This window comes from Mustela lutreola, chromosome 10 (assembly GCF_030435805.1).
Source record: "Mustela lutreola isolate mMusLut2 chromosome 10, mMusLut2.pri, whole genome shotgun sequence".
NCBI classification, from domain to species: Eukaryota; Metazoa; Chordata; class Mammalia; order Carnivora; family Mustelidae; genus Mustela; species Mustela lutreola.
In genome coordinates, this window is record NC_081299.1 from 32,395,264 (window position 1) to 32,679,644 (window position 284,381).

A 284,381-nucleotide genomic window follows, 5' to 3' on the forward strand; every position below is an offset into this window, starting at 1 on the left:
TGCCAAGGCTGGGCCCTGACTCAGCACTTAGGATTTCCTCTGCGGTGGAGAGGAGGGAGGGGGTAGGGATGGGGGTGGGGTCGGGGCGCAGACAAAAGACCCCCCACACACAGCTTAAGCATCAGTAAAGATGAGTGTGTCCCAACCTAGGCCGCGGGTGTCTGAGGAATGTGAAATTGAGCCTGTGCCCTGAAGGAGACACAGTCTGACGGTGGAGTCCCTTGCACTAGAAACTGAGGGATAAAGCCCGCAGACGCTCGGTTCCATGGCGGGGACAAGGGCTGCAGGAGTCCCTCAGAAGAGGAGAGGAGGGAGGGCCGGGGTCTGGGCTGGTGACCTAGCAGGGTAGGAGAGGGCAGAGGGGCACCCTGGGCATGAATGGGAGCAAAGGGCTGGTGAAGCCTGACCGCTTCCCCCACTTTCTCCCTGGAGGCAGGGGTGCCCCCCTCCCCCTGAGCCTCCCTGCTCCCTGCATCTGACACACGGCACTGTCCTCCTCTGTTCTTACTGACTGTGGGTCCTTTGCAGACACCGGCTGTCTTAGCCATTTCCAGGCCCTGGTTGGTGCCTAATAAATGTTTGTTGGTCAGACGAAGACTCTCGCCCGACTATGCCGTACACTCACCCTATGTCGTTGCTGTCTCGCTACCAACGATGCTGGTATGTGAACTGACATCCGTGTCTGTTCTTTGAGTGACCAGAATTCCAGGATCCCAAGAACTTCTGCCACGAGGTAGTGCTCCCCAGGGACATGACAAAGATGCCTTCTCTCCCTGTGTCATTCCCTTGAACCTCTGGAAGGGACAGCGGGTGGAGGGGACACAGAGTGGAGGGGACGAGGCACGGCCCAGCGTGGGGAGGCGTGCTCTAGAACCCCGTGCCGCCCCCGCGGGCTGAGTGCACGGTGCTAGGTCAGCTCGGGGGCTCTGCCCCTTAAAAGGTGGGTGCAGGGTCATGTGAGGAAGCCACATGTTTGCTGGTGCAAGGCCCTTCGCTGGGGGCCTGGGCCCTCTTTGGCTCCCTGGAGCGCTCCAGGCACTGCAGCTCTCCTTCGCTCTCCCGGCCCCTACCCACACGTGCACACTTACAACACTCCCACCCGAGGGTGCTGGTCCTGCCTCCCAGCTGAGGGCAGAACCTCAGAGACACGGGTGAGCCCCGGACCTCGCTCTGCCTGACCACAGCAGAGCCACAGCATTCTGCTGGCTGCTAGCGGGAGCGGGGAGTGGAATAGGAGAGAACGTTCTGCAATGGTTGCCGAGAGCTGGACCACTTCCCGGCTCCTCCATTCACTCCCCAGCTTCGAGGCAGCTGCTCTCGACCGCCTCCCCTGGCTCCAGCCCGCCCCCTCGCCTCGCCTGGAGCCCTCCGCACCTGCTGGCTCCTCAGGGCCCATCTGCATCAGACAGAACCTTCCAGCCACTCTCCTGAGCCAAACACCAGGCCTCCCTTCCAACACCCAACACACACTCACACACATACCCCGCACACACTCACACAGATTCATGCTCCATTATTGCACTCACACACACACATCTGCTCACACTCATGCTCACAGGCACATGCCTGCTCACACTTGGACACACACGCTCATATACACACACAGCCACACTCACAACTGCCGACACACACACACATAAAGCACCCACCTACCAATACGCTACTCTCACACATGCACGCACATGCACAAACACACTCACACGTGCACACTTACAACACTCTCACCCATCCACGCATAGATGCACAAAACACACGTGTGTGCACATTTGCACACATGCACATACAAGGGTGTGGATGTGCACGTGTACACACACACCCCTTGCTGTGCCTGCCTTTGACTGCAAGGGCAGAAGTCAGGGTCAGAGGGCTCCTGGGAGGCTCAGTCGGTTCAGCGTCTGCCTTTGGCTCAGGTCATGATCCCAGGGTCCTGGGCATCGGGCTCTCTGCTCAGCAAGAAGTCTGCTTCCCCCTCTCCCACTCCCCCTGCTTGTGTTCCCTCTCTTGCTGTGTCTCTTTCTGTCAAATAAATAAATAAAATCTTCAGGAAAAAAAAAAGAAGTCAGGCCAGAGGCACACACTGTGTCCTCCTCCCAGAGCGGCCCAGCTCAGGCCGTGCCGGTCTCTGGAAGCCACATCTCATCCTCCATTTCTCTTGCTGCCTCAGCTTCCCCTTGGCGGCCCTCAAGACCTGATTTCAGTGCCACCTCCCCCACCCCCATTGCCTGAACTTCTCCTGCCTCTCCCCTTCATTTCAGCCTCTTTGTTCACCTCAGCCTCTACTGTCTGGAGACCACAGGACTCAGGCAACAGCTGGCAAGCAGGGACTTTTCCAGAACAACCTCACACATTTTCCTTTCTGGCATCTCCAAGGAGCATCACTGACGGTGACCATCCTGATCACACTGATAGGATTCCCCCCACCCCAGGCGTGGACATGGGGACAGAGGCTTCCCACTGCCCCTCAAATCAAAGAGTATAAATTTTCACCTATTTGCTCTCTCATTAACTGTCGAGGAGTAATGGCCATTCGGCTTTCTCTGCCTGCAATGTCAGCTGCCCATCACCAGGGGGCAACCCTGATTCACTTATTTGTGTTTTAACACTTAACCCAACCCCCAGTCCACAAAAACAATGAAGCTGGCCAGACTATAAACAAACCAGACAGCGGTGAGGCGGGGGTGTGCGGTGGGGGGGGTGGGGGGGTTGATATGGGTGCATGGGTGTGTGTGCGGGTTGGGGTGTGTGGGTGTGGATGGGGTGGGGGTGGGCACGTGGGTGTGTGTGGGAAGGTGGGGGGGGTGGTGTGCACGGGTCAGTGGGGGTATTGTGTGTGGGTGTGGGTGTGGGTGTGCAGAGCAATCAGTACCATATGATGGGAAAAGAGCCAAAGGAGAAGACGTAGATTGAATGAGATTCGGTTGGTTACTAATATTGGGGTACACGTTTGGTTCTAGGTTTCCTGTTGGCTATAGCAAAAATAAAACCACTTCCTAGGTCACCCACTTTTCCAGGGACAAGACAAAATTTCATTTGGGCCCTGCTGGGAAATCCACTCTGGTTTAATGAGCTCCCCATTCAGGGCCTTCCAGATCAACTCTGCTCATGTGTTGGACCCATTATGCTGATCCTTCTTTAAATCTGTCATCTTTCCATTTTAGCCCTTAATTGAAAGTGACAGCTAAAAACTCTAGCCCTAGAGCCATACTGTACCCCCACTAGGTCCACTCCCTGTCTTCCTTTCTCCATCCTACCCCACTCAGCTTTATAGCCACTACTTCCCCAAACTTGGTCCTCTCAAGGTCAGCAGCCACTTCCAAGCTGCCAAACCCAGAGGGCAGTTCTCGGTCTTCATCCTACCAGAGCTCACTACAGCATCTGACCCAGGGGATTATGCACTGGTGTCTGAAACACTTTCTTCATTTGGCTTTGAAGACACCACTCTCGTGCTGGTCTCTATCTACTACTGCTCCTTCTCCTTCTGCTGCACTGGTTCCTGCCTCTCTGCCCTATGTCCAAATGTCGCAGTGCCCTCTTAGGGTTTTGTCTTGGGACCTCTCCTCTCCTCCATCCAGTCAGTCCCCCAATCCAGTGTCACATGCAAGGAATCAATCATATACTCCCTCATGACCACAACTTGTAAGTCTGTGGTCTCATCCTTACAAATGTCAAACAGGCATCTCGAAGTTAACAAGTCCAATCAGAACTCTCGATACCGTCACTCAACCTGCTCCTTTGTTTCCCATCTCAACAGAGGGCAGCACCGCTTGACTTGGGACAACCTTAGAGTTGACTTTGACTCCTCTCTTCATTCATGCTTGACCTCCAAGATAACAGAAAATAATCCTGTGGCTCCCACTTCAAAGAATCTCTAGGATCCAACACCTGCTCACATCTCGATTCTGACGCCCTGTGCAAGCCACCAGCACGGCATGGTAGGCAGTGACTTCGCTCATTATGTTGGCTGTTTTATCTCTTGTGCCTAGAATGGTGCTCATCACATGGTAGGCCATCAGCAAATATCGGTTACATGATTGAATGCCTTAGAGTTTGCTATACACCTAAGACACAGAAAGATTGTTTCTTGATAAATAATTTTACAACTATGAAAAAAATAATAACCAGCATTTTTTATGAACACACAGCATGGGCCAGGCCCTTCCGTGTGTCGGGAAGGTGCTAGATGTGATGGATGAGGCTCAGAGAGTAGGAAACCATCCACGCCAAACATCTGGTGCTTCCTGCAGTTGGTATTTCCAACACATTCATTCAGTCAACTCATCAGCTATTGGTTGGGCACAGCCATGTGCCAGATATTTTGGGGGGAGAACAAACCAGACAAATCCTGTACTCAAATAGAGCTTACCATCTAGTAGAGAGGGAAATGCAAGAAATGAAATGTAGACATAGGACCGGTGCTATAAGAAAGCAAAGAAACAAGCTAGGACGGGCAGAAAAGAGCTCTCTGGGGAAGTGGCATTTGAGCAGATACCCGGATGAAGTGACAGGTAAGCCTTATTAATGTGTGGGAGAAGAGCAAAGACCCTGAAGCAAGCAGCCTTTGGTGAGTTTGGGTGACAGCAAGGAAGCTAGTGTGGCCAGAACTCACAGAGTGAAGCACAGACTCTTTGGAGATAAGGTCAAAATCTTTGGAGGGGTGCCAAAGGGACTTTGTAGAACAGTGGAAGACTTTGGGTGTCCCCTGAGTAAAATGGGAAGCTGTTAGCAGATGAGAGCCAAGGAGAGACCTAGTCTGACTTAGATTGTGAAAGAATCACTCTGGCTGCCGTGTGGAGAAGGCTCCCGACGAGGGGCAAGGTTGGACACAGAGAGATCTGGTTGAAGGCCTCTCTTGACCAGGCTGTGGTGCACAGCTGTTTGGTCAAACAACAGTCTGGATGTTGCTGTGAAGATAATTTTTCAGATGTGATTAACATTTACAGTCAGCAAACCTGGAGTGGATAATGGGAATGGGCTTCTCCCAAGGAGCTGAAGGCCTTAAGAGCGAAGACTGAGATTTCCTGAAGATGAGGGGATTCTGCCCCAAGACTGCAGCATAAAGGCCCAAACTGCCTTTGGCACTTGCTTGCCTGCCTCATTGGTCTCAGATTCAAGACTGCAGCATCAACTCTCACACCTGAATTTCCAGCCCACTGGTCTGCACTCTGCCCTAAAGATTTCAGACTTGCCAGCCCCACCATTAAATAAGCCAGTTTCTTAAAATAAATCTAGATTAGATAGTCAGGCATAGAGGAGATGACTGATAGATGATAGGTAGGTAGATAGAAGAAAGAGAGGAATGATGAGATAAATTATATATATATATATATATATACATATATATATACATATTTATATATATATATGTAAAATCATGAGGGAGTATATGATTCGTTGCATGTGACACTGGATTGGGGCAGTGACTGGATGGAGGAGAGGAGAGGTCCCAAGACGGAACCCTGAGAAGGCACTGCGACATTTGGAAGTAAGGCAGAGAGGCAGGAACCAGCACAGCAGAAGGAGAAGGAGCAGTAGTAGATAGAGACCAGCACGAGAGTGGTGTCTTCAAAGCCAAATGAAGAAAATGTTTCAGACACCAGTGCATAATCCCCTGGGTCAGATGCTGTAGTGAGCTCTGGTAGGATGAAAACTGAGAACTGCCCTCTGGGTTTGGCAGCATGGAAATGGCTGGTGACCTTGAGAGGATCAACTTTGGGGAAGTAGCCGATGTTATATATATATTCTACATTGGTTCTATTTCTCTGGAAATTTCTGACTAACAAAAGGCTGTTGTAATAATCCATGAGATCAATGATCAACTCTTGGACCTTGATCAATAGCTTGGGCCAATGATCAATAGCTTGGACCTTAAATAACAGTGGAGACAGTGAGTCATGGTTAATGTCTAGAAATATTTTAAAGGTAGAGCCAACTGGATTTGCTGATTAATTGAATTGTGGGGGAAAAAAAAGAAGGGGAGGAAGGAAGGAAGGGAGGAAGAAAAGAAAGAAAGAAAGAAAGAAAGAAAGAAAGAAAGAAAGAAAGAAAGAAAGAAAGAAAGAAAGAAAGGGAAAGGAAATAAAAAAGCAGCATCAAGAATGACTCTCAGATTATCGGCCTGAGGAACTGGGGGACTGGCAGTATCATGGACTGTTATGGGAGAGGCTGAGCCAGTAAACAAAGGAGTTTGGAACTGAGGAGAGAGGTCAGGTTAGGGGGAGAATCGGGAACCTGTGGCTGAAGTTCCTGAGACAAGATAAGATCACTGGTGATCAGACCCAGAAGAGTGGTCCCAGGACTGAGTGCTGGAGCCCCTGGAGCATTCTGAGGTCCAGAGGTCAAAAAGAGAAGGGACCACCAACAAAGAAGCCCAAGTAGATAGGCCCATGAGATTGGAGAATGTGTGTCCCAGAAGGCAAGTGGAGAAAATGCTTTCTTCTAAGAGAAACAGAGTGGTCGGTGGTGGTAAGTGCTGCTCAGGAAGTGGTCCCTTTAGGGGCAGGGCGGGTCACAGGTGCCAGGGCTCCGCGGAGGTGGGCCCTGGGCAGGAAACCCAGTTTGGAGAGAGGAGAGCCTGAACATACACACACACAAACACACACACACACACACACACACACACACACACAGAGGCAAACCGTCACTCACTCTGCCATGGCGGTCTGAAGCTTCCACACAGAGACCAGAGTCCAGGCTGGTATGATGGTCAGAGGAAGGTCAGAGCACCCTGGGAAATGTCAGAACACCCCGGCTGATCGTGGGCGGCAGCGTGGGTTTGCACCTGTGACTCAGTTACTTTTGATGGATGGGGGGTCATTTGTGACGTGATTAGGAGGACCTGGGCCAAGATGGGAATTTGAGTCATGGTAGGCAATAGGGAAGTCACAGCTTATTCCCAGGAAAAGAGTAACGCACGATGGGCCGTGGCTGGAGGAGCCAGAAGGCAGGGAAGAGAAAGAGGGGCCTCCACAGACTGCATGGCCGCTAGCTAGGAAACAGTCAGCTTAGGGACAGGGAGAGAGTCCTGGACTCCTCTGGGGTAGGCCTACTCTGTGTTTGCTCATGATAGCCACCATGAAATTATTCATGATTTCCTCCACTCATTGATGAAGAAACAGAGGCTCAGAGAAGCTAAGTAAGGTACCCAAAGTCACACGGTTGAGAAGCAGAGAGATCTTCTTGCCTCCAAGGCCCATGCTCCTTTTTCTAGAACAGTCAGCTGAACAGACCGAAGGCCGGCTGTCCCTTTTTACCCACACAGCCCTTGACCTTGTTGGGCCTTGGGTTACTCATCTGGAAAATGGAGACCACCATTACACCTCTCCTACAGGATCGGATGGAATCACTCTCATAAACCAGCACTGTGCTTAGCTTGCTCACGGTGCACGTTCAAGAAACGAAAGCTATGGTTACGGGTGATTATTCTCCGTTTTCAGCTGAAAAAGCATGTCAGAGTCCATTAACTCCTTCACACTCTGAAGAGTAAAGGCTGAAGTCTGGATTCAAAGCCAGACATAGGAAATGCCAGAGCTCACCCAAGCCCTTTCCCATTCCATCCGAAGATAAGGAAAGGGGGGAGACGCGCATTTCAGGCAGGTGGGACTCATCAGCAAAGCTGTGGGCCAGCAGGGTCTTAGGGCCTGATGAGGTCAAATTTTAGCTACAGGTTGGAGAGTGAGCCTCGCTGGGCCACCTGGGCCTCAACTGAGTGTCGTGAGTGAGGTGCCGTCCCGTGCCGGGCTCCCTGCCCAGCAGAGGTGAGCCTTGGCTCGAGCACTGTTAACAGCTGCTGGGTGGAAGAGGCGATGACACACTTGGGGACTTTGCCCTCTTATGACCAACGATCAGCTCTTGGGCTGGTGGGTTAGGCACTGCCTGACCCCTGTTCCCCGGAGACTCAAGAGGGCCTGGCCCCGTCATCTCCACAGGGACCTCAGGCAGCAGATTTTGTCACTATGCCCACTTGATGGGAGAGCGAAACGGGCTCGTTGGAGTTGGTGTGACTTGTCCAAACTCCCACAGCGGCAGCAGGACCAGGATTTGAGCCCAAGTCCTGTCTCCAAGGCTGTGAAGAAAGGACCATGGGCTGACCTGAGTCAAAGACACTTGAGTCCCTGCTCTTGCCATCGACTGGCTTGGTGACCTGGGGCAAGTTATGTCACCTCTTGAGCCTCACTTTCTCAGTCTGTAGAATGGTCTCTCCAGGGGCAGCTGGGTGGCTCAGTTGGTTGAGCGACTGCCTTCGGCTCAGGTCATGATCCCAGCATCCTCAGATTCCTTGCTCGGCGGGGAGCCTGCTTCTCCCTCTGCCTCTGCCTACCTCTCTGTCTGCCTGAGCTTGCTCTCTCTCTCTCTCTCTAACAAATAAATAAATAAAATCTTAAAAAAAAAAAAAAGAATGGTCTCTCCATCATTCTACCTAACTAGGTGTCTTCTGGAGCTAAGGTAAGGGGTGTGTCCAAGGCCCTCCCACAGAGCTTCCCTCCCCCCACCCCAGGTGCCTCCTCCTAGGAGCTCTGGGCCTCCCTGCCCTTATCACCCCTAGCCCCCTTCCTGGGAATGGGCTCAGGCTTGTCAGAGAGCCAGCCAGCTGTCAGCCCCACCCCAGCTGGCCAGTTAATGAGTGACCAGGGCACTGGAGTCCGGCCTATAAAGAGCTCCTCGCTGGGGAAGCAGATGGGAGTCGGGGGACAGGGGCAATGGGATACAGACGCAGTGAGATGAGTGGCAGGATGGTGTCAGGGCTCCTGCCCCGGGTGGCTGTGGTCTTCCTCCTGCTGCTGCAGGACACACACTCAGTCTCCATTCAGGTGAGTCCCTCTGGCCACTGTGCCCTTCACCTGAAGGTCCCCAAGGGGAGGGGCTGGGATGGTGAGGGGACGCTAGGAAATTCATGGGATACGGGAAAGCAAGTGCCCAGGGCTCACCCCAACCCTTAATCACAACCCAGGGACCGAGACAGCAGGTGGGTGGGGGCAGCCGGAGCGCGGATGGCAATGACAGTGGTGAGGACAGCAATAATAAACCACCGCTAGTCACCACTGCTCTCTCAGAAGGCACATCCTGGTCAGAGGTCAGAAGCTGGAACAAGATGTGGTCCCCACCCTTAAGGAGCCCCGCAGGAGAGGAGTCTCTCTGGTCGCCCATGTACGGGTGGGTGGGAGAGAGGCACCAGAAAAAGGTTCCCTGGCAGGTGACAGCTGACCTTGCAGGCTGAGCAGGAGGCAGCCGGGCACAGAGGATGTGGACCGCTCGGGGCAGAGGGCCCAGTATACACAAAGGCTCAGAGTGAAGTCAGCAGGGGGCCCAGGGCTCCTTCCAGGGCCTGCCTGTGGGGTGCCAGGATGCCAGGGACCAGCAAGGAGGGGGACGTCTGTGGCCCTGGGAGTCCGACATATTCTTGACTCCCGGTGGGACCTCCTTGTGAGGGCGCGGGGGAGGCAGCTTCCCCCTGCATCTCTGGCCTTGCAACTGGCCAGCTGGGGGTGTCACTGCACCATGTTTGTTCAGGGGAGATCACCCCGTTACTGAGTGTGGCCCAGGTGCCAGGCACTAGGGAGGTACAAGCATCTGATGAGGCCCTCCGGAGAGACAGGAAGCCAGTTGTGAAGAACCGGGATTTGAACTGGGGTTCTCCAAAGCCCATACCTTGAATCACTTGCTCCCCAGCCTCGCTGTGACCTCATACACAGTAATGGGGGGCCTATGGCATGGTGGGGTGTGACGAGCTCCCCACCTCCCCAGCAGTCCCTGTTCCCAGGACCCCCCCATGAGAACAGGGAAGGCTCTGCGGGGTCTGAGGAGCTCTGATGTCCTGGCCCGGGTTTTGATACCCTCTCACCTCCTGTCCGGCCTCCAGCACCAAGGCTTCCGGGTCCAGCTGGAATCAGTGAAGAAGCTGAGGGACCTGGAGGAGCAGAGGGGGCCTAACCGCACCAGAGTCTCCAGACTCCAGGCCCAGAGCCTCGTGCCTTCCGTGTGTCACCACCCGGCCCTGCCGCTGGACCTCCAGCCCATCTGCACATCCAAGGAAGCTGCCAGCGTCCTCCAGGCCTTGAGTGAGTATCCTCACCCCTGCGGAGCTTCCTGCCAACCGCAACCCCCCTCCCCTCCTCCCCACCCCCACAGCTCCACCACTTCATGTTCTTTCTAGTAAGCACCCAGTGCCTGGGACAGGGAGAGTCAAAAAGCTCAGCCTCTGGCCTTCCCTGTCTGGGCACCGCAAGTCAGATATGCCAGGAACCCTTCGGTCCCCAGCACCCCGGACCGCTGATGGTCCTAGCGGACTTCACAGGTTCCCATCTCTGAACAGGGAAGGGAGGCCTGGGCCAGAGCCCTGTAAGCAAGGACCACAATAGGGGTGGCGGATGCTGGGGGGGCAATGGGGGAAGCACAGGGGACCGAGGGGAAATGGCTCACATCTGGGTCCCATAAGGGGTCTGACAGGCTTCCAAGAGGAGGTGACATCTAAGCCAAAATGTGAGGGAGCAGAGCTGGCCAGTGAGCGTGACACCCATGAAGTGTCAGGCCCGTGCCCGGCCCTGTGCCCAGCCCCCTCTCCTCCCGAGAGAGCCAACAGGGATATCCCCAGCCCCAAGGGTGTAAGGGGCTGGCCCAGGCACCGGGAGGCAGGGGAGGCCTGGGACTCGGCCCCGGGCCACTCTTTGCTGTTGAAACTTGAGGCTCCAGACCCTTGAGAGAGATGCTGGTAACACGGTCAGGCCCTCTCCAGAGCCGGCCTTCTCTGGCTGCCCCGGCCCCCATGTCTCGTGGGCAGCTGATGACTGGTCTTATCCCCTGCCCAGAGAGCATTGCTAACGACGACTGCGAGCTGTGTGTGAACGTCGCCTGCACCGGCTGCCTCTGACGGGGCTGGCTGCCCTGAGCCCGCGCGCACTCTGCCTCCAGCCTGCTGCCTTCCCAGCCCACACCCCTGGTTCGAGGCCCCTGCACGCATCACCATCACCAGTCCGAGGCCCGAGCGGCTGGACGTGGCACAAGGCGGTTGGACACATGGTTGGAGGGGAGTCTGGCCCAAGGCAGCCTTGCTGCCTAATTAAAGATGCCCAACTACCTACACCCCGAGTCTGGAGTCCATGTGTCCATTCCTGGGAGCCCCCAGCAGAGCTGCTTGGGAAGCTGAGTGTGACAGCAGAAAGGCTGATCTCAGGACACAGGCAGGGGTTTCCCAGTTTCCAGTGCCTGAGGAGTTGGATCAGCGAGCCCTGTTTCACACAGGAGCGGGGAGGCCGGCGGGGCTGGGGCGTGGAATGAGTCCCCCAAAATCACAGAGCTTAGACGCTGCAGAGCGCCTGGACCAATCTGACCCCACAAGTCAAGCTCCAGGCCCGGCCCAGCTGCAGAGCCCAAACTGTACTCCAGCCCAGGATGCAGGGGGAGTTGGGGGACAGAGAGTTTCCCCTGGAGGTGGGGCTGCACCGATTGGGGGGAGGGTACAGGGAAAAACCACATGGTGCCCCCTCCCCAGGCCAGGTGTCTGGGCTGCCTCTGCCCTGGGGCTCCTGAGGAGATGGGCCTTGACCTTCACCCTTACCATCCTGAGCTCCCTTCCTTCTCAGGTTCGCTAGTACGGTCTGGCCAGCTCCAGAAGGGAGACCTTTCCTCCTTCCCTCCAACCTGGCGACCCTGAGGAATAATAATAATAATAATAACAACAACAACAACAACCAATGTCACGGTGCCTAGGTGGCCTGGTGGCTCAGTAGTTAACCATTCCCCTCTGGCTCAGGTCATGATCCCGAGGTCCTGGGATTGAGCCCCACCTCAGGCTCCCTGATCCGCAGGAAGCCTGCTTCTCCCTCTCCTTCTCCCTCTGCTTGTGTGTTCCTTCTCGCTATCTCTCCCTTTCTCAAATAAATAAAAATTTTTAAAAAATGAACAGTCTATGAGCATTTGCTGTACCCTAGACCCTACTCTAAACTCACGGAGTCCTGGAAACAGTCTAATGAAGCAGGTACTGTTCAATAACCGCTCCGCTTTACAAGTAAAGAGACCCACGTGCAGAGAGAGACCCGACTAGTCCAGGGTGACAGGCTCATCCAGGATGGCGGCTCAGCGAAGTGGCAGAACGGCAGGCTGGGCCAGACCCCGTGCTCTCAACCACCACATTAGTGGCTCCCCATGGCCCAGGGCCACACCGACGCTGCCTCACAGAGGGGCCCCTGTGTTCTCACAGCGGCCGCCAGCTCCCGAGCCTTTCCACAGGCTGGGCGCCTCCACAGCCCCCGTTCTGTGCAGCCAGAGAGGAGAGCCAGACACAAAGTGGGCCGTGGTCTCTGAGCTCGTTCACCCAGAGCCAAGGCCATGGTGAACTCCCCCCAGACCAGCTGCCTCTCCCGATGGCCCAGTTCTGCTCATGAGCCCTGCAGTTTCCCACTCCACCAGGCCACAAAACCCAGAGCTCTAGTTCTTTCCTCTCCCTCACCCCATAGGCAAGGCTGTCTGGGCCCTTTGACGTGCCTACTGTGCCAGAGGAACTGCTCTGATGGGGTCCCTTATCTTTCTATGGCTCCCTAGTACCCCCTCTCAAATCTAAACTGAGCCCAAGCACCGTCTGGCCTCGGCTCCCACTGCTCCCCTCAGCTATGCTGAGTCCCCACCTGCCTGGGGAGGTGGTGGTGAAGGGAACGGCCACTCACCGAGCTTCTACGATGTGCCAGGCTCAGGCTGAGCCACCCACACAGACAAGAATGGCAGCACCAGCACAGCACCCACTATGGGCTCAGCGGGGATATAAGAGCTTTTCCTGGGTCACCTCATTTAATCTTCGCTCAACCTCACAAAGCAGGGATTCTTGTCATCCCTATTTTACAGATGAGGAGCCTGAGGGGAGAAGAGGCTGAGTCCTGGCCACAGTCACGTAGCTGCTAACAGCAGAGCCAGGATCCACCCCCCGAGTCCAGGTCCAGAGTAGGAGCATTAAATGACCCTGCCCCACCCTGCGTCTCCTCAAATCCCCCTGCAGCGCTGGGCGCTGGGGTCTGCTAGCATTCCCATTTTCGGATGATGAAACCAAGTCTCAGAGAAGGCTTCACAACATGTAAGTGACACCCGCAGGTTCAAACCCAGCCCTGTGTGCCTCCCAGGACCCACCCTGTCCCTACCGGACCCTTCCAGTGCCTAGGACCTTCCCCCATGCTGTGCCCGCACCTACTCCACCTTCTAGAATGCCCTCTGCCTTCCTACCTCCAGATTGGTTTTCAATGTCCATCCACCCAAGTGTATATTCCAAGCGCTAATGTGAATGCCTGCCTCCCCACCCCCTTCATAAAGCCTCTTCTGACCTGAAGATACCGCACCCTGTGAATTCCAATTCTGCAGCCCGGGGAATTCTGCCTGAATCACCCCATGTCCCTTCCCCTCCAACCAACTCCCCAGGAAATGCCCTAGTCATTCCTCTTTCCCCCTTCCCTCTAACTTTGCTAACAAGCGGCCCTCTCTGCCTCACCTTCTCACCCTTGTCTGAACCTGTCTCAGCCTGGCCCTGGTTCCCCATTTTCTGGTTTGTTTGTTTTTACCATTTATTGGTTCTCTGTTTGCACATGGCCTGAACTTTACCTGCATGACATACACATTTACAGTATTTCACCCACCTGGGAGGCAGGTACTATCACAGTCCCAGTTTTACAGGGTAGGACACTGAGGCACAGAGAGGGAAAACGACTTTCCTAGCATCACACAGTATGTGCAAGACCGGAGGCCGGCCTGTGTAGCTCTGGCTTTCCCCCCTGCCCTCCGTTGTGTCCTCCCACAGTCATCAGTGTGGTGGGTTTCACCTGCCCTGGGCGTCAGAGAGACCTTCCCAGGCACAGAAGCCACTCTAGCACAGCGGGCCAGAGCCCTGCAAGGGATACAGCTGATCAAAGTGCCCACAGGGCACCAGGGACAGAGTGGGAACACAAAACCCCTCCTGGGAGGGGCATCTGAGGAAAAGAGGCCACGGGAGCACAGCCTTGGGGCCTCAGGGAGGACTTTATCTGGCTAGGAGTGTGGGAAGAGGAGCCGAGCACAGATGAGGGGAGCAGAGAAGAAGGGGTGAGGGCTGGGCTTGAGGTGTGGTCCCCGCGGAGAAGGCTACACTGCTGTGGTCCGTGGGGCCCGAGGCCTGCGGGACCTTGAACACTCCAGAGCCTGGGGCCAGTCTCATCACCCCTCAAGCTGTGTGGGGGACATCCACGCCCGCAGACTCCTGCACTCACTCAGGGCCCAGCATCTCCAGCGTCCCAGGAGATGAGGAAGAAAAGCACAAATTCCACCTGCACCATGGCTGGTCTGGGGGTTGAGGTCCCCTCAGTGCCTGTGTGTGGTGACAACGCCTGGGCGGGGGGCAGCTTCATCGTGGGGGAAGCGCACACTAAACCCCGAGCTTGCCGGGCAGGGTAGACACCCTTAGAAAGCTGGCTTCCAAGTCCACTGGCAAATGAAGGCGGGAAGGAAATGACACCAGGACGACTCTGGGAACGGGTTTATTAGCGGAGGGTTGCAGTGGATCTTGGGAAGCACCAGCAACTGGGACGGGTCAGGGGCTGGGCCTTCCCAGGCCTTCCCAGGCCACCCACTCTTCACTCTTCCCCTGGAGGCTGCTGCTGCTGCAGGAGTGGGAACATCCTGCGGGGGAGGGCCAGGGGGCCGCGAGCTGGCTGTCCTAGCACCCCGCACAGGCTGCGAAGGCACAGATCTCACACGAACTCGGGTCCTCCGCGATGGCCTCTGCGCAGGAGAGGTGAGGTGCCAAAGGGTCAGGGCCTCCAACTTCCCTTGCGCCCCTTTTTGAGTCCCCAGGAGAAGCCCAGGCCTGTCCCCGCCCACCCGCGGGTCTTTCCTCCCCAAACCGGTACCGCTCAAGCTATCCAGTCAGAGTGGGGATTCCGCCCAGGAGGAGCAATAGCGAAGGCCAGAGGGCCCGGGACCCAGAACCATTAACCAATCACCGGCCAGAGCGAGGATCTTTCAAAAGTAAGCTTCGCCAATTACAACTTAGAACGGGTTCAGCGGACTCACCAATCAGAGCACATCTCCCCCTCCGGGGCCACCAATCAGGGGCTTCCCGGGCTCCACCCACCGGAGAGGAAGCTACTCACCCAGCCTATGGAGGATCTCCCGGGCATTGGTCTCCTTGCAGACGGGTTTGAGTTCTTCTGGAAACTTCTGGTGGCTGCAGACTTGGGGAACCGCGGGCCCACCACTCTTCCTGGTGTGGGGCTCCTGGAGCTCTTGGAGGTCCTTGAGCTTCTTCACTGACTCCAAAGGAAAAGAGAACTTTCCATCCTGAGAGGGACATGCGCAGAGTGTGAGGTCAGCCTGCAGATCCCTCCAGGATGTCCGCAGGACTCCCAAGACCCAGGCCGGGGCTCTGGCTACAGACCAGACTGAGGTGGAAGGTCTAGAATTGAATCAAGCACCTTCATTTCCCAGCCACGTGCCTAGGGCCAGTTAAAAACTTCTCTGAGGCTGTTTTCCTCCTCTGAGAATGGGCCTAATAATCCCATTTTCGCTGGGCGCTGGTAGGAGGAACCTGACTCCGGGCAGGCACTCAGTAAACTGGTTCATCACCTCCCTTTCCCTAATGGTGATTTCTCTTCCCTCCGCAAGTTTGAAGGGGAAAAGGTAGGAGGCAGGGCTGAGACCGCTCCTGAGAAAGAGCCACACCCGAGACGCACCCTCTGCTTCAGGCCCAAGGAGAGTGCGTCTCAGAGGACAGGCCCTGGGCACTGGGGGCAGAGAGCCACCTGGACCAAAGGATTTACCTGCACGGTGACTCCCCCTGCCAGGACAGCCCAGGTCGCAAGGAGGCACAGTGCAGAGAGAAGGAAGGTGTCCATGACAGCAGCTGCCAAGAGGGAGGAGTGGTTGGTTCTGGATGCCCGAGGGAAACAGTGGGACTTTTAACGAGGGCATGGTTACTGAGTAACTAGGGAGCCTTATCAGCATCTCATCGGCTTGCCTGTCAACTCAGGGCTAATCAGATAAGGCACCTGACAGCCCTGGCAGTAAGAGAAAGATCAGTCCCAGAGCAGCTCTGAAGAACTCTGACCCCTCCCTGGGCTCCCACTTTAAACCCTCCCCCCTGCCCGCTCCCTGCCAGGCTGGGTCCTGCATTCATTCACCTGGCACACATACTCCCTGACACCTGGTCTCCCCGCCAGGTGGGGTGATGAGGTGGGGCTGCAGACCCAGCCCAGCCCTGACGGAGGCAGGTGCAAACAGTGGTAATGCAGGTTGATTAGGAGAGTCGGCGTTGCGGGGTGGGTGGATGGAGCAGCCGTCCCATCCAGCACAGGGGTGGGGAGTTCAGGAACATTTCCCAAAGAAGGTTGTGTCAGCAGTGAGTTCTGGAGAGAGTAGAATTTTCTTAGAAAAGGGACCAGAGGGGCGCCTGAGTGGCTCAGTGGGTTAAAGCCTCTGCCTTTGGCTCAGGTCATGATCCCAGGCTCTTGGGATCAAGCCCCGGACCTGGGCTCTTTGCTCAGCAGGGAACCTGCTCCTCTTTTCTCTCTGCTTGCTTCTCTGCCTACTTGTGATCTATGTCTGTCAAATAAATAATTAAAATCTTAAAAAAAAAAAAAAAAAGAAAGAAAGAAAGAAAGAAAGAAAGAAAAGGGGCCACGGGTAGGCCATTTCTTGCAGAGGATGCTACCTGTGGAACAAGCGGGAGGTAAACAGGTCTGGAATATTCAGGGAAGGGTGAGTAGTTCAGCCTGGGGGGCGAGGGGGTTTACAAGGGAGCTTCAAAGGATAAGAGATGAGTTGTAGACCAAGGTAGGTACTAGGTTTGGCCACTGACTTTGAGGAAGGACTCAGCTCTGCTGTCCCATGGGCATGGGCTCAAGGTGCTACCTACCGCACGATTTTAATGTGTATGAACTTGAGCAAATTGTTTCTCCTCTCTGAGCCTCAGCACCCCTTGTGGATCAATGCCACTACTAACACCTACCTTGTAGACTTATCCTGAGGATTAGATGATGTAAAAATGCTTACTTAGCTCAGCACCTGGCACACAGAAATCACTTAGTGAAAGGTTCATCCCATTATTATTATTTTCATCAATAGCAGCAGCTTCTGGTCCCTCTTGACCCCTCTGGTGACCACCTGAGCCACAGCCTGTCCTCCTTCGGCACTGATGTGCCTGTCCTTCAACCTCAGAGTGTCCCAGAATGAACTCCTTCCTACACCCTTGCCTGTGCTCCCCTAACCTGTTCTGCTGTTTCTGCCTTCCAACTACCAAGCCCACCACGTGTTCCCTCCTCTTCTCCCCTTCTTCCCAAACTAGACCAACCTAATCTCCCCAACCTGACTTTTCTCAACCGGTTCACTTCCCCCAACCTTCCTGAACATGCTTCCCTGCCTTTGAACATGCTGTTTTATCTGTCTGGAAGGCCTTTCCATCCTCGTCACTAGGTGAGCTCCTGCTCAGACTTGAAGGCCCAGACCAACTATCCCCCCACTGCATCCCCAGCTAAATAACCCCTCTTAGTTCCCACAGAACCAGCTGCATTCCCCTCCCGGGGATCTTGTTGGGTAGGATTACCTGGGTGCGTGTTTCTGCCCCTCTAGGCTTGGACCCTCCAGCTCAGTGCATGGTCCTTCCGTTCTGTTGTGAGCAAGGCCCCTAGGACACAGAAGAAGGAAAGCCCTGGGCACTCCATCTTTCTAATCTACAAACAAACCAGGCCAGAAGCCAGGACAGCTTTCAGGTAGGGAACAGAGGCCAGAATCCCTGGGTGGAGGGAGTCAGTACTGAAGAGGGAACTGGAGGAGCAGAGCCTGGCAGAGAGGGAACTGCAAAGGGTTCCTGCCTAAGGGAGGAGGAAACACTTGCCCTACCTGCTCTCCAGGCCAGTCCTCACAGCTCCACTGGACTTCCCTCCCCTCTCCTGTGTGTGTGTGTGTGTGTGTGCACGCATGCACACACACACACACGTGCCCATGCACAAGCCCACACCGGGGTCTGTACGTCCAGTCCGGCTGCATGGTGGTCTCCATTTGCTGACCGCTGGGTGGGAGTGTGCATCCGAGATGGGGAGTGGCAGGACAGGCTCTGGGGGGTGGTTATGGAGTCCAGGCTGAAGGGCAGAGTTTGCTGTGATGGGGATGGAGGTGAACATCCAGGTACAAATCTGGAGTACAGCTGAGGCTGGTCCTAGGACCGAACTGGGGTGGGTGCAGTGGAGCTGGGTTAGGGTGAAAGCTGGTTAGGGTCAACCTGAGGTTCTGGATTGGGGTTGGGGCTAAGCTGGGGCAAGATGGAGGAGAAGTTAGTGGCAGGAGGTCAAATCGGGACTCGAAGTGGGGTTTGAGTCCCAGGCAGGGTTAGAATGGAGCTGAGGGCCGGATGGGATGTCAGAGTTGGGTCTGGAATTGGGGAGCCGCTGCGAATGGGTTGATGTTGGGATTGCAAATCATGTGGAGGCTGGTTAGGATCAGGTTTAGGATCAAGGCTGGTCAGTGTGGGGGTCAAGCGAAATGAAATAGAGTTGAACATTAAGGATGGGGCTTGGGCAGGGCTGCTGTGGGCTGGAAGAGCCCTGTATCTGGCTGATTTTGGTCTTCAGTCTTTCCCCTTCCCAGCTACAGAGGGATGGGGGTGTCAAGAGGTGCTGTGGGTGACAGCCAGAGAAGAAGGCTTTAAATAGTGGGTAGGGGGCTTTGCTTCCTAAAGTCTCTTTCTCCCCTAGCCCGGGCCTACCTGGTGTGAGGCAGAACTGGAACAGGTTGGGGGTTGCGGTTCATGCTGTGGGAAAGAGGAAATGGCTCCTAGGCTTCAGATCTTTGGGCCCTGCCCTACTAACCACCTCTGACGTCTGCCCTGGGAAATGGGAACCAACTCCCCTTCCCTACCCTCACAGTTCCCAGCCCAGCCCCAGCCCAGGTGTGAGTGCAGGCCCCCTCCGTGTGCTCCTGTGTTGAAGAAGCTCGGGCCCTTCCAGAACCACAGGTCCCCACCTGAATCCTGGGGCATTGGTCCCCAGGACTCCCATAGTCCTCTTTATTTCTTATCGGCAGCAGGTGGGGCTGGGGTTGCTGGGCTGCCCACATCCAAGGCCACCCTTCTGGCAAACTCTGACTCCTCTGTAGCCTTCCAAGCCATGCCACCTCTACGACCTGCCACCCCACCTGAAATCCCCCCATCGGCTGCCCTAGACCTTCAGAAGAAAGCCCAGACTCCTTGGCTTGGCATTCAAGGCCCTTCGTGGTCAGCCTCTGCTCACCCTTCTACAGGATCCCAAAAGTGCTCCTAGGAGTGAATTGGGAAGAAGGGCCCAGACCTGCTGAAGTGACAGAGCTCCAGCTTTGAGGTGAGGCAGCCCTGGGTCAGAGTCCCAGCTCCTTCAGGGAACAGCTGCATGGCCTTTCCCTGAATCTGTTTCCACATCTGAAAGATGGAGACAAGAGCTACTTTGTGAATTTCATATTGTCTAGAAAAGTTGCCTCCCTGATGCCCAGCTCCAGCAAGTCTGGCTTAAGACCATCTCCACCTCCTCTGGGTTCCACCCACCTTTAACATTTTTACTATTTACGTCAGAAATAACTATAGAAGCCCATTTTACCAATGGCTAAACTGAAGTTCAGAAGCCCAGAGAGGGTGAGAGGCCATGAATTTCCCAAGGGTGCGTAATACACAGGAGCCAGGTACAGTTGTATTGGTAGTGCACTGCACAGGGCACCCAGCCAACAGAGGATCAGTGTGGACACAAGCCATGTGGCTACCTAGGCCTAGGGGAAGGCACAACTTTTCACATTCATTGCCAGGTGCACTTGGCAGCAGCTAGAATCACAAAGCCCCAAATCCCCCAGGGCACCACCACCCTTTCCTTTTAAATGAAGCCCTCTCATGTTGCAACCCCAATGCCGGGCAGCCTTGCCATCACCCATGGCCTTCCTGACACCTCAGGGGGCGTGCATCCTATACGTCCACATTCCCTCCTTAGAGTGGACCTGCATGAGGTGTGGGCCTGTCTTGAAGGATGCCCAATCTTTTGAGCCTTGCTGGGTTGGGCTGGAGGGTGCCCTCCCCTCCCCCAGGCCCTGGGAGGCAGGCTCTTTCCTCCAGGCTCCAGGGGGGCGTTGGCTTTTCAGGTCACATCCCTGTGGCCTGGCCAGAATGAGGCCATGGTGGCACCCCATTCACCGGCAGCTGCCTCCTGTCCCCCCAAGCCCTCAGTCTACTCTGGGTGTTGGCCACAGAAACACCCCATCTCCCTGAAGACTGTCAGGCTAGAGGGAGGACAGGACCTGTGGGAAGCAGACTGAGAGCCATGAGAGAAGTTCCCGTGGGGCCAGGTATGAGAATGCTTGCCAGCCGAGGTGGCGTTTGAACCGAGCCTTGATCAATGGGCAGATTTGGACCCACAGAGATGGGGGCTGTGGGGCAAAGGGAGGACAGCGGGAAGCACGGTGGGGAAGGGAGTTGGGGGAGGGGGTGCTGAAGCAGAAAATGTGTCAAGAGTTGCTGTGGGTGACAGTCAGAGAAGAAGGCTTTAAATAGCAGGCTGAGACATTTGCCCTTCACCTTGAGACCGTGGGAAGCCTATCAGAGCAGGGTAAGACCATGGGAAGAGCATCAATTTCAAAAGACTGTCGCGGCACTAAGGGTGGGAGCGGGCTGCCTAGGTATGGTGCTGTACCAGTCCTGCCAGTGCTCCGGGAGGGTGAGGACATGTGCCGGAGGCGCAGTCGGTCCGGGCAGTGCAGCGAGAGACTGCATGTGGGAGAGGAAGGAGGCAGACCTGGCAGAGTGGTCTTGGGGACTGTGGTGTGCCAGGGCCCGCACTGGCTGCCTCCCACCTGACTTCTCCTCAACACTTTGAGGTAAGACATTCCATCTCCATTTTACAAATAAGGAAACAGAGGCTCAGAAAGGACATCTTGCCCAAATGCAATTCTAGCTTCTTCTGATTGCAGAATCCGTGTTCTTTCCATTGACTCCTGTATGTTTGTGGCCTTTGGGGCCTACAGGGAACATGCTCAGCCACAGGCCTGCAGCTCGGGAGGAACCAGGTTCCGGCCTGGCCTGGTAGCTCTGGGTGGGGTAGGGGCAGGTAGAGCTAGATTGGAAATCCAGCTCACATCAGTAGGGAGGAGCCGCCACAAGGGCAAGGTATAGATGAGGGAAGGGGAAGAATTCACCAGCATTGCACCCACAGACCCCAAACCTGACAGTGCCTGGGAACCCAGCTCTCTCCCAGGCAAGTGTCCCCTGGGGCCTGGGTCCCTGGGGGGACTCTAGTGGCTAAGAAGGCTCAGAAGGGAGGAGGGAGGCAGAATTTGAGCAAGGAGTTATCTCCCCGCCCGCAGCATGCTTTCTCTGTCTGCCCTTGCCAAGCACGCAGATACACAGAGCCCACAGTCACACAAGCACACACGAGCACACACGCAAGGAGGGACTTGCTCCTGAGTAGTCTCACACACACGTAAGGCCCCGTGGGCACCATCTGTCACATGGCCATCTGGTCACCTTAGTCACCCAGGTATGGGACTTACAAGGAGCCCAGAGTCACACAGTGTGTGTGCTTTCACTCACACGGAACCAGAGGACTGTTCCCAGGGCAGCCTCTGCCTGTGAACGTCATCAAGCCTGGGAAGGGTGGGAAATGTCCTCAGATGTCTTTATTGCCATTGTCCAGGACAGGAAGTTGCCTCTCTGATCTTTTGGGGCCTGCGTTGAGAGAGGGGCATCTTCACCCTCCATGACGTCAGCTTGGATCCCATGCTGGGGTAGGGTGGAGCGGGATGGGTATGGTGACTAGCCTTGAGAGAGGTCAAGGGCACCCGCGGAGTTTTGTGGAAGAGGCAGCATACCTCAGTGAGAAGAACAGACTGGAAGGAGGAGGAGCTGGCTTCCTGTTCTCTCACCGGCCTGTCTCACTGGGCTGTGACCTTGGGCAGATGACTTCATGTCTCTCAACAGCACCATCCTGTCGTAAAAGGGAGACAGACTCGGCCTCCAAAGCCGCAAGGTTGTTAACTCAGATAATGGCTCAAATACAGGGTATGGGGCCTGGCAAATGGCGGCGATACCCACAATGTTTGTGCCGGCCGCAGGACAGCGTGAGTGTGTGGGGTCACCAAAGCCAGCTTAGGCTGAGGCAGGGCTGGGAGGGCAAGGTATGTGGTTGGCCAGGCCACAGCCCTCTCTGCACCAGCCAAAACAATGCCAGCCTCCAGCATCGGGCAGCTCCCAGAAAGGCAGAGCCTCAGGACACTCTGAGTTTGGGGTTGGAGGTGGGGTGACCTCTTCCACTCTGCCCTGAGGGCCTGGAGGAGGGCAGCAGGCTCAGAGACAGCTCGGCAGCTCAGCTCAGCTCTGCAGTGGGCCCCACCAGTATGTTTGGTGATGAGAACTATAGGGGCTCCTTGGCTCCCTCTAGCAACCTCTGATGTGGGAAAAGATTCTGGGGGCTTGCCACTGGGCTCCCTACCTGTCTTTGGGGGGCCCCGGCCATGGGGGTTGTGGAGAAAGGAAGCAGGGCCCCCCGGTGGGAAAGGCGACCTTCAGAAACGGGAAAGGCACACAGCTGGCAGCCTTGCGCCCTCTGGTGGCCTCTGTGCTCACTGCAGCCTCACTGCTTTGTTCTAAAGCTCTCTTGCTCTGCCCCACAGTGGCGGGCACAGCTGGGAAGCACAGCACAGCCAGGAATTGACAACACATTGTGGTGAAGAGGGTGGCTGGGAGCCCTAGGTATGAAATCCCAGCTCTGTCACTGCTGCTGCTACTACTACTACTGCTATTATTATTATTACCACCATCATTTCTACTACTTACCAGCTGGATGACTCTGGCCAAAGGGACTTACTCACTTTACGGCTCTGATTTGTTTACAACGTGAGGGTGAGAATACTAGCTACTACACAGCTGTTTCAGAGAGTAGATACCATCTCCACGGGGCTTGGGAGAAATGATATTAACTAACAAGTAGAGGTAGCTGTCCTATTCTGTACTACTGGGTCAGTATTACTTAGGGGCCACTGCTTGTGAGTGGGAGGCTGGAGAAGGCCCTGACTCGGGGCTGCATTCTGGCTCTGCCACAGCCGCCCACCGTCTGCGCTGCGCTCTGCACGTGCTGACCAGTTACACGACATACACGGAGGGAAACCCAAAGGGAGGTAAGTTCAAAATCGCTCTAGAAAATGCCCTCGGCAGTTTGGAGATGAAGATGCCAAGTCTGAATAAGGCCAACATGGCCAGTTTTTCTAATTCTTGGTTAGAGTCTGCCTTTGAGGTGGCTGACTTGCATCCAAAGGCCCGGTCACACGGAACCCACTGGCGTCACTCTCGGTGCGGACGCAGGTGCTCACGCAGGCAGGACAGGGAAGCAGCTACCGGTTACAGTCTCAGGTTCAGCTGCCACCTCACATCCACAGAGGGCCCCACACGCATTGCAGGTGGATAGCATTTTCTAGAGACTGTTCCCAGTCTCTCTTGTTGGCCAGGTGTGCACAACTGCCTTGGAGAGCTTCAAATGAATGCTCGCAGGAGGCAGCGGTGCTGCCCGCCTCTCTTCTGTAAAATGGGGCAGTAACAGTACCGTGTCAGATTCCCGCATAGGTCAAGTAAGGCCACGTGTGTAGGAATTTTAAATTCCTGCCAAGTAGGTGACACTCCCCACTCCTCCCTTTCCCGAATTTTCCTCTGGATACGTGACTTTGAGCAAGCCACTTCCCTCTCTGGGTCTGTGTTCTCAACAGTAAAATGCAGGGACTGTCTTACAGGATTTCAAAGGCTGCTTCTAGCTTGAGGCCTTCAAGATACTTATGACTCTAGGGGGTTTAGATGCAGTCAAGCCTTATGTGAATGCTAACTATGCTTACGTGGCTTCATCCAGCTGGTAAGGACACATCTATAAATAGCAGCCCTTTGCACACTGGAACATGTCAAAGCCTTGAGAATTAAACATGCATCTTAATGATCTTGTTTACTTTTTTCATTTGATTAGCCCAAAGTTGCACTTCAGCTGTGCCTGAATCAGCACAAAGTGACTGGATTTAACCGAGCCCCTACTACAGCAGCCTTTCGGAGACACTGCTAATGACCATGATTTACCTATAATGGGAGGCAAACAGAGCCCCTCCCTCCCAGAGACACACAGACACTGGTGGGTAGACATTACCTCTGGCTTTGGGAAAATTCCCTTTTGGAAGGCAGTGAGGTAAAAAGAAATGAGCCTTGGCCCAGCTCCACGGAGAGTCTGCTTCTCCCTCTGACCTTCCCCCTCTCATGCTCTCACTGTCCCTCTCTCAAATAAATAAATAAAAATGAAAGAAAAGAAAAGAGCCTTGGAGTCAGACTGAATTATCCCAAGTCCTCTATTGGCTATGAGAACTTAAGCAAGTTAAACTTTCTGAGCCTCAGTTTCCCCAGTGGTAATATTGCAATAAATAACTTTTCCTGGCAATGATAATATGGGTTCAGTTAGAAGCAGGAAGAGGCCCTGAGCAGGATTATGGGATTGGAAGGAAGCCCTCCCATTCTTGAATTAGGCAGACTGCAGCTTCACGTTCTAACTTCAGCAGTATTGTTGGTCTGTTCAGTGCTTAGCCTCTGAACCTGTATCCCTATCAGTCAAGTTGGAACCCCACCACTTATCACAGGATTGCTGTGCTTGGGTCTTTACCAGCAAAACCATCATTTCCGCTGTGATCCCCACCCCTATGCTAATCTAGCTTCCGTGCCTGGCTCAGAGCAGTGGTGTAAATGGAAAAACCTCCTGTCTGTCCAGGACCCTTTCAGCACTCAACTTAAGTAGCACATGCCAGGCTGAGGCCCTCCTGCGACCACTACCTCAGCCTTCAGCATAACCCGACTCCTCACCACCAGAACCTTGCCTTGCCAGGGTACACCTTCAGAGCGGCTCCCCTGGGCTGTCCGCCTGAGCTGGTGTCTGTTGGCTGTCCTGGGTAAGTCTGCACTCACTAAAAGGGCAGGAGTTGTGGCTAGGAAAGCTGATGTGGGGGCAAGAATGGGGTCAAGGATACGGGTAGGGCAGGGGAATTTCTTGAAACTAACAGAGGCTGGTGTAAAAGAACATGGCACTGGAATCAAACAACCTGTTTCAAACTCAGTTCTGTCACTACCAATAAAGGATCTGGGTAAGCCACTGTACCTCTGAGTTGTAACCACACTGTAAAATGAGGATAACAGTATCTACTTAGCACAGCACCTAGCACATGCTGAGTATTTCTTCATGTTCCAGGTACTATTTTAAATGTTTAAATGCATTAATTAATTTACTCCCACTACCACTCTAGGAAATAGGTATTTTCCTCATTTTGAAGGCAATGAAAAGTTCACAGAGCTAGTGGGATACTCCTAAAGGCAACACCACACAGGACACAATCTCCAAGACCATAAGGACTGTCTGCAAGTTTCTGCATGGGGTCTGGCTCCAATCTTGTTCCCTCAATTGTAGCAAATGACAAAGACCAACTGGTGTTGTAGATAGAGTTAACATAATATATTTATTTTAAGTGCCATTCATGCATATCAGTTCTGGCAGCAACAATCCTAATGACACTTGGGGTATTTCTTTACAGCACTAAACAGTTACAAAGAATGGGTGCCGTTCATCATAGAGGCAAAATATGAAATCGTGCAATAGCAAAACTGTAGAAACATTAAAACACTGACTGTCCAACAGCAGTACAGAGAGCAGATTGTGTTTGCACAAAAAGCCAATGCATTTTCATCACATATATACAATATAGATATGTACACATCACCCTCTGAATGAACAATATCAAAATACTCTATTCCATTTGAAATAATCCCCGGATTGATTCCCTCCCACTTCAAAGGACATCTGAGAGACATGTATTTACAAGAACACACATGAATACATTTACATTTCAAAAACTGCCACAAATGCCAGTCGGATTATTTTCCTGAACAGAGTACCCCCATTTGATTATATGCATTTATTATTCTTTTCCCCAAAAGTCTTCAGTCAATTTAGACCCAAAACAGAACTCGTTCTGCATTAACAACTACCAACTGAAAGAGCCACTAGAGAGGATGCTCTGCACCCCACCAGATGGCTCGGGCTAGCTGGAGCCCATTAGAAGGCCTGTCTTAGGCTCCTGGGCTCCCAGAATCAAAAGAGTGCAATGGATCTCAGTGGAGGCTCTGCCTCCAGGGCCACTTGTGGTAAATTTAAATTCTCATAGAAATATTGATCACTGCAAATCAGTAAATGATTGCCAAATAGGAATTTAGCTTCACAAAATTTGTAAAATCTTCATCAGTGGTTTCTACTCAAATCATTCAAGGTAAGACTGCATTCCAATACCCAAATTGTTTAAAGTGCACATTGCTACCCAAGCAATTTAAAGTTTCAAAACAGCTATTTTGGTATCCAGAAAACAGTGACTTGAGCAGACTATTGAAAATTCCCCCCCCCCCGCCCCATTTTTTCAAGTTTTTGCTCTGCAGGCTACTATCTCATCTTGCCTCTGATCTGTTTAAGGGGCCTGCTGCTATCTCATCTTGCCTCTGATCTGTTTAAGGGGCCTGTTGGCCTTGCCAGAATCCTCCTGATTTTCACTGATCCAAGGGGCTGGAACTGACCTTCTTTTCTCATTCCAAGCAGGGTCCAAACAAAAGAACATAAAGCCCTTCCTTTCTCCCCAACCTCACCAGCCTTTACTATGACTGGCTTCCCAGTGATTCATTAAAGGCAATACTCCATTAAAAAAAAAAAAAAAAAAAACCACCAAAAACAACAACAACAACAACAAAAAATCAAACACCCCACACATGCTGACAAACACTCTCACATTCACACATACAGAAACAAAGATGTCTATCTGTTTAGTTCAAGTAGAGAACACTCAACCACATTATCACTACGGCTAATTAAAGTGACTTAAAGCATGGCTGACAGAGACGAGAGATGCTAAAAAACAACCAGTGAACAGTTATTATTCCTTGATTTGATGGAACATATCATTCCCCCATTATAAATGAAAGAAATTCTGCCTTTTTTATGGTCTAAAGAACCAATTTAAAATCTATTCATTTAAAAAAAATCTCATTTCTGTTACTTTTATTATAAAACTAAGACAATCCATGCAAAGTAACTATGATACAATATGAAACAAAACAAGAAACAACTAATAAAAACCCCAAGGAGGCACGCTGTATTTCAAAGTAACCAAACGTCATGCGTACACAGACACACAGGACATGAGAAACAGCGGACGACTTAAGGATATCTGCACTGAAGACTGAGGCAAATAAAATCTGTGTGTGGCTCTATCCTCCTTTCAGTGCTTCCGAAATGGAAACAGAATGAGTGAGGAAACTCGCGTTATCAACAGTGTCCTGCTGTTCTATTGCCCAAATGAACTCTGATTCGAATTCCAGAAAAATCCTATTTTGCTAATACATCTCAATCAGCAGGAATGCTAAGATAGAGAAATATACTCACATGGTAAAAGGAGCGAGGATAAAGAGAACGACACAATCTCTCTGATTGTCTTGTCTGTAAACTCTTAAGTAAAACAATTCTGTGCTTTCAGACACCATACTTCTCCTTAATGAACCATATAGGAGCTAAGCATTCACAGAAGGTAGCAATAAATATTAAAATAACACTTTTGAATAATAAATACATGAGTGAATATGGAGGCAATGATTTTGTTAAAGAGCCAAGCAATGCCCAGCTGCTAACGGATCAAATACATTTCAGAACTGTTAATGCAGACTTAGGAAAACAGACATTGACAAGGTACAACATAAACTCTGTAATCCCCCAAACATCAAAACAAATTTGGTCAGTCTTCATGCCCCTCTGGATTGTTTGGAGAGTATCAAACTCTGGGTTCTCTGACTTATTGAGTAGAACTCAATACCCACATTTCTGAAAAAGATTAAATAAGGGGAACTGGGCTTTGAAAAAATCTATTTCCTTTCAGTTGCCTACATCAGTTAAACGCATCCTGCAGAAAATAGCCTAACAAGGAATAAAAACTCACAGTAACTTTCTTTTCAAGACGTAGTAATCCAATTAGAAAAACTGAAGCCTTTCAGTAATTTTTGTACATATATTTACACATATGTATCTATAAACTGCTTGCAGCAAAACAGGCTCTGTCTGAAAAATCAGTCTGGCACTTGTGGTCAACATCAAACTGACACAAATATGCAAAAGCCGTTCAAATCACACAACAGTTAGGAGCTACGTAGGGCAGCTGGCAGGGAGACAAACATGTAGTACTTGTTTGGGTCAGATAAAAGCAGTAAGTTATCCAGCTAAAATCTTTTTGATTGTCTTCAAAAGAAATTTTGATAACATCGGTAAAGTGATTAGCAACTTTGTTTTCTCAACTGGATTCTCTTAAATCTTTCCCCTTCACTGCACAGAAAGGTGATGCTGGGGTCTGGTGCCTTGCAGAAACAAGCTCTACACAATTGAATCCCAATCAAAGTCATCCTGGATGTCGTCCGGAGGCAGAGAGCGCCGCATCTGGAAGGCTTGGGAAGGCATCATGTGCTGCTGGTTCATGGCTCCGTGATGGCCTGGAAGGAGGCAATGTCAGCAGTGACTTGGGTAATGAAGAAAGGAATAAATGAATGCCTACTTAGCACTTCCTTTGTGCCAGGCCCTCGGTGCATATATCCTCCTAATCCACCCAGAAGCCTTCACCGATGTAGCTCTTATGACCTTAATTTTATGAACGACAGGGCAGAGGTTAAAGAGAATGGAGCAAGTTACCCAAGGTCATACAATTAGTAAGGGGAAGAGATTTGAATTCAGTTCCCTTGATTCCAAAACCTATGCCCGTTTTGATTCCACCAGGAGGTAGCAAGAAGGGCATAGAAAGAATACTAGGGTGCCCAAACGCTGATGCAGCCCTTTCTCTTAGTCTGTCCTGCATCAATGCATGTTTCAGTAACAAGAACTAGCTCCCAGGAGAATGGTAAAGGGAGAACGACATAGTGCACCAGTGACGTCACACTGGGTCATCCTGAACTCTCACTAGCAAGTTAACTTTCGGGCCGCCAAGTAATAGTGGGTGAACACAGAGAACATCAACACAGCTGAGTGCAGGGAAGCCACGGCAGATCAGAGTGGAGAACAGGATGCCCGCCCTCTCCACACTCTCCTTAGGTTACTGTGGTCATGTGCAGCTCGTGCTCCCCAATTTTGATGCACTGTGCCCTTGTTTCCACAGCTCTGACAAACCCCCTTCCAAACCAGACTTTTTTCTCAAGTAATAACCTCTAGCTATTTGCAGAATTCATTCTTCTATTAGGAATTAAACATATCCTTTTAATGTGGAATTTTTACTGGATTGTTGCAGTTTTGTTTGATTTGCTTGATTCAATTACAAAGTTTCAAGCAATCTGCTGCTAATCTCATTTTTCTTATAAGCCCTGTAATTTTTAATGCATCATTTTATAAAATGCTAAGATTTTCAATATATTGCAGTATAGCAGAAATGCCTTTATTTATTTTTTAACTTATAAATTCCTTACTATGCACCAGGTGCTAAATTTAAGTGACTTACATCTAATCCTCATTTAATTCTCTTAACAACCCCAGGAGTTAGGCAATGTTCTAAGTTCCCTTTAACAGACAAGGAGGCCTCATGAGCCAGGAGGATTAAGGTAGCTATCAAGTGGCAAAGCACCAGAAGGCAAACCCTGAGAATCTGGTCCCAGAGTCTGAACTACCAGATCCTGCCACCTACAAGTTCCTGGTGAGTGATAAGGACAGATAATACTTATTCCTCCTTGGCCATCAAAGAACAGGTTACTTGGCCACAAGTCTTCCTCCATACTACCTGGCACACACTTCTTTGGAGGTTTTCAATTCACATCTGCACATGACCTTTCTGTTCCCCGAGCAGCCCAAGTGGAGGGCAGCATGGTACATAAGAAAAATCAGCAACAAACTCTAAATCCAGATATTAAGACTTGAGTCTTGGTTTGGTTACAGCAAACTGGCAGCTCTGGGCAAGATATCTCTACTCCTGAGCTGGCACCTCCTCATCTAGATCATCCTTAAGCTACCTTCTACCTCTAACCATGTGCCTGCCTTTGCTGCCCTGAAAATGTAATTTCTCCTTCATTCAGGAACCCAGGGGGAACAGTTTATGAACTAGCAGCAACTCCTGCAACTTATAAATTCCTTACTATGCACCTGCAACTCTGTAAGAGACTTCATCAGAAACGAGAGCTGGGGGGGACACTAGAACGAATGGAGCAGAATATACGAAGCTAACCAAAGCTGGTTCTTAAGCCTACTCAAGTTGCGTCAGAGTCAAAAAGCCACAAAGATCCCTAAGACCCCAGGACAAGCTCTAATGCCCCTGGACCTCTTTAGAGAGGCAGGACAATAATGAGAATCACAACATCAGAGAGACTCAGGTCATATGGTCCAAACACCAAATGACACTTGAACCCCTTCACCCAACACTGAAGCCAAGTAACTGTAAGATTGTCACCCCATCCTCCCTTACCCAGGAGTTCACTCCCTCCAGAACAGACTCTCTCACAATGGGACAGCTGAAGTCTTTTTAATATTACTCTCTGAGTACCAACTGTAATACAACACACCCCAAATTACCTGTAATTGTCGTTCCTGGAGTGCTGAGTGCCTGTGGGATGTGAGGGTAACCAGGGGGCGGCATCACTGAAGGAGGGAGATTTTGCCTGGAGTCTATGTACAAATTTCCTAATCAGATTGAAAAGCAGAATGAAGGAAACATACTTACATAAATAAAACAAGTCAAACATTAAAACCTTAATAAAATTATCACCTAGAACTAAATTAAGCAGGTAAGGCAAGAAAAGAGAAAAATTACTCCTTTTAGATGCTAATACCAAAGGTGGTACCAGGCTGGGTGTGAGTACACTGATGCTAATTCTGGCACTGCCTCTTTCTGTCTGGAAGCCTCCAGGCAAGTCATCTTTACTGTTGCTGTTACACACCTCACAATAGTTCAAAAGCATTTTCTTAACTGTTCTACCATCTGAGCCTCCCACTAAGTCCAAAATGAGGGCAAGACGGGGATTATCCCCATTTTATGGATGAGGCAACTGAGGCTCAGAAAGACTAAGCTGATGTGCCCAAAGGCACATCAGTTTGACAGGGTTAGCACTAGCATTCAGTTCTGCTAGATCATAGGCTCTTTCTACTAACCACTCTACCTCTCTCCCTGATTTTCTCACTTTCAAAGTAGACTTATCTATGTGTACCCTAGCTGATTAACAAAATGAACGGAGGCACAAAGTGACAGGAAAGATTTGCACAAATTTGAAAGAGCTATACCAAGTAAAGGTGATGAAAAAAGTATTATTTAGAAGTGAGAAGGTGGCAAGGTGCCTGGGTGGCTCAGTGGGTTAAGCCTCTGCCTTCAGCTCAGGTCATGGTCTCAGGATCCTGGATTGAGCTCCACATCAGGCTCTCTGCTCGGTGTGAAGCCTGCTTCTCCCTCTCTCTCTGCCTGCCTCTCTGCCTACTTGTGATCTCTGTCAAATAAATAAATAAAATCTTTAAAAAAAAAAAAAGTGAGAAGGTGGGAAACAACTCATTTGAATGGCATTTCTGAAGATTCTTAAATTAATATATTTTTGTCGGCAGGCGCTATTAAACAGAACAGCTCTAAAATGTCAATTACACTGCATCCTAATGCAAAGTAGAAAGAAAAGGGAGCAAACATCACATGCCTACCCCCACAACTGCTTCTGGGGAAGAAGAAGCAGAACACTGGCTCACACTGTATGGAACATCTGGAATACTGGAAAAGGCTATTTCTCCCTTAGGAATCCCTTGTATCACACAAATTACAACTGCATCTAACAATACTGTAATCAAACTAGTAAACAGCAACCATTTTCCCAGAGGCAACTAAAAAGAGACTCAAGGTAGGAAAACACTATTTGGCTACTCACAAGTTTTTACCTGTCACCGGAATGTCGACTGTCCACGCTTAAAACAGCCTCTGAGATAGCCTAATTCAGGCCTACCTCTGTTCATGCAGATGAGGACATAAAACTAGAGAGAAAATGAGATAGAACCCAGCACTTCTGACTTCCAGCCATTGCCTCCCAAGACAACATGCCTTTTAATAGTGAAGTTTACAGTCAGAACTAAGCTCTCCGACCAATTTACCATACCGAAGATTTAGGAAGAAAAGAGAGAAGAGTTACACTAACATGTAGCTCTGGGACATTCTTAGAGGAAAAAACCCACCCCCAAGTGCTGATTAGCTTTCACATGAGTGGCCAGCACACCTAAAACTGCAACAGGCTGGAGAGGCCATGCCACTCTCAGTAACACGCTCACTGGTTTATCAGTGACTTCTCAGCCTGTGTTAGAAAATCTTAATTCTCTTTCTACTCATCTGTAAGAGCTCAAATCACAATCAAAAGACAACTGATTTTTATGGAAATTCTGTGTATGTATTGTTTTTAGCTCAGTAATTTTTAACTTAAAAGGGGAGTGAGGTAACAACTAAAGAAGAATTACAGGAATAAACAAGGATCACAGGAATAAACATGTCACCCACATTAAACAGATGAACTTTCTGAAATTCTGCCACATTCCTAACACTTTTATTTTCATAAAGAAATTCTCATTACTCCTCTTTTTTTCCTCATGTTCTCATTCTATTCTAAATAATGAGTCAACCTGGACTTGTTAAACAAAAAATTAACTTCCAATGTACTTTTCAATGACTTCTGAGATCCTACAACATTTAGAACATAGGAGAATTTAAAAATCTAATCACATATTATTGGAAGTAGACTCTTGATGAATGACCATTCATTCATTCAAGAAGTTATTTATGTTATAGGCTTGCTCTAGGCACTGGGTATACAGAAATGAAAAAAATAAACTTCCTGTCTTTTTTTTTTTTTTTTTTTAAAGTAAGCTCCACACTCAACCTGGGGTTTGAACCCATTGACCCCAAGATCAAGAGTCGCATGCTCTACCAATGAAGCCAATCTGGCACCCCAACAAACTCCCTCTTTTTGAAGCATATTCTCAAGCTGAGGGCAGCAAACAAAGTAACTAAATATGTTATGCACACTACAGAAAAAAATAAAGCAGGGAGAGGGGACAAGAAGTGTTGGACATAAGTGCCATTTAAACAGAATGGTCAGGGAAGGCATTACTTGAGGAGGTATTTATGGAGAAAAAAAAAATGAACAAGATTAAGGACATGAGTGAGCCATATATCTATCTGGGAGAAGACCACTCCACACAAAGGAAAAAACAGCTACAAAAAAGGCTCTGAGGTAGGTGGTGTGTGCCTGGTATGTTCAAAGAATACTAAGGAGGCCACCAGTATGGGAGTAGAGAGCTGAGGGGAGGGGATTAGGATACAAGGTCAGAGAGTAATGGGGGACCAGATTGTGTGACACTAGATAGGCCACGAAGACTTTGTTTTTTACTGAGAAAACTGGGCACTGATGAAAGATTTTGAGCACAGAAATGATCATATATATCTGTGTCTTATAAAAATCCCATCTATCCTGCAAAGCCAGCTTCAAGCTGTCTTCCTCTAGGAAGTTTTTCTATCTCCCCTAGACAGTTAAGCCCTGTTTTCTTACTTCCACTGTTCTATGGCAGAAGTGCAGTCTTCATCACACCAGACTATGAGCTCCTTGAGATTAGAGGATATCCGGACTTATTTTTTCATCCCTACTGCCCAATACATAGTTAGGCACAGAAAAAGTTTAAGTAAATATCTGTATGAAATGTACACCTATCCTTATTTAATGACCTTTAAGCTGAGCCCTCATTAAGAACAGCACAGCTAGAAGACTTAAACATTACTGGACAAGACAAATTATAAACACAGGTAAAATGATTTAGAAAGGAGAGACACTGTGTACTATAACATCCTTTTCTTCTTCCCTTCTCTCTTCCATGCTAACACATTACAGCACCTCTAGGAAGCCCAAAGAGGTATTTACAAGAAGGTGAATCTTGAAGGCAGAAGTGAAAAGGGAAGTTTGAAGGATATGGACAGACTATATTCAGGGAGTCAAGATCTATAACCAAATGAACTTTGTAATTTTAGGCAAGTTGCTTTCTCTTTCTGGTCTCAGTTTCAGTTAACAGCTTTTATCTGTTAGATAAAAGGATAAAATTAACAGCTCAAGTCCCCTCTTACATTCCATCTTGAATTTGTGGCAAAGATGTGCTGGGGGTTAGAGAGACAGGAAGTGGGATAATATCTGAATGGATCAGATAAAGAGGGATGTGAAGAGAATAAAATAATGATAGAAAAAGGCTTAGACTTAAAAAGGAAGCAGGCTGGGCATGTAAAAAACCTGAGTGCCTATGAGAAGACATCAGTGGGTACAAGGTGACAAACACCTGGAGAACTAGCACTGATCAGAGAAGTGTTGACAAAAGCCAACATGGCTTGGCAGGCCAAGGCTGGATAAAGTTCTTCTGATCCAGAAAAGGGGAAGAGGAGTTGGGAGAGGATCAAATGAGGAAAAATGATAGGTCTTCTGCCTTTTTAATAGGCTGTTAGTGGAGTAGGACTGAGAATCAAGTGAGTTGTGGGGACCCTAGAGAAGGAAGGTGATGGCAATAAAAAGGAAAGATGGCAGAAAAAATTAAAAGAATCAGAGTACCAGATCCAAATAAATCCAGGTCAAAGGTCAAGAAGAAATGACCATGGAGTAACAAAGGGCTTTGAGAAATAACCCATGATCTCAGTCTAGAAAGAATACAGAAGTGGTGCTTGTCCACTCTCACATGGGACAGCAGCAGCAGATAATTAGTACTTTTTCCATGACCAAGAGTGCCAAGTTCCAAAACCAGAAGATACACTTCGACCTTACTTAGAAATTTAGGTCACAAAATCGAAGAAAATCTTGTTTCACCACATAAACTGAAATTCCAGAAAAGGGGAGCTACTGGCTAACATTTGCAATGGCCCTTGAAATAGTTCTCTCTTTAAGACTGACCCACACCTTCTTCTACTTATCTTCCTAGAACTTTCTAATCTGCCACAGGCAATAATTTTGTAAACAACATAGGTACCTACCCCCACTATTAGCATTTTAAAGCTGGCTGAAATGATTTGAGAGTATTTGGCAGAGAAAATGGCAGCACTTGGAAGAGCTAACTTTATGAATTATTTTGGTTAGACAGGGAAATAAAAAAGGAAAGAAAAACCAAGGGACAAAGAACAGAAGGGATGGTACACCTCTGAGATTTAATGCAAGATGGAAAAGTAAAAGTGATGTATCCTGAAAGGGAAAAACTATGGGTCTGAAACCTACCAGAGGATCAAAGAAGATAAGCTGTCCATCTACAAGAAGAGAGAAAAAGATGAAATGGAAGAAGGTAAATAAGTGAAAATGCATGCCAAGTTATATAGATCTTGACAATTAAAAAGGAATAAAGGGAGGATTCTGAGAAGATGGTGGAGTAGGAAGCACCAGGAATCTGTCTTCTAACCTAGGTAAAATTACACTGGTAGACTGTCTGATACAACAAAAAACACTGGAGAATTTGGAACTCCGAAGTTTACTGAGTTTGCAACGCATAGAGGAAGGCTTATATAATAAATTGCAGTTATTTTTCGTCAATTCCAGCTCTTAGCCCAACAGTAGCTACCTATCCCTCATCCCTACCCGATGGCAGTAGCTGTGCATGTGTTCCTAGAAAAACTCACACAGCTTGCAAGAGCCACTGTAGGTGAAGAGACCTCTGTTCTCCAAATATTGCAGATCTGTACTCTGATTACAGAGATGCAGATGTAAAGAAGGGTGGCCATTGTTGCACATTCCACCAATGATGCAAAGCACCTACCCTCCAAATGAACTAATTTCCAGGGGTTATAAGGGGGCTACTAACGTCCTTTCTCCCCTCTTTCATTTTTCTCTTTTTACCCTTTGAGGAGGCAGACATTAAAAGCCAGGACACTGAAAAACAATCATATATACTGGGAAAATTAGAAAGTGACCACCTCTGCCAAGAGAAAAGTACAGACACAGAGAAGACCTGAGAAGACCTTAGGGCAAACCTTAGCATAAGGATACCTTGCAGCCATCAAGAAAACAAAAACAGAAGGCAAAATAAGAAAACAGCAAACCCGGGGAAGGAACAGAATCTAGTTTCCATAGGTACCACATTCTTAGATTCAAGTGTCTAGTTTTCAACTACAATATCACAAAGCATACAAATAAACAGATAAGTATGCCCTATTCAAAGCAAAAACAAATCAACAAAACTTGTCCTTGAAAAAGATCTGACGGCAGATCTACTACAAAGACTTTAAAACAAGTGTCTTAAAAATGCTCAAAGACTAAAGGAAGATGTGGAAAAAGTCATAATTACAATGTATGAATAAACCGGAAATATCAATAGAGAGAAAACCTAAAAAGAAATAAAAAAGAAATTCTAGAACTAAAAATTACAATAATTGAAATGAAAAATTCACTACAGGATTCAAAGAAAAATTTGTGTGGGCAGAAGAAAGAATCAGTGAATTTGAAGATAGGACAATGAAAATTATCAAGGGTAAGTAACAGAAAGAATAAATTGAAAAAAATTAAATAGAGACTAAGGCACTGGGGGACACTATCAAGCAAACCAACTATGCATTGTGGGAGTCCCAGAAGGAGGAAGAATGGGACAGAGAGACTATTTGAAAAAATAATGGCTGAACAAAGAATGAGAATATCCAAGAAGTTCAACAGACTTTAGTAAGATGAGATCCACAAGAGACCCACACCAAGGGACATATTATAATCAAGTTTTCAAAAGCCAAAGATAAAGAGACAATTTTGAAAGGATCAAGATAAGTGACTTTTCACAGACAAGGGAACCTCAATAAGATTATCAGCAGATTTCTCATGGTAGACTTTGGGAGTTAGAAGACAATGGGCCAATCTACTCAAAATGCTAAAAAGAAAAAGTATCAACCAAGAACTGCTATACCCAACAAAACTGTCCTTTTCAAGAGTGAGGAAGAAATTAAGATGGTTCTAGATAAACAAAAGCTAAAGGAGTTTGCTACCATTAGCCCTCCAAGAAATCCTTAAAGGAGTCCTACAGGGTGAAATAAAAGGACATCAGACAGTAACTCAAAGCTTTATGGAGAAAAAAAGATATCAATACAGGTTATTATAAAAGCAATCAAAAGAGCTAGTATTACTGTGGCAACAATTCAGAACTCCACTTTTTCTTTTATACATGACTGGAAAGACTAATATATTTTCTAAAAGTGATTAGTTTAGACACAAGTATTATTATAACTTCCACTTGTAACGCCACATGTTTTTTACATAATTTGAGGGACTAACGCATTTAAAGGCATTATTAATATAGGTTTTGGGGCACACTGTGCATAAAGATGTGATTTTGTGACATCAACAATCAAAAGGGGTAGAAATGGAGCTGTAAAGGAGAAGAGTTTCTTTATGTTATAAAAGTTGTACTGATATAAATTCAAATTAGAATGTTAAAACTTTAGGCTGGTAAACCCAATCCCCATGGTAACTACAAAGAGCTATGCAATACAGACAAAAGGAATTTAAACATTTCACTATAGAAAGTCAACAAAACACAAAAGACAACAGGAATGCAAAAAATAAGGGACAAAAACTAGACAGAAAAGAAACAGCAAAATGACAGAAATCACTCCTTATCTGTAACTACTTTACATGTAAACAGATTAAATTCTCCAATCAAAAGAGAGAATGACAGAATGAGTAAGAACACATATCTCTAAGACCCTCACTTTAGATCCAAAAACACAAATAGAATGAGAAGTAAAAGGATGGAAAAAGTAACCCAAAGGGAGTAGGGACTGCTATACTAATATCAGACAAAATAGACTTTAAATCAAAAGGTTACAAAGACAAAGAAGGACACTACCTATCAATAAAAGGTTCAATACAGAAAAAAGATAATTATAAACACTTGTACATCTAATAACAGACTACAGCAAAACAAAAAACACAAACTGACAGAACTGAAAGAAACGAACAACTCTACAATGATAGTTGGTGATATAAATACCTGACACTCAACAGCAGAAAGAACCACCAGAGAGAAGTAAGGAAACAGGATTTAACAGAATAAACCAACTATATCTAACAGACAAATAAAGAACATTCTACCCAACAACAAAATACACATTCTTCACAAATGCACACAGGGTATTTCCCAGGATAGACCATATATGTTGGGTTCCAAATTTAAGTCTTAACAGATTTTAAATGATAGATACACAAAGTATCTTCTCTGATCACAAGAGGATGACATCAGAAATCAGTAACAGAAATAAAACTGGAAGGTTCTCCAATTTGTGGAAATTAAACACAAACAGCCAATGGATCAAAGAAAAAAAAATCACAAAGAAAATTAGAAAAAACTTGAGACATATGTAATCAAAACATAACATATGAAAACATAGGGAAAACAGCAAAAGCAGTGTCATGGGGGAAATTTACAGCTATAAACACATTAAAAAAACAAGAAATATCTCAATTGACAACCTAACTTTACAACTTAAAGACCTACAAAAAGAATAGAGTAAATCCAAAACTAGCAGAAAGAAGGAAATCATAAAGATTAGGGCTGAGATAAATGAAGTAGAGAATAACTAAAATGAGAATTGAAAGTGAGCATGCTACTGAGTCTACAAAAAAAAAAAGACCTCCTCAAAAAAGGAAGGAAACAGGGGCGCCTGGGTGGCTCAGTGGGTTGGGCCGCTGCCTTCGGCTCAGGTCATGATCTCAGGGTCCTGGGATCGAGTCCCGCATCAGGCTCTCTGCTCGGCAGGGAGCCTGCTTCCTTCCCTTCCTCTCTCTCTGCCTGCCTCTCTGCCTACTTGTGATCTCTCGCTGTCAAATAAATAAATAAAATCTTTAAAAAAAAAAGGAAGGAAACAGGATCATAGGAGTACTATGGGCAACTGCACACAAACATACTAGATAACCTAGATGAAATGAACAAATTCCTAGAAACACAAAGCCACCAAGAGAAATTTGCAAAGAAGTGGAAAATCTGAATACAACTAAAATCTCCCAAAAAAGAAAAGCCCCTGCAGGACCTGATGGCTACACTGGTGAATTGTATTAACTATATAAAGAACTAACACCAATTCTTCTCAAACTTTTTCAAAAAACTGAAAGACAGAAAGCACTTCCTAACTCATCCTCTGAGGCCAAAATCAGCCCAATACCAAAAAAAAGAGACAGACATCTAAAAGGAAACTAGAGACCAATACCTCTTATGAACACCAATCCAAAAATCCCAAACAAAATACTAGCAAAATTAATTCAATACTGTATTAAAAGGATTAAACATGATGATCAAGTGAGATTTACTCCTGGAATATAAAAAGGTGGTTCAACGTATGGAATGTGATCAATGTAATACACCACATTAACAGAAAGAAAGGGAAAAAAACGTACATGTTCATTTCAACTGATGCAGAAAAAGTAACTGACAAAGTCAACACCCTTTCATAATTAAAAATATTCAATAAATTAGAAATAGAAGAAAACTACTTAAACATTAAAAAAGCCATAAAAAAGCCATTTATTAATATCCCATGGCAAACATCATACTCAATGGTGAAAAACTTGAAAGCTTTTCTATGACCATGAACGAAGCAAGGATCTCCATTTCTATTCAACATACTGCAAGTTCTAGCCAGAGCAATTAGGCCAGAAAAAGAAATAAAAGGCATCCAAATCAGAAAGGAAAAAGTATATTTATCTCTGTTCACAGATATCATCTTATATGAAGAAACTTCCAAAGACTCCACCCCAAACATACACAAATTATTAGAATAAGTAAAGTCAGTGAAGTAGAAGGATACAAAGTCAACATGCAAAAATCATTTTTACATAATGAATAATCTGAAAAGGAAATTACAACAATAATTCCATTTACAATGGCAATAAAAAATACTTAGGAACGAACTACAGAGGTGAAAGATTTGTATAGTTAAAACTACAAAAACACTGCTGAAAGAAATTTAAGACAACATAAATACATGGAAATACATCTCATGTTCAGGGACTGAAAGACAATATTGTTGAAATGTCAATACTCTCTGAAGTGATCTACAGATTCAATGTAATCCATATAAAAAATTCCAGTTAAGGGGGGGCAAAACAGAAAATCCCATCCTAAAATGTATAGGGAATCTCAAGAAGCCCTGAAGAGCTAAAATTATCTTGAACAAGAATAACAAAGCAGGGATATTCACACATCTTGATTTTAAAACTTACTACAAAAATACAGTATTTAAAACAGTGTGCTAATGGCATCAAGACAAATATACTATGAACACTGCAATTGAACAGAGGACCCAGAAATTAAATCTTGCATATATGATCAAATGACCTTTTTAAAAAAAAAAGATTTTATTTATTTATTTGACAGAGATCACAAGTAGGCAGAGAGGCAGGAAGAGGTGTGTGTATGGGGGGCGGGGGCAGGCTCCCTGCTGAGCAGAGAGCCCGATGCAGGGTTTGATTCCAGGACCCTGAGATCATGACCTGAGCCGAAGGCAGAGGCTTTAACCCACTGAGCCACCCAGGTATCCCTGATCAAGTGACTTTTGACAAGGGTGTCAAAACCATTCTGTGCGGGAATGGACAGTATTTTCAGCAAATGGTGCTGGGAAAACTGGATTCTACATGTAAAACCATGAAACTGGACCTGTATCTAACACCATATACAAAAAGTAACTTAAGATGGGTTAAAGACTTAAATGTAAGACCTAAACTATAAAATTCTTAGATGAAAACACAGGGCAAGAGCTTCATGACACTGGATTTGGCAATGATTTCTTGGATAGGATACAGAACCCCTAGGCAACAAAAGAATGGATGAGTTGGACTTCCCGAAAAATTTAAAAATTGTGCATCAAAAGACACAACACAGTTAAAAAGAAAACAAAAGAATTTAAAAAAATGTTCACAAATCATGAATCTGATGAAAGGGTTAATATCCAAAAAAAAAAAAAAAAAACAGAGAACTCCTAAAATTCAGCAATAAATCAAACCAGATTTTAAAATGGGCAAAGGACCTGAACAGACATTTCTCCAAAGATGATAAGAAAATGGCTGGTAAGTAGATGAAAAGATATTCAATATCACTAATAATCAAGGAATGCAAATAAAAACTAAAATGAGATACCATCTCACACCCAGTAAAATAGCTATTTTTTTTTTTAAGAAAGAAAAGAAAAAAAAATGATGGCAAGGATGTCGAAAAACTAGAACCCTTATACATTGTAAGTGGGGATGTAAAATGATATTAAGCCACCATCAAAAACAGTATGGTGGGGGCACCTGGGTGGCTCAGTGGGTTAAAGCCTCTGCCTTTGGCTCGGGTCATGATCCCAGGGTCCTGGGATCAAGCCCCACATCAGGCTCTCTGCTCGGCAGGGAGCCTGCTTCCTCCTCTCTCTCGGCCTGCATTTCCACTTACTTGTGATCTCTGTCTGTCAAACAGATAAATTAAAAACAAAAACAAAAACAGTATGGTGGGTCCTCAAAAAAATGAAACACAGAATTACCATATGATCCAGCAATTTCAGTTCTGAACTGAAAGCAGGGCCTTGAAAAAATATTGGTACACCCATGTTCATAGCAATATTATCCACAATAGCTAAAACATGAAAGCAATCCCAAGTGTTCATCAAAAGATGAGTAGATAAAAAAAAAATAAGATGAGTAGATAAGCAAATATGATACATAAATACAAAGGGCTAGTACACAGCCATAAAAAGGAAGGAAATTCTAACATATGCCACAACATAGATGAAGACATATTAAGTGAAGTAAGCCAGTCACAAAAAGACAAATACTGTAGGATTTCAATTACATGAAATACTTAGGAGTAGTCAAAAATCAGAAACAGAAAGTAGACTGATGGTTGCCAGGGGCTTGGTGGAGGGTCAGGGGGATTGGGAGGAGGTATTATTTAATGAATACAGAATATCCACTTTACAAGATGAAAAGAGTTATGGAGATGGATGATGATGATAGTTGCACATTATGAATGTATTTAATTGCCACTGAACTATATACTTAAGGATAGAATTTTTTTCAAAGGGTATATATACAGGGGCGCCTGGGTGGCTCAGTGGGTTGAGCCGCTGCCTTCGGCTCAGGTTGTGATCTCAGGGTCCTGGGATCGAGTCCCGCATCGGGCTCTCTGCTAAGCGGGGAGTCTGCTTCCCTCTCTCTCTCTCTGCCTGCCTCTCCGACTACTTGTGATTTCTCTCTGTCAAATAAATAAATAAAATCTTTAAAAAAAAAAAAAAAAAGGGTATATATACAAAAGATACCAAAAAGGAAGTGAAAGAGAGAGAGAGATGGAGGGAGAGAGGAGCTAAAGAGTCATCAAAAAATAAAGCTTAGTTGTCAGGCACATTCCAAGCACTCAACAAATTCATCCAATACTATTAAGTACCTCCTAAATATCAAGCAACGAATAAGGTTCTTGCATGGATATAATTTAGGAAATGAGTAAGTCATCAAAATCAAACAGCCATTGAGGGTTTCAAGTTACATAAACTATTCAAATGGAAGAAGCAAAGATGATGGAAGATTTCTATCAAAAGACACAGAGGTGGTTCAGCCAGTTAAGTGCCGAACTCTTGACTCTGGCTCAAGTCATGATCTCAGCGTTGTGGGACTGAGCCCTGAGTTAAGCTCCATGCTCAGCAGGGTGTCTGCTTGAGATTCTCCCTCTTCCCTGCCCCTCCCCTCTGCTTGCACACTCTCACTCTCTCTAAAATAAATAAATAGATCTTAAAAAAAAAAAAAAATAAAAACAAAGAAAGAAAGAAACAAAGACCAAGAAATAAAAGACTTCACAAAAAGAAAGATAAAGCCTGGCTGGGGATCCTGAGAATATGGAAAGACCAAATATGTGAAATAAGCTAGAATAATGGTTGAAGAAAGCCACTCAGGATTGAAAAGACTGTTAAAAATGTATTAAATGTAAAACCAAAATAATGAACAGAAAAGATGTCAACTTGGAGATAAAAGGTTGTAAGAAATTAATTGAAGAAAGCACTTGGATAATGAACACTTACAGAATGAAAAGGCACTGCAATCAGAGTAAATGAGATGGCTACAAGGGTAAAGAGGAAAGCAAGAAAGTGAGATGAAAAATACAGACAACGAATCTCAAGTCCAGAGTAAAAAACACCATCACTGTACTCATCAAGTAAACTTTGAACTTTAATCTTAACATTCTTAGAAGATATATAAAAGAAGACATAATGATTTTCACTGCAAATATACACAAATGTAAACTGATATAATTTCATAACGATGTTCTTACAAAAATGTAAGTATCTTTGAAACACTTAATCCTTGAGAACTTAAAAGGTTAAAGATCACAAAGGAAAGTCAATTATAAACAATAAAATAATCATGTAAATGATAGAAAAGCAATCTCTTTAATTTCTCTAAAATACACCTTTTATATATATATATATTACTTCATTTCTTAGAAATAAAAAGATATAAACAGATCAGTCACCATTAACAACATACCAAACCCCATTAAATTTTGCACAAATGAGAAAGAGAAAATCGAGAAGATAATTAAACCCATACCTGTTCCAATGTGTTGGGAAGGTTTTGTTGGATGCATGGCACCGTGACAGACATTTTGTTGAACATTACTCTGTGAGTGGATAAGGCCAGTTTGTGTAAAGAACTGATTAAGAGAAGAACAGAGATCAGCAAACTGAACCTGATCCAAAGACCAGTTCTTGAGATCTGCCTGTCTCATACTCTCCATCAAACCTATGAAGAAAGCATTAGAAATACAGTTAGCATAGTTTGTTCTGCAAACACTGCAAGGAAAACAGCAAGACACATTTTTTTCCCCAGCCCTCAAAATTCCCACTGGTAGTGATTTACCAGGCAATGAAGAATGACAGTTAAAAATTATTCAAAGCCTAATTATTTCCAAATGTGGCCAAACTTTTTTCAAAACTCCTGTCTCTGATCCTCTTCTGTATCAACTGACTGAAAGGCTTAATCATGAAATGTTGCAGTGTTGTTTTTAAGTGTACTACCAAAGGCAAAAGAAACACTATATAAGGAGATACTTATTTCTACTACAAAGAAAACTATCTGTGAGAAAAAACAAGATCATATATTTCTGGTTGTTTATCAGAAAAAAGCCATACTCACCTTGGAACTGTGAAAGGTCTACATCTGACCAATTAACACTGCTGGCAATTCGACAACTTTCTTTTAGCATATCAAGTGTTGCATACCAATCATTTGAAACACCTATAAAAATAATGTCGACAATATTATAAATCTTGGATAGTGAAAGTTTGAAGTATATACTAGGGGGAAGACAATGGGCTGGGCTTATTCCTAACATTGGTAGATCCCCAACCAGTTTTACAAATGGATTCACACCAATCATTTCATGTGCTGTGAAATAGTAAGAGGGATCTTATTTCTCTTCATTTCATAAACAAAAAGAAACTAAACACCAGAGAGGTGGCATAACTTAGCAAGGTCACTACGATATATCTAAACCTTGAACCTGGTGTTTCTAAGGTCTAGTCTGATAGCTTACAAACTGCCCTATCACTAAATAATGTCACACTTGATTACCACGTTTTACATTTGTACAGTACAAATGAATGACCAGGCAGGGCAAGTCAGGCAAATCAATACATTCTGTTCATTTTCCTGTCCTGTTATGACATCAAGAGGTACATTCTTTATAACTCAGAGGCAGGTTCACATTCAGATGTAACACACAGAAAAATTTAAAGTACTGACTTAAGAGCTAAATTAGATCATACAGCAAGAGGACAAATGTCTTACAAGACAACCTTAAGAAAGAGAAATGCCTTAGCACAGTCCCTCCTGGCAAAGTAGCAAAACAAAGGGCTGAGACATCTCTAAGAAATGCTGCTGAATCCAAACTAGGGCATTTCTAGTCAGGAATAGTATACTCTGATGTGGTATCATCAGGAGTGTTCAGACTCCAGTCTGTATGTCAGCAAAGTGGTCACGACTCAAGGGCATGGGGCTTGAGCTGCACTCAAAGAGATAGTGCTGAGCAGGGGAAGAAAATCCTCCGTTCAGTGACTGCTGCACAAATTATTCTGTTATCAGAATCAGCCCTGGATGGATGAAGGGAAGAACTAATAAAAAGGATTTTTTGCTACATCATAGATGACTCTGTATCAACTACTGGTTACTTGATTTACAAAAATCTGCCAATTAAGGATTTTTTCAAATAAACAATGAACCAGACAGAGACAACTTGACTCTGCCCCCAGGCAACTCGTAATTTAGGAGAAATCTGTTGGGGAAAAATACGTAATGCTCCAGTGAGCCACATTCAAGTCAATGAAACTTTCAAGTCCATCACCTATAATAAATGTTGACTTGGCAATACAAAGCAATCTCTGCAAGACCCACTCAGTAAATGTTTACTGATTTTAGTTCTTTTGGAATTACTGGTGTTACAGTCTTTGAAGTCCTATCAGGCCAGGATATAAATACTAATTCTACTTACTAGCTCTGATCTTGAGCAAACAGCTTAACTTCTTTGAGTTACACTTTTCCTATCTATTAAATGTGGTAATTTATAGTTGATTTGGGAGAATAATGCGAGATAAGTATCTAATTGCCTATCACATAATGGGAACTCAAAAAACTATTAGTTTCTTCCATTCACTCCCTATTAAAGACAACTTGCTTAGTCTCATCTTCGAAATTTTAACTCAAACAGATTATCACAGCCACAATGATTATTCCTAATCCCCCCCAGGTAAAAAGCTATTTTCCTTCTCTGGCAAGCTACCACTGGTATAACAACAGGCCACTAAGAGCATATGATGAATTGTTTTCAGCTTTAATAGTACTTTTTTCTCCCCAGCAATCATTAGTTAATAGAAAGGTATGACCCAAGCATCACAGCCTTCTACAGACACCAAATCTACAAACATTAGTCAGTCATTAAAATCATATTAAGAACAAGCTTAACTTTCTGAAGAATGTATTGACATTAAAAGGTAGGCAGAAGTGTAAGTGATCTAAGTCAGAGAAAGCCAAACATCATATGATCTCACTTATATGTGGAATCTGAAAACAAAACTAAACAAAGAAACAATCCCATTTTTAAATACACAGAACAAGCAAGTTGGGGGCGGGGGAGGAGACAGGCAAATGGGTGAAGGGGAGTGGAAAGTACAGGTTTCTAGTGATGGAATTAGTAAGTCACCAGTATGGAAGGTATAGTGTAAGAAAGTCAGTGGTATTTTAATACCATTGTATGGTGACAGATAGTAGCTATACAGCATAAAGTACAGAGCTGCTGAATCACTGTGTTGTACATCTGAAATTAACAACATTACACATCAACTATACTTATATTTAAAAAAATTTAAAAACTTTTTTTTAAAGTAGACAACAGTGAATAAGACTAAGAATAGGAAAAGGGGGCTATACTTACACCTTTTTCTCTAGGCATAAACCTAAAAATAATTTCAAGATGTTTTAGGAGCAGTCCATCAAGAACTATACCCAATTTTCTTGGGTGCCCGGTTGGCTCAGTGGGTTAAGCCTCTGCCTTCAACCCAGGTCATGATCTCAGGGTCCTGGGATCGAGCCCCACATCAGGCTCTCTGTTCAGCAGGAAACCTCTCTCTCTGCCTGCCTCTCTGCCTATTTGTGATCTCTGTCTGTCCAATAAATAAATAAAATCTATAAAAAAAAAAAGAACTACACCCAATTTTCAAATTTATTCTGGAAAGTACTTAGAATTATTAACTGGGAAAACAAAATTAGTTGTGAAAAGGAACTTACTAAATTTCAAGTACCCTGATCTGCATTTCTGTACCTTATGTAATTCTCCCCCAAATATATATTTCCACTTTGCAAAAAAGTAAGTAGTTTCAGAAAAACATAAGCTTTATAGCAGTCAGAATACAAAAGACAGTATGCACTACCTAAAGTCATTTCCCTGACAGTAGTTTAATTGTCTGAAAAGAGGATCAATTTTAATTGGTGAGAACTAGTATCATCTAGCATTTAGAAATTGTCTCTCCAGGATAAAAATCTCATCAGTGATTTGGTTGGTAAGTGGACAGCCAGGTAAGCTAAAAGAAGGATCTGTATCTGCACAACTCCAAAGGGACACATTGACTTTGCAGTCTGTGTTGGGGGCACCCCTGGGAGTTCTGCAGTGCAGATTCCTGGTCTGTGAGCAATGTCAATTAAGCATCTCACCAGAAACCATCAAGACCTAACTTATGAGCAATAGATTTTTTTTTTTTTTTAAACCAGGATATAAAGAATGTTTTCTTCCTTTGCAATCTATCTTTCTAAAATGAGATCTTGGGCAGGAATAAGCAAAGAAAGGAAAAGTGGGAACATTTTCTGAATACTTAAAGGCTACCGGATGAGGCATTTCCTATTTGCATTTTCAGTGCAATCCTCATAACAACACTGTATACTAGCACATTTTAGTTCCATTTTTATAGATGAGAAAATAATAAGACTAAAAGAAATAATGCATGAAAGGTCATATGAGTCATAATGAGGATTCAAATACAGGTTTTTCCTGACATAACATACTCTTTCTTCTATACCACACAATCATAATAGACTGCAAACAGATTGTGCATCTCACTCTTCTTTCAAATGCTCACAAAACACTGGTTTTCCAGAAAGACAAAATGAGAGCGGACACCAAAACCTACAAGGGTTGCTGAGTTTGCCTATGCTGTTAACAATAAATTTTAATCAGGAAAATCTCCAGGGCATCTGGGTGGCTCAGTTGGTTAAGCAAATGCCTTCGGCTCAGGTCAGGTTCCTGGAGTCCTGCATCAGGCTCCCTATTCAGTGGAGAGTCTGCTTTTCCCTCTGACCCTTTCCCCTCTTGTGCTCTCCACCCCCCCATAAAGAAAATCTTAAAAAAACAAAACAAAACAAAAACAAAAAAAACCCCTCTAGATCAATGTATAGACTAAGTGAGTTACAACTATAGGATTACAACAAGGAAACACAAAAGGGAGACAGATGAGAAGGGTTTCGGTAGTAAATATACACAAGCCTCAGATAACAAAGAACAGATCCTAATCCACAGCCAAATGCAAGTCAGAAGACACAAACTTACCAGAATTACAGGATACCTGTTGTGGGGGTGGGGGTGCCTGATGTGTTAACGTCTGATGCTGATGGTTCGGATGATGCTGTATGTGCTGATGTGGAGAGGGGTGCTGGGGGTGAGGAGGCTGGAGCTGGCTGTGTTGCTGTGGGTGCGATGCTGGGTGCTGGGGACGCTGCGGATGCTGTGGTAAACCATGCGGCCGATGGGACGGATGCGGAGACGGCTGTGTGTGCATCTGGGAGTGGGGCAGTGAGACCTGTGCAACCGAATTACTGCCCGTGGTGCTGAGGCCACCACCATGATTGTTGGACAGGCTGCTTTGGTTGCTGTGTGGGTGAGAGCTCACTGTGCTGCTAGGAGAGTGCTGATACGAACATGAGGTGTGGGATTGCTGGGAAGATTCGGAAGGGATGGTCATCAAACCTAGACACAGAGAAAGGAAGAGCACTCAGAGTCAGATTTCAGTTATACTTTATGACACACTTCCAAAATTATTAATGGAACAGAAGTATACATTGTCAGGAAGCAACACTAACTCAGCTGAGAAAGTGTCCACAGAATATCCACCACATACCAGTCTCTGGGATCACTGAGAAGAGTAAGAAGCACCACCCTTTGCCCTCCAGTAGCTCATGGTCTAGTAGAAGGGACACTTAAAGAGATTATGTACAGTAATGTAAGTACTAAGGCAGAAAGTTTACGAGGGCATTCAGGAACAATGCTTACTGTCTGTTCAGCTAGGAAGGGGTTAGAGATTTGGAAAAGCCGTCACTGAAAGGCAGTTATCTGCAGTGCTTAAGTGGCTCAATGAGTTAAGCATCTGACTTGATTTTTGGCTCAGGTCATGAGCTCAGTGTTGTGAGATTGAGCCCCACGTCTCAGCACAGAGCCTGCTTAAGATTCTCTCTCTCCCTCCCGCTCTGTCTCTCTCTGCTCTCCTCCCTCTCACAGACAAAAGGAAAGGGAAAGAGAAAAGGAAAAGAAAAAAGAAAAAGAGAGAAAAGGCAGTATCTGAAAAAGTCTTGAAAGACTGAGTAAATGTTAAGGGGAAAGTGTGTGAATGCTGGGTCACATTCCAGATGCTTTGCTACAGGCCTAAAGGCCAAGGATTTGACAGAGGTGGAGAAGAGAAGTAAGGCCCAGTTATTTCTGAACTCTTTCTTTGATAACTCCAAAAACTTTTAAGTCAAAGGTGGCAAGAATTCTTAAGACTAAGCAAAACAATGGCGCCTGGGTGGTTCTGTTGGTTAAGCGTCTGCCTCTGGCTCAGGTCATGATCTCAGGGTCCTGGGATAGAGCCCTGCATTGGGCTCTCTGCTCAGGAGTCCGCTTCTCCATCTGTGCTCTCTTTTTCCCTCTCTCTCTCTCTCTCCTGTTCTCCCTCAAATAAATAAAAAAAATTTTTTAAAAGACTAAGCAAAACAGAATAGCCATCTTCACTGCTTTTTCATTCGACCTATAGGATATTCTTGAGACACATACACTTTAGGGGTTAAGACTGCATAATTTACAGGACTAGAATGTAAGGATTAACGTCTCTGTACTACCATCTGCACACCTGGTAACTTTGGGAAGTGATTAACCTCTGCAGGTCAAAATTACCTCAATTATAGGTGGGTATGGATATATCTATTTTGCAGAACTGTTGTGAGGATTAAATGCCGTGGTGCAAGTGCAGGATGTGAATGAGCTCAGTAATTGTTAGCTGCTGTGATGATAATGATTCAACCAGAAGTACCTAATGTTAAAAATAATGCACTCTTGGTTTGCAGGTAAACGCTCATTTTAATAAATCTTACTGCAATATTTGGTTAGACATAACTAGGGTATTTTCATATTCCAAAGGATGGCACATACCATGTTTTACTGAACCAAAACACAACAAATTTTATTAAACACGGTATCAGTTAATAAAAGAATCAAACCTTTTTTTTTTTTTTTTTTTTTTTTTTAGATTTTTTAATTTATTTGTTTGACAGATAGAGATCACAGGTAGGCAGAGAGAGAGAGAAGGAAGCAGGTTCCGGGCCGAGCAGAGAGCCCGATGTGGGGCCTGATCCCAGGACCCTGGAACCATGACCTGAGCCGAAGGCAGAGGCCTTAACCCACTGAGCCACCCAGGCGCCCCAAGAATCAAACCTTTTAAATGAAAATATTCTCACACTGCCCATTAATAATAGCAAAACTGTATTCAAGTACATTGTAAGATAATCATAAAACCTAGTAAGTTAAGATATTTTTTTAGGTAGAAGACTTAATAAAAGTTCTTGCCTTGGTACTGGAAAACCGTCATTTGGAGAGAATCTATAAGGTTCTTTCAATAAGATGAAAAAAAGCAGTTATTTCATTGTTTATTTCTAGTAAAGTACTAGCATTTTAAAAGGAAACCCACACATGATCTATACAAACCTTTTCAATCCCATTTTTTTTTTTTTTTTAAAGTAGATACCATGTTCAGCACAGAGCCTAACATAGGACCCAAACTCATAACCCTGGTATCAAGACCTGAGCAGAAATCAAGAGTTAGACAACTCAACCAACTAAGTCACCCAGGCATCCCGCACCCCAAGCTGTTTTTAGAATAAAATTTAAGGGGTGCCTGGGTGGCTCAATTGGTTGGGCATCCAAGTCTTGGTTTTGGCTCAGGTCATGATCGCAGGGTCATGGGACTGAGCCCTGCATCAGGCTCTGCACTTGGCAGGGACTGTGCTAGGGATTCTCTCCCTTCCTCTGCCCCTCCCTGCTCTCAAATAAGTAAATAAATCTTTAAAAACTTTAATGTGTGATGAAATATCATTAAGAGCTTCAGAAATTGTTGTCATTTCCATTTCAAAGCCAGTATTTTTCTATTTTGATCACCACATCTGGATCTCCTTAGCGAAGTCCTGCATTAGTCCTTTTTGTACTTTCACAGATGGAAAATTCAAAAATTTCATAGATGGAAAATTCAAAATAAATTTGAGAATAATACATGAATCTTACTTTAACCAGAAAAACCAACTTCCTGTACAAGTTACTGATAGTCACTGATACATGTATATAAGTATATATATATATATATATATATATATATATATATATATTGTATTTATCATTAACTTTTGTAGTATCTGACAGTAAGTATTAAAATGTAAACTCTATAAACACAGAATTTTTATCACTACTGTGAACAGGCAAACTCCCTTGAGCTGGGGTAGAAAAAGTCTGCCAAACAAAGCAATCAGGAAGTGCTTTAATAGTAGAGTTCCCAACAATTTCTGATTAGGATTTTATGGGGGAAGGACAATACAACATCTTAATCCTATCGTAAGACTCTGACTAAAACAGAACCAGCAGCTTAAGGACAGTAACACATAATAGCAACAATCCAGCATCTGACTGAGATGTAACAGGGCATCTCAACCAAAATCACTTTTAGTTGTTAAAATCTGATTTAACTACGTCGTATTTAACAGTGACCCAGAGCTTCCCACTAACCAGCATGTTCACTTACAAGCACCATGCATGAAATTGCAAATCTGGTGCTACCATATTCCACCAGCTATCTCTTTGCTATTAACACTCCATTCAGACAGTAAAGGCACATCTGTTCCTGTAGTGCAACATTTGCCACTCAAACACTTCACATGCCAGACATCACTAATTAACCATGGCAGTATTTCCTACATGGCACAGATGCAGTGTCAGAATTCTTTAATACGTACTCCTCCAGGACACCACTAGTAAGTGAATAGGGTATGCAAGATAATTTTGGTATGTGAGTAGGTGAATAGGGTGAATAGTAAGTGAATAGGGTATGTAGATAAATTTGCATTCTTGTGTTATTATATGAATATATACAGGGTATAGTAAAGGCACAAAGAGTATTCAATCCTGACCACAATGATACTGTTCAACGATTCAAGAAATAAACAACTGCTATGCAAAAATAATTCTTAAAAATTTTTCAATAAAAATTTACTTTTCAAAACGATATTTTAAAAACTCCACTTGAAATTAATAGGATATATATGTCAATTATACTTCAATTAAACAAAACAACCCCCTACCCCCAAGAAAACACTCACCTTGTTGACTAAGTGACTGCTCAAAAACTGACTTATAAAGGCTCCGAAATGAGGCACTGAGATCTTCAAAATTATATTCTGAGAAAAGTAGTTGTTTGTCTCGTTCTGGAAGGTTGTACTGTGGCTGCTGTTGAGGAGTTAATGACTGAGAGACTGGTTCTGGATGGTTTGTCACCTAACATCAAAAGAAAATACTACTAATTTAGTAGCTGTATATATCAGAATTGGTCTGTCACATAAAATATATAACTGAAAATATTAGAACAGTTTCTAGAATCCAAAGGAAATAATGTCCCTACCACCCTTGGCTTTCCCATCTTCTGTTAAGATAGGCACACATGACAGACAAGAACACAAAAGTGTTAACTTGGATTCTGAAGAACCACAGAAATCTAATCCAACCTCCACATTTCACAGAAAAGGTAAAGAGTTCAAAGAATTTAAATGACCTTCCCAAGATCATACAAATAAATGATAGGCTAGGCATGGAACCCTCCCAGTTTCTGCAGAATCTTCATCTTGATCTCTACTAAAGCAATTTGACCTCAAACTCCACTCCACTATGATATTAACTAACATTTCTCATTCATTTATTCAATTAATCTTTAAGTATTTAAACTCAAATACTGTTGAGTATTGTGAGTCAGGTTTATGATGCTGTCCAAAGCCGCAAGGAGCTTCAATACACCTAACTCTTCATTTCTAGAGGGGGGAAAAAAAAAACTTTTTAATGAAACTAAGGGAAATGAGGAATGAGGGTAACAGATAAAGAAGATTCAGAGAAAAACAGAAGAAAGCATGGCTTTGAGCTATGCGAAGAAAAAAAAAAAAAGCACCCTAAAACACCTAAAAAATAAGAATTATCATTGAAGGCAGCACAACTAGAAATAAAAAAAAAAAGATCAGCAGTATCTATCTTACAGATTGTATCAAGGGGTGGTAAACTGCCATTTTTTTATTGCTTTGAAAAATTAAAATATGAACACTCACTGCAAATTTATGCAGCCATTCAGAATGATGCTTATAAGAAATCTGCAGTAACAGAAATAAATGAATTTTGTGTAGGGGAAGGGCTCTACCATAGCACCTTACACATCTCCACATAGGCCACTGGAGGCCAGGCTCAATGGCAGAACGACCTAAGCCTTGATTATCCTGAAACATGGAATGTGAGTGGTCTTATGAGGAGTAAATTCTCATCCATTTCTCATCTGCCTTTCTATTCTGCAGGGGGTAGCCATGGGGCAGCTTCTCATCTACCTGTCTAACCTATAGGAAGTTGCCAAGAGACAGTTTCTCAACTGCCTCCCTATTTCCAGAGAGGCAGGGGACTTTCTACTTTTTTCTCTTAGGGTACAGCTGTGAGTCACAACTGCTTAGCTGCAATATGGAATTTGTCCCTTCACTACAGTGACCCACTACTTGTGAAGTCTGTCATCTGGCTTCTCCAGTTCAGTGTCACCCTGTGGGATGTGGGGAGCTGGCACCATATCCATCTGGCTTATACATAAGTAATAACAATGTCTGTGTACATTTGGGCTCACTGTGTTCTGACAGGATCAACCTAGATATATGTGGCAAGCCTGACCAGCAGCTGGTGCTGTCCTGCTGCTCACAGAGTGTTCGATGACCACTTGACATCATTAAAGGACAAAGCATAGTATGTGATGTCCAGCTTTTCAAAGTAGCTTAAACTTCCTACACGTACTGGCATTAGAGACATTTTTGTTCTTCCTTCTGTTACCTAGTTCTACAAATTTAATTTTTTCCTTTGTATTATACTTTGTGATACAGGACTCTTGGTGTCAAGATTTTCTACATTCGCATTATTTTAAAAATAACTTAAAATCATTAAATCTCTGCTTAGTTTGCTTCAATGCTCCAACTTGTCCTTTTTTTTTTTTTAATTTTATTTATTTATTTGACAGAGAGAGATCACAAGTAGATGGAGAGGCAGGCAGAGAGAGAGAGAGAGGGAAGCAGGCTCCCTGCTGAGCAGAGAGCCCGATGCGGGACTCAATCCCAGGACCCTGAGATCATGACCTGAGCCAAAGGCAGCGGCTTAACCCACTGAGCCACCCAGGCGCCCTCCAACTAGTCCTTTTATATTACGATTTCATCATTTCTGAGTGCTTTTAGTTTACCTCTTGATCTACAAGGTAAGTTTTTCAGAAGGGCACATGAAAACAAAGGAAGCAAGCTTTTTAAGCTCTGTGCATCAAAGAATGTCTTTCTCTTTATTTCATGTATGAATGCAAACTTGGCTGGACATAATATTTATAAATCCAAATCTATTGTCTCAAAACTCTATGTGCAGTATTATTCCATTATCCTCTGGTATTTAGCATTATAGAAGAGAAGTATGATTTGTGTTTCTTTGGATGCATCTAATTTCTTCTACAAGAGTATTTATATAGATGATGACTTTTGAAATTTTAAAATCTATTGTGATGGGTCTAAATACAGGTTTTCCCCCATCAACTTTTCCTATAACTCAGTAACACTTTTATAATCTCTCTTTCTTTGAAAACTGCTTCTTCTGTACCAACTGTTCTAGCTTCTTCTTCAGGGACACCTGTAATTCTTAATTCTCCAGATCTATTATCTTCTCTGACATTAACTGTTATTGCTCTATCTGATACTCCTGCATTCTGAAAGAATATAGTAGGTCTTTTCCCCCAGAGCACTGATAACAGTTTTGAGGAGCCACCTTTTGTTTTCCTACATTCAATGTGGATTTTAATTCTGCTCCCTAAGTTTTGGTTTCCCTTGTGTTATTTTCTTATTTAAGTTCCCCTTCCCTTATATATCTTTGTCCTGTGTAAGGTTTTACCTATTTACTCATCCTGCAACAGGGAGTGATCTGGTGAGGTCAAATTTAAAACAATGTACAGTGGCAGTATATGGCTCCCGGGCTCTGTTCTAAGTCTTCTAGGGAGGACAGTTGCCAGATGATTTGAAAAGAGGTATCAGGTAACACAAGGGTCATGTTCTTATAATAGGTAACGAAATCAGCATACACGGGTCCCTTTATAGTATAGCTTTGTTTACCACACCAAAATTAAAAACATAAGACTGGTTAACAATTAGGTACCAAGTCACCCTAACCTTTGAGGTTTGTAGAACTCCCTTCTCAGACCTACAGAAGGAAAACAAGGTGATATACACATTCTGTAAACTCTTACCAAGGACTGTGAAGTATCATCAAATATAGACTAAAGTACAACTTTTTTTTCCTATTCCAATTACTTTTCACTTGAACAGAAAACAGATAAAGTAGGCCAAAATAATAAAACACAGTATAACCACCTATCTGTATCTAATCTGATAAATATAAGTATCCAATTAAAACACTATCAAGGTAGGAATCTGCTCTACTTATCTAATCTAAATGAGTTGATTAGTGAAAAATATACATCTTCACTTTTTATTTACACTTCAATGATATTTGGCTTAGTTTTAAGCACTAATGGAATACTCAGTAAAGAAGCTAACTTCATCAAGACTTACCGGTGTATAACTATGCACACTTCCAACACTGTTCAAATTAACAGATGCCAAACTCTGGTCTGAGAGACTGTTGTTAAGGCTGCTGCGTGGGCTGTCACTACCATCCTGATCAGTGTTGTACAACGTTACCTAGAAAAGAAAAATACTGCATAAGTAGTTCTCACTGTAAAGAGTACCTTTCTAAGCAACTCTACAAAAAAACAATTAGGTTGGTATATAGCAGAAAGACAAAATGTTAGTAGTCTTTCCTACCCCAACTCCATGCCCTTCACTGCTAATTCCATGTTTGCCATGAAATAAATTACTCTCAAACTGAAAAATATCCTATCCAGAAGTACACAAATTCAATATACTATCAGGTGTAATTTGTTCATCAACATTTAATAAGGAGATTACAGGTGTTTCTACAAGGTATAAATTTATTTTTACTCAAGCTTTAAGGAAAACTATTATTCTCTTCTATCCAAATACTAGTAATTGAAAAGAACACAAAAAAGGAATTTTTTAAATCACAGGGATCATAGTGGTTAGATTGTTGAAAATGGACACTCAATTGTCCACAATGTACTTGCAAAATCTCATGTATGTGATCTAATTTTTAAAATACTAACAATTATGGGGCACCGAGGTGGCTCAGTTGGTTAAATATCCAACCCGTGGTCTCAGCTCAGGTCATGATCTCAGGGTTGTGGAATCAAGTCCCACATCAGGCTCCACGCTCAGCACAGAGTCTACTTGAGATTCTCTCTTTCTCTCTCTCTACCCCCTCCCCCTCCACACTCTTTCTCTCTAAACAAATAAATCTTTTAAACAAAAATAAGATGCTAACACATACACATCAGATGCTAAGGACTATAAATCAAACTGTTAACTATTAACCAGTAGGAGGCTAGGCATTTCTGAAGACTTACAATTTTTAATTAGAAACAAAGAGTATTTTTAAAACAGATAACTAGCCTTATTAACCCTCAAGGTTCTATTCAGATGGTACAACCAACTTTCCTTTTAATGCTGCTACTTCCATGGCACAATACATTTAGCTTTATGATAAAACTAATTTTTACCACTACTAGACTGTTAGCTCCTTGAGTCCCCAGTAAGTAATCATAACCAACATAGTGCTTTCTACTCAGTACACAATTAATAAATATTTGCTGACTGAATAACCAATTGAGCTATCACCATCCTTCTGTTTGTGCTAAGAATGGGATCATGCTAAATGCTACAAACATCTGCCAAAAGAGGCCAAACATGTAGAAAACTAAGCATGTATCCCTCTATACTGAGGGCAAAACCAAACTGTCCCCCATTCACGTCAGCTAGAAACAGTAACATGCCTAGGAACTCATTAGGGAAAAGAATATAAGATAATCTAAGAGGAAATAAAGGAAACTCTGACAAACACTTCCAACATAAATTTCATTTTAAAGAAAATCATGTGTAAGCCTGATGATTCACAGACCTGTACCCCTGGGGCAAATAATATATGTTAATAAAAATAATTTTTAAAAAATCAAGCTTACAGGCTCCTAACCAACAAATTAGAAGCACCCTATGGTAAATTTCTTAGCCACTCACACTCTCTCCTGTCCATGCTCCATTACGTACCACTCAAGTCAGAAATCTTGGACAAAATCCTTAATAGCTTATTTTTATCTGGAAAGAGGATAAACATTTTAATAAAAATTACTAGTTTATTAGAATGGGCATACTTACGTAATCACCATCTAGATAGACCTATTCTCAAAACTTTGATCCTAGAACACTTTTGCAGTCTTAAAAACTGAAGAGTCAAGGAGCTTGTTTGTGCTGATTCATCTATTAATAATTGGCATATTATGTCCCCCCAAATAATAATTGAAATATATATTAAAACAAATTATTAATTTAAAAATAACAATTATAAACCTGGCTAAAATGGTAACATAAGAAATATTTTCTCCCAATAAACACAATTAGACTTCCCTTATTTTATATTCTTGTAAATCTCAATGCCTGGCTTTACAGAAACAGCTGAATTTTCTTATCCACTTCTGTATTCCATCTGCTGCAGTAAGGTGTTTAGGTGGAACAATACAGAGAAAACCCAGCACCACACATATATGTATTTGGAAAAGGGGAAGAATATATTAACAGACTTTCAGATTATTGTGGATGGTCTTTTTTGATACTACACCAAAACATGACAAGTGAAAATTTTTTTAAAGATAAGTTGCAATGTGGATCTGAAAACACAACACTAAATTTTTCATACTGTTCCACTGAAACCCTCTGTTCTACCTTGTACTTTGAATGGATCATTCATCCAAGCGTGATTTTATAACATGCACTGGCCATCTGGAAAATACTGGTTCACTAAGTTATACAGATCTCCCAAATACTGACACATTTCATTATACAACATTAAAACATCATACTTGCTAACATCATCAATGATCTCCTTAAAGAAGTAGTCTTTAAAGTCTCCTATCATATTTGCTGTGGTGGATAAAAGTTTTCCAAACTTCCATTTTTGCTTAAGAGCTCAAATTTTATCACTAGCAAAGGATACTGACAATTGTTTTCCTTGAGGTGACAAACTCACTTTGTTTATTATCAAGAAAACATCTGCCAAATCTGAATAATCAGTGTGAGTTTTTCTTTCACGTGAAAACAATGATCTAAGCAGCTAGGTCCACATCCAACTCAAACACCCACACAAAGAGGGCTGTTCTTCCTTGAAGCAACCAATGTAGTTCAGCATGTAGTCTAAGTTTTTTATGCATACTTCCCATTTCATCACAGAGAATATTAAAAAGACATATATTCAAAGGTCACAACTTGATAAAACTATCTTTCCTGTTTCACCAAGGATATCATTAAGTTAAACTAGTATTTTTTTTCAACCTGAGGGGTGTTGGCAGTGAAGAATATAATGACTACTAGTACAAGGGGTCACTGCCTTGATCTGTGCTAACATTTACTACTGCTTATGCTGCATCAATGAAAATATAAAAATAAAGAAAAGGCAAATAGTATTTTAGTATTATCATTAAAACAGTTTGACCTCATGAAATCCCTAAAAAGGGTCTTAGTTACCTAGGTGTCCACAGACCACAGAACCTCTGATACAGAACACAACCAGCACTCCTTAAGGCCAGTTCATGTGCTCTCCCAATCATTAACCAGCTAGTCATAACCCATTCCCCTCTCTGACATAGGCACCCACTATACCAAACTTCTGCCACTATTGGTTAGCTTATCTGTATTCTGAACTAAGTATAAATGGAATCATACAGGGTGCCTGGGTGGCTCAGTGGGTTAAGCCTCTGCCTTCTGCTCAGGTCATGGTCTCAGGGTCCTGCAATGTAGCCCTACATCGGGCTCTCTGCTCAGCGGGGAACCTGATTCCCCCTCTCTCTCTGCCTGCCTCTCTGCCTGCTTGTGATCTCTGTCAAATAAATAAAATCTTTTTTAAAAAAATAAATAAATGGAATCATATAATGTGTATCCTTTTCTGTACTTTTACAGTAAAATCAGCTAAAGGATTACACAAAGCTTTACACTAATATCTGCTCTTACATCTTTATTACTTCCTTTGTAATGCAGCACCATTTGTTGAGAGACATCACTGAGTTGTGTTCCGTAAGTCTATTTGTTTTATGCCAATACCACTCTTTCAATTACTGTAGGTTTACTCTTGATAACTGGAAGTATAAATCCTCTACCATACCTTTTCTTTTTTTAAAGATTTTATTTACTTATTTAACAGAGAGAAAGATACAGTGAGAGGGGGAACATAGGCAGGGGTAGTGGGAGAGGGAGAAGCAGGTTTCCCGCTGAGCAGGGAGCCCGATGCAGGGCTCGATCCCAGGACTCTGGGATCATGACCTGAGCCAAAGGCAGACACCTAACGACTAAGCCACCCAGGCGCCCTGCTACCGTACCTTTTCTTTCAACATTATCTTTAACTACCATTTGCCATTTGGATTCTCATTTATATTTTAAGATCATCTGGTCATTTTCTATTCCCGTTCCTTCCCCCAAAAAAGCACTGTGGACCTCTAACTGGGATATTAAATCTGTAGATAAACTGAGGACAAACTGACTTCTTTACAATAATCTTCTCTATAAAAATTACGTATCTATTTATTTATATATTCATTTTCTCTCAGTAACTTTTTATAAGTTTATGTGTAGAGTTCATCTTCCACTTAATCCTAGGTATTTAATGTTTTTGAAAGCTAACGCAAGTTTTATTATCTCTAATCTTATTTTCGAATTGTCTGACTTATACACAGAAATGCTATTGATTTCTAAAGTCAAACAATGATCTTCTATTAAGAACTTAAGTTCATTCATGAATTCTAAGAGCTTATCTGTAGATTTCTTTTGAATTTTCCACATAAACAATCATATCACTTAAGAATGATAGCTAGGTTTCTTAAAGTTTATGTTTAACATTTGTTTGGTAATACTTCCATTTCTCCTCTATCTGCCTGAATACTATTGTTGTCCTGTATTTTACTTCTACATGTTATGCACCCACAATGTTTGCTATTTTTGCTTTAAGCAGTATATTATCTTTTAAAGAGATTTAAATTTTTCAAAAAATGCTTTATATTTAACCACATAGTTACCATTTATGGTCCTTAGTTCCTTTCTGTAGATCCAGATTTCTAGTTGTTACCACAGCACACGAATATTCTACATACTTTTTCAGTCTTTTTATGTTTTATTTTGTCTAACTTTTTATCTTCAATCATCTTTCCTTCTACAATGTCTAATCTGTTGTTCATTCCACCCAGCGTATTTTTCAAATCAGACATAATTTGTATCTCCAAGAAGTTTGATTTGGATTTTAAAAGAGTATCTTCCAGATGTCTACATAAATGTTCAACCTATCCTTTTACTCCTCTATGGAATACAATTATAAAAACTGGGCTTTTCCCAACTTTACTGGAATATAATTAACATATAAGTTTAAGGTATACAATGTGTTCAATGATACACTTATATATTGCAAATTAAATACCACCATAGCTTTAACACCTCTATCACCTCCCATAATTACCATTTCCTTTTAAGATCTACTTACCTAATAACTTTCATGTATACATGAATACAATATTGCTAACAATAATCACCATGCTATATAAAAGATCCCCCAAACTTAATCATCTTATAAGTTAAAAGTTTATACCTTTTGAGACTAACATTTCTCCATTTTTCCTGTCCCATAGCCCCTGGTTAACTACCATTCAACTTTCTATGAATTAGGCCTTTTAAGATTCCATATATAAATGATATATACAGTATTTGTCTTTTCCTGCCTGACATTTCACTTAGCATAATACCTTCAAGGTCCATTCAACGTTGTCTCGAACAGCAGGATTTTCTTCTCATGGCTAAAGAATATTCCATTCTGTGTGTGCGTGCACATGCATGCGTGCACACACATACCTCCCAGCTTCATCACCCATTCGTCCAATGAGAGCTTATTTCTGTATCTTGGCTTATGATAACTTCTTATGTTGCTTTATACTAATTCTATCATCTGTGCTATTTCTGGGTCAGTTTTGATTAATTTTCTCATTATGGTTGCTTTTTTTTTTTAAACTTTTTTTTTTCTACTACTTCTTTGCCAGCCTGATAATTTTTTATTGGGTGCCAGGCCATTGTGAATTTTACACTGATAAGTGCTAGATATTTTTGTATTCTTATAAACCTTCTTGAGCTTTATTCTGGAACACAGTTAAATTATTTGATAACAGGCATAAAGTACTGATACATGCTATAACATGGCTGAACCTTGAAAAATGTGTTTAGTGAAAGAAGTCAGACGTAACAAGTTACATATTATATGAAATGTCCAGAATAGGAAAATCCACAGAATTAAAAAGTAAATTAACAGTTACAAGAAATGGATGGAATAGGAAATCAATGGTAATGGGTATAGGCTTTTCTTTCCAGGGTGGGTGACAAAAATTTTCCGGAATTACATGGTAGTTCATGGCTGCACACCCTTGTGAATATACCAAAACCACTAACTGTAACTTTAAAAGGGGAAATTTTATAATGGTCTCTGAATTACATCTAAGAAACTTCAAATCAAATTTTAAAATTAGAATTACTTGAAAACAGACCAATCCTTTTGAGTTTTGCTTCGAAGGTATGTAGATAGGACCAGAGCACCATTTTAGTCTAGAGTTAATTTTGTTCCGCTACTGAATCAAAATCCCAGGTACTTTACTTAGTGACCTGCGAATTATGAAGACTTTCACTTTTGCGTGAACAGTAACTACACCTGGCCCTACAGAAGTATCAGTAATTTTCTACACTAATCCTTGCAGGTGGTTCTTTCCCTAGTCTTCCTTACTCATGCACTATAAATACCAACTGAAAACTCAGGGGGCACCCTCAGTATATCACTGGAATTCTCTCTTGGTGTAGCTTTCTCTTCTCTAATATGGTGCCCTGTGAACTCCAGCCACCTCAGGGATTCCATGATCTCCAAATTCCACCTGACTCTACTCAGTGAGACCTCTGGGCCTTAGAAACTTTCTCTTAACAATAAGCTAGGACAATCATAGGGTTGACCTTATTTGTTCACAATTTCTCAGGACTGTGTTATGGCTGAATCTCTCGAAAACCACTGTTTCGTATATTTTGTCTACTTTGTCAGTTGTTTCAGGTAGTGGAGTAAATTTAGGCCCTGTTATTTCATGTTGGCCAGAACCAACAAATCTTTACAAAGAACCAGCTTCTTTTTGTTGACTTCTTTTTTTTTTTTAACTACCTTTGTCTTCTTCAGATTTATTTTGCTCTTTATCTAGATGCTTAAATCATTAATACTCAATCCTTCTTCTATTCTAGTATACACATTTAAGGTTAATACTTCAATTGTGGGCACCTGGGTGGCTCAGTGCTTAATCCACTGCCTCTGCCTTCGGCTCAAGTCATGATCCCAGGGTCCTGGGATTGAGTCCCACATCGGGCTCTCTGCTGGGTGGGGAGTCTGCTTCCTCCTCTCCCTCTGCCTACTTGTGATCTCTGTCAAATAAATAAATAAAATCTTAAAATACTTCAACTATACTCCTTCTACAGGCTTTCATAATTCATATTTCTATTGGTCATCAATTCAAAGTATTTTCTACTAGAATTTCTTCTTGATCCCTGGGTTATTTATAACTATACCGCTTAATCTGCAAACTTTGGGTGATTATCTGATCATGTATTTGCTATTATTTCTACCTTAATTCCACAGTGCTTGAAAATATACACTATATGGTGTTGGTCTTCTGAAGTTTGCTGAAACTTCCTTTATGGTCTAGCATAAATCAGTATTACATGATCAATTTTGGTAAATATGCCATGTGCACATAAAAAGGGTATATTCGGGGGATGCCTGGGTGTACAGTCAGTTGAGTGTCCAACTCCTGGTTTTGGCTCAAATCATGATCTCAAGGTCATGAGATCCAACCAAGAAAGGCTCCACACTCGGCAGTCTGCTTTAGACTCTCTCTCCTCTGCCCCTCTCCCACACACTCCCTCGCTTGCTCTCTAAAATAAATAAATCCTGTTAAAAAAAAAAAGCATATTCTGCAATTGTTAAGTATGTGTATGTATGTATATGTATGTGTATGTACATATATTCCTCAAGTGGAATAAATTTCCTAATTTCCTGGCTCAAATCTTCTATATCTTTAATAGGATTTGTATGATTATGTTTTGATTCTGATTTGCTTCTTTGAGTTATAAAGAGACATATGCTAAAATCTTCCTCTTTGGTCAAGGACTTGTCCATTTCTCCTTTGAGTTTTGTCAGCTCTTGAAGCATATATAAATTTAGTACTGTTCCTTATTGAAATGATCCTTTTGCATAATAAAATATCTTTGTTTTCAGTAATATGTCTTGTGCTTTAAGATATATCTCTGGTGGGGTGGGGTGCCTAGGTGGCTCAGTTGGCTAAGAGACTGACTCTTGGCTCAGGTCATGATCTCAGGGTTGTGAGATCCAGCCTCACATTGGGCTCCAGGCTCAGAGTCTGGTTGAGGTTCTTTCTGGCTCTCTTGTAAGAAGCACATAGGTGCTGGATGAATTTTATTTTTCATCCACTCTGACAATCTTTGATTTTTAAATGGAATATTCTGTACATTTACGTTGATTTCCTAACAGAACTCAATCTTTTTTTTTTAAAAAAATATTTATTTATTTATTTGAGAGACAGAAAGAGGGAGAGGAAGAGGAAGCAGCAGACTCCCCACTGAGCAGAGAAGCTTGATGTGGAACTTCATCCCAGGACCCTGGGACCATGACCGGAGCTGAAGGGAGAAGGTTAACTGAGACACCCAGGACCCCAACCCAACCCAACTCAATTTAAGTACATACTTGTTTTCCTGTTTTCCCTCTCACTTCTTTATTCATTTCTTTCCTCCTTTCTTGTCTACTTTTGGATATATTATTTTTCCTTGTTTACTTTTTTTTTTTTTTTAAGATTCTATTTATTTATTAGAGAGGTGGAGAGAGACCAGAAGTAGGCAGAGCAGCAGGCAGAGGGAGAGGGAGATGCCAGCTCTCCGCCGATCAGGGAGCCCGATGTGGGGCTCGATCCAAGGACCCTGGAATCATGACCTGAGGCGATGGCAGCCACTTAACCAACTGAGCCACCCAGGTGCCTCTCCTTATTTACTTTATATTCTTTTACTATTCTTGTAGTAAATAATAACATGACTAGTATGTTGAGTATTGTTAGAAATTCAAATTTTTCAGGGGTGCCTGGCTGGCTCAGTTGGTAGAGTGTACGTGACTCTTCATCCTGGAGTTAGGAATTCAAGTCCCATGTTAGGTGTAGAGATTACTCAAAAAAAAAAAAAAACAAACTTTGGGGCACCTGGCTGGCTCATTCAGTGGAACCTGGAACTTGATCTCAGAGTTGAGCTCAAGCCCTACACTGGTGTGGAGATTACTTTAAATCCTTAAAAAAAACCCAAAAACAAAACAAAACAAAACAAAGAAATTCAAATTTTCAGACCCCAATTCAATGTACTAAAACCAGAAATTCTCAGGTGAGGCCCGGCAATTTTAACAAAGGTTTTAACAAAACCTCCTACTTATTGTGACAAATGCTAATGTATTAAAAGAACCACTGCCCTAAATATTATAATATGTTTTTGATTTAGTACTTTCACCACTTCCAGTGCAATACAAAGACTTAACTGTATATACAGTTGATCCTTCACATCATGGCTTTGAACCACATGGGTCCACTTACATACAGAATTTTTTCCAATAAACACAGCACAGGGACACCTGGATGGCTCAGTCAGTTTCAGTCATGATCTCAGGGTTGGGCACGAAGCCTGCTAAAGATTCTCTCTCTCCCTCTCCCCCAGTCTCTCCTCTCTCCCTCTCCTCCAGCCTCTCCTCTCACTAAAAACAAAAAACAAAAAACAAACAAAAAAAACCTAAAAAAAAAAAAAACAAAAAAAAAAAAAAAAAAAAAAAACCAAGAAAGAAAGATAAACACAGCACAGTTACTGGGGTGCCTGGCTGGTTCAGTAGGTAGAGCATGCAACTCAATCTCAGTCTTGTGAGTTCAAGCCCCATGCTGGGCAGAAAGTCTGATTTAAAAATATAAATAAATAGGTGTGCATGGGTAGCTCAGACATTTGAGTGTCTGACTTCAGCTTGGGTCATGATTGGGATACTGGGACTGAGCCCCACCATCAGGTTGGGAGTCTGCTTGTCCCCTTCCTTCTGCTTCGCCCTACACGCACACTCATGCATGTTCTCTCTCTCTCAAATGAATAAAAATCTTAAAAATAATTAAGTATACAGTACGGTACTGTACAAGTATTTTTCTCTTCCTTAAGATTTTCTTAACATTTTCTTTTCTCCAGCTTTTTTCTGTAAGAATAGTATATAATGCATGTAACATAACACAACATGTATTAATGAACTATTTATATATCAGTAAGGCTTCTGTTCAACAGCAGATTATCGGTTAGGATTTGGGGAAGTCAAAGGCAGAGACAGAGATTTTCAACTGTGCAGGAAGCAGCAGCATGGGCACCCCTAAACTACACACTGTTCTAAGGTCAACCATATTTCTTCCTGCCTTACCCTTATACTGTCATGTCTTTTAACTTCTATAGTATTTTAGACTCAAAGGCATTGTGTTACATAACAGAACTGCTATTGTTGGATTTTTGTAAACACTCAATACACACTTAGATTTACCAACACACATACTCTCTGGTGTTCTTCATTCTTTCCTGCACAGGATAATTTCCTTCTATCTGAAAAATTAATTCCCTCTATAATACTGGTGTACTAGTAACATATTCTCTCTGTAGAAACCCACTGATTTAACCTTCATTTTTCACAGAAATTTTAATGGTAGAAATCTGGATTAGCAGGTATTACCTTTCAACAGTATACAGGTTTCATTCTCATGTCTGGTTTTTATCATTTCTATTCAGAAGTCAGTGCCTGGCTTACTATTATTCCTTTGAAGTTGCCTGATTTTGCCTCTGATTTTAAGATTTGTTCATCTTTGTTTTTAGCGGCTCCATTTGGGAGGGGGGACAGCTAATAAGGATTTTTCATTAATTCTTCTTGAAGTTCTCAAGAAATTCTTGAATCTACACTGTGTTATCTTTCATCAGTTTAAAAAAATTTTAATATATTGTTGCCTCTTTATTCCTTTCTCCTCTCTTCTGAAACCCTAATAACAAGTTAGATTTCTTTCCCTATATCCCATTTATCTCTTGAGCTTTTCTCAATTTTCCATTGTTTTTGTGTTTCAATCTCCATATTTTCTATTGACATTTCTTCCAGTTCACTATTCTATTCTCTTCTCTGGTGTGCCTAATCTGCTGTTAAACCCATCTATCAAATTCTTAATTTTAGTTACTATATTTTTCAGTTCTAGAGTTTCCTCTTCATTCTTCCATACAGCTTCCAATTCTCTGATAAATTTTCTGTAATTCAACTATTTTCTTGAACTAATGTTAGTTTTAGTTATTTTAAAATCATTATCCAGATCACTTATAAATACATTTATGCTGTTTTTCCCTACCCATCTCTCCTTGTTATTTAATTATGTGATCCTGTTTCCTGTAATATCTAAAGTTTTTGACTGAAAGTGAGATCTGACTTATGAAAACTTGTAAAAGCTCAGGATAATGTTATTTCTTCCAAAAAGGATTTAATTCTCTTTTGGCAAATAGAAAAGTATTCTATAAGCTATAAAGTGTATAGCAACCATGCTAGTAACAATTTGAAGCTGGTCTATTTTCGTTTGCTCTTACTCACAGAACATAACCCTTCTGAAGTATCGACTTGAAAGGCTCGAGTGTTTACCATGGCTCCCCTCCTCCTTGAAGATCATAGACAATAATCATTATTCCCTCCTTCCTGTGAGACTGCTTGATTCTGAGTAGTGAAAAATCCACTTGATTTGTCTATGTCTGAGTCCAAATACATATGAGTTAGGAATTAGCAAATGCCTTAAGTGGATAATACTTCCAAACTGAACTCACCTGGGAGATTCAAGAGGATTTAGTCTTCAATCCCCAGCTATTTGATAGCCTCAAACTCCAGTTTTTGTCTTCCTAGCCCAATGACTGGTCTAGGCTTCTGATTTCTGTTTAGCCTCTATGCCACGCATTGAGAACTGAGAAATGTCCCAAGGAAAGTATGCATGGCTTATCTCAATATATTTCCATTTTTCCTGGAATCTTTAGCCCTGAAGTCCTGGCTTTTCTGTGCTCAAATGCCTCTTCCCTCTTTCTTACTGTTAGTCGGGGATGGTGGTATTTTATATAGAAAGAAGGATTAATCTAATACTAGCTAATCCATCACATCTAGAAGCATAAGTCCAAGAACTCCAGCTTCTTTGACCCCCATATTATTTCATCATGAAGTCCAGCATTACTATTTCCTAACTGTTTCCTAAAAGCTACAACTATCTATATTTAGGCCTTAGTATCTCCTACTTGAACTACTACAAAGAACAGTATTGGATATTTCTGATTCTAGACCATATGCCTCACTAGAAATTCTCAAGTTTAGTTGGGCACAAAAAGGGATAGTGTCTTTTTTTTTTTTTTTTTTTTTTTAAGATTTTATTTATTTATTTGACAGAGAGACAGCCAGAGAGCACAAGTCAGGGGAATGGCAGAGGGAGAGGGAGAGGCAGGCTCCCCACTGAGCAGGGAGCCCGATGTGGGGCTCAATCCCTGGACCCTGGATCACAACCTGAGCAGAAGGTAGATGCTTAACTAGCTGAGCCACCCAGGAGCACAGGGATGATTTCTTAAAGTACAGATTTTTGAACCTTATCTCTAAGTATAAAATAAATGATTTGGCAGGCCTGCAATAATACCTTGGAATTATCACCAGCACCACTAAATAGACACTCGCACACATACACCCACATATACCTCCCCTAAGTGATTCTGATGGACTCATTCCATGGGTTAGTATTTGGGAAAAATCAATACTCTATACCTCAGCTACTAGTTGCCTTTCTAAATTGTAAATCTGATCAGTCACTAATGATAGTCTGCTTCTATTGGTTTATTATCTTTCTAAAAATAAAAAGATTCTATATGTATCAGTATAATTATATGTATCAGTATAATTATATGTATATAAGCGTGTGTGTGTGTGTTTATGTGTGTGCATGAAAAAGTAGAAGAAATAAAGCAAGAACAAGTGAAAGCAAGGGAGAGAGGAGAAGAGGGTAAAAAAGCAAGATTTGAAAGTGAGACTGAAAGAGAGTAGCAGCATAAGGCATATATGGCTTCAGGTGCTCATGGTCTAGTAAGGGAGGAAATACATGCATAGAACTTAGTTAGTTCATGAATCTCCCAGAGACTTTTTAGGGTTTTGAGATATGAGCTTAAGAAATAACGTAAAGAAAAAAACACTTGGTATTTCATTAGGTATCTAATGACTTGGCATGAAATTTTGAAGTTCTGACCCTTGCTTCAAAAAGAAAGAAAAGAGAAGGGGAAGGGATGGATGGGGTAAGGGGAGAAAAGGAAGTGGAAGAAAGGGAAGGAAAAGAAAGCAGACTACTACATACTATTTCTGGATATGCACCTACACTTGCATACTATGAAACAAGTTGACTACCATTCAAAGAACTCTATGGGTTTGTCCAAATTATTCATTTTACTAGATTCTGTTGACCCCTTGGGAATCTGAAATTTTTTTTTCCAAGCATATATTTAGAGGGATAATCATTGGTTTTTGAAACAAACTGATTCAATAAAATACTAACTCAAAAATTCCATCAATGGGAACTGGCACTGTCAAGAATTTAAATTAAATAGAGCTTTCCAATAAGCATCCTCCAACTTCTTTAGAGAAATATTTTCTTCTAATTTGTGTATACCTCAAAACATTGTGGATTCAAGCTTTCAAGCTGCCATTACAGGCTAGCCAAATTTATGTCATCTTTAATCTCAATCATATAGAACGCTACTGTTACCATAAAGACAAATTAAATGTATTATTCAACAACATTTCAAAAAGTGTTCCAAAAAAAAAAAAAGAATTACTTTGTTAGTCACAGTGTTGATTGCCAGAGTTGGAGAGGCACTTCCCGAAATAATACACTCCATTCCCAAAGAATCTGAATCTATGCTATATGGAGTTGAGGCCTAAAATACAAGAACAAAATAAATAATTATTAGCTCATACATCCAGCAACTTGAACACAATTTGAAGGTATTTCATCAAATTCTCCAACATCCAGTTTTGTGTTTTGTTTCTGAAAACATGAATTTAAATCCCTACTGAAATCTCTTATACTATATTTTAATATGCCATTGACCTGGTATCACAAAGTCCATTGGTTTGGCTACTTCTTACCAGCTCTTTTAATTCACTACGGGACAGTCGAGCAAAAATAGAGACTGTTAACCGTCCTCTAATATCCATTTCCTCTCTTCTCCCTTTTAGTAACAAAACCCTATAGTTACGGACTTTTGATAGCCCAGCTAAATACTACCTTTTCCAGGTTCATCTGAAAGTCGCTGTGGCCATGTGACTAAGGTATATGAGGCCATGTAACTAACTTGTGTAAAGGAGATGTGAGCAAGATATGTGCAACTTCTGGATCATGTCTTTGAAAAGAACCTGCTTGTCCTCTACTGTGTCTTTCCCTATTATTGCAAGCTGGGACACAGACACAGTGGTGGTAATCTTAACCAAAAAATCAAGGGTAATACTCTAGGGAACACTGAAAAGATGAGATTAGAAGGAACATGGACATCTGAATGAACTTGTGGAACACACCTGGCTATCTGTTAAATTTAACAGCTCAAACTTCTACTTGAAAGAGAAATCCGATTTAAGGTTTTCTTCCTTTGTCTATTAGTGCAACTGAACAGTACTGAATAACACAACTCACACACACAGTTTATAGAGCTAATATGGGAGTCAAAATTCTGTATTTATAATCAGGGATATAAATAGTGATAACTCCTCCTTTGTTCATAAGAGATGGTGTTTATGGCTTTGTTGAGGCCTCAAGAATGTTCAACTTCAAATGCTGAAAACTAACAAAGGACAGATAGGAATAACTTGTGGCTATGATGCTAGTCCATGTATATTCCTTTTCTAGCAAAAACAACCTAACCTGTGCCACACAGTCCCAAGTGAAGATGCATTTTTTTTTTTAAGATTTTATTTATTTATTTGACAGAGAGAGATCACAGGTAGGAAGAGAGGCAGGCAGAGAGAGAGAGAGAGGAGGAAGCAGGCTCCCTGCTGAGCAGAGAGCCCGATGTGGGACTCGATCCCAGGACCCTGAGATCATGACCTGAGCCAAAGGCAGCGGCTTAACCCACTGAGCCACCCAGGCGCCCCGAAGATGCATTTTTAAAAGATCACACTGAATGAAAAAGAGAGCAATTTCACTGAGACCCATTATCACTTAATCCTCAACATGAATTTCTTTCATCAGATAACCTACAAAGGTAAGGAACAGGAAGCTTGATTGAAATGAAAAAAAGAGAAAAAGACAAGGGTCACCTCCCCACCCTGCCCCCTGGAAGATAGAATCCAGCACTTATGTGCTGGGTACACATTGAGAGTAAGGTAAAAGTGGCAAAGGGCTTCAGAAATACAAATGGAAGAACTACAAAGACAACCTGGTCTATGCCTCAATTTTGGTGCCAGTCTAACTTAGCTAAACCTAAATTAACATACAAGATTGCTTTAGAACACTGCAAATCTCGGGCGCCTGGGTGGCTTAGATGGTTAAACTTCTGCCTTCAGCTCAGGTGATAGTTTCAGGGTCCTGGGATCAAACCCTGCACTGGGCTCTCTGCTCAACTGGGAGCCTGCTTCCCCCTCTCTTGCTGCCTGCCTCTGCTTACTTGTGATCTCTGTCAAGTAAATAAATAAAATCTTTATATAAAAAAAAAAAAACCCAAAACCTTCAAATTTCATGTTCCTCTAACTCAACTGAATCATCTCCATCCCAACTACTGGTTCACTATTTCTCACTCCTCCCCACTGGGGTAGGAAGAGGAGAGCCTGTGTTGTGTGATGGTATACAAATTATCAACCTTTATGCTCTTTTACCCATCTATAAAAATTAGGATTATGTCACTTTCTTTAGAGGTATTAAGCGCATTAATTAAATGATTTATGCAAAGCTCTCAGCATGGTACCTGAAATGCACAGTGAGAGCTAGCTGCTATGACAACTACTAAAACACACCTGCTATCGATGCTGAGGATCTCTGATACAGAGGGACATTTAATAGTAATGAGAAAAAGCACAGATTTGATATGAGACACCATTTTCCTACAAAGCCAGATTCATAGCTTCTGCTATTATAAATTAGATGGTAAATTTTTAAAATCTTTTTTTTTAAAGATTTTATTTATTTATTTGACAGAGAGAGATCACAAGTAGGCAGAGAGGAAGGCAGAGAGAGAGAGAGGAGGAAGCAGACTCCCCGCTGAGCAGAGAGCCCGATGCGGGACTCGATCCCAGGACCCTGAGATCATGACCTGAGCCGAAGGCAGCGGCTTAACCCACTGAGCCACCCAGGCGCTCTTTAAAAATCTTTTAATTAGATATTCTTTATGGATACTTCAGTCTGGTTCAATCAAAAGAATAAACAACATTCTCTTTATATACTTTGATGTGCTCAATAATATGGTACATATTTTTAATTATAGGCACACTGATTTTTTTTTATAAAGATTTTATTTATCCATTTGAGAGAGAGAGAGAGTGAGAGAGAGCATAAGTGGGGAAAAGGTCAGAGGGAGAAAAAAACTCCCTGTGGAGCTGGGAGCCTGATGTGGCATTCAATCCCAGGACTCCAGGATCATGACCTGAGCTGAAGGCAGTCGCCCAACCGAGCCACCCAGGTGCCCTTTATTAATAGACAATAAATTTTCTGATTAGAAAAGCCAGAGGATCGAGGTATCCCAAAACGTAGCCTCAAACTGTTATTATTGCAGCCAAAAGGCATTCTGGGCAAAGAAAGTATCAGAGCATCAGAAAGTTATGGGATAAACTCAAAACAGTCTAACATGTTTAGAGTTCCAAAAGGAGAGGAAGGAGAAACACAACAGCAGAAAAAATATGAAAGGACTGATGACTGAAAACTTCAGAAATTTATTTAAAGATAAATGTACAGATTTGAGAATCTCACAGTGAACCTACATCAGGATCAATTAAAAAGAAATCCCACTGGGGCGCCTGGGTGGCTCAGTGGGTTGGGCCGCTGCCTTCGGCTCAGGTCGTGATCCCAGGGTCCTGGGATCGAGTCCCACATGGGGCTCTCTGCTCAGCAGGGAGCCTGCTTCCCTCTGTCTCTCTCTGCCTGCCTCTCCATCTACTTGTGATTTCTCTCTGTCAAATAAATATAAATAAAATCTTTTAAAAAAAAAAAAAAAAAAAAAAAAAAAAAAAAAAAAAAAAAAAAGAAATCCCACTTATATACATCATAGCTGAACTGTTAAAAAATGAAGACAGAAAGCAGCCAAAGAAAAATGACATTTCACCTACAGAAGAACACTGATTGGAAATGAAAATATTTCTCATAAAAATGATGGAGGCCCAGGGTGCCTAGGTGGCTTAGTTAGTTAAGTGGGTGACTCTTCATTTCGGCTCAGGTCATGATCTCAGAGCTTGGGGTCAGGCACCAAGTTGGGCTCAGTACTCAGTAGGGAGTCTGCTCGTGGATTCTGTCTCTTTCCCCCACTGCCCCTCCTCTTGATCATTCTCTCTCTCTCTCTCAAATAAATAAATAAATAAATAAATCTTTTTTAAAAAAATGATGGAGGTCATTAGACAATAAACATCTTAGAAAAAAAATTCCAGTCTAGACTGTGTATCATATGAAAATATTCCTTAGGAATGAAGGCAAAAGAAAGATATTTTCAGAGAAAGGGAAACTAAGAGAATCTGGTGCCAGGAGACCTGCACATATTATAAGAAAGTTCATTAAGCTAAAGGGAAATTACCGCACAAGGAAACTTGGACCTTAACGAATAAGTTAAATAAAGCACTAGAAATGGTAAACATCTGGGTCAATATAAAAGACTGCTGCTTTCCTCTTAGGTTTTAAGAGCCACATATGATTATTTAAGGCAAAACTTGTAACACTGTCTTGCCAAGACTTCTAATACGTGCAGATTATCACACATATTACAACTAGAAGGAATGATGAGGAAAGAGGCAAAAGGAACCCATATTGTTGGAAGATTTCTGCATTTTATATTTTATATGAAATGGTAAAATATTAACTCTGAGCAGACTGCAAATCCCAATCTACAGTTAAAAAGCCAACAGATAAAATAGAATCCTAAAATGTATCTAAGTATGGATGCATGGGTGGCTCAGTTGGTTGAACCACTCACTGCCTTCGGTTCAGGTCCCAGAGTCCTGGGATCGAGTCCTGAATCAGGCTTCTTGCTCAGTGGGGAACCTGCTTCTCTCTTCACCTCTGCCTACCACTATGCCTGCCTGTGTGTACGTGCGCACGCACATGTGCGCGCTCTCTCTCTCTCTCTCTCTCTCTCTCTGACAAATAAATAAATATAAATAAAATGTATCTAAGTAATCTAAAAGGTGCCAGGAAAGGGGGAAAGAAAGGAACTAAAAACACAGAAGTCAAACAGAAAACAAAATACAGACCTAAATCTAACAAGATCATTAATTAATGTTAATTTAGTTAACATTAATGTAATTAATTACATAATACTGTAATTACATTAATGTTAGTTAACATTAATGTTAATAATCTAAACCCTTCAATAAAAAGACAGATTTTGAGAGATACTAAAAAAGACTCAGCAAACTGCAGCCTACAACAATCACAACTTCAAACATATAGACACAGATGAGTTGAAAGTAATACATGGAAAGATGTATACATTGCAAACAGTAAGCATAAGGATAAAATGACTATATTAATATCAGATAAAAACAAAAGTTAAGACAAGAGTATACCAGATATTTAAAAAACATCTGATAAAAGAATTGATGAAGACATAACAATTATAAATGTAAATGTGACAAATAACAAAGCTTCAAAATATATGAAGCAAAAAACTGACAATTAAAAATCAGTAAAAAAAAAAAAAAAAAAAAAAAGAACACTGGGTTATATTACCAAATGCCTTGATCTAACTGATATTAAAGAACACTATGCCAAACTATAGAATACATATTCAAGTACACAGATATTTACTAAAATATAGCACATGTTGAGTCACAAAACAAGTCTTAATAAATATGTAAAGACAGAAACAAAAGAATTGTATTATAAAACAATAAGATATCTAGGAAAACCCAACATGTGGAATACTTGGAAATTAACACATTTATATAAATAATTCATGGGTCAGGTAAGACTTACAGAAGAATTTTAAAAATATTTTGAAATAAATGATTAAAAAAATGCAACATACCAAAATTTGTTAAATGCAGTTAACACAGCCTTAGAGGTAAACCTATGGCTTTAAATTCTTATATTACAAGGGGGAAAGGTTTTAAACTAATTAATTATCCAAGCTGGAAACAAAAAACTAGAAATATCATTAAGTTAACAAATTAGTAAGTAGAAGGAAGTAAATGATAAAGATAAATACAGAAATAAACAAATAGAAAACAGACAACAGAAAAAAATTAGCAAAGACAAAACCTCTTTCTTTGAAAAGACTAATAAACAGCTATACTGGAAAAAAAATACATATCCTCAATTTCAAGAATGAAAGAGGAGTTATTACTACAGAATCTATAAATATTAAAAGAGAATATGATGGGGGCGCCTGGGTGGCTCAGTGGGTTAAAGCCTCTGCTTTCAGCTCAGGTCATGATCTCAGGGTCCTGGGATAGAGCCCTGCATTGGGCTCTCTGCTCAACAGGGAGCCTGCTTCCCCCTCTCTCCCTCTGCCTGCCTTTCTGCCTACCTGTCTGTCAATTAAATAAATAAAATCTTTAAAAAAAAAAAAAAGAAGTAGAAGAAGAGAGAGAACATGATGAACCACTTCATAAAACAGATTCAACAACTCAGATGAAAGCGACAAATTCCTTTAAGAATATAATTTGCCAGGGGCGCCTGGGTGGCTCAGTGGGTTAAGCCACTGACTTCAGCTCAGGTCATGATCTCAGGGTCCTGGGATCGAGTCCCGCATCGGGCTCTCTGCTCAGCAGGGAGCCTGCTTCCCTTCCTCTCTCTCTGCCTGCCTCTCTGCCTACTTGTGATCTCTGTCAAATAAATAAATAAAATCTTTAAAAAAAAAAAAAGAATATAATTTGCCAAAAGTGGCATTAAAAAAAGTAAATTTGGATAGTCCCGTATCAAGTAAATTAAACATCAAAACATACCCACAAAAAAACCTACAAGGCCAGATGGTTTCACTAATTAATTTGCTCAAACATTAAAGAAAGATATACCAATCTACAAAAACTTTTTCCGAAAACAGAGGAAAAAATACTACCAATAGGAGGCCAAAATAATCCTAACACCAAAACCTGACAGACATTACAAAAGAAGAAAATTATAAATCCATATCCTTAATGAACACAGATGTAGAAATCTTGTAACAAAGCAGAGCAAACTGAATCCAACAATATATGAAAGGGATAATATATCATGACTTGTAAGGTTTATCCAAGGAATGCAAGATTTAACATTCTAATTGCAACCAGTATATTTCAACATGCTAAGAGAGTAAAGAAAAGCCATATGATCATTTCAGTAGGCATAGAAAAAGTATCTGATAAAATCCTACACCTATTCATGATTTAAAACTCTCCGCTAACTAGGCTTACTAGAGAACTTCCTCAATCTAATAAAGCATACTTACAAAGAGCCCTACAGATGTCACATTTAGGGGTGAAACACTGAACACTTTTCCCCTAAAAATGGAAATAAGGGAAGGAAGACCACTTCTATTTAACACTATACTGGAGATTCTAGTTCACTATAATAAGGGGGGAAAGGATAGAAGAGTAAGAGGGAAAGGAAAACTGTCTAATAACTGTTTATATGGAAAATCCCAAGGCACTATAAAATAACTTCGAAATCTAACAAATTATAGGATACAAAGTTAATATATAAAAATTAATTAAGTTTTTATATACCAGCAGCAAGCAACTGGAAAACTGATTTTAAAATACATAGCTTCCAAAAACAAAATATTCAGAATTAAATCTAACTGGAAATATCCAAGTCCCCTACAGAGAAAACTAAAAAACATTCCTGACAGAAATTAGAGACCTAATGAATGAAAAGATACATGAAAAGATTCATGGCTTGGAATAATCAATACCATTAAGATATCAATTCCTGCCCCCAGGTCAGGCCTGCCTGGAAATGAGAATGGAGCAAGGCATGAATAACAAAGGGGCATGAGGAAACTTTTGGTGGTGGCTAAAATGTTCATTTGACACTGGTGGTAATTTCACCTCCACAAACTTCTCAATTTGTAAACTTTATTTGATGAATTGTACATAAACAATCTCTCAATAGTACTGTTAAAAAAACACACACACATACAACAAACACACACCTAAATCCTACCCATTCATCCAAATGAATCCCCATGAAAAGACTTCCTGGTTTACAATCCCTCACTGGATACAATTACTCTAACTTTATAACCCCCAGGAAATTCTATTCATACCTACCTCTTGGAGGCAATATACAGTTCCTCCCACATAATGTACACTCAGTACATGTTCACCCAATTGAAATAAATGGCTTTTTGTTTTTTGGGTTTTTTGTTTTGTCTGCCTCCCCCCACAAGTTCTAGGAGTTCTAAGAGTAGGAATGTAAACTACCCTCCTTCCTCTGCTTACTTAGACCTTTACCTGAATCCCCCTTACTCAGACTCAGGCTTAGAGATACCCCCCACCCCCCACGCAAAGCACACCACAGGGAACACTTAACAAAACCGCACAGCATGACAATGATAGAAACCAAGTCACAAAATGACAATGACCTCAGATATGCAGTAAATGTAGAATATTCTACCTAGAAGAATGTCCTCTTTTCTATTTATCCATCCATCCTCATTGTCTTCCTGATTAAACCTGTAATCACCCTCAAACTGTCACACACAACTTCAAGTAAAAGTAATGTGTATGCCCTCATTTCTGTTCCAATATCCAATGTAGATAACTGCAGAGTAGAAGGGTTCTTTTGAGTTTTGTTTTTGTTGTTGCAAAGGCCAACATGTTTAAGATAGTGAGTTTATGTATTTTATCTGGCCCTTACTCCCTCAAATAATTTCCACAACAATGCATCAGAAGCCTTTAGCAAAACTATCCATAGCAATATCCTATCTCCCTGCTTCTATCATTGTTCTCCTATAGCTGCTACGAGGTTCCTGCTAAAATATAAGTCACATTATGTCACTACTTTGCTTAGCCCTCCAACAGCTTTCTACCCCTCCCTTAGAGTAAAACCCAAGTATTTATAAAGGCAAAGAAGGCTCTACATAATGTACGTCCTGCTCCCACCATTTACTTCTCTGATGTCAAGTCCTACTGACCAGGGAATAGAAGGCAAGCTGAGGACAAAGCAGAAAGTGACACCCAAAACACCCACCCATGGGATATATGTGACATTCCTCTGGCACTCCTGGCTGCCCTAAAACTAAAAAAAGGAAAAATAAATAGTTTACTTATAGAGATCACAATCCTGCAAGACATGAGCCTCCCTCAGTTTACAAATGTCTTAGCAATTTACAAGAACAAAGTATTTCTATAAACAACCTACCTTCCAGAATGAAATAAAGGTACTTAAATGTCCTTACAACCTGCAGCCCATTGACAAACAGATACTTGAAGCAGGCAAAGTGTAGTGTTACTCCAGGAAGCTCCCAAATATCTTAATGTTAACGCCTTGCCAGGAGGAAAAACCACCTTAACTTGACTATGGCAAGGCCTCAAGTACCCATACCTCATGAGTCTTCTTTAACATGAAAATCCTTTCGAAACATCCCTTTTCCTTACCTCCCAAACTCCCAGGTAATCAGTCACTCCTCACAACCCCAGTACAGCAGCTACGTCTGCCCAAAGATCCTGTCCTCATGCTTTAATAAACTACCATTTTGCACCAAAGACATCTCAAGAATTCTTTCTTGGTGGTCGGCTCCGGACCTCACCCCACCGAACCTCACCTATATTCCAAACCACATCACTATTACTCTTCCCTCCTCCACACACTAGAACAGCTACAGGGACCTCCTTGTTGTTTCTCAAAAACCCAGGCATGCTTCTGCCTTGGAGTCTTTGCACTTGTGGGATTTTCAGGGACTATAGGGCTCACAATCCACTTACATTTACATATAAAGAAACTGCAGTCAGAAAAATTAAACACCCAAGTTATAACACAGTAACTTTAAAACTAGGTCTCTTAACTTCCTAAGTTCTATTTCCCCTAAATCTTGTAATTAATAAAAGTGATTCTTCATTTTTAAAAAAAAAAAAAAAGGTGACCCTTCATGACTTTGTAACATGACGATTTTGCTCATAATTTTAGTATGTTCTTAAACAGAAGAACTCTGGATGATTAAATGCTGCTAAAATGTAACACAAACTATAGGAGTTTTTTTGGTTTTGTTTCTAGAATTTCTGAATTCTAGCAGCACCCCAGGGGCATTATTTCCTATGCAAAATTCTTTCAAAGCACCTTACCTGTGCCAAGCATACAAGAGAAACACAGTAAACATGTGTCCTCACTATCCATAAAAAAGTTACATACAACCATTTCAACTTTTTCTATAACAATACTGAATTTGTCCACTTATTTTAAAACCCTGAATGAGGTAATTAGGCAAACACTAACCGTGACCAGGAAGAGTCTCTTTCAATTACAAGAAACAATATACTCAAAAAGAAGCACCTTCAGTCTACTGATTTAACAGCTGTACCCATACACACCTTGAAGAGACAAAAGATTTTTTAAGTTTTTAAACTGGATCCAATCCAGGACTGGATTGGATCCAATTTAAGAAATAAAGACTATGAAAATGCAAGAGGCTATAAAAAACAAACAAAAGGTACACAGATCTGAAAACACACAAACACACTCCACCAACAGAAAAGAAGACACATAGCAACCACATTACCTTCTGTGTTAGTCTCTACCCTGTCTCCTACAAACACCTCTACATCTCCACCTGAGCAATTTCTTTTCCCCAGTCGAGGAGCATGATTTGGCTTTGTGTAGATCTGGCCAGAAGTGCAGAAAACATAATGTCCCCAGCAGCAGCAGCATCCCAATGAAGGGGAAGAGCTGACAGACAGAAAGCTTGCTGCCCAGAGTTCTAAACCACCTCCCAGCATTTCCCAGTTTGACTGAGCCAGTCCAGACGGTGGTAAACTGACTTGTTAATTGCCCCATTTTTCTACTATCCCCCCATTTTCCTACTATCCCCCCTCAAACTACCTGCACTCAGTTCCTTGTCTATTTATAGTAGAACTCAAATGACAGGGATCTTCTTTTCTCAAAAAGAATGTCTCCTGGAAAAGATAGGAAATCTTCCTTTAGCACAACAGTCCTCAAAATTTTGATCTCCTGGGGCGCCTGGGTGGCTCAGTGGGTTAAAGCCTCTGCCTTCAGCACAGGTCATGATCTCAGGGACCTGGGATAGAGCCCCACATCAGCCTCTCTGCTCAGCGGGGAGCCTGCTTCCTCCTCACTCCCTCTGCCTGCCTCTCTGCCTACTTGTGACCTCTGTCAGATAAATAAAATCCTTAAAAAAAAAGAATTTTTTTTTTATCTCCTTTGCACTTATATTAAAAGTTACTGAGGTTTCCAAAGAGCTTTTATTTAGGTGACATATCGATTTATATTTACCTATTAGAATTTTAAACTGAGACAAAACTTATTTAAAACAATGACACACTGCATGTCAACATAAATACCGTTCTGTATGAAAAATATAGTCTCAAAAAAAAACTTAAGAAGAATGGCATTATTTTACATTTTTAAACAAACTGCTTTAATGCTTTCTTAATAGAAGACCTCTACATTCCTTTTTTTTTTTTTTTAAAGATTTTATTTATTTGACAGACAGAGATCACAGGTAGGCAGAGAGGCAAGCAGAGAGAGAGGAGAAAGCAGGCTCCCTGCTGAGCAGAGAGCCCGATGATGCGGGGCTAGATCCCATTACCCTGGGATCATGACCTGAGCCGAAGGCAGAGGCTTTAACCCACTGAGCCACCCAGGCGCCCCTCTCTACATTCAATCTATGGCAAAATCATAGGTCATGTAACCTCTGAAAAATTACAAGTAAAAAAGGTAAAGAACACTTTAGTATTATGAACACATTTTTGACCCCATGGACCTCACACTGCTTTTAACAGGTTCCAATTAGCAAACAATGACTACAGAATAACCAAGATACATGATTTAAGCTTGCGGGGGGGGGGGGGGGGGGAGGACACCAATTGAAGAATGAATAGAGAAGAATATATTTATGTGATTATCAACTTAATAAAAGAGATAAACTATACTAATCTGAAGCACTCATTCTATCAAGTGCTTTTTTTCAACAAAGAACCGCTAAAACCAGAGTTCCCTTTTCTATTCCTATAACATTCAGTTCCCTTGGAATAGTTTCAGTTTTCTAGTCTTCAGAAAAAAATCTCCATAAGTAATATCCAGCTATTTTTGCTTTTTTCTACCCTAAACAGCTTCCAGTAGACAGGGTGCTTTTCAATTTACCCTCTGGTTGAAGTGAACAGCAAAGCCAAATTAAAAAGCAAAATATATGCTAAAGGTTAAAAGAGAAATTAATCAATACAAAACCAGAAACTAATAGGACAGGAAAAATGAAATGGGGGGAGGTGCAAACGCTTGTGAGTAGGGAGTTGGGGGGGGGGGCGGAGAGGGAGAGGAATAATATGACTCCACACTGAACCCAAGACAGGGATCAACCTCATGATCCTGAGATCATGACCTAAGCTGAAATTAAGAGTCAGTTGCTCAACCACATGAGCCACCCAGGTGTCCCTTTGGGTACTTTTTTTTTTTTTTAATGACTAAGCTTGTACATATAATTCCCCTTCACTCTTTCACACTGCCAATCACCCCCCCCCCCCATTTGCCTTATTTCTGTTCACTCAACAGGCTTCACTGAACATCAGTTCTCTGCTATATGGGCCCAAAGTTCTCAAGACCCTCATCTTAAGAATGACCACATAATATATTGTACAAATGCTGCTTTGAGAATGAATAGGATACTATTAATTATGCTGAGACAGCAAGCAATATTTTAAATTACCAGTTTACATTTCCTACTTAACTAAGAGCTTCATGAGGAGTCTGTCTTGCCTACCACTATTCCCCCAGTTCTTATAGCTCTAGGCTTAAAATGTAAAAGGTATGTGTAAAAGGTGTGTGCTGGTGCAGGGCCTCTCCCCACCTCTCTCTCAATGAATGGCATGAATAATGCAAATTAATGTAAAAGAGGAAAAACTCATCCAGATAAAATGAACTACTCTATTCTCTCCCAAATCCAGATACTATTCCAGCCCCTAACCAGCCCCTATCGTATCTTTGATCATGACCTCTTATCTCTTGCCTCCCTATCTAAAGCCCCTCCAATCAGAATATAAACTTCAGGAGAGCAGAAAACATCAGTTTCTTTAAATGTTTCCCCAGCACCTAAAGCATTGCCTAAAGCTGGCACGGAGCACTTGAGAATTGTGCACTCAGTGAATGCTGCCTTTTATCTTGCCTTGCCTATCTCCACCTGAAAGCTAAGCCACAAAACCCATATGGAAGCCATTCCAGACAGTCCCAGTAAAACAATGTTTCCTTCCTTTGTATACAGCAATGTGTCATATCTTTCTTATAATACTTTCTATACATAATTTTTCCTTGTGTTAGAATTATGTTTCATTATGTGTCATTGTATTTGGTATACTGCATAACATTTTAGCACAATGCCTGACACACAGTATCTAGAAAACTAAGATATGTCAAATGAAGCTGGTAAAATGGCAGCATTTCACACAATTATGAGTACATATTAAGAGACCAGATACCATGCTAATCTCCTAGAGAACTTACTTATTCATGCATTCATCCCTAGCTCAGGTCAGTGTCATTTCATAATGGCAGCTCCACTACTCGATGGGGTTCGGAACAAGCCATCCCAGAACATACTGCTTTGGCATGTCGATTATATCTGACTTATCTGCATGGCAGGACAAACATTTATTTACCAAACATTTGCTCTTCTCCCACCTTCCTGTGAACTGCCTTCTTCCTCTCTGAAGCCCCAGACCCACATCCCCTTCCTCAGCTCATGATGGTAATATAAACCTCCAATGGCTGGCTGCCACTGAGTTTCATATCTTTGTGGGACTCCCACATGTACATATGTAATTAAATTTGTTTTTCTCCTATTAATCTGCCTTTTTATTATTGAGGGGGGGTCTCAGCCAAGAACCTAGAAGGTAGAGGGAAAATTGCTTTTCTCCCCTATAGCATCTTCCTCTTGCAAGGAGTATTATATAAAGAGAAGTATCTTTCTTAACTGTTCTGATTCCACTCTTTATCTAAATGTCCACTCTCTAGCCTAAACTCTTCACTACAGTTAAAAAGGTTCTACAGTATGCCCACCTGTATTTCTTGCCCTGTTAACCATGCACATTGTTTTCTCCAAGTGGAACAACATCCTTTACCATTTCAATTCAAAAAAGTTACATGCAAAGCTTCATTCCTCTGCCCAGAGGCCTTCTGGGGGCAGCATTATCTATTTTGAGTCACTTTAGTTATCCTTGCCTGGTCTAACAGACTTATTAGTTAGTACTTGTGCTGTCACTTATAATCATATTTACGTCCCTAATCGTGTATGTGTGTGTGTGTCTCTCTCTTTGTGTGTGTGTGTGTGTGTGTGTGTATATATATATATATACTTTATATTTACTTATGTTCAATGTGGAGGTTCTCTTCTAAAATCATGGACCATTAGCTCACACAAAATATGCATATATAAAAAGAAATATGATTCAGTGTTATGGTCTTCAACATAATAAATACTAGTGGCAGGAAAGGACAGTTGTAAAGAGTGTAAACTGTAAAGGCAGACTACCTAGGTTCATAATGTTGGCCTTGATATTTATTGTCCCTACTACCCTTTGACAACTTACTGAGCATCCATACCTATCAGTTTCATTATTTGTAGTTATTATAAAAATTACATGAGTTAATATACATAAAATTATTTAAAAAGCATCTGGAGTGTGCCTGGGTGGCTGAGTCAGTTAAATGTCTGACTTTGGCACACGTCATGATCTCAGGGTCCTAGGATCAAGTCCTGGGATCAAGTCTCATGTCGGGCTCTGCGCTCAGCAGGGAGTCTGCTTGCCCCTTTCTCTCTACCCACTCATGTGTGCATATTTTCTGTCTAATAAAGAAATAAAATCTTTAAAAAAAAATAAAAATAAAAAGCATCTGGCACCTAAACTCAATGTAATTACCTATCATTATTATTACTACAATGTTGTCTTAGCACAAATTGCTATAAAAAATTACCATAAGCTAGGTGGCTTATCAACAACTGAAATGTATATCTCACAGTTTCTAGAGGCAGGAACTCCAAGATCATGGTGCCAACATGGTCAGGTTCTGGTGAGAAAGAACCCTGCTATACGTATCCTCATTGTTTTCTCACATGGTGCAAAGACAGCTAGCTAGCTCCGTGGCCTATTCTTATAAAGGCACTAATCTCATTTGTGAGGGTTATATCTTTTGACCTAACTACCTCCCAAAGGGCTCAGGTCATGATCTCAGGGTCCTGGGATTGAGCCCCACATCGGGCTCTCTGTTCAGTAGAGAACCTGTTTCCCCCCTCTCTCTTCCTACTTGTGATCTCTGTCTGTCAAATAAATAAATTAAATAATTTTAAAAATTGAAAAAAAATACAAACTGTTCTTAAAAAATACGACAAACTCCCCCCAAAAAACCTCTAAAATGAAAAATAGACATAACTAGTTTCTTAGAGTAAGAAATTATATTTTGTATGAAGACTATCTTTCAGAGTATTTGTTACAACAGTATCTGTCTCCCTGATTATATGTACTCTGCTTACAGCTAGACTCTTTCCATATAGTTCCTCTCCTACAGTAGCAACCAACACATAGCTCAGGACAAAATAATTATCAATAGTATTAACCAAAAGACTGGCTCTTTTATGGAACTACATTACAAAGTTCAGTTGTTGAAGCTTTTACATGCTTTTTGACTTAAACTAACTTAAAATGAAGATAAAAGGATAAATAGTAGAAAATATAGAAATTACGTGCCCAAAATACACACCGAAGAACATATGCTTTGTATGTAAAACATACATAACCTGTAATATGAATCCTTTATTTCCACAAACTTCCACTGTAAAACAGACAATATGGTCTTCAGGAAAAAAACAGGACTCTCAAAAATAAAAAAAGTGACTGCTCTAAGAACTATACAACAAGGTAACAATAAAATTCAGGGTTGATGTCCAAAGGTATGCACAGCTGTCAACCCAACTACCAATGCAAATTTCCAAAAATAATTTAAGTTCCAGAAACTTCAGTAGAGAACAAACAGGAGAGAAGATCACGATTCCTCAGCCTTCCAAGCATATATCCTTGTTGATGCTCTGGGTTAACAATGTGGATAGCTCTCCCCTTCCTTCAAATTCTAGCAATAAATGCTAAATGTTCTGTATTCCATATCCTCACACAATTAAACCCCAATTGCTAAGTCTCTTTTAAAAGAAGGTAGTATGTGCTATGGTGAGTGCTGTGAAGTGTGTAAACCTGGCAATTCACAGACCTGTACCCCTGGGGATAAAAATATATTATATGTTTATAAAAAATTAAAGAAGGTAGAGGGCAGGAACTGAGGTTCATTCCCTCTCAAACCATAATATACGGTTTACATACATATATTACATACATAGCTCTCACCATCATCTGTTTTAAAACTTACCAGAAGGCCATCCCACCAATACTAAACCTTCTTTTTAAAAATTTTATTTTTTTGAGAGAGAGGGAGAGAGAGCGCGCACGCTACAAGCAGGGGAAGTGGCAAAAGAAGAAGAAGAAGCAGGCTCCGCACTGAACAGGGAGCCCAACGTTGGGCTCAATCCTAGGACCCTGGGCTCATGACCTGAGCTGAAGGCAGGTGCTTACCCAAGTGAGCCACCCAGGTAACCCTAAACTTCCATTAATTTCCTTTATTTCTTAAATTTTGGTATGTGTAAAACTAAAACGTGTTCTGGTCTAAGAGTTCACCTCTAACTCTATATAGCTTGGTAAATGGAATACTGAATTCCCTCTGCTGGCTCCATAAATCTGCCTCACTAAATCCCGTTGCTGCTACACTTCATAGCTTACCTGACCCCAACTTAAACACAGCTTAAGGTCCTTATCTTTGAGAATCGGAAGTTTTATCACTCCACCAGTGATAGAAGTTTTACCTCTCTACCAGGAACCGCCATAAAAAAATTTATTTGACCAAACAATTACCCAGTTTCTCTTATCTTATTCCCTTTGTCCTGCTTTTTTCTGCAAACATTTACTGATACTTATTATAAGCTGTGAAAAATACTAACTCTAGAGATACAAATATATTTCTCAGTTCTTAAGGAATCACAGTCCAGCAAAGGAGACAAATATAGAGAAAAATAATTTCTACAAAATTTGAGAAATACTATAAAAGAACTTTGTAAACATTCTATATGAACACAAAGTGAGGAAAAGTTTCATAATGTAGTTAACATACGAAATGAGCCCTAAAGAAGAATAGGGTATAATTGCGTGTATGTGTGTGTTTTAGTTGAGATAATGAAAATACAGAATGGGGAAAGCTAAAAGGTAAAGTTAATGTCTGATGACAGCCAAAGCACTGGCTAAAAGTATATTCCAACAAATAACAGGACATCAACTAGAGCTCCATTTCTCTTTCATTCTTATAAATTAATTTTAACCATAAATTCATACAAATGATCTTATAAACAACACATACACACAGGATTTGGCATATGAAATTATTACTACATGGCTGGAAGCAGGAAAAAGCATTGCAAAGACAATCAGGAAAATTCAATGTCATCAGACTGATTATCTGCAGTGAAAGGGAATAGCTCTGTTACATAAAACCAGTCTTCAATGTTGTAGATACAGAGGAATGAATACCAAATTAAAATCCAGGAGACTTGGATCCAAGTCTCAGACAGTAGCTATGCCCTAATTACACAACAAACTTTTTACTTAATTCCTAAACTGCTTACCTCATTCAGGGTTATTAAGATCAAATAAAAAGTACTCTGAAAAAAACAGAAATGCTATACAAATAAAATACTACCTTCATTAAGGTTGTACTTATATTAGAGATAAACTTTAAAAATTTGTATTGCTGACATAAACTCTCATACTAAATTTGTGATAAAGAGATTTTTACCCGTTCTACAGATCGTGCTCTCTTCTTTGGCCGAGTAGGCAGCGCATCTTCTTTCGGATTGGTGTCTATTGCCCAGTAGGACCCCTAAAAGCAAAGAAAGAAATTATATTAACAGTATATTACAGCAACTCTATACCATTAAGAATGGATTTTTATAATCCTCTGCTCCAAAAACAAATATTCTGTAGATACAACAGTGGAAAAACAGCATGAGAAGATACACTAGCTCTGCACTGAGAAAAGTAAAGTTTATATTAGAAGCAAAGCCCTTTTACAACTAGATTATTAAAAAAGAAAAAAATCACAATCTGAAATAGTGTGAGGTCCAAGAACTTCTGCCATAGCCAAAGTAAAGTGCAGTGATCAACTGAACACACTTTTAAAATATATACTGATTCTTAATTGGACATATATGATAACTACAACAGCAAAGGACTTTAAAGTCTAATACGGTTTTATGTATAAAGATACTATAATTTCTATATTCTGGGACCTCACAAATCTAAATGGTTAAGCGAAACAATTTAGAAAGACAAACTGCTTGAACACATTCTATATAATAAATGCATCCTGGGAAGCAATGGTCTGTAAACAAGTATTTTATTGCTTATTCTGTCACAACTTTTTAACTATTTATCCTCTCTCAGACACAAGTTCTCAGACCACTCATTTGAAAATACATATTTAGTACCTACTGTGTTCCAGGCACTCAAAAACTGTGACTCCTTTAAAAAATATTTGAAAAGTATAGATAATACCATTTACAGATTATTATACAGATGAAGAAACCAAAGCTCAAAAAGAGAAGTGATTTGTTCAACCAAGGGTATGAGAACCAGGACCAGAATCAAGGCCTTGCTTCCCTTCTTCCTCAACTTGTTTGTCCACAAACACATACACACACACACACACACACACACACACACACACACACACACATATATTTGGGGGGTGGGGGAGGGCCAGGAATGAAGGAGGGAAAGAAAAGGGAAAAAAGGGAGGGAGATACACATTTCAGCTTCCCTGGCTCCTTTTCAAGCAATATTTAACAATGAGGGGAAATAAAGCACTCATCTATCAATCCTCAAACTTGCATCCAACATGAATTATCTGCTTAGAGTTCTTTAAGCATACCGTGTCCTTTCACACAGCTATGCCTTCCCCTACATGGTGATCTCCTGCCTATAATATTCACCCTACCACTGACAACCTCACATTCCACCTTCAAAATTTAGCTCAGATCTTATCTAAAGGAATCCTTCCTCTGATCCTCCCACTGTCCTTCAGAATTCATCACTCTATCCCTCTTTAAGAACTCCATGCATTTTATAAATCCAGACTACTGACTGCACTTAAGATTTATAAACTTATTTATAGGCCTGAATCCTTTCTGGGCTGAGTTCCTTAATAGCAGAAACTCATTTATATATCCACTGTGCCCGGCACAATATCAGACACCTAGCAAATACTCAATAAACACTTCTGGAAATGGGAAGAAAAGCATTTGAACAAACTGTGCCAACAATGTTAAGAGTACAGGGTATGATACCAGGTCTTCCCAGATCCTAGTTTATGCAGGTACCTGAACTTAGCACTCATTTCATCACCCAGCCATTACTGGAGGATTCTTCCATGATATCTTTTCTAAGTAGTCATTGCAGTTTCAGCTAATTAGTCTATCATACCTGATGTAAACTTCCCAAGAACCATGTAAAATATACATGCTACAGAAATTAAGCACTAAAAATAAAAACAATGATTTTATGAGTAGGTTCAGCTAGCAAGTTTCAAAATAAATGAAGAAGGAAAAAGGTCTTAAACTCAGTTAATACACAAATTGAAAAATAAAGTGGGAAGAAAAATACCGACACTCATCAGACAATAGTTTAAAATCCTCTGTTCATGGAAATGACAAATTCCAGTGTTTAGTGTTGTTTTCATGGGTGTGTATTTGTGTGTTAATCTGGGGAAACAGCTCACTGCCCATACATCAGACTGATTTATTAAACATTTTAATAAAACTATAAAAATTATACATTCTTCCACACAAAATATGATTGGCTGTGGCTTGTTACAAATACATCAACAAAGAAAAAAAACGTTCATAAGCTAAACTCTTCAGGAAGTACTCAAAAAACCTTAGATGCCCAAATTCAAGATTTTATTTATTTATGACAGACCCAGAGACAGAGAGAACACATGCATGTGCATATAAGAAGGGGGGAGGGGCAGAAGTGGGCTCCCTGTGGGGCTTGATCCCAGGACTCTGGGATCATGACCTGAGCCAAAGGCAGATGTCCAACCAACTAAACCACCCAGGCACCCTTATCTTTTCACCCATGTTTTCTTCTAGATGTTTCATAAAATAGTCTTAATTTATGTTAAGGTCTCTTAGGGTTAACTCTCTCAAAAATCAGCTGAATATATACATGCCTCTATTTCTGAACTCTATTCTGTTCCATTGATCTACTTGTCTATCCTTATACCAGTAACACTGTGTCTTACTCTGGTTGTATAAAAAGCCTTGAAATCAGGTACCACAAGTCCTACAACTTCAGTTTTTTCAAAATTGTTTTGCCTATTCTAGGTCCTTTGCATTTCCACGTAACTATGAGAACCAGCTTGTCAGTTTCTTTAAAAAAAAAAAAAAATCTGTTAGGATTTTTCTTTTGATTGCATTAACTCTATAAATCAATTTGGAGAAGACTGACATCCAACATGAGTCTTCTATTCCACAAACCCATAAACATGCTATGGCTCTCCATTTACTTAGTGTCTTTTGTTCTTCTTGGTAATGTTTTACAGTTTTCAGGGAAGACATCTGTATTTATTTTGTTAAAATGTATCCCTAAAGTATTTCATTGTTTTGCATGCAACTGCAAATGGAACTGCTTTTGTTAACCTCTAGATGTTCCTTGGTAGTTTAAAAAAATTACACTGTCCTTGTATCTTTTGACTTTACTAAACTCATTTATTAGTTCTAGGGGCTTTTCCATAGCTTCTTTAGGATTTTCTACATATGCAATATTGTTGTTTGCAAAACAAGAGAGTTTCACTTAGTATTTTTCAACCTGGATGGCTTTTCTTCTTCTTGCCTTACTCTATTGGCCTGGCCCTCTAATAGAATGTTTCAGAAATATGAATGCAAAGACCCTTGTTTGTTCTCAATCTGAGAGAGGAAAGCATCCACTTTCTCATCATTAAAAACAATGTAAATTCTTTTTTTTTAATTTAAGATTTTATTTATTTATTTGACAGAGATCACAAGTAGGCAAGAGAGGCAAGCAGAGGGCCGATGCAGGGCTCGATCCCAGGACCCCTAGATCACGACCTGAGCCAAAGGCACAGGCTTAACCCACTGAGCCATGCAGGCGCCCCCGTAAACTCTCTTCAATAGGTGACTTGTTAATCAAATTAAAGAAATTCCTTTTTATTCCTAGCGTGCTGAATGAGTTTCAATTTTTTTCTACACTTAAGATATGATTGTTCTGTTTCCTTCTACTACTTAGTGAATTATATGTATCAATTGGTTTTCTGATTTTAACCTGCAGTGCATTCCTGGGACAAATCCCACCTGATCACCACATATTCTCCTTTTTATATATCAATGAATTTAATTCGGTAATATTTTGTTAAAGATCTTTGAGTCTATGTTCACAAAGGATATTGGGTCTGTAGTTTTCTGATTATTTCTTTGCCTGACTTTGGTACCACAGTGATGCTGAACTAATGAAATGAGCTATGTAAACTGCTCCTTCATCCACTTTTTTTTTTTTTTTAACTTTCTGGAAAATTGGCATTGCTTTTTCCTTAAAGTATTTCAGCTTCTGGTTTCATTGCTTTTGTTTGTTCATTTTCTAGTTTACTGATTTCTAATCTTACTTATATTGTTTCCTTCCACTTACTTTGGATTCAATTTGCTCTTATTTTCCTAACTTAAGGTAAATATTTACATAACTGATTTCAGACTCTTCCAGTTTTTCTAATTTAAACCTGTAAGCTCCTTCCTAAACAATGCACTGGCTGCATGTCACAGATCTTTATATATTCCACTCTCATTACCACTCAATTCAAAAATACTTTCTAATACCCCTACGATTTTTCCTTTGACCTCAAAGGTACTTTAAAAATGCACCATTTCATTTCTAGACATTTGGGTTTTTTTTAAACATTTTTGTTACTAATTTCAAATTGAATTCTACTAGTCAGAAAACATACTCTGTAAAATTTCACCCTCTAGGGGCGCCTGGCTGGCTCAGTTGGTTAAGCACCTGTCTTCAGCTCAGGTCATGATCCCAGGGTCCTGGGATCAAGCTCCTGAATCTGGCTCCCTGCTCAATGGGGAATCTGCTTGTCCCTCTCCCTCTCTCTCTGCCCCTTCCTCTGCTATGCTCTCTTGCACTCTGTCAAATAAGTAAATAAAATCTTTAAAAAAAATCTTTTTCACCATCTAGTGATCTACTGTAACTTGTTTTCTGGCCCAGCATGTGGTGTATCCTGGTGAATATTTACTGTGCCTTTGAAAAGAATGCAATTCTGCTTTTAAGGAATGCAGTGTTCAGATCCTTAAATACTTATTTGTCTAATTGTTCTATCTATTATTTGCTGAGAGAAATACGTCAAAAATCTCTTCCTATAATTATGGTTCTATTTCTCTTTTTGGTTCTGACAGTTTTTCTTTTTTCTTTCTTTCTTTTTTTTTTTTTTTTTGAAGTTCTAATTTTGTGGGGTTTAGTATGGGATTTTTTTTTTTTAAAGATTTTATCTTTACATAATCTCCACCCAGTGCAGGGTTGAACGCACAACCTCGATATCAGGAGTCCCATGCTCCACCAACTGAGCTAGCCAGGCACCCCAAGAAATGTATGAGGTACACACATTTATAATTCTTAGGTACTCCTGAGGCACAGGTCTTTCCTTCTGCTATCTATATAATATGCTATTAAGGCTACTCAGTGAATTATCCATTTAGTTATAGTTCTTTTCAGCTATACATTTTCATTTGGTTCTTTTCATAGTTTCCATCTCTGTACTAAAATTCCCAATCTGTTCATTCATTCATTATTTGAATGTACGTTATTTTGATTCTTTCAACATACTTACAATAGCTGCTTTGAAATTTGTGTCTACTAAATGCACTCTCTGGGCCACTTATTCCCCAGACTGAAGAGCTGAGATAACTCCAACTCTTTCTGACATACTGACACCAGTCTCTTTTATTTCCTACCCTTATAGACAAGTTCTCCATGAATTTTTCCCTGAATAATGCATGAAGCTGAATTCCAACATAAGTACTACAATATTCAGAAGATCACCCAATACCCTGAAGAGAACATCTATCAATCCACATACCTGAATTCAAACCCCAGATCTGGTTCAAGAATCTTGAACAAGTTACCAAACCTTTGATCTACTTTCCTCATATCTACTTCATAGAATTATTGTGACAATTAGCACTAAATATATACTAGGAAATCTAGTTATTACTATTTAACTATAAATAAGAAGTGTCCATGGGACAGAGATGTTATAACTTATAGGATAAATAATAAAAAGAACAGTGGCAAACAAATTTATGAGCTGTTTTAATAGGAATTTAAGATAGTAAACCCAGATTTTCTAAAACATGTACAATACATACTGTATTTATTATATTCAGGTTTTCCTGCTTTTGAAAATATATATATCAAAATGGTCAACATCTCCTGAATACACTAACTGCTCCTCAGCTGTCATGCACAGAACTAAAACAAACATCTTCCAATCTCTAAAATGTTCTTTTTATTACTTCTAATTCTTTAACTTATATTTTACTACCATAAGACAATTCAGATTTCAAATACATATTTAATAGACTTAGCATATTATTACTTCTGGTTCTTCTTGCACTTACACTTTCAAAGTCCAGTACTTTTGAAATTTTTGATGGCTCAGAATTTTGGTTAAGGATGGCCATCTCTACTCCAAAACTGTAAAACACATTTTCATATTTGGTTTATAAACACCAAACCAAATGAGGACCCTGATTAGCTTTTTCATTTCTGTATCATCTATCTCCGTGCAAGCACTTTTGTATACATATCAGAATTCAGGATTTGGGGACGCCCAGGTGGCTCAGCAGATTGGACATCTGCCTTCAGGTCATGATCACAGGACTCTGAGTCCGGCTCCATGCTCAGCAGGGAGTACTCTTCTCCCTCTGCCTCTCCCCTGGAGCATGCTTACTCTCTCTATTCATCTTTATTATTATCTTTTTATTCTTTAAATAAAATCTTTAAAAAAAAAAAAGAATTCAGAATTTGTCCTCTTAGGATATCAAGTGAATTTTGCTGCAGATATATTATAAAAGATGAAAAATACTGTCATAAGATTTTCCAGGAAAAAAAAAAGAGGATGATTTTGATTCTAGTCACAAAACACTACATGAGGAAGACTTTCTTCTTGAATGACTAAAGGGATAAAATATTGAATTATCTTTTTGTCCTTAGAAATATATCAGAAACTCAGTATTTCCTGGATTTGGGAAGATTAATCTAAGATATCATCATTAAATGATGATTATCAACATGACAATTAGAGTCTAAAGTGTTGCTGTCTTTGTATTCATTTTCTGATTCTACAGATAAAAGTAAACCATTTTCCTTTTGTCAATTTTCACCTTTGTCCTTATGGATAGGAAAAAACCCCAAACTCTCAACTTTATCCGATGAAAGTTAAAAGAAAGAAAAAAAAAGATTTAAAATGGTTTCTACAGACTTTTATTATACATTCTTGGAATAATGTTTGGGCAACACCGCAAGAAAAGTGAAGTATAACCATGATGATTTCATTACTATATCATCCTTCTAAGTAATTCAATCATTCTTTTGTATTCTTGTGATCTTAATGTTTGTACATCATGGAGAAAAACTGATGGGCAATGATGAAAGAAGGTGATATAATCATGTCAAGATTTAAGAAAAGCTTAACAAAATCCCATAATGCATATTAGATTTATAAAAGAATCACATGGTAATTCCAAGATAGAGTAAGTTTTATTCTTTTTTAAAAATACATAAATTTCCGGGGCACCTGGGTGGCTCAGTGGGTTAAAGCCTCTGCCTTCAGCTCAGGTCATTATCCCAGGGTCCTGGGATGGAGCCCCACATCGGGCTCTTTGCTCAGCAGGGAGCCTGCTTCCTCCTCTCTCAGCCTGCCTCTCTGTCTACTTGTGATGTCTGTCAAATAAATAAATAAATCTTAGAAAAAAAATAAATAAAATAAAATACATAAATTTCCTATTTGTTCTTTAGAAGAGTTCTAAGAAAGAATAAAAAGTAATAAAATAATCACCTTTACAAATTAGCAATGCTCAAAATAGATACTTGAAAACTGAATTGGATCCAATGGATGTGAGGATATATTAAGGATTAAATAAAATATATATGAAGTATTTCTTCCTCCAGCATTTGATTATATACTGTTTCATATTAATTTTCTAATACTCTTCATCTTTTACAATTTTGATTTAAGAGAGATGCACAAAAATATTTGTCACATCTTAAATTTTAAGGGCTTTTCTACTACAACTTTTATTTGACTGCCAAAGAGAGTTGTGCCTACAAAAGTTAAATTCTTTAAAAAAAAAAAAATATTTTCCATTTTATTTAGCTGGGGAGGGAAGGGAAAAGCAGACTCCCAATGAGCACGGACCCTATCACCAGGCTCAATCTCAGAACCTGAGATCAGGACCAGAGCTGAAATCAAGAACTGATACTTAATGGATTAAGCCACCCAAGTTTCACTTAATATTTATTTTATTCCTGCTTTGCACAAAAGACAAAAGATTATAACAGCCAAAATATATTTAATGAAGCTTAGTATCAGAAAGTAAATGTAAAAACAAGCTTACCTAGACATAACCTGAGTATTTATCTAAACCACCACTGGGAAAATAACACATGCTGAATCACCCAAACTGGCTAAACTTCTCAAACTATGGGCAGATACCAGAAAGGTAAACTACCTTTCCCTTAATGACAGTTCATGAAGGACTGATCATGTTAGTCACAATGCTAACACCAGGAATACAAATAAAAAGTAAGTCTTAGTCCTCAACTGTGGTGAAGGGGACAGAAAAGATACCTGGATAATTAACTCCCACCACTTTCATGTCCTTGCTCAAAAGTCACTCTCCCAATGGACTTACCTTGCTTATTATTCTTTTCAAAATGGCAATCCACACTGAATCCACTTTATCCTAGTCCGTATTTTTCTACAGCATTTTTAATTATCTAACATTCTATATAATTTGTTATTTGTTATTCTCCCATAAGGCTGTAAGTTCCTTATGAGCATTGGATTTTTGTCTTTTGTTTCCTTATGTATTCCAAATACCCAGAATCATAACTAGCACATAGATGGCAAGTAAATAATTAGCAAGTGCTAAGTGAGAGAACTAAGCTGAAACTCAATAATCAAGTTCAGCTGTGGTAGAAGGAAGGGGGGGCAAAAACAATTTTATGCAGAGGAAATACCTCGATTAGCATTTTTAACCTAGTATTCATGAACTCCCAGGGGGTCTATGAACAGGACTCAGGGACTTTACAAAATCAGGTAAGGTGAAAATGCTGAAATTCACTGAATCATATGTGTTTAAAGGGTAAATTTTATGGTATATGAATTTTAAAAAACGTATTTTCATAATTAAGAAAAAACAGGGGTCAAAGAGCTCTAATCTAATACAGTAGTATGCCCAACACAGCCAAAAGACACTTTACGAAACAAAGTCAGGGGTATTGCCCAGAAAGAACTCAAATCTTGATTTGTAACTCACACGATTTTCCTTTGGACCATGTCAGTCTTTGATAAAAGTTCTAAACAGTCATTAATGTCACAGAAAGTCAAACAGTTCACCTAAAGAATAAGAACTCCAGGTTCTCTCGAATTCCAAGTATAAGTGAATTAATGTTAAGTGAAATAAATGGTTTTGACCCTGCCTTACTGATCAAAAGAGTAAAAAAGAAGCAAAGTGACAATTTTTTTTTTTTAAGATTTTATTTTCTTATTTGTCAGAGAGAGCACATGTGCGCACAAGCAGGGAGAGCAGCGGGCAGAAAGAGAAACAGGCTCCCCACGGAGCAAGAAGCCCCATGCAGAACTCGATTCCAGAATCCCAGGATCATGACCTGAGCCAAAAACAGACGCTTAAGTGGCTGAGCCATCCAGGCATCCCAAAGTGACAATTCCTAAACATCTAAAACCCAGCCTTACTTGAAAATGGCAAAAGAATTAGCGTCTCATTAGAAAAATTTCCTTAAGAAGAACACAACAGGGACGCCTGGGTGGCTCAGTTGGTTAAGCAGCTGCCTTCGGCTCGGGTCATGATCCCAGCGTCCTGGGATCGAGTCCCACATCGGGCTACTTGCTCCGCAGGGAGCCTGCTTCTCCCTCTGACTCTGCCTTCCACTCTGTCTGCCTGTGCTCGCTCTCACTCTCTCTCTCTCTTACAAATAAATAAATAAAATCTTTAAAATCTTTAAAAAAAAAAAAAAAAAAAAAAAAAAAGAAGAACACAACAGCAGGGCACCTGGGTGGCTCAGTCAACTAAGCATCCAACTTGATTTCGGCTCAGGTCATAATTTCAGTGTGGTGAGACTGAGCCCTCTTTCCATGCTCCACACTCAGCAGGGAACCTACTTGAGATTCTTTGCCTTTGCCCCTCCTCCTGCTTGCATACACTCTCAATCTCTCTCTCTCTCTCTCTCTCTCTAAAAATAAGTAAATCTTTAAAAAAAAAAAAATTAAATACAACAGCTACTTCTTAACCAGGAAAAGACAAATATTTTTGCGATAAACATTTAAGCATCTACTATGTACAGTTACTATGCTAGCTGCTATGAAAGCATGAAGATATTAGACCCAATCTTTTTTTCTTCTTAGAAGTTTTATTTAAACAATCTTCATACCCAATGCGGAGCTTGAACTCATGACCCCAAAATCAAGAGTCACATGCTCCTCCAACTGAGCCAATCAGGTGGCCCTCAAAGACCCAATCCTGTTCAACAAAAAAAACTCACAAGAGATTTAGAACAGATCATAACACGGATGGCTACATCATTCAAGAACAGTAACAGTGATATGCTCAAAGAGCTATGGTAATAAAAAGAGAGATGAAAATAGGGGAAAAGAAAAAGTAAAGGAGGGAGAAAAAGGACTATACCTTCTTTCAGAGTAATGCTGATATTTGGACTGGCCACCAAAGGATGAATAAGATATAAGACTATTTTAAATACAATGAAGATCTTCAAAAATAAGAAGATATAAAACTGCATCATAAATGCAAGAAAAATAATGCAGTACAGCTTGAATAAATAGTTTAGGGCATGAAGATAAGGGCTAGAAATGAAAATATGGCAAGAGAGACAGGTTTGTGGTTTTGTTTATCATACCTAAAGGCAGGACTGTAGAAGATAGAGCAAAGGGAAACATAGAGGAAGGAGACCAGTTAGAGATGACACAGTAATCCAAGCTGTCTAAATAAAGAAGAATAAATTTATTTCTTAAACATTTTATCTCTTTGGGTCACTAAGGTGATTCAGTGGGTTAAGCCTCTGCCTTCGGCTCAGGTCGTGATCTCAGGGTCCTGGGATTGAGCCCCGAATTGGGCTCTCTGCTTAGCAGGGAGCCTGCTTCCCCCCACCACCACCACTGCCTGCCTCTCTGCCTACTTGTGATCTCTGTCTGTCAAATAAATCTTAAAAAAAAAAAAATCTATTTCTTCTAATAACGGTTTTAAATATAAAAACCCAGGATCTCAAAACATTAATGATGATAGAAGGAATCAGATGAAAGAATAAATTAAGCTTGGGATGCCTGAATGGCTCAGTCAGTTATGCATTTGCCTTCAGCTCAGGTTATGATCCTGGGGTCCTGGGATCAAGTCCCGTGGGGGGTGGGACGGGGGGAGTCCCTGCTCAGTAGGGAGCCTGCTTCTCCCTCTCACTCTCCCTGCCCCCACTCATGCTCTCTTACTCTCTCAAATAAATAGATGAATAAAATCTTAAAAAAAAAAAAATTAGGTTCATGGGTTTCCTAAACCCTACACAGATCAGGATGGTACTACACACCTTCTTATTATTTAAAACACAAAAACCAAAACCAAACGAACAAATAAAACAAACAAACAAACCAAAAAAAAAAAAAAAAACAAAACAAAAACACAGTGAAGCAGAGACTCCTGGGCATATCTCATGTCCAGAACTGGCTGAGACCAACAAAAATGTCCTAATGTTCCAGCATCAGAACACTTGGTTGAACTCCTTTCACCAATTACCTCTTGATATATACAAAAAAGACCAATGGAAATTCTACAAATAAAAAAATCCAATAACTGAAAAAAAAAAGTTCACCAAACATCATTAACAACAGATAGGACACAGTGAAAGAGAAATCTTGGAGACAGATCAGTAAAAATTACCAAATATGAGGAATAAAAAGGAAAAAAAAGTGAACAATGTGGAACAATGTCAATCTATGCTTTAATGGGATGCTAAGAAGAGAGAAAATGGAACCCTAATTTTTTAAAAAGAACTAATGACCAAAATACCCCAAATTATGAATGAAAACCCCTCTCTACAGATCCTAGATGATTAGCAAATCCCAAGCAGAATGAATGCAAAGAAAACTACACTGAGGCACAAACTCTCTCAAATTAAAAATAAAGAGAAAAATCTTGGAAACCACAAAAGAGGGAGAGAGGGAGCAAGGGGGCACATTACAGTAGTCCTCCTTATCCACATGATATACATTCTAAGACCCCACAGTGGATCCCTGAAACTGTGGATAGTACCAAACCCTATACACAGTATGTTTTTTCCTATATACACATACCTATGATAAAGTTTAATTTAAAAATTAGGAATAAGAGATTAACAACAAACTCATAATAAAATAGAACAATTATAACACTACAAAGTTACGTGAACGTGGTCTCTCTTGAAATATCTTATTGTACTCACCCTTCTTCTATGATGAGTGAAATGATAAAAGGCTTCTGAGATCATAAAATGCCTATGTGATGAAATGAAGTGAGGTGGATGATGTAAGCATTATGACAACAGCATTAGGTTACTACTGACCTTCTGACAGTATGTCAGAAGGAAGATCATCTGCTTTGGGATCACAGCTAACCACAGGTAACTGAAACTGTTGAAAGCAAATCCACAGATAAGACAGTTCATTCGAAGAACAGGGGAATAAACTCAGAATAAGGGAATAAGAAACAGATGACTTCTCACCAGAAATAATGGAGGCCAAAGACAAAAGAACATCTTTGAAGTTCTGAAGGGTGGGGGGAAAGCCATGCAAATTCAAGATTCTATATCCAGAAAAAGTTTTCAAAGATGAAATTAAAAAAGTACTTTCAGGTAAATAAGACCCCAACAAAATGTTGTTTTCTGCAGACTTGCACTATAAGAAATGCCGAAGCAAACATTCTTTAGGAGCAAAGGAGAAAGATATCAGTTTGAAACTTAAATTTAAAGAAAAGAACATTGGAAAAGGTAAATCATTAGGGAAAACATCTTCAACATAATTTCCTTAAAACACAACTGTCTAAAGCAAAGAAACCAATCCTAAAGTGAGATCTGTGATACAAATGGAAGTATATATAAGATAGGACCATAGCACAAAAAAAGGGATGGGTAGATAAACAGAACTGTACTATTTTAAGATTATTACATTCGTGAAATGGATGGGAAAAGGTAAACACAGTAAGTGGTAGAAATGTGACATATCAAGTGAAAGGTGGTACATTACCTCTAAATAAACTTTGATAAGGTAATATTACATATTAAGCTCCAGCATGACAACTAAAAAATAAAAGGGGCACAACTAAGAAGTCAATAGAGGAAATAAAAGTACTTTAAACTATCTGACTAACCCTAAAGTTTGCAGAAATGAAGCAACAAAGGAACAAAAGAAAAACAAGTTGTAACCATATGAATTATCATATTAAATATGGACTCAGCAACCCAATTAGAAGGCACAGATTGTTAGAGTGAATTTAAATATAGCCATTGGCTCTATGCTGTTTATAAGAGATATACTTTAAATATAAAAGCATGTAGAAGACTAACATCAAAATACTATAAGATATATACTATGAAGCCACTTAAAGCTGTAATGGCTACATTAGAAGAAAAAGTAGCTTCAAAACAATATTTTAAGAAGAACATTTCATAAAGATAAAAGAATAAAAGAACAAGTCAATAGGAAGGTTGTGTGTGCACATATATTAATTTGAAATTACTTTATATTTTACATTTAGGTCACACAGACCTCTCTGAAATCTGAAACTATAAAGTCTGTTGCACCTCGCTGGCAAAGTCAGAAGACTACGCAACTCCTGATCTTGGGGTCCTTAGTTCAAGTCCCACAATGGGACTTAAAAAAATTACTTAATTACTTAAAAAAATTAATAAATAAAAATAAGTAAAACGTTAAGATCTATGGAAGAAAACATTGGAGAAAACCATTATGACCTTGGCTGATTTCCTGGACAGGACACAAAAGTTCCTAATCATTAGACTTCATCAAAATCCAAAATGTCTACTCATTTTAAGACACTATTATATCAAAACCACAATGATGTACCACCTCACACCATAAGAATGGCTAAAATTAACAATTCAGGAAACATGTCTCCACAAGGATGCAGAGGAATGGTAACCCTCTTACACTGTTGGTAGGAATGCAAACTGGTGCAGCCACTCTGGAAGACAGAATGGAAGTTCCTCAAAAAGATAAAAACAGAACTACCCAATGACTCGGCAACTGCACTACTAGGTATTTATTCAAAGGATACAAACAAAGTGATTCGAAGGGGCACGTGTAACCCAATGTTTAAGCAACAATATCCACAAGAGCCAAAATATGGTTAAGAGCCCAGATGTCCATCAACAGATGAATGGATAAAGAAAAGTAGGGTATGTGTGTGGGTGTGGGTGCGTGTACATGCGCACACACATCCACACCCACACCCACAGTGGAATATTACTGGGCCATCAAAAAGAATAAAAGCTCAACATTTGCAACAATGTGGATGGAACTAGAGGGTATTATGCTAAGCGAAATAGAGAAAGACAAATACCATATGGTTTCACTCATATAAGGAATTTAAGAAACAAAACAGATGAACACAGGGGAAGGGAAAGAAAAATAAGTTAAAAACAGAGAGGCAAACCATAAGAGACACTGAAACCTAGAAAGTAGAGGGTTGCTGGAAGGGAGGTAGGTGGGGGAAAGGGCTAACTGGGGGATGGGCATTAAGAAGGGCACATGATATAAGGAACACTGGGTGTTATATGAAACTGATGAATCACGAAACTCTACGTCTGAAAAAAAAATATTGAGTACCTATTAATACATTCAGCAATAAAGATATAAAAATGTGGAAAAAAAACTCTTATTTAAAAAAGGCAAACCTCAGTCTGAAAAAATACTTATAAATAAAAATAGAAACCTACGGGGAGCCTGGGTGGCTCAGTCAATTAAGTCAATCAAGTCAACTTGTGATTATGGCTCAGGCCATAATGTAATAAGGGTCGTTGAGAGAGAGCCCTATGTCAGGTTCTATGCTGAGTGTGGAGCCTGCTTAAGATTCTCTCCCTTGGGGTGCCTGGGTGGCTCAGTGGGTTAAGCCTCTGCCTTCAGCTCAGGTCATTTTCTTAGGGTCCTGGGATCGAGCCCCACATCGGGCTCTCTACTCATCAGAGAGCCTGCTCCCCCCCCCACCTTCTTGTGATATTTCTCTCTCTGTCAAATAAATAAATTAAAAAAAAAAATTCTCTCCCTCTCTCCCAACCACACTCACACCTGCTCTCTATCTCAGAGGAGAAAAACAAAAACCCTGTTGTGCTCATTAAACAAACAAACAAAAAACCCTTACAACTCAATAATGACAACCAAATTTTTAAAAAGAAAAAAGGGGCAAAAGACTTTGTAAGAACCTCCAGAAGAGAGTATATACAAATGACTAGTAAACACATGGAAAGATGCTCACCATAGAAAATTCTAGATAAAAAAGTAATGAGATACCAATCTATACCCACTAAAATGACTTAATCAAAGACAGGAGATACCAACTGTTGACCAAGATGTAGAGCTACTGGAATTCTCATGCACTGCTATTGGAAATTTAAAATACACAACTATTTTGGAAAGAGATTTGGCAGTTTCTTATAAAGTTAATCTTCCACTTACCCTTTGAGAGTGCAAATGCTGTGTTATTCTAGAAAAAGGAAGGTGTATGTCCATAGAAAACTTGTATGAGAATTCCTTAGTAGCTTGTTTCTAATAGTCCCCATATTAAAACAACCCAAATGTCTATCAACAGATCAATGAATAAATGGAATACTACTTAGCAATAAGAAGAAACAAACCACTGACATGTACCAAGCATCACAAAGATCATGCTGAAAGAAGTCAGATATAAACAGAGGGTACAGCTGACCCAAGAATATGCTTGGGGGCAGTGACACCCCCTCCCCCTGGTTAAAAATCTACATTTAATCTTTTGACTCCCCCAAACCTTAATTACTACTAGCCTACTATAGACCAGAAGCCTTACTGATAGCATAAAAAGTCAATTAATACATACTTTGTGTTATATGTATTACACATTATATTCTTTATTATTAACATATAATGTATTATTAGCCCCAGGGGTCCAGGTCTGTGAATCATCAGGCTTACACATTTCACATCACTCACCACAGCACATACGTTCCCCAATGTCCATCACCCAGCCACCCTACCCTTACCCCCCCACCCCCCAGCAGTTTGTTTCATGAGATTAAGAGCCCCTTATGGTTTGTCTCCCTCCTGATCCCACCTTATTTCATTTTTTCCTTTCCCACCCCCCACAACCCCTGCCCTGCCTCTCAAATTTTTCATATCAGAGAGATCATATAATAATTATCTTTCTCTGATTGACTTATTTCATTCAGCATAATACCCTCTAGTTCCATCCATGTTGTTGCAAATGGCAAGATTTCATTTATTTTGATGGCTGCATTGTAGTCCACTGTATATATATACCACATCTTCTTTATCCATTCATCTGCTGATGGACATCTAGATTCTTTCCATAGTTTGGCTACTGCATATACACTGTATTCTTACAACAGAGTATGCTAGATGGAAAAATGAGTAGATCTATGCAGCTGAAACTGTATTTTCAAGGGTCAACTGTATATTTAATGATTTCACTTATGTGAAGTTCCATTATGTGAGTTTTACGCAAACTAAGCTACTATGGACACTCTATTATGCACTTAAAGATCACAATCTAAAACTGGAACTTGTGGGACGCCTGGGTGGCTCAGTTGGTTGGACGACTGCCTTCGGCTCAGGTCATGATCCTGGAGTCCCGGGATCGAGTCCCGCATCAGGCTCCCAGCTCCATGGAGAGTCTGCTTCTCTCTCTGACCTTCTCCTCATTCATGCTGTCTCTCACTGTCTCTCTCTCAAGTAAATAAATAAAATCTTTAAAAAAAAAAAAAAAAAAAAAAAACTGGAACTTGTAAAGATTGAGATAATACATGTAAAATAACTCCCTAATATGTAAAGCAGTATACAAATGTAGACATTATTAATTCATATTAACAATTCTGGTACAGCATGTTAATGTCCTCCCAGGGAAGAAGACTGCAATGTCCTAGGGTGCACAATCCCAAAGATCACAAATTAGAATTTTAAGCTTTGACCACATCTTCCAAAAATGAATTAACTGCCAACTTCAAGATATCCTAAAACATAGGGTCCCTGGCTGGCTCTGTTGGAAAAGTGTCCGACTCTTTTGATCTCGGTGCTGGGAGTTTAAGCCCTATGTTGGGTGTAGAGATTACTAAAAAATAATAATAAACTTAAAATGTACATATATCCATCCTAAAATAAAGATTAACTCTGGGAGGGGGTGACATTAGAAATAAAGATACACCAAAGACCAGCAATGGACTTAACCTTTATTCTCCTCATTACACAATAGTTATCACTTGAAGTAGAATTATCATAATTATTTATTTATGATTGAAATTTTATGTCAAATAAGAAGTACCCTGCTCTATCCAAACACTAATTTGAGCTTTCTTTAATAGCTTTCAAATTAAAAACAGCCTAATAAAAATGCCATGATCTGGGGAATTTTGCTGGCTCAGATGGGAAGCAAGAGATTTTTGATCTCAGATTGTAAGTTTGAGCCCCAGGCTCTATATACAGACTAATTTGGAAAAAAAAAAAAAAAAAAAAAGCCATTCGGGTGCCTGAATGTCTCAGTGGGTTGATCGTCTGCCTTTGGCTCTGGTCATGACCCCGAGGTCCTGGTATCAAGCCCCACATGGAGCTCCCTGCTCAGCTGGGAGCCTGCTTCTCCCTCTCCTTCTGCATTACCCCCAACTCATGCTCTCTATCTCAAATGAATAAATAATTAAAACAAAAACACTATCTGACTAAACATAAACCTAAGAAGTATTTATTTCACATTCTAGGGTAAAGCAGTCCCTATCATAAATTACTAACCATTCCAAATGGCTAAATCTGTGTATTTTATGTTTTTGGTTTTAACTAACCCTATTGCCAAATACACATGTTCAGCGGTAAAGTGAATCATCATTGACTATTCCCTGTTCATCCTTAACTCTCAGTGCACATCAACAGGAGCCTCAGACACAATACTGAATCCCTTCTGTCCCTGACTTCTTTGGCCTCAGACACAATACTGAATCCCTTTTGTCCCTGACTTCTTTGGCTCCCTGACTCAATGTTTTATTTCTCTCCCAGTTTAGATGTGCCAATCCAATTTAAAAAGGGTTGTTTTGTTTTTCTGGTTTTTTGTTTGTTTTTTTAACCTTCCAACATCTTAGGATGCTGTTAACTGCCCACAGCGCGATGATAAGAGCATGTACTATATAGAGTGAACATATGTCCCAATTTAACTCTTAGTTTATACCTATTGCCTAAGCATAATTAGGAAAGTTAAATAGTTACTCTACTAAGACCATAAAAATAGTCAGGAACAGTCAAATACACTCAAAGGCAGACAGCTTGGCTGGGTAGCTGGCTCAATGAAATGTTTGGACAAAACCATCCCAATGCCAACTCAGGTCCTTGGAACATTCTTCTTGAACAAATGCAGGCTTTTATTACTTATATTTAAACATTTTGATTATCAAATTAAGCTAAGTGTTACTCAGGAAAGACTGTTAAGGAATCTACTCTTAATCACTGGATTAAAAGTCATACATAATTAGCACTTTGATTATAGTAAACAAGTCCTTAAATGTTAAGTTTACTTAAAAGCAGTACATTCTATTTAGTGATTAACAGTTGGCCATATCTTGTTTTAAAATCATCAGTGCCTTAGCTTAGTATTTTGGAAATTATTATTTTTTAAGTTGGAGAAAAATAAGGCTTTACTTTATCAGGACTGATTTCTTTTTTTTTTTTTTAAGATTTTATTTATTTATTTGACAGAGAGATCACAAGTCGGCGGAGAGTCAGGCAGAGAGAGAGAGAGAGAAAAGCAGGCTCCCGCTGAGCAAAGAGCCCGATGTGGGGCTCGATCCCAGGACACTGAGATCACGACCTGAGCCGAAGGCAGCGGCTTAATCCACTGAGCCACCCAGGCGCCCCACAGGACTGATTTCTAAGAGAGCAGAATGCTCACCTATATTTAACATAACCCACAAAGCAATTCCTGATTCTATCTCAATTTTGTTCTCATTGGTCCTCCAGCTCAACTTGATATGACCTCTTCTCAGCCTTCAAGTGGGGCTCTTACCTACCATGAGTTAATACCACAAAGGTTATTAATTTTCTCTATCCTTAGAGTGCTTCAGAAGTGGCAAACTCTAAAACATCCCTCGGAACCCAACCAGTGTTTCTTCAATCAAGAAAATAAGATGTCCTTATTTTTGCCTAACCAAACCTTGCTCTTGTCTTTAAATCTCATTTCCTATTTGGTTTTATACAAAGAAAAAGAGGTCAAATTCTTCACAAGAATCATGCATCTAGGGGTAACTGGGTGGCTTAGTTGTTAGGCGTCTGCCTTTGGCTCGGGTCATGATCCCAGGGTCCTGGGATCGGGTCCCACATTGGGCTCCCTGCTTAGGGGGAAGCCTGCTTCTCTCTCTTTCTACTGCTCCCCCTACCTGTGCTCATTCTCTCTGTGTCAAGTAAACAAATAAAATCTTTAATAAAAAAAAAAAAAAGAAAGAAAGAAAAAAAAGGAATCATGCATCTACTTTAAGACTACTATTAAAATTACACTCTTAAAATTCTTAAAATTTCCTTAAAATTCTTAAAATTCCTTCTTCAGGTACATACTGTGATTTCTGCAACACTGTTAATCACTTAATGTTATATTTTATGTACTTTCAAACCTCTCCAGCTTTTCTACATCTTCTAACAAATAAAGTGACCAAAACAGGATACCAATGAATAAAAATAATTTATAAATAAAATATAACACAATACTAACATGGCCAAAAAAGAAAACTCTAAAAACAGAGATCACTCAACTATGCTACAGTCCCCATACTATGATAGAGGACAAGAAAAGAAAAAAATTACAGTCTCATATATTCCAAAAGTTAATTCTCTAGGGGTGGGATTTTTTGTTTCCTTACAAACCACTCTGATTTTCACAGCCACCAAGCCTTTACCATCTACCCATCCCCAGGCAAGAAAAAGCATTCCTCACCCTCTGCCCCAAAAAGCTCTTCTTACTATGAATTCACTAAAGTTATCTCTCCCAGAACAGGCAGGTGGCTCTCATGGGGTTTTCTTAGCTACCACCTCAGTTCTATTAGAACCTACTGCTGCTAATTATACAACTGCTGAAATAACTTCCTATAATCTTTTCTTTCCTTTAAAATGAAAGATTCCTTTTTCTAAGCTCAAGAAGAGGGAAAAGAGTTGAGAAAACATGAAGAAAGTAAAGAAAGAGAACTCTATTTTTTTTAAGTGAATTTAGCTGACAGGATTTGTTTTTCTGTAATATGAAAATATACATTCCTTTAAGATAACTAAGAGGCATGTGTGAATAAAAGGTGGGATAAGAAACTTTAACAACAACAATTAGATCACAAAACAGATATACAGAAAATAAAACTAATTAGAGAAAAAATAAAAGACAGTAATAAAAAAAAAATGGAGATAGACCATAAGATGCAGAAACAGAGCTGTAATCAAGGAAAAGAAAGTAGAAATCTGCCCCAAAACATGAAGCAGAGTTATGGATCCAAAATGTAATTTCATTTTGAGTTTCTTTTTAAAGAAAGTTATAACATGGCTATTTGAAATTCGTTTCGGAAACATAAGAAGACTGATTTCAACCCATTAATGTACATCAGAAAAATTAAAATACTAAGGGATTTTATGACAAAGATTTCTAGAAAATTAAGGATTGAGTCAGGAATAAATAGTCATATAAATACATCTGTAATTCAACAATACTCTTCCAAGTTTAGGCTGGCCTTCATACCTCTCTGGTGATACAGTCAACAGGAAGCTATACAAACAAAAATACAGGGAAGAAAATACTGGATGTGCTACTTCTACCTCTATCTCCTGGACCCACGTGAGTCATGGCAGCAGCTAGTAAAATCCTAAGGGGTTAAAAGTCCACCCCATACCCAAGACCAAAAACTACTCCCACCCCACCTTGGCTCAATGGTTTTCTCCCACTGTGGTGAGGGTGGTTTTGGAAAAGCTCCTCAAATGCCAGGAAACACTGTAATACAAAAAGAAAAAACAATTCATAAGTACCAAAACTTAACTAACATTTTGGCCTCCCTCTCAAGGAAGATTGGTATAGTGGAAAAAGCATTAGTCTAGAAACCAAGGAACCAAAAATCAAGTGTATTCTGCTTGTTCAGCATTCATTCTAAGATGTTTGCTATATTCCAGGTTACTTGGTAGCAGAGGACATCAATCGCTCCCTTTCTGCTAAGGGTTAGTAAACTAGTAAAACCTAAGCCAGAAGCTGATGATGGTCATCTCTGCCATTAAGTAGGCTGAAAAAAGAAGCCGTCAGAGAAGCTAGTAGAACTAAGGGACTTTAGTAGACTAAAGAAAGACATAATTTAAGAATCAGGCTCCAGTTTTTCCTATAGGTATTCTCTCCCTTAAGTTGGTCTGTAATGGGTTTCTGTGACTGCAACTAAGTCTGGCCAATACACATGGGTTCTAATTCCACACTGAACCTGGACAAGTCACTCCTCATTCACTGGCTTTAGTTTCCTTTTTTATCAAATGGATCTGAGGGTTTTTCAACATGTTTTTTAGGCAATGGGGTTTTTAAAATAAAAATCGTATTTCGGTATCAAAAATTAAAATGGCTTTATTCATATAAATGTATTTCATTAAGATTCGATTTACATTTAATTCTGACCAAGATTTATTAAATAAGAACAATGGATACTTAAATCTAACCCTGGGATTGAAAATAAAAATGTCTCTATTAGCATAATGTACTTTAAACATATGGTATTTACTATTATGACCAAAATTAATGATAACAATGATGTGCTTTGATTAAAACAAAATTTTAAAACAGGAGACTAATGGTAAAAGTTGAAATCTGTTATTAATCTCAGGATTCTATTTATTTCTGTATTTTGTTTTGGTTACACATTAGTTAAGACAATCCTGATTCAAAAAGGATAGCTGCAAAGAGTAGCATATGTTTTCCATATATGCCTTATCCCATGATACTATTTAATTAAAGGTAGGGAAAAGTTTTGGGTTCTGCACTAAAGAAAACCTGACAGCACAAGTTTTTTAAAATAGATCTCAATTGGTTAAGACTTAGTACATAACAGTAAAACATTCAGGTATGTTGGTTTATTTTCTTAATGATTTAAAACTCATGTAAAAGTTTAAAAAATTAAACCAACTGTTTATAGTATTCAATTAGTGCTCTCAAAGAACTCTAATAATCTTTCAATCCATTGAAGAACATTTTCAGTGAAGTTCATATATACTCACTGCCTATCAGAAATTGTACGGAAGCAAATATAAAAAGTTCTATTTCTTTTTTTTTTTTTTTTTTAATAAGCCTGCTTTAAAGAAAAGAAACACAACCTTGGAGAATTATAAACTTAGACAAACAAACTGGGTCAAATAAGAAGACTATAATAATAATCTAATCAATCTTACTGAGACCAACTTGATGGGGCACATCACAGAAGGTAGTATAAAATATCCATTATTTAAGAGTGCCTTCTTTACAATGGAAATGAGTAACTCTCCATCTCTAACCTCAAGAAGTTATCCAACTAGCAGAGGATACAATTCATTCATTCATGCAACAAGAGTGTCTCCTCAGTGACACCAGCCACTGTGCAAGCAACTAGAACTAAAAAGTGAACAATATATATATATGATCCCACCCTCTTAAGTTTAGACTTTAACCTGAGGACAGTAGATAAAAAAGATTTTAAACAAGGAGAATGTGCAATTAGGTTAACATTTTTGAAAGACAGCACTGGCTACTACATGAAAGTTACTATAAATTGGAGGTAGTAACCCAAGGATAGACAGGTTAGGAGCCACTGCAATGATGACAAAGTAAGAGGAAATCAAAAGAGGGAACAACAAACTCAGCTAAAGTATGTGGAAACAAAAAAGCTTCAGAGAAGTAATGTAGCTCAACCTTAAAAGACCCAAAGAGTAGGCCAGACAAGTAAAGAAAGGGAGTTTGTGCACTAAGAGAAAATCATATGAAAGGCATACTTGGGAAACTTCAAGCAGATCCTCAAGGTGGGTCTTGAATGTGAATCATAGCTAGAAAGGTAGATCAAGGAAAAGCAAAAAAGAGTATTTGATAATACATGGAAACATTTCCAAGACACTGGGGAGTACTTTTAAGCAGGGTAATGACATAACCAGGTTTACTTTTTATAAAGATTCTTCCAGGGATGGTGAGCTTAAAAGGACTCTTCTGGCTGGTTAAAAGTCTAACCAGCCAAACAACAACACAGTTGTCAACAGATACACTATCTCAAAGTCCTAATCTAGTAATTCATCATGACAATCAAATTATGGTCCAAAAAATCACTCTGAGCTTTAGAAACCAAGTAACTAGGACCAAGTGCAGGCCACACTACAATTCTTATGGCTATTAAAACAAAAAAGAAGGGAAATCTCTGTAGATAAATACTAAAAGTGTAACGGTGGCAGCAGATAAATGGTGAAAAGAGAAAACATAGTAACTAAGAAAATAGGGAAATAATAGGGAATTTTATTTCAGGGGAAGAATTACTTGCACTTGTGTCAAGATCTATCAAATTACCTATATGCAATAACTAATAAATTGTGGTTCCTGACACGCAGTTCAAAAACCAAATTTAACTTAATACACAGTACTTAAGAAAATAACCAAATATAAACTAGATCAAAAGCAGCAAACTATTACAAAGTACAAGCTCTATACTAGCTAACTTCCCAAAGTTTAAAAAGAAAGCTCTGCCTGACTGGTCCTTGAAGATTACCAACTAAAATGGGGATAAGATGGGGTGAGGTGAAGGAGGATCAGGAAGGTTCCTGAACAATGAACTAGACAAGTTCTGAGTGCTCTCATCCCAATTTTCTTTATATATAACAGAAATTACTCAGATACAAACACGACAACAGATAAAATGAAGAATCCAATTATTTTATCTTAAGATAATGAATCCTACCTTTCCAGGGTCATCCTTTGATCGAGGCACTTTAAGGAAACACTTGTTCAGGGACAGATTATGTCGTATGGAATTCTGAAATTAAAGAACAAGAGCCACAAGGTCACTGGAATCCAAAAAACAAAACTCACCTTTAAAAACAGAATCAGAAGCCTAAATATGTCTATGCGCTAGAATACAATTCCAAGGAATAAGCTTTTTAAATGAACTTCAAATTTAAAACTTTCTCATTTTCATATTATGAATACTGCAAAGAAAAGAAGCTATTGGGAAAGACAGCTTCTAGTAGACTTTACAAACTCCAAGTAATGAAATATATATCCTATTTTAAATGTTAATTAAGATTAACGAAGATCGAATCATAAGATGTCTATGACTGATTTAAATATATACCAAATATAAAATTGTATACACATTATGACTTTGTGTTATGTACTTTTTTATTAATTCATTAAATGAATTTATATCGATAAATGAATTTATTAATTCATTAAAGTAGGCTCTATGCCCAAGGTAGGGCTTAAACCACAACCCTGAGATTGAGAGCTGCATGCTCTACCAACTAAGCCAACCAGGTGCCCCCCATTCATTCATTCCCAGAATAAAACAGAATGCAAAATGCTAACAGTTCTTTTTCTGAATTATAGGTGATAACTCTTCTTTCCTGCAATGTTTAAATGATCTACCAGGCACATGTATTATCTTTTTCTAACGAGATAAAAGAATGTTTAAACAAAAAAAATTTCACTGCTCCATTACAAGAATACATAGAAGCCAAGTAGGTTCTTACTTTCAATCTGTAAGAAAACACATGAACAGGCACTGGCTACAGAGGACTAGCAAGAACATCTAGGTTTATCAATGTAGCAATAAAGAAAAACCATCCTAAATTGTAAGAAAAATGCACTTGGAGGGACACCTGGGTGGCTCAGTCGTTAAGTGTCTGCCTTCAGCTAAGGTCATGATTCCAGAGATAGATTCCAGGGATAGAAGCCATGTTGGGCTCCCTGCTCAGCGGGAAGCCTGCTTCTCCCTCTCCCACTTCCCCCTGCTTGTGTTCCCTCTCTTGCTGTGTCTCCCTCTGTCAAATAACAAAACCTTCAAAGAAAAGAAAAGAAAAAAAAAAAAAAGAAAAGAGAAATGTACTTGGAAACCAGAAGAATCTGTAAAACAGGAAACCCTTTCAAGAGTAAGTAGGACTGTGTCACAATTTTTTATAGAAAATACCCAAAAGCCCTTTCTTTTTAATGAAATGCTCTAAAATCCATTCCATAATTTTTATGCCAAAATGGCCAGGTATTCAGTGAAAAAGGACTCCAACAGCATTTAGCCACCACTCAGAATTTTAGGAGAGCATTTTGGGCATATCTTATCTTTCAACATAAAATTCAGAACTCTAACAACAATGTCTCTATGAAAACTTCCCTCTCATAGAGGAATACTGGGATTACAAAAGTTTTTAAAAAGGACCACAGAGAGTGCCTGGGTGGCTCAGTGGGTTAAGCCTCTGCCTTCAGCTCAGGTCATGATCCCAGAGTCCTGAGATTGAGCCCCACTTCGCAGGGAGCCAGCTTCCCCTTCTCTCTGCCTGCCCCTCTGCCTACTTGTAATCTCTCTGTCAAATAAATAAGTAAAATCTTTTTTTTTAAAAATGACAACAGAATATAAAGTCAAGCCTATCTTATTACCAAACATCAATTATAAACTTATGAATGGGAGTTCTACCTCTGCCTAGGATATAAACAGCTATAGAGACTAATGATCCCTCCCAAACAATGAGAAAACAATGGGTAAGCCAAAACAAAACAAAACAAAAATTTTTTTGAGCCACATCAGAGAGTTGAAGCTGCAAGGCAGCCTAACAAATTAAATTCCTAAGAATGACAAAGCAGACCAAATGTCTCACCTTTTTGGCAGAGTATGGAAGAAAGAAGTGGCCATCATCCAAGCATCCAAGAAACTAGCTAAAATTTTTAAGGTCAAGCATGAGTTGGTGTGTCAGTTTAGAATAGCAAGGTCCCCAAATATAAGGAAGGAAAGTTCCCACTCACTCTTCAAGCTCTTCCCCCTGAGCCTTGACTATATACTCACAAAAAAGAATGGGGATGGGAAAGGAAAACAAAGAGAGTCTCTTTTATAGCATAAGCAGAAAGGAGATAATAGATAGCTATAGCGGTAAACAAAAGCAACTATAGACACAGGCTGGAATGGCTGAAGGAGAGAAACACTGAAAAAGCCCAACCCTAAGTACAAGGGCCTGAGTAAGACTAAGGCTCACACAGGAAAACAAAGGGATACCTGGCTGGCTCAGTGGTGAGAGCCTGTGACTCTTTATCTTAAGAATCGTATAGTTTGAGCCCCATGCTCGCCACAGATATTACTTAAAAATAAAAATAAAATGAAGGAAGAAAGACAACAGAGAAAACCAACAGCCTCGCAGCAAGTAACAAGCTAACAGCCAGTTAGTAACAGTTAGTAACAGCCTACTGAGAGAGGAAGGGCAGGAACATGAAGAGAGCCCCAACTGTAGCAAGGTAAGGAGAGACAACTAAAATGTAAAGAAAAAAAAAAAAAACTGAGAAAATTCTACAGTCCCCAAACACCTCATTTCCAAGAACAGGTAATAAGAGCCTACAACGGAAGGAACGTAAACTCTGTGGTATACTTAAGGAAAAGATACCAACAACAAAATCCAAATCCAACTTAATTATTGACAAATTGATTGTCAATAATTGGCAAACAAATGGCCTGTGGAAAAAAGATGCTTATCCATCTACATGTATAAATATGATTTATCTTGGGGTGCCTGGCTGGCTTGGTTGGTTAAGCACTGACTCTTTCATGTCATAATCTCAGTGTTGTGAGATCCACGCTGGTCATGGAACCTGCCTAAAATCCTCTTTCTCCCTTTTCCCTCTATCTCCCCTGCACAGCCCCCACCCCCAACCACACTCAGTAGCTTGATACCATTTATCACAATCTCTAACATTCTTCTACACATATATCTGACACTCAGACAAAAACTGCAAGACATATTAGAAATGCCCCCCCCAAAAAAAAATCTACTGTCAAGAGATAAAATTATCAATACCCAAATGAAAGGTGTTAGAACTATCAGACCAGAACTTTAAATTAACTATGGCTAATATGTTCAAGGACCAAGTAGAAAAAGAGGAAACTTGCATAGTGAGATGGGGAACTTCAACAGTAATGTGGAAAATGTAATAGTCAAATGTAAATGATAGAATTTAAAAACGTGATCAAAGATAAAGAACTCCCTAAATGGGTTCATCAGTAGACGACACAACCAGGAAAAGCCTCAGATATTCTGAGGACAGATCAACAGAAATTATCCAAACTGACACACATGCATGCACGAATACTTTAAAAAAACACACACACACACAATATCACTCAAGAACCGTGGAGCAATATATGTAATGGGAGTCCCACAAGGAAAAGAGAAAAAGCATGGAGAAGAAAAATGTGAAGAAGGAACAGCAAAGAATCTTATGAAAATAACGCAAGGCATCAAATCACAGATGCAAAAATTTAAGAGAACACAAAACAGAAGAAATTAAAAATTCACACACTATATTCACTATAGGTAAAAATGGTGAAAATCAAAATGAACAGAATATCATGAAGGCAGCAAGAGGAAAAAAGTTATGTACAGTGGAATAAAGATATAAATTACAGCAGACATCTCCAAAACTGCAAGTCAGAAGACAAAAGAAATGACATCTCCAAAATACTAAAAGAAAAAAAAAGTATTCTACATGCAGTGAAAAAAAATCTCTCAAAAATGAAGGCAAAATAAAGACTTCCAGGAAAGCAAAGGCTAAAAGAATGTATTCCTTGTAGTGCCAGCTGGCTTAATATTATACGAAGTTCTTCAGGCAAAAGTATAACAAACAGAAACTTGGATCTACAAAAAGAAATAGAGTTCCAGAAATTATAAAAATGATGGTAAATCCTGGGACACCTGGGTGGCTCCGTGGATTAAAGCCTCTGCCTTTGGCTCAGGTAATGATCCCAGGGTCCTGGGATCAAGCCCTGCATCCCAGGGCTTGATCCCTGTACCCTGCACCCCTGTATCTACTGAGCAGAGAGCCTGCTTCCCTTCCTCTCTGCCAACCTCTCTGCCTACTTGTGATCTCTGTCAAAAATAAATAAATAAAATCTGTTTTTTTTAAAAAGGTAAATTTTAAAAACATTTTTTATTTATAACAACTTTATAATAGTCTAAAGAAAATATATCATTTATGTGGTTTATAACATATAAAGGAAAACTGACAATAACAGCACAAAGGATGGATCAAAAGAACTAGAAATTTAAGATATGTAAAGTTCTTTCACTATACATAAAATGGTTTTATTTGAAGGCATACTGTGATAAGATAAAGATACACGTGGTAAACCCTCCATGCAGTCACTAAAATTTAGAAAGCGGTATAACTAAGAAAATAACAGCAGAGATAGAATGGAATCATAAAAAATAGCCCAAATCTTAAAAAAACACAAGGGAAAAAAGAACTAATAAACTGGAGTTCATCTACCCACCTTAAAAAGTTAAAGAGATGGTCCCTTTTTTTTCTAAATGGCCTCAGGGGAAGAACACATCTCCCCTTGGGGCTTCCTCCTCTACAAAAAGCTTTAATGTTGTAAATCATAAAGATTATGCCCTAAGCCCCTTTTTCATTTACACATTTGCTGCCTATGTAATCTCATTTACAGCCATAGCTTCAATGACACTCTGGGACAATCTATCTAGACCCCAAACTACACCTGTCTCCTGAGTTTCTAACATATATTTTCAATAATCTACTAGACATCTCCAGAAACATCTTAACCCCAATTACGTTTAAAGTTAAGCTCAATCTTGATCCCCAGTGTGATCTTCCAGTTTTCTCTTCTCAGGCTAAAGACAATTATTCATGTTAACAGCTCCAATCAGAAAGCTTTAAGACATCCTTAATTCTTCTCTCTTCTTTACCATCTAAAATAAATCTGTTACACCAGATCCTAAATCTACCTTTGATCTACTTTATTCCATCTCTTCTGTCACTATTTCAGTACAGGACACCATTCTCACCAAAAATAGTACAATAGCTTCCTAACTGGTGTTACCCTCCACCTTGCTCTCTTTGTCCCTCCTCCACCATGCTCTACCCTGAAAGGCAGTGATCTCTTCACAAGGTAAATTCATTATTACCCCTTCACTTAAAATTTTTCAATGACGTCCTATTTTACTTAGGATAAAATCCAAAATTCTTAACAAAGCCTCCAAAGACCCTTCATGATCTGACCCAACCTCCTTTGCTGTCTATACTCAACCCCTCCAATTTTCCTTCTCACCTCTAGGCCTTCCCTGTGTTGCTCCCCCTGCAAATATAATTGCCCCCCACGTTATTCCATCCCTTTCACGGAACTGAGTCTACTCAACTTTCAATTCATTCTTGGCTTAAACATCAGTCTTTGAGGGAAGTCCTTTCTGGTTTCTCTATAGGGTAGATCTCATTGTAATAAACTTCCTTATCACCCTGGATTTCTTATTACACTTGTAATTATTTGTTTAACGGTGTTCTTCCCATATACTGCATCTTATACCAAAATTTCAGTAGGCTCCGTGAGGTGGAGGACCCTATCAACTCAGAATCTAGAATAGAATGCTTTTCATACAGTAATCATTATTCTGTTGAAAAAAAAACAAAAGCATATTTAGAAAATTAAATAATTTAATATTTAATTTAATTTAATTAAAACCCAGAGAAAGGGGTGCCTGAGTGGCACAGTAGGTTAAGCATCCAACTCTTGGTTTCAGCTTAGGTCATCATCTCAAGGTCCTGCATCAGGCCCATGTGTAGCTTGCTTAAGAATCTTCCTCTTCGTCTCGCTCTCCCCGTCCCCCTGCATGTGTGCGTGCACAATCTCTCTCTCTCAAATAAATAAATAAATCTTTTAAAAAAAGTTTTCTAAATACCTAGAGAGATACAAAAGTCAAAACATAAATACACACACACACACACAAAATTAAGAAAAGAGGTAACTTCGCACCTCACATTTTGGCCAGACCTTACCTCTAATAACTCTAAGAAAAGAAGTTAAGAGAATAGAGGGGTAGACATAATTTAAAAGGTCTAGGTTCCCCTGGAGAAAAATGAACCAAGTTAAATAACTGATCAAGGCATATTGCTTGGTCTTAGAAACCCCAGCCCCAAAAGTGCTTTCTCAAAAGTACAATCTACTTGGATTAGAATCAATTAAAATGAATTTTAATGCCAATTTCTTGGCTCCATCCAAGATAACTAATTTAAAATCTCTGGAATTATGACTCAGGAATCTAAATTTTAAAAATATTCTAAGTGATTTTTATTTTAAACTTGAGTTTAAACTGGCACCTCCAATTCAAATTAACCACCACAATCCTACCTGCATCTCTTTTCCCACTGTGAGATCCTTGGTTACCCCACATCAATATATGTATTCATGTGTTCTACCCTATCATGCACATGAAATAGTTTCAGAATACTCGCAACTTCCTAACTTCTCTTCTTGGTGTTACTGGAGGTAGAGGCTGTCTTTAGTGAAAAACCACTAGACAAATCTATTAAGTAAAGGTCGTAATTTCTTCGCAATTCTTTTCTATCTTAGTATGTATCCCATGAAAATAATAGAATGCTCTTTTCAAAGTCTGATTTTTTTTCTGTGTGATTATGTTATCCATTTGATATGATATATGGCTTATTTGTTTCTGCTTATATTCAGTTCTAAAGTTTCCTTTTCCCATCCTCTGTGTGTGTGTGTGTGTGTGTACTGAATGTGTAAAACACTTACTTTAAATAAACAGTATACTCAAAATCTTATTCTCTCCTATATTCCTTCTACCTCAGTTTCACCCAACCCCGATAGATAACTATGTTCACTACATTTCTAGTTTATTATTCCTAGGTTTGTTTTTAAAATAATAAATATATATTTTTCTTTTTCTGCCCACATAAAAAGTAGTATAAGAGGGGCGCCTGGGTGGCTCAGTGGGTTAAAGCCTCTGCCTTCAGCTCGGGTCATGATCCCAGGGTCCTGGGATCGAGCCCCTCGTTGGGCTCTCTGCTCAGCAGGAGTCTTGCTTCCCCATCTCTCTCTGCCTGCCTCTCTGCCTATTTGTGATCTTTGTCCAATAAATAAATTAAAAAATCTAAAAAAAAATAAAAAGTAGTATAATACACCCCAATATACACATAGCATTCTTCTGCATTTTTCTTTTTACTACCCTAAACCCTAGTAAAGGTTAATTCTCTTTAGTAAAATGAATAGCACAAAAATTTTAATTCCTTTTCCTCTAGTTCAGATTACGAAATCATCCCATCATAGAAATTTAAAGAGTGTTTTTTAAAACTCTTCTGGAATATTCAAAGAGTTATTTTTAAGTATGTAATCTCCTTTCTATACCTTAGCACAAAATGAAAGGGAGTTTTACCTAAATATTAAAGTTCTATTTGACCCTTTCATACGAACATGGTGCGTTCATATGTTTCTCTAGGTGACAGAAGAAACAGTGAGTAGCAGATGGTAGTAGTGTGCAAAACAAATTTAAGGACAGCAAATTGTAAAACAGAGTTAGGACCTGAGCAAAGGAGAAGATAAACCAGTTTCCATTTGTTTCCATTTGCAATGTTTAAACTATTTTTCAGTTTACAAAAATAAAATTAGAAACAATCCTGACAAGTTTTAAGCACCTAAAATTGGGAAGAAGAGGCCTTTTGTAAAAGAATAAACATGGGGTGCCATGTCGTTGGGCGTCTGCCTTCAGCTCAAGTCATGGTCCCAGGGTCCTGGGATCGAACCCTGCATGGGGCTTCCTGCTTTGCGGGAAGCCTGCTTCTCCCTCTGCCAATCTCACTGCTTATGTTCCCTCCCGCTGCATCTCTATCAAACAAATAAATAAAATCTTAAAAAAAAAAAAAAAAAGAATAAACATGAGGGGCACCTGGATGACTCAGTAGTTAACGGTATGCCTTCGGCTCAGGTCATGATCATGATCCTAGGGGTCCTGGAATCCCTGCTCAGCGGGAAGCCTGCTTCTCCCTCTCCTACTCCCCTCTCTCGCTGTGTCTCTATCAATCTTACAATAAATAAATAAAATCTTTTAAAATAAATAAAATCAATCTTGGAAAAAAAGAAAGAAAAGAATAAACATGAGATAGCAATCCCTGGAAATATTAAAGATCTCCCTAAAGCAAGAGACTGGAACACATAATCTCCTGGATTCTAAGAGCAATATAATCCTCCACCTATTCTCATTTCTCCCCTTTCCCCTTCTTTCCTCATTATATCTAAACCATTATACCTTCCAGTTGAAACTGTTATCAATTACTTCCAAACCAGTTTCAGACCATGAGCTGGGCTGGCCAGCAGCATGAAATTCAGCAGAATGGATTGGGTACCCTCAGGTGGACTTAACACTTGAGCTGAGCTCAGACAGTAAATGAGGTATATAACTGACCTTCACGTACTATTCACTACCAAATCTGGACGAAGCTCTTCTTCATCTTGGCATTCATATATTCATAAAATCTCTGCATTATGTCCCTATCCCAACTCTTGCTGCTCTCTACCAAGAACTCCTACAAGAAACTCTTTCCTAAGAGTGTTTGTTATATAAAACACCCTCCTAAATCTTACTCATCTTCAAAATAAAGCTCAATTACACTTCTTCAATAGTTTTCTTGATTCACCCTTCCTGTACTCTCCTAGCACTATCTTTTTGTCACTCACTTTAGAACCTCATCACACTTTCTATAAGCTCTTCTAAATTCTCACAGCACTTATTAACTTCACCCTTCATTTAACACGGTTTACTAAGTTACATATATGCTGGATATTATTATGGCTTACACACACTAGCTGTGCCCAACTAGCCAACCCATCATAGCACAGCACTTTGTATTTCTGTATTACAAAACTGTTGATGTAACATCATAATTACTTATTTATATGTATGTCCCTTATCCACTAAAGATTATAAGCTTCCTTAGGGGCCCTGTCCTAAGGTTCTTAGTACTGCCAAAGCCAAATATACTGCTCATAAGAATATACAGGAAATAAAATCTTTTTCAAATTAATGAACGAAAGACTAAATTGGCTGAAAACTAGAGGATGTAATCTAAACCAGAGACTGGAAATTTGTGGTCCACAGAATGAATTCAGCCAAACAGACTTATGTTTGGCCTGTACAGTATTTAAGAAAACCAAAATTAACATTTAAAAATTAGGGAACAGCACATAAAATCCAGATATCTAAATTTTCTTGGGGGTGGGGGTATTGTAAGATCTGCCATATGCCCTAAAACACTACAAGTGCCTAGAGCACAGCTGTTCTACATTGGACATGCGTGCTCTTCAGGTAGTCATCATTTTTGCTTTACTCATTTATGTCACTTGTCTGGTCTGTGCAAATATGTATGTTTACAATCAGTGATACAGACCCATGAATCCCTGATGGGCTTTCCAAGCCACTTAATCAAATCTGAAGTATTTCTAGTCCACAGCCACCATGCTTTTCCAATGCTAAGCACATTTATCAGAATCTGCCAGCCTTCCCTCATCCTGAATCTGACCAAATGATTCTACTGAATAGCTGTGCCTAGTGGTAATGCCAAAACACACAGCTCAGATGGATCACTACTACTTGGTTAGAATGAGGTTTTTTTGATTCATGGATCAAATTTTATTATATACTTCCTCCACTAAAATATTGTTAGAGTAGATTCTTATTCAAATTATACTGTTAACAATCACTTCTCATACTGAATTGGCCAGCTAAGAGACAGTTCATCCTGGCAAATTAAATTCAATAAATATTTACAGTGTTTGCAAAATTATAGGCCCTGTGTAATGGTTAAGGCACAAGATTTGAAATCTCCAAATCTACCAAGTCTGATACCAAATCTTAGCTCCTCCATTCTCTGAGAAACTGCAAAGTTACTTCTCTAAACCTCAGTTTTCTTACTTTTCAAATCTGGAGAGTAACAAAACTTATTTCCTAAGACTGTTGTGTGACTGAAAAAGATAATAACCTAAGAAGGCACTTGGGCATATAGCACCTGACACACAGAAAATAATAAAAGCAACTATCATTTAAGTATCTGAGTACAGAAACAAAAAACTAATGAAACAAGAAAGATATCTGGATAAAAATCTGAAAGTCTAGATACTGTTATTAATCAAGCATATGGACACACAAAGAGATTAGTTCTATAGGGAGGAGAGAGGTAACATATGAGCTAAAAGAAAAATAGGATAATGCCAACTAGAGAAAAGGCAGAAGAGAGAAAGTCTAAGGACAAGTAAGAGACAAACAAAAGCAAGAATAAAATCACAGTTTTTACTTCCAGGGACAGGTAGTAGGCTGAAGGAGGGGGGTGGCGGTGCAGGGGAGATACATGAGAAAGAACTAGGAAAAAATAAAAGCTAGGAAAGAAGGCTGGAACCAGTATTCAGGGTTTCACCCAAACCACATTTACTAGATTTACTAAATGGAAGCACTGTGCTAGGACATGGAAAAGAGGTGGATATATAAAAAATCCTTCCCAGGTGCCTGGATGGTTCAGTTGGGTTAAACGTCTGCCTTTGGCTCAGATCATGATCCCAGAGTCCTGGGATGAGTCCCACATCAAGTTCCCTGCTCAGCAGGGAGTCCGCTTCTCTACCCCTCCCCTGGCTCAAATGCACTCTCTTTCACTCTCAAATAAATAAAAAAAATTTTTTTATAAATTCCTTGGGACACCTGGATGGCTCAGGCAGTTAAGCGTCTGCCTTCAGCTCAGGTCGTGATCCCAGAGTCCTGGGATTGAGTGCACTGGGCTCCTTGCTCAGCAGGGAGCCTGCTTCTCCCTCTGCTCACCTCTCCCCCTGCTTGTATGTGCGCGCTCTCTCTGACAAATAAATAAAATCTTAAAAAAAAAAAATCCCTTCCCTTGAGATACTTGACCATTTGGCATGGTGTGTAGCACATCATCAATGTATACTGAGTTAGTAAATATCTTTAATAATCTAGACAAACACAAATGTCAAAGGTGTTGAGATATGAAGGCTTAAGAGAAACAAGAGTAACTACCATCTAAAGCTCTCTAAATTCCCTTCTTTCACATGTACATACACACACCCTACATAGCATACAACTGGGTAATTTCTATATGGGAATAAAAACATAACATTTACAGACACAAAAGAAAGTTAAGTTGAATTATTTGTTGTAGAACATAGGTAGGAAAGTAATCTGGCTGTTCATCAAAAAGCTTAGCTGAGAAACTAGGGCTTCTTAAATATCTGGTTGATTATAGGACTGGACAGGAATGATACAAGATGAGCCTGGAACATCTTGTTATGCCAGAAAGTTAAAAACTGCTAAACAAACAAAATAATAGGGCCATGTCAAAAGGGCAAAGGAGCCAACTTGTAAGAGCTCCTGATGGCCAAAGCTACAACAATGTGATTAACAAATAATGATAGCACGAAGAATAAATGTCCATGAGTGCACCCAACACAAATAAATGATGGAATAAATAAATAAAAAGGGAAGAAAGAGTAAGTCTTCTGCACTGAAGAATCCCAATTAATAGAGAAGTAATGAAGAAAAGAAAAAAAATCACCACTAGAAAACAATAAAAACTGCTATACAAATGCTAAAATTAATGAGCGAAAATTTAAGAAACTTTCATACCCTCAAAGTAGCTCCCCAAAACGTTTTATAATTTACAAAGTGGTACACTGTAATTTTATAATGGAGAAACCTGGAAGACATCCCCTTAACCAAAGAACCAGGTTAATGTTACCAGTTATAAGACACAGTAACATCAAGTACCTCTCGATATGACATACAGAGACGGGCACATTATCTCTGCATTATGCTTCCCTAAAATGCATTACCTCAGTCTAACCATGAGAAAATATCAGACATACCTAACTATAAAACACACCATACAATACCATTCTACAAAATATTCTACAAAATACCTGATGAGTACTCTTCAAAAGTGTCAAGGTCATAAAAGACAAGAAAAGACTGAGGAACTATTACAGATGAGAGGAAACTAAAGAGACATGACAACTAAATGTATTGCAGGATCCTGGACTAGATCCTGACACTAAAAGAGAAACTAATCTGAATGAAGTCTGTATTTACTTAGTAATTAACAGTACTACTTACTCAAAAAGTACTGTATTAACATAAATTTCTCAGTTTTTAATCACTGTACTATGCTTATTTAAGACGTTAACATAGAGGAAGTGAATAAAGGACATACAGGAACCCTTTGGCGTATTTATATAATTCTTCAAAAATCTAAAATTCTTTCAAAATAAAAGTTAAAGAAAAGTCTTAGATGACGAAAACAATACTAGTTTAACACTTTTTTTTTTAACCAAAGACTTACTATCAACTTACCTGAACTGCAGGTATTATTTTCCAGTGAATGCTACATTATCTCTGTTCTTATTTATGTTCCATCAGTCATGTAACATAATAAAGTTTTAACAAATTGGTATTCTACCAAAAATAAACCACTTAAAAACATTTAATTTCCTTTTCTGACATCTTAAAAATGACTGATAATCAGAATTTCACTTTTTAATTATAGAAGCCCCACAAAGCTTTATCTTCAATAGAAACTACTATTATTTTTTGTTTATAGCATACAAACAATAATTTAAATAAAATCCTTACCTTCCAACCACTGCCAGCCTCTCTATAATATGGGAAGTTATCACAAATCCACTGGTATATCTCACTTAGAGTCATTTTCTTTTTGGGTGAGCTATTAATTGCAAATGTAATGAGGCTGGCATAACTGTATGGAGGTTTCCCATCTTTGTGCTGTTGGACTTCTTCCTGGTCCAGTGTTGTATTGGGGTCAAGGAGTGCATTCTTCTTGGAAATTCCTGTTCCATGTGCATTTTGTGTAGCATCAGATTTTTGGATGGCTGCTCTCATGGTGAGCTGTGGTAACCAGTCCATAGATGTTAGGCTGCTCTCCAGTTCAGATGTCATCCTGAAGGTAAATAGACTCCTTAGTCAGTATCAAGGAAAGAACCCCTGCTTCTCAAAATATCCAATATTCACAAATCTAGGAGTTCCAAAGTGAGGGAAAGCCTGAGTTAAATCTGGAGGAAAAAGATTGAGTATGTTAATGACCAAACCAATATTTAAGGGCTCAACATTTCCAATCTTTTTAATTTTTTTCCTCTCCTTAACACAACAAATAAGGTTTTAAAATGTTTAAGATACAGAACGATACGTACATACAAAGTGATCCCAATGCCAATGTTTCTAAAAAAGACTATTACTTTAAATAGAGCAACAGGATCATAGTATGAAAAATAAGTATACAGGGGCGCCTGGGTGGCTCAGTGGGTTAAGCCGCTGCCTTCGGCTCAGGTCATGAACTCGGAGTCCTGGGATCGAGCCCCACATCGGGCTCTCTGCTCAGCAGGGAGCCTGCTTCCTCCTCTCTCTCTGCCTGCCTCTCTGCCTGCTTGTGATCTCTCTCAAATAAATAAATAAAATCTTTAAAAAAAAAAAAAAAGAAAAGAAAAATAAGTCTAAAGTTCAGCTCTTTACTCACCAACACCATAGGCCCTTTAAAACTAAAGACTGGCATTTCTTTTACACAAATTTTAGGGGAGTCATACAAGCAAAAGAATACCCAAAGTAAAGAGGTCAGAGAGTGACTGAGAAACAGGCACAGGAATTTTGCAAGAAGGAAAGAAGGTAGAGCTGAGCAGGTGGGAGGTAGGAAAAGCAAGCAGGGTAGACAAGAATAGTAAGTAGACAAGCTAGCTGGGGGAGCTGATCCAAAAGAGGAATGCAAACTCAAGGATACTGATGAACAAGAGGAAGACAGGCAACACCCAGGCAGTTAAAAAATAATAAAAAATCCACAAGGAACAAGCTTAAGAAAACTAGAGATCTGGGAGTGTAGGATAGATGAGATTAAATCATATAAACTGACAGCAAGAAGCAGTAAAAAAAACTCAGGGCAGCCTAATGCAAACATCTAGTGATCTGGATTCTGTAACATATTTCTCTCCAAGGCTGAAAAATTCAGACTGTTACAACCCAGAGAAAGAAAAAAGAAAAACAAAATCTGCCAGGTTAACACATTTTCTGGAGAAGGGAAAAGCTACTCAAAGAACTGAAGATAAAAATATAGAAACAAAGCTTGACACTTCATACTGGAATTGCTAGCTTTCAGCTGAGGATATAAACTTTTCCTACCATGGGATCAAAGATACAGGTATAATGACCCCAACAATAAAGCAGAGAAGAATGAAAGACTTCTAAGTGATATCAAACTAACGAGAAAAAAAGAAAACAAAAAAACTAAAGTACCTCAGTGAAAAGAAAAAACTTGTGGCAAATAAACTCCAATACAGGCCCTCATCCCAAACAGCTACAGGCAAAGAGCAACCTGCAATACGTGCTTAGGATATGAACTTCTGGGAGGCAATACAGAACTGATAAGAACATAGGCTCTTAAATCAGGCAGATCAAGAGTTCAAGCACTGATTCTACTAGTTACTAGCTGCAGGAAATGAAAATGTTAAAATTAATTATCTAAACTCCAGCTTTCTCTAGGAACGCCTTGGTGGCTCAGTCCATTAAGTGTCTACCTTCGGCTCAGGTTACAGCTCAGGTTACGATCCCAGGGTCCTGAAATTGAGCCCCCCCATCAGGCTACTGGCTCAGCAGGGAGCCTGCTTCTCCCTCTGCCTGCTGTTCCCCCCTGGCTTGTGCTCTGTAGCGTGTGAGCGCGCGCGCAAACACACACACACACACACACTCTCTCTCTCTCTCTCTCTCTGACAAATAAATAAAATCTTTTAAATAAATAAACTCCAGCTTTCTCATCTGTAAAATGAAACAATAATAGTTCCTGGAGTTAAAATATTAATTTGAGGGCGCCTATGTGGCTCAGTTGGTTAAGCAACTGCCTTCGGCTCAGGTCATGATCCTGGAGTTCTTGGACAGAGTCCCACATCGGGCTCCATGCTTGGCAGAGAGTCTGCTTCTCCCTCTGACCTCCCCCATTTCACTCTCTCAAATAAATAAATAAAATAAGCCTTAAAAATAAATAAATAAATAAATAAATAAATAAATAAATGTCGATTTGAGGGAGCCACCTCAGTGCTCAGTCAGCTAAGCATCTGACTTCAGCTCAGGTCATGATCTCAGTCAGGATCTTAGGATGGAGCCCTGCATCAGGCTCTCTGCTCAGCAGGGAATCTGCTTCTCCCTTCCCCCGAACCCCCTCATTCCCACCACAGCATGCTCACTCTCGCAAGCACTCTCTCTCAGATAAATTTTTAAAAGATTTTTATTTATTTATTTGACAGAGATCAGAAGTAGGCAGAGAAATAGAGGAGGAAGCAGGCTCCCCGCGGAGCAGAGAGCCCCATGTGGGGCTCGATCCCAGGACCCTGGGATTATGACCTGAGCTGAAGGCAGAGGCTTTAACCCACTGAGCCACCCAGGCATCCCAAATTTTTTAAAAATTAGAATATTACTTTGAGAATTAAATATGGTAGTATATACAAAGAAAGATCCATTACGTATTAATTAACAATATTACTCCAGGATTATCTGGCAAGGGTACTAAAGCACTATAAAGTAAACCAGATTAAGCAACAGCAATTATAAATCAAGAGACAGCCATAAGGATTTTATCTACCCTGCCAGTAGAGTCCTATTATCTTCCTCTTAGATTATTTTGATCAGTTTTATCTTTTTCACTTTCTCAAATTCCCTCCATCTCTGCTTCATAATTTCTCTGAAATCTGAACTTTAAATTCTCTATACAGTAGCTTCAGAGATCAAAAAACAAAAACAAAACAAACAAAACCATTACTATTGTGCTCTATAATCTCAGCATTAGATTAATGGCTCATTGCTAGCATGAAGTAAGTTACAGGAACTTATGGAATAAAGAAAACAATGTAGGGGCGCCTGGGTGGCTCAGCTGGTTAAGCGGCTACCTTCCACACAGGTCATGATCCCAAAATCCTGGGATGGAACCCTGCGTGGGCTCCTTGCTCGACAGGAAACCTGCTTCTCCCGCCCCCTACGCCCGCCCCTCCCCCTTTTCATGTTCTCTCTCTCTCTCTCTCTCTGAAAGAAATTCTTTTTAAAGATTTTATTTATTTATTTGACAGACAGAGATCACAAGCAGGCAGAGAGAGAGAAAGAGGAGGAAGCACGCTCCCCGCTGAGCAGAGAGCCCGATGTGGAGCTCGATCCCAGGACCCTGGAATCATGACCTGAGCCGAAGGCAGAGAGGCTTTAACCCAATGAGCCACCCAGGTGCCCCTGAAAGAAATTTTTTTAAAAATTCAAGAAAACAATGTAATTTACACATCACCTGTTGTCAAATGAGTGTGTAAAGTACCCTAGAGATCAAGAACCAATCATTTCAATCTAAAGATGAAAAACTAAGGTCTACTAAAGTTAAAGATTTGCCCAAATTCACAAAAGGTAGTTAACAATAGAAGTAAAACCAGGTCTCCCAATGCTCTCAAACCATTAGTTTTGTTTTGTTTTTTTTGTTTGTTTTTGTTTACCACACCTCATCTGTAAAATGAGCATAACAGTACCTACCTCACTGATGAAAAGTACTGAGAATAGTGACTCCCAAATAGTAACCATTCAAAAAATGTTAGCTACTGGTGGTGGCGGTTATGCTAAATAGTAGTTGCTATTATTATTATTCATATTTCATTCTAAAACCAGTGGCAATTATTATTCCATGCTGTCATCCTATTTGCCTCAATTACGGCTCCACTAAGTAGCTTTATTTTGTTCAAATTCCCAAAGGAGCCAGGCACACACATTTTCAAAGTTAAAATAAATACACCTTCCAGAGGCACCTGGGTGGCTCAGTCAGTTGAGCCACTGCCTTTGGCTCAGGTCATGACCCCAGAGTCCTGGGATCAAGCCCTGCATCAGGCTCCCTGCTCGGTGGGGAGCTTGCTTTGCCCTCTCCTTCTGCCTGCCACTCTACTTGTACTCTCTCTCTGTCAAATCAATAAATAAAATCTTAAAAAAAAAAATGCACATTCCAAACCAGAACATAACTGATACTGATACTGCAGATGCCCCTACTGAGAACCAACTTTAATTTCTGTTTCCTTCACCACTGCCACTATGAGAGTCTCAAGCAATATAATGTAAAAATATAATTAAGTACTTAATATATAACAGTTAACAATTTATAATTACACATATACAGGGCTATAAAACTTTGTGTACACACACGTACAACAAAGTATAATAAAATTCCTGTTCTCCAGGAAACTGCAGTCCAATTAGGAAGGTCAAAAGTAAGGAAGAACTGAAGAAGAAAGGAAGGCTGAAGGGAGAGGACAACATGGACTGCAGCTTTCAAAGGCAGAGAAGGAAGAACTTCCACTAAGATTTGAAGAAAGTAAAGATCTCAACAGGCTAGAAAGAAAATGGTCCCCAGTCATCAAAGACACCATGAGTAAAAATCACTCCACTGCTGTGCTTATCTTCATCAGTTCTGCTAGATCAAATTTAAACTAACTATAAAATATCTATCTTAAATTTAAACTCTGAAAAAGCAGGCCTTCTGTTTGCTATTAATTAAATTTTATATATTCTTGGTAGTAAGGTAGTAAGGTAAAAAGTGCTTCCATCGTTGGGGTGTCACCTGGACACCACAGAGGTTCTCCATTAAGCATGAAGAACACAAAAAAATGACCATTAGATATGACCAGATCATCAGTAACTTTAGAAAGAAACCTCTTAATGGAATGGTGATGACAGAAGTCCACTTGTATAAGAGAACAGATGGTGGTAAATTTAAAAACAGCATGGGAGGCTCTGAGGAATCTGGTTATGGAAATCTGGTTAAGAAATGTCAGGCCCTCATTACCTCACCTCATTCCAAAAGCTTCCTAGCTGGCCTCCTAGCCTCTGATTTCTTACCACTCCTCTCTGCTAATCACCTCCTGAGTACACGCATACACTCCAAGAGAAATCTGTCACCATTGTTTTCATGTCATTGTGCCCCATAACTTTCAATGGTTCCCTTTCTCCTATTATATTACATCCAAACTCATTTTCAACTACTTTAGTTTTTATTAATCTTTTATTAATCCTTCTCTAAATTCCTGGAGCAATTATAACCTCAATTTGGCATTTACAATGCTGTTGCATATGTATAACTGCATTATACACCTAAGCTTACTACACTCACTCCCTCTTCCCCCACCTTCCCACTGAGAACAGTGACCATAAAACTAATTATTTCAGATCCTACCAAACACCATGCCAGGTACATGTTATCTGAAAAATAACACAGTATTTGGTTTAAAAACACTCCTTTCTGGAATGTCTTAACACTGCCTAGCTGGCTTCTACTTTTTTCCAAGACTCAGACCAAATACCTCCCCCTCCAGAAAGGCCCATCAATCCACTCTTATCTTCCATCTCCCAAACTAAACTAGGTCCCAATCCCACAGTAGCATATAAACACCTCTATCCCAAGATTTATACAGGATTATAACTATCTTTATCTATCTCCCCAGAGACCACGAGCTCTTTGGAATAAGAAAACTTTCTTATTCTTTTCTCTCTCCAATGCCCATTAAGAACATAGTAAGTGAAGGGTCAATATAAAGGGTTAAATGACTGAAACAGTTACTAGCCAATGAAGGTGTGGGTGTGATCCTTCCCAAACAAGTGAAACTACACACACTGACAAGCTAAAAGGAAGAGGCAAAAGAAAAAAAGGACTCAACAGCATGAGGTAAGGATAATCACAGGATTGAAGTCCTTTATGAAATGGAAAAAAGTATGACTCAGACTGACAAGCAGCACTACACGGGAACAGAAACAGTTCTGGAATAGCAGAGAAAAACAGGAAGACAGAAGCAAAGATAAAAAGATAACATTACTTATCATAGAAAACAGGGATTGGAAACTCATGTCTTAAATCTATGATGATATTTATTGCTTAAAAAAAGTTTCAGGAGGAATCTTCTCTGTATAACATGAAAATGTAAACAGCACCAAGATATAAGAACTCAACCTTAAGGCATGAGATGGGGAGAGGGTCGGGGGTTCTAATCCCACTTTTTGGAACAGTGCCACTAACAGGACCCCAAATAAGCTTTCTACATACTTTAACACACTGCTTGGGCCTCCCTCTGCAACCTCCTTGACTCCCAACAAGTAACCAAGATTACTCAGAAAGTTTTTGAGTTTTCAACAATTATCAAAAGGCGGGGCGGGGGAAATACTGTTGAGATACTGTTGGCTTCCTAAATAAAGGTAAGAAGAAAACATCAAGGAAAATAAGAATGAGGATAATGATGTTGTGACCAAGGTATTCCTAAATCCTCCCACTCTATTCCTGGCATCTGGCATTTTAAAATTTTGGCACCTTAAAAAACTTAAGAAAAATTCATCGTAAGACTCGTAAGAAAAACTGAGCAACTGAAAACTCAAAAAGAAATCCTTATAATTACCACAGCAGTTAATTCTGATCGCATGCATCCCAAGGAAACAATATACACACCCCACTTTTTTTTTCTTGAGAGGGAGGGGTTAGGAGCAGAAGGAAAGAGAAGAATCTTAGGCAGGGTCCATGCCCAGTGCGAGAATGACACTGGGCTCCATCTCATATGACCTGAGCCAAAACAAAGAGTTGGACGCTTAACTGACTGAGCCACCCAGGCATGCATACACACACACACACACACACACACACACACTTTTTTAAATATGTAACTTCTGTTACAGAATCTTAGCACCCAAAGCAACCAGAAGTAGGTCTATGGCAGAAACCACTAACTGCCACCTAACATCTGTTTTTACCTTCTTCCTGAGGAATACAATCTCAATTTAATTCTGGATGGCACTGTGCCTCTTTCCATTCTGGCTCTCTGAAGACACAATAGCTACTGCTCCAGTGTCATCTTGCATCATAAGGTGATCTTTGAAAATGGAAGCCATACACTGAGAACAGAGGAGCAGAGAGAAGGAATCGGGTCCCTGAGTCTTTTGTGAAGCAATTGTGAAGCTGCCATCTGAGCCCTGAACTGCTCACCTTCCAGACTTATGTGCTTAACTACCATAAAAAGATATCACCAGTGGATGAATGCAATTCTTAACAAAAGTCAAATCTGGCATATGGAAGTGGGGAACACAAGAAAACCTAAAGTAAGACACTCTTTTTTTTTTTTTTTTTTAAGATTTTACTTATTTATTTGACAGAGATCACAAGTAGTAGGCAGAGAGGCAGACAGAGAGAGAGAAGGAAGCAGGCTCCCCGTGGAGCAAAGAGCCTGATGCGGGGCTTGATCCCAGGACACTGGGATCATGACCTGAGCCAAAGGCTGAGGCTTTTAACCCTCTGAGCCACCCAGGTGCCCCAAGTAAGACACTCTTAAAGGAGAGGTTGATAAGGCAAACATTAACTCTGATACTGCAGTGACAAAGAGTGACAGGATTTGGTCAAATCTGGCCATCTACATAAGTTAGAAAGCAAACCACAGGCCAGCTAAGGCTACTGCAAGAAGAGAAATACAGAAAAAATTTAGAACGTTGGCATGCGTTGGCTCCTTCTTGTCACTTAAAGTCCTGAGAGATAAACAAACTGCGATTAGAGCTGCAAGCAGAGGGAGAAAAATGCAGATTTGCTAAGGGAGGTAACTCCCTGCCTATGGCCTGCAATTTAAGCTAACAGTCCTATAATTTAAAGCCTTGCATAGCTGAAAAAACACCAAATGCTTCTGAACCAGCAAACTGAAGTAATTAAATGGTAGCTGCAAAACTGCGGCCAAAACTACCAGAGAAGACTGGTACCTTGCCACACAAAGCAATATCATAACGGTATTTTCTTTCCACCCCTGTTTTCCACCATTGTTTCAAATGGCCTCATCAGAACCATCTTTCCCTTAAAAGCCAGAAGAGGTCAATGAACTTGGATGGGGAAAAAATACTGTTTATTTCCACTAACTTGTAACCAAAATTTAGCATTTCCTTTAATTATGAAACTAGACAACACATCATAGCACTAACAGTACTTGCAACTTGGCCAGCAATAAAAATCACAAATGTATTCTTCTCACATGCAGATGTTGCAGAATCTCAACTTTTAAACTTAACTACTTAAAAATTATGCTGGTGTATTAGATTTGCCACTAGATCTTTTATTTACTGTTATTTAATGTTTAACATTACTATGTTTCAAAGTTAATATTTTGCTAACCATATTTCAATATAATTGGTTTCCTTTGTAATCCTAAGTACTTTATTCTGTGAATTTTGAGACATTATCCTGAGTCGGATTCACAGGTTTCACGAGACTGTGGAAGGGCCTCCATGGCACCAAAACAAGACTGGAAATTCCTGGGGTACATGGAGAACAAAGAGCACAGTCTTCACACTGAAAAATTCTGTCTGGACAGGCATTGCAGATCAAAGCAGCAAAAAGTCTAGAAACTAAATATTTTAAGATAATTGTATGGAAGGTGGGGGGAGAAAAAGAGACTAGACTGCAAAGGCCTCTTAAGTTTCCAAAATAATACCCAAGCTCATCAACAAGCAGTGAGCTATAAAAGCTACACATTTCCCAGAAAGGGCATCTTCACTTATATTCATCTCAGATGTGGCCACGGAAGATAATGGAAAAGGTAGACCTTCCACAAGGCATAGGAGACAATGGAAGCCCTACCAAAGAGCAAAATTAAGGAACTTATCACATTGTCAAGGAGTCACTGTCACTCCTACCCAATAAGATTCTATAATGAGCTAATACTATTGAGTGTTTCCCATTATCCCCTTTTCTGAATATTACCTTTTATTGCTGTTATCCTAATTCTTTCTCCACCACTATATATTAGGTAGAATGTAAATAACTTATTTTTTGTTTATAGATCTTTGAAAAACAGGAAGCCACAACAGCATCTGATGAAAGAGACACTACCTCAAGAGCTGAGATTTTTGAGGCGCCAAGGAGGCTCAGGTCATGATCCCAGGGTCCTGGGATCAAGCCCCGCATCAGGCTCTCTGCTCAGCAGGGAGCCTGCTCCCTCCTCTCTCTCTGCCTGCCTCTCTGCCTACTTGTGATCTCTGTCTGTCAAATAAATAAATAAAATCTTTAAAAAAAAAAAAGTGTTGAGGGGAGGAGTCAAGATGGCAGAGTAGTAGCAGGCTGAGACTACTTCAGGTAGCAGGAGATCAGCTAGCTAGCTTATCTAAAGATTACAAACACCTACAAATGCAACGGGAGACTGAAGAGAAGAAGAACAGCAATTCTAGAAACAGAAAATCAACCACTTTCTGAAAGGTAGGACTGGCATAGAAGTAAATACAAAGCGACGAAAGGTAGACCGCATGGGAGGGGCCGGCTCCCGGCAAGCGGCAGAGCATCAGAGCACAAAATCGGGACTTTTAAAAGTCCGCTCCGCTGAGGGACATCGCTCCAGAGGCTAAACCCGGGTGAAGCCCACGCGGGGTCGGCGTGGCCTCAGGTCCCGCAGGGTCACAGAAGGATGGGGGGAGGGTATCTGAGTGTCACAGAGCTTGCAGGTATCAGAACGGGGAAGCCGGCTACAGAGACATAGCCAAGGAGTGAGCTCTCAGCTCGGGATTACCTTGAACCGGTCGCAGAGCTCACCGCTGGGAGCAGGGCCGGAGGCCAGGGAGACAGGAGTAATTGGGCGCTACTCTCTGAGGGCGCACTGAGGAGTGGGGCCCTGAGCCCTCGGCTCCTCTAGGGTGGAGACTGGGAGGCCGCCAATTTCATTCCCGTCCTCCAGAACTCTATGGAAAGTGCTCAGGAACAAAAGTTCCCAAAAAGCAAACCGAGCGGATTACTCAGCCCGGCCCCTGGTAAGGGCGGTGCAATTCTGTCTGGGGCAAAGACACTTGAGAATCACTACAACAGGCCCCTCCCCCAGAAGATCAACAAGAAACCCAGCCAGGATCAAGTTTACCTACCAAGGAGTGCAGTTTCAATACCAAGGAGAGCAGCCAAATTCCAGAGGAGGAGAAAGCAAAGCACGGAACTCATGGCTTTCTCCCCATGATTCTTTAGTCTTGCAGTTAGTCTTTTTTTCTTTTTCAATTTTTTTTTCTTCTTCTGCTAGATTTTTTTTAACTTTTACCCTTTTCTTTTTTTAATGTTTTTTAACTAGTTTATCTAATATATATTTTTTCTTTCTTTTTTATATTTTTTCTTTATTTGTTTTATCTTTTTAATTCTTTTTTTTTTCTGAACCACTTTTTATCCCCGTTCTCCCGCCAACGATTTGGGATCTCTTCTGATTTGCTTAAAACATATTTTCCTGGGGTCTTTGCCACCCTTTTAGTATTTTACTTGCACCTTTATATACTCTTACCTGGGCAAAATGACAAGGCGGAAAAATTCACCACAAAAAAAAAAAAAGAACAAGAGGAAGTACCAAAGGCTAGGGACCTAATCAATACAGACATTGGTAATATGTCAGATCTAGAGTTCAGAATGACAATTCTCAAGGTTCTAGCCGGGCTCGAAAAAGGCATGGAAGATATTAGAGAAACCATCTCGGGAGATATAAAAACTCTATTTGGAGAAATAAAAGAACTAAAATCTAACCAAGTTGAAATCAAAAATGCTATTAATGAGGTGCAATCAAAAATGGAGGCTCTCACTGCTAGGATAAATGAGGCAGAAGAAAGAATTAGGAATATAGAAGACCAAATGACAGATAACAAAGAAGCTGAGCAAAAGAGGGACAAACAGCTACTGGACCACGAGGGGAGAATTTGAGAAATAAGTGACACTATACGACGAAACAACATTAGAAAAATTGGGATTCCAGAAGAAGAAGAAAGAGAGAGGGGAGCAGACGGTATATTGGACAGAATTATTGGAGAGAATTTCCCGAATATGGCAAAGGGAACAAGCATCAAAATCCAGGAGGTGCAGAGAACCCCCCTCAAAATCAATAAGAACATCATCACCTAATAGTAAAATTTACAAGTCTGAGTGACAAAGAGAAAATCCTGAAAGCAGCCTGGGAAAAGAAGTCTGTAACATACAATGGTAAAAATATTACATTGGCAGCAGACTTATCCACAGAGACCTGGCAGGACAGAAAGAACTGGCGTGATATATTCAGAGCACTAAACAAAAGAAACATGCAGCCAAGAATACTATATCCAGCTAAGCTATCATTCAAAATAGAAGGAGAGATAAAATGCTTCCAGGACAAACAAAAACTGAAAGAATTTGCAAACACCAAACCAGCTCTACAGGAAATATTGAAAGGAGTCCTCTAAGCAAAGAGAGGACCTAAAAGTAGTAGATCAGAAAAGAACAGAGACAATATACAGTAACAGTCACCTTATAGGCAATACAATGGCACTAAGTTCATATCTCTCAATAGTTACCCTGAATGTCAATGGGCTAAAGGTCCCAATCAAAACACACGGGGTATCAGAATGGATAAAAAAACAAAACCCATCTATATGTTACCTACAAGAAACTCACTTTAGACCCGAAGACACCTGGAGATTTAAAGTGAGGGGGTGGAAAACAATTTACCATGCTAATGGACATCAAGAAAGCAGGAGTGGCAATCCTTATATCAGATCAATTAGATTTTAAGCCAAAGACTATAATAAGAGATGAAGAAGGACACTACATCATACTCAAAGGATCTGTCCAACAAGAAGATCTAACAATTTTAAATATCTATGCCACTAACGTGGTAGCAACCAACTATATAAACCAATTAATAACAAAATCAAAGAAACACATCAACAATAATACAATAATAGTAGGGGATTTTAACACTCCCCTCACTGAAATGGACACATCATCCAAGCAAAAGATCAACAAGGAAATAAAGGCCTTAAATGACACACTGGACCAGATGGACATCACAGATATATTCAAAACATTTCATCCCAAAGCAACAGAATACACATTCTTCTCTAGTGCACATGGAACATTCTCCAGAATAGATCACATCCTCGGTCCTAAATCAGGACTCAACCGGGATCAAAAGATTGGGATCATTCCCTGCATATTTTCAGACCACAATGCTCTAAAGCTAGAACTCAACCACAAAAGGAAGTTTGAAAAGAACCCAAATACATGGAGACTAAACAGAATCCTTCTAAAGAATGAATGGGTCAACCAGGAAATTAAAGAAGAATTGAAAAAAAATTCATGGAAACAAATGATAATGAAAACACAATGGTTCAAAGCACAACGGTTCAAAATCTGTGGGACACAACAAAGGGCAGTCCTGAGAGGAAAATATATAGCGATACAAGCCTTTCTCAAGAAACAAGAAAGGTCTCAGGTACACAACTTAACCCTACACCTAAAGGAGCTGGAGAAAGAACAAGAAAGAAACCCTAAACCCAGCAGGAGAAGAGAAATCATAAAGATCAGAGCAGAAATCAATGAAATAGAAACAAAAAAAACCCCAACAGAATAAATCAATGAAACTAGGAGCTGGTTCTTTGAAAGAATTAATAAGATTGATAAACCCCCGGCCAGATTTATCAAAAAGAAAAGAGAAAGGACCCAAATAAATAAAATCATGAATGAAAGAGGAGAGATCCCAACTAACACCAAAGAAATACAGACAATTACAAGAACATACTATGAGCAACTCTACACCAACAAATTTGACTATCTGGAAGAAATGGATGCATTCCTAGAGACATATAAACTACCACAACTGAACCAGGAAGAAATAGAAAACTTGAACAGACCCATAACCAATAAGGAGATTGAAACAATCATCAAAAATCTCCAAACAAACAAAAGCCCAGGGACAGATGGCTTCCCAGGGAAATTGTACCAAACATTTAAAGAAGAACTAATTCCTATTCTCCTGAAATTGTTCCAAAAAATAGAAATGGAAGGAAAACTTCCAAACTCATTTTATGAGGCCAGCATTACCTTGATCCCAATACCAGACAAGAATTCCATCAAAAAAAGAGAACTAGACCAATATCCTTGATGAACACAGATGCCAAAATTCTCACCAAAATACTAGCCAATAGGATTCAACAGTACATTAAAAGGATTATTCACCACGACCAAGTGGGATTTATTCCAGGGCTGCAAGGTTGGTTCAACATCTGCAAATCAATCAATGTGATACAACACATTAATAAAAGAAAGAACAAGAACCATATGATACTCTCAATAGATACTGAAAAAGCATTTGACAAAGTACGGCATCCCTTCCTGATCAAAACTCTTCAAAGTGTAGGGATAGAGGGCACATACCTCAATATTATCAAAGCCATCTATGAAAAACCCACCGCAAATATCATTCTCAATGGAGAAAAACTGAAAGCTTTTCCTCTAAGGTCAGGAACACGGCAGGGATGTCCATTATCACCACTGCTATTCAACACAGTACTAGAAGTCCTAGCCTCAGCAATCAGACAACAAAAGGAAATTAAAGAAATGGAACAAATAATCCTAAAATTTATATGGAACCAGAAATGATCTCGAATAGCCAAAGGAATATTGAAGAAGAAAGTTAAAGTTGGTGGCATCACAGTTCCAGACTTCAAGCTCTATTACAAAGCTGTCATCATCAAGACAGCATAGTACTGGCACAAAAACATCCAAATCGGCAAAGAAGAAGTCAAACTATCACTCTTCACAGAGGAAAAGATACTATATGTGGAAAACCCAAAAGACTCCACTCCAGAACTGCTAGAACTTGTACAGGAATTCAGTAAAGTGTCAGGATATAAAATCAATGCACAGAAATCAGTTGCATTTCTCTACACCAACAACAAGACAGAAAAAGAGAAATTAAGGAGTCAATCCCGTTTACAATTGCACCCAAAATTATAAGATACCTAGGAATAAACCTAACCAAAGAGGCTAAGAATCTATACTCAGAAAACTATAAAGTACTCATGAAAGAAATTGAGGAAGACACAAAGAAATGGAAAAATGTTCCATGCTCCTGGATTGGAAGAATAAATATTGTGAAAATGTCCATGCTACCTAAAGTAATCTACACATTTAATGCAATTCCTACCAAAGTACCATCCATCTTTTTCAAAGAAATGGAACAAATAATCCTAAAATTTATATGGAACCAGAAATGACCTCGAATAGCCAAAGGAATATTGAAAAAGAAAGCTAAAGTTGGTGGCATCACAGTTCCGGACTTCAAGCTCTATTACAAAGCTGTCATCATCAAGACAGCATGGTACTGGCACAAAAACAGACATATAGATCAATGGAACAGAATAGAGAGCCCAGAAATAGACCCTCAACTCTATGGTCAACTAATCTTCAACAAAGCAGGAAAGAATGTCCAATGGAAAAAAGACAGCCTCTTCAACAAATGGTGTTGGGAAAATTGGACAGCCACATGCAGATAAATGAAACTGGACCATTTCCTTACACCACACACAAAAATAGACTCCAAATGGATGAAAGACCTCAATGTGAGAAAGGAATCCATCAAAATCCTTGAGGAGAACACAGGCAGCAACCTCTCTGACCTCAGCCGCAGCATCATCTTCCTAGGAACATCGCCAAAGGCAAGGGAAGCAAGGGCAAAAATGAACTATTGGGACTTCATCAAGATCAAAACCTTTTGCACAGCAAAGGAAACAGTTAACAAAACCAAAAGACAACTGACAGAATGGGAGAAGATATTTGCAAATGACATAGCAGATAAAAGACTAGTGTCCAAAATCTATAAAGAACTTAGCAAACTCAACACCTAAAGAACAAATAATCCAATCAAGAAATGGGCAGAAAGGGGCGCCTGGGTGGCTCAGTGGGTTAAGCCGCTGCCTTCGGCTCAGGTCATGATCTCAGGGTCCTGGGATCGAGTCCCACATCGGGCTCTCTGCTCAGCAGGGAGCCTGTTTCCTCCTCTCTCTCTCTGCCTGCCTCTCTGCCTACTTGTGATCTCTCTCTGTCAAATAAATAAATAAAATCTTTAAAAAAAAAAAAAAAAGAAAAAAGAAATGGGCAGAAGACATGAACAGACATTTCTGCAAGGAAGACATCCAGATGGCCAAAAGACACATGAAAAACTCCTCCACATCACTCGGCATCAGGGAAATACAAATCAAAACCACAATGAGATATCACCTCACACCAGTCAGAATGGCTAAAATTAACGAGTCAGGAAATGACAGCTGCAGGCGAGGATGCGGAGAAAGGAGAACCCTCCTACACTGTCGGTGGGAATGCAAGCTAGTGCAACCACTCTGGAAAACAGCATGGAGGTTCCTCAAAATGTTGAAAATAGAACTACCCTATGACCCAGCAATTGCACTACTGGGTATTTACCATAAAGATACAAACGTTGTGATCCGAAGGGGCACGTGCACCCGAATGTTTATAGCAGCAATGTCTACAATAGCCAAACTATGGAAAGAACCTAGATGTCCATCAACAGATGACTGGATAAAGAAGATGTGGTATATATACACAATGGAATACTATGCAGTCATCAAAAGAAATGAAATCTTGCCATTTGCGATGATGTGGATGGAACTAGAGGGTATCATGCTTAGCAAAATAAGTCAAGCGGAGAAAGACAACTATCACATGATCTCCCTCATATGAGGAAGTGGAGATGCAACATGGGGGGTTAGGGGGCAGGAGAAGAATAAATGAAACAAGATGGGATTGGGAGGGAGACAAACCATAAGTGACTCGTAATCTCACAAAACAAACTGAGGGTTGCTGGGGGGAGGGGGGTTGGGAGAAGGGGGGTGGGGTTATGGACATTGGGGAGTGTATGTGCTATGGTGAGTGCTGTGAAATGTGTAAACCCAGCGATTCACAGACCTGTACCCCTGGGGATAAAAATATATTATATGTTTATTAAATAAATAAATAAATAAAATAAATTTTTGAAAATTGTTAAAAAAAAAAAAAAAGCTTGAGTTTTTCAGCTAATTATCATAACTGGATAAAACTCTGGGTTGTCTCCCTTGGGAAAAGATGAAGAGTTGCGGCACTCTACTGAATGAACCAGCCAGGCCCCCAGAATTTTCCAAATTTTAAATGGCTCTCACTCTTGGTGGCTTTAAACTTTCATGTCCTACATGACACAGTAACTGTTTAGCAGCCTCAATGAAATGACTAAAGTGACCCAGAAAGGATTAGGTATTAAAATTTTGTTGGTAGACTACATATGAGAACTAAGAACATGCCTTTCCCCATAGAGTAAGATGATATGATGATTCCTGAAGTAGCAGAAAACTAATCTCCACCAAGGTATGAATAACTGAGCCTTTTAAACTTCCTATAAGCAATGACCTTTTTAAAAAAATAACCTGAAAAATCCTCACTAGTTTGAAGTGAAAAAACAGGTGGAAGAATCATAATTTGGGAGAAGGAATCCAATAAACAGATAGTAGGTCACTCTTCAAACTTTTTGACTTTCACAACTTCTCTTCCCCCCTAAAATTCCAAGAATAGTCATAAAACAGCTAAATCTCGGAGATTTAGGGCACCCAGGTGGGCTCAGTTGGTTAAGCAGCTGCCTTCAGTTTAGGTTATGATCCCACAGTCCCAGGATCAAGCCTCCATCGAGCTCCCTGCTCAGCAGATTCTGCTTCTCCCTCTGACCCTCGCCTCTCTCATGTTCTCTCTCTCTCTCAAATAAATACAAATCTTTCAAAAAAACAAATAGAAAAATCTGGGAGATTTAGTGAGACAACTATAATTTGTAAAACTATTATGATAGAAGAGCTATTTACCATAAAATCTGAGATGAAAAAGAACCTCATTCAGTCATTTTCTAAAGTCCTAGTATTAACTATTTTGAAGACTAAGAATATTCTTTAAGATCTCCACAGGGAGAAAATTTCGCAACTTAATCTGTTCTAAGATATATAACTCTAAGGTATGTGTTGGGGTTTTTTGTTTGTTTTTTGGTTTGGGGGTTTTCTTAAGATTTTATTTATTTGACAGAGAAACACAGCAAGAGAGGGAACACAGCAGGCAGAGTGGGAGAAGGAAAAGCAGGCTTCCTAGCGAACAGGGAGCCCGATACGGGGCTTGACCCCAGGACCCTGGCATCATGACCTGAGCCAAAGGCAGACACTTAACTGACTGTGCCACTCAGGTACCCCTAAGGTATGTGTTTTTTTAAAAAAAAAGGTTTAACTGGCCAGGGGGGCACCTGGCTGGCTCATCTGATAAAGCATACAACTCCTGATCTTGGGGTCATGAATTTGAGCGAGCCCCATCTTGGGCAAAGAGATTATTTTAAAAATAAATAATTCTTTTTAAAAGATTAAAAGTTTTTTTTTTAATGTTATATATTTATTTGACAGACAGAGATCACAAGTAGGCAGAGAGGCAGGCAGAGAGAGAGAGGAGGAAGCAGGCTCTCTGCCAAGCAGAGAGCCCAATGCAGGGCTCGATCCCAGGACCCTGAGATCATGACCTGACCCAAAGGCAGTGGCTTAACCCACTGAGCCACGCAGGTGCCCCAAGATTAAAAGTTTTAACTGGCTAATCTAGATCTCCCTTGCTATGAAGAATATTTCTTTAAATTCTTTCTTGGAAAATGAGAACTGGTCAGAGTTCTATTCATAAGGATGCTTCACATATTTTACAATATTAACACAGCTTAGAATCCGTTTTCTGTAAGTTTGAAGTTCAGAACTTCTCCAACAGGATCTGAATTTGGAACCCTAATAAATTAACTGCTCTTTTCTAGACTCTCTCCAAATTATTCTACATATATTCTTAGATTCATAAAATTGTATTCTAAGTTCATACAAGCCATATTCCTACTTAGAACTCCATTCAGACTACAAACTTAGGGATCATGTGGTCAAAAGATATTTGTATGTTTAATTCTCATCTTAGCTATCTTTTGTTCCATAATGTAGGAAGGAAAAAATAAACATTTCTGGGCATTAACCACTCAACTGTATTCTGTCATCAAGTAAATACTGTATTTTGCATTTAAATCTCGTCTACTGGAATGTGTCTCTGAGTAGCTAGAAAAACTGATGAACACTAGTTCCTTTAACACAAGAACACTAAAAGCCATCTTTGTAGCTGTTAAACACAGAGGGGTACCTAGGTGGCTCAGACAGTTAAGCGTTTGACTCTTTTTGTGTGTGTGTGTTCGACTCTTGATTTTGGCTCGGGGTCCTGGGATCAAACCCTGTGTTGGGCTCCGTGCTGCTGAGCTTTGAGCCTTCTCAGGATTCTTTCTCTCCCTTTCCATCCCCCACCCCAACCCTCCCTCCTCACCCCACTCATGTGCACCGTGTGTGTGCTCACTCTCTCTTAAACAAAAAATTAAAAACCCTGGGGCACCTGAGTGGCTTGGTTGGTTAAATTCTGCCTTCTGCTCAGGTCATGATTCCAGGCTTCTAGGATCAAGTGCCATGTCGGGCTCCCTGCTCAGTGGGGAGTCTGCTTCTCTCTCTCCTCCTGCTTTTTCTCTGGGTTGCTCTCTCTCAAATAAAATCTTCAAAAACAAGGTTAAAAACCCAGAATCTGCCGTTAATACACCTTATACTTAGTTTAAAATACAGGTATGTATAATATACATATAATAAAAGTCCTCTGAGGGCGCCTGGGTGGCTCAGTGGGTTAGGCCGCTGCCTTCGGCTCAGGTCATGATCTCAGGGTCCTGGGATCGAGTCCCACATCGGGCTCTCTGCTCGGCAGGGAGCCTGCTTCCCTCTCTCTCTCTCTCTGCCTACTTGTGATTTCTCTCTGTCAAGTGAATAGATAAAATCTTTAAAAAAAAAATAAAAAATAAAAAAAAAATAAAAGTCCTCTGAGTAACACATATCCATCCACTGGTTCATCCTATCTCATTAAAGTATCTATACTAGGGGCGCCTGGGTGGCTCAGTGGATAAAGTGTCTATACTAACCTCTCTACAATCCTACTCACTACACATTATACCAGTAGTCTGGCATCAGTGCTGGCAGAAGCTAACATTCATAGAAGGTAATCCTGTCTTTTTAGGGTTAATTATGATGCACAGAAAATACTAAACAGCTTAAACTCTACATGTGATGTCTAGGATTCAGCTGTCCTCAAAGTGTGGTCCAGAAACCCTTTCAGGGAATCCGAAGGGTCAAAACATTTTCATAATAAGATGTTATCTGCCTTTTCCACTCTAATCCTCTGATAAGTGTACAGTGGAGCTTTTCACATGCCATGTGATGGGTGTTACCACATCAGACTGAATGCACAGGCAGAATGAGAATCCAGCTCTATTAAATCAGTTTTTAAAATTTGCAAAAATGTTGGGAACCCTGGTGGCTCAGTCAGTTAAGCATCTGTCTTTGGCTCGGGTCATGATTCCAAGGTCCTGGTATCAGGGCGCACATCAGAGTCCTTGCTCAGCATGGAGCCTACTTCTCCCTCTGCCTGCCACTCACCTGCTTGCGTTCTCTCTCTCTCTGGCAAATAAATAAAATCTTTAAAAACTAAAAGAAAATTTTTAAGAATTTGCAAAACTGTAAAGCAATGCTAACCTTACTTTGTTTTGTTTTGGAAAATATAGTTAATGTTTCATAAAACATGTCTTTGTTAACATATTGTGGGTTTGCTGTCATTTCTATGTAAATTAATAAATATTTTAATTTCCTCTTAGTTTTAATTACTAATGCAATACATTTTAATAGATACAACACATAAACAAAAGCTCCTTGGATACTAAGTAATTTTTGAGACCAAAAACTTAAGAACCATGTTACAATAACTCATCAACTCAAAGGCCAAAGATTACAGTTTCCAGTACAGTACAAATGTAATGAAGAATAAGGGCTTCTGAGTCACTCAAAAAGCTTGAATCCTCACTCTCCCACTTATTAAATGCATCCCTAGACAAGGCTAACAGATCTGCTGTGAGTAGTAAACGTGGAACACCATAATACAGAGTTAATGTCTGGCATAGAGTAGACATTCAAAAATTACAACTATTAGGGGCGCCTGGATGGCCCAGTGGGTTAAAGCCTCTGCCTTCGGCTCAGGTCATGATCCCAGGGTTCTGGGATCGAGCCCCATCAGGCTCTCTGCTGAGCAGGGAGCCTGCTTCCCCCCTCTCTCTTTCTGTCTGCCAAATAAATAAAATCTTTTTTTAAAAAATTACAACTATTAGACACCTTAAAAAAAAAGGGGGGGGGGGTGCCTGGATGGCTCAGTTGCTAAGCATCTGCCTTCAGCTCAGATCCTAAGAGTCCTGGAATAGAGACCAACATCGGGCTCCCTGCTCATCAGGAAGCCTGCTTCTCCCTCTCCCACTCCACCTGCTTGTGTTCCCTCTCTCACTGTGTCTCTGTCAAATAAAATCTTTAAAAAAAAAAAAAAAAAAGACATGCTTGCTTGTTTCCTCCTTTGTCAATGAAATCTGCACAGTGTAGAACATACAACAAAATGGGTTCCACATTGTGGAACGCCTGGGTGGCTCAATTCAGTGTCTGCCGTTGGCTCAGGCTGTGATCCCAGGACCCTGAGATCAAGTCCCCTCGCCCCTGAAAGCCTGCTTTTTCCTCTCCCTCTGCCCCCCACCCCCAGCTCATGCTTGCTCTTTCTCACTCTCTCTCAGGTAATAACTCAAATCTTTAAAAATAAATAAAGTTCAGTATCATTTATGTTTCCCTGGCCACAAGAAGTAGGTAACATCAGGCTTTTCATGAGGTGCACAGAATCTGAAAAGGCCAAAAATCAACCTCTTAATTTCCTTTAAGTCATCTTAAATAGGCAATCTGATATACAGCTATTTAACAATACAGAGTATCTGTAATATGTATAAATTACTTGAGTCACAGTTGTTCTCAGAGTATCATATAAGATTAGATTACTCATAGATCTACTACTCTTAGATTCCTTGTTACAATTTCAAGTATGACTAAGTTAAAAAAAAAAATTAGACTGAACTCAGTCTATTACACTAAATAGACTTCAAGTTTTCATAAGAAATGGACCAAAAATTTTAAAGAGTGAATAGAGAGGCGGGGAGCTGGGTGGAGAAGACACTCAATTCTAAACTTTAAAACAGTAATCACTGAAAGAGAGAAAAACTACAGAACTAGGGTGCCTGGGTGGCTCAGTGGGTTGGGCCACTGCCTTCGGCTCGGGTCATGATCTCAGGGTCCTGGGATCGAGTCCTACATCGGGCTCTCTGCTCTGCGGAGGGCCTGCTTCCCTCTCTCTCTCTGCCTGCCTCTCTGTCTACTTGTGATCTCTCTCTGTAAAATAAATAAATAAAATCTTTAAAAATTAAAAATAAATAAATAAATAAACTACAGAACTATTCCAAAGGTATATTCATTAATTCCAAAAAATAAGTGGGAATGAGTTAAGCTAGACTCTGAAGGAATTTCACCATGAGTCAATTGACCATACGATCAAAATCTAAATGAACAGACCTTCCATTCTAAGAGCACATCAATCATTGTCAGTTTATATAACAAATCAATACTGATTATCATTCCATAGTGTGAAAAGGTTTGAAAAGGACTAACTTCCATAGAAATCCCAGTGCTATTTAGGGTAGAACATTACCAGTAATCTATAAAAAGCTGCTCAGCTTAAACTTAGCAGACCCTAAGGAAGTCTCTCTGCCTAGAGATTTATTCTGCTTGTTCTACTATTGGCTCCTAAAGACACCACATTTTTGTTTCTATTTCTTGTTTCTTGTCTTCATCACTTCAAAGTTTCTCAGCTTTGCTGCCTTTAACAGACTTTATCCTTTTTCTTCTCATCAAGCACAGCAACTTCTTCCATAAATCATCACTATCTTTTCTTAATGAAATGACCTGTTTCCTCACATGTGCTCACATTCTTCACCATCTTCTAAAAATTTATTTTGCAGTTTATAAATATGAGTTTTTCTTTACCTCAACTTCCAACCCGCCACTAAACAGATACTTGATTATCAGGTTCTTTTCTCAACTTGAAGAGAACAGAGTACTTATGCCCACCAGATTTTAAGACACTATAACCAACACAAGTGGTTTTAGTACAAGGACAGACATATAAATCAACAGAACAGGGTCCAAAAACGAACCCACCCATGTACATCAACTGATTTATTATTATAATTATTCTTATTAAAGTATTGTTGAGGGCACCTGGGTGGCTCAGTGGGGTAAGCCGCTGCCTTCGGCTCAGGTCATGATCTCAGGGTCCCGCATTGGGCTCTCTGCTCAGCAGGGAGCCTGCTTTCCTCTATCTCTCTCTCTCTCTCTGCCTGCCTCTCTGTCTACTTGTGATTTCTCTCTGTCAAATAAATAAATAAAATCTTAAAAAAAAAAAAAGTATTGTTGACATACAATGTTTTATTAGTTTCAGGTGTACAACATACTGATTCCACAATTCAATGTTACTCAATGCTCACCACAGTAAATACAGTTACCAGTAATAACATTACTACAATATTACTACCTATATTTCCTATGCTATACTTTTCATTTCTATGACTTATTTATTTTGTAACTGGAATTCTATACCTCTTAATCCCTTTCACTTACTTCACTGATCAACTGATTTTTGATCAAGGTGCCACATTAGGAAAGACCATCCAAAAAATGATGCTAAAACAATTGGTTATCTATATCAGAAAAACATAAACAGTATCCCTTATCTCACATCATATACAAAAACCTGCAAAGTGAATTACAGAAAGTAAAAGCTAAAACTAGAAGACATCTAGAAGAAGTAAGAGAAAATCTTTGTAACATTTGGTTAAGCAAATATTTCCCAGATAGGACATGAAAAAAAAATTGCAATTCATAAAAGAAAACAATTGGCAAGCTGGACTTTAACAAAATTAAAAACTTCTGCCCTTCAAAGACACCCCTAGGAGAATAAAAGGACAAGCGACGGACTGGAAGAAAAGTGGATGCAAAGAGAGTATCTTAAGAAGGACTTGTATCTCAAGTCCTTTGTATTCCCAAAACTTAATTAATAAAAAACCCCCAATTTTTTTAAATGGGCAAAAGATCTGAACAGATACCTCAATAAGAAAATATATGATGCTAAAGAAGCACATGAAAAGATGCTCAAGATCATTAGTGATTTTAAAAAATCACAAATTAAAATTATACGGACGTATCACTACATACCTACCAGAACTAACTATACCCAGCATTGCCAAAAATATGGAGCAACCAGAACTCTCACATACTGCTAATGGGAACGTAAAATGGTACACCACTTTCAAAAACATTTTGACACTTTTTTTAAAAGTTAAACATAAACCTACCATACGATCCAATCATTTCATTCCCGACTATTGACCCAAAATAAATCATATGTCCACACAAAGACATACATACAAATGTTCACTGCATTTTTACTCGTAAGAGCTAAAACCAAACCAATCCAAAAATGCACCAGCAGGTAAATATTGTTGCACATATATCGAATGGAACAAAAAAGTATTAACTATTGATGCATCAGTGACTCTCAAGGTAATTATGCTAAATGAAAGAAAATGGACAAAGAATACATACTGTACAGTTCCAGTTCTATACAGCTTGAGAAAATGCAAACATACATTCAGAGGCAGAAAAGAAGATCAGTTGATTCCTTGCAGAAAGTAACAAGAGGGAAGAATCACACAGCAACACCAGGAAACTTTTGAGAATGATGGATATATTGTGGTAGTAATTTCATTGAGGTGGGGGGAACTCACCACATCAAACCATGTCAATTACATCTCAATAAAGTTTTTTTTAAGCTGTTTTAAATATGGGGGGGGGGGAATTTGGAGTAGTTAGGGTTTCTCAGCTAAGACATAAAAAGAAAAAAGAAATTGGAACCAAAAATTTCTAAACTTTTTTGCTCTAACAAAAAAACTGGGGGCACCTGGGTAGCTCAGTCATTAAGTGTCTGCCTTTGGCTCCAGTCAGACCCCCAATTCGGATACAGCCCCCGCATCTGGCTCCCTCTCCACTCCCCCTGCTTGTGTTCCCTCTTTCACTGTGTATCTCGCTGTCATATAAATAAATAAAATCTTTTTTTTTTAAGATTTTATTTATTTGACAGAGAGAAAGAGATCACAAGTAGGCAGAGAGGTAGTCAATAAGCACATGAAAAGAAGTACAACATCACTAGTCAACAGGGAAAGACAAATTAAAATCACAGTGATACCCATTAAAACGTTCAAATCAATCTGAAAACCAGCAATATCTTCCTTTATGAATTTAAACTCCATAGATTTGTCTTGATATTAATAACAAAAATAACTACATTTGTGCTATAAGGAAAAGCATGAATGATTATCCCCATTTTATACGGCTTCCAATCCAGTGTTCCTCTGATTGCATTGCATGGGCTTCTTGGGATTTTATTTTTTAAATCATCTATAGGCCTACTTGTAATAAAGAAGCATTATCTTTTTCTCAGGCTCTACTAATTTGAAGTCTCATTGTCCCATAACCTCCAATTCTACTTTTATACATAGCTAATATATCACCTTCTAAGTTCCAAATATACGTAGGGAGATGGTAGAAAAGAGTGTTAACTGCAAAGAAAGCTGTTCCTATCCTTAAAAATCTCCATTCAGGGGCGCCTGGGTGGCTCAGTGGGTTAAGCCGCTGCCTTCAGCTCAGGTCATGATCCCAGGGTCCTGGGATCGAGCCCCGCATCGGGCTCTCTGCTCAGCAGGGAGCCTGCTTCCTCCTCTCTCTCTGCCTGCCTCTCTGCCTGTTTGTGATCTCTCTCTGTCAAATAAATAAATAAAATCTTTAAAAAAAAAAAAAAAAAAAATCTCCATTCAGCACAACCTTCAACAGGGACCTGTCCATAAGCATCTACCCTGTAGGCTCTCAAGTAAGCATCAGTAGTATGGGGCAAAATAATCTTTCTGTTGCCCTTTTCTTTTGTTGTTTCTATGAGAATCTTGAATGCTAGTAAGGACATAATGGGTATGTATTATGTATCTGTCAAACTAAAAATGACTGGAACAAGAGTCCAATTCCAAATCCACAATTCCAAAAGGAAGGTGAGAATCAAGTCTCCTATGCACTACCCATATGACTACAAGGAAAGGGTCTGAATCCTAAAAAAAATAAATCCTCTCTTAAAATCCTAACTCTTCTCACCAACACTGGGTACATGCTGCTTTTTATCAGAACTTCTGAATAGTTCACCATGCCCTTTCTCAGAGTTGTCTCCATTCCCAGGGCCTTGAAAGTCTTATCTCTACCAGCAATACAAGTACTACAACAAATTAAAGGATGAGAACCAGAGCTGACACCTGACCTAAGTTGTTCACATTGATTTTCTTCATTAGGAATTCAGAATTAGGACTGACATGGTTTGGGCTGGTCTCCTGAATGAAGAAGCTACGAAACCGAGAGTTACAGGATGGCCATGTGTCAGAAAGGTAAGAAAGGTGGTTTGTAGAAATGAAGAAATAAACTATAATCAGAGAAAATCGAGGAGTATACTGCCTAGGTTCCTAAGAACCTATGTTCTATCCCCTCAAGAGATCCAGCCATCTCTCAGTTCTGTGAAATACCCCAGTATTCTCCACAAATAAATTCCTTTTCTGTTCTGATACATCCAGTGCTGGTTTCCTTTACTTGCAGCCAAGTAAAGCTTGACTAAAATAAGTTTACTAAATCAAATCGTAACACTTTTTTATTTTTCAGTATTATTTTATACCTTATACACTGCTGACAGGCACAGATTTTATATTTAACTCCTCTTTTACTTTGCCAATACACCCGGTGATGCTTTCTATTCCCTATTACCTCATATTATTTCCCCCACATAAATGAATTCATGGCAACTCAAATTTCTCTATCATCTCCCCATAAAAAAAGCTGCTTCCTTGCATAGTTAAGATTTTTTCCAATTTTAGAGAACATATTTCAGAAGTAATCACTAGTTTTCTATCCCCTTTTTCCTGTTTCCAGCATTATTTCCCTTTTCTAATTATTTTCTATAGTATCCTCAATTAAGTGGAATATTTTTGACATCCCTCATTTTAAGAAAACACCTCAGGTTATGATGACTACTGACAGTCAAGAAAAACTTCGTGATTAAGAGCATGGGCACTGGAGCAAGGCCTACATATAAACTCCAGCTCTGTCCCTTTATTCACTGTATGTCCTTCAGCTAAGCTTAACTTTTGTACCTATTTCCTCATTTAAGAAATGAAGATAACAATAGTACCAAAGTTATGGAGCTACTGAAGGGATTTAATTAATATACTTTATTTTTTTTTTTATTTTTTTTTATTATTTTTTTTTTTTAAAGATTTTATTTATTTATTTGACAGAGAGAGATCACAAGTAGATGGAAAGGCAGGCAGAGAAAGAGAGAGAGAGAGAAGCAGGCCCCCTGCTGAGCAAAGAGCCCGATGCGGGACTCGATCCCAGGACCCTGAGATCATGACCTGAGCTGAAGGCAGCAGCTTAACCCACTGAGCCACCCAGGCGCCCCCTTTTTTTTTTTTTTTTTTTTTTTTAAATATACTTTAAAATGTTTAAATAATGCCTGGTCTAATAGTGAGAACACCATAAATGGTAGATATCAAAGTCAGTATTCAGTCACAAAAGTGATTTTTAATAACATGTCCTTAAGTCAGTGACTAGTCAACATTACTCTTCAATACCTAATATTCTGAAATGGAAGTGCTAGGGCATTTGGTCATCCAAAATCAAAAATTAAATTACATTTAGGGTGCTCTAAGCCAGCACTGCCCAGTACTTTCTGCAACAATGGAAATGTATTCGTGTTATACAGTATGATTGCCATTAGCCATGTGTGGCTACTGAGCACTTAAATTGTGGCTAGTGTGACTAAGAAACTGATCTTTTGTTTTTATTTTTAATTAATTTACATGAGGCTAATGGCAAATGTATCAGACAATAAAGTTTTATAAGATAAGTCAGAAAAGTTCAAAATATGTTCAGAAAAGTTTCTATAATTGTCAAAATTAAGAGGGTCTCTCATTACTCTTTATTTAATCAGAATATGCCACACCTAGAAATGCAAATTAATAGATTCTATCAATTCCCTCCAAAAGCTTGATAAACATGGTAACAATGATGAACTATGCCATGACAATGCAAAAGCTATTTTGCCACTGTGTGGGAGAGACCTAATAGCATAAAACTATGAATATAATAAACATGTAATATTCAACATCAGCAACATCCTTGGCCTGAAGGCCAGCTGCAAACCTGAACACTACTGGTAGATAATCCAGAATCTAAGAATTCAGAGGAAAGGGAAATAGAAGTGAGAAAACAAATCCCCATGCTCTTGAGCTGAGAGCAAAGGACAAAAATCTGTCCTCTTTTATTCCCTTTTGCTTTCTACCATTGAAAAAGAGAAAAGAGGAAAAAAAAATATGTCAGGTGACTTATGTAAATATTTAATCCCATGAATCCTAACAGACCAATGAGGTAAGCATTAACAATCCTATTGCTGCAAAATTGGAAAAAGTGAGTAACTTTCTAAGATCATATGGGTATGATCTTAGAGATTTAAACCTGTATCTACCTAATTTTAAGATTACATACCAGAGCTGCCTTTACAATACCAAGGTTGTTACTCAAAACAAGGCAGCAAGAGGTCTTAAAATAAATCCACCCTTCTCTGGTCATTCTAAATAGTGGGGTCATCAATATCAAGAAAGGAGAAATGAGGAAACAGATGGACAGGAATTTCATCTGGGACACTAACACATGAGCTTCTCTGGTGCTAAAACATCCCTATGTGTTTCCTAGTATATCCTAAACAGACAGACTAGATCAATAATAAAAGGTATCTTTAAGGGAGAAGCATAACAGGGTCACCAATGTGGCTCATTCAGTTAAAACGCCAACTTGATTTTGGCTCGGTCATGGTATCAGGGTAGTGGAACAGAGCCCCATGTTGGGCTCAGTGCTCAGTGGCGAATCTGCTTGAGGTTTCCCTCTCCCTCTACCCCTCCCCCAGGTCACAGGCATGGTGGGGGAGGGGGGAGTGGTGCAGGCACACTCTAAAATAAATAAATTTACTAATTTTTAAAGGGAGAAGCATAACAAAAAGGAAAAAGCAAGTGCAAAATGGGGTAAAAATAGAAAAACAACAACAAAAGGAAGAAATATCAGGTAAAAGGTAGTATGTGTCACCAGAAACTACCTATAGTGCTACTGATAACCTCCAGTATCCCAGGATTTATATACATGTGAACTGTAAAATCAATCCTCTTAAAAATATCAGGCAATGTAGAAATGCAGAAAAGGCCTCATCTGAACAAATCTAAAGAAACATCAGATTTTACTTTGCTTTAATTAAACCAAATCGTAACAACAGTCTATTGCTACAACATGTGAAAAAAGTAGGTTATATACACATGTATGTTTACTTCTCAGTAGAGAACAAATGTTCAAAGAAAGTTTCTACTTTTTTTGGTAAGCTTTTGCTCTTTCTGAATCTGTACATGGAAATAAACAAAATAGAGGTACGTCTCGGGATTCAAATCCATCTTACACAATCTCAGGAACCAAGCAGATTCTGCTAAATTTTTAAGATTTTCTTGTATGCTAGAAACCGTATCACTCATTTACCTGAATTCTCATTATTATTCAAACAGAGGAACTGAAAAAAATTAAAGGATTCACTATTCACTATCTAGATTCTCACCATCCAAACTCAGGATATGAATGCAATAGATTCAGATTGCAAGGAATATCCATGAATCTTGTAACAATTTTTAATATAAATTCACATGATTTACCAAATTGGGATTGTTTTTTCTTATAACAACATGTTAGTATTCTACTAAAACCACATAAACACTGGATGCAAAACAGATCTTAAAAAACATCTTTTTATACCCTACTTAGTAGGTTGTTGGAACAAGTTACTAAGTCATTCATTGCCTCTCAACTCCAAACCCCCACTCCTACTTTCCCAATCTGCCTTAATGATGCTTAAAACTGGGACTCTGCAAACCACATCTGTGCTTTGCCAGGTGGTTTCCTCTAAGACTCTGCCAAGAGGAAACATTTAAAGATGGACTGAAATCCTGAAGAAGGAAAAAGATACTGGTGCCTTCCTGTCTAGTCTTTGGGTGTCATAAGAGCATTACCCCAGCAAAAATTTCTCTCTCTGTCCCCACAACAGGAGATCCTCCTATAGTAGTAAGTGAATCCAGTTTATAGTTTTTTAGACTTGTAGAACTATCTTCATCTACCCCAGGGAAAGACACAAAGACCAGTCAATACCCATTCCTCATGGGTATGAGACTCATGGGTATGAGTCTCAAACCCATGGGACCCCTCTTTTGAGTTCAGACACCAGCACTAGCCATGTAGTGCCTTCTCCTCAAAGTCTGAGTTTTGGTTCTATATGACCCTTCCTCCTAAGTCTCTAGGTTTTCCCTTTGGTCTCTAAGCCCTTGGGGCTGGTTGATGCTTCTTGAAGTGTCTCCCTCCATGATACTTAAGTTTTATTTTTCTCCCTTCTGCTACCTCCTTAGTACGTAATTAATGATTCTGTTAAAATATCTCTGTTCAAACAAGTGGTGTGATTTCTGTCCCCTGACAGGGTCCTGATTAAAAAATTAAAAGTCTCATTATATAGAATATAGTATTGTTACAGTAAGTTCTGTTAAAATTCAATGCCACATATACCAACAAGCACAGGAAAAAAGTGTCAATTAAAAGTAACTTGTTTAAAAGAGTGTATCACTACAAAATCTTTTGCAATCCTTCTTTTAAAGAAAATATGGAGTGCCTTTTTCTAACTCACACATAATATCTACTGGCATAGAATTACATGATATAAAGACATTTATACTAACAAGCAAAGAAAAACAAAATTTCAATTAAAAGCAACTTGTTTAGGGGCACCTGGGTGGCTCAGTGGGTTAAGCCGCTGCCATCGGCTCAGGTCATGATCTCAGGGTCCTGGGATCGAGTCCCGCATCGGGCTCTCTGCTCAGCGGGGAGCCTGCTTCCCCCCCCTTCTCTCTGCCTGCCTCTCTGCCTACTTGTGATCTCTCTCTGTCAAATTAAAAAAAATAAATAAATAAAAGCAACTTGTTTAAAGAGTATATCTTACTATCACTACAAAATCTTTTACAATCTTTTTTTTTTCCTTAAGATTTTTTATTTATTTATTTGACAGAGATCACAAGTAGGCAGAGAGGCAGGCAGAGAGAGAGAGAGGAGGAAGCAGGCCCCCCGCCAAGCAGAGAACCCGACGCGGGGCTCGATCCCAGGACCCTGGGATCATGACCTGAGCTGAAGGCAGAGGCTTTAACACACTGAGTCACCCAGGCACCCCTGCAATCATTCTTTTAAAGAAAATATGGGGTGACTTTTTCTTAAGATTTTATTTATTTATTTGACAGAGAAAGATCACAAGTAGGCAGAGAGGTAGGCTGAGGGGTGGGGGAGCAGGCTCCCCACTGAGCAGACAGCCTGATGTGGGGCTCAATCCCAGGACCCTAAGACCATGACCTGAGCCAAAGGCAGAGGCTTAACCCACTGAGGCACCCAGGCACCCCTGGGGTGCCTTTTTCTAATTCTACATAGTATCTACTGGTATAGAATTACATGATATAAAGACATTAACGACAGCTCTCTGTCTTACTAATACATAAAATACAACAAGTGCAATTTTAAAAATAATTCTAACATATTCAGATTAAATATCTAGTATCATCTACAAAAAAACAATACTTGTTTATTAGCCTAAATATTTAAGGGTGGAAGGGGATTTAATCCAATTTACTAACTCTCTTTCCTACCCAAAAAATTTTTAAATGTCACATACTTCCATTTCACCCCCCACCTTCATTTACTCAAAAATGTTCACTCCCTCTTACCTATGCCTACAAATCCCTACCTGCCTACCCATTTCTCATTCCCAGCCACAAATTCAGTTCCCCACCAGTTCATATACTTCATATTTTCAATCTAGCCATTTTGCGGACATACAGATATTGTAACACAAGATATAAAGGCAGTACATACAACAGAGGTATGGCAAACAAGCATTTGTCAGTGGGCTTAAGAGTTCTAGCTCTATTCCTATTTGGACAGTGTTGTTGGGGAGGCCATTTCTGGTTTGGGGAAGACTATGGGAAAGTAGACTAAAATTTATTGTGGTTTCAAGTAATCCAGGTTTCTCCCCCACCACCACCATCAAAAAAATAGCCATTCTTTTCTCCTCTTCCTTATATCAAACTCAATGCTTGCTTCTAGTTAACAAAAAAAAAAAAAAAAAAAAGGCAGTGACAAACAATGGTTTTCTACCCACACATTTAAGAATAGTAACTCTATGCTTTATAAAGATGGACCATACAGAATATTACAGAACTAAAAGATGTATGTAAGAATACTAAATAACCTAACTCAGACACCACAGAGTACTAGTTAAATGCTAACTGTATAGCTTTATGCACAAAAAATTTTGATTCTAGAATAATATGCACAAGAATTATAAGTTACAAATTATCAAAGAAGTTATGGTTATCTCTTTTCTTTCATCATCCCTTCCAATTCTGTAACTTCTACCAAGCACAAAAGCTAGATATACATTATTCCTAACCCCATGTCACGTATAAGCTTAAATCTAAACATACTCAAAGAAGTTTAAAATCTCAATGACTTTAGTATAGCATTATTTCAGCATATCCCACAACTAAAAAATCTTTAAGGAAGTCTAATCAGTAGATGAAAGTCTGCAAAATGTCCCAATGTAACCATATCCAAAGATTTAAATATTTAAAAAAAAAAAAAAAGGGTGGGGTAAAATGACTCTTCCCATCATACTGAGCAGTAATCACTATTAAGTCAATTAGCTCCACAGCAGGTTTAGAATTAAAAAAATAATGGTAGTCATTTTTTTTTTTAAATAGGTTCTTTTCAGAGCTATATAGCTGTCCCTTGTTTGGAGTTAGGGACAGAGGATACATGGAGTCTAGCAAAGTAGAAAAGCCATCTCTCCATCTATTTCCATAATAAGCTGGAGACACATTCTCAGGGAAAGAAGTGCCATAATGACACAAAGTAAAAGCTTTTCTACTGAGGACAAAAGATAACCAGCCTCTGCCTGCTAAAAGTATTTAAAAATGCATATTCATTTTTCTTCTCTGGCATTCTAGACAACCAGAATTGCTTTCAAGCATTACGATTCCTTGACTTCACATTCATGGCTCTAACAACTTTCTATCCCTCCTCGATCTTCTGCCCTCTAAAACTGGGTAATCCCAACTCTCTCTTCATCACTTACTCTGTTCTAGCCATATTGACTTTCTCATTGTTCCTCCAATACATAAGGCAAGTCTCCTGCCTTATCGTTTCCTGGATTCCTTCTGCCTGGAATGTTCATAGTCCACAAACCCAAAATGGAAGAGTCCATTACTCTTTCAGGTTTTCAAATGTCACCATTTCAGTAAAGATTTCCTTGGCTAAAATAACATAAACCCCTGTGTTTCCCATTCCTCTTCTCTATTTTATTCTTCACCTTAGCCTCATCACTGTCACTAACATACTTCTTGTGCTCCCTTTGGCACCATATAGACTAACAGATATTTCTTGTTTAATTGTCCCTTCACCAGAATGCAGCTCCATGATTATAGGATTTTTATCTGTTATGTTCACTGCTACAGTCCTGGCATTTAGAATAGTGCCTAACAACACATTAGGTGCTCAACATGCACCTAGCTGCAGCAGTTACATGTAATCAGTAGATACTGCCATCAACACTTCATGTTCTAGTCTGAAAGATTTCAATTAACAGATTAAATTTAAGTTATTTTCTCAAACCATGCCCTGGAAACTGCAACAATCCCTCACGGGCAATTGTGAGGATAGAACATGAAAGCCTAATAAGCAAGCAGAAAAGTCCTGTGTTTATCTGTTTTATTCACAGGATTTCATGTAAGATTTAATTTGTAGAGAAGATTTAGCAACTTCAAAAAAATCTAAGACTACTGGGCTGTATACAATTTAGTTCCTACTTTTTAAGCTTTACTTATTTACTGTAAATGAGGATAATCTAGGTATCATGTTTATATCATCATTTAGAAAGAGATAAAAACTAGCACCAAGTCTTATTTAATCTGCTACAAAAGCAGTAAAATTTACTGTGTATTTTCTAATTAAAACAAGTAGAGAGCAGAAAATTTTTAGAAAGAAATGAAGTACAAAAATTTTATTATTCCATATACAAGAACTAAGTGGAAATTAAAATCCAAATCCCATTACCACAAATTTCTCTGCAGGCAAAAATATCTCCCAATCCATCAAATCGCACCACCCAACAAAACAAACAGTATTTTATTATGAACCTCACCTTGAATAACTTTTAAAACGTTACACGTCCCAATAAAGAAAAAATAGCACTCACCTTAACGAAGTTACAGATGGACAAGCCTGTCCATACAAACCCATCTGGCCACAAAGAAAATCTGAAAAGTAAAGAAGAGTTAGTTATCAGAAGCTCGAAAGTAAGCTAAACTATAAATAAGATTCATTTCTAATTAAAACACTCTGAAAAGAAATAGAAGGCTAAAAGATTCACCATAATCTGAATCAAAAATGATATCAAACAGTAAGAGGAATTATACTGAAGACAGACATAACAGGAGGCATAGGAGAAATAGGTAACACTATAACTGTAATACCCAAAAGTGCTGAAAACTCATAAAATTTAACAAATTGTTATGCTTGTTATACAGAGAGTGTGTCCCAACTATTTAGCAAAATCCTACTGATCCGGGAGAAGTGCCTAAAGGAGACAAAAGAGTTAGTATGCAGGTTCCCATTCCCACATAATTGTCCCCTACCTCACCTACTCTTCAATCAAAACAGTGCTACCTTTATTGATTTTATATACCAGAATTCACTAAGACTTCATGTGAAGAACAGTTCCATTGTTTAAAAGAAAGTTAAAAATAGCATTCAAACAGAAGGAATTTTGAATAAAAAGCTATAGCTTCAAATTCAACTATGACACTACGAGACCTTGAAGAATTTATGTAACCTCACTGAACCTCAAATTCTTCATCTGTAACTTGGCAATAAATACTGCCTATATAATTTTATTTACTCATTAGGGACAAATTGCAGGTTTGTTACTAGAATTAAATAAATCAATGAACAAATGTAAAATGGTCTATTAAGCACTAATACCTGGCACAGGGATGATCCACAACTGTCTACACGTAACATGAATGAGAGAAGTTGGAATGGGCATAAGCACATATATATGCATATACTGTGCAAATGATGGAGACTGTACAACTAAAAAAAACATGTTCTTACTGAAGGGGATGGATCGGCTACTAGTCCTGTTCCAGCTAACTGCTGCTAAGCAGGATTACAAACCCAATATTCTAAGAATCAATTTTTCAGAAGAAGCAAGATACACAAAATTTTATTTGAAATCTCCTGATTTTTCTTTTCTAAATACTATGTGGACCAAACAAAACATCAGATTCTGTCCTAAGTTTATAAACTTTAATCTAGAAGCTGAATGAATTCTCCTGCACGCACATGAGAGAGACAAGGCACTTCTACTTCTGCTAGAATGACAGAATAGATAGCTTAATCAACATGTCACTGTAAATTACAAACACTGGATAAAATCTCTTAGTCTTTATAAATTAATCAATAACCCTGAAGAAAAATAACATCTGATCAAGGCCAAAAACTATATATAACAGAGAAACTAATAAATAAGTATGCAGGGTACTGAAACCAGCTTTCATTCACCTTCAAGGCATTTTGCCAAACCCTATGAATTTCAGCTTGGGCTCAAAAGACCAATGGGGCTCAAGGTTCAAAAGGCAAAGTCCAGGTGTTACCCAAGAGATAGCAAGGAAAAATGTTTCTTAACCTTGGCCACTGAGTGCCAACAAGGGGATGGGACAATGATTGCAGTAAAACAGTATCCCCCCAATATTCATAACCATAAGCTGACTCTCACCTAGATTACGGTTTTAAAAGATTCATACTTAGAATTCTGTTTACGGTAGTCCTAGAATGGTAGTATTCCCCACCCATCCTTGAGAAAACAAATCAAGTCCTCTGGGGAATCTGCCTTTGATCTAGGCCTAGAATTATTCTCACTATCTGGTACCAAAATAAATAACTTCATGGGTGCCTGGGTGACTCAGTCAGTTGCCTTCAGCTCAGGTCAAAATCCCAGGGTCCTGGGACTGAGCCCCATAGTGGGCTCCCTGCTTGTGGGGAGCCTGCTTACTCTTCTCCTTCCTGCTTATGCTCTCTCACATGAGTGCTTTCTAATAAAAATCTTAAAAAATAAACTTTAAAAATAAAAATAAGTAAATTAATTAACAATCAAAAATCACAAAACCCAGAAGGAAACAAGGCACTCAGAGAAAGATATAGCTGAAACATCAGTTTGCAGAATCAAAACCTCAAAAAGATTTCCAGATATGGTGATTACTTAATTACTAGACACTTTACTGCTTTACTTTATGGGTGATTTAACTACTCCTATTTCAATTACCTGTATGAATCTCAAATTTGTGTCTCTAACAGGAATCAATCTCCAAACATAAATATCTAACATTCCATCTTGGAAAACCCAAATCTATCATTCCAAAACAAAATTCATCATCTTCTTTAATGTATTTACTATCATAAAATGACACAGTCCTCTTATCTAAGAATGGTCTTCTAGCCTAACTCCTTCCTTTGCCCTTGTTAAAATAGAACACTTCTTTCCAATCCTTGATTTCTATGAGGAATGACTTCTCTAAACACTCCTAGGCTCTTAGGCCACTCCTCATCAAAGAGGTAAGTAACTTGGTTACTGGGTAGAGCTAACTCAGGACCTACATCAGGACTCTACAGGCACTGATCTGGATGCACCTGCTCTGCTGACCCTGACAATCTACATATCAGGAGGGCTGGCCCACGGTCTAGAGTGGAACGGTGGGGATAAGAGAATGTGGAGAGTGAGTTAGCCCATTTGACTTTTAAATCTAAATCACAATCTATATTCTACAATATCAGCTTCAGCAAAAACAAAGAGAACTCCTCCAAAAGCTACCATATTATCCAGCAACTCAATCCTACACACACATGTGTCTGTGTATACATGTGTGTGTATGTGCATACCCAGGAGAATTTAAAACCTATGGTCACAAAAACTTGCACATAAATGTTCATAGCAGTAGGATTTATAAATGGCCAAAAAGTTGAATAAAATCGAATGTTAAACTTATGAATGGAGGGCCTTCTGGGTGGCTCAGTGGGTTAAAGCCTCTCTGCCTTCAGCTCAGGTCATGATCCTGGGGTCCTGAGATAAAGCCCTGAATCGGGCTATCTGCTCAGTGAGGAGCCTGCTTCCCCCTCCCCCTCTGCCTGCTTCTCTGCCTACTTGTAATCTCTGTCAAATAAATAAATAAAATCTTAAAAAAAAAAAACCTTATGAATGAATACACAAAATGTGGCATATATGCACACTATCCATAATATACAATATTATTATTCAGCCATAAAAAGGAATGAGTCCTGTTACATGCTACACCATAGCTGAACCTTGAAAGCCTCATGCTAAGTGAAAGATGTCAGACACAGACAGATATTTGGAAAATTGATTAGTAGTAACCAAAAGATGGGGGGACAGCGAGTGATTTCTATGAGTTTTTTTCTGGAATGATTAAAGTGTTCTGGCACTAGATAGCAGTGACAGTTGTACAAAAACACTTACTAAGGGGCACCTGGGTGGCTCAGTGAACTGAGCATCTGACTCTTGGTTTCAGCTCAGTCATGATCTCCATGTTGTGGGATCAAGCCCTACATTTGGCTCCACACTCAGCAGAGTGTGCTTGTCCCTCTCCCTCTGCTCTTCCCCCAACTTGTGCTCACTCTGTCTCACAAATAAACAAATAGTTTTTCTTTAAAGATTTTATTCACTTATCTCTTAGAGAAAATCAGTGAACAAGCACAAGCAGGGGGAATGGCAGACAGAGGGAGAAGCAGTCTCCCTGCCAAGCAAGGAACCTTATATGGGACTTGATCCCAGGACCCCAGGATTATGACCTGAGCCAAAGGCCCAACCAACTGAGCCACCCAGGCATCCCTAAATAAAAATCTTAAAAAAAACCTTCAGTATAAAACCAAATTACATGCCTTAAAATGATAAACTTTACAGTATGTGGATCTGTATCTCAATTAAAAAATAATTTTAAAAGTAGTAATATTTTTTCATCTGTTGGTTCTTGTTAAATTCTTCAGTTCAGAACTTAGGTAACAGAAAAGGATCTTATATTTTGAGTCCCCCAGACATCAAAACCCTTAGGACCCCCAACTATTTACCATTTACTACCAACTCTAGCTCCCAGTTATCTTTCTAATCTGCTTTAGCCTCAATGCCTTAGTTTCAGGTTTCTCCATTTTTAATCTTGACTACTGCTCCTAAATGGTGAACCCCAGGCTGGTTAACTGAAAGAACAAACATCTGCCAATCTTCTCCCTACCCAACAAATACATGACCAGCAACATGGAAATCTCACAAAAGAAGGCTAAAGTTCACAGTTCAGTCGGGAAAGTCTCAGTGTCCTCTGAATTACAAACTCACACTTCTGAAGCCAACTATAGTTGAATAATTATATTAACTCATTCAATTATATCCATAATTTATACAGTTTGAGTTGGTGCAAAAAGCACCTTGTAGAATTTTCTCCAAATCCTTTAAAATCCAACATATAAGAAAGTTTGTGTAAAATGGCACAACCAGAATATGGGTACTAAAAACCAGTTACTCAATGATGAATATGCTCCAGTAGAAGCAACTGTCCTATACACCATCACCAACATAAGAATATGGAATTCCTTTTAGTAATACAAGCAGTCTTCAAGGGTATATTAAACTGAGTTACAGGGGCACCTGGCCGGCTTAGTCAGGTAAGTATGCGACTCTTGATCTCAGGGTTGTGAGTTCTAAGCCCCATGGGAGGCTTGAAAATTTTTAAAAAAATAAAAGTTATAAACTTATAAACTATTTACATTTAGGAAGCAGATGTTTAACAAACTAAAAGTAGTATAATAATGTATTATTTGGGAGCAGGAGGTGAAATGGGACAAAGTATTTTGAAAAAGCTCCCAAGTAAGATTTTTTTTTTTTTAAAGATTTTACTTATTTATTTGACAGAGATCACAAGTAGGCAGAGAGGCAGGCAGAGAAGAAGGGAAGCAGCTCTCTGTTGAGCAGAGAGCCCAATGCAGGTCTTGATCCCAGGACCCTGGGATCATGACCTGAGCCAAAGGCAGAGGCTTTAACCCATTGAGCCACTCAGGTGCCCAGCTCCCAAGTAATTCTTATTTAATTCTTATTCTCCTCTCTCCAACCAACACAGGAATATGCTGCTTTATAGTTTACAAAGAACTTAGCAACATTCATGACCTTGAGTCAAGACCTAGACTGGAATCCCAATTATGAAATTAGGTATACTGTTAAACTTCTCTAAGGCTTAATTCCCTTCTTTCCACAAAAGAGAAGATCCATGCCTCAGTTTCAGGGACCACAGTTTGAATGAAAACATCTGCATAATATTAGAAAAAGAACTATAAGCTGGTTGAAAATAAAGGCTACAGGACTAGAGGACTAGAGTCAGAAACTATTCCTTTTTTTTTTTTTCTTTTTAAACTTCTGAACTTAGACCTGTCTTTCAAAAGACTTGAGAGTATAAAATTCACTCGTATCCATGAAGGAACAACCCCTTTGACTCATCTTACTTAACTGAGCACTATGACTTGTTACACCATTAGTCACAGGTAATTATTAAAGCAGTCAAAGAAATAACCTGTCTTAATCAGCCAGAACAGAAGAAATCTACCATAGGAAGGAGTAAGGGGAAAAGAATCCTGCTGAGTGAGCAGCAATCACCTACTCATCTTACCTCAACTAGCTATACCTAAAGGCAGTGGCACAGCTTGAGCTAAAAGGTGAGATCCGAGAGTCCTATGCTCTCAGAAAGCAATTAAAATCATGTGAGAATGATCAGTTCACCAAGGGAGAATTAATGGAAGATGAGAGGCCAAACTTAAACTTTGGAGGGCTCTAGTAGATAATTAAGAGAAGAGGAACTAGTTTAAAATAAAAAATAACTTAAGAAAATTGTACTGGAGATGGCTACAAATGATTTAATGCACAGAAAGGCAAAATGTCGATTAAAATAGAAACACAGTGAAAAAAGAATATTGGCTTTTATTAGAAGATCATTGACAGTACAGAGGGTGTGTTTTGTGTCCTAGTGAAAGCAAAAAAACAGACTGCAAAGGAATAAGAACCAGGGTAGGGAAATAGAGATTTAGCTACAAATTGTATAAAATGAAAATAAATAGGGCTTGACCAACTGAGCCACCCCAGTGCCCCATGAAAGGCATTTTTCATTATAGGTATTTTTCATTATAAATGTGGCGTCAGGCTGTATAGTGGTCAAGATCATTGTTTCCTGGCCTTTGCCCAGGACACTTCATGATCACTTGTACCACTCTAGAACTTCTGGGCCTTCTTTGGTACAGTGAGGGATCTCTAGTTCTCAGGATAGAACCCAAACATACACCAGGTGAAAGAAACATAGGCACCAGAGAGAAAAGTCTGTCTTCACGTTGGTGCTCGTGCAATTTTTAATAAATTATAGATGTTTTCTGTTAAAAAAAAAAAGAAAGAAAGAAAGAAAGGAAAAAAAAGAAAAGAAAAAAAAAAGAAAAGAAATAGGAAATGCAATAAGGTCAAGCAGAGAGGAACATATTAAGAAATCAAAGAAGGTGAAGAATATGTTGGAATGTTCATCAGACTGTATCCCATTACTCTGATTTCTTCTTCACAACTCTTGTCACCAACAATATGACTTCTGTTTTACTGTCTGGTTCTCCTCCACTGGAATACAGATAAATGTCTGTTTCATTCAGTTACACCCCCAAAATCTGACATATGGTTAGCTGTCATGTTTGTCAATATATGAGTAAACCAGGTTCCTTAAGAGCTGAAAAAGAGTACACTTTTTTTTTTTTTTTTTTTGGTCAGAAGAGTGAGCACAGGCAGACAGAGTGGCAGGCAGAGGCAGAGGGAGAAGCAGGCTTCCTGCTCAGCAAGGAGCCCGATGTGGGACTCAATCCCCGGATGCCGGAATCATGACCTGAGCCGAAGGCAGCTGCTTAACCAACTGAGTCACCCAGGCATCCCAAGAGTACACTTTAAATAAGAGCAAGATTTGGGGCGCCTGGGTGGCTCAGTGGGTTAAGCCGCTGCCTTCAGCTCAGGTCATGATCTCAGGGTCCTGGGATCGAGTCCCGGATCGGGCTCTCTGCTCAGCAGGAAGCCTGCTTCCTTGTCTCTCTCTCTGCCTGCCTCTCAGTGTACTTGTAATTTCTCTCTGTCAAATAAATAAATAAAATCTTTTTTAAAAAAATAAATAAATAAATAAATAAGAGCAAGATTTGATGGAAAACTCACCAAACCTCTTTTTTTTTTTTTTTTTTTTTTTAGATTATTGATTTATTTGACAGAGATCACAAGTAGGCAGAGAAACAGGCAAAGAGAGAGGAGGAAGCAGGGTCCCTGCCGAGCAGAGAGCATGATGCAGGGCTCGATCCCAGGACCCTGCGATCATGACCTGAGCCAAAGGCAGAGGCTTTAACCCACTGAGCCACCCAGGTGCCCCCTCACCAAACCTTTTAAATACAGTCTTTGCACCCATCAAATACTTCTCCCTACCTCAAGGCAAATAATTTAGGACCAATCTGTAGTTAGAAGAGCAAGTTAAGTATCCAGACTATATGAAGAATTCTTAAAACTCAATAATAAAAAGATAACCCGGGGCCCCTGGGTGGCTCAGTGGGTTAAAGCCTCTGCCTTTGGCTCAGGTCATGATCCCAGGGTCCTGGGATCGAGCCCCGCATCAGGCTCTCTGCTCAGTGCAGAGCCTGCTTCTCTCTCTCTCTCTCTGCCTGCCTCTCTGCCTACTTGTGTTCTATGTCTGTCAAATAAATGAATAAAATCTTAAAAAAAAAAAAAAAAAAAAAAAAGATAACCCAATTTAAAAGTGGGGAAAGATCTGGAGATACAGCTCATGGGTACAGCATTTGACTGCAAAAACTGGGCAAAGATAAAAGTTACTAAGATCTACATATGTCCAATAAGCACATGAAAAGATTAGTCATCAGGGAAATGCAAATCAAAACCACAATGAGATACCACTTCATACCCACTAGGATAACTATAATTAAAAAAACAGACAATAACAACTCCTGCAAAGGTATGGAGAAACTGAAACTTATATATTGCTAGTGGAAATGTAACAGTGTAACCACTTCAGAAAGTTAAGCAGTTTACTAAAAAGTTAAACAGAGTTACCATATGACACAGCCATTCTACTCCAAGAGTCTATATAGAAGAAATGAAAACATTCATCCACACAAAAATCTATAAACAAATGTTCACAGCAACATTAAATAACGGGAAAAACGTAAGGAGCACCTGGGTGGCTCAGTGGGTTAAGCCTCTGCCTTCAGCTCAGGTCATGATCTCAGGGGTCCTGGGATCCAGCCACCGCATGGGGCTCTCTCTGCTCAGCAGGGAGCCTGCCCCTTCCTACCGCCCCTGACAGCCTCCCTGCCTACTTGTGATCTCTGTCAAATAAATAAATAAAATCTTAAAAAAAGAAAAAAGTGAAAACGATCCAAATGCCACTAGCTGATGAATAGATAAATAAGTTGTACTATATCCATACAGTGGAATAGTTAATAATAAAAAAGGGATAATATATGCTACAACATGACCCCTGAAAACATGCTAAGTGAAAGAACCCAGTCACAAGACTACACAATTCCATTTATATCAAATGTCCAAAACAGGCAAATTTATATTAGTAGTCAGACCACGGATTAATAGTTACATTAAATTAGATTAGTTTCTTAGAGTCTGAGGAGTGGGGAAGTAAAGGGGACTGACTGGGTATGGATGGGGTTTCTTTCAGAGAGAGAAAAATGTTCTAAAATTAGACTGCAGTAATGGTTACACAACCCTCTGAATACATTAAAAAACACTAAATTTCACACTTAAAATAGGTGAACTGTACAGCATATGAATTCTATCTCAATAAAGCTTTAAGAAAAAAAAAAAAAAGAGCAAGTTTAGAGCTCCATCACACAAATGTTCTTGTTAAGTTCCTGCTTCTTCCCTCAGTAGTGCCACAGGAGCCAGCCCCACCCCCAAACTGGACCAGGAAAGGGAGAGTAAAAGTAATGACTTCACCAGAAAGCAATGTTACTACAGCAGTATCTTCAAATCTATAACCCCCTGAACCATTAGTGGTTCAATAAAGTTTCTTTTCTGTTGAGTTCCACTATTTCCACCACCTATTAATTAAACATATTTAATAACGCTTGTGGGTCATTAAAAAAATTCTATATAAAATTCTACAGAAAAACATTCTACCAGTATCTACAAATCAACTACTTAGGTTATACCTCTCTCCTCCTAAAACAAAACCAAACCCAGGTTATTCTCTAATAACGGAAGATGAAAAATGCATGCCAAGCAATCAGCTTTAGCTTTTTAAGACTGTTTTAACACTGAAGAGTCTAAACTAACTGCCTCCTTCCCCTTCATAGTTTAGGTCGGGTGTCAATCGAACAGGTGGTAAATGTGGAGGGAGAGGAGCTTCTTGGCCAAACATCAGAGAACTATAGATTCTTCCAAACCCCAAACCTTACTTCCTGCAATTTATATAAACAGATCACAGGCCACCCTCTTCAAACCAAATCATAACCTAAGCAAGTAACACAAGATTCTACTTCTAGGTCTGTCATTAACTCACTGGATAATCCTGAAGCTTCAGTCTCCCTACTTTGCTCAATAACTTAACCACAATTTCTGGTACCAAAATCATATGACGTGGTCTAATAAAGAACTTTTTCCCAATTTATAGCTTAGTTTTTATGGAAAATCTGACAAAAATATGTGAAACTAAATCATATTATATGCTTGTCACTTCTACTGAATTTACATGAAATAAGAAAAATTCAAAAGACTGTTCACTACAAAAATGCTGAACTCTTCTATTTTAAACTTTTAAAGGTATTCACTAAATAGAGAGAATAAGCCTTCAGAGGGCTGAAGGGTTTTGAGGCTTTAAATTTAAACTCAGTTATATTTAGAAAGCCAAGATGCCACCTCTCTGGATCCTGTATCTTTATCTTGGTCATTTGATTCATGTGCTTTGCCTGGTGTAATTCAAAGCAAGAGATCCTACAATATCCCTGAAAAGTAAACTGAACACATCAGAATGTACTGATTACCAGAGGAATGTCATGCTGTATTGCAAAAGATGGGAGGCTACAGTATCCCACTGCTAGAGCTGCCCTGTTCCCAAAAATCCTGACTCAAGAGTCTAGGGTGAAACCTACGGAATCTGCTAAATAAAGTATCTCAGGTGACTCTGATACACAACTTAATTCAGGAACTACTGGTTTAGGACAAGGATAGCAGAAAGGTTTCATATCATTTACCAACTATGCTCAATAGGTAATAGCTACCTGAAGGGCTACACTGAGGAGATCACGTCTAAAAACAACCAGTAATTAGTAGTTTGCCATGGACAAAGTGATGGGGAAGTGGCCACATGCAAACCACGTTATCTGTCATCTGTGATTCAGACCACTAAATGGGCTTTTTTTTAAGGAGGCTTCTGAGGTAAGAGGAAAAAAGACTTAGATCTGGATTATTTACTTTTAACTGGCAAAAGCTTTGGCTGATTCTGAGAAGGTTGAACGCAGCAAGAATAGGCCCACTGGCATACGTGCCAATACTCTCCATAAGTACTTATTAAACTTCGTTCTCTCTCAAATAAATAAAATCTTTAAAAAGAAAGACAGACAGACAGACAGAAAGAAACAAAACAAAAGAGCACCTGGGTGGCCCAGTTGGTTAGGTATTCTCCTTCAGCTCAGATAATGATCCCAGGGTTCTGGGAGAAGTCCCGGGCTCAAGTCGGCTTTTCCCTCTCCCTCTGCCCTCCCCCATGCTCACGCTCTCTCCCCCTCTCTCTCACTCTCTCTATTCGATAAAAAAAAAATCTTTAAAAACAAACAGGGTGCCTGGGTGTTAAGCAACTGCCTTCAGCTCAGGTCATGATTCTGGAGTCCTGGACAGAGTCCCACACATCCAGTTCCCAGCTTCGAGGGGAGTCTGCTTCTCCCTCTGACCTTCTCCCCTCTCATGCTCTCCCTCCCTCCCTTTCTCTTCCTCTCTCTCTCAAATAAATAAATAAAATCTTAAAAACAAACAAAAACCTTCCCAGTATTACACAGAAAAAGACTTCTCTCAAAATGTCAATAAATTGTTTGAAAAATGAAAATTCTGCACAATTGTATAAATTTGGTTTTTAAAAAAGGGGGGGGGTGGTGCCTGGGTGGCTCAGTTGTTAAGTGTCTGCCATCTGCTCAGGTCACAGTCCCAGGGTCCTGGAATCGAGCCCCATATCAAGCCCTCTTCTCAGCAAGAAGCCTGCTTCTCCTTCTCCCTCTTCCCCTGCTGTGTTCTCTCCCCCTCTCTCTCTCGCTTTCAAAAAAAATAAATAAATCTTTAAAAGAAAAAAAAAGGTTGTGCCTTGAGTTCCACATTAGGTAAAGGTGGGAGGTAGTGGGAAGACTGAGTACCAAGCAAAAACAGTATAATTTAGGTTGATTCAAGAGGGAATCAACTGGGGGTCTCATCAATACATGACTACAATAATGGGTTAAGATTCCCCTGGCAGCATTTTGGGGGGGGGGGGGCACAATGGGGGAACAATCAAGGCATGACATGGGAAAGCAAAAAAATCTGCTTTGTATTATTTTGTATGCGTCTGTCTCTTAACATTGGACTACTGGCTCTTAGTGGGCCAGGTATGTCAAACTAACCGGGGGGGGGGGGGGGGGGGCGGCTCAGTACATTAAGCATCTGCCTTCTACTCAGGTCATGATCCCAGGGTCCTGGGATCAAGTGCTGCATCAGGCTCCCTGCTCAGCAAGGAGTCTGCTGTCCCTCAGCCTCTTCTCCTCCTCCCTGGCTCATTCTCTCTTTCTCTCTCCCTCTCTCTCAAATAAGTAAAAAAAATTTAAAAAAAAATTTTTTTTAATTTTAAAAATTAAATACTTAAAGAGGGTTGAGGCATATGTGGCAAACAGCTTAATAATGGTCAAATCTGTGATGGGTATATGGGGATTCATTATATGTTATCTGCTTTTACAAATACTCAGCAGTGCACTTGCAGACTTTCCTGTTACTTGGTCAAGTCCAGCACCGTACAATTAATTCTTTTTCTTTTCTTTCTCTGATTTCAGGAAGCTTAAGAATGACTAGTATTTCTGAAGAAAACAGCCTAGACTCAATCAGATGAAAACCAGCATTCATTTGTTAGCTCTACTAATAAGAAATCTCTCTGAATCTATTCAAAGAACTTCTTGTAAATTAATATGAGAACTAAATATGAGCCAAGAGAGTGACTCAGCTGCTAAAAAGAAACAAAATACAATCTTAAACTTCACTAGAAGCATAGTACCCAGATCAAGGAGGGTAACAGCCCCATGCACTCTTTACTAGTTAGTTCACAACTGGAGTATTGAGCTCTGTTTCCAGCATCACATTTTAAAAACACTTACAAGCTAGAATGCTTGCAGGGAGAAATATCAGACTAGTGACAAGTTTAGAAGCCAAATGTCAAGTGCAGAATGTCTGAAAAAAGTAGGTGTGTTTAGTGTGGAGAAGAAAACATTTCCCAGCCTTCCCTGTCACCTCAACCATAGAGACCCCTGGTGTAGTACTTTCCAGAGGATTTCAAGAGTCATTAACAGGCATTCCATTGTCAGATAAATCTGAGATAAACACTTTTCTAACAGAGTTATCAAAGGGTTCAATATCCTCAAGTGCTTTACCATTATTCAGGAAAGATATTCAGTATTTCCCAAAAGGAACCATTTATTCATTCATTCAACAAAAATTCACCAAGCCCCAATTATTGGCCAAACATTCCTCCACAAGCTGGGGATACAATGAATATTTTAATATTCTGGAGGGTACTTTGTGAAACAGAGTATCCTCTGTTTCTTGCTACCCCTCTAACTTGCACTGTGCTCCATATCTCTGGGTTTATTATGCTGCAGGCCTAGAAGGTCCACCACTAATCTTAATTCAAACATTATCTCCACAAAGCTTTCCTGATCATAAGCAAAACTTCCTTTTCAACAAGCTGGTGGCTCTTTCTCTGTATCAGCTCTCTGTGAACAGACTACTCCTCTTAATTACCTTCACATCTCTCGTGATGCCCAGAACAGTGTCTTGCACACACAGGTGTTCTAGAAGTATTTGCTGAATGAATAATCACTGAAATATTTGAAGGATTATCTTGATAAAGAACACAAACTGGGTCTCTACTGTTCCACAGAGGATGAAGAAAGAGATGAACTTAAAGGAAATTTTACCTCAATTAGAGCTAATGACAGTCTATCTTATAGGTATCTGTGACTACGGGCGTTCTAAGAGTAGCCAAGTAAGTACGCATCAAGTGCTTTAGTGGGAAATCTCGCTGGCCTGAATGATTAACTCTTAAATTTAGGAACTACTGTACTTCTCACCATATCAGACAAAAGGAAACTTTCAAAACAATGTATTTGTAACAATATTAAAATTCTAAGAGAACCTGGGTGGCTCAGTCAGTTAAGCATCCAACTCTTGGTTTTGGTTCGGGCCATGATTTCACAGTGGTCATTGGACTGAGCCCCAAGTCGGCTCCCCACTCAGTGTGGAGTCTGCTTTAGAATCTTTCTCCCTTCCCTTCTACCCTTCCTGAGCACATGCTCGAGCTCTCCAAAAATCTTTCCAAAAAAGTTCTTAAAATTAAACATGAGGGGTGCCTGGGTGGCTCAGTGGGTTAAAGCCTCTGCCTTCGGCTCAGGTCATAATCCCGGGGTCCTGGGACTGAGCCCCGCATCATGCTCTCTGCTCAACAGGGAGCCTGCTTCCTCCTCTCTCTCTCTCTGCCTGCCTCTCTGCCTACTTGTGATCTGTCAGATAAATAAATAAAATCTTTAAAAAATATATTAAACATGAAATATCCTTTCATTTACAACTACAGTAAATATATAATATGCCCGTTAATGTCTTTTAAGTGTTAAATATAGAGGATAAATAAAAAGAAGATGCAGTCTCTATCCTGAAAGAGTAAATATAAGGTTGCTCCCAAAGAAAATCTGAATGCTAGGTCATTTACCTCAATAAGAAATGTTCCTTAGATAAAGAAATTCTTTAGATAAATGATTTTGAATATTTTGCAGGCAGAGAATTAACTATGAAGCCATTAGCTTCTCTTAAAGCCATCTACTGACACCACTAAATACATTAAGTTCTTCAAAAAACAAAGCTAGCCACTCTGCCTTTTTAGTTAACCAGAAAACAGAAGAAATTCCAGAATACCTCCACATGCCACAGATTACCTCTGCAGTGTCTCTCCCAAACTAAAAGCTGTAGTCCTCGCTGGCAAGGACCCTGTCTTTCACTTGTGTCCCTGGCTTTTAGTACAGTGCCCAGGACACAGCAAATGGTGAATAAATGAGCAAACAAGTGAGAGAAATTAATGAGTCCAACGTCCCTGGATGAAAACTATCTTAAAAAACCACGAATAGGGGCACCTGGGTGACTCAGTGGGTTAAAGCCTCTGCCTTCGGCTCAGGTCATGATCCCAGGTCCTGGGATCGAGCCCCACATCAGGCTCTCTGTTCAGCAGGGAACCTGTTTCCCCCTCTCTCTCTGCCTGCCTCTCTGCCTACTAAATAAATAAAATCTTAAAAAAAAAAAAAAACCACAAATGGTTTTTATTATTTGAAACCTGCCAATGATATGGCAGCATAAAAGTAGATCTTAAGTCTAGTTTTCTTTATAAACTGGTATGCTATTTTTAGGTCACTTATTGATAAATAATTACTAAAGTAAACCTAAGGTCTTGGTTGCTTCTAGGGAACTAAAATTAATTCCTTAATCAGGAGAGCTAAATGACCAAATTCTAATGCAAAGAAAAATCCAAAACACTTATTACACACACAATTTGACCAATAGATTATAATGAAACAATTATCAAACGTATTTGTTACTGTAACTGCCCAGAAAGCAAAATACTTTGATAGCACCAAGGATTTTTTTTTTTAAGATTTTATTTACTTATTTATCAGAGAGAGTGAGAGAGTGAGTGAGCACAAGCAGGGAGAAGCAGAGAGGGGGAGAAGCAGGCTCCATGCTGAGCAAGGAGCCCGACGCAGGACTCAATCCCAGAACCCTGAGATCATGACCTAAGCCCAAGGCCCACGCTTAAGCAACTGAGCCATCCAAGCGTCCCAATACCAAGTGTTTAAACTGCTCTTCCAAAGTGTTATGATTCACATTTTTCTAAATTCTCATTCTAAATTTTCATACATGTTTAATTTTCCTGATTATAAAAATGGTATAAGCTCACTGTAGAGAACTCAGAAAACATAAAATGGGTTCAAAGGAGAAAATAAAGACTACCTACTATGATGCTTTCTTTCACAGTTTTTTTTTCTATGCAGTTGTAACTTCTTTATATACATACTATCATTCTTCCTACCCACTGGGCAAGAAACAACAGACTCACACTATGACAGTAACCCTAGCTCCCTCAGTAGATTCGTGTTCCAGGTACATTTTCTTAAGAGTCTACATGTTATAGATGTGTACTTCCATAACATAAGACCAAATCTGCAATTTTCTAATTCTTAAAAGTATCCCTTCTGAGTCTGTCTCCTCCATGCCTCCAGAATTCTACAAAGGCAAAGAAAGCAGACTCAAGTAAAAATACATCCAATGACTGGAAATGAACCCAAATTTAACAAGGCAAGAAGTTGTTCTCAATAGTTTTATGTCCCTTAGTCTGATAGTATCACAAGTTCTGCTCCAAGCAGCCAAGGTCCTTTGGGGTCCATAGCCTTTAATTTCTACCTCAAAAATCCAAAGCATATTCTTCATAAAACCTTAGTCAGTTTCCTATAAAGAGTACAAGACCAGAAACAGAATGCACGATCTTGGTTCCTATTTTGGTGCTACTGAACAACTTGAGTAATACTAAGTCTTAGCTTGTATCTCATTTTCTCCATTTGTCGGTAGGCATACTACTTGCCGCACCATGTCTATTACTGGGCTGTTGGGAGGGTCCAACACTGAACAGATCAGAAAAAATGCTTTTCAAAAAGTATTACTCAAATATAAAATGGTTATTTTCCCAAAACACACGTCCCCTATAATAAACAATATAAAACACGACTTCCCCACATAAACAAAATCCCTTTTCCAATGGTGATTACCATGTATACGCTTAGCGCGACAATACCATCAAGACCTCCTTACATAGGGTAGACAGGGAGAGCATGTTATAGATTAGCAGACCCAACCACACTAGCAGAAACTTATGCTATATATTATTCATCTCCTACAATGACAGTTAACCTGCTCCTGACTACAGCATATTTGACTGTTGTGTCTATTTCCCAAAGTTCTACGGCCAAGCCACAGAAATTTTAGTCATTTTTTAACAAATTTAATAAGCACCCATGTACCCACCAACCAAAATCTAGGATCTTAACAGTAACTTATTTTTACCATATTGCACTCCCCTCAGTCCAATCTCTCTGTAAGCAGTATGAAATTATTAGTGAGTTCTTACAGTCTGCCCACCCCCCCCCATCCATTTCCCTCACAAATCTGTGTCAACATTCAATAAGGACAGATCTCTACTTTAAGAAAAATTCCAAACCTGGAGTGCCTGGGTGACTCAGTCATTAGGCGTCTGCCCTGAGATCAGGTCATGACCTCAGGGTCCTGGAATCAAGCCCCCCTGCTCAGCTGGCCTGCTTTTCCCTCTCTCGCTCTTGCTTTGTGTCAAACAAAAAATATTTTAAAAAAAAAATTCCAAGCCCAACTTCTGAGATCTCTAATAAGGTAACATCAGCACTGTATGATTCAGATCAATCTTATTTCCTTGATATCACTATACCACTGGGCAGGACGCTGTCCAGTAGGTAAATTCCTTTACAGCTTTTAGCTCTGTAATCCAGAAGAGTTTAGCTAAAAGTTTACTGGGTAGTCTCCTTCAAATATAGGATCATCCTGAAAAAATGGACCAACTGTTCTGTGACCCTCTCCCATGTGTGACCCAACTCTTCATGATCCTCTCTACATAGCCAAAGCTATGCTGCAGTTTGATGTTTCTGCCCCTCCCCCAAAAACCCACACGCTGAAATCCTAAACCCCAAATGATGGTATTAGGAAGTAGGTCTTTGGGAGATGCTTAGATCATGATGGTAGAGCCTTTATGAATGGGATTAGTCTCCCATAAAAGAGGCTCCAGAAGGCTCCCTTGCACCTTCCACATGCTAAGGTGCCAGCTGTAAGGCCTTCACCAAAAGGCAACAATCCTAGTGCCTTGTTCCTAGACTTTCCAGCCTCCACAATTGTGAGCAATAAATTTTTGTTACTTCTAAGCTACCCATCTGTGGTATTTTGTTATAGCAGCCCAAATGAACTAAGAGAGCCAACATGCAAAGTTATAGAGACTCTCTCTGAAAACTCCCACGCAAGGATTTTCCCCACCCCTAAACTATTAGCATTCAATTCAGAAGAGAGACCTCTAAGATTATGTTCTGAGAACAGTTCCTCTTATTGCATTCCATAAGCATGAGTCCATTACAGACTACTTCACCCACTGATGATGGGAAATAAGTCTGACAGGGCAGTGCCAATGTAGGTCTGATTATACCAAAACAAAATCACTTCAGATTTATGCTAAAATCTTAAAGCAACCAGAGTGGTTTAGTAACTATCAGAATCTATGCTTATTAAATGTGTCAAAGTAAGAGTTCTTATTGAATATGGTCCTAATTAAGTCATATTCTTATTTATCCTATATTTTATCTTGTTACAGGACAAAAGTTTGACACCATATATAAGTGCCACTTCTTTCCGTTTCAGAATAAAATCCTCAATTCTATAAGAAAGTAGTAACCATTTTGAAAGACATCACATTCTCAAGTTATCAGTTGGTATGTTAAGCAGAATAGAAACTGAAGGTACCTAACTACAAAAGGCTACTTAAAATAAATAGAATACCATTGTTATAAATATAAACACAACATCTGGTTCCATATAACAAAGCTATTTCCATATCCCAACAGATGGTCCACAGTAATAATGCTTTGCTGATCTGGTTATAACAAATTCTATTAAATCCAAAATCCTGTATAGCAGATGCCTTTTCCAATTTCAGTATAAGTCAATCTCTTTAACCAAAACACTGTGCTTTGGTTCTTGTTATTTGTGCACTAAAATCCAATTATGCCAATTAAGATGATCAAATCTTTTGACAGTTATAAAATGCCACTGTGGTGTTTTCTGAGTTTTCAAGTGAAGGAGGACAGTATCTCTACCTAGGACTGAAACACTAACTGTCCATAATGGAAAACAAAAATTCAGTTATAAGAAGGCTGAGGAAAGGTAAAAGTGAGCTTTGGCTATCTCAAGCCAAGGTTCCTGAACAGTGGCAATGTGGAAAGCTTAAGTGCATAACAAAGCCAACAGTGAAAAGCACTGAAAACAATGCAACTTCTGAGTTGAAAGGCTATTAGGAAGGACAAACAAAAAGTTTACCTGAAAACAAACAAGACGTATCTCTGTACAATGCTGATACCCAGTTCAGTTTTAAAATATGTGGACACAATGTCAACTTTAATTTTGCTATTTGCTTCCCAACACACTCAAAATCCAATCTTCATATCCTTGTCATGCCCTTACTTGAAATATTACCCTCTATTAACTCATAGCCCAGTAAGCAGTACAATGTAGTGATTAACAGCCACTGAGTTCTGAAAATAGACTACAGGCATTCAAATCCTGCCTCTTTCCATCCCTAGCTATAGAACCTCAGACAAGCTACTTAATCTCTCTGTGCCTGTTTCCTCTCCGTGTCTGTAAAATTGATAATAATAAAATCTACCTGTTCGAGTTGTTATGAGGAATATATGAATAATGAATGTTAAATACTCAGAATACTTTTGGACCCATATTAAGGCTTCAGAAAATGCCACTATCATCACCACATAAATACTCATTGATGTTCTGAAGAAAAGGCAGGAATATGAAATCACTTATCTAAATCACAGAGCACAGAAGTAACAGAATCTGGTTAAAAATACACAAACACACACACACAAAAAAAAATACACAAACACACACACATTCATTTTAAGTCCCGAAGATTAGACATTAAAAATTACTGATTCACTAAGTAAGGAGACTTCCCAGCCCCTCCAATTACCCAGAAATTCACATAGGAATCCTTTAACTTAGAACACTAGCAGGAAGTAGTAGAAATAGCAATGAACATGGACTAAGGAGAACCAATAGCTCCATTACTGATTTAGATGTACAATCTTGGGCAAGTCACCTAACCTAAACTTCAAGTTGCTCATTTTAAAAAATGCTTTGCCCACATCACAGGACTGTTATGATACAAAATGAGATGATGTATGAGAAAATTTATGTAAACCATAAATACTACATGAATGTTCAAGGGCCACGTCTTACACATTTTTAATTCCCAAAGCCTAGCAGAATGCATAGCAGAGGTTACAATCTAAAAGAAAAGCCATAGGAGGAGTGAAATTCACAGGGTGAGGACTAAGATGAAGTAAGGGAAAGGCTTTTTACAAGAATAAGAAACCCAAATATCCAACTAATGAATGGGTAAATAAAAGGTAGTATGCTTCAGCAATAAAAAAGGATGAGATACTGATACAAAGCTCAAGATGGATAATTCTTGAAACACTATGCTAAGACACAAAAGACCATATTGTATATGATTCCATTTATATGAAATATCCAGAACAGGGTATATTTTGGGGGGGATGATGAAATGACTAAATGTGATTGTGGTGATGGATGTACAACTTAATTTACTAAAAACTGTTGAACCATATACTTCAAATGAATGAACTATACAGTATGTAAATTATACCTCAAAAAAACTTTGAAAAAAGAGTAAGAGAAAAAGTTTGTGAGAACCATTAAAGTATAAAATTACTGGCTTTAGAATATATTTGTTTCTTTCTTACAGAAAAAAAAGTGAGTTTCCTGATATTTGAGTAGTTCTGACACGTAGACAAAAAAGACTGGTGGAAGAATTAGGAGAAAATACTTAAAATTACCACACCAGGGGTACCTGGGTGGTACATTCGCTTAAGAGTCTGATTCTTGGTTTCAGCTCAAGTCGTGATCTCAGGTTGGGAGATGGAGGCTTGCATCAGTCTCCCCGCCTAGCAGAGTCTCCTTGAGACTTTCTCTCCCTCTCCATAACCCCTAAAATAAATAAATAAATCATAAAAAAAATTTTTTTTAACCATCCCAAACCATAATGTCTCTACAGATCTTTCCATGGAGAACAAATGTGATATCTATTCTTATCCTTCCTTTCAAAATTCTAGGTTAAAAATCACTTCCCAATCCTAAATAGTCTTTCCATCATGATGATTATTTCTGAACTCCCAGACTACCTCAGATACTATCAACCCCAGTGCCTCTCCTATCTTTGGCTTCTATAATAGCACTGATACACTTCCTGGTTCTTCTCAGAATGTTTACCTGTTATTCTATAATGTCACCCCAAATTCCAAACCTCAAAGCTCTTTCACCATCATACTACTAACTTCCTATCACTCATCTACTCACCTGTTTTTTACTACCATCTACACAGCCCTGATCAGTGAAAAATCTACATTTTTATCTCTATTAATCCTATAACAATGTACTGATACTTCAATCGTACTCTAGTCAATTTTTCATTGTCTTCACTGAGGCTGGCAAGCAGCAGTGTGGCTCAACCAAAATAATTCCTATGCTATTTCTATGTGGCTTTGCAATGTGGGGTACATTTTTTTCTTCTGAATAGATCTGTTTTTCTAATTGTTTTGCTTACACTAGTCTTCATTTCCAGTCAAGCCAGCAAGGAGAAAAGCCGTCAGAACTGGCAGAAAACTAGCCTACTATAGAAAAACTGATTGAACCCTATCTAATGTTGCCCATAACCAATCTTAGCTCATTTCCCTTCACAGTGATACTTTCCTAATTTCCTCTTATCAGTCATCCTCCCAGGACTCTAGGCTTTTATCTTTTAATGCTTTTTTGTTTTCTTCCCTTTGTCCACAATCATCACTAAGCTCAAATTAATCTTTACTCACACATACATCTTCTTACATATCCTATGCTTCTTCCTCAGGACAGTTCAATTTAAAGATTAATGCAAAAAGCTCAAAGATGAGACTGCCTGGGTTCAAATCCTCACTCTGCAGCTTACTCTCTGTGGGATTTGGGGCAAGTTACTTAACCTCTCTGTAACTCAGTTTCTTTATGGGAATAGTAAGAACTTGGTGGAGATTTTGAGATAAATACATGTAAAGAGCTTACAACAATGCCTGGCATGCAGGAGACACTCAATAAATATTAGCTATTATTTTATTCCCACAGTCATTACCTTATGCCGGACTCTGATCTTACTCATAAAATTCTCCAAGACCATTCTAGTCAGTCTCTTCACTCCAGAACACTCAGATAATACAAAAACCTTTGTCAGGGACTATATGCATTCTCTTACTCCCAGTCTTTAAAACCCAAAATGGTACCCCATCAAACTAAATAAACCCTACATCCTAGATAGGTCCTCCACCAACACCTACTCACCAATCCTGAATTCATTTATTACTATTCACCAATCTAGATTCTCTGTGCAGGTCAACCTACTTCCTGCATCTTTTTTTTTAAAGGATTTAATTTACTTGTCAGAGAGAAAGAGAGTACAAGCAGGGGGAACAGCAGGCAGCAAGAGAAGCAGGCTCCCTGCTAAGTAAGGAGCCCCCTGCAGGACTAAATCCCAGGACCCTGGGATCATGACCTGAGCTGAACACAGACGCTTTACCACCTGAGCCAAGGTATCCCTTGCTTTATCTTTTTATACGCTGTCACTTCTTTACCTCTGTAAATACTCCCTCACTCTCCTGGAATACATCTCGGCTCCTCTAAAAATGCCTATCTTTTGCAAATCTCGCTTACACCTTTCAGGTTGGCTGCATTGTCATCCCAACCAGGAGTATGATGTTGCTTGGTAATTTATGAATATGGATGTTATGTGTTGTTTCCCGGAAGAAGTTGAAGCATTTGTAGAGACCACATATTTTATTCCTTGTGTCTCTTCATACAGACTACTTCACACACAGCGCAGTATTTTGCAAAAGTATACAAATGCTGACTGACTTACTGAAAAAATATGTTTCAGAATACATCAGAAAAACAGTCTCTATTTTCCACTGCCCCACCCATACTCAGCATGATGAAAACAGATAGAATCTGTACTTCAGTATCTTTATTTTGCATGGGAGAATATATGAACAACCGCACCACACAAAAAGTATAAATATATATACACTCAAAGGGAACATACAATGCAAAAGACAAATCATTAAAAAGTGAGCATGCTAGCCAACTTGGAATCTAAAAAGTGACTTCAAAATAGTGAGATTTTATTTCACGCAAACTAATGAACCAAAATAAACATGTCCTGACCCCAGCCAACAAGTACCTCATAAAAGTATGAAAAGTTCCCAGTATCACAAAAACCAGTAACAAGATTCACCTCAACTCCAAGAGACACAAAAGGAAAACAAAAATTCTCAAGTTTACAATTTAAAAACAAACAAACAAAAAAACCTTAAAAAATTCAATCACATCCATATATATGCCACCCAAACAGAAAAATGAAGGGAGTTACTGTTTTCCTTTAAATATTTGTTATGCTCTAGGAGGTATAAGGCTTCTCTCACTTGCTACTGCAGCCTGCTCCCTGTTAAAGGAGCAAGCAATCTGTGCTCACACAAGAGCGAAACACAGGAAGCTGGAAACCTTAACCTGGAACAGACATTAAGGAAAGAAACTACCCAAAACACGTTTCAAAACCAGCTTCGAAAAACAGAGTAGCGCAAAGATACTCAACAGAAAAAGAGGAAAAGTGAAATAAAAGAGCTCCCACAAAATAAGTGACTCAGTGAAACTCTCTAGTACCGCGTTCCAAGTAAAGAGCCATGCATGCAATACTTCCATAACATGCACTCCTTTCACTGGGAGGCAAAATAGAAGAAAAAAAAAAAAAAAATACAGGTCAGGAAAAGACAAAAAAAGATGCCCACCAGACGCTAACTCCCGGGCCGGCCCAACTCATTTCATTCAGGAATCCCACTAGAAGCAACAGAGACGTGAACCGCACAACACAGAAAAGAAAAACCTCTGCCAGCCAAACACACGAAAAGTAGAACGGAGAAGTGGAACTACACACCTCAGTGCATCGGCAGCTAGAGCACACTCTTTTGGATCAAACAACAGAGAAAAGAACGAGAAGAGCTAAAAGCAGAGGAGGAACGATGTCTATGACACTAAGCCCTGCCATGTCCCCTGCTGGTCTCAATTTCAGAGAGTACAACTCCTGCTTCTCCCCAGCTAACCAACAGTCGGCCTCAGCAAAGCAAACTGCCCCCTAACACCTTCCACGCCACGGGAGGAAATCACAGAGGAAAACCACCGCGTAAACCTCCCTCCTCACCAGCTGCAAAAAATGGAGGGGGAAGGGGGGGGAGACACCCTACCACGTGGGCAGGATGCAACACACACAGGACAGCAACACGTCCGCATGGAACGGCTGCCTCTGCCCCAATGCCGGCAGAGGACACAGCGTCAGGGTGGGTGGGAACGGAGGCCCCTCGCGCGGGCCTCATCCCGAAGGGCTCCCCCGAGGCCGGAGGTACTGCCCGCCTCGCCGGCCGAAAAACACCCCAAGCTTGAAGGGAAGAAGCTGCATCGTGCCGAGGTAGGGGGCCAGCCCAGGCCAACGGGCAGGTCACGGAGAGGAGGAGCCCGCCGCTGTCCTCGGACTCGGCGCCCCCGGGAACCCCGTCTGACTCCCCCGGGGCCTGCCTGGGGGAGGGGCGGGAGGCGCGGAGCCGCCGCTTCCCGGCTGAGGGGCAGCAGCAGCTGAGGAAGAAACGCCGCGGGGGAGGGAGGGACCCAGCCCTCGCCGCCCGCCAGGCCCCAGCCGGGACGCGGGCCCCCTGCCCCGCCCGCCGCCCACCCCGCACCGCGGCCACGGCCGAGAAAGGAGAGGGCGTCTCGCGGAGGGCAGCCCCTGCCTCTGTCCCGGGAGATGCCCCAGCCCCGCCTCCTCGCCCGCCCGCCGCCTCGACCCCGCCGCCCCGGCGGCGGACACTCACCTCAGGCTGCGCAGGCCGGGACGGCCCGGCCGAGCCCCCGGCCGCTGCGTGCGTCTCCGCCTCCCGGGAAAGGTCCCAACGGCGCCTGGTGCGAGCGGCCGAGGCCCCGAGCAGCGCCGAAAGCGGCGGCGGCAGCGGGAGCAGCCAACATCCGGGGCCGCGCACCCGGAACTACTTCCCGACCCGCTCCCCTCCCGCCCCCGCCGTCGCCCCCGCCTCCCGCGACGTCGCTGCGCCACCAGCACGGCGTCGGCGGCGTCCCCTCCCCTTCGCGGACAAGGCCGCGGCAACGCGCGCGGGATCCCTCCGCTGGGACAAGTAGTGCCCTGGGACGCCGGGGTAGCTCCCTCAGCGCAACCCGTATTTTGGAGTTCCGAGCGATTTGGGGTCCCTGCGCCTCTGAGTGGCGGCTAGGAAGTGGGGACGGCGGGGACAACCCCGTAGTTGACAGCAGGGACCTTTGGCCTTGGACCCTGCCCACGGATTCATCAGGCCCCATGCCCGGGAGGAATGGCGCTTCGTGACCTTCCCCCACCCCACCCCCGCCCCCTTGGTAGCGGCAGGCACCCCGGCCTCTCCGGGGAAACCAGACTCTTTTTCCAACTTTGCACAGAGCGGGTTCTACAGGCCCCAAATAAGGGCACCTTGGCCCTTCAGGACCTTCCTTTTAGAACTTTACAAGTCCCGGATTCTAGGCCCATCTGCCGAGGCTTGACCCTGTCCTATCCTTAGTTTCCTTCTTAAAACAGAGTAGCTGGGACTCTAAAGGCCCTTCTGATTCTAAAATAGTTGCCCAGGGGGCACCTGGGTGGCTCAGTGGGTTAAATCTCCTGCCTTCGACTCAGGTCATGGGATCAAGCCTGTCGGGCTCTCTGATAAGCAGGAAACCTGCTTCCCTTCCTCTCTCTCTGCCTGCCTCTCTGCCTACTTGTGATATCTATCAAATAAATAAAATATTTAAAATAGTTGTTCAGGTTATGGTCCTTCCTATCAACAGGTGGAACCTTTTGAAGAGTAGTTCGGAAGATCTGTGAACTTTGGAATTTCCTTCTACGTCAATCTTCACTGATTCTCTAAACTATTAGCACTGCTAATCTGCCCTGTAATTTTATACTTAATTACATTCAGACCTCTAATTTGCTATTGCTTCATTGGGTTAGTCGCATATATATAAGCAAGAACCAACCATACTTTTGAACTCAAAGTAGGTGTTCAATATTTGGATACTCAGATATTTGTTGGATGAATACTAGGTTGATTGGATGAAGAGAAAAGAAGAGGCCTGAACCAGTTGGCCCTGGGAACCTTTTTTGACATAGTCTGGTAGAGATCAGATAAAGATATCAGGTAGTTAAAGAACTGAGTACCCAGTTCCCAGTACAGATTGAACACCTGCCATTTGCTAAGCATTTATTCCTTTTCTGTTTTAAGACTCTAGCAAGAGGGGCACCTAGGTGGCTCAGTGTTTGGTTAAAGCCTCTGCCTTCAGCTCAGGTCATGATCCCGGGGTCCTGGGATCAAGCCCCGCATTGGGCTCTCTGCTCAGCGGGGACCCTGCTTCCTTCTCTCTCTCTCTCTCTCTGCCTGCCTCTCTGCCTACTTGTGATCTCTGTCTGTCAAATAAATAAATAAAATCTTTTAAAAACGAAAAGAAAAAGACTCTAGCAAGATTCTAGGGGCCCCTGGGTGGCTCAGTGGGTTAAAGCCTCTGCCTTTGGCTCAGGTCATGACCGCGGGTCCTGGGATCAAGTTCTACATCAGGCTCCGTGCTCAGCAGAGTCTGCTTCTCTTTTTCCCTCTGCCTCTCCTCTACTCAGGCACACGCATGCTCTGTCTCTCAAATAAATAAATAAAAATCTTAGAAAAAGCAAGATTCTGAAAATAAAAAGATTAATTTGTCCAACAAATATTTGCCAGTCACTACTAAGGTTGTTAGACACTACTTTAGTGCTTGGGATATATCAGCAAACAGTAGAAAGAAAGGAGAAAACATATCCTTTCCTTTTAGAGTTTTCATCTATTATGAGGGAAAAGGCGATTAACATAGCAAAATTATTGGGGCGCCTGGGTGGCTCAGTGGGTTAAAGCCTCTCTGCCTTCAGCTCAGGTCATGATCCCAGGGTCCTGGGATAGAGCCCCGCATCGGGATCTCTGTTCAGCGGGGAGCCTGCTTCCTCCTCTCTCTCTGCCTGCCTCTCAGCCTACTTATAATCTCTGCCTGTCAAATAAATGAATAAAATCTTCTAAAAAAAATAACAAAATTATTTAGTGTGTTAAAAGGTATTTGGTGTTATGAGGGAAAATAGAGTAGGGTAAGGCATATGAAGAAAACTGGAGGAGAGTGGAACTTGAGTTTTTTTTTTTTTAACAACAGTTGTTTATTTACCAATAATGGGTTTATTTGTTCAACAAATATCAGCCAAACCATGCATTAGGTGCTGGGGCTTCCATGGAGAACAAGCCAAAGTTCTGAGCTGGTGGACTCCCCAGCTAGCAGAGACCACATGCCAGGTGCATTCCAGTGTCCCATGCAATGCTTTCACAAGTGTGTGAGAAAGGACTCCTGTCCTCATCTTTGCAGCTAAGGAAACAGTCTCGGGAGAGAACAAACAGCCAGGATTCAAACCTGAGGTCTTCAGAGTCCAACCCCCTTTCTGGCTTCACCTCAGCTGAGATGTTGTATTTTTCTGTTGCGTTATACCTCACCTCTTTCATCATGGAAACTCGTGCATTAATCTAAGTGAATGGCCTTAGGCTGGTATTGGGGCAAAAGGGAGGGAGAAAAGGAAAATATTTAGAGGAGAGGGAGGACTTACCAAAACATCTAGACAGGTGGAACAAAGTAATAGGGGTGGCAAAGAGGATTTAGGGGAAGAAAAATGAAGGTAGACTCAGAATCTTCCAGTTCTGGTTTCAGGGGCTGAGATTTTAAAGTCATCGGAGAGCCCAATCCCTCATGTGACTTTAATGAGAAACTCAAAAGACGGTGAGGGAGGGAGCGGTGCCTTTGTCTGGGAGTGTCCCAGGCAGAAGGGAGAGCTAGTAGAAAGCCCTGGAGGCAAAAGCATTCCTGAAAGTGTTAAACACAGTGAAGAATCCAGGACACATAGAGCAGGGTGAGCAACTGAAACCAGAATGGGCTGATAAGGTCAGAATGGGGTCTTGAAGGCCATTGTAAGCATCTTGACTAAAATAAAACCACCACAGGGCTCTGAACAGAGGAGTGATAGGCAGTTCTTGCATTCAAAAGACCACTCTAGCTACAGTGCTAAGAGTAGAGTGCAGAGACAGCATTGCAAGTCAGAGGCTCCACTGTCCTGGTTCAAGACAAGAACTTGGACCAGGCTGATAGAGTGAGTAGGAAAAATAGGACACAGTCTCTATATTTTAACAATTCACAGTACAATGGAAACAAATAGATTAGACAATCACAATACACTGATAACAGAAAGAGTATTCTGAAGAAGCAGCTACCATTGCTAGCTTTTCTGAGAGAGGGTAGAAGATGGGTCTTCTACCAATTGCCAAGAGAATTGGAAGTCTCTAGTTCTTTTTTGGGCCATTGGGTGAATCCTTGGTAATACGGCTAAAATTTGTCTTCTTCCCACCCCTTCAGATCTCAAAATCCATCATCATCTGAGTGGGGCTAGAGACAGAAGGGTTGTAAAGAGCAGTCTGGGTCACGCACTTCAGAATATGGGGAAAACTGAGATTATTGCCATTTGTCAGAGGAAGAACCTATGGCCCATAGTCACCAAGTTTTAACCTGAGGCCAGGATCGAGGTCATCAAAGTCCCAGAAAAGAAGACTCTCTGAGTCACTTGATGGGGTCAGCCAGATGATGGGGTAAAGGAATAGAAAGACTTGTACCTGGATAGCTGCCAGAAAGGGGTTGGGGGCTTGGGGATCAGCAGCCCTTGAGAAGGAAAGAAACACAAGTCCCAGAATGTCAAAGATGGAAGAGCTCCCCCCACACCCTGACCCTTCCAGGAAAAGTTGTAATGACCATAGCAGCAGGGTGCTATGGTGGGCTTCTGGGACCTGGTAGGACTGGGGAGGAAAAGCTTAAAGCTCAGACTGGGAAGGCAGACCTGGGTTCAAGCTCGTCTTCCATGGTTTACTTCTGTGTGCCTGTATCAAGCAGTTTAGTTTCACTTAGTCTCTATTTCTTGTCTGTTAAATGGAAACAAGAATCATAGCTACATAGCAAAAAAAAAAAAAAAAAAAAAAAACATGCACATGCTGCCATAAATAAAGACCCCCAGGGGTGCCTGGGTGGCGCAGCGGGTTGAGTATCTGACTTGATTTCCTCTCTGATTTCCTCTCTTCTGATTTCCATCTTCCATCTTCCTTTGATCTTAAGGTCATGAGATCAAGCCCGGCATCCAGCTCTGTGCTGAGCGTGGAGTCTGCTTGGGTTTCTCTCTCTCTCTCCCTCTGCCCCTTCTTCCCACCTTCTCAAATAAATAAATCTTTTAAAAATATAGTATTTATGGGCACCTGGGTGGCTCAGTGGGTTGGGCCGCTGCCTTCGGCTCGGGTCGTGATCTCAGGGTCCTGGGATGGAGCCCCACATCGGGCTCTCTGCTCAGCGGGGAGCCTGCTTCCTCCTCTCTCTCTCTGCCTGCCTCTCTGCCTACTTGTGATCTCTCTCTGTCAAATAAATAAATAAAATCTTTAAAATATATATATGTATTTTTAAAATAATAATTAATTAATTAATAGAAATAAAGGCCCCGAAAGGCATTATTATGGATGAGGTCAGCACAGAAGAGAGGAGTACACACAGGTCACACAGGTGGGGTGGGGACAGGAAGCAGGAGGGCCCTCAAAGAGGAGATCAACTCAGGGGACAGAGCCTTAAGAGAAACAGATTGCTCAGAGCAGTGACATAGAGGTTTTATTGTTTTGTGTTGTTTGTAATCTTTTCCCAGCCTCACGTGGATTATAAATTTCTTGAAAGAAATACAGCCCTGAGCTGGGCTTCCAACTGCCCTACAAAAACCTTGATTCACCTGCCCAGGCTGTTCAACAGCAGAATGTTCAAAGATTCCTGTGACCCCTAGCCACTTAGACAAATGAGGCTTTACCTGATTCTTTTCTCTCTCTTCCTGTATTGTCAGAGGAAAGCAGAAAACTAGGAATAAATTTAAAATGAGCCAAGACCTACAAGAGGAAGATAGAAAAACATGAGAGAGTCCCTCCTATTATTTCCAGCCCTGGAGGATTCTTCTCAATTCCCTGGATATCTTTAGATAATACTTTATATTTCATGTATTGAATGAACAACAACAGCAAAGCCTATTTACAAAGGCCACTGTGAAGCTCTCAGCACCACACACGCTATTTTTTTTTTTAAAGGTTTTATTTATTTGACAGACAGAGATCACAAGTAGGCAGAGAGGCAGGCAGAGAGAGGAGGAAACAGGCTCAATGCTGAGAGCCCGATGTGCTCGACCCCAGGACCATGGGATCATGACCCGAGCTGAAGGCAGAGGCTTTAACCCACCGAGCCACCCAGGCGCCCCCACACACGCTATTTTTAAAGACAGCACCTGGGAGTTGGGTGTTGGTCACTGTGCATACTTAACTAGCATTCACAAATCATTTACTGAGACCCTACTCTATACCTTGCTTTGGACTGAATACTAGAGAGTCAAAAAGGAATAAATAAATTCTCTATTTTCAATGTGCTCCTAGGCTTCTGGAGAAGCAGACATGTAAACAATTTCAATACAATTGGGTCGAGATGTGTACTTGTGCCATGGAAACAGCGAAGAAGCAAGGCTTAACTTAGATTAGATGGGGATGTGGGCACCCCCCCCAAAAAAAACCACTAAGACTAAGTCTGAATTAATGAGTAGGAGCTTGCCGTGTACAGACAGAAGCAAGGCTGGAGTGGAGGAAGAAAATCTGGGGTAGCAGAGGACAGTTTGCATAAAGTCAGAGGTCGGGTGAATACGAGAAAATTTGAGGCCATGGAAATGACAGTCGTGTGGGTGGTCATTAAACATGAGTGAGTGATAGCAATAACTAACTCATAAAACTGTACCATACCACTGTATGTAAACCATCTATCATTTGAATTCCTGTCCTCTAGGAGCTTGGTATTAACTTCAGATTATTCTATCAGTACAGCAGAAGAAAGGAGTAGCTTAGAATCTTTCTCCCCAGCAGAAGGCAGTAGTCAAAACTTATTCCAAGTTCTAACCATGCATCTGCTCAAGTACACTCATACCATCTATCTTCCCCGCACTGTAACCCATGTCCTGAGCTGGTGCCGTATTCCATCTTCCTTTGTAACCACCTTCTCAAACCTTCATTTGCCTCCACTCAGGATCAACCAAGCTAATTAAGAGCCAGAATGAAAGACAGAAGGGCATCGAGACAGCTGAACAAATATTAACATATACATAGATTAAATAAAGTATTTACATTATGTGTAAGGAATGGTGTAGAAAAAATTTGGGTGGTGCTAGGAAGAGTGAGTCAGGAGATAGATGTTCAAATGGAGTGGGATTAGAGAAATCTCCTCTCTTCCAGTTAGCTAGCAGTATCTTTTGGAATGATTGAATGAAAAAACCTGGTTAGCAGGAAAAGAAAGCCAAGGTTTGCAGCTCAAAAGAGCCTGAAACTCTGGGTACAAACATGGTAGTTGAGAAACAATTGTTTGAGATGGGATTGGGAGGGAGGAAAACCATAAGAGACTCTTAATCTCACAAAACAAATTGAGGGTTGCGGGGGTAGGGAGAGGGTGGTTGGATTATGGACATTGGGGAGGGTATGTGCTATGGTGAGTGCTGTGAAGTGTGTAAGCCTGATGATTCACAGACCTGTACCCCTAGGGCTAATAATACGTTATATATTAATTTAAAAAAAAAAGAAACAATTGTTTCAAGTTGACCTATTTCATGTGTAATGAGCTGAATAAGAACAATCAAGAAACCCTAGCATGGTGGGAGAGTGGCTAATAATTATTGAGTGTTCCTTGTGTTATTAGGAATATGATGACCCCTGTCATACTTTTTAGTTTAATCCGTAGAGCAAAACGATGAGGTGGTCATCCCCATTTTATTTATTTGTTTTTCTAAAGATTTTATTTTTTTTGAGTAATGTCTATACCCAGTGTAGGGCTGGAACTCACAAACTCAAGATCAAGAGTCACATGCTCTACCTACTAAGCCAGCCAGATACCAGGTCATGCCCCTTTTAAAGAAGAAGAAATAGAGGCTCCGTAGTGAGAGTGGTAGTCAGGATTTGAACCCAGAACTTCTTGGCTCTAGGCTTATCTTCAAAGACCATCTAAACCATCAGTTCACATAGATATGAGAATTGTAAACTCCTGGGTGCTAGCCACTGCAAGAGTATATTACATCTAAGTATAACCTCAAGAAAGCTTTCAAACCTTGTTAGAGGGGCACCTGGGTGGCTCAGTCAGTTAAACGTCTGCCCTCAGCTCAGGTCATGATTCTGGGGTCCTGGGGTTGAGCAAGCCCCACATCAGTCTCCCTGCTTAGTGGGGTGTCTGCTTCTCCCTCTCCCCCACTCCCTGCTCATGCAGGCTCTCTCTCTCTCAAATACATAAATAAAATCTTTAAAATTAAAAAATTAAAAATCTTGTTAGAAACAGTTGGGGTTGGGAAGTACACAGAAAGTCCCAAAGAATTTTCTTCATTTTTTTCTATAGACACACAGTGCAAATAGTTTTTGCTGCCTGAGGGGGCAAGGTAGCTGAAAATCTGTTTTGCAACCAAAAAAAAAAAAAAAGAGAGAGAGAGAGAGAGAGAAATCAAGAGAACAGTTGTAGACCATTTTATTGTTCCCAAACAATTTACTGTGTCTCTCACAGATAGATTCTGGATGGACCGTACTTCCCTCACTCCTTGGGCAGCAGGCTTGATTAAGAGACTTGCATTAGCCCATGAAATGTGTGAGTGGATGTACGAGCCACTATCAGATGGAAGATTTAAGAGTCAGCGTGCTTCGCTATGATTTCCTTCCCTGCTGCCCCGATGACCAGCAGCATTCAGGATAAAGGCTAATGGAGAGGTCTAATCCCAGAGTGAAGACAACATGCAGCAAAGCTACAGCTGACCTGGAAAAGACACAAAGCGTAAGGGAGAAAAACAACTTTTGCTCATTGAGTCATTGAAATTTGGGAGTCACTACCATTGTATAACAGAGCCTATCCTGACTCATGTAGACTCCTGCTGAATTTTTTCCCTTTGGTGATCCAAATTTCTGCTGTCATCCCTGGGTATAAAAGACAGTTTGGGAAGGATGAGAAAATACAGCAAAGGGGGCACCTGGGTGTCTCATTTGGTTAAGGGCCTGCCTTCGGCTCTGTCATGATCCCAGGGTCCCGGAATTGGGCTCCATGTCAGGCTCTCTGGTCAGTGGGGAGACTGCTTCTTTCTCTCCCTTTGCCTCCTGCACTGCCTCCTGTGTTTTCTCTCGGTCTCTCTGTCAAATAAATAAAGAAAGAAAAAAAGAAAAGAAAACATAGGAAGTTGAATGATTGATGTAATGTGGTGAAAGGGTTTAAAACAAAAGATTTTTGGAGTGCCTGGGTGGCTCAGTTGGTTAAGTGTCTGACTCTTAGGTGTCTTGGCTCGGGTTATGATCTCGCAGTGGTGTGATCGAGCCCCGCATCAGGCTCTCCACTCAGGGCAGAGTCTCTGTCAGATTCTCTCTCCTTCTCCCCTTTGCCTCCCCAAAATAAATAAATAAAATCTTTAAAATAGAAGAGGGTTTTTTTTTTTTGATATTTTTATTTTTTTAGGTAACCTCTACACCCAACATAGGGCTCGAACTCACAAACCCAAGAAAATCAAGAATAGCATACTCCACTGGCTGAGCCAGCCAGGTACCCCATAAAAGAGAAGATTTGAAACTCAGTCTTTTTTTTTTTTAAAGACTTTATTTATTTGACAGACAGAGATCACAAGTAGCAGAGAGGCAGGCAGAGAGAGAGAGAGCAAGGAAGCAGGCTCTCCACCGAGCAGAGAGCGAGACGTAGGACTTGATCCCAAGACCCTGAGATCGTGACCCAAGCTGAAGGCAGAGGCCCAACCCACTGAGCCACCCAGGCGCCCCTTGAAACTCAGTCTTCATCTATGGGCTTAGACAAGACTTAATAAGGATAAGGGGCGCCTGTGTGGCTCAGTGGGTTAAAGCCTCTGCCTTCGGCTCAGGTCATGATCCCAGGGTCCTGGGATGGAGCCCCACATCGGGCTCTCTGCTCAGCGGGGAGCCTGCTTCCTCCTCTCTCTCTCTGCCTGCCTCTCTGCCTACTTGTGATCTCTGTCAAATAAATAAATAAAATCTTAAAAAAAAAAAAAGACTTTATAAGGATAAGATAGGTTCCAGTGACTATGTCATGTCCCACAGGAAGTTGCAAAGATTAGGATATGGTCTCTGTGCTTGAGATAAGGGCCATCCTCACATTCATTTTTTAATTTATTTTTATTTTTACTTTTTAAAGATTTTATTTTATTTATTTATTTGACAGAGAGAGAGAGAGAGATCACAAGCAGGTGGAGAGGCAGGCAAAGAGGGAGGAGGAAGCAGGCTCCCCGCTAAACAGAGAGCCCAGGACCCTGGGATCATGACCTGAGCCGAAGGCAGAGGCTTTAACCCACTGAGTCACCCAGGTGCCCCAATAAATAAAATCCTTTAAAAAAATTCCACATAACAGTGAGATCATATGGTATTTGCCTTTCTCTGATTGACTTATTTCACTTAGCATAATGCCCTCTAGTTCCATCCATGTTGTTGCAAAATGGCAAGAGTTCATTCCTTTTTGATGGCTGAGTAGTATTTCATTATATATATATATAATGAGAATCTAAAAATGAATGGGAATTTTAAAATGAATGAGAATAGCCAAACTATGGAAACAGTCCATATATATATATATATATATACACACACACCATATCTTCTTTGGACATCTGGACTGGCTATTCTAACCTAGCACTCTAGCAGGTGTGTGACACCAACAAAGCACTCAATATATATATATATATAGTTTAATTTTCTATTTTTTTATTAACATATAATGTATTATTAGCCCCAGGGGTACAGGTCTGTGAATCGCCAGGCTTACATACTTCACAGCACTCACCATAGCACATACCTTCCCAATGTCCATAACCCAACCACCCTCTCCCTACACACTCAATATATTTTTATAAAATTTTGTTGAACTAATGCTATGGAATGATCTTGAATTATAATTCGTGTGTCTTAACTTTCCACAAAGGCTCTTCCTATGTTTTATATTGCCCACTTGGGTTAAGGGATCATGGAGGAGAAGGCTATGGTAATATATTTTTTTCCAATTTTACTGAGAAATAATTTACATACACCACTGTATAAATTTAAGGTGTATTGCATGATGGCTTGATTTATATATATTGTAAAATTATTACCACAATAAGTTCAGCTAACATTCATCTTCTCATACACATACAATAAAAGGAAAAGAAAAAAGAAAAAATTTCCTTGTGATGAGAACTGTCAGGATTTATTCTTTTAACATCTTTCCTATATATCATACAGCAGTGTTAACTGTACTCATGTTGTATATTATTTATCTTATAATTAGAAGTTTGTACCTTTGGGCCACCTTCCTCCAATTCCCCCTCCCTCCACCCTCTGCCTCTGTTAGCAACAAGTCTGATCTTTCCCTATGAGTTTTGTTTCATTTTTAGATTCCTCATATAAGTGAGATCATACAGTTTTGCCTTTCTCAGTCTGACTTATTTTACTTACCATAATGCCTTCAAGTTCCAGTCATGTTTTTCCAAATGGTAGGATTTCCTTGTGTGTGTGTGTTTTTTAATGGCTGAATAATTTTCCATTGTATGTATAGGCAGTCTTCTTTTTTTGTTTTCTTCTCCTTATGTAAGCTCTACTCTCAACATGGGGCTTGAACTCTTGACCCTGAGGTCAAGAGTCACATGCTCTATGGACTGAGCCAGCCAAGCACCCCCTATACCACAACTTCTCTATCCATACATCCATCAGTGGACAGTTAGGTTGTTTCCATGTCTTGGCTATTGTAAATAATGCGGCTATGAACATGGATATATTCCCAGAAGTGTAATTGCTGGATCATATGGTAGTTCTATTTTTAGTTTTTTGAGGATTCTCCATACGGTTTTCCACTGTGGCTGTGCCAATTTCCAATCCCACCAATGGTGTGGAAGGGTTCCCTTTTCTTCATATCCATGCCAGCATTTGTCTCTTGCCTTTTTGATGATGGCCATTCTGACCGGTATGAAGAGATATGTCATTGTGTTTCTAATTTGCATTTCCCAGATGACTAGTGATGTGAAGCATCTTTTCATATACATATTGGCCTTTCATGTCTTCTTTGGAGAAATGGCTACTCAGGTCCTCTGCCGATTTTTTCACTTGGATTGTGGCTTTTGCTACTGACTTGTATGAGTTTTTTGTATATTTTAGATATTATCCCCTTATCAGATAGATGGTTTGCAAATATTTTTTTTCCCCCACTCTGGAGGTTTTTTTCACCTTGTTGATGGTTTCTTTTGCTGTGCAGAAATTTCTAGTTTGATGTAGTTTGATGTAGTTTATTTGTAGTTGGTGCTTTAGGTATCATATTTATGGTAATATTATTAGCAAATTTTTATATAATACCCCACAATCTATATGCATTTCATTTATTTGAAATGCCACAGAAATAAAAAATGTCTAGAACATTAACATCTGTGGGGCTGGAGCATTGTAGGCACTCAGTAAAGGCATGCAAACCTCCCTGAGTAAATTACAGAGAATAGAAAACCTTGAAGAGCCCAGGGGACTTGGCAATGAGAAATGTAGCTTGAAGTGCACTGTGGATCAATTCTTTAATGGGACCAGACTAAGAGACTATCCAGATGAAGATCAAACTCAGGCAAACAAAGGTGCAGGGCCCTGAGGCATTTTCAAAGAGAACAGAGCAGTAACTGAAAAACTTTTCTTAGAACATCTAGAAGCAAGCATTGAAGAAAGTCCTGAAAGTGAATTAGGACTGCCCAGATCCAAATAGGATATACATCTAATTCTGAAGTATGAAGTATAACAGTGTATGAACATAATTAGAATATTCAAAGGGCTAATGCAAAGCAGAGAAATGAAGAGTTATCCAGGGAACCTACTTGGATTAACCAGAGCAGATTAATCAAATTGAATAACATGCAAAGAGATTCTTTCTTTCTCTCTCTTTCTTTCGTCTTCTCTTTCTTCCTCTCTTCCTTCCTTTCCTCCTTCCTTCCTTTTAGAGAGAGAGAGAAAGCAGGGAGGAGAGGCAGAGGGAGAGGGAGAGAGGGAATCCTAAGCAGGCTCCACACGGGGCTTGATCTCACAACCCTGAGATCATGACCTGAACTGAAATCCAGAGTTGAACACTTAGCCCACTGAGCCACCCAGCTGCCCCAAGATTCTTTATTTTATTTTATTTTTAAAAAAATTTTATTTATTTATTTGACAGAGAGAGGGGTCAGAAGTAGGCAGAGCAGTAGGCAGAGAGAGAGAGGGAAGCAGGCTCTCCGCGGAGCAGAGAGCCCGATGTGGGGCTCCATCCCAGGACCCCGAGATCACGAACTGAGCCGAAGGCAGAGGCTCAACCCACTGAACCACCCAGACGCCCCTCTTTATTTTTCTTTTAACCAGGAGACTACATTGAGGTTTCTTTTGGTAAAAAAATAAAAAATAAAAAAATAACAGAAATCCCTGCAACTGAAATATTTAAATAATGTCTGGGATTTGCTTTTAAATACTCCAGGAAAAAAAAAATGTGTAGGAGATCTATGAAACGAGACTGGCAAAATGTTCATGTCTATAGATGTTCAGAGGAGGGAACAATGGCTCCCTGTCAGGCACAGGGAGTGGAAAAAGGAAGTAATAGTTTACCTTACTAAATCACTATAATGATGCTAAGTTGGAGATCATTGTCCCCACTTTACAGGCAAAGAAAATTGAGGTCACATTCCTCGTGAATGACAATGTAAGAACTTGAGCCTCAGTCTTATGACTTAGAAATATTTCCTTTTGCTAATATTCCACAGTGATTGTCTAAATATGTTTTTGCAGATTCTGACATTTTACTGGAAATGGACAGGAGTTGTTTTTTCTGTATAATGGAAACTTATTTATAATTCTCATATCTTTCACTTTTCATTATAAGTTCTCATCTCCACTTTTTCTTCTTTCTTTTCTTTTTTTTTAAAGATTTTATTTATTTGTTTGACAGACAGAGATCACAAGTAGGCAGAGAGGCAGGCAGAGAGAGAGGGGGAAGCAGGCTCCCTGCTGAGCAGAGAGCCTGATGCGGGACTCTATTCCAGGATCCTGGGATCACAACCTGAGCCGAAGGCAGAGGCTTTAACCCACTGAGCCACACAGGCGCCCCTCCACTTTTTTTTTTCATAAGTAATCTCTATACCCAACATGGGGCTCAAACTAGTGACCTCAAAATCAAAAGTCAGATGCTTTACTGAGCCAGCTGGGCAACCCCCTTATCTCCATGTTTGAGCAGCTATTTTGATTACAACCTGACTCATGAAGTTGCTTGAATCTCATTTAATCTGAATTCATGATCTATCTCTGGTTGACTCCCACTATTCAGCACAGAATGAATATGGAATTTTTTTTTAAAAAAGATTTTATTTACTTGAAGGAAAGAGAGAGAACATGAGTGGTGGGGGGGTTGGGAGGTGCACAGAGGGAGAGAGAGAAGCAGACTCCTGATGTGGTGTGGGGCTCGATCCCAGGACTCCGGGATTAAGACCTGAGAGGAAGGCAGACACTTAACTGATGGAGACACCCAGGTGCCCTGGAATGTTTGTGGGTTTGGGGGGGGGGGGCAGTGCAGTTTGCAATTCTCAAAGCAAGAGATGCCACAATGCCCATAAGCACATGCATATACACACATAAACACAAAGTTTATGTTTACATACTGAAGTACAGTTTTTCCTTTTCAACAACTTAGCAGTTTGTCTGTGGCCTGCTGTGCCCACTTCCTCTACCCAATTGCTTTTTCTGACATGTTAAGTAGAGCCAAGCATAACTTTTCTAGCTGGGTTTGTTCCTGGCTACCCTGAAATACATTCGTCATCCTCCTGCCTGTACATTGCATCTGGATCTGAGCTGTTTCTAAAATGAAATTTACTAGAAAGGCTGCTGTGATGCCTCTCCACTGGTTCAGTAAACATTTATTAAATGCTGACTCTAGATTGGGTCCTGTGCTCAGGGTTCAGAGTACAAAGATAAAAACAATAGCTAGGGGGCAGTACAGCATAATGGTGATTAAGTGACTAGTGGTAGTGATAAGTAAGCAGTAGTGATAAGAGAGTAGGGGCTCCCTTGCCTGGGGTGAAATCCCAGCCCTGCCACTCAGTAAGTAGCTCAGTGACTGTGGTTGGGCAAATTGCTTAATGGTTCTGTGCCTCAATTCCCTCTTCTGTAAATGGGTATAATAATAGTACCGACTGCATAGCTTTGTTGTGAGTTTACCTGAAACAATGCCCTTGTAGAGAGTTTGATGTGGTGCTTAGATCTTAAGAAGTGTTGTAAATGTGAGCTCTTCCTATTCCCCTGTGGGGTTCGTAGAGGAAGGAGAGTGGAAGAAGAAAGTTGATCGGACTGGGGGTGGATTTTTAATTTTAAGTTCTTATTTAAATTCCAATTAGTTAACAAACACTGTAATATTATTTCAGGTGTACCGTAGAATGAGTTACCACTTCCATACATCACCCAGTGCTCATCTCAAGTGCACTCCTTAATCCCCATACCTATTTCCCCGCTTCCCCCTGCCCACCTCCCTTCTGGTAACCAGTTTGTTCACCACAGTCAAGAGTCTGTTTCTTGGTTTGCCTCTTTCACTTTTGCTTCCCCTTTGCTTGTTTGTTTCTTAAATTCTACATATGAGTGACATGGTACTGTGTTTGTCTTTCTCTGACCGACTCATTTCACTTAGCATAATACTCTCCAGCTCCATCCACGTTGTTGCAAATGACAAGATATCATTCTTTTTTTTTAAAATTAATTTATTTATTTGACAGAGAGAGAGAGAGAGAGACAGCGATAGAGGGAACACAAGCAAGGGGAGTGGGAGATGGAGAAGCAGGCTTCCCGCTGAGCAGGGAGCCTGATGCAGGGCTCGATCCCAGGACCCTGGGATCGTGACCTGAGCCGAAGGCAGAGGCTTTAACCCACTGAGCCACCCAGGTGCCCTGATTTTATTCTTTTTGATGGCTGAGTAATAGTCCATTGTATCTATATACCACATCTTCTTTATCCATTTGCCAATCAATGAATATTTGGGTTGTCTCCAGAATTTTGGCTGTTGTAAATAATACTGCTATAAACATCAGGGTGCATATATCCCTTTGATTTAATATTTTTGTATTCTTTGGGTAAATACTCTGTAGTGCAATGGCTGGCTCATAGGGTAGCTCTATTTTTAACCTTTTGAGGAAACCCCATACTGTTTTCCAGAGTGGCTGCACCAGTTTACATTCCCATCAGCTGTACAAGAGGGTTCCCCTTTCTCCACATTCTTACCAACACCCGTTGTTTCTTGTGTTGTTAATTTTAGCCATCCTGACAGGTGTGAAGTGATATCTCATTGTAATTTTTATTTTCATTTGCCTGATGAGTGATGTTGAGCATTTTTTCACGAGTCTATAGACTATCTATATGTTGTCTTTGGAAAAATATCTATTCATGTCTTCTGCCCATTTTTTAATTGGATTATTCATTTGGGGGGTTTTGAATTTTATAAGTTCTTTATATATTTTGGATACTAACCCTTGATCAGGTTCATCATTTGCAAATATCTTCTCCCATTCTGTAGGTTGCCTTTTAGTTTTTTGACTGTTTCCTTTACTGTGCAGAAACTTTTTATTTTGATGAAGTCCCAATAGTTTATTTTTTATTTTGTTTCCCATGCCTCAGGAGACATATCTAGCGGGGTGCCTGGTCAGCTCAGTTGGTGGAGTGTGCAACTCTTGATCTCAGGGTTGTGAGTTCAAGCCCCACTTTGGGTGTAGAGATTACTTAAAAATAAAATCTTAAAAAATAAAATAAAATAAAATCTTAAAAAAAAAAAAAAGGAGACCTATGTAGAAGGAAGTTGCTACAGCTGATATTAAAGAACTTACTGCCTGTGTTCTCTTCTAGGATTTTTATGGCTTCAGGCCTCACATTTAGGTCTTTAATCCATTTTGAATTTATTTTGAGGTATAGTGTAAGAAACTGATTAAAATGTCTATACTACCCAAAGCAATCTATACATTTAATGCACACCCTATCAAAATACCAAAAGCATTTTTTTTACAGAGCTAGAACAAACAATCCTAAAACTTGTGTGGAAGCACAGAAGACCCCAAATAGCCAAACCTTCTAAGCCAAACCTTGGAAAAGAAAAATCTGGAAGCATCACAATTCCGGACTTCAAGTTATATTACAAAGCTGTAATGATCAAAATAGTCTGGAATCAGCACAAAAATAGACAGATCGATGGAACAGAATAGAGAACTCAGAAATGAACCCACAATTATATGGTCAATGAATCTCCGACAAAGCAGGAAAGACTATCCAATGAGAAAAAGAGTAGCTTTTCAACAAATAATGCTGGGAAACTGGACAGCAACATGGTGGTGGATGTTTTAAGAAAAGTATGTAGACACAGAAACATATGAGATCAGCCTTGAAGGAGTAGTTCAAGTTTGTTGGGGCAAGGGAGGCCAGAGGGTGATTTTAAGTGTAAAGGCCAGGCCCCAGTGCTCCAGGCTGTACATATTTGAAGGACCTTCCATCTCGTGAGCTCCATAGGAGTTAGGGGTATGGGTGCTTGATCAGATGAAACCTCTTTGGCTACCGTATCATAGGTCAACTCGTTCCTCTGCCTATTCCTCTTGACTTCACCTCCCCCAAAACTTCTTGCCCACAAACTCCCTATTAGAGTCTGTTTATTCAAAGAATTTAACCCACAACATCATGAATGATACTAATTGAGATTTGAAATAGAAAAAGTATTATCTGTGTGCACAGGGTAGAAACCTCACTATGGAGAGCTGGCTAGGGGAGGTACACGTTAATGTATTAGTTAAACCAACATGATGCAGCGGTCCAACACTAGTAAGGAATATTCCACACTTCTTTATATCGAAGCATCTTTGCTGTGCATACAGTCTTGTATAAATGGATTTGCTGGGTTTTTTTTTTTTTTAAGTTTTATTTATTTATTTATTTAGAGAGAGAAGGAGAGAGAGCAAAAGCGGGAGGGGCACAGAGAGAGAGAATGTGAAGCAGACTCCACACTGAGCACGGAGCCCAACACAGGACTCAGTTTCACCACCCCGAGACCACAACCTGAGCCAAAACCAAGAGGCAGATGCCCAACCAACTATACCACCCACACGCCCTTGGACTTAACTGTTTTAAATACAATTCCTTAATCTCTTCCAACTATTTTCTGCGGAAAATTTCAAACATATGCAAACGGACAAATAATACACTGATCCCTCCCCATCATCAAGTTTTTTTTTTTAAGATTTTATTTATTTATTTACAGACAGAGATCGCAAATAGGTAGAGAGACAGGCAGAGAGAAAGAGAGGGGGAAGTAGGCTCCCTGCTGGGCAGAGAGCCCTATAGGCTCAATCCCAGGACCCTGAGATCATGACCTGAGCCGAAGGCAGAGGCTTTAACCCACTGAGCCACCCAGGCACCCCCATCATCCAGCTTCGTCAGTAATCAAGTTGTAGCCAAACTTGTTTCCTCTGGATAGATCCCTACCCTCACCCTCACGTTGCCCCTTCTGTGTTATTTTAAAGCAAATTCCAGATACCATCCTTCATCAATACACATGTATTTTAAAACTGAATCTCCAAAAGATAAGAACTGTTATTTTAACACATCATACCATTATCTTACCTAAAAATCAATGGGAATTTCTGAAGTCAGAAAATAAACATATGAAGACATATATTAAGACAGATCTTTGGGGGGCGCCTGCGTGGCTCAGTGGGTTAAGCTGCTGCCTTCGGCTCAGGTCATGATCTCAGGATCCTGGGATTGAGTCCCGCATCGGGCTCTCTGCTCAGCAGGGAGCCTGCTTCCCTCTCTCTCTCTCTCTCTCTGCCTGCCTCTCCATCTACTTGTGATTTCTCTCTGTCAAATAAATAAATAAAATCTTAAAAAAAAAAAAAAGACAGATCTTTGGGATGTCTGGATGCCTCAGTTGGTTAAGTGTCTGCCTTCAGCTTAGGTCATGATCCTAAGGTCCTGGGATAGAGCCCCGCATCAGACTTCTTGCTCAGTGGGGAGCCTGCTTTTCCCTCTGCCTGCTGCTCCCCCTGCTTGTGCACACTCTCTGACAAATAAATAAATAAAATCTTAAAAAACAAAGAGAGATCTTTGATCCATCCTGTCCATGTTTAGCTTTCCAATCCCCCTATGAATTTCTTAAAATTATGTTTGTTTGAATCAAGGCTCAAGTAATATCCACATGAAAATTGGACGATCTGTCCCTTAAATCTTTTTAAATTTATAAGTTACTTCTGCTCTCTTTTTTTTCTTGCAATGTGTTTGTTGAAGAAACTACCCTATTTTTCCTATAGTGTTTCTCACCATCTGGATCTTGTTGATTGCCTCCCTGTGGTAGTTTTTTAAGCATGTGCTCTGCCCTCTGTGTTTCCTATAAATCAGGACTTGGGTCTAGAGGCTGAATCAGATATTCATGTGTGACTTTTTTTTTTTTTTTCCAGAACTACTTCATTGGTAGTAGATTCTCCTACCAAGGAGGCATAAAATAACTGGTTCTCTCTCCTCTCCTTTTTCTAATGAAAACTTAAAAGTGTTTTCTCCCAAGAAATTAAAATCAACGTAACTTGGACTTCAACGTAAGAACTGCAAAGGAGCTTTCCCTTTTCCACCGCCAACTTGGTGTGCGTGGCTGACTGTTCCTTGCCATGTCTTCTCACAAGACTTTCTGAATCAAGTGATTCCTGGCCAAGAAACAAAAGCAGAATCGTCCCATTCCCCGGAGGATTCAGATGAAAAGTGGTAATGCAATCAGGTACAACCCCAGGAGGAGACGCTGGAGAAGAGCCAAGCTGGGTCTCTAAGGCATCAGACGTCATGAGATGACACACCTAACTGGCACATGTATTTAAGCTGCATGAAGATCTTGTGTTCCTATGCTATCACTCTGTAAACATCCCTCCAATAGACATGCTTTGTTTTGTGTTGTTTTTTTTTTTTCTTAAGATTTTTAAAATTTATTTGATGGAGAGAGAGAGATCACAAGTAGAGAGAGAGAGAGATCACAAGTAGAGAGAGAGAGAGATCACAAGTAGGTAGAGGCAGGCAGAGAGAGAAGGGGAAGCAGGCTCCCCGCTGAGCAGAGAGCCTGATGTGCAGCTCGATCCTAGGACCCTGAGCTCATGACCCGAGCTGAAGGCAGAGGCTAAACCCACTGAGCCACCCAGGCGCCCCCAATAGACATGTTTTTACCAGGGAAATGATTTTTCTGTTGCGATGCCTCTATACCAGTAGGTTGGTTCAGTAACAAATGTGAGACCTTTAGGCTGGGGGGAAAAACCAAAAAGCTAAAAGAATCGCAGCTGAGGTGTAGTTGGGCCATCACAGAGCAACCGATCTTTAAGGACCCAGAAGACTAAATCTGGTCCTACTGTTATCCTATTGTCTTGTCATCATCATCTCATCATTCATCAGGTATTACTAAGTGCTAAACACAGCACCCAAGACTGGGCTGGGTGTCATGTTATAATAATTAGAACTCTTTATTGAGTCGCTACTGCAGCCCAGCTACTTAGGTTATCTGTAATCATCACAACCACCCTGAAATGCAAGTGTTATTATCCCCATTTGAGAGAAGATAACTAAATTTCAAGAAGATAAAATGACTTTCCTAAGGCTGCACAATTGGCAAATGACAGAAGCAAAGGTGGTATGCAGGTCTGTCTGGCCCAAAGTTCTCCTTTTTTCCACTAACCCCCTCCAGACCTCGGAAAACACACTGAATTATAAGAATGATCCCTGCCTTCAACAGGATTATATCTATGTAGGAGAAAAAGAGAAATTGCTAAAACGATTAAAGACTATCAGATAAGAAAACACTATATAGAACATGAACAATGAAAATGTGTGCAGTTTGCAAGCAGTGATTGCTATAAATGAACAGGAAGGAGGAGGGGGGCCATCAATGTTGATTGAAGTTCCTAGGGGAGGTTTCATCAAGCAATGCAGGAATTATTGCAAATACAAAAGCTTTACCAATGAGCAAAGGGTCCTTTGCACAAGCATCTTCTCCCTTGGGATCCATGTCACACTGACACAAAGATTTTGTCACCATGGCAACTGGTCATTGGACCAATGAAATAATCAGTTGTCATGGTAACATGATCTCCATCTTACTCCCACCAGGCACCTGTTCCAAATCATCACATCCTCCAACAACCTCATGCCACCTCAGTGCTCCTTTCTTTTTTCCCTAGTCACCTTGTTACCCCAGCCACCTATGTTTGAGCCCCTAAATTTATGGCTAGATATATTCATGAGACCATTAGAGCGAGAGCAGAGGAAAATGCCTTGTAATATGGAGCTTCACTACAGACAGGGGAACCCTCTAAAATGAAAGAGTTGAATGAGCCAGAACAGTGAAGAAAAAGAGCGTGTGACGCTTGCCACCCTTCACCCCCAACATTTCCCTAAGTAAAATTCCTTCGGATTTTGAAACGTTGCACTTCCTGATTCTCCTCCTACTTCTGTCTATTCATTCACTGGGTCTTTTCCTTCTCCAATCTCCTAAATGCAGATCTCTCTCAAGGCTCCATCCTTTGGGTCTGTTCTTTCTCTAAAGAGCACTGCACTGCCCAATGGAGTAGCCACCAACCATGTGATGGCTATAGAGCCCTTGAAATTAATTATAGATATACTGAAGTGAAATGTGCTCAAAGTATAAACTGCATACCAGATTTTATTGATTTCATACCAAAAAAAGAATATAGAATATCTCATTAATAATTTTTATAGTAACTATATGTTGAAATAATCATTTGGATATGTTGAGTACGACTAAATATGCTATCAAAATTTAATTTTATCTGTTCCTTTTTAATGTATTTAACATGGCTACTGAAAAATTTAAATTGCAAATGTGGCTCACATTCATGGTTTGTGTTATCTTTCTGTTGCGCAACACTGCTCTAAATTTTCTCTTTCCAGCCATCTCACCATCTCACCCATGCTTTAGGTATCAGGTGTCTCCTCCATGAGATGATTCTAGGATCCGAAATCCCAACCTCTTTTCTGAGATCCAAACCCACATTTCCAATGGCCGGAAATTCTGCTGGCCCTTTCACAAATAACCACCAGCTCCTTAGCTCTGCAAGAACAAAGCCAGAAGATTTCCTTCAAAACCTGTTCTTTCTCCTAATTAAATTTATTAAAATTTGTGTTGTTTTCTCTTTTTTTTAAATATTTTATTTATTTGACAGCTAGAGAGAGAGCACAAGTAAGCAGAGTGGCAGGGAGAGGGGCAGAGAGAGAAGCAGGCTCTCTGCTGAGAGCCTGACGCGGGGCTCGATCCCAGGACTCTGGAATCATGACCCAAGCCGAAGGCAGCCTCTTAACCAACTGAGCCACCCGGGCGCCCCTCTTTTTTTTTTTTTTTTTAAGATTTTATTTATTTGTCAGGGATAGAGGGAGAGAGAGCGATAGAGCACAGGCAGACAGAGAGGCAGGCAGAGGCAGAGGGAGAAGCAGGCTCCCTGCCGAGCAAGGAGCCCGATGTGGGATTTGATCCCAGGATGCTGGGATCATGACCTGAGCCTAAGGCAGCCGCTTAACCAACTGAGCCACCCAGGCGTCCCAAATTTGTGTTGTTTTCTTATTGCTGCTGTAACAAATTACCACAAACTTGGTGGCTTAAAATAACACTGATTTACCATCTTGAAGTTCTGTAGGTCTGAAGTTTGAAATGGGACCCACTGAGCTAAAATCAAGTTGTCTGCAGGCTGGATTTTCTTCTGGAGGCTCGAGGAGAGAATCCATTTCCTTACCTTTTCCAGCCTCTGGAGGCTTGCATCCTTCTTGGGCTCATCTTCAAAGCCAACAATGACAGGTCGAGTCTTAGGCTGTATCCCTTCGGCACTAACTCTCCCACTTCTTCTTTCACTTCGGAGTTCTCTAGTGATTACCCTGGGCCCATCAGGATTATCCAAGATAATCTCCCCATTTAGAGGTGAGGTGATTAGCAAATCTGTTTCCATATTCAATCTTAGTGCGTAACAGGACACATTCACCAGTTCCAGGGATTAAGGTGTGGACTTTTTTCATCTGAAAGGTCTGGGCAGAGAGGAACAATGTGTGTTCAAGGCTAACAAGAAAAGAAATGGTAATCAGGGCAGATAGCTCTCACAGCTTTCAAGGCGACAGACTTTCAAGGGGGCAGGCATCAATGGTCATCGATGGTATGGAGACATCAGTGGTATGGACATCAGTGGTCTAACACCTTTCTTAGTTTACTGCAGAGTCTATCTCCTCTAAGGTGCCTTTCCCGATCACTCCTTTTTCCCAGTTCCATCACTCCTCCATGACAGTTTTTGTACATCCTAAACATCTGTCTTACTCTTTCTGTATCATGATTATGTATGTAGGCACTTGGTCTTAATCCCTCTACTACGTTGAAAATATTTTGTGAACAGGAACTATTGAGGTTTTTGTTTTGTTTTTAAGTAAACTCTACATCCAACATGGGGCTTAAACTCATAACCCCAAGATCAAGAACCACACAGTCTACTGACTGAGGAGCCAGGCATCCCAGGAACCCTTCATCTTTGTGTTTCACCTGATGCCTCACGTGGGACTTAGTGTAGTTTCCCAAGGACGATTTCTTGAATTTAGTGGAAACAACTCATGTTGATTTGTAAAGCATGTGCTTTGTCACCAGAACCACTGATGTCCTTAAACTGTGAAACCTTTTTATTTCACTTTTTTTATTTTAAAGGATTTTATTTATTCATTTGAGAGAGAGAGCGCGTGCAAGCAGCGGGAGCGGTAGGCAGAGAGAGAGAGGGAGAAGCAGCCTCCCTGCTGAGCAAGGAGCCTGGTGTCAGGGAGGATCCCAGGACTCTGGGATCATAACCTAAGCCGAAGGCAGACACTCTACTGAGTCACCCAGGCACCCAGTGAACACTTTCTAAATTGACTTCCATTTAAACGATCCTCTCCATTCTGTTTCAAAAGAACTATCTGGGGTCCTTGGGTAGCTCAGATGATTAAGCATCTGCCTTTGGCTCAGATCATAATCTCCAGATCCTGGGATCAAGGTCTATAATGGGCTCCTGGGTCAGCTCAGCGAGGATGATTCTACTTCTCCCTCTCCCCTGTCTCTCCCTCTGCTCATGCTTGCTCTCTCTTTGTCTCCCCATATCTCTCTGTCTCAAACGAATAAATATTAAAACAAAACAAAACAAAACAAACAAAAAACGAACCATCAGTGCAAGGCACCTGGCTGGCTCAGTTGGTAGAGTACGTGACTCTTGGACTCAGAGTTATAAATTTGAGCCCCATGTTGAGTATAGAGATTACTTATAATCTTTAGGGGCACCTGGTTTAAAGCCTCTGCCTTCGGCTCAGGTCATGATCTCAGGGTCCTGGGATCGAGCCCCACATCGGGCTCTCTGCTCAGCAGGGAGCCTGCTTCCTCCTCTCTCTCTGCCTGCCTCTCTGCCTACTTGTGATCTCTGTAAAGTAAATAAATAAAATCTTAAAAATAAAACAATCTTTAGGGTGCCTGGGCGGCTCAGTCGTTAAGCGGCTGCCTTGGAATCAGGTCATGATCCCAGGGTCCTGGGATAGAGGCCCACATTGGGCTCCCTGCTCAGAAGGAAGCCTACTTCTCCCTCTTCTGCTCCCCCTGCCTGTGTTCCCTCTCTGTGTGTGTCTCTCTCTGTCAAATACATAAATAAAATTTTTAAAAAATAAAATCTTAAAAAAAGAACCTTTGCTTACAAGTGTAATCCTTGTAGGTAATGGGCTGCTGTGCACATGAATTTTATGCTTATCTAGGGTCAGCTGTATTTGATTTCATAACCTGTTGATGCCAGATGTACTTAAATTATAAAATATAATTTAATTTAAAGTTATGTATAGCAATGTAATATGGATGTCAAAAGAAAGAGAATTGTTTCTATGAAGATTGAGTTGGTTATCCCAAAAACGGGAGGAAGTACAGCACCCTAAAATCTACTGATACAATGTGAACAAATTAAAGGAGAAAAGCTGACCATTCCAATTTAAAAAAAAAAATCCACAAAATTTAACACTCATTAATGATTTCTAAAAATCTTTAAAGCAGAGACTAGAAAGCCATGGTCCTTATTTACAAATAATGTGATTGATTACATACAAAATCCCAAGATAATCCACAATATAGAATCTATTAAAATAAGGGAGTTTAGCAAATGTGCTGTATTCAGGATCAATAGGGAGGAATTAGTAGTCTTTCGACATCAGTAAATAATCAGAACTTGTAGTAAGAACAAAGATCCTATCTACAATAAGGACAAAAATAAGATTACCAGTAATTAATGTGACAAAACATATCATTGTGGAGAAAGTTACAAAATTGAAGAACACGTGTACATACACACAGAGAGAGACATGTCATAAACATGTAAATTCAGATTTAATATAAAACAAGTAAATTCTTCCCAAATTAGTTCATACATCCAATATAATTTTAAATAAAATCCAAATATGACTATTTATGAAACTAAGCAGACTGGTCTTAAAATTCATATAGGAGAGAAAAAGGATAAGACAGTTTTGAAGATGACAGTTTTGAAGACCGTTGCACCAGGTATCAACTTATTTTCATGTTATAGTTAACTGGCTTAAGGATAGACACATTGGTGAATAGAAAAGAGACTCTGGAAAGAGGTCTAGGAATATATGCAGACTTGATATATTCAACAGTGGCATTACAATGGTGGGGGGTGGGTGGGTGGAGAATGAGCTATTCAATTATGAGAAAATTGGCTGTAAAGAATTCAGATAATATACCTGGATCCACTTGTTCCTGGAAGCCCCAGAAGCTATTGACATTTCTTCATCTAATACTTCTAGTTGTCTCACTCTCACCATAGAATGACAACTGGTTTTGGTGTGGACTCTTGTTCCCAACACCACAGAAGACACATTGGTTCTGGTACCCAGGTCCCATCTTACCAGACTTACGGCAGATAGGTCTCTTCCATCACTGCCAGGCTCAGATAAAAGCGTCCAGCTCCATACAACAGCGCTGGACACTGGTTTACCCACTGGCTACACAGAGAAAATGTGTAACTCAACTCAGAAGTGAGTTAAATTCCAGTGGAGTAAGCTTCAACCATGAACGGGGAAGAGAAAAGAACAACCAGGCGATAAATTGTTTGCCCTTCTTCCTCTCTCCGATGGACTATTCTAAGGTGCACACACAGAACGTGTCAGGAAGATGTCCTAGGGGACCAAGGCTAGATTTCCTGCAGATGCTATGGCCAGCGTGGCAACATATAAACTGATAGTTGGTTTTCTTTCTTCTACTTCCCATTTCCCTTCTTAACTCTTACTGCCATGGGATTGCTCCTGTCAATACTTTAGCAAGAGGGGGTGCCTGAGTTCTATTTTTCAGAGAACCTGGCATAAGACGGTTATATATACAAAAAAAAAAAAAAGAAAGCTAACTCCCTAGCCACCCCACACCATACAGAATACCATATCAAAGTCGAATAAAGACCTAACATTAGAAATAAAATGCTTTAAAACATTTTGAAAAGAATGTTGAGAGAAACTTTTTCTCAGAAAAAGCAAGTATTTCTTAAAATCTGAGAGGATAAACCATGACAGAAAACACTGATGAATGTGATTACCTACAATTTAGAAACATTTATTCAACAAAAGATGACATGAACAGGGGCACCTGGCTGGCTCAGTGGGGAGGACTATGTGATTCTTGATCTCGGGGTTGTGAGTTCGAGCCCCATTTTGGATGCAGAGATTTATTTAAAAATCTTAAAAAAAAAAAAAAAAAAGATGACATGGACCAAGATAAATTACAACCTGCAGTCTGAGAAAGGTATTTGCAATTCATTTAATCGACTAGGCTACATATCTGGAATTTAGCAAAAATTTTTATAAGTCGAAACTAAAAGAGGAGTGCCTGGGTGGCTCAGGTCACTGAGCCCAGCATTGAGCTCCCTACTCAGCGGGGACTCTGCTTCTCTCTCTCCCACTCTCCCTGCTCATGCTCCCTCTCTCTCTCTCTCTCTCAAAAAATAAATAAATAAAATCTTAAAAAAAAAAAAGAACAAAAAATAACAGAGAAATGAGCAAAGGACAGAAACAAGCAATTCCTAGACTTCTGGATGGCCAATAAATATATGAAAAGATAATGAACCTCATTACTGATTGGCCAAATTAAAATCACCTGCAATATCATTCCACACCTATCTATCTGGGAGAAAACTTGGAAGAATGATAGGATGAGTGTTGGGTATGGAGCAATGAAGTCTCACACACTGCTAGAGAGAGCATCAATGGCTACAACCATGTTAGAAAATAATTTGAGGGCCCCCTGGGTGGCTCAGTCCGTAAGCATCTGCCTTCGGCTCAGATCATGATCCCAGGGGCCTGGGATCGAGCCCCACATTGGGCTCCCTGTTCAGGGGCAAGCCTGCTTCTCCCTCTCCCATTCCCCCTGCTTCTGTTCCCTCTCTTGCTGTGTCTCTCTCCATCAAAAAATAAAAAAAATCTTTTTTAAAAAAGAAAAAAGTAAAGAATTTGAGGATATACTTCTAAAGATATGCATGCCCTTTGACTCCCAGATTCCATTTCCATTATATTTTCTAGGCTACAGAAACTCCCACATATATCTACCAGGAGATTTATGAAGGAATGACTGCTGCAGTGTTGTTTGTAATGGGAAAAAAAGGGACATAACTCAAATGTTCAACAAGAGAAAAAAACAAGTTTGCTATATTGACAAAATCTTATAAATTGAATGCAGATGTACTCACTACAGCTCTGTATAGCAACAAGGATTAATCGCAAACAAATGATAATGAAAGAAAAAAATCAAGTTGCGGAATCGTGTGTGCTAGGTGACACCATTTACATACAGATTCCAAATACGTCAAACAAAGCCATGTACTTATTGGCACACATATGTAATACATACAAGAACCCGTATGGAGTGGTGCCTGGGTGGCACAGTCGGTTGAGTGTCCAATTCTTAATTTCAGCTCAGGTGCTGATTTCAGGGTTGTGTCAGGCCTGAATCTGGGTCCACGCTCCGCGGGAAGTCTGCTATGGATTCTCTCTCTCCCTGTCCTTCCACCCCTCCCCCTCTCAAGTAAGTGAACAAACAAACCAACAAAACACATATGAGTAAGGTGAATGCTGAATTCAGGACAGTTGTCCTGGATGGGGAGGGCGGAATAGAAATGAAATCAGTGTATAGGGCCTGCTGGAGGTTTCAACTCTATCTGTAATGTTTATTCCTTTTTGAAAACTCTGAAGCAACTTTAGCAAAACAGTAGCATTCATACAGCTGAATGTGGGCACAGGTGTTCCTTCTGTTTTTCTCCTTGCATGTTTGCAACATTTCATTAGAGTTTTTTTTTTCCCCCCCTAAACTAAGTGGAATGCTTTGAAAAGATCCAGTGAAAGCTGAGTCACGGAAAAACAGAAAAACAACAACAAAACTACCATTGAGACAAGCGTGGGCCAAACAATTGTAAAAAGTTGGGTAAATAATTCACAGCACAGTAATTTCAAGTCCTGCACACAGATTTCCTTATTACGTGTGTTGAAGTTCTTGCCCCACTATAAAGAAACCCAAAGTGGGGGCACCTGGCTGGCTTAGTTGGTGTAACATGCAACTCTGGACCTCCGGGTCCTGAGTTCAAGCCCCACGTTGGGCATGGAGCCTATTTAAAAAAAAAAAAAAAAAAAAAAGGAAAGAAAGAAACAGAAAAAAAAAAAAAAAAAGAAAAAAGAAACCCAAAATGGAAATCATCAAAATGCATGTTGTGGGTGTAGGTTGCTCAAGAAAGATAATGCAGATCTCCAAACAGAGGACTCATTCTCAACCTTGCCTTACGTCAAACATTCATGAGTGAATATATCTAAATATGTTTGAAGTGAAAATGAAATATTTAAAGTAAGTATGGGTCCCATTTTGTGCTTTCTTTCTTTAACAGAATTATTCAATTTCTGGTACTGATCTGTTGGATAAGAAGACTTCCTCAGTAATCATTCCGGGTCTATTAACACATATTAAAGGCCTCCATGCTATGCATGGAATGAGGTACAGGTGACTCCCTGAAGGACTGAGTGAACTGAGGACCTGAGGGTACAAGCAACCTGGGCAGAAGATGAAATGGGAGCAAATTCAGCAAAACATGGCCAGGAAATAGAGCATGGATTTCTTCTCCTGGAAGGTGTTGGAGCAGGAAAGAAGTTGAAATAGGTTATGGTGACACTAAAGAAAGAGGTACTTGAGTTTGTCTTAATTTCAAATTTAGCATACTGCAGTTTCAAAATTGAATGCATTTTATTCATCGCATATTAAGTTGTCAGCTCAGAGAGTGGTCATCTATAGTTTCTAAGCACTTCCGGAAAAGCCTATGCTGATGTCATTTCTAAAAACAACACAGTGGAGTTGGTGGGAATGCAATCTGATGCAACCACTCTGGAAAACAGCATGGAGGTTCCTCAAAATGTTGAAAATAGTACTACCCTATGACCCAGCAATTGCACTACTGGGTATTTACCCTAAAGATACAAACGTAGTGATCGGGTGCACGTGCACCCGAATGTTTACAGCAGCAACGTCTACAATAGACAAACTATGGAAAGAAACTAGATGTCCATTAACAGATGACTGGATAAAGAAGATGTGGTATATGTACACACACACACACACACACACACACACACACACACACACAGGAATACTATGCAGCCATCAAAAATGAAATATTGCCATTTGTGATGATGTGGATGGAAATAGAGGGTATCATGCTTAGCGAAATAAGTCAATCAGAGAAGGACAACAATCATATGATCTCCCTGATAGGAGGAAGTGGAGATGCAACATGGGGGGGGGGGGTTATGGCTGCTAGTACCCATATGTACTGCTAATTGTTAGTATAGGGGGTAGGAGAAGAATAATGAAGAATAAATAATGAAGAATAAATAAATAAATAATGAAGAAGAATAAATGAAACAAGATGGGATTGGGAGGGAGACAAACCACAAGTGACTCTTAATCACACAAAACAAACTGAGGGTTGCTGGGGGGAGGGGGGTTGGGAGAAGGGGGGTGGGGTTGTGGACATTGGGGAGGGTATGTGCCATGGTGAGTGCTGTGAAGTGTGTAAACCTGGTGATTCACAGACCTGTACGCCTGGGGATAAAAATACATTATATGTTTATTAAAAATAAATAAATAAATAAACAAAAAATTTATAAAAATAACACAGTGGAGAGGCACCTGGGTGGCTCAGTCGTTAAGCGTCTGCCTTAGGCTCAGGTCATCCCAGGGTCCTGGTTTTGAGCCCCACAATGGGTTCCCTGCTCAGCGGGAAGCCTGCTTCTCCCTCTCCCTCTCTCCCTGCTTGTGTCTCTCTTACAGTGTCTGTCTCTGTCAAATAAATACAATTTTAAAAATAAATAAATAAAAAATAAAAATAACACAGTGGGATAGGAGTTATCTCTTTCAGCTTCTATAATAATTAATAAATTGCCATATTTATTTTTTAATAAATTTTGACACCAAAAAATGCACCTTTACTTTTTTTTTTTTAATTAATACACTCTTACAGGGTGCCTAGATAGCTCAGTCAGTTACGGATCTGCTTTCAGCCCAGGTCATGATTCTGGGGTCCTGGAAGCAAGCTCCGTGTGGGGTTCCCTGCTCTCTCTTGCTCTTTCCCTCTCGCTCAAATAAAAAAAGATAAAATCTTAAAAAAAAAAATAAAAGTAGTGCACCTTTAAACAAAATAAAGACATTACAAATTAGACCATGGTTTCTTTTACCACCATCCCAATGCTAGTTCCCTCTGTTCCCTCTCCCCACATACATTTTTTAATTTTTTTAAAAGATTTATTTATTTATTTGAGAGAGAGAGTGGGGGTGGGGGCAGAGGCGGAGAGAACCTCAAGTAGACTCCCCCATCAAGTGTGGAATGTGATGCAGAGCCCCACCTCACAACCCCGAGATCATGGCCTGAGCTGAAAATCAAGAGCCAGTTACCTAACAGACTGAGCCACCCACGTATAACCGAAGTAATACGGGTGCCCCTCTCCTTCCTCACACATAATGAAAGTTAAGACCTATGACTATGGCGCGAGATTGTCCACGTTCAAATCTTTTGTTTGCTTGGTTTGGGTTTGGGTATGGGTTTTGATTTTTTTTCTCTTAAAAAAAAAAAAGAACCACTTTATTGATGTATGATTAACATGTAAAAAGAGATATATATTTAATATATACGATTCAATGAGTTTGGAATTAAATATATGCCTGTGAAATCATTGCCACCGTCAAACTCATAGATGTTTCCATCCTCCCCCAAAGTTTTCTCTTCCTTCCTCTTTATTATTATTTTTGTTTGGTGTTAAGAACATTTGACATAGCATCTACCCTCTTACCAAAAACATTCTTTTTAAAAGATTTTATTTATTTATTTGACACAGAGAGAGAGAGAGAGAGACGGCAAGAGAGAGAATACAAGCAGGGGGAGTGGGAGAGGGAGAAGCAGGCTCCCTACCCAGCAGGGAGCCCGATGCAGGGCTCGAACCCAGGACCCTGGGATCATGACCTGATCCAAAGGTAGATGCTTAATGACTGAGCCACCCAGGTGCCCCCTCTTAGCAAAATTTAAGTGCAAAATACAATATGGTGGGGCACCTGGGTGGCTCAGGAGGTTAAGCAACCAATTCTTGGTGTGGTTCTCTGAGGTTCCCAGGACCCCATGATCTCTGGGTCCCCAGGGCTCCACACTCAGGAAGTCTGCTTCTCTCCTTCTCCCTCTCCCTCTCCCTCTGCCCCTCTGCTCTCTCTCTCAAATCAATCAATCAGTCTTTAAAAAATAAAATAAAGGGGCACCTGGGTGGCTCAGTAGGTTAAAGCCTCTGCTTTCAGCTCAGGCCCTAATCTCAGGGTCCTGGGATCAAGCCCTGCATCGGGCTCTCTGCTCCGTAGGGGGCCTGCTTCCTCCTCTCACTCTGCCTGCCTCTCTGCCTACTTGTGATCTCTGTCTGTCAAATAAATTTTTAAAAAAACCTTTTAAAAAAAATATTGCTAGCTATCGGCACTATGCTGTAGAACAGATTTTCAGAACTTACATATCTTGCATAACTGAAAGTTTGTGTTCTGTGACCATCACCTTCCAGTTTCCCTCTCCCCCCAGCCCTGCTAATCACCGGACTACTCTCTTCTTCTATAAGTTTGACTACTTTAGATTCTACATATGAGACATTATTTACAAATTCAAATCTTGATTCTGCAACTTACTCATGACTTGAAAAGTCATTTAACCTCTCTCAGCTTCAGTTCACCATCATGAAGAAGACAGTGGTACATATCTTAGAGGGTCATTGTAAGGATTAGATGAGGAAAATCTTTCAAAGGGCTCAGAGCAGTTTTTTGTTGTTGTTTTGTAGAAAGCACTCAATAATATGCAATTATTGGTTATTATTTTCAGTTTGATAGGATCTCAGCCCTTACTCTTATGTTTTAAATATTCACGTTGCAGATAACATTGTTTTGTGTGAGGTTGTTTTTACCAAATGATATTATACCAACCCTATTAGTCAGCAACTTTGTTTTGTCACCAAGAATAAATCCTTGAAGTCATTCTCTGCACATAAAAATCAACCTTTTCTTTTAAATTATGCATAGGCAGTCTACTTCCGATAAAACTTAAGACCTTTAAATTTTTTCCCAATTTGTCCTATGATGAGCAATGCTGCAATGAACATTTTTATATGAGCAGCTTGTCCACTTGTTTTTGTTTTTTTTAAGATTTTATTTATTTGAGGGAGAGAAAGATTGCACAAGCAGAAGAGGAGCAGAAGGAAAGGGAGAAGCAGGCTTCCTGCTGAGCAAGGAGTCCCATGTAGGACTTGATTCTATAGACCCTGAGATCATGACCCAAGCCAAAAGCAGAGGATTAACCAACTGAGCCACCCAGATGCCCCTGTTTTGTTTTGTTTTGTTTTGAAGATTTTATTCGTGGCATCTGGGTGGCTCAGTCCTTAAGCATGTGCCTTTAGCTCCGGTCATGATCCCAGGGTCCTGGGATTAAGCCCGGAGTCAGGTTCCTTGCTCAGCCAGAAGCCTGCTTCTCCCTCTCCCACTCGCCCTCCTTGTGTTCCCTCTCTCGCTCTCTCTCTCTCTGTCAAATAAATAACATTTTTAAAAACAAATAAATAAAGTTGTTATTCATTTATTTGAGAAACAGAGAAAGTACAAACCAGAGAGGGGCAGTGGGAGAGACCGGAATGGGGAAGGAGAGAGGGACAAGCAGACTGCGTGATGACCGATGACTGGGGAGCCACAACTGGGGCTCCATTCCAGGACACTGAGATCATGACCTGAGCCAAAGGCAGATGCTTAACCAACTGAGCCACCCAGGTGCCCCCAGTTTGTGCACTTGTAAGTGCTTCACTATGGTAGATGCTGAGAGGGGAAGCTCCCAGGTCATAGTATACACACATTTAAATTTTCAGGGAGGGCTGCCACTTGGCCTCCCAAGTCAGTGGCTGTGCCAATTTACATTCCTATCAGCGGTCTCTATGAGGATTAGGCATTTCTACTTTGTGAATGCTTTTCACATCCTTTCTAATACTTAATATTAACTATCTTAAATTCTGATCTAGTAGGTGAATTTTTTTTTTTTTTAAGGATAGGGCCCTAGTGGCAATCTAATTTTAATATCTTATATTTCTTTTTTTTTTTTTTAAGATTTGTTATTTATTTCTTTATTTGACAGATGGAGATCACAAGTGGGCAGAGAGGCAGGCGGTGGGGGTTGGGGGGGGAAGCAGGCTCCCTGATGAGCAGGGAGCGCAATGTGGGGCTCTATCCCAGGACCCTGGGACAATGACCTGAGCCGAAGGCAGAGTCTTTAACCCACTGAGCCACCCAAGTGCCCCTAATAGGTGAAATTTTTAAAAAAAGATTTTGCTTTTAAATAATCTCTACACCCAACATGGGGCTCAAATTCACAACCCTGAGCTCATGCTCTTTTAATGGAGCCAGCTGGGTGCCCTTGAAATTTATTTTAAATTAAATTTCCCTGAGTCCTGGGAGAATTGGTCAAATGTGTTTTAATATATATATTGGCCATTTGTGTTTTTCCATTTGTAAATTGTTGGTATCCTATTTTCTTGTTTGTTTATTAAGTATAGGAGTTCCTTATACACGAGTCTTAATTTCCTAATAAATATACTACAAATATTTTTTCTCAGTGTGCTGCTTTTAGCTTTACTTACGGTATCTATTGTTTTACAGAAGTTTTTAATAGTGATATAGTCAATGTATCACTTCTCCTTGAAGGTTTTTTTTCTTTTCTATTTGAATCTCCCTCACCAAGATTTTCCTTACTCCTAAGGCCAAGACCATTTTTCTATATTTCTAATAATTTCATAGCTTTTTTTATATTTAGGTTTTTAATTAATCAAAAATGTATATTTTTTGTATGCCAGTCTGGCTCAGTCGGTAGGCATGCAACTCTTGATCTCAGGTTTGTGAGTTCAAGCCCCATGTTGGGTATAGAGATTACTTAAAAATAAAATCTTAAAAATTTTTTTGATATTTAAAATAATTTAAATCTAATTTAATTTTAATTTTAATCTAATTTAAAATTAAAAATAAATTTAATTAAAAATAAATAAAATGTACAAGTCAATGGTTTTTAATGTGTTCACAGAGTAGTACAATCATCATACAATTTGGGGAAATTGTCATCATGCCCAGAAGAAACCTCATCCCCTTTTCACTGCAATCCTTCTCCCAGTGCTAGACAACTATTAATCTACCTTCCGTCTCTATAGATTTGCCTATGCTGGACAGTTCATATAACTGGGATCATACATGAGTCCAACATACTTTGTGTCCAACTGCTTTTACTTAGCAGCATGTTTCAAGAGTCATCCAAGTTGTAGAATGTATCAGTATTTCATTCCTTTTTATAACCCCCAAATGCCACATTTTATTTATCTATGCATCAGTTGATGGGCATTTGGGTTTTTTCCATTTTGGGGTTCTTATGAATACTGCCGCAATGAGCATCGCGGTCCCAGACAATCACTAATCTGCTACCCGTCACTGCAGGTTAGTATTCCCTTTTCTACACTATCATATCAATAAAATCATATAGTATGTATTCTTTTGTCTCTGGCTTTTCTTGCTGAGCATAATGTTTGTAAGATTCATCTGTGTTATTGTACATATCACGAGTGCATACCTTTTTATGGCTGATAAGCATTCCATTGTGTGGATACACCACCAAATTTTTAAATGTTGATGGGATCCCAATTTACCAATTTTTTAAAATTCTATGCATTTTGGATCTTACTCACAATGTGCCTTTAAAATTGATTCATTGGGGAAGCTTTCCGCGCTGGTCCTGATGAATCTCGGGCATTCGCATGACTCTTAGATAATAAGAAGATCCCATGGTCACAATAAATGACAGTGTTACTTCAGGCATGGGAATGCCCAATTCCAGATAATAATCAAAATGCTAAACTTTATTAAAGGCAAAACTCCTCTCCTCTAACTTGGACTTTCTGCATGAACACTTACGACAGGACCTGAGGGAGGAAAGGAGGGGCACGGTTCTGCTCTCTTTTCCGGTCTAGGTTATCGCCTCCTTTTCCAGGTGGCTCTCTCAGGTTTGGAACAGTCAAGTAAGAACTTTCTCTCAGGTTTGGGAAAGAAACACTTTCATTAAATAGTTTCAAGTTCTTCGGGTCTGACAAGTAGTCAAACCGGCCCTTTCCTTCTCGGCTATATTTCCAGGTTGTGCAGAGGTCCCCAATAGATACCTTCTGTTGTGCTTGCCACAGTGCAGGCAATACCATTTTCTTCCATTGGCTTCTCCCACCTCAGCTCTTGTGGTGGCACTCTTCATCATGGCTCTGTCTTTTTTTTTTTTTTTTTTTTTAAGGATTTTATTTATTTATTTGACAGACAGAGATCACAAGTAGGCAGAGAGGCAGGCAGAGAGAGAGAGGAGGAAGCAGGCTCCCTGCTGAGCAGACGGGGGCTCGATCCCAAGACCCTGAGATCGTGACCCGAGTTGAAGGCAGAGGCTTTAACCCACTGAGCCACCCAGGCGCCCCATCATGGCTTTTTCTGTTGGTGTCCCATGACTCTTCAAAGCCATTCTCTTGGACAAGATTTAACAGGGGTTAAGCCAGCTCTCCTTCCAAAGAAATCTTCCACCCTGACTAACTCTTGGAACGCAGACCTCTTGACATAATCATTTCCTCTCCTCCCGGCTGGTCTGAACAGCCAGCCAGCCCATCTCCGCTCTTCCCATGTTGCAGACACGAGGCAGAAGACACTGACCTACTACCTGGAGGAGTTACAGATCAAGGTCTCCAGATAGTCCCATTGAAATGGTTCCCTCCTGACTTGAGAAGGGGAAAGGATCTCCTAGCCCTCCCTGCTCCCTGAGAGAGGAAAGGAGAGATACAGCCTAGCTCTCTTCAGGAAAGTCCTCTTCACAAAGTTTTACAGCAACCTTTATACCCTGAGGGTGAGGGAGCTGAAAATGTGCAACTCATTTTTGACCATTTACTTTGAGACTCCTACAAGATGGCCTGCTGACAACTTTGTTATCTAACATCTACTGCCTTAGGGTTTCTGGCTGAAACTTCCAATTTAAAATCCTATTAACACTTGCATTTGTGAGCTAAATGCTACTTGGATGTGATGTATTATTCTTTTTACTGTCCTAATGGATTAAATTTGTCAGTGTTTTATTTAAGATTATGGAATCTCTGTTCATAAATGAAATTGACTATACTTGTGCTTTTTTGGTACCGACCTTGCAAGTATCATGCGGCAGAATAGAAATTTGCATACTGTGACTCAGATGTGAAAAAGAATACAATGTTCATTATTTTCTACAACTAATTCTGTCTTAAACTCAAGCCTCTACTTCTGCTAATAGCATGGGGAAAAAAAACCTTTTAATTATGTTTATGTCTCTATGAGTTCAAATTGAATTTAGTCAATTCAGATTATACTCCCTGCTGGCTGTTCTTCCCCCCTCATGACAGCAGGGGAGGAACCCCACACTATCCTGTGACCTTCCCTGATCCCACTATTCGCCCGCTGAGGAAAAGCTGGTCCTACCTTATCTTTTGCAGAACTGTTCTGATGTCTACTACTAGATCCAGCATCTCTGTGTTCTGGACTTTCCTGTGCCAGGACTTTCCCCAGGCAGGGAAATAATCTAAATTATTAAGAAGGGAAAAATGCATCAGGAGGTATTTTCTAAACATTCTAACTAGCATCCTTGCATTTAAATCCAAGATATTTATGGTTCTTATGCTTTTGTTGCTAAATCAAGAATCCAATCACACAGAATAGTTCCCAATTAGACTGGTGGGGAAGCAAGCTGCTGATTTCCTCCAAGTGCTATCCGCAGCTCCTCAGAATCTTCTCATGAAACCTATGCTAATAACCCTTACTTCTAAAAGCCCTGCCAGGTGCCTTCCTTATATTATTTTTTTTAAAAAAGATTTTATTTATTTATTTGGCAGAGAGAGAGAGAGAGAGCACAATTAGGCAGAGCAGCAGGCAGAGGGAGAGAGAAAAGCAGGCTCCGCACTGAGCAGGACGCTCTGTGTGGGGCTCGATCCCAGAACCCTGGGATCATGACCTAAGCGGAAGGCAGCTGCTTAACCGACTGAGCCACGCAGGTGCCCCTTTATATTATTTTTAATTCTTGTTATATAACCCAGTGGAATACATAATGTCATTGGCATTTTATAGAAAAATAAATTGAGGCGTAGAAAGATGGCCTGTATTCCTTAAGACACAGGCTAACTTGCTGTAACAAAGAGACAACAAAATACACAAGCTACAGGCTTATTTCTCTCACACAGAACACAACAGAGACAGGCAGAAAGTCCAGGGGGGTGGGCGTCTCTGCTTCCCTCAGTTATCCAGGGACCCCAGACCCTCTGTCTTGTTCCTTCACCATTGAATCACCCAGGGTTCTGTCCTCACCTATTTGGTAAAAGCTGGCTCGCCACTACACACGCACGCCCCAGCCTGTGGGAAGGAGGAAGAGAGGATGAAGGACAGGCAGTTCCTTTAAGGAGAGTCCACACAAAGCCTTCAGTGCGTGTCCTGCTGTCCAGAAAGAGCATAGTCCCACGGCCACAACTGACTGCTGGGGGGGCTGAAAAATATAACCTCTACTCAGTGGCCACATGCCAAGGGGAAACTAGTGGCAGAGAGGTAGGGTGGGGAATCCATCACTAGAAGAAGTTCGGAATCATGGACACTGGGAATGGTTTAGGGCTCTCTACACAGGATCTAAATGATTGTTTCCTTCCAAATTCCGAGCAGCGTGTGCAGAGCGGAAACTACATTTCGCACTTACCCTGCAGATAGGAGCCACCAATGAGATGCACACAGAAGTCACTGTGGGGGGCTTCCAGGAAAGCGTTTGTTGTCCTTCTGCCTTTTGTCCTTCCTGCTGGTTGGAAAGCAGATCCGGTGACTGGAGCTTCAAAAGCCATATTAGACCATGAGTGACCTAGAACGTGCTGAAATTGATGGCGACATGCCAAAAGGAAGAACCTAGAAATGTAATGATCAGGGAGCCACCATCCCCATCCTGAACCACCTAACTCTGCACTTCCTTATTTTGAGGGAAAAACCAGCCTCTTTCACATTTCAGCGGCTTTATGACCTACAAGCAACCAAATATAATTCTTAACTAACTCAAATGTTTCAGTTAAGGAATGTATTCACAGTCATGCAGCTAGGAAGATGTTGACACTCAGATTTACTGAGCTCTAAAGCCCATTTATTGCCCGTCCAAGATTAAATTAGTCTTTTACAAGACAAAATGGTATGCTTTTGTTAAGATTCTGCAATGCAATGAAGAAATAGTGGTAGGATCCATCATAATTTAGTGAAAGATATTTATCCTTTACATCTAGAGTCCTTGATGTGATGAGGTATTTGGTTAGCAAAATGATCCTCTGTTCGATGTATGGAACACACAGTTACAGAAGAGCTCCATGAGCTGTCGAACCAGGCATGATCTGTTATTCTTATCTCTGACTTTTTCTATTAATTTTAATTGGCTTCCTGTTCATTCCTTTTGTTGTGAGCTAGCATGTGCTGACAGGCAAGTAGTAGGAGGCACCAGTGTTAAGGAAGATGAATGGGGAACATTTTTGAAATATATAATAATCTATTCATCACTGTAACTTTTGTTCCTATTTGGAAAAAATCCAAATTATTTAACTTTAAGTCTAATACAGTGGGCACACCTTATGGGACACAGAGTTGGAGAGTCTCTGATTGACATAATTGACTGATGGGCCTTATACTGTCAGGATGGAAAAGCACAGAAAAGGAACAGGTTATGAGAGCCATTATGGCCCTGTGAACCTGGATAAAGGCTAGGAAATCAACTACATGGACTATTTAACCCACATGTTCCAAACTGCTCCTAGGAATAATAGCACTAAAATTAGTGAGGAAAATTGTGCTCATTTTTATGGGCAAAATACCAGAAAGTTGACACAAGTTGCTTAAAAGGGTTTATTAGAGAATTTTCTTATTATCTCCTTTTGAGAAAGGGAGAAATGATTGTCTGAGGCTGTCAAAATGTTTAGATTCAGAATGTCCTGTATAGTATAAAGAAAATAGGTAAGACTGTGATTTGTCAGCAGATGTCACTTTTTCATCGTAGGGGTTTGTGGTAGATGGAATAACAGATGACCGTCCAAAGATGTTCATGTTCTAACCCCTGGAACCTGCGAGTACGTCACCTCACATGGCAGAAGGGGTTTTGTAAGTGTGATTAAATGAAAGGTTTTAAAATAAGCATAGTTTAGGGGGGCAGGAAAGGAAGAAATGAGACAAGATGGGATTGGGAGGGAGAGAAACCGTAAGAAACTCTTTTTTTTTTTTTTTAAGATTTTATCTATTTATTTGACAGACAGAGATCACAAGTAGGCAGAGAGGCAGGCAGAGAGAGAGGAAGGGAAGCAGGCTCCCTGCTGAGCAGAGAGCCCAACGCAGGGCTCGATCCCAGGACTCTGGGATCACGACCAGAGCCGAAGGCAGAGGCCCAACCCACTGAGCCACCCAGGTGCCCCCGTAAGAGACTCTTAATCTCACACAACAAACTGAGGGTTGTGATGGGGGGGGTTGGGTGATGGACATTGGGGAAGGTATGTGCTATGGTGAGTGCTGTGAAATGTGTAAACCCTGGCGATCCACAGACCTGTACCCCTGGGGCTAATAACGCATTATATGTTAATAAAAAATAAAAATTTTAAAAAATAAAAAAATATTTACTATAAGAATAGTTTAAGGGTTGTAGTGGTTGTTATTATGCCACTGTGGAGGCCATGAGGCAAGGAATGTGGATTGCCCCTAGGAGCTAAAACAGGCCAGGGACTGATTCTCCCTTGAGTTTTCAGAAAAAGTGAAGCCCTGTCAGCACTTGATTTTGGCACCACATGGCCCATTTTTAGACTTAAGACCTCTAGGACTGTAAGATAATGAATTTGTGGTGTGCCTGGCTGGCTCAGTTGGCAAGGCATGTGACTCTTGACCTCAGGGTTGTGAGTTCGAACCCCACACTGGGTGTAGAGATTACTTAAAATAATAATAATAATAATAATAATAATAATAATAATTACTTGTGTTATTTCAAGCCACAGAGTTCATGTTAAGTTTATGGTCATTTGTTACAGCAGCAACAGAAAATACTACATGTTACAGCTATATCTGGAAACTAATATAGGTGTCAAACTTTTCTTGGGGTTAAGCATGGTAAAATAGTTGAATCAAGAAGTGGAGTCCATTCATTCTAGTCCCAGCCTCTCTCAGCACTTTCTTTTTATTGTTTTTTAAGATTTTATTTATTTATTTGATACGGATAGAGAGAGTACAAGCAGGGGGAGCAGAAGGCAGAGGGAGAAGGAGAAGCAGACTCCCTGCTGAGTGGGGAGCCTGATGTGGGACTCGATCCCAGGACCCTGAGATCATGACCTGACCCGAAGGCAGCTGCCCAACCAACTGAGCTACCCAGGTGCCCTTTTTTTTGCTGTTGGTCTTTTATTTGTTTGTTTGTTTGTTTTAAAGTATAAGTAAAAAGGACTACAAACTTTATTGATAAAGTCAGTAAAGGTAACATATAGTATGTACAGATGGCACACAGTGTCAATTTCATTTGCAGTTATTCTAGTACTCCAAGGCATGTTTACAAGTTACACCTTTGCCACAGCCTTGGCTAAATCTTGAACTAGTGCAGAATTTAGCTGTGGCAGAGTGCCAGCCTTTGTGTGCTTACATGTGGCATACTTGTTCTCGATGGTCTTGCGCTTTGTAAGCCCACCATTCACCATGACTATCTTCTTAGCCAGGTGTTGTATAACACTTAGAAGGGACTCTTCAGGGTATAATAGATAATGCTGTAGAGTTGGTGTACATTCACTGTTATTGAGAATTTTCAGTGCTAAGCGAAAAGCTCCTGCTGCCATCTGAGAAGGAGGAAACTGCCCCATATCATGGCCCAACACAGTTAGCTCCATCAGGAATTTGGCCAAAGGATGTTGCTCAAAATCAACCTCTCCAAGCTTAGATGCAAGGGTAGGGGGTGGCCCAGACCAAAATTTAAAGATCTTAGAGTTTTCATTTCCATCTGTCTGATTTGGTACTTAGTGTTAAGTGTTGTCAGTCACCAAGGCAAAGTCACCAGTTTCGGGAGGGTACATTTCTTCATACTTGCATGCCATAAACATGGCAGTGACACCAGCCAGCTGCAGCATTTTCTTGGGCACAAGATTATTCTGCATGAACCGATCAATAATGGAAACAGTCATGTACATGGTCTCCTGAAGGAACTTGAATTTCATCTGAACCTGTACTACCCAGTCAATAAGGAAAGCTCTCGTGTTTTCAGTGACTTTGCGACCCGGTAGATATTGTGGTCTGATGGCTTGCTCTTCCTCAGGTTGTCTCAGATAAGCATAAATATCTTTCACATACTCACTACAAAGGTTTGGATCAGCTCCATCTTCGGCACTCACATCATTCACAGCAAGAACTACATCAGAGAACACCTGACACAGGTATTCTTTTTTTTTTTTTTTAAGATTTTATTTATTTATTTGACAAAGAGAGAGATCACAAGTAGGCAGAGAGGCAGACAGAGACTTTAACCCACTGAGCCACCAGGTGCCACCAGGTGCCCTGGTATTCTTCTGCAGGGGCACATCCAGATGTTTCCATTGGGCTTGGAGAGGGAATAGCAATCAAAATAAGTGCAGGCAAAGGTTTTTCTTCTTTAACGGGCTCAGGTTCTGGCATAGGCTCGGGTGCCTTCTCCAGAGATTTAGGTATTTTTTTTAGCAATAACTTTTCCAGGAACCAAAGTTTTTGCTTCCTTTTTCAGAGGCAATTTGGCCTGTGGTTGTTCGCGGACTTTGTTACCAATGTCTCCGAGGGCTGTTTTGGCCTCAGCCCGGGCTTGGAGGCTGCAGTCATGGCCAGAGGCATGCACTTTGGCCCTGCTGTGCTGATCTTCGCCGTATTTTCAACATTAACTTTTGTGTTCCTGGTGACCCGGAGCACCATGGCTGCTTCTTCACCAGGCAGCAGCTCAGTGGGGAGAAGCATGTTATACCCGAGTTTTCACATCCAAGAGACCACCAAGGAGTCAAAACCGATGCAATCAAATGAGACTTTAGTCGACAAACTTAAGCTTGGGCCCAAGTGTACCCGACACAGCAAAGTAGGGACTTGGACCCCGAGCTTAGTTAAGGCAGGGGTATTTATGGGTTCCTGTTACTAAAGCAGGGTGGGGCTACCTGTTACTAAAGCAGGGTGGGAGTCCTTAGAACTAAAGTAAAGTAGGGGAAAGTTCAGCCCTTGGGCACAGGGGTCTGAGATGGTTGCCAGAAGCTAAGATGGCTGTACTTATTATGCTAAGGCTAAACCTGAGGTGGGATGGCCTTAGTTTTTCTCAGCCTCCACATTTCCCCCTCTCAGAGGAACCTAAGGAAGGACCCAATCATGGGTCCAGGCTGGTCTCAGCAACAAGGTCCAGTGGTTGGTATTGCTGTCTGAATACCATGAGCTGAACTGTACTGACTCCGTCTTTGACAAAAGTAAGCAACATTAGTGGGGCAAGTGAGAACGGCGCAGTCTTAGCTTTAGGGGATTATCCTTGTCTGGCTGACTTTTCCATTCTGGGACGAAGTCCTTGAGAACGACGTGTGGGTTAGCTGGCCAGATGTGGGTGTAGTGGACCCAGGGAGTAATCCCGTTGACCTTGAGAGCGGTGGGAATGGTCAGGATTATGATGCAGGGTACCTTCTAGCGTGGTTGAAGTGTCTGGTGTTGGTATCTCCGGACATACACCCAGTCATCCGGCTGATATCAATGGGGGCCCGGGGGTGGCCCAGTCTTGTAGAGGGCCCTCAGCTTAGGCCACACCTGTTCATGGGTTCCTTGTAACGTTTGGAGGGAGAAAAGGAGTTGGTGATCATCAAACTCAGCAAGCACCACAGATTTTAAATTGGGGATAATAGGTGGCGGAATACCGAACATGATCTCATAAGGGGTAAGTCCCATCTTATATGGGGAGATTCGCACCCTATATAGGGCAAAGGGGAGGAGAGTCACCCAATCCCCGCCAGTCTCCAAGGCTAATTTAGTCAAGGTCTCTTTTAATGTTCTGTTCATCCTCTCTACCTGTCCTGAGCTTTGGGGCCTATATGCACAATGTAATTTCCAATCTGCCCCAAGTACTAGTGCCACTCCCTGTGTTACCTTAGAGATGAATCCTGGTCCATTGTCTGATTCAATCTTAACAGGAAACCATACCTCAGTAAGATGTCTTCTGGCAGTTTCTTGGTCACGGTCTATGCAGTTTCATGGTTGGTGGGAAATGCCTCCGTCCATCCTGAAAAAGTATCTACAAATACCAGTAAATACCTGTATCCGTATTTTCCAGGTTTTATCTCGGTGAAGTCTACTTCCCAGTAGGCTCCTGGGCAGTCCCCCCGGAGCCGGGTGCCTGGGTTAGATCCATGGGCAGAGGCATTAGTTAACTGGCATGCATGACAGCTTGCCACAATCTGTTTGATCTTTGATCGGGAATCTTTGATAGTGATCTTTGCATGTCGCACCAAGTCTTCCATTTTTTTTTGTTCCCATGTGTGTACTCCTGTGCATTTTGGATAGGAGTCACCGTCCCAGTTCCTCTGGTAGGATTATGCTGCTATCTGCAGCTCTCCACCAGACATGTAGGCATTGTGTCCTGGGCAGACACCTAATCCATTGTAAGTCTGCATCAGCGTACTTGGGGCTGTCTGGCAAGCTCCGTGCTCCCGGATCGGGCAGTGTGGTCACTAAGACATGGTCCACTGAAAGAGCTGCCTCTTTTGCCTTTAAGTCGGCCAGCCTGTTTCCCTTGGCCACTGGCGTGTCTGCTTTTTGATGTCCTAGACAATGGATAATGGCCAGTGCCTTAGGCAGCCAGAGGGCCCTTAGGGGCTTGAGGATTTCTGCCTTGTTTTTAATAGTCTTTCTTTCCGCTGTTAAGAGCCCTCTTTCTCTATAAATGGCTCCGTGGATGTGGGCTGTGGCAAAGGCATACCTGCTATCAGTATAGATGTTTATCTTTATCTGCTTGCCTGCTCCCATTGTTAGCGTCTTGATTAGCGCAATCAGTTCTGCACGTTGGGCAGAAGTCCCAGCCGCCAACGGTTCCGCCCAGACAGTCTGTCTTTGTGGTCACCTGTGCCCCCGCATACCTGATTCCTTCTAGGACAAAGCTGCTGCCATCTGTATACCAGGTGTCATCTGCATTCGGCAGTGGTTGGTCCTGGAGATCGGCTCTGACTCCATGCACCTGAGCCAGGGTTTCTTGGCAGTCATCTGGCGGGGGTGAGGGGGTGTCCCTGTCAGGATTAGGAAGCGGTGTCCCTGGGTTTAGGGCTGTTGGCGCCTGGAACAAAATTCTGGTAGGGTTCAAAAGCAAGCTCTGGTAATGGGTCAAGCGGGCATTGCTGATCCATTGGTCCAGGGGTTGTTTGAGTACCCCTTCAATGGCAGGTGGGGTAGTGACGTAGAGTTCCTGCCCCATAGTCAGCTTATCTGCATCTTTAATCATGGAGGCCACTGCAGCAGTAATTTTTAAACATGGAGGCCATCCAGCGGCCATGGCACCTAATTTCTTTGACAGTTATGCCACCGGTCTCTTCCAGGGGCCCATGTATTGAATCAGGACTCCCTTTGCCACCCCTTCCTTTTCATCCACGTAAAGATGGAAGGGCTTAGTCAGATCAGGCAGCCCGAGTGCCGGGGCCGAAAGCAAGGCTTGTTTAAGGTCATTGAAGGCTTTGTCCATGGCCTCAGTCCATACAAAGTCCTATTTTTGTTTCATGGCCTCACAGAGGGGCTTAGCTATGTCAGTGAAAACTGGGATCCACAATCCCTAGAACCCAGCCAACCCTAGGAATTCACGTACCTGGTGGACGTTTCGAGGCTGTGGGATTCTCATGACGGTCTCCTTCCGTGCATCCGTTAACCATCTTTGTCCATCTTTTAATTTATACCCCAGGTAACTCACCTCCATTCTGCAGATCTGGGCCTTCTTAGCAGAAGCCCGGTATCCCAGAGTTGCTATCATTTGGAGCAAGTCCTTGGTGCGTTGTAGACATGTTTCCTGGTCCTCTGCTGCCAACAGGAGATCATCTACATATTGTAATAGAGTCGAATTAGGGTGTTTGGCACGGAATTCACCTAAGTCTTCATGCAGTGCCTTGTCGAAGATGGTGGGCTAATTCTTGAATCCTTGCAGTAGTCGAGTCCAGGTGAGTTGGCCACTGATGCCCTTCTCCGGGTCACCCATTCAAAAGCGAAGAGGTCTTGGCTCTTTGGGGCCAAGGGCAAGCTGAAAAAGGCATCCTTTAGGTCTAGCCCTGTATACCAAGTCTTGTCTGGAGGCAAGATGGAGAGGAGGGTGTAGGGGTTTGGGACCGTAGGGTGCATGTCCATCACCCATCGGTTAACTTCCCTCAAGTCCTGGACCAGTCTATAATCATTAGAGTGTGGCTTTCATACCGGCAGCAGGGGAGTGTTCCATGCCAACTGACAAGGCCACAGTTTGTCTGAGTCTAGCAGTCGCCGGATGTGTGGGGTGATCCCCGTTTATGCTATGAAGGCATGGGGTATTGGCAGACTCTGACTGGTTCTGCTCCTGGCTTTAGTTTAATGTATATCGCTGGCTGATGTTGGGCCAATCCCATTCCCCCGGTTTTTGCCCACGCTTGGGGAAACTCCTGCAATCAGGGGTCGATGTTGGTCATTGGTTCCAGGGGCGTTTGGTGAAGATGATATTCGTCCTCCAGGTTCAAGACAAGCACCTGGACCGGGTGTCCCTCTTTATCCAGAAACTTTGACCTTCAGGGTGGAACTAATTTGGGCTCCCATCTTGGTGAATAGGTCCTGGCCTAACAGGGGGTAGGGGCACTCACGAATGACCATAAAGGAGTGTGTTACCCGGCCCACACAGAGATCCACTGTTCTTCGGGTAGTCCATGAATATTGTTTAGTGCCTGTGGCCCCCTGTACCGATGAGGTCTTATTTGCTAACTTCCCTTGAGGTTGTAGCAAGACAGAGTGCTGTGCCCGTGTCTACTAGGAATTTAATTGGTTGCCCCTCCACTTTAAGTGTTACCCTGGGCTCGGGGAGGGGTGCCAAATCCCGACTCCCCTAGTCATCTAACTCTTCGACCTCCAAGATAGTAGTGGAGGCCTTTGGTCTTTTGTTGGGGGATTCCTTTAACCAGGGGCAGACCCTTGCCCAGAGGCCTTCTTTCCTGCAATAAGCACACTGGTTTCTATTCAGTTTGGGGTGTTCTCGGTGGGGGCTGTCCCCCTTTCCTTCTCCTGAAGCCAGCTTCTTGAGACGTCTCTGTTTTTCATGTGGGTCATCCATGGTCATGGCCAGCCAGTAGGATCTTAGTCAGGTTCCGAGTCTGATGGTCACTTATCCTAGCATGTTGCTCCTCCGGTGTCTCTCTGTTATTGTAGACTCTGTGCCATCAATATCAGATCCTGTAGGCTCTTCTCTCCTAGTCTTTCTACCCTCTGTAATTTCCTTTTAATGTCCGGAGCAGCTTGGTTAACAAAAGCCCTAACTATGGCAGCTTTTGTCTCTGGGGCCTTTGGATTCATAGGGGTATACTGTCTGAACGCCTCTATGATCCTTTATAGGAATGCCGCTGGGCTCTCATCTTTACCCTGTTTTACATCATATACCTTGGCCAGATTGGTAGGCTTACATGCTGCAACCTTGAGACCCGCCATTAGAGTCTGACGGTAGACTTGGAGCCTCTCCTTACCTTCTGCCCAGTTGTAGTCCCAAGTGGGGCGAGACAAGGGGAAAGCTGCATTTATGAGTTCAGAGTTCTGCGTTGGCTGTCTGTCGTCACCCAGGACGGACTTCTGGGCTTCCATCTGGATTCGCTCTTTCCTCAGTGGTAAAGAGAACCTGCAAGAGCTGCTGACCGTCATCCCAGGTGGGCTGATGGGTGAAAAGAACAGTATCCAAAAGACCAATCAGATCTTTTGGGTTATCGGAGAACTTTGCATGTTGAGTTCTCCAATTGTATAAATCACTAGTAGAGAATGGCCCATATAACATTGGTTGTCCCCCTGTTTCATTAGGGGGTCCCATGGCGCAGAGGGGAAGGACAGTGGAATCGGCCGGTCCCAGGTTTGAGGCTGGGGCCGCTCGATGGGTTCATCCACGTGTCCCTGCTGCCAGCCCATGCATGGGGGCCCCTCCATCTGGGGGGGTGGTGGCACTCCCTTGACAGCCCCTGATGCCTCTGCTGGAGGGGCAGATGGGGGGGTGGTGGCGGGGAGACCTGGTAGGGCGGTGGAAAAATCGGGTCCTCCATGGGAATGTCCTGGAAGATCGGGTAAAGCGGAGTCTTTGGTTCAGACTCCGCTTTCTTATTGGACTTAGGAGTTGGTTTCTGCAGTGCCAGATCTCGGGTGTAGGTCCTGCTTCGGGAGGGAGAAAAGGTTTAAGCCAGGAGGGAGGATTCTCTATCATGTCTCGCCAGACCAGTATATAAGGTATTTGGTCAGGGTGGCCGTGTGGTTTTTCTCTGAAGGTGACGGCCTTAACCTGTAGGATAATAGGCAGTTGAAAGGTTCCCTCCTGGGGCCATTTTACATTAAAAGCTAGCCACTCAGACATGCAGAAAGTCCGAAACTTTCCCTTTCGTCCGTCTGTGCTCAGATTATCCGAGAAGTGGTTAATCATCAGGGACAGAGGGGTAGTCTGTGTCTGTCCCATCATGCCTTCAGTCCACAACAAGGCACACACACTTACAACAATTAACAAGAACACACTCACACAGACAAACGATCCGGCGCGGTCGCAAAGACAAAACTGAAAGGAAGTTAAGGGAGAATCCAACCGCAATGGCAGCCGGCTCTCCTCACAGATGAGGATCTTGTCCTCCAGGCGGGGGTAAGGGACGCCTCTTCCAAAACTTCCCATAAACTTAACAACTGGCACCACAGACAAAATTCCCATACATTTAACAAACAGCGCAACTGACAACAAAAACAAGATGCCTGACCGCCTAGGGGGACTCAAACCCCCTGGCTGCCTTGGGGGACCACGAACCCCCTGGTGACTGCCTAGGGGGACTCTAACGGTGTCCCTGCGGGGACAAGGGACATCTCCCAAGACCCCTAGTCGAAGGCCTGCCACGCATCCCCTTGAGCCAATGTCAACCCAGATACAAGTTGGAATTCCCATGGGTAAAAATGCAGATTGGAGCTCCCAAAGTATGCGTGCAAATAGATAAAAACGAGTCCACTCACCAGCTGGTGCAAGACTCTCCGGGTTGGGGTCCTGGGAGTCTCCCAGGTCTCGGTGGAACCTCCGAATGTTATACCCGAGTTTTCGCGTCTGAGAGACCACCAAAGAGCCAACACTGATGCAAACACATGAGGGTTTATTCGACAAGCTTAAGCTGGGGCCCAAGTATACCCAACACAGCGGAGTAGGGACTCGGACCCCGAGCTTAGTTAAGGCAGGGGTATTTATGGGTTCCTGTTACTAAAGCAGGGTGGGGGTCTCTAGAACTAAAGCAGGGTGGAGGTCCTTAGAACTAAAGTAAAGTAGGGGAAAGTTCAGCCCTTGGGCACAGGGTTCTGAGATGGCTGCCAGAGCTAAGATGGCTATACTTATGCTAAGGCTAAACCTGAGGTGGGATGGCCTTAATTTTTCTCGGCCTCCACAAAGCAGAGCACGGGAGTCACCAACGAGCTGGGGACCTCAACCCAGCGCAGCTTGAAGGCTTCCTCAGCACGCCCTGTTGTTTGTTTTTAATTAAAGATCTTATCTATTTATTGGAGAGAGAGAGAGAGCACAGAGGGAGAAACAGACACCCTGATGAGCAGAGAACCTGATTTAGGGCTCCATCCCAGGACCCTGAGATCGCGACCTGAGCCAAAGGCACTTAACCACCTGAGCCACCCAGGTGCGCCATCCGTCACCAGTTTCAAATGAGTTCATCTTAGATACAAACATGCAAATCAGGAATGAACTCTAGCTCCTTGGATGAACCGGTTGATTCTACCTAGCACTGGAATAGGAAATATTCAAGATGAGCCTAAAGCATCTTTAAAAAAAAAAAAAGATTTATTTATTTTAGAGAGAGGGAGGGAGGAAGAATGCATGCACACAAGCTCTTGAGTAGGGGGAAGGGCAGAGGGAGAGACTCTTCAGGCAGACTCCTGGAAGAGCGCAGAGCCCACACTGAGCTCAGTCTCACAACCCATGAGATCATGACCTCAGCCCAAACCAAGAGTCAGATGCTTAACCAACCGAGCCACCAGGCACCCTGAGCCTGAAGCATCTTGGTGCCAGAAAGTAATGAAGTGCTAACAGACAAAACAAAACAAAAAAACAGTAAGACCATGATGGAGACCCATCAAAGAGACACAGGAACCACCTGAAAGAGCTTCTAAAGGCCAAAGATAGAACAATTTAAGCAACAAAATAAACAAATTAGTGTTGGGTTATAACCCAATGCACAGAATAAATATCTATGAGAATCCAATGTGATTCTCTCCTAAATTCTGAGCATGTGACCAGAAAAAAAAAAAAACAACTGCATTTCCATTTCTTTTTCAGATAGGAATAGCAGTGGAATATAAGAAGTCCCTAAGTGATACCAATGATTATTGAATAAACAGGTTGGGGCACCTGGGTGGCTCAGTGGGTCAAGCCTCTGCCTTCGGCTCAGGTCGATCCCAGGGTCCTGGGATCGAGCCCCGCATCGGGCTCTTTGCTCTGCGGAGAGCCTGCTTCCTCCTCTCTCTCTGCCTGCCTCTCTGCCTACTTGTGATCTGTCAAATAAATAAATAAATAAAATATTTTTTAAAAAAAGAATTATTTGAATAAACAGGTTAAAGGGGGAGAAGGGACAAATGTCCTGGGCAAAAAAAAAAAATCCAGATAATTTATGTAGATGTTCTGTCCTTCAGGAGGTAGAACTAAACTCTCCCTTGAGTGTGCTGCACAGAGTAACAGCCTTCCAAAAAGTACAGTATGGAAAGGGAGGGTAAAGAGTAATTTTACAGTAGAAAACCTGACAAACACTATCTCAGGTGACCAAGGTCAACATCAGTAGTTACAAGTCATATTGATAGTATATTCCCTGGATTTAATGTGATGAAAAATGGCATCTGTTAAAAAGAAAGCCACAGGGACACCTGGGTGGCTCAGTTGGTTAAACGTTGGCCTTCCACTCAGGTCATGATCCCAGGATCTTGGGATCAAGTTCACATCAGGCTCCTTGCTCGGTGGGGATCCTGCTTCTCCCTCTCCTGCTCCCCCTGCTTGTGTTCCCTCTCTAGCTCTCTCTTTCTCTTGAATAAGTAAAATCTTAAAAAAAAAAAAAAAGGAAAAAAGAAAAAGAAAACCACATACCCCAAATGGTGTTACTTAGGCCAACTCACCAAACCCAGGCTTAATACCTAACCTAATTGCAGTTTCAACCACCCCCCAGAAATGTAGTCTTAATAGGCAGTCAAGAATCTTCTGGGGTGCCTGGCTGACTCAGACAGTAGAGCATGAGACTCTTTGATCTTGAGATTGTGAGTGCAGGCCCCACGTTGGGCACAGAGCTTGCTTAAAATTTTTTTCTGATAAGCACCCTGAGATAATCTGTCATAACTCCTGGGCCTCTTCATCCTTCTCCCCCCGAAAGAAAGCTGGAGGTAACATGCAAGATAAGACTACCTACTCTACCCTGAAGGAAAGTGACCTAACCCAAAACACTCTTTTCTTTTTTTGCTAATAACTTCCTTGTCCCCACTCTCCTTCCTATAAAAATCTTCTCCAACTCCCTCACTCCTTCCAGCTCCTACTTGCTAGGTGGGATGCTGCCCAACTCCTGAATCAGTTAATAAAGTGAATTAGATCATCAGATTTACCCAGTTGAAGTGTGTGTGTGTGTGTGTGTGTGTGTTTTCAACAAACCTTACCTCTGTGATCTTCCTCCCAAAAGGCAATAATCTGGCTGGCTCAGTTAGTAGAGGACGTCACTCTTGATCTTGTGGTTGTAAATTTGAGCCCCATGTTGGGTCCAGAGCTTACTTAAGAATAAAATCTTAAAAAACAAACAACCCCCCCCCAAAAAAAAAACCTGATCAATTGTCCTGAAAACAGTGATGGTCACCAAGAACAAGGTAAGTCTGAAAAAGTGTCTCTTTTTTTTTAAAGAGATTGAGCTTGAGGGGTGGGGCGGGGCATTGGGAGAGGGAGAGAGAGATTCTTAAGCAGACTCCATGCCCAGCACGGAGCCCGTTGTGGGACTCAGTCTCACAACCCTGAGATCATGACCTGAGCTGAAATCCAGAGTCACATCGACTGAGCCACCCAGGCATCCTTCTCCTATTCTTATAGACAACTGTGGGGCGTTTGGGACCCAAGCTGTGCTATAGGATCTGTGCAAAGTACAGATCATATCTTATGAACAGGAACAGGACCACAGATCAAGCAAGGCTGGGAGGTAACAAGTAACCTTTGGGCCACATTTGGGTACGTCTAGAATGGCTACAACAACACAATTCTTTATGCTGGTATTAACTACTGGCCTGTTATGTTGTGTACAACCTCAGCCTCCATAGATACATGGAGAACTTGACTGTGTGAGTATGTCTTTTTGGACAGATTTCTCTAGGGAGATAAGAGATAAAAGGCAAAAAAAGCAAATCACAGATAATATTTAGATGTATCTTAATCTCACACCTAGACAGAAAGGAACCTTTAGTGAACCTGGGACTAAGTATTTTCCCACTACCATCTGTCAGGCCGCTGTGCTCAGCCATCACACTCCTCCCAGGAAAACAAGGGCAGACTTTGTGGCTGTCTCTCTGGTCTTCAGCAACTTGGGCTTGTTTCCTCCTTGTAGTTGGCCCAGTTCAGTTCATTTACTCTTGGCTTCTGGTGTTTATCTATGAGTTTCTTGAATACCTAGTGACACTTCCAATGATACTATGGAATTATAATATTTTATTTTATTTTTTAAAGATGTTAAGTCAGGGGAGCCTTGGTGGCTCAGATGGTTAAGCATCTGCCTTAGTTCGGGTCATGATCTCCAAGTTCTGGGATCGAGCCCCATACTGGGCTCCCTGCTCAGCAGGAGTCTGCTTCTTCCTTTCCCTCTACCTCTGCTCATGTGCTCTCTCTCTCTCTCTCTGTATCTGTCTCCAATGAATAAATAAAATGTAAAAAAAAAAAAAAAAAAGATGTTACATCATCTCTACACCCACTGCAGGGCTTAAACTGACAACATTGAGATCAAGAGCCCCGTACTCCAACAATTGAGCCAGCCAGGCATTCCTAAATATGCTATTATATAGTATTTTAGAGCTGGCCTTAGAGGTTATTAACTAATTAATTAAAAAATTTAAAATTAGTTATTTATTTAAAAGAGAGAGCGAGCATAGGAGAGAACACAAGTAGGGGGAGTGGCAGGCAAAGGGAGAAGCAGGCTCTCTGCTGAGCAGGGAACCCAATGCAGGGCTCCATCCCAGGACCCTGGGATCATGACCTGAGCCCAAGGCAGGTGCTTAACCGACTGAGTCACCCAGGTTCCCCATTAATTAATTTTTCTAAAGATTTAGTTATTTATCTTCGAGGAGGATGGGCAGAGGGAGAGAGAGACTATCCTGCAGACTCCCCGCAGAGCCCAGAACCCAACATGGGGCTCCACCTTCATCCTGAGATCACAACCTGAGCCAAATGAAAAGTGGGACTCTTAGCCGACAGAGCCACCCAGGTGCCCCAGAAGTTATCTAATTTAAATTAAGGGGTTCGGGGCGCCTGGGTGGCTCAGTGGGTTAAGCCGCTGCCTTCGGCTCAGGTCGTGATCTCAGGGTCCTGGGATCGAGTCCCACATCGGGCTTTCTGCTCAGCAGAGAGCCTGCTTCCCTCTCTCTCTCTGCCTGCCTCTCTGTCTACTGTGATCTCTGTCAAATAAACAAATACAATCTTTAAAAAAAAAATTAAGGGGTCTCTAATTTAAATTTCTTCATCTTGCACATAAGGCTAGTGAGGGTGCAGTGACTTTTCTGACATCCCATTGCTGGCTACTCAGCAGTACTAGTGAGGTAGGACAAGAACTTGGGTCTCCTAATTTAGTGGGTTTTTTTTCCCTCCTCCTGGTGCTGCCTCCCATATATCCCACCCTTATCTGCTGTGTCTAGTACTCTCTCTTCTACTGAACATGACTAAATCATCTGATGCATTAGCTGGCATCAAGATTTAAAAAATAATACAACCTAAAGGCTGCCACAAGACACGACAAAATAAATACCGCACAGTGCGCTGCCCGCTTCCCAGGCAAGAGGGGACAGAGGCCATGACTCTTCGTTTTTCCAAGTAATGGGTCTGACTCTGGCCACTTTTGCTTTTCCCTGTGGATTCAGTTCAGGAGGTATAGGACTGTTCTCTGCGGGCAGATCAGTTGGAAAAGGAATTATTCACAGCTGTGCCTCCCGTGCTGCCTGACTGCGAAGGAACCTTCCTGGAAAAGAACTCGAGCCATAGCCACATTTTCTATGTCTGAGGGGCTAGGGGAAAGCAGGCGGGACTCCAGATTCCTGGGAGAGCTTTCTTCACGACAGGAAGGATGTGGGGTCAATAGCCACCTGCAGCATCAGGGCTCCAAGTCTGGTTAGTATGGTAGTTCGGAGACCAACCGGCAGCTATTCCCGACACTTGTCCAATGCAACCAGTCGACATCAGTGTCTTCCATATATTCTGGGGAGCCGGAGAGGGGCATGTTTAAGCTGCATGTCACGTGGAAAGGCCTGCCTTGGTACGTAGGAGAGCCGACTCAATGTGAATGTGTGACTAGATGTGAACATGACTTACTCTGGCGTGGTGGTGGTGGGTATCACCATGAGATGGTTCTCACGGTATTTTCCTTAGGCTTTTCTTTTCTTTGTTTTTTAAGATTTAATTAATTTATTTGACAGAGAGAAAGTGCACAAGCAAGGGGAACAGCAGAGGGAGAGGGAGAAGCAGACTCCCTACTGAGCAAGGAACTCCTTGTGGGGCTCAATCCCAGGACCCTGGGATCATGACCTGAGCCAAAGGCAGATGCTTAATTGACTGAACCACCCGGGCGCCCCTAGATTTTCTTTTCTTTCTTTCTTTCTTTCTTTTTTTTTTTTTTTTAAAGATTTTATTTATTTATTTATTTGACAGACAGAGATCACAAGTAGGCAGAAAGGCAGGCAGAGAGAGGGGAGGAAGCAGGCTCCCCGCTGAGCAGAGAGCCCGATGCGGGGCTTGATCCCAGAACCCTGGGATCATGACCTGAGCTGAAGGCAGAGGCTTTAACCCACTGAGCCACTGAGGCACCCCATAGATTTTATTTTCTATCTGGATAAGAAGTGTGCCTTTCTCAGAAAACATGGAACCCAAAATGCTTTATAATTTCCGCAGCTGATGTCTGTGTGCTTTTGACAACTCTTGTCACGTTCGGTTTTTCATGATTTTTCACTCTGGCATGTTGGAAGGGTGTATGAAGATGTTATGGCTGAATAACAGGGTGGGGTGGGCCTGTGATCCCTGCGGATCCTGTGACCCTCCCACTCCCATTATGTTTAAGAGAGTGGCGTCTCTCTGTTATGCTGACAAATGAGAGAGGGAGCTGTTCCTCTGCCTTTCAGAGGAAACCTTTGGAGCTGTGCTTGTGCTGGCCTAGGGGCAGTCACAGCTCCTGGGGGCAGGGCTCCACACCCTTGCAGAAATAGAAGAAGCACTTCTTCCTCCTGGGGAACATAGGTGGGTGGGTGGGTAGCTCAGCCGGAGTGAACTACATTTTGTGCTAGACTTTGGTACCCATGTGTGCCCTCACCCGGTGCCCTTGTGCACTGAACAACTTAGACAATGGCGCATAACGGCACAGCCCCTTGCACTGGCCCCTGTCAAATCATCTGGGAAACTCATGGGCACATCTCCAAACAGAGTAGTGCGAGGAGGTCCCGGAAAGAAACACAACACAGGCATTGGTCTGAGCAGCAGAGTGTGGCCAACCACGATCCAGCTAAGTGGTATCAGCATAAGGGATAAGCAGTCTGGGGAACCATGGAGCAGGGATCCACACAGCAGGCAAGCAGCGATCAGTGTGGAACATTATGAGTAGAAACGTCGGAAGTATGAAGTGAAGCCTGGACTGTTTGGTGGGAACCCTTGAAATATTTACAGCGGATCCTCAAGTGTTCAGAAGAAGAGTGTGGTGGTATTTCTTGTTTTGTCTACCCTGTGTGAGTCTAGTGAGGCAGCCAAGGACCGCAACCCCACTTCATAGCCAGAGGACCTAGCCAACCAAGGAACCCCATGGCCTTAGCCACGATTAGCCCAGGGGTCAATCAAGTTCTTCTGGAGGATTGTTTTTTAATTAATTTATTAATTTTTAAAAAGATTTTATTCATTTATTTGACAGAGAGAAAGACAGCAAGAAAGGGAATACAAGCAGGGGAAGTGGGAGAGGGAGAAGCAGGCTTCCTGCCAAGCAGGGAACCGAAGGTAGACACTTAAGACTGAGCTACCCAGGCGCCCTGAGGATTGCTTTTTTATTGAGAGTAGAAGAAAAGTCATCTGGCTTTCCAGATAAAGGGCATTAAGAATGTGAATGGGGGCCATCTTCTCTGCAGTGTAGAAGAATCTCTTGTAGAGATTGGGGGGTCAATGTAAGAAAGAAGCAGGGCGAGAGTGAGAAAAAGGAAGGGAAAGGGATTGCAAGAGTGAGAAAGACCAACCCAGAAAATGTCTTTTTTTTAATCCCCTAGATCTAGGCATGACTGAAATCCACTCCTAGACTTCCAAAGGTTGTAAGCTGCCAGCACATTCCCTTTTTGCTTATGTTAGTTTAAATAGAATTTCTGTCATTTATAAATGAATGACTTCTAACAAATACAGGCAGGGACATTTGGAAGGGTTCTGAGCACCAGACCTATGCAGTTGAGACCTATCTCTAACTCTAAAGTGACCTTTTAGGGTTGGGAACCTTTAGTTCATTACAAATCAAACTGCCAATGCATCTTCATCTCGAGAACACTAGGGTTACCTGCCTCTCTGTTCTCTGGACATTACCAAGATCTATGGATGATTCGACCAAATTCCTGACTTTTCATGGTTCAATCCCCTTGCTTCTGACCCATTGTTTTGGTATACAAAAGTGATGGTATACCAAAAAGCTTTGGTATACAAAAAACCCATCCATCTGAACTGGAAATTCTTCCTCACTGAACAGTCACTAAAGTTCTACCAAAAGAGGGACATATTAATTATTAGGATTTTACTGGTAAATTCTTTTGTAAAATAAAACATGTTTGCAAAATGGGTAACCTGCTCAATATACTGGTTTTGCATACTCAGGCACGACAGAACTTTACCAGGATGACCAGTAATGAGGGGAAAGTGGCCAGAGCCCACTAAGAGCAGAACTGGGGAAAACTGACGTAACTGAAGGGTCATTTGTAAATGTCCTGAGATAAAAAATATGCCAGGACTGGTTCCAGCTGGTCATGGTATCAAAGAGGTACATAGCAGGTGAAGCCTAGCAACTGAAGGGTCCAAGATCAATGGCAGGAAATGGCAGTTATACCCTGGTTCTAGGTTGTCAGTCAGCCCTAGAAAGTAACAAGAACAGGTCCTGGGCTCCCCAGAAGGAGTGCAGAGAGCTAAAAGAAGATTAGGGTCTTAGGCCAGCAGGGGTTTCAGGCTAGTACTTTGTCCAAATGGGAAGAAGAAATGTCCACTTATCCAGCCTGGCCATTACAGATGAGAACTATAACTCAGTGGGCATGCCTGTGGGGGTCAGGCGATGGTGCAACTTACTTCATCCACTGGCAGGCAAAAGGAATTTAGCTCAGTTTAGGTAGTAAGGGTACAAATACGACTAAGACACAGCCTAATTGCTCTCAAATTGCTTATAATCTAGATGGAGAAAGAGCATAAAGAGATGATCTCAATTGTATGCAGATGCTGGAGGACTTTGATGAGTGCCAAAGGAGAGAAATGCATCATGTGTTATGGGAGCACAAAGAAGGGTCACTGACCCTAAACAAAGGTTTAGGAAGACTTCCTGGAGAAGATGTTAGTTGAGCTGATTCTAGCCAGCATGGGAAAGTGAGAACAATTTACCACGATCAGTCATGGAGGTGGGACATGGAGAAGCACATTCAGGGCATTTCAAGAAACTGGGTATTACTTGAGTGGCAAGAGTCTCCTGTGCCATGCTAAGATGTTTTTCCCACAAGAGGGTAGGGAGGTATGGTGGGAGCTATTAACCATGTTCATGTCTATTTCCCCTCTTCCTTCTAGTAATAGAAACCCTTCTCTCCCCACACTGAGTTTTAGCTGAAACATACATCCCCAGTTAGGAAGTACTGTGTCCAGCCTCCCTGGCACCAAGTTCTTGGGATGGAAGTTTGTGTGAATGGAATTTAGGAGTATAACATTCATGTTATAGCATTCAAGGGAAGCAACTCTTTCTCTACTTTCTTTTCCCTCTGTGTCTCCTTCCAGAGGTCTAGAACACAGATGTGGCCAAGAGAGCCAGCCTCAGACATGCCAACAATGACCATGCCCTGGGGTAGGTGGCACACTAAAGATGAAAGGAACCGAGATCCTGGGATGAACCCGTAAAGCAGAGCACCCTCCTCATCCCAGACATCCCCTTTACTGGACTACTGAAGGAGAGAGAAATACATTTCTTATTGAGTCACCATCTTTGGGGTCTCTTACTACGGCATAGTGTGTACCCTAATGTAAGAGGGAAGGAAACATGGTGTTAGGTTTTCTAATAGAATTTCTGATTCAGTCAGTAACAGCTAAGGAGCTAGGAAAGGCTGAGAAAACCACCGTCTGTCTTTAATGATGAGAGCTGAACAAGGCTGGGGCTGGCGGACAGCGGGATAAGCAATCGTGCAGCCTTGTCGCAAGAGAGAGAGAGGGAAAGCCCCTTGAGAACTATGAACTTCTACCTGGCTCTGAGAGCCGAGTTCGTCCAGGACAGCCAGCAACCGGCAGTCAGCAAACTCCTGAACGTCTTCTTGGTACTCTGCCTTGCAAAGCTGTGTCCGCTGTCATCTTCAAAAGCTGACTCCAACAATCTTCGCCGGAAGACTTCATGGACAAACCCCACTTAGTCATTTTGTGTTAATGATGTTTGCAGAAGAAAAATATTATTTATAATTGCCTTCTATTTCCTGAAGAGGATGCGTCCTCTAATTGGAAGAATTTCTGTTTTGCTAAACACGGGTGATTTGTCAGGCACAGGTTTGGAAAGTAGAAACTAGGATAAAAGGCATTTCTCTGTGTAATAAAGGGTTGAGGAATTTGCAGAGGGCTGGGGGGTGGCCGTGGTGAAGAGCAGCAAGGCTGGAGGCTGATGAGGGGGTTGTGGGGGGGGATAGGAAGAGACCCCTGTGGCAGAAGCAGAGAGAAAGAGGTATGTCCTAGGGGGTCTTCAGTCCCTGCAGACTACGTGATGTAAATCATGTCTCCCCTTCAGCAAATTCTGTCTTGTTGGTATGAGAGGGCATAAGGGGGTGGGTCTGAGTGAGAGGATGAGGGAAACGCTGACGTCTGGATTACACACAGCAAAGAGAAGAAACTAGAACACAAAAAGTGAGAGTCAAAGCCGGTGATTAACGGTTCTAGAATTTCAGATAACTTCTGTTAGTCATTAATTCTGTGATTTGCAATTATGTGCCCTGGACTGTCTTAATCTGTGTTACCATTCACCAGTAATGACCGAGTGCCCATTACTGTAACACTTACTCATTGCTAGCACATATTAATTGATTACGAAAATTCAGAAACGAAGAACTTTCCTCTAGCTGAGGGCAGGGTGAATTGAAGAAAGGCAACATGACAGGAGTTGCATTTGAGCTGAGCCTTGAAGAATGGATAAGAATTGGTCATGCAGAGGCTTTTCAGGGGAAGGGAACAGCATGGATAATCTGACCAAAGGCAAAATCACACATTTTTTTTTTTCAATACATATTTAGCAATGTCCATGGTGTGCCAGGCACTATGCAAGGTCCCAGGGATGTGAAGATGAATTTGGCTACATAGTCTTTTGTTATTATATCCTGCTATTTTTCTGTTCATTCTGTTTTCCACATCTATCATCTCTCTTTGGCCACATTTCTGCCAGGCCAGTTCTTTCAGTGTGTGATGCTTCTTTTGCTCCGTGGTGCATTTTAACCTTCCATTGATGACCATTTCTCTAATTTACTGAGGTCAATTGCATTTTGATCTTCTATATACTTGGCACATTCATCTGCTCGGGGTCATATGTAATATTTATGAAGACTATCGCTTTCTTTCCATTGTCCAGACCCACATCTCAATACCCTTTTGTGCCAATATGTACTGAAGGTTAGAAGTAAGATGAGAAATATAGCCCCAGAATCCCGGGTTACAAGACCTAGTACACTTGACCCTTGAACAAAAGACTTGAACGGTATGCATCTATTTATACATGGATTTGTTTCAATAAATATAATATAGTACTATAAATGTATTTTCCTGCCCTTTAATTTTTTTAAGTTGCCTTGGACACAGGGTTTGTACTCACGACCCTGAAATCAAGAGTCAGATGCTCAACTGACTGAACCACCCAGGCATCCCTCCTTTTGATTTTCTTTTTTTTTTTATTTTATTTTTTCCTTTTGATTTTCTTAATAACACTTTCTTTTCTCTGGCTTACTTTATTGTAAGAATATTGCAGAAAATACATAAAATATGCAAAATATCTGTTGTTTACATTATCAGTAAGACTTCTGGCCAATAGAAGGCTATTAGTAACGTTTTTAGGGAGTCAAAAATTATACATGGACTTGTATTTGTGCAAGGGGTTGGCATCTCTAACTCTCATGTTACTCAAAGGCCAATTGTAAGGACACCTGGTTAAGCGACTGCCTTCGGCTCAGGTTATTATCCCAGGGTAGTGGGATCAAGTCCCACACTGGGCTCCTTGCTCAATGAGGAGCCTGCTTCTCCTCTGCCTGCTGCTCCCCCTGCTTGTGTTCTCTCTCTCTCTCTGACAAATAAACAAATAAAATCGCAAAACACACACACAGACACACACACACAGACACACACACACATAGGCCAACTGTACATCTGTAATTGACCACAGTTTTGTCAACTGAAATCGCAATGATGTCTCTTAATGACAGTCATCACTATTTTCAACAGATACCTGAGTACCTACTAGAGGTAGAAACAATGATACATGGCATCATGATGCATTGGCCCCAGTTCTTAAGAAGAGCCTTATAGTCTGGATGAGAAAGCAAATAGATGATGCCTAGTGCACTTTTCCATTCCTCTTCCTAACAAAGTAAGAGAGAACAGAATTGAGAATATGGAACATAAGAGGGAATTCCCTTCTCTTCTGCCATGTCTTTTTTTTTTTTTAATTTTAAAAAAGATTTTATTTATTTATTTGACACACAGAGAGAGAGATCACAAGTAGGCAGAGTGGCAGAGAGAGGGAGTGGGGGAAACAGGCTCCTTGCTGAGCAGAGAGCCGGATGTGGGGCTCAATCCCAGGAGCCTGAGACCATGACCTGAGCAGAAGGCAGAGACTTAACCCACTGAACCACCCAGGCGCCCCATGCCCTGTCTTCTTAATGGTTTCCCTTAGAAGGAAGAACTTGTTAATCGGATTAGTCAGAGCCCAGGATATCAATGAATGCACGTTTTACGTGGCTGGGGTCACTTTGGGTTGAGAGGTCACATGGCCATGTGTTGCCATGCTCCCCATTTCCTGCTGAATAGGCCCAGCTCAGTCTCCAGCACATACTCAGAAGAGTAAATGTGGTCTGCTTCGCAGATCTGATCATCTCCTCCCCTCTTTCTGCAGGCACGCCCATGCATCCTGGCCCCAAAATGTAGAAGGTGGAAGGGGAACAGGGAATTAGGAAGCAGCCTGAAACCTACGCCATGTCATTCAACCTCGTCTTCTGGCAGAGTTCTATTCTAGAGGTTACTGGGTGCTAGCTCAGGTATGAATAAAATGATCCTTTGGTTTCAATTCCAATTTCTTTCTCATGTATAGTCCCCTTGGGAACCCTAAGGAGAGGAGACAAGATAAGCAGAGCAGGGTTTGACGATTCCTGGTCCTTGAGTATGGCAGACTCTATTTTTGGTTATGGTGGTTCACAAATGTTTGCGGTCCTTCTCTGTGGATGTCAGAGTTGGCCCGGTGAACCTGTTCTGACCAAGAAAATGTATCAGTTCCAGGGTTGCTGTCCTGGATGAACTCGGCTCTCAGAGCCAGGTAGAAGTTCATAGTTCTCAAGGGGCTTTCCCTCTCTCTCTTGCGACAAGGTATGAAGAGCCAGTGTGTCATTCACATGATCACTTTTCTTTCACGAGACCAACATTGTCCTGGATATGGGTCACTTGATAAGCCTGGGTCACAGCACGAAGACAAACTAGAATGTAGTCAAGCTGACTGGCCATAAACATGTAGGGTATTTCAAGAAAAAACAAAACAAAACTCTTTCTTGTTATTAGTCACTTTGAGATCATTAGCTACCACAGCCTAACTTACTTGGCATGTTTACCCTATTACCATCTGTATTAAGCACTGTGGTTTGTTCTTCTAACATCTTTTCTCCCTTCGTTTCTCCTAGGAAAACTCTCATTTTGCCCAGGTTGTTCACCTAACTCTGCATGTACTTGGGGGAAGGGATTCTAATTCCAAGCCACAGGGGCAAATCATAACTAATTTAAGCCTTTCATGATAGTTTCTTCCTTCTTGATGGCAACTGTGTTTAGACATGGGCATAAGAGACTGTGGGAAGTTGGCTTGAGGTCTTCCGAGACAGGTTTTCCATGGCAATAAAAAGGGGCACATGGGAAGAAACAGTCTCTCTACTTCTGCCAGACATTATGTGGATGGATGTGTTAGGTGGAATTGTGGCAACCATTCTGTAACTATGAGGGACACTAACCTAAGAATATCAGCGTGGAAAGATATAAAGAATCTGGGTCCCCTGATAGTCTTATTTAGCTGTTAAATGAACTAATCCTAAAGCTGACCTTCCTCTAAATTTCTTGCTATGTGAGATCATATATTTTCCTTATTAAGACAATAGAATCTGGAATGGAGGGGAAACTAATGAGTTTAGTATTAGGGACGTTGAGGTGATGGCAGGATAGCATCCTTTCACATTGCTGAAGCTCAAGAGATGTCAAAATTAAACTTGAATTTGGGAGTCATCTACGGGGAAATATTATATAACAACACATCCTATACCCGAAACAGTATCTCCGTGCTTGAGGAATTTTGGTAGTATAACAAAACATTATACTTGGACAAGTGTAGCCATCTCCTAATTGGATATGTGCTGTCCCAGGTCCTCACCTGTCACCCATCCTGGGAAAGGAAGACCACAGGGGTGGTAGGAACCTGCTAGCAAGGGAGAGCAAATACACTGAGGAAGTAATGACACCACCTGGGTCCTCAGACCCTGCTCTCCTCAAGCCTGGATATGGACATGCATCTGCCTATGACTTACACGTTCTAATTTTGCATAGATGACTATGAACATGGATTATAAGAAACTTCTAAATTTACTTTTTTTTTTTAAGATTTTATTTATTTATTTGACAGAGAGAGATCACAAGTAGGCATAGAGGCAGGCAGAGAGAGAGAAAGGAGGAAGCAGGCTCCCTGCTGAGCAGAGAGCCTGATGCGGGACTCGATCCCAGGACCCTGAGATCATGACCTGAGCCGAAGGCAGCGGCTCAACCCACTGAGCCACCCAGGCGCCCTACTTTTTTTTTTTTTTTTTTTTAAGATTTTATTTATCTGAGAGAGAGTGAGAGAGACCATGAGAGGGGAGAAGGTCAGAGGGAGAAGCGGACTTCCTAAGCAGCTGGGATCCCAATGCGGGAGATCCTGGTACTCTGGGATCATGACCTGAGCCGAAGGTAGTTACCAGCCTTGGCCCAGCCAAGCCACCCAGGCACCCTAAATTTATTGACTCTTATCTAGCTTTTAGTATACAATTGTTCCAGCAAACTATGGTTCATCCTCTCATAGACATCCTACGTGTAATACTGGGAAAGCCCCGTAGGGAGCCCCAGGGTCAACAAAATGAACACCATGAAGTACCAAGGAAATAGTCAATGTAGCAGATGGAGTCTCTAGTGCCCAAGGTGATCCGTGGTTGGGAGATAGTTTTGGGGGCGCCTGGGAGGCTCAGTCAATTGAGTGCAGGGATCTTGATTTTGGTTCAGGTCACAATCTTTGGCTGGTGTTCCCTGCCCCCACCATGAGCTCCACACTCAGGTGGAGTCTGCTTGAGATTATTTCCCTCTCCCTCTGCTCCTCCCTTCACTCATGCGCTGGCGCGCTCTCTCTCTAAGATAAATACATAAAATCTTAAAAAAAAAAAAGATTAAAAAAAATCTGATACAGAGAAAGAGACAGCACAGCAGGGGGAGCTGCAGGGGAAGAGGGAGAAGCAAACACCCCGTTGAGCAGGGAGACTGATGTGGGGCTGGTTCCCAGGACCCCAAGATCATGATCTGAGCTGAAAGCAGATAGTTAACTGACCCAGGCACTCAGACACCCTTAAATTAAATAAATAAAATCTTAAAAAAAAAAAAAAGAAGAAGATAGATTTGGAAGATACTAATCTATAGGGCACTAGTTTATTGATACTTTAAGAAAATATATGGGGATACTTAAAGAATTAATTTTTGAAATGCCGTTTAGATATAACTTTTCCAAAGGCATATCCAGTGGGTAAACGCACATATCTGCCTAATACTTACAGTGAAACCTATACTTTACCTGAGACATCTTCAAAATGGGTTTTTAAGTTGTCACTGCTGGGCCTGCATTGAAATTACTCTTGCTTCCCTAAGCCCCCCCCCCCCCCAATACATTTTCATGAGCTGGAAGAGTAAATGCAATCTTAAAGATGGCTAACTTCAGTCTTGCAGTTATTTAGAAAGGATCTGGCTTCAAACATTGTTTGCAGGCAGAATTTCTAATTGGCTAGGACCAAGGACGGTATTTAAAGATGACTCAGTGGTACGGCCCGGGGCGGGGGATGATGGGGAAAGACCAGGCAGTGGTCTCTCTAAAAGAAGTCTTAGACCCGTTTTCATCATATTGAGGTTCTGAGGCCCAGAGCCGCCGCAAACTAGGAGGTGCTGTCCAGTGTAAGAATATCTGAGACCCCGAGAAATGCACCTTCAAATGATCCGATTGGAGGCGGCTAAAACCCAACTCCCCTCAACCCCCACCCCCAGCTCCAGGCCAGGATTTCCGCCAAGAATTCCAAAGCCACGGTCCAACTGGGGGCCTAGCCGGGTGACCTTCGCCAGGCTCCAGAATTCCCCTGGGGACGTCCCCGAGGCCCTGTTCCGGACTCTGCCGGGGCTCACCGGTGCCCTCGGCCCCGGATGCTCGCGACCGCCTTCGGGACGCATCCCGCAGCGCATCTTTAGTCCGGGAGTCAGGACATCCTTTCCGCCCCGCGGGACACCGCCCCGGCCCCTCCCGCTCCCGCCGCCCCACCCAGGCCGGCAGCGCCACGCCCACCGGGGGGGGTCCCGGGCGGGGCCGGGGATGCCCTCCCGCGGCTGCACCACCCCCAGCCGGCGGCCCGAGGGCTTCCCGAGGCCCGGAGCCCCGCCCGCCGCCCCTCCCCCGGCCGCCGCAGGCCCCGGGCCCCGCCGCCCCTCCCCGGGCGCCGCCCGCCGAGGCCGCCTCTGCAGCTGGCCGCGCGGCCGGCCCGCGCCCGCCGCCGCGCGCTGATTGGCTGACGGGTGCCGGCGGCGGCGCTGAGTGGCCGGGCAGATTCGCTGGGTCAGGGCTGCAGAGGCGCCTGGCGCACCGGCCGGAGCGGAGCCGCGGCGCGCGCTCGCCCCGGACGCCGGCCGGCCGGCCGCCAGCCAGCCTGAGCGAGCGGCCCGGGACGTCGAGGGGGCCCGCGCGGCGCGCCAGGCGCCGCCGCCCTGGCCGCCATGTGCTCCCAGCTCTGGTTCCTGACGGACCGGCGCATCCGCGAGGACTACCCGCAGGTGCAGATCCTGCGCGCCCTCCGGCAGCGCTGCTCCGAGCAGGACGTGCGCTTCCGGGCGGTGCTCATGGACCAGATCGCCGTCACCGTCGTCGGCGGCCACCTCGGTGAGCGAGGCGGGCCCCGGGAGGGCGGGGAGGCGCGTCGGGGTCCCCGGGAGTCGGCCGGTGGGCGCGCGCACCCGGGCTTCCTCCAGCCAAGTCTCCTTCGGGTCCCCCAGACTAGCAGCCCTCCCCCGCGAGCCCTCCTTGGGTTAGAGAAAGCCCCTAACCTTGAGGGCTGCCTTTGACCACCACCGTCCGCCCTGAGGCCAAGATTTGAGAACGGGATTCCGCGTACTTAGGGCACTTTGTTTTGGGAGGAACTCGAATTCGCCTGAAGCTGCATGGAGGTCCGAGGAAAATCAAGCTGCAAACCCCGTATTTGCAAATTCTGCTCGCATTCGTGCCCTGTCAGGATAGCTTTTTAGAAACCCTCACCACATTTACGAATTGCCATTACAGTGAATGTTTTAAAAAGTTTTTCAGGAGTGTGTAAGCATGAGTAATGCACTATAGAATTATCATTCCCAAACTAGGAGCCTACATAGGGGGAGAAATTTACGACTGGAGTCCCTTCTTGAGTGTGTAAGTGGGAGAGTAGACCGTTGATGGGTTTTTAAAAACTCATCCTCCTTCCTAAAAGTGTTGAATTCTGATTCCAGAAAAGCCAAGATTTCAGGTCCAGACCATTCTGGCCTCATATTTCTCCACTGCTGTGTCCAAGAGACATTTTTGGGTAAGACGTGGTTATCATCTCTGACCCTGACCTCAAAAGGTTAACTATGTGTTTTAGATATTCTTAATTATTTTTTAATACAAGCAGTCTCCTCCTGGAACCTTTGGTTTAGGAACCCCCACTAACCTGCAGTTTGAGTGGCTTCAGCCTCTACTCTGGAAGTAACCCAGCTACTTCACTGGCGATCAGATGTGGGACTGGGGGCGGGGGGAATTTGGGCCCAGTTCAGAGTGCGTTTTTAATCATACCTGGTTAAATAAGATTATAATTTGTTACTCTTCTTTAGCAGAGGAAAGGGATTCCTTTCCCTTTCTGAACAGGTGACTTAAAGGAGTTTCGAATATGTCCTGTGTATAAGGTATCTGTTCTAGGTGTTTTATCCATAAATTTATCTAAACCCTTCATAAGTAATATCAGACTGGATAGCCCCCCTGATAAATATACTACAAGCTTTAGGTGTCATACGTTTAGTCTAAAACAGTGTGTCATCTATAAGGGGTACTGTCTGTTGAGTCTTGATTTGCTAAAACTCTTACAGTTACTTAATGTAGAACTGGATTCCAGAACAAGCAGTTTGCAAATCTGGTTTCTTAGCACAGCTTTGCTGCTAACAAGTATCTTGGCTTTGCCTTGAGGAGGTCACTTAAAGTCTTTGAATCTCAGGTTTCTTGTTTATATAAAACTAAGGATTAAGGTGGTTCTAGCTCTAAAATTGTTCAGTGGAATTATGTTATCTTTTACTGATCTAGATCTAGGATATACATCTTTCTACCCCCAGCGTTAGTTTGTTTCCTCTTCATTTTATTGATTTATTTTGCAGCGTGTAAAGATGCCTTTTTTGAGGTACAGCAGTTGAAGTTCCACATCATATTTCTGTTGTAGACCCATCTGGCATTCTGTGATGGAGTAGGGAAATTCTCTGTTTTGTGTCTAAAACCCCATTTGAGGAGCGCCTGGTTGGCTCAGTTGGTAGAACATGTAGCTCTTGATCTTGGGGGGTTGTGAGTTTGAGTACTATGTTGGGCATGGAGGTTACTTTTTAAAAAATTTTAAAAAACAAACCATTTTAAAGAATTGGTCCTAGAGAAAGAAAATTGTTTTCTTTTTCAGCAGGAAAACCCTTTAAACCTTTTAATTAGTGTCTTAAATTTTACAGGAATTCATGTGTGAATGTATCTCCGTCTCTTTGCAAACCAGAAGTTACTTCTTTCTAAACTACGAGAAAATAGTCGCTGGAGTAACTGCAGGCAGGCATTTTTTGAAGGAGTTTTAATCTTTTGTTAATTCAGAGATACCCAGACACAATTCATGACACGTAAAACAAATCTATCAGATCACTCTTTCTGCCATCCAAAGCAGTGATGAGATTTATTTGTCATGGGGGTGGGTTAATTGAAGCCCAAGGGGTAAGCTCTGTGTAAAGAGTGAGCTCCTTTGCTTGTTGCTGTAATCATGAAGCCCAAGGGGTAAGCTCTGTGCAAAGAGTGAGCTCCTTGCTCAGTGCTGTAATCATGACTCGAACAGGGTCTTTCAGTAATAGGCACTCAGTGAATATTTTTTTGAGTGAATAAAGGTATGCGCTCTATTTCCCAGTATCTTCTATCGTCAGACTACAGAAAAGCCTTGGCAATTTGCTGAGCCAAGTATTCCTCTGGAGTAAACTCTAGAACTTACTGGCTTTGAAATGCAGAAATAGTTACTGATATTAATGACATTTCCCATTTGCAAATTATTGAGGGTGAGAGCTGGGAAAGCCTTTAAGATCATCCATCCTGACCCTTTCGTTTTACTAATGAAGGACCCAACGCTCAAAGATACTCAGTGCCATCCAGCTGGTTAGCAGCTAACTACAGTTCAAGACCCAATCTAATTCCCGTCTCTGGATACAGAATAAGCATGTGCGAGGGCATTTGCAGCCCATGGTACCTTTTTCCGTGGATGTGGAATTGAACTGAGTTACCTGAGGCTAGACAGTGACTTTGCAAAGTGATTTTAAAATTTAGGAAATTAGGGGCGCCTGGGTGGCTCAGTGGGTTAAGCCTCTGCCTTCAGCTCAGGTAATGATCCCAGGGTCCTGGGATGGAGGTTCACATTGGGCTCTCTGCTCAGCAGGGAGCCTGCTTCCCCCGCTCTCTCTCTGTCTGCCTCTCTGCCTACTTGTGATCTCTGTCAAGTAAATAAATAAAATCTTTAAAAAAAAAAAATTAGGAAGTTAAGGCACCCTCTTTACCAAGTCTCCTTCTCGAGATTAGTGCAAGGGGGTCCATGCAGGAGTCCCTTTGGGACAGTCGGAGCAGGATATCAGCCAATTACTTAAATTCTTTCCTAAGCTTCCCTCTGTGGAGGCTAGTAGGACCCCAAATCAGAAACGAAAATTTCAGGTTCTGTCTGGAAATAGGACTCATACAAGAGATGGAAAGTTTGGGATTTAAAGATTGCAGTTATTTAAACAAGGTAATACGAGTAAGCTGAAGATGTTGTGCACATGCAAGGTTTGTGGTGAGTGATGTTGCTGCCCCAGTGTAGGTTTGCATGGGATGAGTGGGAATGGCCGCTGGGAAGAGTTAATGACCTTCGGGCGGCTGAAGCAGTCCTGCAGGGAACGCTTTCCCTTCACCCTTCTGCAGGACGTGGCATAATGAGAGCCATGCCCAGATATCTCCATTCCTTCTTGGAAACCGCAAGTGGTTCATTCGTTCAACGGATATCTCTTAATTACTCTCTACCGTGGGCTAGTGTGGTGGTGCGCATGTCACCCAAATACATAGTCAGAGTCAAAGCAAAATACGCATGGTGTTTATCATGGACCAGGCAGAGGTCGGGGTTCTTTCTACAGATTAACTCTGTAAACATCAGTAAGGTATCTGGCACGTAGTACTGGCTGGCAGGACCAGTACTCAGGAATCGCAGGCTCAGCAAACTTGGTTTCCTCCCTTCCACTCCACCCCCTCCGTGCACCACCTGCCCTGACTTCACCCGAATCCCCGCGGTGCCCATCGGTCCGCTCCCTCTCCCTCACCTGGCACGCTTGCATTCATTCCTCCTTCCGCTCAGCTCACATCTCTCATCTCTCTGAGGTCTTTCTTGAGCTCCCTCCCCTCCCCTCAGGCAATCCCTTTCCCATCTGCTGCCAAGTAACGTTGTTGAAAATAGCATCCATCATATTTTATTGTAATTTATCTATTTACGAAGTTTATAGTCTCTCTCTTTCGCCCTCTCTCCCTCCCTCCCTCAACGCCTGGGAATCCCCCAGATGTGTGCTCCATAACTGGTACCCAGTAGGCCTCCGGTTAATGTTTGGATGGTTGAGTGAAGGGCCTGAGAGGCTAATTTGAAGCATAGGGGACTTTTGCCGTAATTAGGTTCTGTTTGGGAAATCATGTTTGGATGTGTGAATGTTGTTGTGATGAGCTGTTCTCTGAGGGCACAGTCACCCATGCAAATTAAGTTCTTTGACCACCCATGGGCCTTTACAACGACAATTTCTGGTCTCAGGAAACAAGTATAGTCACAAACTCAGGGACAGGCATCAAGACCGGAAAAATGCGTCTGACCTGGAAATGAGGGTGTGTAACAGTTTGTCTCTGAGGAGCAGAATGATTCAGCATTCCTTGCCTTCCTTTCCGAGCTGAAACCTTGGTGGCCATATGGCGATTTCTAGGTCAGGTTCTTTTTTAAGTAAATTTTTATTTACTTATTTAAGATTTATTTATTTATTTTGGGGGGGGTGGGCACCTGCGAGTAGGGGGAGGGGCAGAGGGAGAGAGTCCTTTCAAGCAGATACCCTGCTGAGCACGGAGCCCTTCATTGGGGGTTCAGACCCTGGGAGATCATGACCCTAGCTGAAACCAAGAGTCAGACACCCAACCAACTGAACCACCCAGGTGCCCCTAGGTCAGGTTCTTTAAATTAAGGTGTCTGGGATACTTTTCCTTGGTTCCTTGTAGTAATCAGGTGAGTAAGATTGAAATATTTGGGTGGGGGGAATCCTAACTGAATTGGAGGAAAAGGTCATATTGCAGACTTCCAGAAGACAACAGAGGCCTCATGGAGAGGGGAAGGACTCCCGTTGCTATGTAAGCAGGCACTAGCAGACAAGGATACCATGCTAACCTAGGGCACAGAGGTCGATCTTTGACCTCTCTGCCAAAGGCCTATGCCTGACACCCTGTAATCTGAATAAACCACCATACAGGACTAGTGGATGAGTCAGAGAGCGGATGCAGGCCCCTACCTTGTACTGTTTCTAAGCGGATATGAGTACTGAACGGATAGTCTTTACCCCGAGCGTCCTCGTTTATATCCATGGGCCAATCTCAAGGACTGAATGAAGGTGGATCGGATGTGTAGTTTATGATTCTTTTTTTTTTTTAACTTTTTTTTAAAGATTTTATTTATTTACTTGACAGAGAGAGATCACAAGTAGGCAGAGAGGCAGGCAAAGAGAGGGGAGGGGGAGAAGCAGGCTCCCCGCTGAGCAGAGAGCCCGATTCGGGGCTCGATCCCAGGACCCTGAGATCATGAACTGAGCTGAAGGCAGAGGCTTTAACCCACTGAGCCGCCCAGGCGCCCCTCGTTTATGATTCTTACAGTAGTTTTTAGGGATACCTCATAAACTGTGTCGGAAAGAGTTCTAGAGCCAGTAGACTGGGATCCTGAGTAGATCTCAAAGCCTTACTTACAGATCTGGACCACCTCTTGCCACTACCATCGCACTTCCACCAGATTGGTTAGGCTTGCCTGGTGGGAGAGGTGGAGCCATCATCAGAGATGTCCGTGTCCTGCCCATCCATCTACACCTCCTGCCCATCCATCTACACCTCCTGCCCATCCATCTACACCTCGTCCTTGGCCCTCCCCTTAGCAGGGAGTCCAGTGACATTCCAGTAGGGCACTGCTAGCTCACTGCACTCCACCCCCTTCTCCAGGGGCTAAGTGTGCCACCTTGCCCACTTCGCTGAGAAACTTCACCTTATTACTTTAACACAAACCTACAGCGTGGTCTGAAGTTTTCCATCTATTTCTATTTGATCCTTCATTATCAAAAAGTAACTCAAGAACCTCCCCACACACACCAAGAGAAAGTGATAAATTTAAGTTACTTTGCATTGAGGAACTAACAAGAATAATGGTTCTTTATTTCTGCAACTCTGTTATTAATGCTCCAATATCTTTTACGTGCCTTGATCTTCACAACCATCCTACTTGTTCCACAGCTGTTGCCTGCCCATCTCTGCCAGGCCCTGTGCTAGGTACTGGAGGTAGAATGAAGAGGACGAACACAACCTCCATCCTCATGGTTAAGATTTCCGTCATTCATTTGGTCAACAAATACCTGCTGATTACCTGCTGTGTGTAATGTATCATTCTAGGTACTAGAAACTGACACCCAGAGAGACCGGGTGCCTCTCCAGGAAATTACAGTCTAGATGGGAGAGAGAGGATATAAACAAGATAAGTCAAATATATAGTATGTTGGTGAAAAGGGCTAAGGAGGAAAAAGCAGGGAAGGGGATGGAAGGATAGGATGTTTCTGGAGGTAGAGGAGGGGATGCAGTTTTGGATAGGGGGGCTGGGGTGATCCTTAGCTAGGAGCTAATGTTCAAGTAAAGACCTGAAGGAGGTGAGGAAGCAAGCCATTTAGGTGCCTGGGATTAGGGGCGCCCGGGTGGCTCAGTAAGTTGTGTCTGCCTTCAGCTCAGGTCAGGATCGTGGGGTCCTGGCATTGGGCCCCACTTCAGGCTCCCTGCTCAGGGGAGAGCCTGCTTCTCCCTCTGCCTCTGTCCCTGCCCCCACTTCTGCTCGCTTCCTCTTCTCTCTGTCTGAAATAAATAAAATCTTTTAAAAAATTGATATCTGGGATTAGAGTAGTCTAGGGAAGAGGGAGCGACAAACCAGCCTGTGGCCAGAGCGGAGTGAACCACCAAGGGCAAGTATTAGGAGAGAAGGTCAGAAAAGTGGAGGATAGGGCGCCCGGGTGGCTCAGTGGGTTAAGCCACTGCCTTTGGCTCAGGTCATGATCTCAGGGTCCTGGGATCGAGTCCCACATCGGGCTCTCTGTTCAGCAGGGAGCCTGCTTCCTCCTCTCTCTCTCTGCCTGCCTCTCTGCCTACTTGTGATCTCTCTCTGTCAAATAAATAAATAAGATCTTTAAAAAAAAAAAAAAAAAGAAAAGTGGAGGATAGGGGGAAAAGTGCCAATGTATAGGGCCTTGTGGGTCATGGAAGGATTTTTATTTTTTATTTGTTTAAGTAGGCCCCATGCCTAGTGTGGACCCCAACATGGGGCTTGAACTTACAACCCCAAGATCAATACCTGAGCTGAGGTCAAGAGTTGGACACTTAGCCGACTGAGCCACCAGGTGCCCTGGTCATGGAAGGACTTTGTATTTTACTCTGGATGTGCTGGGAATCTGTTGAAGGGTTTTGAGCAGAGGGGGGACATCATCTCCCTTATGGTCACAGGATCATTTTGATCACAGTGTTGAGAACGGACAGATGGTAGTGAGGGCAGAGGCAGGGAGATCACTGAGGTCATTGCTACAATTCAGGTCTGGAGAGATGATAATTGTTAGATTAGAATGATTTCAGGGGAGGAGGTGCATAGTGGCTGGATTTTGGATAGACTCAGAAGACGAAGTTGTCAGGACTTGCCTGACATCAGATGTTGGATGTTCAGGAGGACTCCAGTGTGTCTGTCCTGAGCAGCTAGAAGAATAAAGTGCCATTTACGCATATGGAAAGGGTATAGGAGTAGGTTTGGATAGGTGGTGAGGATCAGGATTGAGTCCGAGATGCCCGTGAGACATCCAAGTGGGAAATGTCATGTAGGCAGTTTCATCTTGCTGGGGATATAGAGCAAGCCCTGGCCTGAAGATATCCAAAGTAAAAGCATCTGCAGACACCTGGCAAGGGAATGCCTCCAGATAGAAGAGAGAAGAGGTCCAGGGACTGAGCAGCCGGCAAAGAATCCTCAGTATATGGGATGAAGAAATCCAGGAGTGAGTGGCATCTTGGAAGCCAAGTGGAGAAAGTAGTCAAAGAGGGAAGACGTGATCAGACGGTGTCAGGTTTTACTGGTTGATCAAGTCAGATGAGGGGTGAGAATGGACCACTGGATTTAGCAATGTGGCCTTAGCGTCGGGTGTCCCTGAGAAGTCTCATGACGTAATGGAAACCAGGGAATACACACGGTTTTAAAGAGTCTTGTAAAGGGAAGGCGAGAAATGCATTGATAGCCAGCTGGAAGCTGAATTGTGTTTCTCCCCCCAATTTTCTCTCTCACTCTGCCTTCTGAGGTTACAGCAAGAAGGCAGCTGTCTGCAAGCCAGGAGCAGGGCCCTCACCAGAACCCAGTCATGCCAGCATCCTATCAGACTTCCAGTCCCTAGAACCAGGAGAAATAAATGTCTCTCTCTCTCTTTTTTTTTTTTTTTTTTAAGATTTTATTTATTTATTTGACAGAGAGAGACCACAAGTAGGCAAAGAGGCAGGCAGAGAGAGAGAGAGAGAGAGATGAGGAAGCAGGCTCCCTGCTGAGCAGAGAGCCTGATGCGGGACTCGATCCCAGGACCCTGAGATCATGACCCGAAGGCAGTGGCTTAACCCACTGAGCCACCCAGGCACCCGAAATAAATGTCTCTTGCTCAAGCCACCCAGTCTGTGGTATTTTGTTACAGCAGCCTGAGATGACTCAAACCTTGCTCAGACGGGAGATGGGTTTGGGAAGTTTTTCTTGAAGACGAGAGAAATAACAGCATGTTGTATGTTACATGAGTGATCCAATGGTGACAAATTGATGATGCAGGGGAAAGAGGTGAATCGTCCAAGCACTGTTTGAAGTGAGTGAGAGGGGTTGGGATCTATTGCATATTTTCAAGGAATTAACCTGAGCTAGGAGCAAGGGCACTTAAGCTGTTCTAAGAGAGAAGGTAACCTATAAGACCCAGGTGCGGGCAGGTAGGCAGATGTGCTTGTGGGAGCTTGTAGAGAAGTTCCTTTCTGATTGCTTCAGTTTCTCTCCTCGCAGTAGGAAGAGGGAGAAGGAGAGGGAGGGAGGAAGTAGCAGGATGAAAAGTGAAATCGTTGTCTTAGGTCAGGGAGAACGAATGGACTGGGGAAATAGGGTGCTTGCCAGGCAGCAGGAAGGATGCCCTTGAGACCAGTCAGCAGGTCTGTGTGTTGTTTTCTCCGTATTCCATTGCGCAGGAGGGCACACGAGGTAGGCTGAGTTGGATCGGTCTAACCAGGGACATGGTTTAGCCAAGCAAGGAACAGGTACAGGATCTGAGGACATACCGTCGGTTTGCAAATACATGCTATGGTGTCCAAATGTGGACTTGAAATAGGTTAAGAGGGGAAGTGAGGGACAGTGCAAAGGCGGGGACCCATGCACAGTAGTTCCTGGAATCAAAGATAGTAAGCCAGAAAGGGAGGAGACAGTGACTAGAATTATGATGAGTGCATGAAGTCTGGAATCACCCAGAGTCGTGGCTGAGGCTGGGTGGTGGATAGCATCCTTGGAGGAAATGAGGTCAGGAAAGGGACCTGGGCATTGGAAGAATTTTGCCCAGAGATATCTCTCTCTCTCTATACACACACACACACACACACACACACACATATTTATGATTTTATTTATTTATTTGACAGAGAGAGAGAGAGGCGGCGAGAGAGGGAGCAGAAGCAGGGGGAGTGGGAGAGGGAGAAGCAGGTTTCCTGCTGAGCCCAGAGCCTTATGGGGCGCTCGATCCCAGGACCCTGGGATCATGACCTGAGCCGAAGGCAGAGGCTTAACGACTGAGCCACCCAGGCGCCCCTGCCCAGGAATGTTGAAATCACCACCAGCTGTGACAGCATGGGGGGCCCCTGAGTCAGGAGCTAAAGCTCCAGGGATGGAGGTGGGTGGCTGGGGTTCCTGATGACTTGCACAAGGAGAGTGATGACAGCCCGGCCCAGAGTTTTAGGGGAGGGAGAGGAGGATAGCCTGGAAGCCACGGGTGAAGAGCAAGGAGCATCTCTCCCACTGGCAGGCTCAGGAATCCCAGCGGCCAGGGAGAGAGAACAACCACAACTGGGAAGGGACACTGGGGAAGCATCATTACTGGGGAGAGCCGGAGGTCAGCTGCACTCAGGAGAAGAAGGCAAAGGGAACACTCACCAGAAAGGTCAAGGATAGGGGATTTGCTGCCCCTTGCATCCCAGAGGGGAGTGCAAAGGGGAGAAGGAGTGGAAGAAGGGAGCAGAAAAGACAATGTCAGAGCCAGGTGGGGTTTAACATCTAGCGAAATGAGGCTGCCTTGGAGACTGGAGTCTTGGGTGATCGATACACGAAAGGGATAAGGGGTTTGCTGAGCTTTGTCTTCATGGTTGCAAGGAAGCTGGTGTTGGTAGGATGGGGGGGTGGGATGGGGATTGGGCGACAGTTGCCAAGTTCTGGGACTCTTCCATTTGACAGAAGAGGAAACTGATCCCCGGAGAGGCGTGTGTCTTGCCAAGTTGTTAAATGACAATAAGGAATTAAGTCAAGTCTCTGACTTGGAGGCCAGTGCTTTGTCCATTTCCCCATAATTGGCTTTCAGCTCAAGTCAGCCCAACCTCTTGCAGTGCCTTTATAAATACATGCGCCCTGAGATATCCCTCAGCTCAGGGCTTTGAAGATGCCAGGCCTTGACTGTGGATTTCTTTCCGAAAGGTAGATGTTATGCATTTATTTGTTTTACATATTTCTTCTGAGCCCAGAGGAACCATGAGTCAATATCTCCTTTCTGAAACTTTCCGTGGTTCTCTCTCAGAGATTATCCTGAACTGCTCCCTCCTTCTCTGCCATCCCCGTACCCTGATTCAGACGCCTGTCAGACCACTTCTCATAATGTGTTAGAATCAGTCGCCCCCTCTCCCCACCCCCTGCCCAAACCAGACTGCTAACTGCCGAACACCCAGATGCTCTGCACAGGTCAACAGCATTCATCACAGTTGTGTGTGGTCTTTCTTCTTCAATTCCAGGGATCACCCCTCCAGCCCCATGCCCAGCCTTCAAGATGGCACCTGTTCCTCAGCTATCGTGGCCCTTCCATGTCACTGTTGCCCTTACCATTTGGCCTCCAGCCCCATGCCCAGCCTTCAAGATGGTGCCTGTTCCTCAGCTGTCGTGGCCCTTCCATGTCACTGTTGCCCTTACCATTTGGTGGCCCTGGGGCCCACATATGCATGGCAAGCGGGAGGGGCCAGGAAATTACTACCACGCCGCTGGAGCAGCTTTCAACCAAAGACAGTGGTGTATAAAAATTACCGGTGGCCGGCTTCCTCTCCCCTTGGGTGGGATGGCTGAGACGTGTGCCCTAAACCATTGCTTGTTGTCGTGAGTAAGCCCCAGTTGCCAAGGGGGTCCCTCACTGGACAACACCTCCTGTCTTGGCCACATCGTCTCTTCCACCCCCCACCTGGGTTTGCTGAAATTACCACTCTAATAATAAACTTCCTGCACTTGTCTCGGGGAGTGCTTCTGGCGTACCCCCTGAACTGACCCTGGACTTGGCCCGGAGTAGGAGCTAGATAAATATTTGCTGAGCAGATGTGTTGAGCGATGGACAGAATGCATCTTTAGGTTGTGTCTGTATGTCCATAAGGAGACAAGTTCCTCGTAGGCACAGATCACCTCGTTCATCCTGGTATCCCTGCTTAATAGTGTGTCTGACTCAGCCCAACAGTTCAATAAAGTTTGAAGTGAATTAAATGACCTGAAAACAGCAGTTGGTGGGGAACAAAAGGGGCCACATAGTGACTGTGGGTTTTAATGAGGTGGAGATAAGATTTCTTTGGGCAGTGAAACAAAGAGCTTTAAAAGGAAGGAGGAGTGGTGATAGCATGTACTCCCTAAAAATAAAAATAACTTCCTTAGGAGAAAGTGGGGGTAGGGTGGAAGGCAACCAGGGGAAACCTGGAGCATCCCTGAGACGCGAGCCAGATCGTGTTTCAAATGGCACATCTTCACAGTGTGACGAGGTAATGCTGAGCTGTCCTTGCCTTATCCACTTACTCTGTTTATACTCTCGCCTCCTTTCTGACAACTTGTAGAGAGTGTCCCTGCCAGCCACTGTCGCACGGTCCTGTGAGAATAGAGGGGTTCTAAATGCTGCCAGGAGTGTGGTTCTTGCTGGCCATCTTGCCATCATGTCCTGTGCTTTTCTTACTTCTGTCTTTCTTTTTTTAAAAAATATTTTATTTATTTATTTGACAGGCAGAGATCACAGGTGGGCAGAGGGGCAAGTAGAGGCAGAGGGGGAAACAGGCTCCCTGCTGAGCAGAGAGCCCAATGCGGGGCTCGATCCCAGAACCCCGAGATCATGACCTGACCTGAAGGCAGAGGCTTAGTCCACTGAGCCACCCATGCGCCCCTGATTTTCTTATTTCTTCTGCTTGCTCTGTACGTGAAGGTTTTTTCCTAGTGCACTAGAAACTGGTTTGCTTTTGAAGCTTTCTCTTGTGAAGCAGGGGTTGTGTGTGCGTGTGCGTGCATGTGTGTGTGTGTGTGTGTGTGTGTGTGTGTAGGCACAGGGGCCAGGAGGACAGTGACCCCTCATGCCTCAGTTCCTCGTTAGCATGGAGACTTGCAGAGTCAGATCTGTTGCAGGGATCCATATGACAAGAAATCTTTCATTTATTTATTTACCTAATTAAAAAAAAAAGATTGAGTGGAGAGAGCAGAGCAGGGAGGACAGAGGACAAGGAAGAGAGAAACTCTAAGCAGACTCGGAGCAGAGTGCAGAGCCTGATGCAGGGCTCAGTCTCCCAACCCTGAGATCACAACCTAAGCCAAAACCAAGAGTTGGGGGCTTCACCAACTGCGTCTCCACAGTGTCCTTAATTTTTTTTTTTTAAGTAATCTCTATACCCAGTGTGGGGCTTAAACCCACAACTCTGAGATCAAGAGCCACATGCTCTACTGACTGAACCAGTCAGGTGCCCTGAGAAATTTTTCATTTAAACGAGGTAAGAGGTGTGAAAGGTCTCAGTAGAGTACCGAAAACACAACAGGTGCTCCATAAAAATTCTCAACCAGTTTCCGATCTGAGTGTCTGCCCTGTGGACTGTCCGTATATTTTCTGTTTCCTTCTATGGGTATGAAGGATTGAGGATGGTCCTTAAGTTTTAGAGCTCTACTTTCTAAGAGTGATTTGCTTCTTTCTAAAGCTATTTCTTGGTATTACAGAGTACATTTCTTTGCTGTTGTATGTACAATGTGAAAGTCTAGTTTTGTAGAATTAATTTAATTTGATACATGAGGTAGAAAAGAACAGGCCCAGTTCTTTGAGAAAAGTCCCATTTTTCCAGGGCGCTTGGGTGGCTCATTCATTAAGTGTCTGCCTTTGGCCCAGGTCATAGTCCCAGGGTCCTGGGTTCGCGCACTGTGTTGGACTCCCTGCTCAGCAGGAAGCCTGCTTCTCCCTCTCCCATTTCCCCTGCTTGGGTTTCTTCTCTCTCTGTCTCCCTCTGTCAAATAAATAAATAAATAATCTTAAAAAAAAAAAAAGTCCAATTTTTCTATCTTGTTTTTAATGTAGTACAATATTTCCAAATATAAATAACAGTTCAAAAGAACATGAGAATATAATGAACCATGAAAGTAGATTATTCTTTTTAGAAGTAATACGGAAAAAATATTGTTGTGGCTTCAAATGGTTGATTTAGACTGGATTGGCCATTGGTCCCTGTACTAATTAGTTTATGGTCTGATATTTTTCATTGTCTTACCGACCTGTTTTGGGACAGAGTGATATAGTTAAAAAAAAAAAAAAAGTGGTTTGAGGCAAAATAGTATATTTCAAGCCCAGCCTAGGAGTCTGGGAGACCCCAAATAATATTCCAGAAACAGCTCTGCTCCCTTCCTCTTGCCCTGTTCCCCACGACAAGGTGATGCCCACTGGGCACTAGTCACATGAGATCCCTTGTTCTCTGAGGCCATGAGCCTCTCATTGCTGAGCGCTTTCCCTACAAGCAGCCGCAGCCAAGCAGAGCCCTGCCCGCCCGCATGGCCTGCATCAGCTCTTCACTCCCTTGGCTTAAGGCCTGTAGACGGCAGTGAAAATGTTAAGGACTCCGGGAAAGGTGACATATTTAAGCCACATCCTGTATTAAGTTCGTCAGGTCCTTTCCTGAGAGCAGATAGGGATGGGACAAGGGGGAGCCATTACTAAGTGGCTCAAGGTCTCAGAACTTGGCAGCAGGTTTGCCAAGAGCCAACCTCACACCCAAGTTGTCCTTGGCCGTGGCTGTGTGGATCCGCAGTTCGTGTAGGTGCCACGCAAGAGTGGCTACCTCTTGTCCCCTACTTCTCGAAGTGGTGATGTCCCTAGGAGTAGGTGGCAAAGAGAACAGGGATGAACGGGGCAAGCAAAGATACCCACGGCAGGGATGCCGGCACCGTGAACACGGGCAGAGGAGGACTGTGCAGATCTGTTCCTGGGCCTGGCCTGGCCCTCAGCTCAGAGCTGGAAGCCGGCATGGTCAGAGCCCACACCTGTCTGGTTGGTGTAGAGCCTCGTTGGCCCGTCTTTAACCCATTCCATTCTTCATTTATTGAAGGCTTCAGTTGGAATGAGCCAGGCCCAAAGATTTACCTTTGGAGGAGAGAGATGAAGTTCTGGTAAGATTTCCTAGGTGTCTGTGAACCTGCTTGGGGCTGAGCTGTCTCCGTCCACCTGTGGCTGGTATTTCCTGAAGCGACTGAATTCTTCTCTTCCCATTTAGAAGTTTAACTGTTCGTCTGTGGCCTCATGTTGGGACTTGAAAGCCACACGTTTCTGCTGCTTCTCATTTCTCTAGGTCACTTTTCTGTTGCAAAGCCATCTTTCTCATCAGGTGGTGCAAGCCTCCCCAAGCTGTTCCCCACCCCCACTCCTCTCCTCTGCTCGGTGGAGTGTGTGTGCCGTGGCGACGCCAGCCCCCGACGTGTGGACGGCTCTGGAGAGTTTCCAGAGCAGATTTGCACATATCCCTGCATCCCTTGATGTCGTCCTGGGCTGTTGCTTCTGCCCTGAGTGTTTACTCACCGTTCTCACCCACTGGAATACTTTTCTTTCATTCTCTGCCTATCAGTTTTGAGGATGCTAATACAGGGTTTGCTTTTTTTTTCCTTTTATATTCTTTTCCCCATGTGCTGTCAGTGGCAAAGGAACAAAGCCCGTACACGTGATGCTGTTTTCCGATGGCAAAGTGAAGATGACCTCAATGCTCTCCATAAGTCATCCCTGAGAGTTACGTTCCAGTCCCTTGGGCTCACACTGTCCGCAGAAGTTCTGGAAACAGCGTATCTTAATGATAACACCTGCCCCCTTGGGTTGAATTGACCGGAACATCTAGAATGGGAGGAAAGTGTGCAAGTTACATCCGTAGAGTAGTTTTGTGATTTTGGTTTCTTTCTTTGCTTCCTTTTGTTTTGTTTTGCTTCCTGTTTTTGTATGGACATGATTCATCCCCCCAACCCGTGGAGAAATAGTAACTTTTCCTCTGTATCTTTGTGTTCTCAGAATTTGGTTGCATAGCCCATTGCTTATGGAATAGAAGACACTGAGCTTAAAGCCTATCTATAAGATGGTTCTGACACTGTTTAAAAGGTTTTCTTTAGAGCCTTTTAAAGACTTCTTTAAGGTTCCCTGAGTCCAGCCAAATCATCCCCTGAACTCACTTCTCATTGCCCTTCCCATCCCATTTCTGGTCTCCGTGGTTCCAGATCTGTCTCCCTGTGGCTTCTGGACAGTTCAGCAAACATCAGGTACCTGTCGTGCCCACGGCACTGTTCTGGGGGCTGGAGACGCAGAAGCGAACTGACAGAGAAAACCATACTCATGGATAGCTGTGTCTCTTGGGGTCAGAGAAGACAAGCCAAGTAAGTCTTCTGCATGGAAGCCCTACAGACACTTGAAGACTGAACTCCCGGTCCTCCAGGTCTTCACTTCAAGCTCGTGCTCCCAGTTTACCAGTGAAATACAGCTCAGGTCCTTTCGCCACAGGGACCAGTTATCTTTGGATGCATTCTACTTTTGATTGATAGCGAATTGATTTTTAATAGATTGGATTTTTTTTTTTTTTTTGGAAGATTTTTGTTGTGGTTATAAAGGCAATATGCACTCGGAGATGTTTTGGAAACTACAGATAAGTATAAAACAGGAAATCACCTGTCATTCCCATTACCCTTTGTTAAAATACTGGTCTATTTCCTTTTAGTCTTTTCTAACTTGTATTTGTCATTTTGTGTCCTTTTTTTTTTTCTACTTATCATTGGCATTTTTGCACTCATTATATTCATAGAAATCATTCAAGTGGTTACATAATTTTTCAGACCAATTTTTATCTTTTTTTTTTTTTTTAAAGTAGAACCTCTGTGCCCAGCGTGGGGCCGGTACTCAGGACCCCGAGATCAAGAGTCTCCTGCTCTACTGACTGAGCCAGCCAGGCACCCCTCCAGACAGACTTTTAAAGGTTAAGTCCTAAAAGACTAGTAAGAAGCCCATAAGTGAACTACTCTGCTTCCTTTTCCTGACATCTCCAGCCTCCTGACCCACTACCCTCTGAGTAATACTTGGGCTCCGTGGAAGAAAGGTGCAGGACTCTATTACCTATTTCCTGTGGCTTCTTCTGACTTGGATTATTGTCAATACGCTGCTTTTCCTTCTTCCCCCTGTTCATTCTTTTGTGTTTCTTCATGATCGTGCTCTGCCCGTCTGTGGGGAGTGTGGCATTGACCGTGGCTTTCTCATTACAGCAGGATTTCCAGGGCCACCTTCAAGGCTGTCTTCTGCTAGGTTCAGTCTTGAGGAGTCGGCTGGAAGCAGTTCTCCTGGCGGGACTGGCCGGCGGCCAGCACGGAGCTCACTCTTGTCCTTCGATTGCAGGCCTGCAGCTGAACCAGAAGGCGCTCACCACTTTCCCCGACGTGGTGCTCGTGCGGGTGCCCACCCCCTCGGTGCAGTCGGACAGTGACATCACAGTCCTGCGCCACCTGGAGAAGCTGGGCTGCCGCCTGGTCAACCGCCCGCAGAGCATTTTGAACTGCGTCAACAAGTTCTGGACGTTCCAGGAGCTGGCTGGCCACGGGGTTCCCATGCCAGACACCTTCTCGTACGGTGCGTGTCCTTGGGATTGGAGCGGACCTTCCCAAACCATCCTGCCTCTCTGTTTTTTCTCTCCCTGAAAGCCCTCTAGGGTCTTGTTGATTTACAGCGGGTCGGAATTCAGCCTCTCAAGTCCTTAACATGGTTGCTCCCTTTGTCTTTTAACTCACCGAGGCTGTGCGTGTGTGGGGTACGCACCATGTGCCCGGTGCCATGCGAGGTGCTGGGCTAGGGTGGTAAGTGACAGTGTCCTGCCCTGGAGGCGCTCCCCACTCATCAGAGCCTGGGGTTGGGGGTGGTCAGTGAACAAATAGGCAGTGTCAGGACAGTAAGTGCCATGATGCCATGATGCGTTAGTGCCGATGGAAAGAACATTCCGGGGAGGATCGTATAATTCAAAGTGTTGTCTGGTTCTGAAAGGACAAGGAACATAAGCGCTGGGATGTGTGTTGGACTTAGCCACAGGGACTCGGCGAATACAGCTGCAGTTTAGTGATGGGGAGACGGCCCAGACTGTCAAGGGCGAGGGAATGAAAGAGAAGTGAGAAAATGCAAACCTGTTTGAGTAACTTGATGGTAGGGATACAAGCTTGTGATTAAGGGGTGAAGCAGGGGCAAGGAATAGGGATTTTGTTTGTTGAAGATGGGAGAGAATGGGGCATGTTTAAAATGGCGATGGGTGGGGCACCTGGGTGGCTGAGTCGTTCGGCATCTGCCTTCATGATCTTGCAGTCCTGGGATCGAGCCCCGCATCAGGCTCCCTACTCAGCGGGGAGCCTGCTTCTCCCTCTCCCATTCCCCCTGCTTGTGTTCCCTTTCTTGCTGTGTCTCTCTTTGTCAAATAAATAAATAAAATCTTTAAAATAGATAGGTAGATAGATAGATAATCGCTTCTCAGCCTTTTGGCTAAGATCAAGTGTAGATAGATAGGCAATTAAAATGGTGATGGAGGGGCGCTGGATGGCACAGTCGGTTAAGCATCCGACTTTTGGTTTCAGCTCAGGTCATGATCTCAGGGTCATGAGATCAAGCCCCATGTCAGGCTCCATGCTCAGTGCATAGTTTGGTTGAGCCTCTCTCCCTCTGCCCCTCCTGCTCAGGCTCTCTCTCACAAATACATCTTTAAAAATAAATAAAATGGTGATGAAACTGGGAACTGGGAGGTTGAAGACCCATCAGAGAGAGCACACTTAACGATACAAGATCCCCAGGAAGGTGAGAGGAAAAGGGGTTTAGAGCACAGGTGCAGGGACAACCTTGGATAAGAAAGAAGACCCCTCCTTCACTGTTTTAAAGGGAAGGGAAAAAGGATATCTGGAGATCAGGAAGCTGGGAGTGCCCTTTTCCTTTTTAAAGATTTATTTATGGGGTACCTGGGCGGCTCAGGTGGTTAAGCGTCTGTCTTCAGGTCATGATCCCAGGGTCCTGGGATTGAGCCCTGCTTCGGGCTCTCTGCTCGGCGGGAGGCCTGCTTCCTCTCTCATGCCCCCTGCTTGTGTTCCCTATCTCGCTGCCTCACTCTGTCAGATAAATAAATAAAATCTTCAAAATATATGTAACGATTTATTTATTTATTTAAGAGAGAGTAGGGGGAGGGGCAGAGGGAGAGCATCTCCAGCAGCCTCCCTGCTGAGTGTGAGTGCAAGATCTCAGGGCCCATGAGATCCGGGCCTGAGACACTTAGCTGACTGAGCCACCCGGGCGCCCTAGGAGCTCCCTTCTGATCATGTGTACTCTTTGTGCAGATGCCCCTGATGATGGACACAGCCTCATTGTGGTTGTGTGTCCGTCATTAACACTGCTGAACCGCAGCCATTTTACTGGGGAAAATTCCTGCCCTGCCTGTAGGGCTGGTAGGAGGCTTACATGAGCTAGAGTGGGTGAGGCCTTTGCCACAGTCACGTACTTGATCAGTGTTGTTTTCTTTATCTCTCTACTCCCACGGATGTTACAGGTGCAAAGTCCATGTCTATCGGATGGCACGGGTCTGAGTTGCTTTAATCAGAGGTACCTGAGGCCCTCAAAGAGTTCGCACAGAGGGGCCGCGCGGGGCGGACATCAGCCTGACCTTCCCTGACTTTCCCCTTCTCTTGGCAGGTGGGCACGAAGACTTTTCAAAGATGATCGATGAAGCTGAGCCCCTGGGCTACCCAGTCGTGGTGAAGAGCACTCGAGGACACCGGGGTCAGTGCCGCGCCTCCCGGCCTCCCTTGGGGCCACTCTGCTGCTGGCTCATCAGGCTCGGCCCAGCGCTGCTTAGAGAAGTGGAGCGCCCCCTCACGGGGCTCGCGGTGTCATCTGTCTCCCGTCCCCTCCTCGCTGCCCCCATGGTCCTTGCTACCTCAGACCCTTCTTGTTCACTCCCTGGACTCCTGACTTGACTCTGAGTGGTCTCCCTAGTCCCGGTGTCAGTGTGTCCTCTTTTCTTAGGGAGTCATTTCTCTGAGACATCTGTTTGTCTCACTCCCTCACTAAAAAGCCCTTCTAAGAGCCTTTTTGCCTCTTGGACAAGGTCTGTGTTCGTTGCCATCGCCCTGAGGCCCAGTAGCTTCATCCTTCCTGTGCAGCCTGCATCAGCCTTTGCCACATGCCCTCTCCGTCGTCCACTGTCGACTACTTCGCTAGCTAGACCACGTATTGTCTTTAAACCTCTGCCCTCTTCCCTCTGCTGGCAGTGGCGTCTTCCTCTGGCCTCTAGTGAACCTCTGCTCTCACATAAGGGCCTGCTGGCCTCCCCCTCCACTGTTGTTTCTTTCCCCTCCACGTGCCTGGTCCTCTTCTCTCCCCACCAGCTCGGCCTTTGTGTTTCTGTGGTGCTCAGTCCACGGCTCTAGCATGGCACTGCCCGTTACGACAGTTCCAAGTGCATACGCGTCTCCCCCTGGCTGGCAGGGTGCTGCTCAGGGGCGGGAATCCGGTCCGGGGCCTCTTGGTCCCCGGGACCTGCTGCAGAACTCGGTGCAGAGCAGGGACTGGTGACGGAGAGGAGCTCGCATGCAGCAGGAAGCTCTCCCGCAGCCTGGGAGCAGGTCCCCCCCCACCGCCCGATGCGACTTCCACGCTCAGGGCATCTGCAGTGAGGGGAGGCCCCCAAAACAGACACGTGATGAGCAGTTCCTGTGCCATAGGGGATGGGGCAGTGAGATGAACTAGACTCAGTCCCTGCTCTCAGGGAGCTGCAGTGTGCAGGGAGTAGAGACGGTCACATCACAGGGTGATCACCTCCCTGGCAGGCTGGTCCAGCACCTGCTTGCGCTGGACAGAGGCCACGTGGCGGGGAAGGCCTCCCTGGAGGAGGAGGAGACTGAAGTTGGATAGTGGAATTCAGACTGGAGGAAGTGAGTAAGCAAGCGTATGGAGGCAGGTGTGAGCAAAGTCACCCGTGGGAGCCAAAGGGTCCCGTTGAGGAGAAAGGAATGAGTTTCGGGGGCAAGGGGGGCCCTTAATGCTATTCAGTAGATATGCTACAGTGCTCAAGTTCAATGTCTAGTTTTTTTTTATTGTGCTAAAGTATACATAATTGAGAATTCAACTAATGTTTATTGAGTGCCCACAGAGTGCCAGGCCCTGTTGTAGACCCTGGGGATACAGATAGGAACAAAACAAAAACTGTCCTCAAGGAGCTCCCATTGTAGAAGGGTAAAACAGACAATAAATGGAAATTAAATAAAATAAATGGTATTTTCAAACATTAAATATTGAGGTGTGGGGCGCCTGGGTGGCTCAGTCAGTTAAGCATCTGACTCTTGATTTCGGCTCAGGTCATGATCTCAGGGTCATGACATTGAGTCCTGCGTCAGGCTCTGTGCTGAGTGTGGAGCCTGCTTAAGATTCTCTCTTTCCTTCTCTCCCTCTGCCCCTCTCACTCCCACTTGATTGCTCGCTCTCTCTCAAAATATAAAAATAAAAAACATTTAAAAATTGAGATGTAATTCACATAACAAACAGTTCACCATTTTTAAGTGTACAATTTAGTGGATTTTAGTATATTCACTATCGTGTCCAATCATAGCCATTATCTAATTTCAGAATATTTTCATCCCCCCGAAAAACCCCTGAACCTAATAGGGGCCAGTCACACTTGCCTCCCCTGGACCCTGGCAACCACTCATCTACTTTGTGTTTCTATGGATTTGCCTATTTTGAACATTTCTTATCAGAGAATCATCCAGTATGTGACCTTTTGTGTCTGGCTCCTTCTGCTTAGCATGATGTTTTCATGGGTCATTCATGTCGTGGTGTAGATCAATCCTGCATTCCTTCTTATCCCTCCCTAATAACCTGTTGTATGGCTTGCCCACATTTGTTTATCTGCTCGTGAGCTGGTGGACATCTGAGTTTTTTCCATTGTGGCTTTATCAATAATGCTGCTGTAAACATATATTTTCCTTTCTCTTGGGTATCTATCTAAGCCTGGAATTGTGGGATCCGACGGTAACCTTATGATTAGCCTCAGAGGAACTGCTGCACTGTTTTCTACAATGGTTATGTCATTTTAGGGCCCACCAGCAGTATATGAGGGTTCTGATTTCTCATCATTCTTAGTAATCCTTGTTTTATTCATTTACTCCTTTATTTATGATTGGGGTTTTTTTGGAGTACTAAATAAAACTTTTTTTTTTAAGATTTTATTTATTTATTTGAGACACACAGAGCACAAATAGGGAGGCGGAGCAGAGGGAGAGGGAGAAGCAGGCTCCCTGCTGAGCAAGGAGCCCGGTGTGGGGCTTACTCCCAGGACCCTGAGGTCATGACCTGAGCTAAAGGCAGCCACTTAAGTGACTGAGCCACCCAGGATGCCCCTAAATAAAACTTTTTGACTGTATATATTTGAACATTTATAGCCTGAAAAGTGGGCAGGCCTAACTCTTAGAATATACATATATGAATGTCCTCTTTGCCTTGACAAATTAAGCAAATAGTCACCATACTTCTACCATAAAAGCAAGCCACAAGCCAAAATACATGTTTCCCAAGCATTAGTAACGTAGGGGCCCACTTCATTTATTGATTTTTATTTATTTATTTTATTTTATTTTTTTTAAAGATTTTATTTATTTATTTGACAGAGAGAGAGATCACAAATAGGCAGAGAGACAGACAGAGAGAGAGATGAGGAGAAGCAGGCTCCCTTCTGAGCAGAGAGCCCCATGCGGGACTCGATCCCAGGCCTCTGGGATCATGACCTGAGCCGAAGGCAGAGGCCCAACCCACTGAGCCACCCAGGCGCCCCCATTTATTGATTTTTAAATGAATTTTTAAAATCTTTTTTGAGATCTGATTGATTACAGTATAATGACTGAATATATACATTGCAGAATGGTCAGCACAGTAAGTCTAGGTAACATCCATCACGTACAGAATCTTTTTCTTATGATAAGAATTTTTAGCAACTTGCGCATTTGTGTTTTGTTTTAATTCTCACCATCCCAGTGAGTGGAAGGAGGCATCTGACTGTGGTTTTGCTTTCTATTTCCCTAATGAGTAGTGATGTCAAGCATCTTTTCATGTGGTTATTAGGCATTTGTAGATCTTTGGACAACTGTGTATTCAGATCCTTTGCCCACTTTTCAGTTGGGTTATTGGCATCCTGATTGCTGAGGTTTATTTGTTTTTCTGTTTAAAGATTTATTTATTTATTGGGGGGGAGGGGCAGAGGGGAGAGAGAGAGTGGATTCCACGCTGAGTGCAGAGCCCAGCTCAGGGCTCAGTCTCATAACTCTGAGATCAGAGTCTGAGCCAAAGCCTGGAAGAGCTGGATGGTCAACCAACTGCACCACCCAGGGGCCCCTTTTTTATTGCTGAGTTTTGTTTTTTTTTTTAAGATTGTATTTATTTGACAGAGAAAGAAATCACAAGTAGGCAGAGCAGCAGCAGAGAGAGAGGTGGAAGCAGGCTCCCTGCTCAGCAGAGAGCCCAATGCGGGCCTTGATCCCAGGACCCTAGGATCATGATCTGAACCGAAGGCAGAGGCTTAACCCACTGAGCCACCCAGGCACCCCTATTGCTGAGTTTTTAAGAGTTCATAACATAACGGACATAATTTGAACCTGTTTCTTCCCCACCATGTGTTGTCTTTTTACTTTCTTGATAGTGTCCTTGGATGTGGAGAAGGTTTTGATTTCAATGGAGTTCAGTTCATCTGGATTTTTTCTTTGGTGGCTTGTGCATTTAGTTGTCATTTTGTGGCTACCTAATCCAAGGTCACACAGATTGATACTTAGGTTTCCCTGTGAGCGTTTTATAGTTTTAGCTCCTACTTCAGGTCTTTGATCCCTTTGAAGCTAATTTTGGTATATGGTGTGAGGCAGGGGTCCAGCTTCCTTCGTTTACATGTGGATATCCAGTTTTCCCGGTATTATTTGTTAAAGACAATTCTTTCCTTGATGGGATGCTTTTATAACTCTTGACAAAAAGCCCCTGACCTCTGTGTGAGGCTCTCCTCTGGGCTCTCGGTTCTATTCCATTGATCCATGTATCTGCCATCCTATGCCAGGCCACACTATCTTCATGACTGTAACTTTGCAGTATGTTTTGTAGTTGGGAAGTTGGACTCCAGCTTTGTCCTTTTACTCTTTTTTTTCAAGATTGTGTTGGATATTTGGGATCCTTGCCTTTCCGTGTGAATTTGGCAGTATAATGTAAAATCTGCTTGTCAACTTCTGCAAAAAAGGAAGTCAGACTTTTTTGGTGGGGACTGTGTCAGATCTGTAGATAGTGTTGCTGTCTTAACAATATTAAGTCCTCTGGTCCCTGAACAAGGGGCTTCTTTCCATTTATTTAGTTCTTTAATTCTCTCAGAAATGTTTTTTGTTTTTTTCTTTTTTTTAAGAAGCATCTTTTTTTTTTTTTTTTAAAGATTTTATTTATTTATTTATTTGACACAGAGAGAGAGAGAGAGAGAGATCACAAGTAGGCAGAGAAGCAGGCAGAGAGAGAGGGGGAAGCAGGCTCCCCGCTGAGCAGAGAGTCCCATGCAGGACTCCATCCCAGGACCCTGAGATCATGACCTGAGCCAAAGGCAGAGGCTTAACTCACTGAGCCACCCAGGTGCCCCATCTCAGAAATGTTTTATAGTTTTCAGTGATAAGTCTTGTTCTTCTTCGGTTAAATTTATTCCTAATGTTTTTGATCCTTTTTGATACGCTGGTAAATGGGATTGTGTTCTTAATTTCGTTTTTAGGTTGTTCATCACTAGTGTAACATGTCGTATCTTAGGGGAAATGGGCGGGGAGTAGACAAACGGTAGCAGTAGTTAGACCCTAGTATATGGAAATAAATCTAAAGAAAGCAGTGGAATGGTACAGCTCTGCCCCTGAGAAAGTTATTAATCTTGTAGACTTTTATTTCCCTCTACTATAAAACAAAAATAACTATCCTCTCCTAATGGCTTCTTAGGGCTAGTATGAGGTGTAAATGAAATAATGAAATAATGAAAAAACAATGTGTTTGGCTCAGGGTGTATGATTAATCTTGGTCCTCTTTCCCACTCTCTCCTCCCTTTTCCTCTGTGCCTGAAAACTATAGCTCCTTTATTAATTTTTTTGAAGATTTTATTTATTTATTTGACACAGAGAGAGAGTGAGCACAAGCAGGGGGAGCAGCAGGCTCCCAGCCTGAGGGAGAGAGGGAAGAAGGCTCCCAGCTGAGCAAGGAGCTTGATGCAGGACTCGATCCCAGGACCCTGGGATTATGACTTAAGCTGAGGCAGCTGCCTAACCAACTGAGCCACCCAGGCGTCCCACTAAAGCTCCTTTGGTAACTGCAGACTAAACCTGCCACCTGTCAGGAACCAAGAAACCAAGTCCCTGTATCAAGCCCCCATCTCTGTGAAAATCCTACCTAATGTCCAGGGAACCCTCAGGGCCCATACTTGAATCCCAGCCATGTGTGGTCAGATGCCAGATCTCCTGGTGCCAAGTGTGCAGTGATGGAGACATGTGTTGGAGGTTACTTCTCAGTCTTCTGTACCACTAGGGGCTGATACCCATCACTCTTGTTATTCAGACTTCAGAAGGGTCCTACTCCTTTTAGTGTAGTGACACAAATCTTAGGAAAACCTTCTCTTTGTTCCATAACAGGAAGGCAGAGACTGGGTGTGCTCATGTCGGATTTGCAGAGCAAACCTCTGAGGAAGTCCTGCTCCGATATGTCAGTTAATATGCAAATGGGAAAGCAGATGTTAAGTAATGACAAAAGCACTGGTGATTCGAGCAGAAAAGAAAGGATTTGGAGTCAAGCAGGAATTCTTTCTCCAGATAGCAATAGAAGTATAGATCATTCCATTTAGAATTCAACAGGTATAGCCAGATAGTTTTCTTACGCTTTAGAGGAGGAGGGGGTCCGTCGGGGCTCCCTCTTTGAACTCCCATAGTGTTGGCATAGATCTCTGTTAATGCTCTATCATGCTGTATTAGAGTTCCCTTTTGTGGATCTCTGTCTGCCTAGCCTTAGAATTCCTCTAAGTGTGTTTAGTTAATTATGTTCTGTAAACATGGATTGACACCTGCTTTGTACTTCGAGCCCAGTGTGAGGTTTGGCGGATTAACAAAGTGGGTTAGAGACGGACTCTGCCTCATCAGCATCCTGGAGTGATAGGAGATGCTTTTGGAACTGAGCTGACTAGATCCTCAGGATTTTATTTTATTTTATTTTATTTGGCCTCGCCTCTGTGTTTCTGGAATAACCTCATTATTCCATCCTGGAAAAAAAGGGTTGTGGTGAGGGGAGAGAGGGACGTGAGTAAAACCAAGAGAACACAAGGTTCGGCGGCCATTTGGTAAGAACCAAGAGTCTGGTCAGAGAAACAGAAGAGGCCGAGGGAAGGCAGGTTCAGAAAGAACCGACAGCTGTGTGGGACAGGGAGACGGGAGGGCAAGGACTCCCCTCGAAGCCTTCTCTGACTCCTCCTCTTGCTCTTTATATTTCTTAAAGGAAAAGCTGTTTTTCTTGCCAGAGATAAACATCACCTCTCGGACATCTGCCATCTGATCCGCCATGACGTGCCCTACCTGTTCCAGAAGTATGTGAAGGAGTCACACGGCAAAGACATCCGGGTGGTGGTGGTAGGGGGCCGGGTGATAGGCTCCATGCTTCGCTGCTCCACTGATGGACGGATGCAGAGCAATTGCTCCCTCGGTAAGGGACAAAAGTTCTCGGTCCATTTCCTCACTACGGATTTTTCCTTAGGGTATTTGTACCGGTTCAGTACATGTGGATCGAGCCCTTCTATCTTGTCAAACCCTCTGCTAGGCTCTGGGATCACAGATAAGGATTAGAAACAAGCCCTGTCCTGTCACAGCAAGCAGCCCGGGAAGGGGACAGATGGGTGTAGGTGCTGTGACAGAGGTCAGGCCTAGGTATCAGAGCACTGAGATGGAACCCTCTCTGGTAGGGGTTGGAACTCAGCAGTTGGGTTTCACCCAGGGAGTGACATGAGGATCCATGTTCGAGAAAAACCGACAGGCAGGTAGAGGAGGGACTGAAGGCAGAGACAAGGCGGAGGAGTTTGGAAGATTTTTACAGTTGCTCGGGCAGGAGGTAATGACCGTCTGCACTGAGGCAGTGGCAGAAGGCAGAGCGCATTCTGCTTTTACATTGTCATCGAGGATTGGATTTTCCTTATATGTTTGATACAGTGAGAAAGCTACAGTTTATGTTTGGATCAAAAGCATAACCCCATCTCATGAACCTGTTGTTTATCTTGTTTTCTGTCGCGGTGAATGGAGACATTGCAGGAGGGATGTAAATTCTTGTCCCCATCACAGAAAGCTTCCGTCATCCTCACTGAATGAATGTGTTGTGGGTAATACGATAATACGATAAAACACATGCCCAGGGTTAGATCCTAACTGGCCCTGTGGGTGTACCAAGGTAGTGAGTAACAGAGGCTGAGACGCAGTTCCGTCCTTCCTTCACGAATACTGGTCAAGAGCAGTCGCCACCAGTAGACTCCATGAGAGTGCACTTAACAGAGAGAGTCCCTGCCCTGGGACAGCTGTGGCTCCACAGAGGACAAGACCCGAAAGCAGGTCATTGCAAGACACGGTGATGTAGTGTCGTGATGGGGGCAGATGCCACGCTCAGGCTGGCACAGTGCTGAGTACCCAACATCTCCTTTTCGTGTGTGGTACCACCCCATGGAACCTGGTGTTTTATGTTGTCTTTTTTAGTCACCATATAATGTGCATTCTTTAACAAGGTAGGAACCAGATGGTTTTGCCATTTATCCTTGTTGCTTTTCCTGGTGAGCTAGTCTGAAACTCTTTTATAGCCTTTTCCTTATGCATTTGAACAGGTGGGGAAGGGACCTGTTAAGGTGAAGGCATTAGTTGGACCTTAGACTGTAGGTCTTAAGTCCTTCCAAGGAGACTATTGAACCTGAGGTTAGCTCTGTTGTAGGTGAGGGCAGCCAGACTCTCTGTCTTTGGCACAGGATTTTGTCTCACAAGCCTTTCCATCCCCCTCTTCCTAAAACATAATGTTAATTTTTTTTCAGATTTTTTTTTTTTAGAGGTGCGGGGGAGGGGCTGAGGGAGAGAGAGAGAGAATCCCAGGCAGATTCCATGCTGAGTGTGGAGCCCGACATGGGGCTTAGTCCCATGACCCAGAGATCCTGACCTGAGCTGAATTCAAGAGTCGGACGCTTTACTGACTGAGCCACCCAGGCGCCCCAACATAATGTTAATTTTGCTTTTTCTGTACAAAAGGAATCCACTTTCACATAGAACATGGCAAAGTCCAGTGAAAAAAATACTTATTAATCCCACCCTTTAAAGACAGGCGTTGTTAACTTTTGTGTATTGTTCTTTCCGGCAAGATCTTTTGCACAGTTGTGGTCATGCTGCGAGTCTTAAATCCTTCCAAGTATTTTTCCATGGGATCACCAGTGCTCTACGAGCATTATTATTCATGATTTTAAAATATGCTGCTTTCCTCTGTTGCGAGAGATTTGTGGTTTTTCATTTACTTACCAACAAATGTTTAGTGAGCGCCTATTATGTCTCAGGATTTTGATTTTCCAGTATTTTAAAAACCCTGCCATCAACATCTTGGTGCATAAAGCTTTTTTCCATTACATAAGATTATTTCCTTAGTGGTAGGTCAGAGGAAATAAACATTTTAAAAACTCTTAGATAAGAAATGGCCCTATTGTTTTCCCAAAGGGCGTCCTGATTTCCAAGCAGATCTTCCGTGAGTAATAAGAATGGCTGTCTCTCTGCCCCCTCTCCGTATGGCCCCATCTCTTCTTTGAAGGGCCATCGTGTCCCTGGTGTTTGACGTCACCACTATGTCGCTGTGCTTTCCCCACAGGCGGTGTGGGTGTCATGTGCCCGCTGACAGAGCAAGGCAAGCAGCTGGCTATTCAGGTGTCCAACATCCTGGGCATGGACTTCTGTGGCATCGATCTCCTCATCATGGACGACGGCTCCTTTGTGGTGTGTGAGGCGAACGCCAACGTCGGCTTCCTAGCCTTCGACCAGGCGTGCAATTTAGATGTGGGTGGCATCATCGCAGACTACACCATGTCCTTGCTGCCCAATAGGCAGACTGGCAAGATGGCCGTCCTCCCGGGACTGTCCAGTCCCAGGGAGAAGAAAGAGCCAGATGGCTGCGCTTCAGCTCAGGGAGTTGCAGAGAGCGTCTACGCCATCAACAATGGGTCTACCTCTAGTGAGAGTGAGCCTGAACTGGGAGAGATCCGGGATTCCTCAGTGAGCACAACCGGGGCCCCGCCCCCCATGCTGCCCGAAGCCAGCTACAACATTAACAACAGGATTGCTTCCGAATTAAAACTTAAGTGAATTCCTGCTTTTTGGCAGCATTTAAACCAAATCCTACTGCTTCCCTATAGTTTTGAGTGAATAAAATCCGGACTAATGTGATTTCATTTGCACAGAAACTAGAAAATCCCATCTGGGCACTCAGCATTCTTTCTAACGATGATTTAAGCAAACGGCTTAGCTTTGTGGTTTTTACAGAGACTAATACAAAAACACTCACCAAGAGCAACATCCCAAGCGGTCGGCTGGAGACCGGGGTCTGCCGCGAGCACTTGGATGCTACGGCTGCCTCTGAAGGCGCTGACTGTGCTGCTGCCTCTGGCTGTTACCAGCAGAGCCCAGGAACTCAGAACGGGTCCCGGAAGCGCTGCACTTAGGAGCCACCACCCGGTGGAGGGGGGCTGCGGAAGAGACGCAACGCAACTGCACTAACGAGCTCTTCACCAAGTGTGTGTGTGTGTGTGATGCTTGAAGGATACGCAGTTCAGTCTCTGCTCCCCGTCAAATCACCATCTTGGCCATATTTCTCTGACACTCAGGATATGGTGTTTTAGGGAGCTTCCTCATTAGCATTTTCAATGAAGCACTTTGTAGAAAGTTTGAGAGCGAGCGTTATCTGACATCACCGGTTGGCAGATCTCCTGCTGTGGAACTGGGGCTTTCTACAAATTGCTTTGCCACGCTGAACTTACAGACCCTGCTTCAACTAATGCCAGCCCCAGCAGCCTCTTGCACCTTTGCTGCCTTTGGCCTCAGCTGGAAATGCACTTCAATGAGCTAGTGGCCACATACTTTATTTCTTACGCGTGCACTAGAATCGAATGCCATGAACTTTCTTGTCAGTGGACTCTGTTCATTTGTCATCCAGAAGCCGGTGGGTTTTTAATCACAGAAAGCTACTGGAAGATAATCATTTCCCCTTCTCTCCTAAACTTTGTGTACTGCTTAGCTCTAGAAGGTTTCCTTGAATGCACTGGTGTAGTGGGCCTGTTGGGTGGATAGAGCCATTGGAAACACATTCTAATCGCCTTGACATTCTAGTCCCGGCCAAGTTCCCGAGACCTGTCTTTCCCCACTTTTTCCAAACCGGGGAGACTCGGGAATTACTCACTGCACCTTCAGCAGGAGGGCGGTTGGATAATGTAGGCGGGACACCAAGTGCTTTTCATTTTAACTGTTTAAGCAGTAGATAATGATCCTTCCCTTGGGTGACATCGTGGAGATGGGGTTTTCCATTTCTGCCTATGTGAAGTATGAGAATGAGCAAGACTCCCTTTTCAACCAAATACACTAAAATGTAAGCACTCAAGAGTTACCATAATCCTTGTCATTTCCTTAGGAGACTATACTCTTGAGCTGTGATGTTGCATGTGCCCAGGACTGATAGAAGTCCTCTTTGGAATTATCTCTGAGGTCTTGCAAGGCAAGAGGCCTCACAGCCTTATAATCAGACTTCAGTTCTCACACCACCCCTCCCCAGAGGTGGTCCCAAACTCTGTCATCCTTTTTATTTTTCAGACTTACCTTCTAATGCTCTTTGGCTATTAAAAAAAAAAAAAAAAAATCTTCCCTCAAAAAATAAGTCTATCCATAAAGGATAACAATGAGAAAGCGTACAAGTGGACAGTTTCCAAAGAAGGCTCTAGACATAGTCACGGACTAAACATCGTCCATCTTCCCCAGGTGACTAGTTTGAAGGCAGCAACACCCATTCGGGTGTATAAATTCCTGTATTTACTCTGCTATAAGTATAAAATGTGTATAAAGTCAAAACTATTAACATTTTTTTTCACAACACATTTAAATAGAAATTGGCTTTTTAAATACTGTGGCTAAAAGCACATCTCACCAAGTAACACTTAGACAATTGAACAATGTTCGGCTCCATGTCCTGGAGATACCGTCCTACACAATTGTAGTTCAGACGCTCCAACATAGGGTGCATGCCACTCAGTTGTAACTCTAGTAATGTGTCTTGTACAGTTGACAAATAATAATACTTCACTTTTATGCAGGTTAAGACATTTACCTTACCTCTACCACTCAGGGTGGGTTTAGAAGGATAGTTCTAGGTCTGTTCTTGTTGGAATTGTCCGAACACTTTCTGTGTAAACATCTGAACCAAGTGATGACCTTCTGGAAGCTGCATTCACTCATTCCCACTGTTCAGTGTAAGCCCAGTCTCCCCACTTGATCTAAAAGAACGCTAGAAGGCCCTGTCCCGAGTGGAGCACCGAGAGGGTGCTTCCGGATTGGCTTCCGGATTGTCAAAGGGGGCCCATCTTCCAACTGCTAGTGACATCTATATAGTCATTGCCACCATTGCTTGAAATCTAGCCCAGCCCGGAAGCAGAGAGAGCTAGATCACACCTGGATCACAGCTCCCGCTTCCCCACACACCCATGTCCCCCTGGATTTCCCAGACGGGCCATGGGCCCTGTGAGCCTTGGTCATGGGTCTAGGCCACACTCATTCCAGCTGTCTGCAAGTCCTGCTGCTGGAAGGAACATGGGACACAGAGCCAGTTCCTGGTTCTGGCTCTCCCCTTAAAGAGCTGACAACCTTGCACAATCCAGGAGGCTCTGCCTCCCATTTTTCCCCTTCTAATAGGGCAGATGGCTGTTTACCTCTTAAGGGTGCTTTGAGCTTGAAGTGAGTTGATCGATGAGACTGTGCACCATGTGGGAGGTAGTAGAAGAATACCTCCCACATCTGGTTTTGTAAGTTTCTCATCATCCCTCTTCTGAGGGAGTCAAGGGCCATGAGTTCTTGAGTTCTTGGCATCAGCACAGTAAACAGTGGTAGGGGGGCCTGAAAAAAGGATGCAGCTTCTCAGAGAGCTTTACCACCTGGAAGGAGTAAGGCTCTCAGTGTATCCACATAGCCTTCTGGATGTATCTGAACCTGAACCTGAAACTCCTGACTCTCTTATACCAAGTAACAGTCTTCCTTAATGTAACATAAATTGCAGTGTCTGTATACGGTCTTCCCATTACCTGATAGTAGCATCTTGAAACTGGTCAAAACTTGAATGCCAATAGCTCCATCACTCAGAATATATATGATTCTGCACTTGGGAAAAACGTCTTCATGCTATCTGTCTGATTGCTGCGGGGTACGGTTTTTCGAGAATGTGGGTCTGGGGCTGTAGGTCTTTAAAACCTGATAAAACAGTGAAAGTGGATTATAAGCTCTTAACCACCACCATGGCAGACTCTTTGCTCCCAGCTAACAGGAGTCGGTGACAACTGCAGATGGGGCGAGGAGGAAAGGGAAGGAGACAGGTCTTGGGGTAGTTTTGTGACATTTCAGGGGAAGAAATAAGAAATTGGAATCGTTTGAAATTCCGGGGAGAAGGAAGAAAAAATGGCTCTTCTGGGGGTTTAAACGAAAGAATGATGCACACGTCTTCATTAGAGGAAGGGTTCCTTGAAACTATAAAGAAAATGAACGACACGGATTCTCATTAGGTTTGGGGAAGTGGGAGAGACATGCCTTGGCTCTTCCTTAAGTCCTGACGAATGCTGGCCCTGATGCAAGTCCAGGGAGATGGAGGTAACTTGCTGGGGGCTCCAGGGTCCCCCAGGTAACAGCTGGTCCTTCTGCAGAAAACCGTGGGCAGGCAGGCCTGGAGCCGCAGTGCCCTCAGGTGGGTCTGAGGAACCACGGCCGAGTGAACCCGAAGCCGGCAGAACAGGACACCTCAGCTGAATGCTTCCCTTTGCCCACGCAACTGAGGCTTCTCTTTGCTGTCAGTCTCTGCAGATGTCTGGGGATGGGCCCTGACAACAGTCATCTTTGTCACCGTCCCTGAAACTCGTGTCCTTCCGTCTGCTGCTACAGGCTAATAGCAAGCCTCGTGCTGTTTATGACTTTCTCTGCGACTTGAGATCAAATCATGACTTTAAAATGCTTTTACCTGGAAGGCAGCCTCCCTACCCGCCCCCCCAAACTCAGGAATATGTTGTTGGAATCGTTCCTGAAAACCATATTATGCTTCCACTCCCAAGTCTCAGGCCAGACCCTGCAGCCCTTCCTTCCAAAACACACAGCTGAGTGCAACTTTGGTCCTTCAAGCTTTTCAGCTTCCTTCTCCTGGTGTGGTTCCCGTGCCGACATGTGGCACTCTCCTGAGCCCTGTGCTGGTGTCCCCACCCTGTCTGGTAGTCTCACTGCACCATTGTTGGGTGACTGAGAACGTCACCCAACAAGTCAGAATTTTTTTTTTTTAAGATTTTATTTATTTGGGATAGATGGAGAGAGAGTGTGGGCAGCGGGGTGGGGCAGAGGGAGAGAGAGAAGCAGACTCCCCACTGAGCAGGGACCCTAGGATCATGACCTGAGCCCAAGGCAGACGCTTAACCGACTGAACCACCCAGGTGCCCCATCAAGCCAGATTCGAGGACACAGGAGTAACAGCACTCTGGACACCAGTTCAGTCCCCATTTTATAGATGGAGGATCTGAATCCTAGAGGCCACGGTCACTTAACTAGTCCGCAGTAGCGCTGGGATGCAGGCAGTCCCGTTTCTCATTCTGGTTTAGCAAACTGCCCGAGGTGGCTGTGTTCTTCCGTGGTGCTTAGCACTTGCCGTCATTCAGGACTCCCCCTCGGCCCTTTCTCCTGCCGAGCCTCTCTGGATCCACATGGTGGTGATGGGCCGGCTCTGTAGGCTTCATCTCTTGGATGGCTTTCAGTGAGAGCCCTGGAGGCGTATATGAGATTCCAGGGTGCAAGCTAGCAGATGGCCGGGCCTTCAGACCCGCCAAGACCGTTTAGCCCCAGCTCACTGGATCCGTGCTCAGTGAGGGGGGATGGCCCCCGCCGAGCTGGCTGAAGGCTCCTGTGGCTGGCGTTTCCTCACTGCGGAATGTCTTGGATGTGTGGAGGCCTCTGTGGGCTTCCGCGGAGGTCAATGGCTTCAAGGCCCCAAACTTCTCCCACTGGGCACTCCAGCAGGGGGTCCTGATTGAGGCCCATGTTCCAGCGGCCGTGAGCCACAAAGTCCAAAGTGTCTACCCACTTAGTTCCGCAGCACGTTCACCTGCGGCCAGCCACTAGGCCAGATTCTTCCCTCCTGTAGCCCATACGTCAGCCGGGGCCCACGGAGCCCCTGAGATCCAGGCACGTCTGATAACTGGGCCTTTGGATGTCTGTGATCTCCAAGGCGCTGACACTTGGGGAGCCACAGCGGACGCCAGACTTCTGCTACCTCAGTTTAAGCCATGACGGGGTGTCCTCCCCGCAGTCCATCAATGACACGAAGCTCAGTTCTCTCCCATTTCCACACACCGTGAAATTCAAATGCGCCCGTGTGTGTGGGCACGTGTGTTGCAGTGATGTGGAAGGAGAGAGAAATTATGGAAATGCAGACACGGAACCCCCTTTGTAAAGTGTTCTTTGGATACACCACCAAGGAGCCCATCACCTCACACCCCACCTGTCTCCCTGCTTGGGACAAACCAAATCCACTGGTGTTCTCCTTTGTAGCAGCATGGCCAGTCCTTTCCTAGCTTGAGTCCTGCCAATGCTCTTACCTTCGAGATTTCCCCTTCCCCAATGGGTGGCTTATTAAAAGCATTTTCCTAAACAAAGAGGGCTCCCTTAAGAGGCACTCCAGCGTCATCTCTCAGGGTGATACATTTTTGACTCGCACTACGTTACCCAGGCACAGCAGCAACTAGAGTCCCTGCCGCCAGGGTCTTCATGCTCCTTGGCAAGCAACACGGGCTAACGTCAATTAATGCCAGTTTGAGTTAGACAGCCCTGGTGCCAATCTTGACTCCATAACCTATAGCTCGTGTGATCTCGGGAGAGGCCCTTGATCTTGCCAAACCTTCCTTTCTCTAGCTATAAATGTGATAACACACATTCGTGAATATGAAGCATTGAGCCACATGCCTAGCTTTTTCCGTAGCTTCTTTCCCGCTGTCAGCAATCACAAGCAGCTCCCGCCCGTGACCGTGGCTCCGTGCCAAGGGAGGAGAGCCAGCAGACAGCAGCTTTATGGCTGGTGGGGGAGGAGGGCTGGCTGCTGCTGCTTCTCGCCGTGGTCCCGGCTTCACCATTGGAAGTTTCCGTCTGCCCTTGAGATCCGAGGATGCTATAGTGTGAGATCTAGATGGTGCATTTGGCTTAATGTTGTATTTGAAGGAAAGGCTGCCTCGGACAACTGGGAGGCTGGGAAGCTGGCAAACAGCCTGACCTTGGGTGATTTAGCACCTGGTTTCTTGGGCTTTTCCCGTACGAGGTTTGCTGGCTTTGATTGGATGGAAGGAGGAGGTGCCAGGGACTTGCATGAAATCTGTCAAACAGAGGCCAGGGCTGTGCAGGGAGCTCTGATGGCCCAACAGCACCATCTGGACTTGGCAGGGCTAAAAGCCCTGAGATCAGGTGGAAGTCGCCAATATTCCCGCTGTCCTGCGGCTGTCCTGCAGGAGGCTGTCCTGCAGGAGGCTCCCGGAATCTCCTGTCTGGAAAGAATGCTCATCTCCTGTAAGGGGAGCTGGGGAAGCAACAGAGATGTCTGTGAAGACAGGGTTCGGCAGGTGGCTGGTGTGCTATAGTCTCCCCTGGAAGGGGAGCCCCTGTGCCAGCGGGGTGCTGGAGCCCACTCGCACTGGCCCAGGAGAAGGGATCGTGAGTTTAGTGAGCTGGCTCTTAAACACAGCCATCATTAAAAAAAAAAAAAAGAAGAAGAAGAAGAAGAAGAAGAAGAAAAGAAAGAAAAAGAAATGATATCAACCTACAATGAAAGCATATTACAAAAAATAAAATACATTAAAAACAGAGGCATTAAATACTCAATGCTCATCACTTCCCAATTATTTTACTCCATTTTTCTATTATCCCTGCTGTCGAGGTTATGCTGTCGTATCCTCGAGGCAGAAACGACCTGCAATGAAGGGATGAAGGGCGTGCTGCTGCGCGTCTCTGCCAAGGCCACCATTCGGTAACATCACATTGGAGGCTTGACATCAGCCCTGGTGGGATATCTACCCCCCAGACATGAGCAGATGCCCCATATCAAGTTTCTGCCACCAGCGGGCTGGTTGTGAAACATTTACCAGCACCCAGCTGCTTCCTGGTGGCTGAGAGAGACATGGAACCACACGAGTATTGAAACACCTCATTCTGGGGAGGTTGGCCTGGGTGATGGATTTCTTGAAGCAGGTGTCCTGGTAGAATGTGCAAAACTGACCCAAGAAAAAGGCTTGAAAACGCTACTTCTCTGCCTGTTTCGTCTTGCCTCTGTTTTCCATGTGTGTTTCGTTTGCGCCTACACTTCTGGAGTGATTTGCAAGTTCTGTCTCACTATGGACTCAGTTTCCCTCCAGGAAAGTGACTTGTCATTTTCCCTGCGTAACCGGCCAAGTGGAAATGGGTTACAAGGAATATATCTTTTTTTAAAAAAAAAATATTTATTTATTTATTTGACAGAGAGACAGCGAGAGAGGAAACACAAGCTGGGGGAGTGGGAGAGGGAGAGGGAGAAGCAGGCTTCCCACAGAGCAGGGAGCCTGATGCGGGGCTCGATTCCAGGACTCTGGGATCATGACCTAAGCTGAAGGCAGACACTTAACGACAGAGCCACCCAGGCAATCCAATAAGGAAAGAAGGAATATATCTTAAATAGGCACTGAGAGAGCTCATTTCCAAGTGGTTTCTACAGCAGCAACAGTGTTAACTTTTCCAAGAGAGAAGAAATCATTTATAAATGATTGTTTTGCTGTCTTTGCTTTTTATTAAAATGATTACTGTGGAACAAGATGCTTTGTTTGCCTTTGTTCCCCAAACTCTGCGCCTCTTGGTTATTCTTTTGAAGCAAGAGCCACATGCTGAAGCGACATTTTATTATTTTCATATCATAAAGTGAGGGAAAAGCTTCACAGAAACTCCGTCCTATTCACTCGCACACCAGCTGCACTCTGAAAAACCATAATTTTCCTTTCAAACGCAGAACGGCGTCTGAATTGTAATATTGCCAGCGCTCAACTGTCAAGATGACGGAGGAAAATACGAATGCAGATGGTATGAGCTTGTCCCCGGCCTGCTCCATGCTCTTGCCCGGGCTGACATTTGAATTGAGATTCGAAAAGCAAGCGAGAGCTGGAAGCCATTAGCAATGGCCATGTGGCGCCTTACGAGCCCCAGGGGACAGAAGGAATCTGTGGACCCACCTGAAGAAGGCTCCCGGGTCAGGCCGAGTCACCCCCTGGGACCTGTGTTTGCATGACACTTTGCACGTCTTCCTGGGAACAGTGACAAGACCTTTTAGCAACACACTCTGGTCAGCACCAGGCCTGAGGCCCTTGAACAAAGGCTGTTCCCCAATTTGTGAGGGTCGGGGAATCTAGCCTGAGGGAAGAGATTGGCAGGAATAATGCCTGATGGCTGTAGCAATGATTTGGGGGACACTACAGTCATACCACTCATGTGCTCTTTAACCTAAACCCTGGGGAATGTGCCCTATATATCTCCTTTTATTCTTTTTATTTTATTTTATTATTTTTTAAAGATTTTAATTTATCTCACAGAGAGAGAGAGAGAGAGAGCACAAGCAGGGGGGGGAGTGGCAGAAGGAGAAGGAGAAGCAGGCTCCTCGCTGAGCAGGGAGCCCCTTGTGGGAATCAATCCCAGGACCCTGGGATCATGACCTGGGCTAAGAGTAGACGCTTAACCTACTGAGCCACCCAGGCGCCCCTATTTTCATTTTAAATTTTTTTTTTTTATTAGATTATTTATTTATTTATTTGACAGAGATCACAAGTAGATGGAGAGGCAGGCAGAGAGAGAGGGAAGCAGGCCCCCTGCTGAGCAGAGAGCCCGATGCGGGACTGGATCCCAGGACCCTGAGATCATGACCTGAGCCGAAGGCAGCGGCTTAACCCACTGAGCCACCCAGGCACCCCCCTATTTTCATTTTAAATGAAAATCAAAGGACACAAAAGTAGAGGAAATAGTTTAGTAAACCACCCAGATTTTAAATTACCAAGATTTTCTATTTTTACTACATCTACTCATTTATTTTCTTTAGGCATTTAAAAAATCCCACACACCACATCTCTTTCTCCTCTGCAGTCTCCAAGAGCATGCTTCTCCTCTTCCTCCTCCTCCTCCTCCCCCTCCTCCTCCTCCTCCTTCTTCTTCTTTTTTTGAGTAGGTTCCACACCTAACATGGAGCCCAATGCAGGGCTTGAACTCACAACCCTGAGCTCAAGATCTGAGCTGAGATCAAGGGTCCCCAGCCTGTCTCTCTTTTTAAAAAGAGGACATTTCCATATGCCTTTACCACATCTAAAAAAAGCTAACACTAATCCCTTGATACCATCTACTTGCCATCGATGTCAAATTCCCCTGGTCGTTTCACAAAGAACCCCCATTCAGGGGTTGGTATTGGATGGTATCCATGGTATTGGATGCAGCAGGAGGAACAGGGAAAGGGTGGTGACTGAATAGCCAAACTATGGAAAGAACCTAGATGTCCATCAACAGATAATGGATAAGAAGATGTGGTATATATACACAATGGAATACTCTGCAGCCATTATAAGAAATGAAATCTTGCCATTTGCGATGACGTGGATGGAACTAGAGGGTATCATGCTTAGCGAAATAAGTCAATCAGAGAAAGACAACTATCATATGATCTCCCTGATATGATGAAGGGGAGATGCAACGTAGGGGGCTTGGGGGATAGGAAAAGAATAAATGAAACAAGATGGGATTGGGAGGGAGACAAACCATAAGAGACTCTTAATGTTACAAAACAAACTGAGGGGGCCAGGGGGAGGGGGGTAGGAAGACGGTGGTGGGGTTATGGACATTGGGGAGGGTATGTGCTAGGGTTAGTGCTGAGAAGAGTGTAAACCTGGCGATTCACAGACCTGTACCCCTGGGGCTAATAATACATTTTATGTTAATAAAAAATAAAAAATTTTAAAAAAAGAAAAGAAAAGAAAGAGTGGTGACTGGTTCCTGGCCCTCCTGACTCTGG

The 284,381-nt window shown here is 42.1% G+C and overlaps 4 protein-coding genes and 2 pseudogenes across 7 annotated transcripts; 2 read left to right on the forward strand and 4 right to left on the reverse strand.

The window, feature by feature from the left end:
• The first annotated feature begins 8,678 nt into the window (after positions 1-8,678).
• Positions 8,679-11,076, forward strand: GUCA2B (guanylate cyclase activator 2B). The gene is made up of 3 exons (XM_059136613.1): positions 8,679-8,807; positions 9,857-10,055; positions 10,803-11,076. Exons 1-3 carry the CDS (start codon positions 8,697-8,699, stop codon positions 10,862-10,864), a joined length of 372 nt encoding a protein of 123 aa, XP_058992596.1. The 5' UTR covers positions 8,679-8,696; the 3' UTR covers positions 10,865-11,076.
• Positions 11,077-14,467: 3,391 nt separating this feature from the next.
• Positions 14,468-15,912, reverse strand: GUCA2A (guanylate cyclase activator 2A). The gene is made up of 3 exons (XM_059136346.1): positions 15,765-15,912; positions 15,099-15,285; positions 14,468-14,727 (listed from the first exon to the last, which is right to left on the reverse strand). The coding sequence occupies exons 1-3, from the start codon at positions 15,837-15,839 to the stop codon at positions 14,663-14,665; spliced, it is 327 nt and encodes a 108-aa protein (XP_058992329.1). The 5' UTR covers positions 15,840-15,912; the 3' UTR covers positions 14,468-14,662.
• Positions 15,913-25,454: 9,542 nt separating this feature from the next.
• Positions 25,455-180,877, reverse strand: FOXJ3 (forkhead box J3). Of its 4 annotated transcripts, none has more exons than XM_059138303.1 (13): positions 180,727-180,877; positions 156,749-156,809; positions 123,094-123,418; positions 110,370-110,444; positions 86,647-86,730; positions 69,260-69,361; positions 55,706-55,834; positions 52,196-52,370; positions 48,135-48,551; positions 44,177-44,278; positions 43,592-43,783; positions 30,585-30,692; positions 25,455-28,531 (listed from the first exon to the last, which is right to left on the reverse strand). In XM_059138303.1, the coding sequence occupies exons 2-13, from the start codon at positions 156,790-156,792 to the stop codon at positions 28,416-28,418; spliced, it is 1,869 nt and encodes a 622-aa protein (XP_058994286.1). In that variant the 5' UTR covers positions 156,793-156,809; positions 180,727-180,877; the 3' UTR covers positions 25,455-28,415. The 4 variants fall into 4 exon arrangements, with proteins under 4 accessions (XP_058994286.1, XP_058994287.1, XP_058994289.1 ...); XM_059138304.1 differs by having other exon boundaries at positions 123,094-123,530; positions 180,727-180,869; XM_059138306.1 differs by lacking the exon at positions 69,260-69,361.
• A 40,418-nt stretch (positions 180,878-221,295) lies between these two features.
• On the reverse strand, positions 221,296-222,664 carry LOC131810200 (G2/mitotic-specific cyclin-B1-like; annotated as a pseudogene).
• An 804-nt stretch (positions 222,665-223,468) lies between these two features.
• Positions 223,469-241,612, reverse strand: LOC131810487 (uncharacterized; annotated as a pseudogene).
• Positions 241,613-245,503: 3,891 nt separating this feature from the next.
• RIMKLA (ribosomal modification protein rimK like family member A) lies at positions 245,504-277,467 on the forward strand. Its single transcript, XM_059136602.1, has 5 exons — positions 245,504-245,820; positions 262,383-262,613; positions 264,699-264,785; positions 271,536-271,739; positions 273,915-277,467. Exons 1-5 carry the CDS (start codon positions 245,658-245,660, stop codon positions 274,403-274,405), a joined length of 1,176 nt encoding a protein of 391 aa, XP_058992585.1. The 5' UTR covers positions 245,504-245,657; the 3' UTR covers positions 274,406-277,467.
• Positions 277,468-284,381: the final 6,914 nt, after the last annotated feature.

Coding starts and splice junctions, on each gene's coding strand:
- FOXJ3 (XM_059138303.1), bottom strand. CDS start 156,792: ATGGGTTTGTATGGACAGGCTTGTCCATCTGTAACTTCGTTAAG. Junction 110,445..123,093: donor AGGCTGGCAGTGGTTGGAAG/GTAAGGATTTTA, acceptor CTTTAATTTCAG/AATTCCATACGACATAATCT. Junction 30,693..43,591: donor TTCCCAACACATTGGAACAG/GTATGGGTTTAA, acceptor CAATCTGATTAG/GAAATTTGTACATAGACTCC.
- RIMKLA (XM_059136602.1), top strand. CDS start 245,658: ATGTGCTCCCAGCTCTGGTTCCTGACGGACCGGCGCATCCGCGAGGAC. Junction 262,614..264,698: donor GCCAGACACCTTCTCGTACG/GTGCGTGTCCTT, acceptor TTCTCTTGGCAG/GTGGGCACGAAGACTTTTCA. Junction 271,740..273,914: donor GCAGAGCAATTGCTCCCTCG/GTAAGGGACAAA, acceptor CTTTCCCCACAG/GCGGTGTGGGTGTCATGTGC.
- GUCA2A (XM_059136346.1), bottom strand. CDS start 15,839: ATGGACACCTTCCTTCTCTCTGCACTGTGCCTCCTTGCGACCTGGGCT. Junction 15,286..15,764: donor CAGGGGGAGTCACCGTGCAG/GTAAATCCTTTG, acceptor TGTCCCTCTCAG/GATGGAAAGTTCTCTTTTCC. Junction 14,728..15,098: donor GGAGATCCTCCATAGGCTGG/GTGAGTAGCTTC, acceptor TCTCCTGCGCAG/AGGCCATCGCGGAGGACCCG.
- GUCA2B (XM_059136613.1), top strand. CDS start 8,697: ATGGGATACAGACGCAGTGAGATGAGTGGCAGGATGGTGTCAGGGCTC. Junction 8,808..9,856: donor CACACTCAGTCTCCATTCAG/GTGAGTCCCTCT, acceptor TCCGGCCTCCAG/CACCAAGGCTTCCGGGTCCA. Junction 10,056..10,802: donor CAGCGTCCTCCAGGCCTTGA/GTGAGTATCCTC, acceptor TCCCCTGCCCAG/AGAGCATTGCTAACGACGAC.